The sequence below is a fragment of the Cynocephalus volans genome, chromosome 13, assembly GCF_027409185.1.
Source record: "Cynocephalus volans isolate mCynVol1 chromosome 13, mCynVol1.pri, whole genome shotgun sequence".
Taxonomy (NCBI): domain Eukaryota; kingdom Metazoa; phylum Chordata; class Mammalia; order Dermoptera; family Cynocephalidae; genus Cynocephalus; species Cynocephalus volans.
Window position 1 is genome coordinate 109,007,170 of NC_084472.1, and position 243,793 is coordinate 109,250,962.

Sequence of the window (243,793 nt, forward strand, 5' to 3'; positions counted from 1 at the left end):
TGGTGACAAGTTAATAAGCCAGAAACCTTAGTATGTACGTTAAACAGATGACCCAGACTCCTTGTGCAGGGAGGTAACCTCCACAGCCAAAAAAGAAAAGGGCAAGCCAAAAACAGCCCAGCAAGGTGTGGGGGAAGGGAGCCAAGAAGGTGGGAAACTGGTTATTTCTGTTGTCAAAATGGCCCCAGCAATAAATCACCATTAATAATACTGCCATCTATCAAAGAGGAGCTCCGGCTGCCAAGGCCTTTGAAGTGGCAGCAGCTATAATTTCCCACCTGTAAAAGGTACTGTGTGCAGCACCATACTGGCAGCTGACAGGAGCAAGACCGAGGAGTCGGCCTCCCGGGCCCATCCCTGCAGCAGGGGGAACCGTGGACCTCCCGGGTGGCCGCGGCCAGCTCCACTCTGCCTCGGGGCAGAAAGGCAGGGGCCTCCAAGGCCCCAGGAACCGAAGGCAGGGAGCATCCAGCCCCCCAACAAGCTAGCCTCAGCACAAACTCCTGGAACGAAGGCCTGGGGCTGCCTTTGAGGTACCTCAAAGGTGGGCCCTGTCACAGAGTCACCCGGGAACCTCTCCAGGTGCATCCCCAGACACACCACGGAGGAGTCTGCATCTGTATCAGGCTCCCCAAAACATGACGTCATACACACAGAAGTCGGAGAAACACCACGTCTCAGAAGGAAGGCTGAGCAGAGCCTTCCCAGTTGGCCAGGGCTGCCACAGCAAGATGCCACAGGCCGGGGGACTTAAACGACAGGAATTTATCTCCTCACAGTTCTGAGGTTAGAAGTCCAAGGTGTCGGCAGGGTTGGTTTCTTCTGAGGCCTCTCCTTGGCTTGCAAGTGGCCGTCTCCTCCCTGTGCCCACATGGTCTTCACCGTGGGCCTGTCTGTGTCCAAATTTCCCATTTTTGTAAGGACACCAGTCAGATTGGATTAGGGCGCACCCTATTGACCTCATCTTAATTTAATTACCCCTTTAAAGTTTCTATCTCCAAATACAGTCACGTGCTGAGATTTGGGGGGTTAGGGCTCTAGCTTATGGATTGGAGGGGGGACACAATTCAGAGCCTTAAAGCTCAGCCCAGGATGAGCCCGGGCCAGAAGGAACAGAGGCCCTAAAAGCCACCAATCTGCTGGCAACATCTGAAACTCCCATTTCCTGATCCCTGGGATAAATCTTGTTTGAATTCATTGGACTCAGCTCTCTAATCCCCCTGCTTCACCTTGTGGGCAGTTTGTCCCCAGATCTAAAATGGAGCCAGCACGCCCACATTCTATCCGAGAGCGGAGGCCCTCTCGAATGTGACTTAGACCAAGAACCCCAAGGTGTCTCTCAAAGTGAACATTTATTGAGCACATGCTACGGCCAGCACTGCCCTGAGAACTGATACCATCTCATCTGTACAGCTGCCTGTGAGGCAGGTACACAGAAGAAGACTGTTAGGTAATTTCTCAAAGTCAACAGCTAGCGAGGGCTCAAGCCGGCCTGAAACCCAAGTCTTCACGACTCCGAATCCCAGGTCTTCATGCCCTGTACTTTTCTGCCTCCTCTCTGCACTTGTAGATGCTAAACTATCAAAGTTTGGGCTGCCGCTGCTGCCTTTGAGCACCTGCTGGGCTGCCAGAGGTTAAGGACCAGACTTTTATCATTTTATGGGCAATTTAGAGCTGCTTTTATCTGTCGGCATCGTTCCAAAGTCGTGGCCGTACATTTGTGCGCGTTACACAAGCACGTGTGTCGTTTACTGATCACAACGCTCGCGTGCATTTGTTTCGTGGACCAGCTCAGGCTTGAGTTCCTGGGGAGCCCACGCTCTGGTCCAAGGGTCTCTCTGCTGCTAGCTGTCCCCTCCACAATTTGTCCCTTCCCTTCTCTGGGCTTCAGTTTCCTCGTGAGCACATGAAGGGGTGAAGCTGGGTTCTTTCTGCAGCCCCTTCCTTCACTCGCACTTGGACTCTAGGGACGTGCTGGAGAGGAGACAGCACTGCACGCGTTTGCCCAAGTGCTCCCTCCTCCTTCACCCTCTCTTGAGAGCAAAACTTCAGTCCCCAAAGCCTCCCCATGTCCTGAGCAAAGCGGGGAGCTTCAGGCCTGCTACTTACTCGCAGAGTCCTGCTGCCCAGCCACGTCCTCTCCTGCGGGGCCCTGGGAAGCCCCCACCCCAGCGTGGGGAAGCCCGTCCAGGGGGCGCCTCAGCAGCACGCCATCCCCCCGCAGGCCAGCTGCCCTGACACCCTAGGCTTCGTCTCCGCCACCAGCCTTCACTTTTTCATGGGTGTCAGTCACATGGTCCCTGAGGAGTCTGCAAAAACCCAGCAGCACCGGCTCCATCAACGCTAAAGAGTGAGGAAGGGGTTTCTCAGTGTTTCAGTGACGTGTCTGTGCTTTCTGAGGCCCTGATACTATGCTCAGTCTCTTCCATAAAACGAGAGGGTCAGGTCCAAGGCTGGGTCCAAGGTCCTGAGGGCCTCAGGGGGCTTGTGGCTCTGGGTTTCTGTCTCCTCCATCCCGTCATGCACCTACGAAGGCACCCACAAAGCATTCCACACCTGCACAGGGGAAGACACCCCCACACCCAGAGGGGCCACTCTGCACCCCACCTGGCCTCCCTTTCACAGGCTCTGCCTCTCTGCCCAGCACAGACAAGCGTTTCTCAGCCTCCCGAAGCAGCCCCCAGGAACGGCCTGCACCAGCTCCTGAGAGGACAGCTTCTTGGCAGTGCTGGTGGTGGGTGGAGTACAGCAAATTTTTTCCTTTGAGGCCCAAAGGGCTGTCAACCCTCCTCAGCTGCCCTGGGGCCTGACAGCCACAGAGAGAGATTTACGGCCTGGACAGCTTTGATCCTTAGCCTCTGATAAACATCAGGAACAGCTCAACCCTAAGCCCCGGAGGAGAAGGTTTATGGATCGGAATGCAGCCTCCTGGAGAAAAAGCACCCAGGAGGGGGGTGCCAGGGACAGGCTGGGCTCATAAAGTCCTCTCATCAAGCAGAGTCATGCGCTGGGGGAGGGGATGGGGCCTCCGAAACCAGAGGCAACACTGCTCAGAGAGGTGAGACCCTGTCAAAGGTTGAATTTGGGGGAGGGGCGGAGCGGTGGGCCCGGGCCTCTGCATTCCCTGCCTGCTCTTGCACTCATTGTTCCCCGCGTCTCCCTGAACCATAGATTAGGAGCAGACAGACGGACAAGGCCTGAACTGACAGACAAGGCTTCACCCACCGCTGCACCCGCAGCCGCAGCCGTGGGGTTTCTTGCTGTTGATCCTGCTGTTCTTAGGGACCACGCACGGGGTGGCTAATTGCTTGATTGTATCTCATTCCTGCCTCCTCGCAGAACTGACAAAAGGCCAGAGTGTCTCCACAAGGTCCCCAAGCCCTCAAGTCTCTTCCCCTTGTCCCCAGCTCGCCCCCTGGGCATTGCAGGGAATCCACATGCCCTCGGGGAGCATCCCAGTCTCGCTGATTGAAAAGAGATTCCAGAAACGGAGCTTACATCCAAGACAGAGGAGGAGCCAGATAGTCCCATCCGCCACCTTGGCTTACTTAGTTGCCTGAAGTTTAAAGTCTCAGCCACCTCCATGAAACAGTTCCCCTCTGCAGATTGGCCCTGCCATGTGGAGCTGCAGAAGCAAGTCGGACAGGCAGGGTCTCTGTCTCCAGGGTCCACAGGGCAATGCAGACACCAGGAGACACACGCCTGAAGAGACACCCTGATAAATTTGCAGCTATTCATAGTGCCCAACAAAACAGGCTGTGGCCCGTGTGTGCAGGAATAAATACATATTTGCTGAGCACCAAATTGGGTCTAATGACCCTGGCCTGTCCCACAGGGTCATCTTGAGAAATAGCTGATGTCAGATGAGGAGCGTAGCAGCTGCTCTCCATTTGCACTCAACAAGAGAAAGGGCCTTAAATTACAGCGGGAGGGACTGAGGTTAAACATTAAGAACAGCTTCCTGGCTGGGAGGGTTGTGAAACACTGTAATGTGTTACCGAGGGATTGCTGCAGACATTCCTTTTTCAATGAGACTTTAAAGAGGAAGGAGGTTGGTGATCTGCCCAGGAGGTTTTATTAGGAACTTTATTAAGTCATCTGGTCCATCTTCCTGAAGGCAAGGGCTTGGACTAAACCCCCGCCATGCAAGGGCTTTCTGGATGCAAGGAGGACCGCTACGGTGCCTTCCCATCAAAATGCCGAAGAACAGAGGGAAGGGAACCCAGTTGCCTCGGAGAGGCGCCCTTTGGGGCTTGTCTCCAAGCTCTTTCTAGCAGTGGTGACAAGTGACAATAACAGGGGAAATGCGATTCTAAACCCTCTGGAGACCCAGACAGCTCCTTACCTGCCAGCACCAAGACAGGCCTCCCACCTCAGGGACAGGACCCCTCCCTCAAGGTCAGGTCAGCCGCCCCAGGAGGCCAGGCAGCACCTGGATTCCCGGGGCAAACAGGCCACTGATTCTGATGGGTGGGAAAGAAAGAGAAACAAGACTGTAACGCTTCATTGTCAGTGCAACAACCACCCTTTACACACGGGAGACCAGGGCCAGGACAAGGCTGTGCCTTCACACAGTTACTTTGTGTCGAGCTGGGACTGGTCAAGCCTGTGAGGAGCCTGACTTTGTCACTCACAGGCTGTGACCTCAGGCAAGTCATGTAACCACCTCTGGCTCCAGTAGCCTCATCCACAAAATGGAAACATTATAAATACTGCAGCTAATCCCTGGGCACCGTCATCAACTCCAGAGCACTGTAGGTCTAAAGTTACTGCTCCTCTGTCATGACTCTCGGTTTCTAGTCCTTTCCATTAGTCTAGCTGCCTTAAACTAGTCTTCCAACTTAGAAGTGATTCTTCTAAATTCTTAGATTAACCTAAAACCGAAATCTTCAAGACGCAGAACGTGTATCGTGAGTCCCTATCACCAAGTCTGCCCGCTCTGCAGGTGAGGCATGGAGGGTGCCCACGGAGGGTGCCCGCGGGCTCGCAGGGACAGGCAGGCAGGGACACGCTGGGAAGCGGCGCGTGGGGCGGGCTCCGAGGACAGGCTCTACCGACCTTGCACGGCTGTGGGAAACCCGCCTGCCCCGTCCTGGGCGGGATGTTCAATTCGTTAACTAGAAACTCGGGTACACTGGGTCGTTCTTTGGCCTCCAGTTCCTTCACTGCCTCCATTTCCGCAGCCCCCAGTTACCTGGCCGAGGGGTTAACGCTCAGAGTTTCTCGCAAGCCATTCCCGACTAACTCGATGAACCCAATGAGGGGAGTTGCTGACACCATGGCGGCGGAGGGGTCTGTTCAATGGTTGGGCCTTGCCAGCCCTCCCCCAGTAGGCCTCCTGCCTGTGCCTTAGTTTCCCCATCTATAAAATAGAAAGGAGTACCTACCTTGTAGGGTTCTATGGTGTTTAAATGAGTTAATATTTGTACACAATTAGACCAGAGCCTACACATGATTAGTACAAGATACATGTTATTAAACAAAAGTAAAGGCCTACATCCTCAAGTTTTAAACTCACAGACCAGGAACCCAGTCACAGGCTCAGGGAGTCTGAAGGTTGGCAGGAGCCACCTTCCCCCCAGTACAATAGTCCTTACTACCATAGCACCCAAGGGTGAGCCCACAGCCTCTGGAACCCCGTGAGGACACAGAGCTTGCTCCTCATGGGCAGATGGTGTCAGTGGGAAACAAATTTTTTGTTACCCTGAGCAAACAGCAGCCTGCCTGGAGCTCCTGGCCCCTGGCCTGAGAACCGAGCCCCCTGAGAACCAAGCCCTGGAGCCGCTCCCTTCCACGTGACAGCGAGCCCCGCATTCCCCTCCCAGCCCTGCTCTGGGCACCCGCAGCCGGGCACCATGCTTCGCAGGCGGTGTCCCTGCCGGCAGGGAACGAGACCGAGACCCAGCCACGTGCATTCCTCCCTGCTCCACGCCTGTCCTCTCCTGAGCCCCCAGGCCGGCGTCCCGGCACACACCCCACCCGTGCTGGCAGCGCCCAGCCAGCTCTGCCAGGCGGGCATGGTCCAGAGCCAAGGGCCTGGTGCCTGGGGACAAAGTAGAGAGGGTGGGCTCTGAGAAACCCTCCAAGCACAGGTCCAAAGACAGGGAAGGGAGAGACTGTTTCAGAAGCTGCCTCGACACAAGCAGAATAGACTAGTGTGGGGCTCAGGGCAGATCTAAGCAGTGCCAGGATGTCTCCTGCCCTTTCTAAGGTCTTGAGCTTCGGGGTTCAGCATTTCCCTCTTCCTTTACTCAGTGTAAAAATTGATTGGGAAGGATAATTATAAAGCCTGCAAATACTTTGGTGCCAATAAAACTGATGTATTTGGGGGTAAGTGACTGGACAGAGTATCTGGAAAGAGAGAAGATGCTGGTGAGTGAAGGAAAGGGCATCCCAGGTAGAGACCCTTAAATAAACTCCCTCTGCCTCTCAGCTTGCCTGGAAGAACTAAAAGGGGGAGATAAATATTTGTTTTAGGGCCTGCCATGTGCTCAGTACTGCCCTTAACAGTCACTGTATGAAGATATTTAATCATCTTAACAACACTGTGAGATGATAAATACCAAAATCTCCAATTACAGATAAGGAAATCGGTACTCAGAGAAGTGAAGCAGCGTACCTAAAGTCACACGGCTAATAGGTGGCAGGGTCAGATATCAAACTCCAGTGCAGCTGAGAACCAAGTCCTTGCACTGTGTGACTAGGCCACATGCCTCTCAGGTACTACCCAGGGGCTCGGAGCATCAGGCTGGAAAAAGCTTCTCTCTCACACGTCACACATGCACACACACGCATGCACACCCGTGGGCTCAGAGCCTAACCAGGACACAGAGTCCCAGAGCGGGCTGAAGGCAGCAGCCCGAGGCCACGGCTGGGAGCCTGGTTCAAAGCCTCGCTGACCTCTCGCTAGCTTGCTCACATCTCTGAGTGCCAGCTTCCTTGTCTGCAAGTGAGAATAATAGCACCCACCTCCCTGGGTTTGAGTTACATTTGTAATGCACTTAGAGCAGCGAGCAAGCATGTGTCACATACACAGAGAGCAGCAGAGAAAGCCCAAATAGACCTGGAGAGGCCAGGCTGGGGATCACCCATATCTCCAAGTCCCTAGCTCAAAATAGGAGAGCTGTTCCAGATGAAGCCCTCACAGTGTTTCCAAACGAAACATCCTGGAATGGAAATGACCCAGCTGCAGTTTTAAGCGATCCTCTCCTGAGTGGGTGGCAAACACCTAAGGGCTCCCAGAGGCTGACAGCCTGGTCTCCCTGGGGAACACAGTGCTTCTTCCCAGCTGTTTTAGAAAGGTCGAGCTGAATGATCTAAGCTGCTCAGTTTCAGGCCCAGAACAAGGTGGTGTCCAGTAAACCAGCCCTTCAGAGGAGCAGGACCAACCAGCCCACCCACATGTGTCCTGAGGGGCCCTTACAGCAGGAGTGCCCAGCCAGGGGTGAGTGTGAGAACAGGACACCCCAGTAAAAGCAGTAAGGGAACTGTCTGCCCTGCCTCTGTCACCAGTCACCAGGAGGCAAGACTAGGAAGGGCAAAGGGAAAAGGGGGAAATAAGCCAGGTCCTGGGGACAACCCGCCCAAAGGAAATCTCAGGCCAGGGCCCCCTGTGCCCAGGGTCCCCTGAGCCACAGCTTCATCAGACACCACCACTCAGAGTGGGAAACACAACTTTTCGATTGGGTTCTTCTTTCACCAGACTATAAGGCTGTAAAGAGAGAGAGAGAGAGAGAGAGGCAGAGACCCAACCACTACAGAGCAAGTGCTGGCTGTGGAACCCACTGATTTATTAGCAAACATCTGGATGCCTGATTTCCATCCCACCATGGAAAGGGACTGACAACTCATATATTCAGCTCAGTCTAGCTCAGCAAATGTTCACTGGGCACCTGCCGTTGGCCAGGTCCCTGGGGAAATATGAAGATGAATTAGATATAGCCCCGACCCTTCAATAGTTTACTGTCTAGTTGAGAAGACAGAGAGAAAACAGTGACTCTGATGTAAAGGAGATGTGCTCATTGCCAGAAGAAAGATTCAAACAAATGCCAGAGGAGCCCAGGAAAGGAAACTGGGGCAAGAAGGCTAAGAAGTGTGTGTTTGCTTGCTAGAAAGTCATCTGGGAGAGTCATCAAAAGCCTGTAAATGTTTATAACCTTTGACCCAGAAACTCCGCTTCTAAGGATCTGTCTTGAGGACATAATCAGAGGCGTGCATGACGATTTATGTGCAAAGACATATTGATGCTGATGACAATAGAGAAACTGGGGAGCAAAGCACACGTGTAACAAGCACATTACACGTGAGGGGGGAGCCGGGAGGCATTTCAATCAGAAAGAAGAGATTATGCAGAAATGCTGTGGCAAGAGCAGCAGCTTCGAGGACTGAAAGAGGACCCAAGCGGCTGGGCCCACAGCAACAGAGAGAGGTGAGAGGACGGCGGAGAGGAGCGTGGGGAACAAACCACGTGGATCCCACGGGCTGCGGTGAGGGTTGTGTCCCCCCTAAGGGCCGCAGGAAGGAAGCCTCTGCCATATTCTCCGTGCAGGGGCAGCCTGAGCAGCTCTGTGTCTCCAGAAGAGCCCCGGCTGCACCGGGGAGGGCACACGATGCGCCAGGAGCCCATCTAAGTGGATCGCGTGTATTTGTTTATTTAATCCTGCCAACTTGTGAGACAAGGAGGCTGAGACTCGGGAGTGATGTGGCTTCCCTAAGGCTGCACAGCCCGTGAGAGGTGGAGCCAGGCTGCCCACCCCAAAGAACTGGGCAGTGGGGACAGTGTGGACGTAGGCAGACCATCAGGAAGGTGTCGCGTGACTCAGCATAGGGAGGAGTGGACTACGAGGCAATGAGAAAGACAAGGTCAGGAGGACTTGGTGATAGACAGAGGTGACAAGCATGGGGACAGTGAGCAGAGCAGGAGGAAGGGTCAAGAGTCACACCCAGGCCTCTGGCTTGCCCTTCCCTGATTTGGGGGGAACCAGAAGAGAGTTAAGTACATAGACACACAGGCCACACACACGGGACACACACATGCCACATGCGCAGATGAGTCGGAAAGAAAGAACGAAAGAGAGCTGGCGAGCTGGTAACAGTGGCTACCTGTCCTCCGGGAGTGGGCTGGTGGGCTCTTTTCATTCCTCTTTTACAGATGTACATATTTTCTAAATTCTTACAGCAGATATACGTTACTTGCATAATCGGAGTAAAATCGGCTATGCCTCCAAATTATGCATCCGTGTATGTACAGTGTGTCTCCCGGGCCATCCTTGGGAGGGCCACATGCGTGACAGACTATCCATCCTCGTGCAGGCACATTCATCCTGTGACCTGCGTGACCATCAGGATTTCGGTATCTCGTAGGAAGTGACAGTCAACCTCAGCAAGCCTCCCTGGCTCACCCCCAACCCTGCTCTTCAAGGGCTGCAGAAGCCCGAGCCCGGGGGTAGATGTTTGAAATAAAATTCCCCCAGGAAGTCCAGACCGCTCCCAGAGACGCTGGCTTCCTTCACAGGAGCCAGTACCACCAGTCCAGCAGGACCTGGAATCAGCCACACATTGATTGGCTGGATGAGGAATGAATTCCTGTGGCCCCCTAGAGGATGGCAGCAGGGTCTCCACCGGGCCTCTAGGAATCGCCAAACACCTGCTGGTGGGACCCCAGGCCTGACGAGGCCACCCCAGATTAAGATCGCTTCCTCGTAGTCTGGGCAGGGAGAAAGGAAGACACCATGCCTCCAACTCCATCGCTGGGGGACAGGGTTGAGGGTCAGAGCCCAGAGTCCACAGTAGGGACTCCAAAAGGGCAGAGAGCCCTCGCCGCTGCCTGAGCAGTCAGGAGCCTGGGTGGGCTCGTCCCGGAGTGTGAGTAGGAGGGCACGTCAGGTGAGCTTCCCATGGACAGGACAGGTGGAGAGGTGCTAAGGAGACAGAGTTCAGAGTAACCCCACAGGATGTCTGCCTCCTGCAGGGGCTTCTGCAGGACACCAGCACACCTTCGTTCCAATTCAGGCTCTGTTACATGTTGGAAATGGTGATTGTGACAACCCACTGACGGGATTATCAGGAAGTCATGAGGCCCTCATGGGAAGCACTGTGGCTGGCACACGATCCATGCAACAGACGGCTGTCTCTGCGGGCTTGCTGTGGTCATGCCTTCCAGTGGCCTGCACCCAAGACTGAAGGGCACACACACATACCGTGTGCACAGGTGTCAGTGTTCACATTTATAGTTAAAGACATCGACATAGTCATAACCATTTAAATACACATGTAAATGCGCAACCAGTTTACTTGCAAACATCCTTGTAGTCATGCTTAACTGAGGGTCATAACTTAGGACTGTCTGTAACTTCTAAGGAGCTTTTCACCTGAACCTTGTATCGTGCAGTTATCAAAAACTACATCGTCAGGTAGATAAGCTAATTATTACCATCCAGTCCTTACAGGTGATAAAACTCAGCTCAGAGTGTCTGAACCTCCCAAAGACACACAGTTAGTCACCGGCAGGGTTCAACGGAAGTCCGGTTCCAAACCCTCCACGTTTTCACTCTGCCATGCACGCTCCCATTGCATATAAACATTCACATCTCCTAAGCAGCAAATTCAAGTTTCTTAGCTCTCCAAACAAATGGCCGGAATCAACCCACAGAGAAGAAGCTGATAGTCAAACAGAGAAGCACCCCTCCACCATCAGGCAGGCACACACAGCCACTAAATTGGGGACATTCCTTCCACCCAGACTGCCATCCTCAGACTCTCTCCAATCTAACTCAAAGCCCAGCTCAAGTCCCAGTCCTCTTAGGAGCCCCTCCCCTAAACCTGCCTGTCCTTTCTCTGCTGCCTCTGCAATGGCTCTGCCGTCAGCCCGACGTGGGTCGGAGTGCCGTCTCTCCCTCTTCCTAGCTGTGTGGTCCTGGTTAATTTGCTTAACCTGTCTAAGCCTTACTCTCTCTGACTATAAAAGGGAGATAATGATAGTACATACCTAACAGTTACGAGAACTGTATGTAAAAGCCTTCCTGACACAGAGTAAAAGCTCAATAAATATTAACTATGAATACAGTTTTATTTTTCCAGCAAATGGTAACTCATTGAGTATTGAACATATTCTCTTTGGTACCCCCTAAAGGCCCTAGCACAGTGCTGGCCACAACCAACTTATTCTTTGGCTGTGTAAAGTTTATTCATAGGCTCAGTCACAAGCCACCCGTGGGATTTGGGGTGAATTTCGCCTTTCTGGGCCTCTGTTCTCTGTTTTGGTGGAACTGAGTCAGTCTCCGAACCCAAAGTACAGAGTGGATTGATAAACTGCACCCTCAATAGTAGTAGCAAAGGGTAGGGAGCTATTGGGACCTGGCTCCACCTTGAACAGGTCAAATGTCTTCTCAGAGCCTTGGATCCTCATCAACAGAGGGAGTGACGCATGCCTCACCCCACGGTTATATTAGACAGCACAGTGCATGCACAATTCCTGGCATGCGATGAACACACAAGGAAACACCTTGGTGCTGGAGGTTGTTGTTATTTTGATTATTATTATTATTATTGCTATTAATCTCAAGAGTGAAGGAAGAAGATACAGAGAGTTCCAGCCACATCTGCTATGACAGGAATGACCTAGGAGAAGGCACAGGTAGTGAAAATTTGAAAGAGTACATTAAATGAACCCAGGATCTCTCTTCTCTCCAGCACTTAGTGTTGATGGACTGAGCCCCAGATCTATCCCAGATCCATCCCCCAATGTACAGAGAGAAGCTAAACAGCGTGCCCGCTGCTTTTGTTGACTGGAAGACCCACAGTGCTCTCTGGGCTCTAGCCTCGCTGCTCCAGGTGAGGCACCAACCCAGGTCGACAGCCACGAGGCACAGTCCCTGTTGGGGCTGAAATTGGAGCCACCCTGCCCCTGGGGACCTCTCTACCTGCCCACAGCTCATCTCCAAAGACCAGAGCTGCCCGCCACTGCCTGCCGGAGACCAGCACCTCTGGAGTTCCCAGGCTGAAGAAGGCAGCAGAAGCCACCCAAGCTTGTCCACATGCTGTCCCCAGTCAGGAGGCCCAAGTCACTACGTGACACTCCAGGGAGGAGGGGAAAGAGTCTCTCAGGGACCAGGAGAGCGGTCAGGCATTAAACCCTTTTCCCAGCTCTGAGCACTTCCGTAGCCTGCACTGACGTCCCCCCAGCCCCCACGCCCAGGCCACGCAGCCAGCTCCAGCCTGGCTACTCACCAACCCTCAAATGTTGCCTTTAGGTTGGGAGACTCAGCAGCTCCAAGGTGCTGACCTTCCCGCCAGGGCCACAGCAAACACCTGTCACAGGTGTGAGTGCTAATGACAGGCCCAAGTGAGTGGCATTAAGGTTAACACCTGCATTCATCATGTTCCCTGCAAAGGTCAAGGGTGCCTGCACGAGCAGCTGGGGGAGGAGAACTCGCCACCGTTCAGTCTAAGCCGGTGGTTGCGTTACTGTTACTCCTGCGAAGCTCTCCCCAGCCATCCGTGTAACTGAAGTAAGGCAGGCGGAGGATCTTCTCTCCCTGTCTGTGGAGCAAAAGTGGGGAGCGAGGCACTGTGGACTTGCTGCGGGGAAGCTGAGCTCCTGCACTCACGGGAGCGGGGCTGCCTGATGCTCCTGGAAATGTTCTTTTACAGCAACTGTGAAGGAGGCCCCAGATCCCTGCATGAGGTCACATCCTCTACCCTCTGCAGCTCCCAGGACCAGCTCGCTGCTGTGCACTCACTCATGCAGACCTTCTCCTTTGGGCGCTGCCTGCTGTGCCTCCAGCCTCTTCATCCTCACTGTGGTGTCCTCTTTCCACCCTCAGAGACCACCTTTCCCCCTCGTGGACTTTGAGACAGCTCACCACCGGGGACAACAGGAGAGATTTGAATTTGAACTAAAGCCTTCCGCAAAGCAGAAATCATCACCAAAATGCAAGTCTCGGGCTAAATAGAAGGCCGTGCTGGGCAGCAGTTGATGTTTACAAATGCCAGATGCTGCAGAGCTTCTTTAGAAGGAACGAGGCCTGATCATTTTCCTTCTAGTCGTTTAACAGTCAAGAAAAATCCATAAAGAGTCTATTCTGTGCCCGACATTGAGCGAGGGACAGGGAGGCAAAAGATACAGTGCCTCCAAAGGGAACTAAGTCTACGTGGGTGGGTAAGGTGTGCACTTAAGCATCTCTGCTGAAAGGGAACAGCCAGAGGTGCCAAAAGAGAGGTGCAGGTAAAGAGTGTGGGCGCAAAAGGAAGGGAGAGACCGTAACCCCGGGGAAAGGAGGAAGGTTTCTCAGAGGGGGCAGCATTCAAATCTCACAGGGGGCGAAGACTGAGATGGAAGGCAACAGGGACACATCCCCATGGAAGGAGCAGAGAAGGCAGGAACTCTGCAGATGGAAGGTGTGACGGGCTGCTCCTGGTGACAGCATAGCCTGGTTGGCCCTGGCATTGACCTAAAAGTCAGGAGGAATTGGTACAAAGATAGTTGTTCCATTTCAAGAAAATGGAACAGGTGTCCCAGGGAAAAAAAATCCTGACACTGATTTTTTAGGGGTCTGTGCATGTGATACATGGTGGGCGGTGTTATTATCGTAAGGAGATGTCAGGAATAAACCGCAGGCCTCCCCACAGATGCCACGGCCAGATGGGAAGGCTGACAGAATTCCAACCTCATTTGCACCCGTGTCCCAGGATTCTCCCACAACCTGCCTCAGCGGGCCCAGACACCACATGCTTCCATCAGCAAAACAGAGGATGGAAAAACAGTAAGACAGTAACACTCGGAGGTTAAACAGCACCCTTTGTCCCCCACCGGGGCAGTTTTACTATTCATGCCACAGGTCACATTCCGTCTCCTCACAGGCCTCCAACTCACTTCGCAAGTCCATTTCCCAGATGGGGAAAACCCGAGAGGGCAGTAACAGCTCAGCTGAAAGCAGAAATCAGGGCTAGTGATGATGGTAACGGGTAGTATTTTGGGCACCTTCGCTAACCCTCACCTTATTATAATCTCTGTTTTATAAATTTTCAGAGAAAACTCAGAGAGGTTGAGGGAATTGCCCAAAGTCACACAGCCAGTTAAGTGGTGGGGACAACTCTCAAACCAGCCTTTTGTGACCAGTGACACCACAGGTGGTGTTCACCTGCTACACCCAGGCGCAAAGGCTTACAGGCCAGGCTTGGGACAGTAGCTGGGTGGGAGGGAGACTCCCCCAGCGAGGGCTGCAGGCGTGGGTGGACGTCCAATATCCTTCAGAGCTCATCTTCCATCTTGGCAGGAGAGACAAGTCCCCAAGGGCTGGCAGGGAAGGAAGGCCCAGGGCCTAACCCTGTAGTGGTCTGAAGACGGACTCCAAGTGGGGAGGGCAATGGGAGAAGAAGGGAAATCAAAGCAATAAAACGCCCCCTGCCACCTAAAGCAGGTGACCAGGGAGGAAGCGAGGCCGGCAGCCCTGTATCCCTCAGTCCATATTTCATAGGAGAGACGATAATAATTGGACATGTCACTCCCAAAAACCAGAAACTCAAAGCAATTTTAGATGAACTTTCAGAATAGTGAAACAAATGGCCATGCCCGTGTTATATGCCAAATCAATCACACCAGAATGATGGCTGTAGTTCCCAAAAGTACACAGAGAATTGATTTTACTATGACACTCATCGTGATGAACGGGCACACCCTGGACGGGCCCATCTGAAGTGGCTGCTGCTCAACCCGGCCCTCCCAGCCCGATTCCCCGCGGGGCCTCGGCTCTCTCCGGCCTGGCGTGCAAGGTCTGCCTCCTGATGCTGCCGAGGTCCGGCCCTGCCCTGTGGGTCCCGCTTAGGGCGCAGCAGCAGTTTCTAAAGCACTGGGTAGGCCAGGACCAAGCTCCTCCCTGGAACGGAAAAGGGCCTCACCTCTGGCCATGTCTGAAGGAAGAGAGGAAAGAGACACCCCCCCAGCCCCACCCCCCACCCCCGCTTCACATGAATTCATTGAGGCCCAGAGATTTGAAGGAAGGTCGGAGTGACTAAATTGGGTTCTCATCCCAACATGTTCTGCAGCTGAGATCCTTCCCCACATGGGTTGAAATTCATTCATTCATTCATTCATTCATTCAGGATCCAACAAGTATTTGTTGAGCATCTATGAGGGTCCTGCAAAAAGCTCATGGAAAGATGCAAATTATCTTTCAATTCTATTTTGTCACGAAATTTTTGAAGTACCCTCCTATTAGGTGCCAGACACTGGGCTTGGGATACAATAGAGAATAAGACAGAATAAGGCAGACACAGCCTCAGGTCGCACCCATCAAGTACAGAGTAGGGGCAGGCATACAATCACACGAATGAATGAAAAACTGCAAGAGGGGTCTAGTGCACGGAAATCCACTGGATCCAAGGATCAGGCAGAGGACACCTGATGTGTGGAGCAGATCCGTGTGGCAAAAGCTCACTTCAGAGCCAATTCACAACCTGGCAGAACCTCATCAGGTCATGCAGAGGCCGAGCTTGTTTTTGCATCAGAGGCTAAGAAGGCGTTAAGACCTTGTATCCTTACAGGAATATCTGCATTCTACCAACTATAGGTCAGAATTCTATTGCTCACCGTGGAAAGCTGTTGTAAGACTTAGAGAACAAAGAGAAGATAGATGTTCTATAAAATAAGCTATAAAAATCAACTCAAGACAAAATTAAGGAGAGCTTCTGAAAATAAAAATAGATGACATTTCAGAGTTCAAGTCATAAACAAAATCTTTAGGTCTGCGTTACCACACTAGCTGTTCCTTTTTGTCAGGAAGTTCTTTTGTTTGTCTTGTTTTTTGTCTTCTGTTTCCTCAGTGTAACTAGTGAGGTCCCAGTTCTGCCTCTTACTAGCTGTGTGACCTTGGGCAAAAGCCTTGACTCCTTTAAACTTTAATCCTTCCTTCAGCTCAAAAATATTATCATCCTCTGACATACAGAGTTTCCATAAGTGGCATACACACTTGTACCAGACATGGAATGCTTGTCAAATTCAAGTTCTGGGAATTTATGGTCAGATCAACTTCAGAGAACAAATAGCAGGACAGGTCTGCTAGCCCCCAAGACCCCCAAATAGCCCTGCTGGGCTCTGGGACTCTAGCATAGGGGAGAAGACGTACTTTTTAAGCAAAAAACCCTAACAACTTGCCCCATGTTTGCAAAGATAAAGAGCAGTGGGCAGTGATCAGAACCCAGTCATCCCAAAATTTTAAAAGGTCAAAAAGCAAGACTCAGGCAATGACCTCCCAATAAGTTTCTTCTCTCTTAAATCCTCCAAGTTATAGGTAAACATTTAATGAATTACACTAAATTTTTTATTTAACAATTTTTTTAGGAATGGAATTTTTTAGTAATGTTGCTCTCCTGTCTCAAGCAAATTTAAAGGGGGAAAATTAACAGGGACCATAGTAGAATTTAGCAAAATCTAGATAGAAGCTCCTACCAGATGACTTTAGAATAGTAATTTTCAAACTTAAGTAGTAAAGAATGAAAGCACATTTAAAGGGAAAAAAAAAAATCTCACCAACCCCCAGCGGGTTGTCTTAAATTATTTTACACTAAATTTAATACATACAAACACTAATGTAGGCCTAAATCCTTATACTTCTAGCTGTCATGCAAATATAAAATAAAATAAAAACAAATTTACAGAATAAGTACAATTAAAACTACCAAACCAATAATATTCAAGTTAACGACATTAATTGATTATGATGGATAGTGAGTCTCTGCAGAACCTAAGTCTCTGGTGTTGAGCTTATCAACAGAAAGATATCATCATTTTGGCTTTCCCTCATTGTCAGCATGACTCTTTTGACTTTAACATGACAGACCATCATTTAATCCAGACGTCAGCAAACATTTTCTGCAAAAGGCTAGATTGTAAATACTGGAGGCTTTGCAGGCCATACAGTCTCCGGCACAAACGACCCAAGTCTGTTGTTGTCACATGAAATCAGCCGTAGACGATACGTAAGTGAACGGGCCTGGCTGTGTTCCAGCAAAACTCTATTCACCGAAGCAGGTGCCAGGCAGATTTGGCCCGAGGGCCATAGTTTGCTGACTCCTGATGTCATCCATCATCTTTACTAAGTCATCATTTAGCCTTTTGCCTTTTAACGATGAATTTCACTTTTAAGCATTGATTTATTATTTTTATGGACAAGTCAATTCAATCATTCACTCCAAAATTCAACCTTGGAAAATAAATTAACAAAATTTGTCTTGCTTATTTACTACTCAGTCACTGCTGAGGAACTGGTGCGACTTGACATAAGGAAAGACGGGATCCGGGCCATGCACCCACTGGAGGTGGGAGTGCGCGCCTGTGGCTTCCGTGTGCGCAGGGCCCGGGGCCACGTGGCGGTTCGCTTCCTCTGTGTCTGTTCTCTATTTGAACTAACTATTGGACAGCAAATAGTGACTTCTTCTACCCTCGTTGGACTTGAATACGTTATTGACGATGGTCAGCCTCTGCTATTTTCTCTTTATTCTGCCACTCATGCGTTCAAACCAAGAAACAATTACCGAGCACTTCTAACGTGTCAGGCGCTGTTCTGGGCATTTGAGATCTTAATTGAAAAAAAACAGACAACGAGCCCCGCTGTCACAGATCTTATACTTAGATTTGGAGGGTGAGAGGTGAAGACAGACGATAAAAACATAAATAGCATATTAATACATAATTTGTGTTATTTTAGTGAAATCATGTGACGGTCTTCATTAAACAATGTAAGAAACCAACACCTTCATCTCAGAAAATGATCTTCCACTGTGAAATATCATTCCCGAGAGAAGCGCTGTGTTTTCACCCGCACCGGAACCCGTCGTGGCTCGTTCTGTCCTGCCTGTGGCGCGGGCCAACCCAGCAGAGCCCGGCCTGGTCACCAACACACCGGAACCCGTCGTGGCACAAGGGGAGGGCTCGTTCTGTCCTGCCTGTGACACGGGCCAACCCAGCAGAGCCCGGCCTGGTCACCAACACACCGGAACCCGTCGTGGCACAAGGGGAGGGCTCGTTCTGTCCTGCCTGTGACGCGGGCCAACCCAGCAGAGCCCGGCCTGGTCACCAACACACCGGAACCCGTCGTGGCACAAGGGGAGGGCTCGTTCTGTCCTGCCTGTGACACGGGCCAACCCAGCAGAGCCCGGCCTGGTCACCAACACACCGGAACCCGTCGTGGCACAAGGGGAGGGCTCGTTCTGTCCTGCCTGTGACGCGGGCCAACCCAGCAGAGCCCGGCCTGGTCACCAACACACCGGAACCCGTCGTGGCACAAGGGGAGGGCTCGTTCTGTCCTGCCTGTGACACGGGCCAACCCAGCAGAGCCCGGCCTGGTCACCAACACACCGGAACCCCCGCCGCGGCCTCAGCACGGGTGACCAGAACATGCTGGCGTTGCGACTGAGGTCATCTCCTCTCTTCACAGCCCTTCGCGGGCTGGACTTGGGGGTCTTGTTCAGGTCCTGAGTCGCGATGTCCCCCTCCATAAAGCTGGAATGGCAGGAATGCCTTTCCTGTCTTCCTCAGAGAATTCCTGAGAGAACCAAAGAAGGTAAATTAGGAGTTTGACAATTCACCTGCTGAGAACTGGTTCGGCCCCCACGGAAACTGGGCCCAGCCAGGGGATTCGTGCTGATACGCAACACAGCCCCGGGCCCCTCCAAACCACGGGCCCTGGTCCTTTGCCCCGGGTTCACCTCTAGTCTGCCCTGCATACAGGCAGGAGCTCGTGAACGCAGCGCGGCCACACTGTCATCCTTGTTATGATCACCATTACGATGACATGCGAGAAGAACCGCTAAGGACCAAATGTCTGGGATGCTCCCCTCGTCGAATCCTCTCTACAACGGAGAGACCCTTATGTCCACTGACATTCATCTTAACTTCACGAACAGAAGTAGTCACCAAGCCTGAAGGTCTTTTTCTTTTATTTTTTCTGGCAAAATCTCTCACCCCTTATAGATGGGTCGTATCTATTACTTCTACTATCTTTCGTTTTAATCATTTTCAAAAAAACTACTCCGCACCCCTTACTTCTATTGCCTTTTTCTCAGGGCTGTAGGGAAGAGAGGGCCACACAGAGCCCCACGGCCTGCAGGCCTCGCTCCCCCAGGGCTGTGCAGCTGAGCGCGGACCGTGTTCACGTCGTGCAGCATGAACAGGCGGGAGGGCTTCCTTCCTAAGAGCTCCCAGGCCTTGCTCTGCACACACACACACACACACACACACACACACACGCTCATCCATTCAGTGGCACATGCTCAGCCCCTGCTGTGTGACAGCCCCGGCCGCGGCCCATCGCCCTGCCCAGCCCTGGCATGGACCAGGAAGGCGGCTGAACTTCCACGCGGGGAAATCACTCTACCGCACACACACTCCCCACACGACGTGTACACTTCCCTTCCCCTCTCTGTTTACCTCTCTCTCCAACTGTCTCTGATCACAGACCAGTTATTCTCCATCAAGGGCTGTGCATCACGGCTCAGAGGCGCCTGGAGCAATCGCCTGAGGTTCACAGAGCCTAACAATAATGTGTTTCCCAAAGGAATAAAGCATCATCCTGCACCCTCCCCACCCCCAGCCACCGGGCCACCCCTCTCCCAGGAGGCAAGCACAAGCCAGGCTGCCCCAAGAAAACAGCTCCCCTAAGATGACAACGTATTCCATTTGCCATCTGATTCTTTTCTTTAATATGTGTGTTGTGTGCTTTTCCCATTGTCAAAAGAGCACAAGCCTTTCATTTGGCCTTTTATTTGTCTTGCTGCCAGTACCGTGAAAATGCATTGGCTTTTCAGTTACTGATTACACATCATCACATACCCAATTTATAACACCCTGCCCCAAAGAGCAGATGTAATAAAGCACGGGCCAGGAGTAGCAACCTTGTGAAGCGGAGCCGCCGACTCAAAGGCCTTTGCGTGTGTGCAGGAAAGGGACCAGCACCAGCACGGGCCTGGGAACTTGGATTTTGCAAACGGTGGCAGGTGTTCTGGACATGACTCTAGTTAGTGGGTGGGACAGAGGGCGGAAAAAGGGGGAGATCCAGTTTCTGGGCCCCAGGACCTCTGACCTGCAGCCACGGTGCCCTGCAGGGAAGGACAATGGCTGCCTTTGCACTCAGCCTTTCAAGAAGCTCCACACTCACCCGATCCCACCCAGACAGACCCAGGACCGGCCTTCTGGAGCTCAGGAATCCTTGGCAGGGAACTCAAGCCACCTCTTTAAGGGGCTCGAGGTTCTACACAGTTGATGCAAGACGTTTCCTGGGACTAGGGTCACCCAATGGCCACCTTCTATGACGACTTCCCCTGAGTCCTTCTCAGAGTCCCCCAGACTGCAGAAAGGACCTACCCCAAAGACTCCAGTAAATATTTCCTTGGTTCTGTGACCATATGAAACAAAATGATATAGATTTTCTCTAATTTTACTCTTTGTAAAGACAATTAACGAAATGTAGGACTCTGTTTAATTTGTTTACATGCCTGAGGTAAATCAGAAAGTCTTTTGTCAAAGGAAGACTCACTTTGGGCTCAACCAGTGTGGTTCTTCCTCCCAGGGCGAAGGGGCCTCACAGTTCCCCCAGGGGCCTCCTCTCTTCCCCCAGCAGGTTCCCTTCCCTGACATTCAGCAGGGTGTGGAATCCTGTCCTCCTCTGGCCCAGACTGGTCTGACTGAGGCAGTTCACCCCAAAAGTCCAGCTCCCTACCTGTGAACTGGGGACAAGTCTTCCTGGAGACCAGGCCAGAGGAGACCACTGCAAACACCCGCAGCCCTGCAAATGCTCGAGTCTCGAGTGCTTCTTCCTCAGTTCCTCCAGAGCCCCCCCCCCTCTCTCTCTCGATGTCTTCCCTCCTCTTTCCATTTCTCAAGATACCAGGGAAGTCTCCACGCTCACCTCCTCTCACCCAGGCTGCCTCCACTCAGGCAGGTGCCTCCAGTCCTCACGCTCTGCAGCACTCTCCCAGATACTCGCACATACACAGCCCTCACATTCATGCATGCACGCACGTGCACACTCACACACACGTGCACACGCATGCACACCCATGCACACACGAGCACGAACAGAGGGAGCCCTATTCCCTGTCTTCCGTCCACACTGATCTCAGAATTTGAACTCTCTACGGCACCCTCCACCTTGTCATTGTTGTCTAATAGTTTCATATGTGACAACCACATATATCTCCCCTAACCCTGCCCCTAAACTCCATGAGGGCAAGCCAAATCTTACACTTCCTCCTCTCTTCACTCCAGAGCCCTTAGCAAAGGACAAGACTTAATGCAAGGGTTCAGTACAATTTTAGATTCACTGAGCTGAGAGAGACCTTGGAGATCACCACGTCCCCGATTGCCCCACTGCAAGCTAGATGCATTGATTGATTGATTGGCTGATGGCATTGATAGATGGCCTGGTTGATTGGCAGAGTTGGAATATCAGTCCGTGGGACTCTGGAGATCATGCTGTGGTTGCTACCCTGTACTTGGCATTTTGGTGAAGTACCGGGACCCAGGGACCTGCCACTGGACCCCCCATTCTGGCTCCCACCCAGGGGAGATCTCTGGGAGTCATAGCAGTGAGAACTCTGCCCTGGCCTCAGACCAACCTGGGGTCCAAGCCTGGCTCTGCCCCTTAGTCACTCTGTGACTACTGGCAAGTTGCTCTAGGCCTCAGTTCCTCACTGTAAAGTGGGGATATTAATAGGGTCTGCTCATTGAGTTGCTGTGGACATTAAAAGACATAATTCAGAAGACCATTTGGCACAGGGCCTGGCACATGGTGAAGACTCAACACCTGATAGTTACCATCAGAGTCACAAAACACAAAGGAGGCAGCTTGGAGCCCTGGGCCTGCCATCAGTTGCCTGAGAATGTCACTCACCTCTAAGCTGGCTTCTCTGTTTTCTTTGGGGCTAGTTCGTTTTCTTATCGGCAAAATGAAGATCATAAAACCTACTTCACGGGGCTGTTGTGAAGCTCAAATAAAATCTTAGCCGTGCAGCACCTGCACCTCCCACCCGCATGCAGAGAGCAGCCCCCTCTCTGAGGTCTCAAAGCATGCTTATGGTTTGTGGCTGCTCAGCCCTCCCCCACTTTGTAGCCCAGATCCCAGCTCAGCTTTGAAATGGCAGAGCCGGATTCTCATGCTGTTTCTCAGCTCGGAAGAAGGGAGCCATTATCATCCTCACATGTCCTAAGAAAGGTCAGAGGGGCTGTGCCGGGGACATGCGAGGACAGCCACTGGGTGGACTGACCAGGGAAGGCTGGTCTATAACCCCTGGATTGCAAATGGCTCAAATGCCCTCATCCTTAGAGGGCAGGGGTTTGGGATTAAGAACCAGGGATGAATATTTTAGGGAAACTGGATCAGACTCACATTACACTTTGAGAATCTTAGCAAACAGCTGATTGATTTGTATTTTTATTTTAAATCTTTTTCTGATTGTAAATGTAACTGTAGAAAACACAAAAAGGCAAATACATGGAACAAAAAACTTATATATGAACCGTTAACAGTTTTGCATATTTCTTTCTATGATTTTTTTCTAGGGATATTTTAACAGAGTTGAGATTCCTGTATAAAAAATTTTACATCTGTTTTCCAATTATTGTTATGTATTATTATACAATTAATTTCCCACATCATTAAAAATCTCTTTAATGGCATCATCTTTAATGACTCCATAAATATTCCTCCGTTTGGAGACCACTGGTTTACTCAACCATTCTCCTACCCTTGGCCATTTAGCATATAACCAATTTTTAACCCCCAAAACCTGTGGCGCACCATGCAGTACAGTTTGGAAATCACTGGTCTAGATCGGAGACGCCTGATCCTCGCCAACGCCCGGCCTCACCACAGGGCCGTGATGTAATCACAGGTGAACGTCAGAAAGCGGCCTCCCCCGGGCCCCTTTGCTAACACGTCCAGAATCAACATTCTAACGGCTGAAGATCAGCCTTGTTTCTCTCACAGACATTGTTCTAGTCGATAAGATAAACGACCTAAATGGTAGGGGAATCCATTTTTACTAGAACTCTATAAAGTTTATTGAGTGAAATATAACCCATAAATATTTTCTTTTCTTTCTTTCTCACCTTTGGTCTGGACCATCTTAGTCTAGACCCTTTTGATGTCAAGGATCAGAAACTCACTCAAACCAGCCCCAGTAAAAGATAAGGTTATTGCAAGGAAGTGCAGAGGACTCAAGGGACACCAGAAAACACTGAATCGGGCCTCAAGAAGGGCAGAAACCAGGAATTTGCCCGCTCGCTCTCTCACTCACACACGGTTCCTCTGCTTTCTCTGGGTTCTCGCTGCCCTGCTCCCTCGCCTGACTGGCTTCTCTGAGTCTCAGTCCCTCATACATTCAGCAAGCACACAGTCCCCAAATGCAACCCCTTACCCCGACTTCCCATGGCCTTTCAGCACAAGCGCCCAACAGCAGCCGACCACTTCCTTCTGTTCCCTGGCTTATATTCCCCAGACGGGGAGTCTTATTGGCTTAGGTGAACATTCTGTTCCCATCCATACAAGCCTTGGATTGTTCCTGGCCAGCCCACAGGCGGGCCACTCCGGGCTCCCATGTCAACACCTGGTCTGATCGGTTGTGACAGGGGAGGCAGGGTCACACGGGCCCCGCTCACTCAGCAAGACTGTGGGAGAACAGAAGCTTCCCTGGAAAGGAAGTTTTTGTCAAGCAGGAGCCCCTGTGTCTAATTCCTAAACCAAGAGCTATAAATGATGTTGCTGAGTCAGAGATTTTATTCCAGAAGGGTTCTAGAAACACAGTATTCAGGAATGTGCCACTAAAGCTATGTCTTCCCCATAATCAGGAGGACAAACAACCTTGTTCCTGAAAATCACAGCCGTTTACCCCTTATCAAGCCCCCAGTTCTAGTCAGGAGCTGTAAGCTGCCCACAGGCTCTTCAAATCGGCCAGGATCCAGCCACCTGCAAGCCCAGGGAAGCTCCAGCAGCACCTTGGGGTTGGAGTGAAGGTGTCCAGCAGGCAGGTTGTGACCATGAGGCTTCCCCAGGTCATAGCAGCTGTCTGGTCTGCAGGAAGCAGTGGGCGTACCTGCAAGCCGCTGGGCCTCACACCCCAAATGCAGATTTCATAAGCAGAACACAAAAAAAGGCATTAGCTGTTGGGGAAAGTACTGATACGTGAAACTACACTAAAATGAGAAACTTCTGTTCATAATAATACACCACCGAGATATTGAAAAGGCAAGCTGCAAAGTAGGAAGATACATGCAATACAAGTAAATCTATCCAACAGTATGCTGTAATTAAAACTTAGTTATAACTTTTACAAATAATTTAAAAAGAAGAAAGATACAGGGCTGGCTGATTGGCTCACTTGATTGGAGAGCATGGTGTTAAAACACCAAGGTCAAGGGTACAGATCCCCACACCCACCAGCTGCCAAAAAAAAGAAAAAAATGCAATAGAAAAATAACCAAAAGGCTTGAACAACCACTTCATGGAAGAGAATATCTTAGTTGCTTGTAAGTGTGTAAAAATGTGCCTAACCCAAGTAGCCACTGGGGAAATGCAAATGGAAAAACAAAATAAGAACCACTCTCCCTCACCAGAATGGAAAGATAAAGAGACTGCCAATATCAACTACCGGGAACAACGGAGAATAACAAAACATGTTGCTGGGTGCACGTGCACACCGATGACACCCATTTTGCAAACGTATTTGGTAATATCTATGAAAGCTGAACCATTTACGTACGAGTGGTCTTCAAAAAGTTCATGAAAAGATTTGTATTAACTTCTATTTCTGCTTTTCTACAAACTTTCTGAAGTACCCTCGTACTAGAGGCCTCAGCAATTCCATTCTTAGGTATATGCCAAACAAAACTGCATGCAATATAATGTCATGCGGGGCCACCAAAGACTGAGGACAGCCCAACTCAGCAGTAAAATGCATGCACGGAGTATACTCACCCCACGCAGTAGTGCGCGTCTATGCTTGCACAGCAATGAGAAGAAATAAATGAACTGCTGCGACGTGCTGCAACGTGGATCAGTCTCACAAGCAAGACAAGCCAGACACAAATAAGTACATGCTGTATGATTTCATCTACATGAAGTTCAAAAACAGGCAAAACTAATCTATGGTGTTAGAACGTAAGATGTGTTCATTTGGGGAGGAGGAGGCAGAGAGAGGGCGGAGAGGGACTCTGGGTTCTGGTTACGGTATCTTTCCTGGTCTGGGTGGTGGCACATGAGTGTGTTCACTTTGTGATGGTTTGTCAAGTGTACGTTTATGATTTGGGCAGTTTTCTGCATGTATATTACACATCCATCTTTAAATGCTCATGTTTTGCAAAGGTAATTACTATATACCGTGTGATACATATAACTATCCCCAAACATTAGTATATTCCATGAACATGTATAACTCCTGTGGACCCAAGAGGCTATGTGACTACCCCAAAGTCACGCAGGTAGTTAGGGAGTAGTGGGCTGAGTCTCGACCCGGGTTTTAAGACACTGGAGACCAGCACTCTTTCTACTATACTCTGTGGCTTCCATTTGTGTATCAAAGCCTCAGCATAATCACCATTCCTGGCAAGACTAATGAAACATGCCTCCAACTCATAGAAAAAAAGAAGAAAAATTGATATTCAAGACATTTTTTTGAGCCATGAATTAACCTTGATGTAACGGCAGCTCTCTAGTGGGCATTAGCCAAACTCAACACTCAGTCCTTCTGCCTTGTGTGTGGAAGTCATTCCTGCAGTGACACCTCATCATGAAGACCCCAAACCAGGGTCCCCCCCCCCCAGCCTTCCCAGACAGTGGCTGTGACGCTGCGCTCACGTCTGATGACACAGCCTTGCCGATGGAGCTGCATTGCTCTTCCCAGGCCCACTGTTGCTTTACGAATCTATTTAGTTCAACCTAACAAAAATAAAGAAAAATTGTAAAGTTGTACTAAGTTAAGGGGACACAGAATCATCCCATCGGATTGCACTTGGACTATATGCACCTCTTGAGACTGTGGGTATCTCATGACAGGGAAGAGAGATTGGTCCTAGGAAGAGTCTAACATCCCAGAACTTTAAACTTGAAAGGGACTTTCAAGCTGAACTTCTAAAAGCAGAGACCAGTAAAGACAACACTTGGAAGGCATTTTGCAGGTCCCAAAGTCATTCACATTTCTCAATTGACCTTGCAGGCAATCATTTCAGGTAAGATAGTATTGTTATCCCCCTAAAGGCAAGGAAACGAAAACTCAGGAAATTTGCAGACTCCCCTACATGGTGGCCTCCTATTATGGGTCCCGGGTCGCTTGTGTCCAAATGCCAGGCTCTTCTCGCCATACCAGCCGTAGACCACACCCCGTTGTAAGGGGACCCCTGAAACTTGTTATCACTATTTCTCATTAAGCTCTGGAGTCAGGGACAAATAGGGTTTCAAGAATCCCAACGAGAGGATGTGTTAGCGCTAGCATCTGGCTGGCTCCATGCCGAATGTCTGCGGATGATGGCGGAGATGCCTGCGGGTCCCTAACACACTGCGTTTATGAGGAGGGCCGTCCTCAGCCAGCCCCTAAGTCTGTGAGGTTGAGCCACATAGGAGGGCTCGTCCACTCTGGCTGCGACCCAGGTCTGCCTTAAGACAAAGCTACGAAGTTAACGGAGAGCAAGTGGAATCTGTGTAAACGCTGCAACCTAGAGCCCTTTGCTATTTCTCTCCGTAGGTGCTAATGTTGCCATCTTAGTGCCAGTCTCTGCAGTTAACGGGGCACCCACCTGCACCCCTGAGCTGACTCCTGGAAGCGCGTCCTGGAGCAGGGCCCTGAGCCACATGACGAATGGCCGCCCACTTCTCCCTCAGAGCACCTCACAGCCCCACGACATGCTTCCCAGGGAGGAGCCCACTGGTAAGAGCCTCAGGTGAGGGTCCACAGTTCCTGAGCCACAGGCTAGAAGATCCTCTGCCCAGGTCTCTCCAGCAGAGGAGGTGGAACACCTGGAGCGCGTCCTCCCGGGCAGGTGCCTGCTGTGGGGCGCGGGGGCCTGTGCAGAGTTTAGAATATGTTGCATGGGGAGCAATTTAAAAACCAATTACTTTTCAATATTGAGCAGTCTGGCTCATAGTCTAGCCCCAAACACCGAGGGTGAAGGAGACTTTCTGTCTGCACAAATGAGGAAAGAGAACTCAGAAGAAACTTCTCTCTCGTGTCAGAAAGCTAGCTGCCAGAAAGAACTTCCCGTTTCCAGAACTGCCTTTCTCTGCACACATGTCCTGACTGCCCCATATCAAACTGTTTTCACTGAGCAAACTGGAAACAAGTGATGGTTAAGTCCGGCTGCTGCTACGTGGCCACCGCTGCTTTACAAAGTGCACCCACAGAGCCACCTTGGTGGGCACGGCCACAGCGGGAGACAGTTGCGGTCCAGGAGCCAAACCCCAGCTAGCCGCTCATTGCCTTTTCCCCCACCAATTTCCTCAAATTCTGCTGATTGCACCCCAGAGGCCCCAGTGCTTCCTGAACGTAGCATGAGTCCACCCAGCAGCCCCGGGCATGCCACAGGCTTGGCAGAAGGGCCCGTGGGTCTGCTCTCACAGCCACGAGGACCCGGCCAGGCTGGTTTTTGGAGGAGCCAACCCACAGGGCTTGGGTTCCAATTCTTCAAAAGCCTTTCCCTGTAGCAACGTGACTGTGGGCTGGAGATTCCCCTGCCTGCTGCCGCCTCTGCAATCAAAAGGAAAGAATATATCTGGGCCTGGAAAAGTGATTGCTGTGGGCTAGAGCCCAGCACAGAATGGCAGACACCAGACATCTGTCAAGAGCAAACATTGACGTTTATTGACTGTTGCAGACAGAAGCTGTATCAGGAGACGGGGTTACTGAAGATCAGCCTGAAAGGCAGACCCAGAAATACCACATTACCTTTGCAGAACACTCTTCAAACCCTCATCCCTGTGCAAGAAGGTTGGCCTGCACAGCACAGTCATGCCAGCCACAACACGATCACATCAGCCAGGAGAGAAATATGAGCCATAAGCAAGGAAGGGCCCGTGGGTCCAGCAGTTCTCAACCGGGGAAGTAACACCCCCTCGAGGGGCATTTGGAAATTCAGGGAGTGGGGTTTGTGTTGGCATAGTACCCGGGAGAGGCCACTGGCCTTTAGAGGGCAGGAGCCAGGGGTGCGAGCTTCACAGAGAGTAAGTAGAAGAGTGTACCAGAGACTGGGGAGACAGAAGGACGGGTGGACTGAAGAGGTTGGCCAACGGGTACAAAGTTACAATTAGAGAGAAGGACTAAGTGCCGGTGTTCTGTTCTGCAGCAGGTGGCTGTGGTTAACCGTAGGTATTGCATACCACAAAACAGCCGGAAGAGATGCTTTTGAATGTTCTTACAACAAAGAAATGATAAATACACGAGGTGGTGGACATGCCAACTACCCTGATGTGATCATTACACAAAATATACTTACCAAAATGTCAAATTGTACGCCATCGATTGTACAACGATACTTCAAGAAGTTCACAGAAAAATGGGATTAAAAGATAACATGAATCCACGGACTTTTTGAAGATCCCTCATATATTTACAATGTGTCAATTAAAAAAGAAAACAATCAAGCTTTAAAACCCAGATCTATTTTTTTACCCATGAGATCTTAGACCAATCAGCTGACTTCTTTTCGCAGTTGGAAATGTTAATAATAACAATAAATCCTTCACAGGGCGATTAGGATGAGGATTAACTGAAAGCAGCAAGTGAAAGCCATTAGACTGTTGTGACGAGCGGCACAAATATATTCATCACATGTCGTATGTAGAGCCCCTAAAACAGGAGCCTCACCCCCATAAGTTTGTGTTTTCTCCTCCAGCTAGGATGACATCGCTTCCTCTGTGATTACAGGTGATCAATACAATAACATGAGAAAGATGTTCAACCTTTCTAATAATAAAAGGTGTGTATTAAAATATCAAGGGACCATTTCTCACATGACGTTGGCAAAGATTCAAAAGGCAGGTACCAAGAGGGAAACAGACTTCTTTAATATACACTGTGAGCGGGAATATTAATTGATACAATATTTTTAGAAGACAATATGGCAAGACATACCGGAAAGTATATTTATATGCCTACGTGTGTGTGTGTGTATGTATGTATGTATGTATGTATGTATGTATGTATGTATGTATAAAGGAAATAATTAGTGCTTACCAAAAAAAAAAACATACAAAAATGTGTTTACTGCAGCATTCTTTACAATGGTTAAAAATTGGAAATAGTCTAAATGTTATTTAATTGAGGACTGGGTAAATAAATAACATCACATCCACACAGTGAAGTACATGCCTCATTACAAAACTTAAAATAGAGCTATACATAGTCTCATGGAAAGATGTCTGAATTAAATGGTTGAGTGGTACACAGCAGACTACTGAGCAGTACTATGGTACGATCCCATCGTTGAAAAAAAATATTTTGTACATTGAAAAATTTGAAAAAATAGACACCAGACTCAAACGTCAGTGGTTACCTCTAGGGAAGAGACTAGAGGTTGGGGAGAGAAAAGATTTTCAATTGACATTTAGAGGTACATTCTAGTTGAATGCCAAATTCAGCTGAAGAGGAGGCTAAAGCCTACACAGAATTTTACATAAAATCTTTATTATTACAATTTGATATTAAAACTACAGTGAAATTTGAAGGGCTGACATAGGATGCAGAAACAGTGTTTCTGGACTGTCAGCTTAAAAGGCTATTCCAGGCCCCTACTGCCCATGTGAGCGACAGTCACTTCCAGCCAAGGAAGGTAAAGACCCAGACAGTTTGGGGAAGACTCATTTTTCTCCAATAATGTCTTTTTCCTTCATTTTTATATTCTCTTTTATGTCTGAATCAAAGATCATTTATCTGAGATGTTGTATGTGATTTGGGAATGGTTTCCTATTTTTGAAAATTTAAGGTGGCAGAGTTGACATTCTGTCTTTTATTCATCCTAACAAGATGTGACAGATTCTCAGATTAGACTTTTTCTTGAAAGATTCCTGGCCTAAAGAGAATTAAATATTGAAAAATTAAAAACAGTTCTGAAAGGCTGTTATGAATGTCATGAATGTTATTACAACAAATAATTCTATAAAAATGAGATTTAATGACGTAATCTGATCTTCTTTTTATCTTATTTTTTAGGTTTTTATAATATTTTTGGTTCCCAAACAGGTTATAAGGATATAATGTTTTCTGTGAAACTGACTAGCTAACCTGCTCTCCTACCACTCATATTAAGTGTCAACTACGTCTCCGTGCCTTGGGTTGAATGTCCCCCCAAAACTTAATTCCCACTGCAACTGTTGAGTGTGAGAAGTCATTTTATGGTAATTGAAAAGTGGGGCCTTGAAGAGGTGATTAAAGTGTAGGACTGTGCTGTAGTGAACGGTGGTCGGGGCGTGGGTCTGAGGGCTTTAAAAGAAGAGCCCGTGAGAGGTTAGTCCCTCCCTGCTCGACCATTTTTGCAATGTGATAGTCTGCCGTCACTGTCGCCACCACCAGAGATCCCACCAGTTGTGTTCCCTGGACTTTGGGCTTCCCAGCCTCTGAAACTGTAAGCAATAAATTTCATTTTCTTTATAAATTGCTAAGTATTTTGTTACAAGCAACAGAAACGGACTAATACACTCTATTTAGCCACTTGAAAGGTCATAATTTTTGTTCATAAAATTAACTTTCACACTCATAGTTATCACAGCATTTCAGTCTTGCAGGAATAAATGTACATTTCAGCTTCAACTGATGGAATTGCAAAACGTAAAACACAAAGGAGACTCCCATTCTAAGTTGCACGTAGAGGCATGCCTCGATTTCAAAGCCAATGTTTAGCTATTAATAAATCTGAGGGCCATGTTTTGTTCATATCACTGTGCTGTTGTCATGGTTAGATTCCACACAATCACACGATCGTTGATCACTCTCAAGTTCAGGGACAACAGAAACGACGCTGACGTCGATATCAAACATCCAACCCTCGCCAGGCCAAACCCAGAGCTGAAGCGGAGCAGCAGATCTGGGCTAAATACCAAGGCCGAGGTCGGCCTTTGGTGCATCTCTGACTGATCTCCATTCTCTGGTTTTTTTGTAAGTGTGTATTTCTTTTATGATTTTAAGCAGATATTTATATTAAAATCATACACGCCAAAAGCTAGTACCCCACCCATGAAAAAAAAAAAGTATGGTAGAAACATTGGATTGGATTGGACCTCTGAGTAGTGGCGGTTGTTTGGTTATTATCTGAGTGTGGGTCATACCTTCTTAGAACCTGCAGGCCCCAAAGAGATCCCCACGACCCTCTGGGCCTCCCACTCAGAAGTCTGTTATGGAGTCGGCTGCTCCCCACAGGTCTACCCTCACTCCAAACCATGCTTCCACGTGCTGCCAAAGGCAGCAGCCTCCAACGCAGAGCTGACGACATCAGCCCCTGGGCAAAACTTCCCATGACTCTTTCACCTGCAGGGTAAAGACAAACTCCTCGGGATAACATTTAACACTTCCCAAAATATGGCTCCACCCAAGCCTTTCAGTCTCATCTCAGGACACTCCTCCCTTGCAAATCATGCTCCTGGCGTCCTGGCCTCTGCCCATCCTGCCCCCTTCACCTGAGGCGCTCTTCCTGGTGAACTTGTACGTGTCCTTCAAGACCCAGCATCAGCGTCACCCCCTCGGGGAGGTCAGATCGTCTTCTACCATGCCACAGGAGAATCCATCTGTCCTTGCTGTCAGGATAGACAGAGTAGCCCGCCTTAATGATCTGCACATTCCTGAAAATAGGGACCACATTGCTGTCATCTTTAATCCCCAGCCCCCTGCACGGTTTGAGCAAATACCTCCTTACAGCAAATAGAAGGATCTCAGCCAATGTTGAAAGAGGGAATGAATGGGTACATATAATTAGTCCCAAATGTTTGTGTGAATTTTTTACCTGCCTTGATATTAATGGAGACTGAGGGCCACTGTGGGGTCCCCGGAGGGGCAGGGCTCCCTGTAGTCCCCCTTGACGTATGGATCCTCCCGGTTAACTTCATCCAGGTTCTGAGGGACAGTGTGTTTGGAAGAGGGGGAAGTTCATGCTGCCAGAAAAAAATCTGAAAGCCACCATGTCAGACCAAGAGGCCTCCTTATGGGGAACAGACCCAGTTTCATAAGGCCACCCATAAAGTGAGAACATCCCTGAACTAAAAAGTGTCAGCTTGAGAACGGAACTAGAGCTTCCTCAGAAACCAGCTGTGTGTCCCTGGGCAAGCTTGTGCCTTGGTCTCCCCAGCCGTAAAGCAAGGCTACCAATGCCTGCCCTCGGTGTGGGGCTATGTGGGGTGGCTGGGGTGCAGTTGAGGTATGACAGATACAAAGTTTGTAAAGTGCACTAATGTTAAATTCACAGAGCAATGGTTTTTACTTATATATCCCCTGTGTCACCTCCACCCAAATCAGGATGCTGATTTCCATTCCCAGCACCCTGCAGGACTCCCCCAAGCCCTTCCCACTTACCCTCCCCCACCAGCACCCCATGCTAAGCACTCTCCCAGCTTCTTTCCCTATAGATCTGTTTGGCCCATCTTTAGATTTCACATGTGTTGAATCCTAGAGTGTGTATTCTTTTGTGCCTGGCTGCTTTCATTTAACATAATATTTGTAGTTTCATCCATGCTACTGGGTGTTTTATTTAGTTGTTAAAACAGCCAAATAAAATATCAGAGAGGGAAATAACGCAGAAAGCATAAAGTACAAAAACATGCAAGATGCAGCATTGTCAGCTGAGTCTCCGGCGTCTGCAGACTGCAGACTCCTTGAGAGTAAGAGCTATGCCTTATCCGGTTTTGTGTTCCCATCCCTTAAGATTATGCCGAGCTCACAATAGGGGCTCAACAAATGTTGGTTCAACAGAAAATGATCATTGCATAGACCATCTGGCCTTTTCCACCCGCCTTATTTGTTTTAGCCACAGCCTAACTGGCTTCCTCTACCTCCCCAACACAAGCCTGCCCTGCTGAACTCTGTCCTCTGTCTGTCCTCTCCAGGCTTTACCCACATGGTCTATCCCTGTTTTCGGCTCAGTTGCTTCCTTCTCCAGACACTGGAATGACTCACCGTGTGCAGAGAAGGGAGCTGGGAATGAGTCGGGCTGAACAGCTCAGAGGCCTAGACAGAAAACCGTCAGGAGAGGATCCCGGCCAGGAAAAAAGCTGGAAGCCACTCCGGGGCTCAGACAGGACACAGAGTCATCTCCAGCAGGGCCCCTGGCCTGGGCTGCAGACCCCAAAGTTCATTGGTCTCAGTCAGGCCCGTGACCTTCCCTCCACGACGTGCACCACAGCCGAGTTTACAGCTCGCCCCAGCTGTCGGGGCACACTGTCACTCCAGCTGTTACTGAGCAATGGATTCCTGTTGCCAAGATATGGATTTGGTTTTAATAACAGTTAGTGCAAACACTGTAAATTTACTGCTGCGAGAGAGAGTTTTTGAAAACGTCCACTCTGGCTATAATTTTTCAGCTGTGCCAGCTGTTCATGCTCAGCCCATACCTGACATGGTGCTTTGAAATAGCAATCACTGTATTTATAAGAAGGCAAGGACTCATAAATATGTCACAAGTGGAATATACAACGCCATATTTCACCATTTTCTATTTTAAAATTGTGAGTTATGGCTGCAGAAATGCACGCCCATTAAAGGTGATATGATGTATTTTCTGCCCTGTTCAGGAGTCCATCCATCATCGAGACAATAAAGAAAACCGCACTTACTTTTTTCCTGTCGACTGTAATTTATGATCCCCAAAAAGCTGTAACCTTTTGGCAGGCTTTGCAGAAACCACTGCACTGTTAGCAACTAAATAACCTTTTATAAGGTTTTAAATGTGTTGCTACAGTCTCAATGCACTTGCTGTATTGATCCAGAAAATCTTGGGGGGGAAAAAAAGGTAGGGGGAGGAATGGAAGAAGATGATCTATAACAAGATCGATAACAGCATATAGATTGTTGAAAGATGCTTCTAATGATTTCTGCCAGCATCCTCTCTCAGCACGCCACGCCCTCTCTCTTAGGCGCAGGTCTTGGCTGGAAATTGATCGGCCTTGCTTTCCAGCTGCCTCCCTTTCTCCCTCCCTCCGGTCGAGCAGCCAGATGGGGGGAGAAGCAGAACGTATCGGCCACCACCGGCTATTCGCAGAGAAGCTCTGAGAATCACAGGGCTGGAGGGACCTTCAAGTCTATCTACAAATGAAGATACTGCGGCCCAGCAAGCGGTTGTGACCTGCTCGAGTCTGAACGGCAATTTAGGAGCAGAGCCCAGACCCAGATGCCTGGTTGTCAGTACCTCCCTTTTTCCACCTCTACCACCCACTTCTCACGTCTGTCCCTGGAGAAAAAGAGTGTGGATGGAGCAGGTGAATGCATTTCTGATGAGTTTTGTAGGCCCAGGAAATCTGCCTGGCAGCGAGGTGTGCGGGAAAGATACCGAGCTTGGGAATCAGATAGAAGCAGGCTGCATCCTGACCCTCTTCTCACCCCCGTGGGTGGGTAACGAGACTCCCTGGGTCTCCGCTCCTCAGAATCTGCCCTTGTGAGGTGACGGAGACTAGATCCAGTGGCTGTGAGACACCGAGATCAAAGCCCGGCACATGTAGCTGGTGAGCAGGAAGCACAGCTGGCTGCCCTCACGCTCCATCCAGCCTCCTCCTGCGCCCAGCACCTTCTGGGTTCTCCTTCTGCCCCCTTTGCCTGCGTTACCCTCCAGGACAATGGCCTTGGAAACCTTCAGGAAAGAGCCAGCTGTGGAAGAAAGTGGGATGATCTTTCCAACCACAAAATCTTTGGTGAGATGAAAGCAGCTGGGGCGAACGTGACCTCTTCCTCCCTTTAAGCATAAGCTGAGCCAGGATCCCAGAGCACAGAGACCAGCCTGGGCAGTTCCCTTCAGAGGTGCCCACGGGAGGCCATGCGTAACGGAGCTTTTAACACTACGTTCTCAGTAGTGATGATTCACAGGAAAAAAACTTCTGGCAAAGCAACCAGATTGTGGCCCAGTGGGAGTGTCTCAGCATGCCCACGGTCACAGACTTCCCTATAGGACAGCACTGCCGTTCCCCAAATCAGGGCTTTTAGGGAGTTCACACACTACAACCTGCAGGGTGAGTCTGGCCACACCTGTTTTTGTAAATCATGTTTCATTCGAATACAACCACATTCATCTGATCGTGTATTGTCTATGGCTGCTTTCAAGCTACAACAGCAGAGCTAAATAATTCCACAGAGAATATAAGTCACGCCAAGCCTGGAACATATACTAACCTGTTGTTTCTGAAAAAAGTTGCCATTCCAAAAAAAATACCCCTGTTCCAGACTCTATCCAGCAATGCCACATGACAGCGGGGGCTCCTCAGTAGGACGCAGTCAATGACCAGTATGTGTACGGCCACTCCGTGTTCACCAAGTGCCTTTGCGGACATGACCTTGAGTAAACCCCGCAATCCTGTGAGAGGGAGGTTCTTATTTTCCTATTTTACAGAAGAATATGCCGAGACCCAGAGAAGCAAAATCATCTGCCCAAGCTCACACACAGAGAGTCAGAGGCAGAGCTGGAGGGCAGCCCAGGCGAGGTGATCCAAGAGCTCACACTTCCCATGACTCCACCCTGAAACTGGGAAACCCCATGCCCCTCCGGCACTACCCTTACCAGCTGGTGACCTTGGGAAGGTCGCTTAGCCTCTCTGGACCATAATGTCCTCAAATCCAAATTAAGGGGTCACTAACTGGGGAACCAGTAAACCACTCATTAGAAACAAGCTAAGGGGCTCTCTCAAGCAAAACCCACAACACAAGTCCCCATGAAACATTTCCTGGAGCAGAAACCATGTCTGCCTGGCCCAGTCTGGCACCTGTTCCACCCATGTGCAAGCCTGGGGGTGGGAAGGAAGGGGTGAGGAGGAGCCCACCATGGGGACTGGCCCTTCTAAAGCCTGCGAGTACCCCTGGACCCAACAAGCCATGTCGGAGCACGGAGCCATCATTAACAGCAGGCGCAACAGGCTGCTGAGCACACAGCAGACACCTCCTGGCTCCCTGGTCACATGGCCTCCAGAGAGAGAGCAGTCTGCAAGGCCAGAAAAGATCCCACTGCCACCTTAGAGCTGGGCTGCCCCCACAGTCGTGGGGAAGGTGGGACGGGGGCAGGTAAAAGCAGCATAAGAGTCGTCACCACTTTGGCACGTGGCCCACCATCTCTCTGCATCGAGTCTCTCTCTTTCCTGTGCTCTCCTGGAGCACCCCCCAAATCATTATTAACATTATAAATAAGATCAAAAGGCAAGATATTAAGTGTAAAATATGCAAAGCTCCTCCCAGAACTCTCCAGGCAGTTCATAAACGTGATGGCTTCGTTTTGCTACTGGTCTAGGCAGCTGATGCAGCATCTCCAGCTCATGCGCTCACTGGGGCTGCTAACGACACGGGAGCTTCTCCCTGCCTGTGGGGGACCAGAAAGCAGGAGTCCAGGTCCCCATGGTGTCCCTGCAGCCACCCACACCGGGCCTGGGAATTCCCAAAAGGTAACTCCTGCACTGTCCCCACATGCTCCCTCTCCAGCCAGCTCTGAGTCCCCACCAGGACCCAAGGGTGGCCCCTCCCTCTCAGCTGGAGAAAAGTGTTTCCAAATGGAGATGGGATGGGGGCTATCTAGGGTTGGTTTTAGGGCGACGAAGGGGATTCCGGCTCTCAGAAGCCCTGGTCCTCAAAACCCAAGCTGAGTAAAAACAACCCAAATGTCTATCAACAGACAAACGGGTGGACAAATTGTGTCAGCCACACAATGGAGTGTCATTGAGCATAAAAAGAATAAAGCACCTGCACCTGCTACAATAGGGATAAGCCTGAAAACATTGCACTACGTGAAGGAAGCCAGGACGATTCCATCTCTATCCAGAACAGAACATCCAGAGGTTTTCAAGATGGCGGTGGCTGCAGCAGCTGGCGCGGAGTAGCTGAGGTGGAAAAGGCGGCCACTGGGCCTCAGGCAGCCGGGAAACTTGTGGACCTTCCTCTTGCCATCTCTTAAGGGAGGACCGCTGCTGCTGGCCGGTCGTGGGGGCGGACTGCCACTTTGCCCCCAGCAGGAGAGGCTGCCTCATTTACAGGCAACAGCTTTGAAGTGTGGAGCAGGAAAAGAACTGTTTCTTAGCTGCAAAAGCGAGTCTCAAAACAGGGAACACAGCGCCAGGGCTGCTGTGGATGCAGACAGGATCCCGGAGGCCAGGGCCACGCTGAAGGCGACCAGCTGCCCTATTCAGGATTCGAGGTTTCAGGCCGGCATTAAAGAAGATTCCTGGAGCGCCAGAGCCACGCCGCGACTGAACAGCCCGAGGCAGCAGCGGCCGAGAACGGGAAGGCGACAAACCAGAGGCAGAGAGTGAGCGCCCAACCTGGCACAACACTGTGAGTGACCCCTGGCCCAGTTCTGTTCGGGGGGATTACGCCCACCCGGCTCCCGCCTGCATCACCAGGCCACTCACCGCCCCGGGGCTGCCTCCATTTTCCCAGGTGCTGGCAGCTCCACCCGGCTCGGCCGTCACTGAGCCTTCCCACTTGCTTGGCCCAGCGCGGGGCTTTCCGGAGCCTGCGGGCTGGCCTCGCCTCCCACTCCCTCCGCGGTTCTCTGGTGGGGCTTCTGGTGTGGGGCGTCCCCGGCCAGTGTCGGGAGGGCAAGGAAGTACGGGCGGGCCGACTGTCACTCCACCACACCCTGGACTCCGGCCCCTGGTAAACTTCCTGTTACTGGGAAGCAGATACCATCTCTGCGGCCACCAGTTCAGAAAAAAGCCTAACCAATTTCTGGTTGGGAATAGTGTGGTAGGAGAGTTCCCAGGTCTGCTTGAACCTGCCGGAGAGCAGGCTGCAGTTGGGCGCGAGATTCGGTCTATGCCGGGGGGATACAAAGGTGAACAAGTCCCAAGAAAGATCTACACAGTGCTACAAAGGCACCCAGAGAGACCGGTCATCTGTGCCTAGCAGAAACCTGGTAGACTTCCTGGGCGAGGTGGTGCCGAGCAGGGTCTTGAAGGCCCAGCTCATAGATGAGGGTTGCAGAAGACACACCCCAGCCCAGCACAGTGCACACAGAGTGGGGAGACGTGCGGCCAGGGAGGCGGAGACTCGACAGAAACCACACACCCTCTGGGGTCGCCACTGCACGATCCAACAGCCTGGGCCAGAGCACATGGAACAGGGAGAAATCCTGCACAGGAAGTGAAAGCTCAACAGAGATCACACACCCTGTGGTACGTGATCCACCAGCCCAGCAGAGTCCAAGCTGACCAGAAAGGTGGCTTCCCGGAGAAGCCCAAGACCCGAGGCAACCACACACACAAGGCACTAGAGGCCAACTGAGCAGTCACGGAGGGAGCCATACGAAATTGGCAACCACAGCAACATCCTAGTTAGTCATTAGTCTCAAACCGGTGGACTGTGAAACCCCCTGCCACAATGAATAAACACCAAAAAAAAGATACCAGAAATACAAAAAATCAAGAAAGTACACCACCAAGAGTTAATAAATCTCAAACTCTAGATCATATAGAACAAGAAGGCCTTGAAATGACTGACAAGGAATTTCGAGTGATAATTCTAAGGAAACTGAATGGGATACAAGAAAACTCAGCTAGACATCATGATGAAATGAGGAAAAGTATACAGGATCTGAAAGAGGAAATGTACAAGGAAATCAATGTCCTGAAAAAAAATGTAGCAGAACTTGCTGAACTGAAGAAGTTATTCAGCGAAATAAAAAACACAACGGAGAGTTTAACCAGCAGGCTTGTCAAAGTTGAAGAGAGAACCTCTGAACTTGAAGATGGGCTGTTTGAAATAGCACAAGCAGACAAAAAGAAAGAAAAAAGAATCAAAGACATTGAAGAAAATCTGAGAGAGATATCAGACAACCTTAAGCGCTCAAATATCCGAGTCATGGGTATTCCCGAAGGGGAGGAAAATGGAGATTCCATTGAAAACATATTCAACAAAATAGTGGCAGAAAACTTCCCAGGTATAGGAAAAATCACAGATCTTCAGATCCAGGAAGCTCAACGATCTCCAAAAGTATTCAACCCAAAAAGGCCTTCTCCAAGACATGTCATAGTCAAATTGGCAAAACTCAGAGACAAAGAGAGAATCTTAAAAGCTGCAAGAGAGAAGCGTCAAATCACCTATAAGGGAGCCCCAATCAGGCTAACATCAGACTTTTCATCACAAACCCTAAAAGCTAGAAAGGAATGGGATGATATTTTCAAAATACTAAAACACAAAGATTGCCAGCCAAGAATACTCTACCCTGCAAGGCTATCCTTCCGAAATGAGGGGCAAATAGTATATTTCTCAGACAAACAAAAACTGCGGGAGTTCACTACCACACGACCACCCTTACAAGAAATCCTCAAGGGAGTACTGGGTTTGGTTCCTGAAAAATAACTACCACTGCCATAAAAACCCAAGAAAAATCTAAACCCGCTAGTATAATAAAAATGGCATTCATGAAGAGAAAACAAGCTAACAAAAACACTATCTACAACCTAAGGAACCAACAAACAAAGAAACCAAACAGTAAATCAGAAAGCAAGGAACAAAAGACACCTAAGACAACCAAACAACCAATAAAATGCTAGGAATAAATCAACACCTTTCAATAACAACTCTTAAAGGCTTAAATTCCCCAATTAAAAGACACAGACTGGCTGACTGGATCAAAAAGCAGGACCCAACTATATGCTGCCTACAAGAGACCCACCTCACCCATAAAGATTCACACAGACTAAGAGTGAAAGGATGGAAAAAGATTTACCATGCAAACAGAAAAGAAAAACGAGCTGGAGTAGCTATTCTTATATCTGACAAAATAGACTTTAAACTAAAAACCATAAAAAGAGACAATGAGGGACACTACTTAATGATAAAAGGACTGATCCATCAAGAAGACATAACAATCATAAATATGTACGCACCCAATGTTGGAGCAGCCAGATTTATAAAGCAAACTCTATTAGACCTAAAGAAGGAAATAGACACTAAGACCATAATAGCAGGGGACCTGAACACCCCACTGTCAATATTAGACAGATCATCTAGGCAAAGAATCAGTAGAGAAACACAAGATCTAAACAAGACTCTAGACCAATTGGAATTGGCAGATATCTACAGAACATTTCACCCAACAACCTCAGAATATTCATTCTTCTCATCAGCACATGGATCATTCTCCAGGATAGATCACATATTACGTCACAAATCAAGTCTCAATAAATTCAAAAAAATTGGAATTATCCCATGTATCTTCTCAGACCACAATGGATTAAAACTAGAAATTAATAACAAACAAAACTCTGGAAACTATACAAACACATGGAAATTAAACAGCATTCTACTTAATGACATATGGGTCCAAGAAGAAATCAAGCAGGAAATCAAAAAATTTATTGAAACTAATGAAAACAATGATACATCATACCAAAACCTGTGGGATACTGCAAAAGCAGTATTGAGGGGGAAATTTATTGCATTAAACGCTCACTTCAGAAGAATGGAAAGATGGCAAGTGAACAACCTAACACTTCACCTTAAAGAACTAGAAAAACAAGAACAATCCAAACCTAAAGTTAGCAGACGGAAAGAAATCATTAAGATCAGAGCAGAACTGAATGAAATTGAAAACCAAAAAACAATTCAAAAGATCAACGAATCAAAAAGTTGGTTTTTTGAAAAGATAAACAAAATTGACAAACCATTAGCATGGCTAACAAAAAAAAGAAGAGAGAAGACTCAAATAACAAAAATTAGAAATGAAAAAGGCGATATTACAACTGATTCATCTGAAATACAAGGAATCATTCGAGACTACTATAAACAACTATATGCCAACAAATTTCAAAATCTGGAGGAAATGGATAAATTTCTGGACACACACAAGCTCCCAAAACTGAACCGTGAAGACGTAGAAAATTTGAACAGACCAATAACAATAAAGGAGATTGAAGCTGTTATCAGAAGGCTCCCAACAAAGAAAAGCCCAGGACCAGATGGATTCACAGCAGAATTTTACCAAACATTCAAACAGGAATTGACACCGATTCTTTACAAACTATTCCAAAAGATCGAAACGGACGCAAATCTCCCAAACTCATTCTATGAAGCAAACATCATCCTGATACCAAAACCAGGTAAAGATATAACCAAAAAAGAAAACCACAGGCCGATATCCTTGATGAATATAGATGCAAAAATCCTCACTAAAATACTAGCAAACAGAATACAGCAACACATACGTAAACTTATTCATCACGATCAAGTGGGATTCATCCCAGGGATGCAAGGTTGGTTCAACATACGCAAATCAATAAATGTGATACACCATATTAATAAACTCAAACACAAGGACCATATGATCATCTCTATAGATGCCGAAAAAGTATTTGATAAAGTTCAGCACTCATTCATGACAAAGACCCTCTATAAGTTAGGTATAGAGGGAAAGTATCTCAACATAATTAAAGCCATATATGATAAACCCACTGCCAATATCATCCTGAATGGGGAAAAGCTGAAAGCTTTTCCTTTAAGAACAGGAACTAGACAAGGATGCCCCCTCTCACCACTCCTATTCAACATAGTGTTGGAAGTACTAGCCAGAGCAATCAGAGAAGAGAAGGAAATAAAGGGCATCCAGATTGGAAAAGAGGAAGTCAAACTGTCCCTGTTTGCAGATGACATGATCCTATATATCGAACAGCCTAAAACGTCTACAAAAAAACTCCTGGAATTGATAAATGATTTCAGCACAGTAGCAGGATACAAAATCAACACACAAAAATCAGTAGCATTTCTTTTCTCCAATAGTGAACATGCAGAATGAGAAATCAAGAAAGCCTGCCCATTTACAATAGCCACCAAAAAAATAAAATACTTAGGAATTGAGTTAACCAAGGAGGTGAAAAATCTCTATAATGAGAACTACAAACCACTGCTGAGAGAAATTAGAGAGGATACAAGAAGATGGAAAGATATCCCATGCTCTTGGATTGGAAGAATCAACATAGTGAAAATGTCCATACTACCCAAAGTGATATACAAATTCAATGCAATCCCCATCAAAATTCCAAAGACATTTTTCTCAGAAATGGAAAAAACTATCCAGACATTTATATGGAACAATAAAAGACCAAACATAGCCAAAGCAATGCTGAGCAAAAAAAATAAAGCTGGAGGCATAACACTACGTGACTTTAAGCTATACTACAAAGCTATAATAACCAAAACAGTATGGTACTGGCATTAAAACAGACACACTGACCAATGGAATAGAATAGAGAATCCAGAAATCAACCCACACACTTCCTGCCATCTGATCTTTGACAAAAGCACCAAGCCTATTCACTGGGGAAGGGACTGCCTCTTCAGCAAATGGTGCTGGGATAACTGGATATCCATATGCAGGAGAATGAAACTAGATCCATACCTCTCACCGTATACTAAAATCAACTCAAAATGGAGTAAGGATTTACATATACACCCTGAAACAATAAAACTTCTTAAAGAAAACATAGGAGAAACACTTCAGGAAATAGGACTGGGCACAGACTTCATGAATACGACCCCTAAAGTGCGGGCAACCAAAGGAAAAATTAAAAAATGGGATTATATCAAACTAAAAAGCTTCTGCACAGCAAAAGAAACAATTAACAGGGTTAAAAGACAACCAACAGAGTGGGAGAAAATATTTGCAAAATATACATCTGACAAAGGATTAATATCCAGAATATATAAGGAACTCAAACAACTTTACAAGAAGAAAACAAGCAACCCAATTAAAAAATGGGCAAAAGAGCTAAGTAGACATTTCTCTAAGGAAGATATACAAATGGCCAACAGACATATGAAAAAATGCTCAACATCACTCAGCCTCCGGGAAATGCAAATCAAAACCACATTGAGATACCATCTAACCCCAGTTAGGATGGCTAAAATCCAAAAGACTCTGAATGATAAATGCTGGCGAGGTTGCGGAGAAAAAGGAACTCTCATACACTGTTGGTGGGACTGCAAAATGGTGCAGCCTCTATGGAAAATGGTATGGAGGTTCCTCAAACAATTGCAAATAGATCTACCATACGACCCAGCCATCCCACTGTTGGGAATATACCCAGAGGAATGGAAATCATCAAGTCGAAGGTATACCTGTTCCCCAATGTTCATCGCAGCACTCTTTACAATAGTCAAGAGTTGGAACCAGCCCAAATGCCCATCATCAGATGAGTGGATACGGAAAATGTGGTACATCTACACAATGGAATACTACTCAGCTATAAAAACGAATGAAATACTGCCATTTGCAACAACATGGATGGACCTCGAGAGAATTATATTAAGTGAAACAAGTCAGGCACAGAAAGAGAAATACCACATGTTCTCGCTTATTGGTGGGAGCTAAAAATTAATATATAAATTCACACACACACACACACACACACACACACACACACACACACACACAAACCGGGGGGGGGGGGGGAGAAGATATAACAACCACAATTATTTGAAGTTGATACAACAAGCAAACAGAAAGGACATTGTTGGGGGGGAGGGGGGGAGGGAGAAGGGAGGGAGGTTTTGGTGATGGGGAGCAATAATCAGCCACAATGTATATCGACAAAATAAAATTTAAAAATAAATAAATAAATAAAACAAACAGGCAATAAACAAGTATTAGCAAAAAAAAAAAAAAAAAAAAAAAGAACATCCACAGAGATGGGAAGTAGGCTCGAGCCTGCCAGGGCTGGGAGGTGGCAGCGGGGGAGGAACCGCTCAGTGTCCCCAGGGTGGCACTTTGGGGGGATGGAGACGTTCAGAGCTCGACCGAAGCGGTGGCTGCAGGCACTGCGCGGCTCAATGCCGCTGGCTGTCCGCTCTCCAAGGCTTCCTTTTATGTTATGTGGATTTCACCTCAATTTTTTAGAATGGGATGGGTGGGAAACACAGGCTGAGTTAACCCGGCCTCTCCACATCCGTGAGGCTGGGCTCCTCCTGCACGTGAGCTTCCAATTCTCTGATCAGGACACGGGCCGAGCCTGGGCTCTGTGACCCGGCCCGAGTGACAGACGTGACCGGCAGACCTGGGCTTCCCCTTCAACCGTCCGAGCACCCAGGAGAGCTGCCAGCATTTCACCCCAGTTGGGGGGCGTGGGGTAGAGAGTTAGTGCAGCAGGAAGAACAGAGTTTGAAGCCAAAAGAACTTTATTGCCACCCTGGTTCTGCCACGGTCTAGCTGTGAGGTCTTGAAAAAGCCCTTGAAATTTCTAGATCGTCAACTTCCTCACTTGTAAAATACAGACAGGAACATCAGCCTTCCCTTCTTCGTGGATTTGGTTTAGGCAACAAATGAGATGCTTTGTATATGTCACTGGTAACTCTTTAAAAACCAGTGCATTGATCAGCAAGCGTTTATTAGGGAACGACCGAATTCCTGGCATGTGCTAAGCAATGTTCGGGAAGCAGGGGATTGGCAGCGCAGCAGGGCAAATAGAGAGTAGGCACAGAGAACCCCTGCCCTCTGTGCAGGAAGGCAAAACTAGCACAAAGGAAACCACCAGAAGGCAGAGGACTGTCACCCATCATCAGTCCTGGTGCCCTCTGCGTGCACCAAGAGCCCACGGGAGGTCTCACAGCCACGTTCTGCTGCCAGCTCCTGAGCCATCTGGGAGTCGCTGAAAGATTTGTTTTTGAGATGAGAGAGTTCGATTAAAAGTCCTCCAAGACTTTTTCTAGCTCTACAAGTCTGATGATAAGCAAAAGACAAATCAGGAAATATATTTTTAATAAATAAATCAGAAGATGGTTGCTTAATATATGAAGGGAATGAAAAATCAATAGAAAAGAGATGACTACTCCAAAAGAAAAAAAAATAGGTAAAGAACACAGGATTTTGTGCAAAGATTTTCCCACTAATTATGATAAGGAAAAATTGAAACCAGTCTAAACTCAAAGCAATAATAATGGTTTTCATTTTAATAATGGTACAGACATACTGCATAGTCATTGATAGTCGTATTTTTCATAATATTTAATGATAAAGTGTTCATAATAAAAGAGGAAAAAGGAAGAATAAAACTTTCATGATTCCAGTTTTGTTTTTTCTTTTAAAAAAAGTCACAGATAGATGATAAATAGGTAGAAATTAACAAAAGGCTAGACAGGTATACATCAAAGAGTTAACAGTTGTTCTCTCTGAATGTGGGTTAACAATTTAGTTTCTCCTTTATATTTTTATGTTTTTCTGAATTTCTACAATGGACACATTATTTTCTAATTTAGAAAAATATGCATTTAATCTACAAGAGTATTTCAAAAAGATCATAGAAAAATAGAATGAGAAGATAATACAAATCTTTCATTGAACTTTTTAAAGTACCCGGCTTCATTAAAATTTTACTCTAGGACCAAAATTATGAAACTTTCACCAAAATAAATTTTCAAAGGCTATTAAAAACAATCTTTCTTTGGGGGGATTTCTCTATAACAGCAATTGTTGATCGGCCCGGCTGCATCCTCAGCCCAACATACGATTTCCCGAGGACAGGAATCTAGTCACATGTACTCATGGCAGCAAGTGCCATCACAGGCGCTCAGTCAATGTTTGTTGAATGAATGGTAAATAAGGACTGAGAGATGGTTGGTCTGTAAGAAATTGGGCAAGAGGTGACAGAGAGTGAGGTGGGCCTCGAAGGATGGGCAGCAGTGGACATCCATGAATTTGTTCCTCTGTTCAAAGCACCTGCTATGTCTGAGCAGGATTCACTCATCTGACTCTATCTGGGAAGATATTTTCACCTTGAGAAGAGTGGTCCTTAAATCGGAGGTCCCCTAACCATGCTGCCTGAGTCACAATGCCATCACCTCGTGGTGACAAAGGAGTAGAAGGCAGGCCAAGGAGGGGCTTCTTTTCACACTCAGCCCCTGGTTTCTAACGAGACTGCCTTACCTGGTGAGCTGGTGGGACTTCTCCCAGGCAGTGCCCTGGACGTGCGTACAGTCTCCTGGAGGCAGGAAGGGGTTTTTTATCCATGCAGGAAATCTCCCTCAGAGCTGCTGCAGGCTCTGATCTGGACTGCATTATTTGCATACAGGCAAAGGTAGATTAATGTTGTCTTCAAGTTGGGCCTCTCAGCCAGGTAACAGCATGTGGACATGAGCCTGAAAGTCCGATGAGGCTCTGCATTACCCGGTGTGCCCTGAGGGGCTGACGTGTTGACCTCCAACCTTAACCTTCAGGACAGCGGGCTACGATGGGGAACAGAGCTCAGGACTGGCAACCGCCTCCCAGAACAGCCCTGGACAGCGAGGAGATCTTGCTGAGCAGCCGTGATGCTGCCTCATCCTGTCCCCAGGAAACACTCGTCACACCATTACCAATTGCCTGCTGTGCGGCTGACACGGTGATAGGAACTGGGGGCAGCAGGTGACCTCCAAAGGTAGAGCGGACGTGGATCCGGCCCATGAGATCTTCCCAGGACCACTGTCCCCTCCGGCTACCACCCACAGCTCCCCTCCTCTTCACAGCCGAGCTCGTTACACCTGCGCCCTCCCTCCCCACCTCCCAGTCACCCCTCAGGCCACCACAGGCTGCCACTGGCCGCACCGAAGACCCCAGAAATGTCACCGCCAGACCCAGCGATGGGACGCATTCCTCTCGTGGCCTGATCTCCGTCTAATGTGTGATCGTTGATGTGCTTCTAAGGTGCTAACGCCTCGCTCCTTTCTGCATTCTTCCCTCTCTTTCCTTCTGTGCCACGACTCCCCTGTGGTTTTTCACAACCTTCCTGACATGCAATTCCCGAGAGCCCTCGAAGGCCTCCCTGTCTGCTACACTATAGAATCTGAGCTGCTCGGCATAGAAAACCTTTGATGATCCGGCTCCTGGCAGCGTCTCCAGACTCATCTCCGCACACTCGTCCTGCCCTCCTGGGGGCCCACCTGGTAAACGTGGGCTGTTCTCCGCAACCTCCTCAGATGCCACCTCCTTGGTGAGGTTGTCCCTCACCAGCCCCATCCCTGCCTCCTTCAGAGTCAGCCGCCTCCTCTGGGCTGCCTCTGCTCCCCGCTGTCATTTCTGCTGTCACGCCTGTGTCGTGTAGGTGTCTGTCTTACCACCTCGTTCTGAACTTCTTCAGGGAAGAGATTATGTCTTAGTCCTCTCTGTACCTCTAGCTCTATGCACGGTGCTTGGCACTTAATTCAATTCTGAAAAATATTCATTGAACAACCTAAAGCAGCTTTCCGTGTAAGGGGGATGTGGCACACAGAATAATGCCCTTCCCAAGGATGTCGCTAACCTCAGGATCCTGTGCATATGTCATGCGGCATGGCAAGGGGGTTAAAGCTGCAGACGTGAGTAGAGCTGAGGGTCTTGAGATGGGAGAGTGTCTTGGGTCATCCAACCTATCATATGGAGCCCCAGGTGGAGAACTTTCCCCCGCTGTGGTCAGAGAGAGCCTTACCCATGGAAGAAAAATCAAAGAAGTGTGCTGGCTTTGAAGATGGAGGAAGGGGCCACAAGCCAGTGAGTGTGGGCAGCCTGTAGAAGCTGGCAAAGAGAGGAAGCAGGTTCTCTCCCAAAGCCCCCAGAAGGATCACCGCCCTTCAGACACCTCGATCTGAGCCCCGTGACATCCATGTCGGGCTTCTGACCTACAGAACTGCGAGACACATTTGTGTTGTTTTGAGTCACTAAGTCTGTGGTAATTTGTTACAGCAGCAATACAAAAGTTAACACACAAAAAGAGCTCATACAAAAATAGGATTACTCAAAAGAGAAAGTGCCCAGTACCATCGAAGAGGTGCCAATGGGACGCCAGTGGGGCTCGGTGAAGGGAAGGGAGCTTTCAGCTGAGGGATTGGGTTACACTTCCTGAGAAGGACGGCATTGGAGCTGATCTTTGAAGGATTTAGACATTAGACACAAGGAAATGAGGGGTCCGAGGCCGCAGCTGGAGGGAGGACTCAGGAGAAAACTTCAGAGGTTTGGGGAACCGATGGGGAAGCAGGCAGTTTGTCCCCTGTTGGGGGGACAGGAGGTGGGGCCTGGGAGACCAGAGGACGTCTCTTCCTTGGGCCAAGGAGCACCACGTGCCTCAGGAAGGCTGGCCACCCCCACGCGACCCTCGTCCCACAAGCCAGACTCCAGTTTCCTCCCTTATTCAAACAGGCACGAGTTCGCAGAGACCTTCCCTACCCCACACCGCGAGCCCTGTGGGGCTTGGTGTTTACGGCCTGCTGGGTCAGACGACACTTGCCCACGGGAAATAATCAGACACCAAAACAGGACAGCGCAGAGTGAGAGGCAAGTCGAGTGTCGCTGAGTGCCGGTGTCTGCTCCAGGTAGGGGTGCGAGGGGAGGCCGAGGCGGGGAAGACTTCGCTGCTGGTGGTTTTCTTTCGGGGAGAGCTTTACGGAGGGGGTGGGACGTGAGCAGGAGTCTTCGTCAAAGGGAGGAAGGCAGCCGGGAGGGGCACTGTGCGGCCATGGGGGCCACTAGCACCAGAGGCCCCTGCGGGTGGGGGCGGCTTGGTTTCCCCCCAACTGTCCCCCTTTTTGAAAAGGTGGCGGCTGCTGCTCTTTGGGCTTCTCCCGGGAAGGAGTGATGTGGAGTCTCTTGCTAAAAGCCACTTTGAGCTCTTGCTGTTGGCAGTTTCTAGAGGATGGAGAAAACCTGAGATAGGTGGGTATTCACCTCCCTGGTGCCCCGTGGGTGCAATGAGCTGGGGGAGAGCACCCCTCCCACCTGGTCAGCCGCCCTGAGGTCTAATCTCAGTGAAGCGTGCTGCCCTGTCCCAGTGCCGGAAGAGGTGGCCCTCCAGGCTCTGCCTGGTGCTGCAGGAGGGAACAAACCAGAGCACTGCACCAGAGCATGTCAGAGGAGGTTCCTCTGGCCCAGTGTCCCAGCCTACTTAGCAGACAGTACGAAGGAGACTCTGAGGTGCAGAAAAAGGACAGGATTGCCTGGAAGTGCCAGGAAGTGAGCCAGTGAGAGAAGACAGAGTCAAGCGCAGGCCTGCACCGTTTGAGCAGCAGTAGGAATGAGGGGGACTGTGCACAGGACAGAAGGACAAAAGTCACATCAGTCGAGTTAGACCGAAGTGCTCGTAGTTGTTCTTCATTTTTATTTTCGATCTTGATGAAAATTGTGTGTGTGTGTGTGTGTGTGTGTGTGTGTGTGCTTTTTACACTGCCACGGATAAATAGAACCAGGCTTACATTTTACAATTTGCACGGTGATTTCACGTTCATTTGATAGTTGGGGCTTGTGTCCTACTGTTGTAGTTTTTCTTGTGTCCACACTCCTGTGACCCCAGCTCTCGAATGTTAGGTCTGTGCCACACTCACTGTCCCACCACCTCTAGCCCCACCACAGGGCAGCGCATCACAGAGGTTAAGCGTGTGCCATGGCGGTCCCTGTTCATTGCCTCAGGGCAGGCACCATTAAGAACTAGAACCACCTGTGCTCAAGGGCCCCCAGCTAGGGAAGGACAGACCCTCCCGCCTTGGCGCCACTACCATATCCTCTTCCAAAGCTGCGAGAGAAGGTAAAACGGTGAGCTCTAAGAAGTGGCCAGATGACAGGAGACACAAAGAAGGGCTTTTCAAAAGAGGCCTGAGAATGCGGCTGCGGGGGAAGAGAAATGCAGGAGCCCGGGCATAATGTTATGTTTTAAACCACACGCCTTTTACCAGACTGGGTTATTAAATTAATTCAGAACTTATGCTCACACTTAAAACATTTCTGTCATATTTTATGAACATGATGATCTCAGAGTAATTTGCACTGGAAATGTGTCATATTAAATCAGGGGCACTAATAAACTTTATTACTTAACCTCCACACAGATCAGACGTGGCAGATAAAGCATCCTCCTTTTGCACTCGTGTTCACACGTTGAAATGGGCCCTCCCATCGGGAAATGTACGCAAACTTGAGAACTTCCCCGCCCCAGCCACCGCCAACGTGGCCATCCTGCTCTTCCACATGGAAGCTTGACGTGGGAGAGCGAAAGGTCGACCCCAGCAGAGATATTTCTTTGGGATTTTAAAATGCTTTGACTTCCACGGCTTTGTTCCCTTCCATTCACACTGGCAGGGCCTTTTTATGCCGGACTGCGTGGAACTGCTAAGAACTGTTTTACAGGAACCCACATGGCACAAAAAGTGCTGGATGGTGAGTTACGAGGCCTGAGTTCTTCTGGCTCTGCTACCAGCTGGCTCCGTAATCTGAGCACAAATCAGACAGGACAGTGTGATAGAAAAAGCATAGGCATTGGGATTGGAGGTTTATTTCCATTTCACAGAGGTTTTCTGAAAGCCTAACATGATCCAGGCCTTTGGCAAGGCACTAGACACACAAGAATGAATAAGAATTCAATGAGAATCCCAACAGGGTTATTTGGGAAACCAAGTTAAATTATTATAAAGTGTGTATAGATCTGTACCATTCTATAGATTTAAAGTACTTTGTGATTTTTTTTTAAATTTGTATAAAATCTCTTGAGTAGCCAAGAAGATTAAGACTAGTAAGGAGACACTTGGCTCGCCAGACGTTCAGTACGAAGGCCGCATATTCAGAAGCTGAGGTGCTGGAAGCTCATGAGCTTGTACACACGCTTTCAACCAACAGCCTGTGGATGTGGGCGACGCAGTCTACGCTTGCAGCACGTGACTTTCACAGGAGTTCTCACCAACGTGAGCCTAGCCCGACTAGTCAAGGAAACTAGAAGTCTCTCCTCTCAAAATTTTAAACCAAAGAGTTTCTGTATTTAGGAAAATGGGTTCACCAACAGACAGGAACTAGGTAAAGAGTAAAAATAAAGGAATTCGGTGAAAGTCTACCCTTTACACAGGGAAGCACCAGACAGTCGGCCCTTTCCTGCTCTGTCTGCAGAATGCAAGCAGCCAAGTACACCCTCACACAAACCACCAGAATTCCAAAGCAGGAGACTGTATGACCCATCTCTGGCAGAGAACAAAAGACCTCTCCATACTGACACTACAAGGATAAATTTTAAAGGGTCACTGGCAACCTGATCTCCCCCGGTGAAGGCCCTACACACACACAGACAGCCTCCACTTAAGCGTGGACAGAGAGCCCAGGATCATCAGACCCTCAAGGATATCCTCCTTATAGGAGATAGAATCTAAAGAAAACATGAGAAAAAGGATTTGGAAGGAAAATAGACAAGGTTATAATATCCTCAGAGAGATAAGATTTCTCATCCATAAAACAAAAGTAAAGTGCTATTAAAAAGGCCCAAAAAGAAAGAGCTTTTAGTGATTAAAATAACTTTATTCAAAAAGATAAAAATTAAATGTTAAAAAAATCACCCATAAATTAGAACTAAATGGCAATAAAATAGAAACTAGAAGTAGAAAAGATATGAAAATCAGGTGTAAACCCAAAGAACCAAAATCTAAATAATAAGAATTTTGTAAAGGTAGGAGAGAAAAAAAATGTGGGAAGGAAATTATTGATAGAAAAATTAAATAAAATTTCCCAGAATTAAAGGACATGGGAGTACTCCCAGTGACTGGTATAGTGAATGAAAAAAAGACCCACATCAGGAAATATCACTGTGAAATTTCAGAACGTCAAAGATAAAGAGATGATCCCAAAAACTACCATGGGTTGAGGTGGGGGGTGGGGGAGCACATGCACGCAAAGTAATGGGAATCGGAATACGTCAAATTTCTCAGAAGAAAACCTAGGGGTCAGTTGATGGTGGACCAATGTCATAAAAGTTATGAAACAAAAATCAGTTGCATTTCTACATACTAACGCATGAACAGTCTGAAACGGAAATTAAGAAAACAATTCCATCTACAATAGCATCAAAAAGAATAAAATTCTTAGGAATAAACTAGTCAAAGAACTGAAAGACCTGTGCACTGAAAACTACAAAACATTGCTAAAAGAAACTAAAGAACACACAAATGGAAAGACATTCTGTGTTCACGGATTGGAAGACCTAATACTGTTAAGATGTTGATACTACCCAAAGCAATCTACAGATTCAGTGCAATCTGTGTAAAAATCCCAATAAAGTTTTTTGCAAAAATAGAGAAACCCATCCTAAAATTCATATGGAATCTCAAGGGACCCTGTGTAACCAAAACAATCTTGAAAAAGAAAAACAAAATTGTAGGTCTCACACTTCCTGGTTCTAACACATATTATGAAGTTATGGTAATCAAAACAGTATGGTACTGACATGAAGATGGACAATTGATGGAATAGAACAGAGAGCCCAGGAATGAACCCTTGCATATATAAAGTGGTATGGTCAAATGATTTTTGACAAGGTGCCAAGACCATTCAATGAGAAGACCACTCAACAGTCTTTTCAACCAGTACGCTGGGAAAATTGGATGTCCACATGCAAAAGAATGAAGTTCGATTCTTATCTTACACCATATACAAATATTAACTCAAAATGGATCAAAGACCTAAACATAAGAGATAAAACTATAAAACTGTTTAATAAAACATAGGATAAAAGCTTCACGACACTGGATTTGGATAGCAATGATTTCTTGGATATGACACCAAAAGCAAGAAAACAAATAATAAATAAGTTTGACTTCATCAAAATTAAAAACTTCTGTTCAACAAAAGACACTACAAATAGAGTGAAAAGGCAACTTACAGAACAAGAGAAAAATATTTGCAAGTCATATATCTAATAAGAGGTTGATTCCCAGAATATATAAAGAGTTCTTACAACTCAACCACAAAAAAATACTGATTAAAAAATGGGGAAAGGATCTGAAAAAAACATTTCTCCAAAGAAGATTTACAAATAGCCAATAAGTAAATGAAAAGATGATCAACATCATTAATCATTAGGGAAAGGCAAATCAAAACCACCATGAGATACCGCTTCATGCTCATTAGGGTGGCTACTGTCAAAAGCAAAACAAAACTACCTAACAAAATAATAGAAAACGACAAGTGTTGGTGAGAATGTAGAGATATTGGGACCCTTGTGAATTGCTGGTGGGAATGTGAAATGGTGCAGTCACTGTTGGAAAGGATAGTGATTTCTCAAAACATTAAATATAGAATTACCATATGATCCAGCAATTTCACTTCTAGGTATATACCCCAAAAAAGTGAAAGCAGGGACTTGAACAAATATATTTGTACACTCATGTTTATATTAACATTATTCACTATAGCTGAAAGGTAAAGCCACCCAAGTGTTTTTGATGGATGAACAGATAGACAAAGTGTGGCACATCCACACAAGGAATACTAGTTAGCAGTAAAAAAGAGCAGCCTACTGTTACCTGCAACAATAAGGATAAAGCTTGAAAAATTATGCCAAACGAAAGAAGCCAGGCACAAAAGAGTAAATATTCTATGATTCCACTCATATGCTATTTCTAAAGAGGGAAAATTGATAGAGACAGAAAGTGGATCAGGGGTTCCCTGGAACTGGGCAGTGGGAGTGGAGACTGGATGTGAGTCGGCCCCCAGCAGCCTTCTGGGGTGATGGAAACGTTCTAATGTACTGATGGTTGCACAACTGTATAAATTTACTAAAATCATCAAAGTGCACAATTAAATTATGTATGTAAATCATGCATCAATGAAGTTGTTTATTTAAAAAAGCAACTCAAATTGGTTATTTTTTCCAGCATTTATTGTATTACCCAAGAGCTTTGTTCTGAAATTCTGAAAGTAAGCAGGGAGGGGTTGCATGGGTGAGGCAGGCAAAATGAAGAAGATGAAATTGTCCACTATAGGACTTTATGACGTCCACAAGAAAGAACGTCAGGTTCTGGGGGCTGCTCCATCACAATCCAAGAAGACGTGGAGCCAGAGTGAAGCCAGGGTCCCTTTATGGGCAGCAATGCCCTGCCTTGTGCAACTTGCAGGTGCCATTTCTTGGCCTCTCCCTGGTACATCAGGACACTGAGTAGCCCTGGGGAGAAGGAAGGTGTTTCCTCCCACAGTTCCACTGCCAGCTTCCAACATGCAAGAGAAAGGAGGGAAGGAGTCATTACCATAGAGTGGTGAGAAGAAATCAGTATAGCTGAGTGTGTGTGTGTGTGTGTGTGTGTCTCTGTGTGTGTGTGTGTGTGTCTGTGTGTGTGTGTGTCTCTCTGTGTGCATGTGTGTCTCTGTGTGAGTGTGTGTGTGTCTCTGTGTGTGTGTGTGTGTGTGTGTGTGTGTGTGTGCGTGCAGGCAGTTAAGCTCATATACAGACCTATTTGTAAGGGAGGACAGGGGGACACAAAATATCAAATTTCATCACAGTTATATTGCACATTTTTAATTATAGGGAAAAGATAAGAAGGCAATACACTCAAATGCTATTCTTGGTTCATTGTTAACTTTTAAACTAGGAAATGAAAGTTACTTAAAAGGAAAAAAAAACCTTCCCTTGTGACATGGGTTGGCCCACATGCAAATTGGCAGACAACATTTGTACAAGTGAAGAGAAAAGCTTAATTCAAGCTTCTGTATAATAAAATTAATTTCAACATAAACAAGATTTTAAAAGGATAAAATCAATCTAGAATGTTACTTTCAAAATTTACACTGTTATTGGAAGAACTATTAGAAAATGAAGAAACAAATTAAAAGCACTTTCATTGGATTGAAACAAAAACTTTGAGCTTCATCGGTTTGGAAATCAATGTTGTTAACACAGCCAGAGCAGTGTGATGGTGGTTGTCACCGTGGTGTAGTCTGCGAGAAGATGGGGAAGTCTGAGACAGCAGAAGCAACCTTCTCTGTGCAGATGAAAAACCTAAATAACGCAGGTCCTCAAAGTTAATTCTTTGGCGCGTATTTCCAGAGTGGCCAGTTCCATGTCACATTAGGTAAATATTTATGGAATTTCCATTTTCCTCACATGGCTCTACAGAAGAAACAAAGGGTGTGGTGAGTTTGTATGGAAAAAGTTCATTGAAATCAAATGTAGTTTGAAGTCAAATGCCACTTACAGGCTGTCAACCTATGTGTGTACCATTTCTGCAAGTTTATGACATGGAGGATAATTTCTACATCTCAGGATTGTTTTGAGAATTAAATGGTGGAATGTCTAGTATAGTCCTTGCCAGAAAGAGGACACCCAGGAAATAATAGTTCTTTTCCATTCCATTCCATATCTCAACATTGTTCACCACCTTGCCCAAATACACACACGCACATGCACATTTGTGCCCTTCACAAGTCTTACTCTGAGAAGCTTCATTGATATACCCCATGGAAAAATAAAAAGGAACCATTTTCAAGAAGAAAAGGCCCAACTGGGCACAAGAAGACTGTACAGGGCTGTTCTACTCCCACAGAAAAAGAGCTGGTTACTGGAAGCAGCAAAGGGACACCTTATTCCCCTGTCCTCCCTCTGTTCTGGCAGGAATAGGAGTAGAGGATGCCAGAGCACTCAAATCTGGCTAGGAATCTGCTGAGTGAAAGGCAGAGCCTGGTGAACTTTGCTGACTGTAAGGTCAAGGTTGCATACTCAAGCCCCATAAGGAGATGTACCCTGGCAGCAACCTTCCTCTGGCCCCAGCCCAGGCATGAATGTTTCCCATTGGATGAAGGAGCTTTGTCAAGTGTTGGAAGAGTAATGACCAAATTCAATCCGTCGCCATCACCATAAAAATAATTTTCAGAAAACTCAAAATATTGTTCCTATATACAGTGGGGCCAGATGTCCTTTTCAAATACCAATATCCTAGAGGGGCTGCAAAGAAGGATGGCTCTGGAGTTTAGAGGAGATATGCATTACTTAGGCAAAATATTCAGCTGCTATAACAAAAGCTAAAATAAAAATGGCTTGAACATGATAGTTTATTACTCTCTCACATAAGAATCCAGGTGTGAATAATCCAGGGCAGCGGGGCAGCTCCACACCATCAGGAACCCAGGCTCCCTGTGGCATATAGCTCTGACGGCCTGAACGTGTGGCTCCGTTTTGTAATCCAGGACGGCTGCTGTAGCTCCCCGGTACACACACTCCAGCCAGGAGGAAGGGAAGAGCGGAGGCAGGCCCTCCCTGTGTCTACAGGCACTGCTAGGGAGTTGCACACATTACTTGGGCTCACATCCCAAAGACCAGAACCTAGTTATGAGGAAGCAGATACCTAGCTGCAAGGGAAGCTGGGAGAGTGGTCTTTATTTTGGGTGGCTGTGTGCCTAGCACAATTCAGATGGTGTATGGGTTTCCTAGGGCTGCCGTAACAAAGTGCCACAAACTGGGTGGCTTAAAACAGCAGAGGTTTATTCTCTCACAGGTCAAGAAGCCAGAAGTCTGAAATCAAAGCACTGGCAGGGTTGGTTCCTCCCGGAGGCTCTGAGGGAGAAACTGTCCCATGCCTCTCTCCCAGCTTCTGGGGGCTGCTGGCAGTCCTCAGAGCTCCTTGGCTTGTGGCGGCATTGCTCCTGTCTCTGCCTCTGTTGTCATGTGGCTTTAGTGTCTCTGTATCCAAATCTTCTTTTCATTTCTCTTATAAGCACAACAGTCATTGGATTTAGACCCCCGTCCCATCTAGTACAACCTCATCTTAACTTGATTACATCTGCAAAGATCCCATTTCCAAATAAGGTCATAGTCCCAGGTGCCACGAGTGAGTGGTACTTGAACCTATCTTTGGAGGAGACACAGTTCAAGCCGCCAGGAGGGGTTACTGCTAAAGGAAGAGGGGGAGAGTGGATACTGACCGACAAGAGCACCCTCGCCACGGGACACCAGGAAGTCACATCAGACGGCAGCCACCGTGACGCCAGAAGTCACACCCCCGTTCCAGCTGCCTGCACATGAACCTGACCCACACTCCCCCTCCAGCACCCCCCTCACCTTCTAGGCGTGTCGCATGTCTTGTGTCCCCCGGAGTCACCTCTTTGCTCCCGCAGACCCCCAGCTTCTTCCCCTCAACCAAGCCCTGAGGGCTTCAGAGGTCAGCTGCTCCCAAAGGCCTTTCCCTCCGCCCCCGCGCACCGTGGCTGACAGGAACACCGCAGCGGGCAGGGCCACAATATGACTTTTATGGAGCCTAAGCACCCGTCTTCATGGGCCCTTTTTTCTATAAACAAAAAATAATTATTTAAATGTTTATCTTAAGAAGTATATTTTCTGACTGCATTGGTATAAAGATGAATGTATTAACATTACATATAAAAACATTTCTCCAACCTAAAAGATTGTTTTCATCATTTTAAAGAAATGGAAACATTCTTATGGGTCCTTAAATGTCTCCCGGACACTGGGCACCTACCAGCTTAGTGGGTGAGTCGGCTCTGCTGGAGAGGATGCTGAAGGGACAGCAGGAAGAGCAGCGGCCAAATCTGACCGCAGACTTGATCAGAGAGCGGGGCGTGCTGGCCACCCCTCCCCACGCCCAGCCAGCCGTGCATCCTGGACCCGCTCTCGCTGCAACGCAGGAACCTGCAACAAGGCGCCAAGCGGCCCCTGCTAGGGAAGGCGAGGCAGCCTCCTCTCAAAGCTGTGAAATAAACGCCTCTCACCCCTCGTGTTCCTACCATTGCTGTCAAGCACAGCATGACTTGAACAGAGTGGCCGCCCCTACGACACGATGGATACAAAGCTTTCATGAAAGGGCAAGCGAAACCTCCCGGTTTTCAGCATCATGAGCTGTTCAACCCTTCACCACAAGTCTGACTAATCCCAAAGTATGTTTCATCCCAAACTTGTCTTCCTTATATTATAACCAATATAGATTTCAAATCTATTATTTGCTGATGCGTTTAGTTTCAACTCTTAAACTGATTTGTAAGATATGACTACCTCTTCCCTGTTTGTCCAGAACTTTCCAGGTTTTGGCACTTAAAGTCTTGCACCTCAGAAAACCCCTCAGTCCCGGGCAAACAGGACAGTTGGTCAACCTGTAATAATATCTAAGCTTTATCACCCTCGGCTGAAATTTATGCGTTTAGACCAACAAGATAAAAATCACTGAGAAACTTTTTAAAGTAGCAATTGTAGTTCTGGAAAGTTTGAGAAGCGTCCAGTGCTACAGTTCACAGGCACTGAGTGTGGCCAAACCAGCCACCCTGGCTCTCCTGGCAGCTTGAGTGTGGAAAGGAATCGCTTTGAGTCAGCTCCCTCTTTTCTGGGCTCCCTGGAATGGTCCCCTCCATAAATATTTTAGGTGAGTTGCCAAAAGAGAAAAAGATTTGGGCAGTGGTTCGCAAACCACAGTGCACTTAAGAATAACCTGAGGAACTTGTTTAAAATTGCGTGTCTGGGCCCTATCCCCAGAAAGTTCAGCTTGGGAGAGTCTAAGCAGCACTCTTGCTAGCACGTGCCCTGGGGTATCTTGATGCACGTAGCTGGTGGACCACACTTTTCAAAACTCTGTGACTAGGGGGAGAGCTGGGAAAGCTGCCTCCCCTCTCATCATGAGTAAAGGGGGCCGGAGCTTACGACAAAGGAAGAGGTAACTGAGCACGTGATGGCGAGAGACTCACCTAGTGTTAGGACTACTGTTATCTAAAAAGCACTTTCTTGTCACCTTGAGATTGTTCGAACATCTAAAGCAAAGCATGTCTGCTTTAATCAAGGTAAGTATGTTCTACATACACATATGTGCCTTGTGGTATAACCCTGCCTGAAACCAGAAACTGGTAGAGCATAGGCTATCCATAAACAGAAATTAGGATGTCTTTGTTTGTCAGCTCTGGATACAGCTCAAAGGCCATGTGTGAAAGTCCTTTGCCTCTTGGGGTAAAAACCCTAAATTGCATTTTCCTTCAGCATAGAAACCCAGCGGCCCAGGCAGAGGCAAGCAGGGGATTGCCCCATAGACAGACCTCCAGCATCCAAAACATAGCCAGGAAAAACCTCCCACGTACAACATCCCCACGGGGAGGTGCCCTCAGGCCCAAACCACAACATATATGAGGAAGTCCAAAACCAGGGCCCGCAATTCACAAACCCCACATGCTCTCCAACCCTCACCTATACCGTCACCCCCACCTCCAAAAAAGGAAGAAATTGCATCTGCAGAGGTAGAGATAATAGAACAGTCTGAAAGGGACTTTGAAGTCAGTGCAGTTGGAAATAGAAAATCATTTAGCGGTTTTGAATCAAGTCAGGACATACCGAAATGGATGTTTTAGGATAGTTAGAGTGGCAGTGCCAGGCAGAATTAAATGGAGAGGGCTGCAATAGGAGGCAGCAAGACCAGCCAAGGGGCTTCACGCTGCCGACCTGCAGGTAATGGTCTCTCCCTCTTCTGAACTCCCATAAAATTTAACTGACCCATCTTTTATGACCTTCTGACCTCACCACTTTATTCCTTGTTTAATAGTTGCTTTCACTATATAAAGCACATAAAGGAATTTGCTGAACTCAAGGCTCCTTGCAGCAGGGTGTGTGTGTGTTTCTGTGTTCCCCACGGCACCTAACACGATGTGCTGGGCACACGGGAGATGCTTCGTAAATATTTCACGAATACATTAACCAACAAATGAACAGGAGCTATGTAAGAAGCTGATTGATCAGAGCCTTGCTCTGTGGACCTCTCACTTGAACCGGAGCACAAAACTGAGCTGATAGCACATTGTTAGTTCATCTCCCGAGGACCTATGGGCTCCCTAGGCTGGTTCTCTTCTTCTTAGCCTATGTGGACAGCATCTGTCAATGCATTTAAAAGTCAGCTGAAGTCAGTGACAGCTTTAAATCCTGTGGCACTGATGAAAATCTTTGCTATGTACAGATTTCCCTCATGCAGATTGTTGTATAACCTGTCTTCCTCTCCAAACTGATTGCCAGGGTACAGGCGTGTGACTATATGCAATAGTAGAACTTTCCCTAAATCTGACGACCCTACTCCTAATCAGGTAAAACCCTCCCCTTCCCTCTTTGAAGAAAAAGTCCGCCTTGGGAAACAGCAACAGCTTTGTAAGTTGCACAGGGTCACAAACTTGCCACACTGAACAGCAGAATAGCAAAGATTCCAGGACCTGCTGTGGGGCCCACAGCCACACTTATCTCCAAAGCTTCCCTGCATGATGGTGGTGACACGATGATAATGATGATGGCAGTGACACAACGCTGTCTTTCACTGAGCATCTAATATTGCCAGGCATTGTCCTACTCATCTCTAACACAGTTTGAAACATGATCCAGTAAGGAAGATACTACTAGCATGCCCATTTTGCAGATGACAAAATTGAAGAAGAAAGAAGCTAGATAAGTTGCCATCATGGAAATCCAGTAAGAGTCAAAGCTGGGATTCAGGCCCAGGCCAGTCTGAGTGCGGTTTGCGCTCCTTCCCCTTCCCCACACCGCTTTCACCACAGATGCCCGTGCGTGCTCCAGCACGAAAGCCACTTTGAATATCGTCTCAGGAACTTCAGATGGGGAACGTGGGTTTTGGAGCCGGAGTGGTTTCCTAGGAGACTGTAAGTGCACACAGGCACTGTCGTCCTGTGTTTCCACTCCAGTCTTACTCATGGCTTCAAGGGAAAGACCAAATAAATCTGGTCTTATGCTGGCTCCTTCTCACTCTAGAAAGAATGAGCTGATCTAGTCCAGCTCCTGAGTTTTGTGTCCCCACTGCTCAGCCAGCTACACACCCACATGGCCAAAGCAACAGCATATAAATAGCTCTGAAATTTCAATGCACTTGGGGGATACAGAGTAAGGCCATAATAGAAAAACAGTATTCCTAGCACATTTTAGTACTTACACCTATGATATGGTCTTTTGTCAGAATTGTCAAAATACACTATACTGGCTTCCTTTCTAGGCTCAAAGTAACTACAGAATTAATTATTCGAAATGTGTTCAAGAACCTTAAAATGAGAAACTTTTTAAAAGATGACTCTACAATCCACATGACCAGCAACGAGGCAATGGGCGAAATAAAATGGGGTCCATTCACATGGTGGAATATTATAATGCAGTAAAAATAGATGAATCACAGCCACCTACAATGTGGATGAGTTTAGAAAGATAATGTTAGGTGAAAAAGCAAATACCACAATATGTGGTAATTCTAAAATATGTCTGCAAATTCTTTGACACCTCACCCTTCCAAAAGTGGAGACTAATTTCCCTCTTCTTGAATGTGGGCCAGATTTAGTGACTCATTTTGAATGAACATGGCAAAAGTGATAGTATGTGACTTCCAAGACGAAGTCAAAAACAGGTGTCACCACTTCAGCCTTACTCTCTTGTATCATTGGTTCTGGAAGACAGTCACCAGTCACAGGGACATTACATTCCAGCAGCCTGTAGAGAGGCCCATGTGTGTTAGAACCTGACCTTCCTGCCAATATCCAGCAACAACTTGCCAGCCATGTGAGTGAGCAACCTTAGAAAAACATCCTCCAGCCCCAGTCAAGCCTTCGGATGACTGAGGTCCCTACTAACATCTTGACTTCAACCTCACGTAAGATCCCAGGCCAGACCCATATAGCTAAGCCACTTCCAAATTCATGATCCACAAAAAGTTGTGAGATAATAAATATTTATTGTCTGAAGCCACCAAGTGTGGTGATAATTTGATATACAATACAAAACTATACACAATACGGTACCATTTTTTATAACTCTCAAAAGCAGGCAAATTGTTTATACGAACATATACATGAGATAAAACTGTTTTTTAAGTAAGAGAGTATCAAGCAAACCCTTCCACTGATAACAACTGTAACACTTAGATTAAGTACATAAAATAATGTGTAAAAGCACCAGAGAGCAGCTGATTTTGGCAGGACTGGTAGGGTCAAGAGCACATAGAAAAGGGAAGTGAGGTTGGACACGTGTTCAGCTGTGATCCTTCCTTTAAGTCCCTTCCATTTCACTATGTGGAGCAATGCAGGCTGAGGGCAAAGCAGCAGAGAGGCTTGCAGAAATGTCATTAGGCCAGTGAGTCACAGGTTGATGTTCAAGGCTGAACAAAGTGGAAGAGGCCTGGTAAATATTTCAGGATTTTAGTTGAAATCCCAGGATAGCTATGCCCCTAGAGATGAGTTATGCTCTAGAAGTAAGCAGGATTATCCCTACGAGTCTAGGAATAGGGAAATTAAAAATAGAGCAACCCTAACCAAGCTCCTAGGCCTATCCTCAATTGTGTCAGGATGATTTGACACACTCTACTCCCTGCCATAAGAAAACTTAATCTTTGGGGCCAGCCCCATGGCTCACTTGGGAGGGTGCAGCGCTGGTAGCGCTGAGGCTGCGGGTTCAGATACTATATAGGGATGGTCGGTGCGCTCAGTGGCTGAGCGTGGTGTGGACCACACTGTGCCAAGGGTTGTGATCCCCTTACCGGTCAGGAAAAAAAAAGAAAAGAAAAGAAAACTTAATCTTTGAAGAAAGACAACCTCATCCAGAGACTGCCATTTTTCATATATGATGTCTGGATTTCAACTGAAAATCTGTAGGAATGCCAAGAAACAGAATCTAATGAATAACAACCAAGACAAGGAAAAAAATAAAAACAAATAATAGAAAAAACAGTAATGCAGACATTGGAGTTATCAAACAGAGACTTAAAAATAACTATTATTAACATGTTCAAGAAAATAAAGGAAAGGATAGAGAATTCTACCAAAGAAAAGGAGTCTCTTAAAAATGGAAGGAAAAGAAAGTGCATAAGTGATATAAGGACATGGTAAAACATCTAATGTATTTATAGTTGGGTCCCAGATGGAGAGGAGAGAGAGAATGGGATAAAAGCAGTTTTTAAAGAAATACTGGGTGAGAATTTTCCAAAAATGATGAAAGACATTAAGCCACAGAATAAAAAAATTTTACAAACCCCGTGCAAGATAAATACAGAAAAGATCACACCTAGATATATCGCAGAAAAACTGCTGAAAATGAAAAAAAAAATCCTAAAAGCAGCCAGAGGGAAGAAAACAACTTGTTTTCAAAAGAGCAACAACAAAACTGAGAGCTAAACAATAGAAAAAATAAAAGCCAGAAGATAGTTAAAGTGCTAAAAGAGAATAATTGCCAGCTTAAAATTCTATACTCAGTGAAAATGTTCTTTAAAAGTCAAGGCAGAGTGAAGACATTTTCAGGCAAACAAAAACCGAGAGAATTTATTACTAACATATCTGCATTAAAAGAAATACTAGAAAGATTTTTTTTTCAGGCAGATGAAACCACAGTAACGCAAGCAGGAATAAACCGCACCAAAAAGGTAAAATTTATGGGAAACTCTGAATTATTATCTACCACATAAAACTATACTAATATCTTATGGGGTTCAAAATATATAGAACATTAAATATATGTTAACAATAGCACAAAAGCAGAAGGAGGGTAAATGGAGTTAAAGTGTTTTAAGTTTCTTGCATTGTCCGGGTTGTGATGTAAGTACTAATGTAAGAAAGGTTATAATAAAAAAATGGTAGCTGTTGCAATATCTAGGGTAATCATTGCGCTTGCTTTGGCAGCACACAAACTAAAATTGAAATGATACAGAGAGGATTAGCATGTCCCCTGCACAAGAATGACACACAAATTCTGGGGGTAATCACTAAAGGATAATAAAAGAATGTACAAATAGCAAAGTAGTATAGTAGGGAAATTTTTAAATGCCTGATTAATCCAAAGAAGGAGAGAAAACAAAACCACAAAAAACACATGGAACAAATAGAAAGTAAATTGTAAGATGATAGGTTTAAATTGTAATATTAGTAATTACTTTAAATATAAATAGACCAAAGACTCTAATTAAAAGACAAAGGACTGTGAGACTGGATAAAAATAAATAAAAATCCAAGTATATGCTGCTTATAAGCAACACACCTTAAATATAAGAATACAAAGTTCCGATCAAGATGGTGGAATAGACGGTCCCCAGCATCACTCTCTCCCACAAATCAACCAATTTACAACTATAAAAATGTAACATCAGACAAGCTGGGGCCTCTGGAGCTCAGGGGAAGAGGAGGAGAGACCTACGGAGTTCATGAAAGCAGGAGAAGACATGATGGAATAAAGAAAAAACTGCTTGGAGCATTTTGTGCCGTGGCCGCTTTAAGGCTGAAGCTGCTGAGTGCTTGGAGCAGGAGCCAGCAGAAGCCACAGCTGTGCCCGTCAGATGGAGTTACTTGGAGGTGGCAGGGAAGAACAGGGCCTTGGCAGCCCCCAGGACAGCAAGACCACTGATAGGGTTCCTGTGGACCCACGCAGGAGCAAGGAGCCAGAACAGCTGAAAAAGGGGAGTCTTTCAGAGGCCAGAGAGTCATCACAAGGGGCATAGCCCGTCCCATGGGAAGTGTTTGGAGCGTGGGTGGTGGGGGAGACAGGCCCCCCAGGAGAACACTGGGACACAGCAAGGAGAGGCTATCCACCCCCCAATCAGCACAGAACCACTCAGAGAAGACTGGTCAGAATTGCATGGGATACAGTTTGATGAAAAAACTCAGGCCCAGGTCAGAGTTTCTACACAACCCAGGTGCACCCAGTCTCTGGAGAGCCAGTACCTATAAGGTCAACCGTTAAACCCTGAGCTGCACGAAAAGTCTCCCCTAGGGAATCAGCAGCAAAGCAGCAATTTAGCTCAACCACACAGATCAAGTACTGGTTCCCACAGGAAGTTCCCCTTCTTTAGAAGTAAGCAAAGGACAAAAAATTAGCTCTAGCCCAGGTACATGACCAGTGCCTCAGGGCCTGCCAGGGGACATGAGGCATGGAGCCAGGGACAGGACAGCCCGCCCACAGCCAGGCACACTGCCAGCACCAAGGAGCATGCCAAAAACATTGCCTCCATGTGGGTGGCCCACTACAGCCACAATAGCCATGGCTGCTGTGAGAGCAGCCAGACACCACAACCACCACGCAGATGGTCCACCAGCCACTTGAGTGCACTGACACAAGGAGAGTCACCAGCAGAGATAAAGGAAAGAAGAGGACGTCTCTCTCCACAAAGCCCATTCCAGAGTGACAGAAGAAGCATCTGCTCTGTGATCATATTGGGGGACCTGAACACACCTCTCAGCACTGAACAGGTCATCTAGGCAACAAATCGACGGAGTGACCATTACTCTTTCAGAAGGAAAGAAGAAATCCAGGGTTATCAGTGGTGGGAGGGGGAGGGGGAAGGGGATGGGGAGAGACTGGACGAGGGGCATAAAGAATAAGTACGATTTGTAACTATATACATACTAGTAATACTGATTCGATCAACATGTCAATACTGAATCCCAAAAATATGTATAATCAATTATGATTCAATAAAAAATAAAAATAAATAAATAAAAACTAACAAATAAATAAATATAAGAATACACAAAAAAAGTTGTGTGGCAGTTTGAACACATAGCCACAAATTTGGGAGCTCATTAAGAGGTGGGATCTATCTCATAAAGAAGTTGGATCCATCTTCCCTTCCCAAACTGAGCAGGCTTGTGGTTCCTTTAGCCAACAAAGTATGACAGAAGCAGCACAGAAAGGCTATGCAATTTATGCCTTGTTTGGTGAAAAAGTCTCTCTTGGACCTCTGAGCCACTGTGTAAGAAGACTGACCACCCGAGGCTGCTGTGCTGTCAGAAAACCCAAGCTACGTGGAGAGGCCATGCATGGGTACTTCATTAGTCTGTTTTGTGTTGCTATAACAGAATTACCTGAGACTGGGTAATTTATAAGAGAAAGAGGTTTATTTGGCTTACGATTCTGGAACAGCTGCATCTAGCACAGGCCTCAGGCTGCTTCTACTCATGGTGGAAAGTGGCAGGGAGCCAGCAGGTACAAGCAGATCACATGGCGAGAGGAAGCGAGAGAGGGATGGGAGGCGCCAGGGTCTTTTTAAACAACCAGCTCTTGTGGGAACTAATAGAGCTAGAACTCACTCGCTACCCCCCTCCCCCAGGGAGAGCATTCATCCATTCATGAGGGATCCACCCCCATGACTCAATCAGTTTCCAGCACTGCCACATTGGGGATCAAATTTCCACATGAGTTTTGGAGGGGACAACACATCCGAACTCCATCAGTACTCCAGTCAACAGTCCTGGCTGAGCCCAGTCTCAAGTTATCTCAGTCCAGGTACCAGACACCTGAGTGAAGAAGTCTCCAGGTGATCCCAGCCAAGACTTCAGATAATGCAGAACAGAGATAAGGCTTTCCTGCTAAGCTCCGTCTAAATTCCTGGCCCACAAAACCTATATGCATAATAAAATGGTTATTGGCTTATGCCACTAAGTTTTGGGGTGGTTTTTTATACAGCAACACATAAATGGAAAAGGTTGAAACTAAAAGGATGGAAAAAGATACACCAAGCAAACATCAATCAAAAGAAAGCTGATGTAGCTAGACAAGTATCAGACAAGGCAAACTTTAAGGTGAGTAGTTTCACTGAATGCTATTTCCTAATGATAAAGGGTCAATTCAAACCAATTCTAAGCTTTCATACACATAATAACAGAGCATCAAAATATATAAAGCAAAAACTGACAGAACTAAGGGAGAAAAATACAGATCCACAAGTATAGTTGGAGATTTTAACATAAAATTTTAAAGAATTGAAATAATTCAGAGTACATTCCCTGATGATAGTGAAATTGAGAAGTCCAAAATGGAAAGATAGCTAGGAAATCCCTACACGTTTGGAAATGAAGTAATATACTTTTGTAAATAACCCATGGGTCAAAGTAAAAAAATAATAATAATTAAAATATCAAGCTTCTAGTTTGTTTGTTTTTTTTTTTTTTTTTTTTTTTTTTTTGTCGTTTTTTCGTGACCGGCACTCAGCCAGTGAGTGCACCGGTCATTCCTATATAGGATCTGAACCCGCGGCGGGAGCGTCGCCGCGCTCCCAGCGCAGCACTCTACCGAGTGCGCCACGGGCTCAGCCCTCAAGCTTCTAGTTAACAACAAAAAAATACCATCAGTAAAGAGAAAAAGCAAGTCACAGAATGGGAGAAGGTATTTGCCATACATATATATCGAGGTTAGAAAATATTTTGAACTAAATGACAATAAAAATAAGATAATAGAAATTATTAGGTGAAACTGAAACAGGAAATGTATAGCCCACTACACCCACTGAAATGACTGAAAACATTTTTTAACTAACAACACCAAGCATCGGCAAGGATGTGGAGCAACTGGAACTCTCTTACACCACTAGTGGATATGTAAATTGGTTCGTCTGCCTTGGAAACTGTTTGGAAGTACCTGTTATAACATGTACAAACCTGGTGACATAACAATTACACTCCTCTTATGCCCAACAGGAATGAGTACATAGGTGTCCACCAGAAGATGTGGACAGGAAAGTTTATAACAGCTTTATTTACAATAGCCAGAAAATGGATGCAACCCACATGTCCAATAACAGCAGAATGAATGAATAAATTGTATGGTTTATTTATACAATGAAATACCACTCAATCATGAAAAAAAAAATGAACTACTACATATAACAACATATACCAGTATAAATGCATATAGCAACATGGATAGATCTTGCAAAGACAGTGCTGACTGAGAGAATGCAAACACAAAATTACATTCCTAAGAATTCCAAACTAATCTATGGTGACATAAGTCAGAACAGCGGTCACCTTGGGGTGGGGGGAGGGGGTAGAACTGATGGGGAAGGGACATGAGGAAGGCTTCTGGAGTACCAGTAATATTCCATGCCTTAATCCAGGTGTGGTTACATAAGTGTATACTTTGTAAAAATTAATGAAGCTATACACTTAAGATTTGTGCATTTTATTATTATGTATGTTATACTTCAATTTTTGTAAAACCCATGTAAACATAAAATTCCAAATAGTGGTCATGTCTGGAGGAGACACCAGGAGATGGGAGATAAAATTGGAGCACGCAGACGCTTTAAATCGACATACACAACAATGCATACGCTCTTTTGTATGTATCAAATACTACATTAAATGCTAATAAACACATTATTTTAGTAAAAATGAATCACTCAGATATTTACAACCCATGTACTAAACTCAGGAAGAATTTTTTAAAGTAAAATTTATATAAATGACTAATTTAAATACAGGAAGACAATTGCATTAATTTAATAAGTGCCCTCCTAGCATCACGCTGATCCTACCTTCAAGAGACACCCCGGAGGTAGAACAGTAATAGTGACCGGCATTACTGACTATATACTGTCTGTTGGGCACCGTTGTGAATGCCTCACATGCATTTGATGGTCGTACAACCCTGTGAGGGGGGACTGTTTTCACCCCAGTTTACCACATGGGGAAACACACACAGGAAGCTCAAGTGCTTTGCCCGCGGCCTCGCAGCAGGCGGGCAGTGGAGGCCTCGCAGCAGGCGGGCAGTGGAGGCCTCGCAGCAGGCGGGCAGTGGAGCCCGCGTGGCAAGGCTGGATTTGGACGGCGGTCTGGCTTCAGAGCCCAACCACTCTGCCTCTTGTAAGGAGCACACTTCCCGTTTCCAGGAGCTCTCAACCACACCCCAACTTCTGACAAGGCCTGGATAGAGAGTTCTGCCTCACAGAGAGGGGTGTTGTCCTGTGTCCCTAATTACAATGACAATGAATTACGTTGTCGTTACTGCCAATAACAATAAACGTTAAGCCCACACTGTGCTATGTCACAGAGCATATTAAAAAGTTGCTATGATTAAACAGTTAAGTTTCTTAATCCCAGACCTTCGCTAAGAAGTAACCTGGATAAATTATCTTTTCTCTCTGAACTCTCTGCCAGCCTTTCTTTCCTGGCTCTGGCACTTGCCGCTTCATCGGTGTGTTAGATTTATTCACGATCCGTGTCTTATCTCTCCTCTACAATGACGGGATTTGTTTTCAGTTCTTCTTGGCTTCCTTGTGGTGCATGTCACTTAGACATGGAAGGTGCTTAGCAGATACCTGTTTAACGAGTGAGTCCATGGCACACAAAGATGAGGTCTCACGCGCAAGGCCTTTGTCAGAGCTCCCTCATACCCTTCGACCTTGCCCACCACATTCACTGCAGTATCCCCGGGACTTAGAAAAGTGCCTGTAAGTCGTCAGTGCCCCCGAAACAGCAAGCCTGGGCTGAATGAAGGACAGTGACAGTGACAGGCAATCCTGCACGTCGTACCGTGTCTGCACCACTCTTCACCCGTGAACCGCCTCGCCGATGCCCCAGATGGGTCAGCACGTCTATCAGCTCCGGGGAATAAGGAATCTGCTGCTGCGCTGCTGGATCTCGGTGGCAGAGCAGTGTCGTTTCCAGCCGGTGAGGACGGCCAGCTTGAGAGAGAGCCCCTGAGAGGACGCCCGCTGGGCGCCGGTGTCGGTGGTGGCCCAACTGTGGGATTGGCAAGGAGCAGTGCTTACCATGCGTGGGGGACGGGCACGGGACTCTTCAGGAAGTTTCTTTCCTTGTCTAGAGCTCCCTTCCTCGCCTGCCTTGCTCCACCCCTAGAGATGGGGAAGGCACGCGATGGCCCTTTCCACACAGGGACCATCAGGAGGCAGAGCGAGCGACTCCTTGGGGCACCCTTGTAGGGAAAGACTGTTCTTCCCTTCCCTTAAAAAGCAGGCCTTGTTCCTCCAAGAGGAGGCCTGACCTGCCTTCTCGCCCTCTCCCCGCCTTCTCCTCCGGGGCTGTCCCTCCTCAGGCCCAGGCTCTGGGACACCCTGTCGCCTCTTCTCCCCACCCCCACCGTCCCCGCCTGCAGTGGGGAAAGTCAGAAGCTCCTCTCAGGGGCAGAGAGAACCTAGAGCCCACCCGCAGAGCCCAGGAGAAATGCCCTGGAGCCAAGCGTCTCTCGGGGACACGCTGAGCAGAGCGCGACAGGCTGGCGGGGTCTGTGTTCACGCCCGGCTGCAGAAAATCAAGTTGTGGCCACCACGAGCTTTGCTGTGTGTCGCAGGGCATGGCCCAGCAGGACCCTGGGCTGCTCCCTCCTCCCGCCACTGTTCCCTCGGCTAAGTGACACTTGGGGGATGTCACGGATGGGAGGAGAGCTGAGGACGCATCGCCGGCCTCGGTCACTCTGACTCTGAGACTCGAACCTCATGTCTGAGAAGCTGCACGCAGGGACCACCTCGTGTCCTCGGCACCTGTCCAGCGCTGGTTCTCGCCTCGGTCACTTCCATCGCGTCCGTGTCCCCGCTTTCTTCCGTGTCCCTGCTCCAGGTGGCGCAATCCAGTGCAGGATTTGCACCGCCCTGACCCTGAGCCGTCAGGAAGGAACAGCCAGATTAATGGGGTGGGCGGGCTGGGGTAATAATCGTTTGTTTGATGTGACAAGCCTGATAGGCGTTGATTTACTTGCAGACTGATGGGCTTTTAATTGAGCGCCTCTATCCCAGTCACTTCAAAGGCAAGGGACCGACGAGGCCCGTCAGGAGCACGCCCGGCCCTGCGGCACAGGGACATGTGTTCTGTGGCACTCACAGATGGCCTTTCCTCTGCAACCAGGGAAGGCCGCCCTGCTCCTGCCTGGAGGCCCCGTGTCCCCCAGAGGCCGAGTCTGCTCCTGCCCGCCTCGCTGGGCCCGCTCTACCCCAGGCCAGGCCACCTCCACCTCCTTCCTCCCTCTGCTTAAACTCTGCTTTTTGCATCCCTTCCCAGCTCTAGGCCCCTTCCTTCTCTCTCTCAGACAGGCCAGAACAGGTGGGGTGGGCTTGTGATGTCCCTGGACTGCCACCCTTCTGCTCCCAGGTTGCAGGCCCTGCGCCTTCAGACCAGGGCACCCTTGGGAGGCTCCCTCTCCTGCAGGCAACACTGAAGACCTCCGGGCCCAGGCCTGGGACCGAGGCCCAGTGGAATGTCTGACCCATTCTTGTTTGGTCTGGAAGACACTTTGATAGTATAGGTTTTATTCTGTTTGAAATTTTAGAAAATATTCTTTATCAAGGAAGCTTCGTCAGAATGGATTTGCTTTGGTTTAGTTTGTTTTGTTTAGATCCTGATTTATTGCTGCTAAACTTTCCTTATTTGTGGAAAAAGATACAACCAAAGCTGTCATGAAGTGTCAGCTCATTTCCTAGGGTGGGACCTCATCCCCACCCGTGGGACAATCCCTGAATTCTAGAGGAAGTGTGGAGGATACTAACATTTATAAGCACATGTATTTCACAGAGCCTAACTTATAGCTTAGTAGGACCACAGTCCGTCACCCTGGGAGAGGTGACAAGGAGGGACCCTCTAGAGCAGCCCACAAACTTCCTCAATAGGTTGGGGGGGATCAGTGAGACCCCCGCCAGGAGGAGCTTCGTGTTCTGTCTTTAGTGCCCCTTCAATGTCTGTCCGGAACTGTGGGCATGTGCTGTTCCATGTGGTCTCCTTCCCTTGGAGTAACGTGTCCAATCACACACAGCGGAGCCCGGCTACAAAGACAACCATAACTCACACTTGCACACATGACCTCATTTGGAAAGTACTTTCACATATATTATCTTAATTGATCTTCCAACAACTGTGAGAGGTAGGTAAGTGGGATATTCCCATGCCCATGGGGCAGATGATAAAACTGAGACTCAAAGGTTAATGTGCTCCTAAGAGGCAAAATTGGGTCCCAAACTTGGACATTCTGCCTCCAATTCTGCTCCTTGTTCTACCAGCCCTCACTGCATCCCAAAGACAATTGTCCCTTTCCTCTTGAAGCTGCGTTTTCTTACTCTTAACAGGGGGGTTGTTTCTGTTTCCCTTTCTCTTTTTCAGGTCCTCCCCTGACTCCCCACCCTCCTGGCTGAGTGTCCAGGGACAGAGCCTCCCGCCCTAACCTTGAGAGGCCAAACCTCTCCCTTTGCCTCGAAGGTCACTTCCAAACCCCGCCTGGGAGCATGAGGCTCCCTCAGCTCTGCTGCCCCAGCTTCCCCCCACTGTCCAGATCAGAAAGGGCCACAGGTGGAGATTCTCTGCATTGAGAACATGTCCACTGAGCTTGTTCAGGGATTATCATTTGAAGATCCCCACAGACTCTTCCCAGAGCCATGAAAACATGTGTCTTTCCTGACCTGCTGAGGGACTTCTACTACTACAGCCATAGTGCTGAAGCACGAGATATTAATTACCTCTCCCTTTGCTGCCTCTATGCCTTGAATATATTTCCACTGATGCACTTAATACCCTGAGATATTACGACTTGTTTACATGTTGGTCTCCTCACTGGAGAGGCAAGTACATATCTTTGCATATTACATCCCCGGTGCCCATCAGTGAAAGTTTTGCTGAAATGCTTGTTGCTGAAATATTTGTTGAAAGTCAGTATAGTGTAGTGGTGGAGTCAAATAGCCTATGACCTCAATCCCAGCTCCACTACTTGCCAGCTATAGCTTGGCAAGTCATTTAAATGTTCTATGCCTCAGTTTCCTCATCTGTAAAATGAGACCAAAACAGTCCCTACCATATAAAGTTAGTGTGAGGCTTTAATGAGTTAATGACTTATGTCATCTGATCCACAATGCACCATTATTTTATGTCTGACAAAGAAAAAAAAAATGCTGCTAAGTAATCTGTGACACATTGCTTTTTTTTTTTTTCAGTGTCAGACATGTTAAAAATGTGAGAAAAATGCATCTCAAAATTGATTAAATACAACTATGTAAACCCTTAGGACAGCAGCTGACATGTGTGATGCTAGCAAAGCTGCTGTCACTGTGGTGGGATTGCATTCTCATAAGGACCCTATGATGCATGAGTTCAGCCTTATTTGACAGGTGAGGAAACAGAAATACAGAGAGATAAAGTCGCCTGACCCAGTTCACATAGCTCATGAGTTCTCAGCAGGCCCTTAGACCTGCCTTTGAGGTGCAACAATCTGTAGTTACCGTAGGAGCCTGCAGCCTCCCACCAAGCTACCGAGGAGTTAGGAGCTGTATTTTGTTCTCAGCTGCCTTAGCTTTCCTTAATCTACGTTTCCCCTCTGGTATAATTACTGTCCTCTCCCTCCCCCTCCTCTTTGTACTTGGCTTTGATCTTTTCACTTGTCTGTTAATGGCTTCAGGTTTTACTGTTTCTACGTTTTGAATTGTAAGCAACCTCAAATATTATGGAGGTAGGAGGAGTATAAATAAAGGTAACAACTGGCTTTTAAAGATGACATGTAGCAGGAAAGAAGTGAGAAAATATGCCACGATCACACGTGGGGATGTGTAAACTCCACGTGAACACCCGAGGACTTGCCCAGCAAGTACACACAGTGACATCTGCTCTCTGGCTCCCTCTGACCTACTACTGAGAGCCTCTGATAAACGTCCTGATGAAAATGCAGAAAGCCCCACTGGCCCCTCAAGCTGGTGTCTGCCCTACCAGACTCTCTTGCTTCCCATGACCTAGCGAGACCCTACGGATGGGGTGGAGGGGAGTTTTGGAAATGGGTTAGTTAACTCTTCTAGGACCTTCCCTGGCTCTGCTTGGTGCCCTCCAAAAGAAGCATCTACTTGAAAGAGAGTGTTTCTAGATCACTCTTACAATGAGTCCGAGGTAAGAGAGGGAATCCTTTAGCTCCAAATGGAACCAACGTAAAAGGTATATCACTGTCTCTAACATCGGAAAGGGAGTCACCAGAATATACCTTATTTGGAATTTTGGAGCAGTCTTCCCCCAACCCTCGTGGCAGCCCAGGACCCATGGCTATCGCGGGTCACGGGGTGATGCCACTCCTTCATTTCCCTCAAGTGATAAGCTCCATATTCTGCCCTTCTGCTGAGCTTACCAAGCTCACCTCAAGAGATAACACATGAAATATGGCACAGTATTGTACTGAGGTTTTTCCTCCCAAGTAGGGAGGCCATGGGCTGGCTAGAGGGATGTATCTGTGGATTTCCTTGGGTTAGTTAGGATGGAATCAGGGTTAATCAGGGTAGAGGGTGTTTTTCCAAAACTTCTCTTGACTATCCCGTAGGCCCTGAGACCAGCTTGGTAAAGAGCAGAACTGAAAGCTAGGTGAGAAGGGACTCTGAAAGCAACAACTGCATTGAGGAACTTTGCCATGGGACAGAGAGAAAGCATGCCATCCCTCAGGACCCCGGAATAGGGCCTACCGTCCTTCCAGGACTGAATAACACGGACTCTGGGCTCAGATCCATCGGAGAAAGATCTATCAGCAAAGGAGCGAAAGATGAAAATGGTGCTCAGCTCCTGGTTCATGCACATGGAGCTCATCTCTAAGGCTTCCAAGAAAGCAGTCGCACAACAAATCCCTTCCGACGCTGTCTGTACCTGAGACTCCTGTGAGATAATCCTCTTAATGGAATATTTAAGAAATCGGATATAAATCACCAACCTTTTATCTCACCTGCAAATTCACATACCATTGGATGTATTGTGCGTATGTCAATCTACATATAGATGGTTGCAGATGCATTTTTGAGTGGATGTTGCCATGTTTTCAGGCTCAATATTTTTCTCAATACCTAAATCTATTTTTTTCAGGAAATATGGGCACGTCAGAGCCCAGAAAATGGATGTACCTAGAGACATTTTGAAATTAAAACACACACACACCCTCTGAAAACAGTTTTTGTCATTTGCAGCCAATAAAAATGCCTATTGTTATGACGCGCTCATAAATAACTTGATTTTGGCATATGCTTTCATACCAAACAGAAAACGAATAAATTAAATTTGATTTACAACCTTTTTCATTTTTATTAGCACTGCTCTGAAGAGTTTATGTAAGGGACGTGCCAGAGCAGTTATGCCAAATGTTTTAAGGAGCTGCTATTGATATTATATAAATTAAGGTGTTTTAATTTGCATTCTTTAATTAACTAAATACTGGCATAAAAATAAAACACAAGGGCGGCCTTGACTTATTGCCTCTATTAAACTGCTGACATCTCCAAAAGATGCTTTCAGTAACCCCGTTCACGTGGGCTGGGAGGGGGATGTTAACAAGCTCAAAACGTATGTAGCTAAGAAACCACTATCTGCTTTACTTGCACAGTGGTGAGGGAGTGAATTCGGGTCCCAGGTCTGAGCTGCAGGGTCACTGTGTGTGGCAGACTCCTGGGTGCAGGAGCCTGGACACCTACTGCCTTTGCTACCCAGGGCTGAATCCCTGCCAATCGGGAAGAGCCGAGCTGGTTGAATTAGTCAGATAGATCCCATATTGACATGGTCAGACCAGAAACCACGGCGAGGAATAGTCACAGATCCTTCTGGCCCATTCTCTGTATCATACTTGGGCTATTAACCCTCAAAAAAAGAAAAGTTTTCTAAAAAGTTGTGCCAGGAGTACTCCAATTCCTTTCCAAAGCCCATGTTTTGTCACCACCTCCAGAGACTTCTTTATAATTCACCATCACAGTGGAGACAGCAGCTTCTTTCCAGCCTAAGTACAAAACTTCTCTCTTTTCCCCACTTTCCCTCATTTGTCCCCGACTTTTGCTCTCTGTTTCTCCTGTCCTGTAGAGTCAGAATAAACTCTGGTAAGGTCTCGTCTTCTGTAAGTTTCCCTCCAGACTTTTAGGGAAGAGCAGCTGTAAGGAGAAGATTATCGTTTCCAGTTGTTGGCCATAGGAAAGGGATTTCTCGTCCAGCACAGGCTGAGGAAACGGTATTTCTCTTCCCTGGACCCACAGGGTCCTCCATGAGCCTTCTGGATGACAGCCTTTATGGTTCTCTGCCGTCCTAAAGATGCCCGTCTTGCATTTTCTAGACTGGGTAGCACCATGTCGAGAGCAGAGATCCGGGGGCCTAGCAGCTACCCGTGAGGTGACTGGAGCCAGTGGGCAGCAGAGGCGGGGCTGGCAGGCACAGCGCACCTTTCCCCTGGCCCGGCTGCCTTCGCACTTCATGCAGCTTCATTCGTCTCTTCTGACAGCACCCAGTAAGATACAGTTCAAGGGAAACCCACGTCCAGTTGCCCAGGTCTCTCTCTAAGTACAGTGGTCCCCCCTTATCCAGTTTTGCTTTGCCATTTAAGTTGCCCGTGATCAACTGCAGTCCAAAAATATTAAATGGAAAATTACAGAATTATGCTATGTTGACTTTTAAATTGCATGCCACTCTGAGTAGCGTGATGAAATCTTACACTGTTCCACTGTGTCCTGCCCAGGACTTGGCTCGTCACCTCTTTGTCCGGCACACATGTAGTGCATATGGGGTCAGTGCCACCCACGGTTTCAGGCGTCCCCTGGGGGTCTTGGAACACGCCCCTTCAGATAAGGGGGACTACTGTACCATCATTACACAATGTCCCTACCCCAGCTTTCTTCCTGGATGGTTTTCTTTATTCGCTCAAGGAATAAAGCATGAATTCCAACTTTTAATAAGAAAAACACTGTTCTCCTGTGCCAGCATCCTGTCCCCCTTCCCCCTCAAAAAATCGCACTTTCGTGTCGTTTCCCATCTTGCGGCTCCGTCAGTTGTTTTAGAACAACTGTTTTAAAACATGCCTCCTGTCGTAAATAAAATTGTCATCATACGTTTTGGCTGCAGTGGTGGAAAATTCACGCAGCTTAGAGAGGACAGAGACCTGCGAGAGCCTGATCGGGCCTGATGTGGAATAGGAACAAACGAGAAAAAGGACACATTCTGCTCGTGGCTTTTTGGTTCTGATGGTTTGGTTTTCTTGTTTTTTTGTTTGTTTGTTTGTTTGTTTTTAATCATTTGTACATTGGTTTATTTAAGTAAATTAATGAGAAAAACAAAGACAGCCTGGCAGGAAGCAGTTGTGTTGAACTCAGCAACATCAGGCCTTGGGAGATGCAGAAGGGCCACCTCAGGGTACTTGGCGCAAGTTCTTCAACACATGTGGGAGATATACTCAGCAGGAATTTGAATTTTTGTTTGGAATTTTACCTTCAACATTCCAGAGTTTAAATTTATCCTGACTCTACAAGCCCATGGAGACTCTGACCCTCCCAATCCTTCCTCCTAGTGTCATGGGGTCAAGGTCACTAGCAAAGACTGAGCTTTAACTCAGTGGCCCAAGGAGGCCCAAGCCCAGGACTGAAGGTGAGGGGACAAAAGTTGGGCTCAAGTGGTGACTCTTTGCATCGAGAAGCTGCACAAACCAAACACTTAGGAAACAGGATGCTCAGCTCCACTTTTTTTTCTTGGCAAATGGTTGATAAAGCAGAAAACTCATCGTCTCAACCTTTGTTGAGAAATCGTATAAATGTGTTCCTCTGTACCTTTGAATTTTGCAGGCAACCCCTATTCAAAAAATAAATAAAAATAAAAACAAAGACGACTTTCTTGCCTTAGTGAGCACTCTGCTAACAATAATTGTTTATTACACGGTCTGATGCCTTCCCATTCCTCGGTGGAAATTTTTGGTTAGGACTGGAGATGAACCTCTACGGACACTACCAAAATCATTTTATATATTATCTTTGCCCTTTCATGAGCATGAACAAAAAAAGGTCTAGATAATGTACAGTTCTCACTAGGGTTCACATATTGAAAGTTTTGCTACATGGACATAGGTACAGGTCTCTGTCGATATCTTAGATTCTTTTAGCCCAGACTTAATTATTCCTTCTTCTCTTACCAAATGAGGGAGAGGGTGTGAAGGAGAGGAGAGCGTGAGAAACGTGCATGTTTTCTTAAATCCAGAGATGAAAGTGGAATAGCTTCTTATATGAGCCTTCATAGTTCTCCAAATGAATGTGACCAGAAGGTCCCAGAGGTATCTGCCATGTCTTCCTGCCCAAGTCCTCCAGCTGAACTTCTAGCCCACTCCAAGGGCATCCTACCGACTTTCTGAAAAGGGGCTTGTTTTGAAAACATATAGCTTTTGACCCAACAATTCTCCTAGGAATTTACCCTCTAGTTGTGCTAGCACACATGGAGAATGGGTGACATATATAAATATGTACATACACATCATACACATTATACATATACACACACGCACACATTATATATATATATACACACACACAGATACATGTGTATATACACACACACATGCAGTAGGTCCTCCATATCTATGGGTTCTGTATCCCTGGATTCAAACTACTGCAGATCAAAAATATTCAGAAAAAAAATCACAATGTTCTAAAAGATTTGAATTTGTAGCATGCTGAGTACTACACTGAATCTACGTGAATGGAGTGACATAGAGGCATTGTACTAAGTATTATGAGTAATTTAGAAATGATTTAAAGTTCACAGGAGGATGTGCGTAGGTTATAAGCAAATGCTATACCATTCAATATGAGAAACTTGGGCATCCACGGGATCCTGGAACCAATCCTCCATGAATACCGAGGGATGACTATATGTGTGTATATATGGTTATTCACTGCAGAAGCAAAAGATTAGAAACCACCTAAATGTGCATCAGTAGGGGACTGGTTAAATAAACTATGGCACATCCATGCAACAATGCTGTGAAACTGGAAAAAATAAATAAAACACAGAAAGAAGCCCATTATGCAGTATCCAAAATATACTAATTTGGTTTTAAGAAGCAAGTGCAGAGCAGTTTGCTAGTGTGTTACCATCTGTGTATAAAAGCAGGAAAGACATATATGTACTTGCTAATACATAAACAAAACATCTCTGGAAGGATAGACAATAAATTCATAGCATCGGTGCCCTAGGAAGGGACTCTAGGGTCAGAAGGTTTTTCTTACTCTACATTCTCATAGCTTTGGAATTTGGTGTCATGGGAATGTACTTTATCATAGATGAATAAATGTATTTTTTAACAAAATAAAAAGTACTTTTAAATTACTTTTAAAGGAGGCTTATTATGTAACCGCCCCTCCCCCACCCCCTCCAAATGGATCACTCTGGTTTGGGCCATAAGCTTGGTTGGGACCCTGCTCCTCAGGTCTCCTTCTCTGAGAAAAGGCTGGCACTAGGGCCACCAAGATAAACACTTCTTCAAATTTTTCTGACATCTTGGAATTTGGTTTCCTCAAACACAGCTTGTGACAATCAAGCCACACTGCCTGAGCAACTCTCCTCTTTTCTCGAATTGTGATTGTTGAGATGAGTTTGGAGCTGCAGATCCCAGGTAGCTGGGAGGCTGGCCTACAAAGCGGCCTACATTAGACAAGTTTAGAGTCTAAGCCACCAGAAGGGGGAATCACAGAAACATCACCACCTTCACAGCTGAAGCCCACAGGAAGGGTCAAAAGAAGGTGTGATACTGGCCTGTGCAACTGAGATACTCACAGTCCACCACCCGCAAGATCTTCTGGAGAGCCTGGAGTTCCCATGGGTTCCGGAAGGTGGTAGCTCAGCACATGGGGCAGGGTGGTGGGGGATGCAATGCCAGTGGGTGAGCACGATCCCTACATCCCATTTCGGGGTCCTTTCACACTACTCCTGGATTACCCTTATAAGGAAATGAGCGCAGGTGCATGAACACACCTAGAATGGTGTTGGGCATCCAGAAGATTCTCAGTTAGTGTTAATGGAAATCTGAGCTTAACTTGGAGTAAGTGCACTTAAGAACAGGGGCTAACTGAAATATGAGATACTAAGCAGGACTGAAGTTTGGGCCTCCTGACTTTTTTTTTAATCTTTAAAAGAAGTACACAGATGCCCAAAGGAAAGGGCTGCCCTGACTTTCAGGAGTTGCTGGATGTGCATAACAGAGATGCGCAGCTGGGCTCGCCAGCCTGCTCAGGTCTTTACTTGCCACGGGATCACCTTGGCCTGCACCTACCAAGTGGTCAATAAACAGTAACTGAATGTCTTCAGTTTCTCCTGCTGCTTTCTCCCCATTTTAAGCTTCCCTCTCCTTCCACTCTGAGGAGTGGCTCAGGACCCAACTATCTGGACTTGAATCCCAGCTCTACCACTTTCTAGCTGTGTAACTTAGGCAAGTTACTTAGCCTCTCTGGGCCTCCGTGCCTCGCCTATACAATAGGCACAATAACAGTGCCTACCTCCGGTTTGTTGTAAGACAAATGAGTTATTACATTTAAGGTGCTCAGAACAGTGTCTGGCACACAGTAAGTGCTCAGTCAATGTTCTTATGATCCTGGGTGGAACACTGTCTGCTAATCGCAACTGAGGTGTTGGCTGAAAACAAGACTGTGACCTCCCAGCAATATTTGCAACTTAAAAGAGGAATCTCTGAGAAACTTGAAGGCCCAAAGAAACAAGCAGTCAAGGGTGAATGCCGAGGGCTACTAGGGCTGACTGTATCAGGACGGGTCAGGTAAAGGCAGGGGAACTTCAAAAGCACACCTACTGCGTGCCCCTGGCCAGGCTGGCCCTGCCTATCTCCCCAGGGGCTGATAGGAGATAAATGAAACCTGGTCTTCAAAGCAAGCTGCTCAAGGACCAATCAAGCACAGGCTTGAGGAAGATAAGCTTGGTCTACACTTCCTCCCCCCCACATCTCTAAAGGAAATTCTTGAGGGAGGAAAAGGAGTTAATTTCTCCTTTTATCAACGGGAGTCACCTCCCACCCACACAGCCATGGGCAGGCAATGGAGGCCAGAGACCAAGGACCAGGGAGGAAGTTAGGAGCACAGGCCTTGTTCTGGGCCCCACTCTGCCGGCAGTTGGCTGTGTGACTTTAGACTCACCCTTAAGATCTCGGAGTTTCTTCATCTGTCAGCAGGGACAGTAACACCCACCCAGAATAACTCAGAAAATTGATGTGAGATGATGGACACAAAAACGCATTTTGGAAAAGATACTTTAGCATGTTTATACAGTCAACATTTGGAAAAGTGCAATCTCTTGGGGATATGGTGAGATGAGAAATAAATAAATAGATAGCCCTGTGCATGTAAAATTTGTATTCACTCACCAGCGACATTCACTGGGCACTTACTGCACTAAGACTGCAGGGATTCATATGCCAGCCCCGTGTCTCACCAGCTCTGACCTTGGGCAAAGTTTCTTAACCTCTCCGTGCCTCCATGTCCTCCTCTGTGAAATGGGTTAATAATTCAGGTTTCTGTAAGGACCGAACGAGACCGCACATACAAGTGTGCTGAGAACAGGGCTTGGCATTCAGTGTTGGCTACTGTGACAGTGTGAAGCACTCTGCTAAGCAATGAGAATACAAAGGACAAGGAAACACAGAAGCATTCGCAGTCCGGTGGGAGAGCAGACAAGTAACAAACAATGGCAGATGCCATGTGATAAGTGTCACAACAGAACACAGCACCACCGTGAGAACATGGAGGAGGTAGCTCCCTGAGCACTGGTGGAGCCGGCTTCCTGCAAGGCTGGCTGTCCCTGGTCAGCCTGTTTGCTCCCGCTGTTCCTTGGGGCCCCCTCATGCCCCAGGCTGTGTCTGAAGGCCAGGACGCGTGTTGGCGGAAGTGCCTGCGGGTGCCGAGTGCACTGTGCTAAAGCGGGGCTCCCGGCCAAGGCAGCAATTGCCAGCCGCTGAGAGATACTGAGCGCCAGGGAGGAAAACCAAGTTCTCTATGAGGCAGACTTTCAGAGTTCTTACAGCTTGTAAAAAAAAAAAAAAAGTAAATAGTTACCCAGTGAGATATTATTTCACGTTGCTGCCATTAGGGCTTGAGTGTGATGCAGAGGAAGGCAATCATTCAGGCAATTCTGCCTCAGCGAGGGCTGAAACCTACACATGAACCCCGCACAACAAATCTACCACCTCTAGCTCTCCACCTGACTCAGGCATATTTTTCCTAGGTGGCGAATTTTATGTAAATTAAAGAAGTTGGAAAAAAAAACTATAAATATTCACAATTTCCTAAAGGATTTTCTTCATGGCTTCTGAGGGGCAGTTTTAAAAAAAAAGAAGACACATTTGACTGGAGCCTGGAGAAGGGGTTACTCTCATTTCCGTAGAATTCCAGACAGCCTGGGCTCTGCTGGTCTGTTCCCAGCACCGAGATGTTCCAGGTTCAGTTGCTGACATGCCCGCTCCCCAGAGGCGTTGCCCTGCAGACGCACATGACGCAATCAACCGCAGCCATCGTTTACCTGGGACCTTTGTGCTAAGCACTAACCATGTGACGTGCATTGTCTGCTTTTGGTCTCTGGACTCTGAGGTGGCCACTCTTACCTTTCACATGAGGAAACAAGCTCAGGGAGGTTAACGCGTCCAGCAGCATGGTCCAGAGGCCTGGCTCCACACTAGGACGGCTCTGCCTCTCGCTGGTCATGCAACTTTGGGTGACTAACCTCTCCAGGCCTCACTTTCATCAGCCTCAGATGGGAATGATAACAGTTCCTGATGTTTATCAAGTGCCTGCCAAGCAGAAGGGTTACTCTTCACCGCAGTGTCATGCGGGTATTCTCAAGCAGCCCTCGCCCCGTCCTACTCTCAGGGTGGCCGCACGCTCCTGGGCAAGCTGAGCAGAGCCTGGATATTGGAAGGCCCCTTAGCCAAACCTCTGCCACTTTTTTGCAATGGGGGACTCACACCATATGTCCTGTACAGCAACATCTTACCCAGATTTTTCAACCACGCCCCTAGCACAGTGCTCTGCCCACAGCTAGCCCTCAATAAACATGGCCCAAATGAACACTAAGCCATAGTCTCTCCCAGGTGACAAGTCATTCCTCTGAAAACTGCACTTGCTTGCAGGCTACTAGGGCCCCGTTTAGGGCTCTGCATAGGTTAGTGTTTCAGCTAAGTGAATGTCACATTCTTATTGTAATAATCATCGAGTGGTGTTTTAATTAGCTCTCTGGCCCATTAGCTCTCTGGTTGTCCATTTTCTCTCCTAAAGATGGATCCAGTCAAAGAGACCTCGTTGCCTTCACCAGCACCCCAGAGTGTGCCCCTACCCCCTTGTGGACTCCCCACCTGTGTCCTACTCACTTTCCAGAAGGGGGTAAACAGGCCCGGCCTCTCCCTTGGTGCTGTCTGGTACCACTGTTCCCATCAATGATTATTACGCAGGCGAATTCCCCAGCCCTCTCCTGTCTTCTCTCCCTCCACTTCATCCACTCACTACCTCTCCGCTCTCTTCCTCTCCAAGCTGAGAGTACACACTCTACTGTTCTCCTTCCTTCTGCCCTCTCTCCCTTCTTCTGCCTCCTGCCCCCTCTTTTCCTTCCAAATTCCTAAATGCCTTTTCTCTCTCTCCCTCTCCTTTCCCTCCCAGCTTATTCCCCATTAATCATGTCTAGCACACATCTGCTTGGGCCTGAGAAGGATTTCTTGGCTCACTCTCACAGCTGAGCTGGTTGCAACATTAAGGAGTCTTTCATCTTTTACTGTGTCCTAGGTCTCTCCTCTCCCCAGCTCTTCCTCCTCCAAGGTGCCCACCAAGGCCAGCCCTCTTATAGCCTGGCTTTCTTCTGCTGTTCTCTCTGCACAGCAGTCCCCAAAGGCCAAATGGCCCTGTAAGTTGAAGAAGCCTTGCAGGGGACTTTTAAAGGTGGTGTTGGCAGTAACAGTAATGTCAGAACGCACAAAGGCTGGCATGAGGGGGGCAGAGCACACCACAATAAAATGAATGGGATCCACCCTCTTCCCTTCCATTCCTGTTACCCTCTTGCTGCACTGTGGGAGACCCCACCCACTCGGGGCATTCCTTGCCTTCGTTTTAACCTGATTAAAATTGGGGGAGGGAAAGCCTGTGTAATTTCTAAGAGGTCTATACAAAAAGTCCATGGAACGATTCAGATTACCTTTTAACTCTATTTTTCCACGAACTTTTTGAAGTACCCTCGTGCATACTGCCCAGAAAACAGTATGGACCGAGGGAATACAATTAGTGTCGTGTATGATTGATGTGGCCTGGTAGTGGCGCCTGCTGTGTTCTCCACTGAGCATGACAAAGGTTCACGGTTGTCATGTTTGTGATAGTTATTTCTCTCTGTTTGGAGAACCTCTTTGAGGTCACCTGTCCCCATCTTGGGTTCTCATGTTGTCTCAAGGCGTCAGTCCAAGCAGCAGAGCCAGGAACTGGTAGTCCTGCAGCAACACGCCCCGCGTGACAGGCCTGACAACCGGGTGATGGATCGTGACCAGGAAAGCGGTGCTCCAAGGGAGGCACCGACGCCGGCGCCTCCACGGGCCGCCGAGAGCACGAAGACGTGGTGTCCCTGGAGTCCGGTGCAGGAGGACCAGCTCCATCCGCCCCCTGATGAACGGTGGCCGGGAACTTCAACGCCAGGACTATGACCGTGTAAAACCCCGGCCAGGCGCGAAGCTGGCGACGCACGCTTTATCCAAGAGGCGCGAGGAGCCGGGCAGGGTGTCGTTACGGTTAATAAAAAGTTCTCCTCCCGGAATTTCCCCGGAACAGCAAGTGCCTTTTCCCCGCGCGAGGAGGACGATGCGGCGCGGCCCAGCTCTGCAGTCGGGGCCGACGCGCGCGCCTGGACAGGTCCCCCCCTTCTGGGACACCGGCCTTCCCAGGGATCCCGGGTTCCCCCAAAACAGCCGCTGGGCGCGGAACGGTGAGGGAACTGCACGGCCGTAAACAGGACACGTTAAGGAACCTGAGACACCCGAACACCGGAGCTCCAGGTCAGGGCGCGGGCACCGCTCACCGAGCGCGTCCGGGTCTTCGTCGCCACCGCGTCACCCAGACGGGGGTCCTCCCGCTTGCAGGCTTCGGACAGGACGGGCTCGGGGAGCTGGAGTTGCTCACGCCGCGTCCCGATTACTGTGGATGCCTCCAAGGCTCGGAAGCTGCCCAGAGAACGAGCAGGGCAGAGGCCGCTTAAAAAGGGGGAGCGGGGCCGGAGCCGCGCTGGGGAGGGGCCCGGGCTGCAGACGCGGCCCGAGCAGGCGGCGTCCTCAGCACCGCAGCCGCCGCCGAGCGCGCCCGCCCCCGGGGTAGGAGGGCAGGGCGGAGAGAGCGCGTCACGGAAGCCGGCGGACGGCGGGGCGCGGAACCCGGGGCCCCGGAGAAGTCCCATCCCTCGTGGGACCCAGAGTCGCGGCCGGCTCGGGGCAAGGGCGGGGGCGCCGGGGTACGGACAGCGGTCAAGGCCGAGCCGGTGGCGGAGCGCGGGCGAGGCCCCTTTAAGACGCCCCCCCGCCGCGGCCCCGCCCCGCCCGCCGCTGTCCCCGCCCCGGAGTCCCTCCGAGGGCTGTGATTGGGCAGGCGCGGCGATCCCTTTGAAGTGTGGCTGCCGGGCGGCTATTTGACGTGCGGCTCGCGGAAGGCGGAGGTTTTTGTGTGGCTCGGCGGAGCTAGCGGCAGCGGCGGCGGCGGCGGCCGAGGTGGAGGAGGGGAGCGGCAGGCGGCGCGGCGACCGCGGCCCCGCGCCCGACGCTGCGGAGCGAGCCCACCCGCCCCGGAGCTCGGCCCCCGGAGCTCCCGCTCCCTCCCCGCCCCCCCAGTGGCGCTGCCTCCTCCAAATGAGCGATTCGCCCGCCGGATCTAACCCAAGGACACCCGAAAGCAGCGGCAGCGGCAGCGGCGGCGGCGGGAAGAGGCCGGTGGCGCCGGCAGCGGTGTCCCTCCTGCCCCCGGCGGACCCCCTGCGCCAGGCGAGCCGGCTCCCCATCAGGGTCCTGAAGATGCTGAGCGCGCACACCGGCCACCTCTTGCACCCGGAGTACCTGCAGCCGCTGTCCTCCACGCCCGTCAGCCCCATCGAGGTCAGTGTCCCGGCCCCACTCCACCCCCGCCAGGCCCCCGGCCCTGCTCCCTCGCCCCGGCCCCCTGTGCGACGCCCCAGTCTGGCCGCTGGGGCGGACTGAGAAGGGACGGGGAGCGGGTCAGAGCCCGCCAGGGTCTCCCCGGGAAGGCTCCCCTGCAGCTCGCCCTTCGGAGCTGCGTGTTTTCTCTGGGGTTGGGTACTTGACTTTTCCTCTGGCACCCGGTTTCCAGGCCAAAGGGGTCCTCCTGGGCCTTCCCCGTCCCCTACCCCGGCTGGCTCGTTTTGGAGCCCCGAGCGCCGGGGCCCACTCCGCCCCTGTCCCGCCCGGGCAGGGCGCACGACGCGCAGGCCGTCCCGATCCCGGGCCTGTCTTCCCCCCGCTCCCCGGGCGCGCTCCCCGGGGGCCCCTAGGAGAGCGCCCGCTGCAGCCCGTCCTGTGGAACCCGCTTCCCCTCGCTTCTGCCCGCGGCGCCCACGCCGGAAACCCGTCCCAAGCGAAGTTCCCCCAAACTGAAGGCATGAGTTTCGCCTTCCCGGCTCCAGACGAGTCCCCTTCCCCGCGGTGGCCCTGGGCGAGCCCCTCGCACTGCCGGCTTCCCAGGGCCTGTGGCGCACGCACTCCGGCCCCGACCCAGGGTGGGCGCAGTTGCCCCGCTGCCCGCCCGGCGCCCGCGGTGGTCCGTAGACTCACGCCCTGTCCCTCCCCTTGCCGCCGTCTCCCACAGCTGGACGCCAAGAAGAGTCCCCTGGCGCTGCTGGCCCAGACCTGCTCGCAGATCGGCAAGCCGGACCCGCCGCCCTCCTCCAAGCTCAATTCGGTAGCGGCGGCGGCCAACGGGCTGGGAGCCGAGAAGGACCCGGGCCGCTCCGCCCCTGGCGCCGCCTCGGCGTCCGCGGCGCTCAAGCAGCTGGGGGACTCCCCGGCCGAGGACAAGTCCAGCTTCAAGCCCTACTCCAAGGGCTCCGGTGGCGGCGACCCCCGGAAGGACAGCGGCTCCTCGTCCGTGTCTTCCACCTCCTCGTCCTCCTCGTCCCCGGGAGACAAGGCGGGCTTCAGGGTCCCCAGCGCCGCCTGCCCGCCCTTCCCCCCTCATGGAGCTCCGGTGTCCACGTCCTCGTCCTCGTCCTCGCCCGGCGGCTCCCCGCCCCACACTGACTGCAGGAGCGGCGGCGGCGGCGGCGGGGAGCTAGACAAGAAGGACCCGGAGCCCAAGCCCAGCCCCGAGCCCGCGCCCGGGAGCCGCGGCGGCGCGGGGGAGCCCGGCGCACACGGCGGCGCCGAGGCTGGGGCCTCCGGGCGCAAGTCGGAGCCGCCCTCGGCGCTGGTGGGGGCCGGCCACGTGGCGCCGGTGTCGCCCTACAAACCTGGCCACTCGGTGTTCCCGCTGCCGCCCTCCAGCATCGGCTACCACGGCTCCATCGTGGGCGCCTACGCCGGCTACCCGTCGCAGTTCGTGCCCGGCCTGGATCCGGGCAAGTCGGGCCTCGTGGGAGGCCAGCTGTCGGGGGGGCTGGGCCTGCCGCAGGGCAAGGCCCCCAGCTCCAGCCCGCTCACCGGGGCCTCGCCGCCCTCCTTCCTGCAGGGATTGTGCCGCGACCCCTACTGCCTGGGAGGCTACCACGGCGCCTCGCACCTCGGAGGCTCCAGCTGCTCCACCTGCAGCGCTCACGACCCGGCGGGGCCCGGCCTCAAGGCGGGGGGCTACCCGCTGGTGTACCCCGGCCACCCTCTGCAGCCCGCCGCGCTCTCGTCCAGCGCCGCCCAGGCCGCGCTCCCGGGCCACCCGCTCTACACCTACGGCTTCATGCTGCAGAACGAACCGCTGCCGCACAGCTGCAACTGGGTGGCGGCCAGCGGGCCTTGCGACAAGCGCTTCGCCACCTCGGAGGAGCTGCTCAGCCACCTACGGACTCACACGGCCCTGCCGGGAGCCGAGAAACTTCTGGCCGCCTACCCGGGGGCCTCGGGCCTGGGCAGCGCCGCCGCGGCTGCAGCGGCCGCCGCCTCCTGCCACCTGCACCTGCCCCCGCCCGCCGCCCCCGGCAGCCCCGGGTCGCTGTCACTGCGGAGTCCACACACTTTGGGGCTAAGCCGGTACCACCCCTACGGCAAGAGCCACTTGTCCACAGCAGGGGGCCTGGCCGTGCCGTCCCTGCCCGCAGCCGGACCCTACTACTCGCCTTACGCGCTGTACGGACAGAGACTAGCCTCGGCCTCCGCGCTCGGGTACCAGTGACCACAGCCCGGCCCGCTCCGCGCTGCCCGCCCGCCTGCCCGCGTCGCCGCCGCCGCCGCGTCCCCCGCCGGACTGTGTATTTATTTACTATAACGTTCGCTTACGAGCTGGGAATATAAGTGCATTAACGGCCCACGTGACTCGGTGGTATGCAAAAGTCTGTGTCCCCAAAGTAATCATGTTAATCACACAAGTAACTTCGCCTCCCCGCCCCGCTTCCTTTACGTTTTTCTTTTCTTAGGTATGAGTTTTACATTTTTATGCCTTCTCCTTGTTTGTGGTTGGTTTGGTTTTAGGGAGAGGACGGAGGGTTGGGTCCCGGGGCTCTTCGTGTTTTGTTTTCCCTTCCTGGGGCTTCGTGCATGAGTCGTAACCGTCCAGCCCCTTCCTGCCCTCTTGTCTCCCTCCATTCGAGGTTCTGTTTCTCCCTCTGTACATTTGGGGGTGGCGGGGGCGAGCTCGGTGGCGGGAGGTCTTGAGCTCTGTTCGCCGGGACCTGTGCCCGGTGACCCCTCCCCAGCAACCGTCTCCTCCTAGGGTCCTGCTCTGGGCCCCGGCCTTGCTCCCCTACCTGGCTCTGAGCACGGAGAGCCCTGACCCCTAGAGAGGCGCAAACGGCCTCCACGAAGCCTGGCCGCCCACCGCACCCTCCAGACTTGCTCGGGCCCCTCAGGCCAGCAGGCTGCCCGCCGGGGGACCTGCAGGGCTCCTTTACTCCATTAAAAGTCCTGCAAGGCCCCGCTGGCGTGACACTTTGCTCTTTATAATTTGCGAAATGCTTTATAGTCATTGTTTCTCTCTCCCGCATTGGGCAGTGACCCCTCGCACTGGCACTGCGGGGTCACTGATTCTCGCTAGGTCCCTCCAAAGCAGGCCAGTCGCAGTGTCGGCGGGGACACAACCTTGTCACGGCCCGGTGGGGGAGGGGCGGGGAGCCAGGGAGCGCGAGGACCGCGGCAGCCCCGGCCCCTGTCCCAGGCGCGACCCGGCAGCGTCCCAGCGCTGGCCGTGGCTCCCGCGGGCCCGGGGTCTGCTCCCCACCCTTCCCGGGGGTCTAGTGCGGCAGAGCGGGGACTGCGGGGCTCGCGTGGGATGCACAGAGCTCCCCCTGGGTGAGACTTATTTTGTTAATAAATGGAATACTTGGCTATATCCGCACCGTGCTGTTTCTTGCCTGGCCCAGCGTCTCGCTTCCAGACCCCGGAGCAGACGCCCTTCTTCTCTTTTCTCCAACAGCCGTGGCTTCCCTCAGATTCCCGCTCAGGGACGAGTTCAGCGCCTTTCCTCAAGGAAGGAGGGAGGGAAGACACTTCAGCCCGCGCATTACAAATACAAACCATCTTTATTGGTTATTTAGCTCCCATCCTCACCCCAAAGGCCTTGACGTTTCTTGGGGCCAGGGCGGAGGGCGTGTGTCACAATGGATCTCCCCGGGGGCCTAGATCCGAGGTGCAGGGGACCGACGAGGCGGCAGCCAGGACCCAGGGCTCCAGCAGAGACTCGCCCAGCACCGTCCCGGAGCCCGGCGGGTGGGCGGGCGGGCGGGCGGGCGCCGACGACGTGCCTCCGGCGCCACCTGGTGGCAGCCAGACGAGCAACAGGCAGAGACAAGCCGCGGCGACAAGACCGGCCCCGACGGCAGCTTCCGCGCTTCCCACGCCCTGAACGCGGAGGATTCTACCTGCCGTTTGCCGGGCAGGGGGACTCGTCTTTCCCGTCTAGAGGGTAAACGCACCTGCTGGGTTGCTTCGCAAGCTTGGAGCCCCGGCCAGCGCCGGCTTGTCGCCCTGGGTCATCTGCACCCCGGGACGTCTCGGGACGGGGTTCGGGTTCTGCCGAGAAGGTGCGGCGACGACTGCAGCCCCTGCAGCCCCTCGGGGTCCGGAGGAGCAGGGCGCCCCTGCCTGGCTCGTGCGTCGTCTTGAGCTCGCACGACCGACGCTGCTTCTGCATCCGCGGGCAGGCGAGGCTGGGGCGCTCTCTCCGGGGGTGTCGGCCGGGGCCTCTGCCCACCGTGCGGGACAGCGGCCCCCGGCCAGTGTCCGGCGTCCGAGGAGGGGCCGAGCCACGTGCGGTCCCCTGCTGCTGTTGCTTTTTCTGGGAGCCGTGCGACTTCCTAGGTGGTTGGGGCTCCTCACACCGCGTGCTCCCCAGGGGGCTGCAGTCCCGGTGTCACGAGCTCCACGCGGAACCGCGGGGCGGGTCTCGGCTGCAGCGGCACGTGCGGGGGCCGCTGGGTCCCCTGGGGCTGGACAGGACCTCAGCAGAGAGAGACAGAGTGTGTGTGACTTTGCCCACATCTCTGTATCTGGGCAAAACTCTATCATTAGTCCAGAGAACGTGAGGATTCTTTTGCAGTGTCAGTGCTGGCCACGGTGTGTGACCGTGGGTGTGTCCCAAGCAAAGGAGCTCGGTTTAGGGAGAGGCTGAAGGGGCTTGGAAAGGTCTCTGAGACCTGCTCAGGGTCCTCCTGGGGAATCAACATTATCCGACTTCTCAGGGTTCAACTCGGCCGGAATCTTTAAAGGACCCGAAATGTAGAGGCTTGTTGCATTATTTTTTTCCTTTTTCTCTGTTGTTTTGTTTGCTGTTTATTATAATTTTTTCCCATCTTCCTTTCCTCTCAAGTCTCCCTTTCCTTCAGAAACTCTTCTTTTTTTTTTTTTTTTTTTTTTTAATGCCTGCTAAAATCGATGGAAATTGCTCCCTCTGCAGAGGGACTTAAACTTTTCTTTTTCTTACACTTTATGGGTCGTCAGACCTCCCGAAGGACCGAAGGGAGGGAAGGGGGAAAGAGTCACCATCTCCCACAACTAGCAAATTTTTCATGTGCCCATTTACCAGAGGAGACTCCTGGCAGCTGCTTGCCTCGCACCAACCCCTTAGACTGTGGAGCTTCCCCTATAAGATGGATCTGCGGCCTTCGGAGACTGCAAAGGGCCTGTTGGGCCTGGCTGGACTAAGATGTCCCCCACCACCATCGTGACAACAGAGGGCAGTCTGGAGTGTCCTAGTTCTTATCATTAAACATGGTTTTCCCCATAGTAAATTGTTGACATTCCTAAGGAAGGTGGCTGTTTTAATTAGCTGGTGGGGAGTCTGTTACTTTTAATAGCTTAATTCCCATTAAACAAAGTTGCCATTTTAATAGCAAGGGTACTCCCCACCAACTGCTTATTTGCATAATTAATTCCTCCAGCAGCTCTTTCTTTGAGAATCACCTCCACTTTCTATTTCTCCACCTTCTTCTCTCCCTAGCCCTCCTGCCCCTCTTTCTCCAGATCTCTCCCAGGCTCCAGAAATGGGGCCTGTGTTCCCGAGGCACCGGGAAGGGTGGAAGCCTCACAGCTGAACTTGAGACACTGGACATTCCTGGCTCCAGGTTATATCTTCACACCTCTTGCCTGGTTATTTTTGTGGCCTTGTGGGCAGTAGTGAGAGGAACGGAGGAGGAAGAGGGGGGGAAAAGACTCACCCTCAGACACAGGTTTGACTCAAACAGAATCGTGTGGTGGTTTTTAACTTCCCAACTATCCACCCACAAACCATCTCCTAAGAAATTCACAGCCCAAGCGGGAGGCAGGGGCTCCACGCCGTCCCCACGCAGACGTAATGGCCTTGCCTACCCAGCGTGCTGTGATGGTGCCTCCCGGTAGATGAACTAACTCCCTCCTGATGTATGTCTGGGTTCCGGTGGAATTCATCTTACAGTAATCCTGTGGCTCTGCACTTTATTAATCATTCTGTAAGGGAAGCTGCACTCCAGTTTTCTGTTTGATTTGATTTCATTCATCCTGTCTTTTTGCAAAATAGATGGTTGAGTGCATCCGATAATGTATGGTTTAATTTGGAGCACTATGGGTTTGAATTACCATTTTCATAATGTGCTGTGCATTAATGTGTTACATCATTTATAAAGAGGAATGTGCTGGGTTTCAAACTTTCTCCTGAAAGCCAAAGTCACCTAAAGGAAACAAAGCCAAGTCCCATCAACCCATCTTCTTACCTCCCTGCCAGAGAAATTCCTGCCTCCCCACTCGGGTTAAATCTGCCAAAGCTCATAAAACCCCACATGAGGCTTTTGTATTCACATAAAGCAGGTGGGTGTCGAGGTTTGGGGGGAACTTGCACATGGCTGCCTGGGAGCCGTCAATGGCAGCACAAAGCTCCCCCTCATTATTGCATAACAACAGCTCTGCAGCCAACCCCCGTTTGCGGAGACCTCCAGTGGATGGCTCTCCTTCGACCCTAATCCCAGCGCTCCCTCCCCAATGGCTGTAATAACACCAGCTGTCTGTTACTCAAACTCTGACTGAGGAGGAAAAAGCACTGATTATCCAAATACAGTCATTAAAGGGGAAATGTGTTTTTAGGACTGTCAGAGTGATTAATGAGGGCTAGCCGTCTTTGCAAATGCACTTGTTTAGTCTAACTGGCAGCTTCTATTTTCCTATTGATTTATTGCAGCCGTTGCCGGGCCTTGGTGTGTGCGAAGTCAGGGCACTCCACAACTGCGCCCTGTTTAAACAGGAAAAGCATGCACCGTTTTGTCCACCAGGGAGGGAGCAGCCTAAAGTCTTTCCCTTTAGTTCAGTCTCCAGGGGCACAGATCAACAAAGAAGACATTAAAAACCTGCAGCCCGGAGAGGGAAGGAAACTGCCTCCCCTTGGTTGTCCCCAGCCACTCAGTTCCAAGGTCAGTGGAGACACACCAGGATGCCCAGACAAAGCCTGCCCTATTGTAGCACTCAGCATGCCCACATTTTCCCCTACTGTCCCCCCAAACCAGCTGTCAGCCACCGGGTCCAAGTACAGGCAAGGCCCCCAGCAGAGTGAGGCAGGGAAGAAACTCTTGAGGCAAGGCCAAAAAGCAAGGCAAAGAAAGCCCTGTAGTCCAAGGGTGGAGGCAAGGTCAGGGCTTATGGTCAATTGACAGAGACCAGCAGTTGGTTTCAACTTGCAAAAAGAGCTGGGCGGCCACAAAAGTGATGTCTACTTGTTCCCACTGACACATGTCATGTTTTGACAAATGATGTATCTAATGACCCAAATAGAGAAATGGCAGCTTGAAAATAGAGTCCCAAGTATTCGGGGATTATACTTCCAGGTGGTCAATCGTCAAAGCAAACAGAATTTACAGAATTCCTGTTACGTGCCCAGCACAGTGCTAAATGCCATGAGACACAGAGGAAAACGTGGACAAACTTCCTGCCCAATTTAGTTGGGAGAGACAAGTCATGCCCCGGGGACAGGGAGCATTATACATAACTGTATTTACGCTGATCTGCTAAAGTGCTAAATTGTGCTGTGCAGACAGTGGAGACTCGGACAGGATATATAATAAGGTGCTAATTGTGCAGATCAGATGATCAGGCTGCAGGAGCTGGAGCGGGGAGCGCTCGCTGGAGTCCCAAGGCTCCCCAATTCCTCCCGGGCCTGTCCTCTTTTGAAGCTCAAAAGACAGATGAGGACTTCATTCTATAGGGTTGAGAGAGCTGGAACTTGAGCCCCTGAGCCAGTAATTTCCATTTCTAGAGGAGATCAAGGAACAGGCTTAACTAACGCTGTTTAATAACTTACAACTAATGTATCTCAATTTTCCACTACTCGCTCTCCCCTAATCAGCTCGCACCTTCTGCACAGAGTTCCAGGCGTGGAAATGGTTTGTGCTTCTTCCTAAATAAAGTGTCTTTCCAAGTTCTCCCCGGCTGGTGGCATATCACCAGCATTATTAACACCTCCTAAAACGGGGAAAACTGCTGGTGGATTTGGATCACACATCAACTAGGAATAGGAGAAAAGAAATCAAACCTGCTGGTTGGGAGAAAAGAAAGTGACCATATTTTACAAACTGCAAAATGGAAACAAAGAATCTAAGTGTAGCTTGGTGAATTTTAGGACTATCATGGAAAGTCCAGAATGTCTAGTCATTATACATATAGTAGAAAGGGCATTGAAATGGGAGTCGGAGAACCTAGATTTTGTTCATTAGGCTTTAGAACCTAATTGCTGTGTGACCTTGAGCAAGTCACTTAGTCTCTCTGAGCTTATTTTCCCATTTCTGAAATGAAGTCGTTGGGCACTATAATTTTTAGTTTTTTCAAGCTGGAATATTCTATGAGTTTATAAAATGTTTAAAGAGGGAAGCATTATGATGATCAGAGGTGCTTAGAATGCTCTGTCACTGGCCCTAGTCAAGTGCGGTTCTAAAGTTCCTATTAGAACAGCAAATGTGGACGATCCAAAAACTAAGCATCATGACTTCACCTCAATGGCAGGGGGTGGGTAGGGGATGCACAAGAAGAATACTGTATTGTGGAATTTTTTGCCCTGAGAACTGACTCCAACAAAATGAATCATAGAAATGTATTTTAATTTCATGAAATATTGACTGACTGGAAGGTAATGCAGGTGACACACAGACTGCATGGGGTGCTTACGTGGGTTAGAAAATATTTTTAAATAATTCTGAGAATTCTGTGAGGTTCAACCAAGTTCCACAAAAAGAATTAAATTTGTCATAGCCTACAGCCAGTTGCATTTGGAAAATGGGCAAGAGAAGAAATGAAAAGCAGATAAAAACGAAACCACAGTGGGGGCTGTGCCCTGGGGCGGCAGTGGGCACCTCCACTGCTCTTTGGGATATGAAATAAAATGGTCCTTCTTGATCATTTAAGTCCCAGCCAGATTTTAGATGGAAACAGCAAATTGGAAAATGGCATTGCACGTCCCCCCATATCCTGTTTGCTCTCCTGGATGTGTGCACATGTGAGTGTGCACGTGTGGATGTGTGTACATGTGAATGCGTGCATGTACATGTGTGCGTGTGATTGTGCGTGCGTGTGCATGCACATGTGAGTGTGCACGAGTGGGTGCGCATGTGGATATGTATGCATGTGAGGGCACGTGTGTGTGCACATGTGAGTGTGTGCACATGTGAGTGTAAGTGTGAGGTGCATGTATGTGCATGTGAATGTGTGTGTGTGCATGGTATGAGTTACATTTGGGCTGTAGTCAGTCCGTAAAGGAAATAGTGTGACTGTGCCTTCCTTCTTAAACTTTTGACAACTTCAAACACGGGTACCTCCAAACGTACAGAAGTGATAGCTCAGGCACACCACAGAGCATCTCAAGAAGCATCACTTTGTGTGTGCCGTGGCACCTTTAAATATAATAATGTATGCTGGACATTTAATTCTTAAAATAAACCTTCAGTTCCCTTTAATGAGAAAACTGAAATTTGGAGAGATAAAGTAAATTGCCTAAGATCTCACAGTTAAAGAGTGGTGGAGCCAGGATTGTAATGTGGTTCTGACTATAAAACTCTGTGCACTTAGCCTAGTAGCTTCAGACTTTGAATCTTCATGGGTCTGTGTGCCACAGATAGAATAAGGGAACCTGTTCAGCAAAAGCTTTGGCTGTGCCTGCGTGTGTCAGGACCATGCTAGACTACATACAATTCAAATGATATCCATCCTGCCCCTCCCTTGCAAGGGCTGAGACGCTGGTCAGCACAGCGGGTTTGACTCCTTCAGTAAACACCTACAGAGAGCCCGCTACACACTCGGTATTGTGGCCTGCCCTGGGAATTCAAAAGATGAGGGAGATACTGGCTTTGCCTCAAGGAGCTTACAGTTGAGTAGAAGATAGATGTGTAAACTAATTAAGATGTAATGTACTATGGGGCTCTCTGAATGCTGTTACAGTAGTCAGTATAGATTAGAGTATGCTGTGGTAACAAATTAACCCCAAATCTCAGTGGCTTAACACAACAAATTTCCCTTTATTAAAAATATATATATATACACTTTGTATCCATTGAGCATTGACAGGGACCTCTATCAGTCAGGCTTCCACCAGAGAAGCAGAATCCGTAATAAAGTAAGGCATTTACTGCAAGGGATTGACTTCCATAATTGTGGTGGCTAGCTAAGCAAGTGGGAAGTTTGCAGGGCTGGCAGGCAGAACAGAAAGGTCACAAGCAGGCTCAAACCCCCCTGGCATGAGCCCTTTGGAGTCTTGGAGCTCAAGGAAGGCCTAAGCCCTCCTATAAAGAGACTGCCTGATTAGTCCAGGCCCACCCCAGATCATCTCCCTTTTAATCAACTTAAAGTCAACTAATTCGGCACTTCAGTCACATCTGCAAAATTCCTTCACAGAAGCACATAGATTAGTGATTGATTAAATAACTGAGGACTATAGTCAGTCTAATCAGGTGAAATCAGAAAGCATCGCACTGTGCCACATAATCAGTCTGGTCCCCTGACTGGCAGAAGAATGACGGCAGAGGAAGAGCTGGAGGGTCTTGCACAGTCACATGTTTCAAGCCCACCATGACATATGTCGCTGCTGCTCATACTCCTGCGGCCAGCACTGGTCTCAGGGCCCCTCCTAACTGCAAGGGTGAGACGTTGACCCTCAGGAGTCCACCCCAGCTGTTGTCCGGGCAGCTTTCATCCTGCCTCCCCAGGCTCATTTTACCCAGGGGGAAACTGAGTTTGTGGTGAGACATCGGCCCATAGTGAGTGCTGAGGGCCACAGCATGAGTAAGGGAGAAGCCAGGACAGGAACTCACCTCCTCCCTGACCCCAGCTCACCTCCAATCTGCTTCTGCAGCCCAGCCAAACAGAAGCTCCTTCCAAACCTAGAGCCCTGTTTACCTGCAGAGTTTACGTTCCAAATCATCAGAAACGCAGGTACCTCCAGGGATGGAATGCTCTAGCAATGAGTCTAGAAAGGCAAGGCTGGCTTCACTGAGGTTTGTACAGAAGGCTCAGGGGCGTGAGGCCTTGAAGCTCACAGAGATTTGTGATCTTCTGCATACTTCATCTTACTGAGACCTCCACCTGGTGTCCTGCAAAGAACCACCTTTTTGAGCTCCAAGACAACATTACTGACAGGCCCTCCTAACAAGAAGGAGGGACCTTTGATGTATTGGACTCTAATAATGCTGCATCTGTGAAACTTACAAAAAGCTAAGGATTCGTACAAAGTGATAATGTTATCAGTGTTCACTGACACACAGGAACCATCAATAGAATGTGCTCTAACTTCAAATGAAAAAGTCCGGGCAACAGGGACCAGGCATGAGCCTTTTTCCTTCTCTAATATTTATTGAGTGCTTGCTGTATGCCAGGCACTGGGCTACGCACTTTGCATACAAGCTTTTATCTAATCCCGGCAGCAATTCTCTGTGGCAAGTGTTATTGGATACGTTTTGTCTAAGGTCACAAAGCCAGTAAGCAGTAGAGGCAAGATGCCTACCAAGTCCATGTGATTACAAAAGCCTATCTACCACCAGGGCTACCACGTGCCCTGTGCAGGTGCTGCCCCACCTGAGGGCACCCAGCCAAGGAAGCAAGGGGGCTCCACAGCTAAGGATTCATACGAGCGACCTGGGCTAGGGCTGCACCGGCCTGGAAGAGGCCTTTTTCTAACTCTCTCAAAGGCTCCACATGAGAGGGGGCAGGATTAGGGAGGGCCTCGCTAAGCTCTGGCCCTCTCTTCTAAAGACCACGGGTCAGAAAGGAGTCGTACACAGAAAGAAATACCATATGTCCTCACTCTGAAGTGGGAGCTAAAAAAAGTTAAATAAAGAAAGAAAGATATAACAATCACAATAAGTCATTGAACTTCCAAAAGGAAAGAATAGAACTGAGGCCACCAGAGGCGGGAAGGAGGAGAGGAGAGGTTCGTGAGAGATCGGTAAAGGGCAACAAAAAGTGATTACAAGTGTAATGCTGAATATACTAATTATCCTGATTTGAACATCACATATTGCACGCAGGTATTGATATTCAATACTGTGCCCCCCAGATATGTACAATCAATTATGTTTCAATCGTTAAAATAAATAAATCAAGGAGCCGTAAATCCCGACAGCAGGCTCACCTCCTGATAGTCACGACTGAGCCTTGCAGTGAGTACATCCTTGTGGAACGCTAATCATCCAGCGGAAAATATTTCTGGAGAACCTACTGTGTGCGCTGCATGCTACTAGAGGGCAGAGGACGCACATGACACAACCCCTCACATCAACCCTTCAGTCTAGCAGGAGAAACAGGGCAAGCACATACTGACCACGGAGGAAGGCTGGTAATGACAAATGAAGGGACCCACAAGAGGAGCGAGGATTCGTTCATCCTCTCGGCCCCACGAGGAGTTAGGGGCGGTCTTCCAGGCCGGGCCGTGCGCAGCCTGGGGGTGCCCTCCCAGCTCCCACAGCTGGGTCTGCGGGGGCACCTGAAAGCGGCGAGCAGCCCGGCCGGGGGGAGCAGAGCAGACTGGGGCTCAGCAGGGGGAGGCAGCTCTTATGGACGTGAGACTGCAGCACGTCACACCAGTGGCCACCTCCCCTGGTCTCAGCCACCCGCCTGGGTTCTCCTGCTCCACGGCCCACCCTCCTGGCTGTGTGACAGCTGCAGGGCCCAGAGTACAGTGAGGAGTCTCAGGAGCCTCTTGATGGTCACGCCGACAGGCGGGGCCTTTGTTCCCATGCCTTTCTCAGTACTCACCTGTCTCCTGTGTCCCCCCTACCTTCTTTGGGAGCTTAGAGAAGAAAATGTTCTCAGAGAGCATCCTTCTCTGCACCCATTGCTCCTACTCATAACCCTTCCCCTCCTGTCCCTCCCCCAGCACACACACACACACACGCGCGCGCACACACACACGCACACGCACGCGCGCACACGCGCACATGCACGCGCGCACACACACACACTCTCTCTCCTCTCACCCTCACCTCCCTTCCCTCCCCCACCCTTCCCCTCCATTTGTTTCAATGAACAGCCCCTTTTATCTATTCTGTAGGTACAAATGAAGCTGTCAAATTTGATCAGGCGCTTGATATGACAGGCTGTGGGAGTCAGGACCCCTTGAACAGAGTGGGCCTTGTCTGTCACAGCCTGCCTGACACTTCCCATAATGCCCAGACTGATGAGATTCTGAGTAGGGCCCAGCACATTCTCAACTCTATTTTGGGTGAAAACCCTTCTTGAAAGATCTTGAAAGGAGCTGGCAGTTCTGCCGCCCGGATGATTAATGAGGGTTGGCTCTGCTGGATGGATTTCTCCTGGTGCCAACAGCCGTCCTCCCAACAGGCTAGAACGTGGTGCCGCTGGCTTCCCCCGGCACTCCCCCTCACAGCGACACCCCCCGACAAACCGTCCCTACCCACCGTCAGACATTCCCCCAGGCTGCCCTCTCCTCCACAGCCACCTCTGCCACACATCTGTCCGGTCCCGCTTGCTTTCTGATGCAGAGTGGCCCGAGCATAGGGACGAAGTTCTGTCCCACAGCTGAGTGAGGCTTGACCTGTGGGGCAGGGCCACAGGTAGCTTCTGCAGAGCTGAGGGGCACGGAGGGACAGCGGAGGGAGGACTGCAGGGAACAGTGACCCAAGCCCTCCTTGACGATGTCACACCCTTTTTCTCCATGGACTCAGGAGCTCTGGGGACAGAAACCATGAGGGGTCTAAATCCCCAAAGAGATAAAGCAAATCACTTTTCTCATAGTGTTTTCAAAAGGGGGCACTATTGACATTGGGGGCAAGACAATTCCTTATTGGACAGGACCCTCCTGTGCAAGGTAGAAAGTTTGGCGTCCTCAGTCTCAAGATGCAAGTTGCTTGTAACACCCCCAGCCACAGAGACAATCAAGAACATGCCCTACAATTCCAGATGCCCTGCGGGTGGCACCAGCCTTCTCTGAGAACCACTCCGAAGGTAAAGAGCTTCCTTCCCCCACGAGCCTGGAGAGCTGTGCCCACCCCTCTGCCTCCTTCAGCCCTCGCAGAGCCTCGAGCCCACTCAGCAGGGAGAGCACCGTGAGAGAGGGAGGTCAGCACATGCACCTCTCTGTCCCCAAAGCTAAACTTTCCCCTTTGCTGGTGCCCCAGACCAGCCCTGTCCTAAACTCTGTACTGTCCCCTCTCTCCTCCGAGTCCCTGTTTCCCCAGAAGGTCGCAGCTCATCACTGCTTAGGGAAAACAATGGGGCCCACAACCTCTTGGGGTTTCCACACTCAGAATCCTTCAGGAACCGGCAGGTGGAGGACAGTTGGGGTCAGGAATTTCTTTTTGCTATTTCTTTTTGAAACATCCATAGATTTCATTTTCAAGCCAGAGGCTGGGTCCCTGTAACCAGGGCTGTCACCCCTGGCTTCTTGCAGAGCTGGCTGATCACATGCCATGGAGCCAGGCCACGAGAGAGGGTCCCAGATCCTACTCTTCTCACCCCCCATTTTCCTCTTTTCCTTTCCTTCTGAAAAAGGGGGGATGGGGGAAGCCATCGAGGACCCACCCCTAGGCCACTGGGTAAGTGCCCAACCAGCTCTGAGGTCATCCAGCCCACAGATGGACCGTGACCATCAGTTTGTTCATTCAGCACCATTCAGTGAGCATCTACTGCATGCCAGGCACTGGGCTAGACTCCAGGGATGCAAAAGCAAACAGAGACATGCAGACCTGCAAGGAGACAAAAACTAAACAAATCAATAGATAACTATAAACGGCGGTAGCGGCGATGAAGGAAAGGACAGCGTGCTGTACAGTGCACACAGACAGCGGGGAACCAGGACGCTTCGTTTAGAACGAAGGCCAGAGCTGAGGCCCGACAGATGCGGAGGTCAGTGCGGTGCAGAGGGAAGGAAGCACCCAGCATCCGCCACGCTGTCCTCTCGTGCACGTGCTTTTTAGCTGTGCCCTCAGGGAAGGGCAGGAACTCAGCCCCTCAGCCCAGCCCTGGAAGAAGCAGAAGAGGGAAGACGGGGAGGAGAAATGGGAGCAGAGGGGCGCGGAGCCAGGGCACTGACCGCCTGTCACACCAGCTCCAGGCAGGGCTTGTGCAGAAGGGACCTCTCCGGGAAGTCGCAGGGAGGCCCCGGGCACAGCTTTGAGGTTTCCTAGCTCCTGGAGCTGTGGCACAGACAGCTGCTGATGGAGACAAAATCACACAAGTCAGTATACAATTACAAGGTTCTTGCTGGGGCTGTGAAGCTTGAGGGAAACTCAGCCTCTTTTGCAGAAAGATAATTTTTTAATGAAATATGGGCTACTGTGTTTCTCACTTTGGAAAACTCACAGCCCTCCGCGGGCTCTCCGTTGTCTAACAAGGCCCGATCTCCAATCTGGCCTTCAAGTTCCCCCCAAATGTCCCCAACAAACTTTTTCAGTGCCACTCCCAGACCCTTTGCAAGAGCCAAACCTAACAGCCCACCGCGTCCCAGACATAAGCTCCTGCCGCGAGTGTTCCTTCCACGCCCTGACCCACCTCCCACATCCACTGCTCTCACCGTTACCCACGCTGCTCTGAACACCCTCACCTGCTCGTTTCTGGCTCGTCCACGGCCCTCCTCCAGGCCAGCCTCCTCCCATGCTGGGCCGTGTGTCCTCGCAGGCACGACGGGGGTTTTACTCGTCTTCACGTCTCCTGGGCCAGGACGGCGCCAGGCACAGGTGGACCATCGATGGATGTGCGCCATATTCCACTAACTGAAACTGCTGAAGGCTGACACACTTGTCAGTGGGCGAGGGAAGAGACCTGCGGGTGAACCTCAGGAGAGTGACAAAAGAAAGAGAGATCAGGAAAGAGGAAGAACGCCCACCTGCCCATGACCCAGCGACCGGTTGTTCCAGAAGGCTCTCTTTCTCTAGCCAGTCTCACGTCCAGAACAGCAAAGATGGTCATGAGGGAACAGGTGGTCACTCTGCAGACTCTGACTATAGCAGCAAACCCTGGAGGTGGGCAGAGAAGACCCACTGGGAACACGTCAGTCGGTGACCTCCTTCCTCTGCCAAGTTGCCATGGTGAGTAAAATGCTCCCCTCAAGTCCTTTCTTGGAGTTAAGGAATGAAGTCCTGACAAAACACCATAAAAATGTGCCCAGGAAAGGGCTGGAGGGAGAAGACAGCCTGTTAATACACCAGTGCTCACCCAAGGTGTTTGGAAGTCACTAGCATCTGGGTAAACAGAGGCAGGGTCCGAAGCAAATGGGACATAAGACCATTGCGGGGTGAGAAGGAGCCAGATCAGGAAGCTCTGAAACACCAAGATTTCCCCAGGGAAGGCAGCTCCAGGGCTAGTGCCCTGGGAGGACCTGGCAGCCGGGCAACACACACACCCAGCATCCGGGGCAAGAATACTACCTGCCACAACACAGGCACCTCCAGTGCATACTTATCTCCCCCACTAAATGCAACCAACACCAGGGCAGGGACCTTGACCGTGTGTTCATTGCTGCATCTACAGTGTCCAGTCCACCTGGCATGTGACAAGCACTCAGTAGATATTTCTTGTATGAATGAATGATGGGCTGTGGAAACAGGCCGAGAACAGAGCCCAAAGAGAAACGAGTCCTTCCTCTCAGTTCTGCAAGGAGACCCAGAAGACCTGCCAACAGTGATGCTCGAGTTGCTGGAAGCAATACCTGCAGTGGGTCAAGCCCCCCAACAGCCGCAGGTCCGAACCGGAGCGGCTTGGGAAGGGCTGCGCTCTAAACACTCACCCCAGCAACTTCTGGAACAGAGCCGAGCTCCCTGCTGCCGCCCAGGATGTCTTCAGGGAGAAAAAGAATTTTCCTGGCCATTGGGCCAGAATATAAAAACAAGGCATATAAAACAGGCCTAAGAGGGAAAGAGTAGGCCAAAAACAATAGATTCCTCTCTCTGCTGTTTGCTCGGGACCTCGACTTCTTTTCCCAGTAAGGAGGAGGAGGAGGAGGGGTAAAGCCTGGTGACCCGCTGCCCCTTGCCAGGACAGAGGCCCTCGCAGGCAGGGAGTCAAAGAAAACTTTTCCGAGACTGATTACCAAGAGGGTAACTAGGTACACAGAGCACATGTGAACAGGCTCCTGGTTTCCAATTCAGGACTGTCAGATGGTGATTAATGACTAACAGCCACAGAGCAGCCTTGATTGCCAAGTGCCTTATTGTTAATCCTGACATTTAATGAGGCCGGACACAACTCCAGCACAATTCCACACCATCATCTGCAAATAGCACTCGACGGACTTAATTGGTTAAGTATTTGTGTGTGTGTGTTTGTGTGTGTGTGTGTGACAGAGAGAGAGAAAGGGGAGAAAAAAGGGGCGAGATGTCTGTGTGAATTTGCCCTAGGCAGACATCTATATTGTAAAACGCATAACTGTGTTGTCACATGAGTCTGTCGGTGTGAGAGTCCACATGACTGGTATCTGTTGACCTGCAGTAAAACTTCTGTCCCCAACAGAAACATCTCTGATATGGTGAGGCCTCCCCTCCCCACCCACCGGGGCCCTGCTGGTGTCTCCACCCCAGCGTCACCACCACTGTCTTTGAGGGGCAGCTGGGAACTGGCATGTTTGTGAAGTTAAAACACATGAGAGAAAGTTGAAAGAAGTCATCCAGAAGTGGGCTGGGATCCAGGACTCCTGAGAAGCCACTTCTTCTCTGGACTCACATCAGTGGTGCCTTGGCGCACCCAACTGGGTGGTTCCTCCTTTGCCAAGAGAGAACTGTGTTACCCCCGTTCCTGAACTCAATGCTCTCTTAGGAGATGAACAGAATCCATTTTATTGTTTTAGAAAAAGAGTGCCAGGCAATAGGGACACAGAGACTGGCCAGCAAGGATTCTCTGGGCCAACTAAGCAAAGTGACAAAGGGCCTGGGGGAGGAGAGGCTGGCTCCAAAAGGGCAGATCAATTCAAGGAGTCGGGACTCATGGGACACCACTAAGGGTGGTGGCTGACCTTGCAAGGACAGAGGGAAGTCAGAGGGAAGTGGAACACAGGTGGCTGGCCCTCTAGCTGGGGAAATGACAGATGACAGTGACAGCTAAGGGCCAAACAGGCACACAGAAGGTGAGCGCCATGGCTCTCAGAGGAGGGGTTGGCAGGGGCTGAAGTGCCCAGCAGGGGCAGGGCATGTGTGCGGTGGTCTGAAAGACGGAGGTGCTCGGTGGAAGGCTCTGGGAAGGGCTTTAGCCAGGTGAGGGTTTTCGAAAAACTAACTCTCACTAATTACCCCTTGAGAGGCTTGTTCCTCAAAAGCATAACCCTAAAACCAGCAGTATGGACATCGCCTGGAGCCTGTTAGAAATGCAGACTCTCAGGCCCCACCCCAGGCCCTTGACTCTAAATCCGCATTTTAACAAGATCTCCTAAGTAGTTTTATGCATGTTAAAGTTTGAGAAGCTGCTCTAAATCCCCTGGCCAAGAAGCCGTGCACATCAGCAAGCCTGACCCAGGGACCCGATGCCTGGCCATGCCCTGACATTTGCCCACTGTGCTGCCACTTAGAGACACGGTGCTGGATTGTGGCACCCTGCAGGAGACCAGGGCACCCTGTCTTCCTTGCCTTCCCTGTCTCAGTGCCCGTACCCTGTGAACCACGGCTGGAACACCTCTGAGATGGGCACGGCCAGACGGCCTCAGTCCTAGGCCTGGCTACAGCCAACGGCCCTGGGTGGCTTCGTGAGGCTCAGCCACCCTGTGCACTAAAGGCCCGGGTCACAGGCAGGGCAGGCGACTTTGTCCTGTGGGTGTCCCGGGCTTGGGCCTTTGTTCCCGTCCAGTGGTTGGAACCTAAGTGCCTCGTGCTGAGGAATTCAGTCCATTTCTGAGGCCTCGTGTAATTAGCGCCCGCCGGCGGCCCCGTCCCGTCAGGCATTCCCAAGCACCCTGGTGACCCTGCTCCGGGCACTCGCACTGTGGGAGGGTCGGCCTCAGAAAATCATAGTGAAAAGCCAATGTTTCCTCTTGCGGCTGGCCCACACTCCCAAACCCTCTGCCTGAACCGTCATGTCTCCCCCGCCTAGGCCTCTCTGAAACGCGCAGCCGCGAGGGCCCTCCCCGCCGCCTGCCTGTCCTTCCCTCCCTGCCACACCCAGCTTTCTCCCAGCTTCACTAAATGCCCCTGGGACCTCAGTCCTTGACGCTTCCCCATTCTGACAGTGTAGGAGAGAATGCGGACGGGAACCAAGAGTCCTGGGCTTCTGCTTCCTGGGTGATCGAGGCAAAGCCCTTCGCGTGCCTGTGCCTCAGTTTCCTCCTTGTAGAATGAGGGGATGGCATGACCTCTGAGGTCTTTTTCAGCTGTGACACTGATTTTATTTCAGAGAACTATCGCGAGGACCAAGTGAAACGAGATCATGGGTGCTGCAACACACTGAGGAGTTTTAGAAGGTACACAAACACAAGGCAGGGTAGTGTGGAACCTCTGCTCCTGAGCGCGTGTCTCTGTGGCCCGCCAGATTGGGAGCGACGTGAGTGCCAAGAGGGAGGTTTCCATTCCTTTTCTATCCTCTCGCAGTGACTGATGCCCACAGAAGCTACTAAATAGCGTTGCTTAATGGGCGACAGACTGATCACTCTCCTGGCTGTGCCATCGTTTAAATGGACTTGAAAGAAGCTTAACAGAAAAATGGTCACCTTTGCTTCCTAGGGGGGAGGTAAAGAACCTCTTTCAAATACATGCATGTCTCACTTCTCTTGAGGAAAAAAAATAGTTTGCCCCTTCAAAATTAGTCAGGTTTGGAAATTCAAATGGAATTTTTAATACTGCCTTGTAAATTAGCACAGACCGACACGCCCAAGGCTTAATTCCATTCCACAGTTCTTACGGAGGGTTCTGCGTGCTGAATGCCAAGCCGCTGCTCAGCAGGAGGGGATACAGAAGAAACACTATGTAGTAACAACATTGTTTTAAACAAACATAGCAGGACTTAGATATCAAAATAAATATTGTCCCACTCAAAATGGTCACTTTGGGAGGATGTACACTTACTCTAACATGTTGCCTTGTTCAAAACTCTTTGGAACTTTTGGAAAACCATCTTCAAAGCCAGTCACACTCACTACTGACAATGACAGACTTTTATGTGCTGATGAGAGGGAATGTATAACCAAGCTTATTCAAGTCAAAAACCTAAATAATGTGTGTCTTGTAATGAAGCTCTTCCTGAGCATCGAAGAATGACCTGCAGCCTCCCCGGTGCATACTTGGAAGCTCTACTGTCACTGGGCTGCAGAAGCTCAGTTGTGTCTGTAACCATCGGTCTGATGACAGCTCTCCTGGCTTCTCCCCTGGTCCCACTCCCCAGTTCCCAACCCCCGTCATCCATTCTCAGCACAGCTGCCCAAGAGATCCTTTAGAAACATGTCAGATCACGTCACTCATTGGTTTGAAGCCTGCAAGGGCTCCCGTCTCACTCAGACTAAAGGCCGAAGTCCACAGGTGGCTTCTGAGACCAACGTGACCCTGCTCCCCGACCCTGTCTTCTCTCCTCTCCCGCCACTGCCTCCTTGCGTCACACGGCTCCAGCACACGGCCTCCTCGCCATCCCTCATACACGCCAGCCTGCTCCATTTAGGGCCTTTGCCCCAGCCACCTCCGTCTGGGAAACTTCGCTTCCACAAATCCTGTGGCCAGCTCCCTCATTTCCTTAAGTCTGAGGTCAATGCTCACCTCAGTGAGACCTAGCTGACCTGCTATGTATACCTCTATTAATAATACCTTCCGTGTAAGAATGTCTTCTCCTTAATTCCTCCTATAATCACTGTACACACAGACACATGTGCACACGCTCGCCTACGTACGCTCACTCCTCATCAGCAGTTTTCTCTTTCTTTTGTCTGTGGTTCTCATCACCTTCCACCATACTGTAGAATTTATTTATATATTATTTATAGTGCTTATTGTTGTCTTTATGCCGCTGTGAGATCTGAGCTCAAAAGGGCCCATATCTTTGTCTGTTTAGTCGAATCCCAATAGCCTAGAACTGGTACGTAGCTGGCACTCAGTAAATATATGTTGAATTGGATTGGATTGGATTGGATTAAATTGAACTGAATTGACTTGAACTGCGTGGCTTATGCAGAGCATAGTCCCTGTCTTCCAGTTGCTCAGATCTGATTGAGAGGCCTAGAGGTACACGCATGAGAGTGACAGACAGTACCCAACACTACGTGACTCTGTGGACTCACAGCAACGCTGTAGGAAGTGGGGAGGAAGTACAGGCTGAAGGAAGAGAAAAGGTCTGGGCTGAGCCTCCTTCCTTGTCAAGCAAATCTTCTCCTTGTCCCCAGAACATGCCCTTGTCATTCAGCCTCTACCGGCTTGCTCTTGCCGTCCCTCTGCCAGGAGTCTTTGACCCTTCCTGCCCCCATCAGTGCTCAGCCCAGCCCCATCGTCCATACAACTTTCCTTGGTTACTCTGGCCCTCCTTGACATCTCTCTCCTCTGAGCTCCTATAGCCCCTATATTTTGAACCAGACCACCTAGCCTTTAAATAGAATTAGTGTGTGTGTGTGTGTGTGTGTGTGTGTGTGTGTGTGTGTGTGTGTGTGTGTGTGTGTGTGTGTGTGTGCATCATCTGCCCAGCAAAGATCCACATCTTTTGCCTCTTCTCTCTTTTGGAAGGTGCCAAGCACTGTGCAGTAGTGACATTTGATACAAGTGACACCAATTGATTGGTTAATAAGCAGAGAGAAAAGAGGAGGGAATTCTGGGCAAAGTAAACCTTAAGAACAAAGACACCATGGTACCTTTTTTTTTTCTTTTTTCCTTTTCTTAAAGACCTTATTTTTTTTAGAAAAATTTTAGGCCCACAAAAATATTGAGAGGAAGGGAGAGGTTTCCCATATACCCACTGCCATACCACATGCATGTCCCCCTTCCCACTACCAACATCCCCCACCACAGTAGTCCGTTTTACAACTGATGATCCTACATTGACACATCATAATTACCCAAGGTCCATGGTTTGCATCTTGGTTCAGTCTTGGTGGTGCACATTCTCTGGGTTTGGACAAATGTATAGTGACAGGTATCCAATATTATAGTATCATACAGAGTATTTCATTTATTGACATGATGTGTTAAAAAATATTATATCAGTTGTTCTCAGCCTGAGCTGAGGTTTGTATCACCTGAAGAGCTTTTAAAAATATCTCCACGTGGGGGCCTCACCCCAGACCAGGTTTTCCATAATGTCAGGGAATGTGGCCCAGGGATCACTATGTTTTAAAAGCTCCCCAAGTGATCACAGTGTATAGCTGGAGTTAAGAACAATCATAATATTAGAGAAAACAAGGGGTAAAGGGAAAAGGGCTATACAGGAAACTGGGAAACATGTCTGAGATGCTGTACCTATGCCTGTCTTTCTTTTCCATTTTGTTCTTATTAGTTCGTCATGGGAATTTGTCTTTGTCAGAGCTGCCTGGATGGATCAACTGTGAACAGATGCTTCTGTCCCTTGACTAATGCTGTGGTGAGTAACATGAGGTCAGAGGCCACGGAGAGAGCAGACAGCACCAACAAATGTGGCCAAGGCCGGGGTCAGTCTGTACCTGTGGGACGCAGAAAAGTTCAGCGAGCCTAGAGAGCTACTTTAGGCCACTTGGAAATCTGTTGCAATCTCCTCCTTTCCCTGGTTGTGAGCATTCAGTTTTCTCTTTCGCGCTTGCCCATCAGAAGAGCCCAGAAGTATGTAAATTATGCGGAGCCTACTGCTTCAGAAATTCCCGGCTAATTCTTCTCCCCCTCCCCCCTCCACATCCTGTGAAACTGAGGAGAAGTTGAGTCTCCTCTCTCTAAAGCATAACCTGGCTCAAGTGCATTGAAGAGGCTGCAGGAAACTGGAGGAGCTGCGTGTGTCCTCATCCTGGTCTGGCCTGCAGATGTTCGCCAGCCCATCGTCTAGCTCAGCTCCCTCCTTCTTCCACGTACAAAACTCAGAGAGACAGACCCAGCCACGCTACACTTGCTGCAAGCTGACTTCAGGGGCACCTGTGCAGACCAGGCCTCTCTTGTCACCCCACCACCGACTGCAGCTCTCCTGTCACCAAATATCCTTATTCACCAAATGCCACAGCAAGGCCCAGGCTGAAAGCACAAGTACCTCTGGGAAAGGAAACAGAGCACGAATTCTGAGTGAGATGTGAAGGACTGAGAGGAACGCTTCCTGAGAGCAAGATCTGCTTATTTGGGAATGGCGGGGGGGGAGGACAGGAAAGGAACAGAAAGGGAGTGTGCTGGCATTCAGCGGCTGAAGGAGGGAGAGATGCTGTGCCAGGGAACCAGGGGCGGGGGGTGGAAAGACGGGGCCGGAGCGCTGACAACAACAAACTTCCCCAACCCCCAAGCCCGCCAAGACCCAGTCCTGGACCCCAGAGGGGTCACAGCCAAGATCCCCCCAGAGGCAGCCTTCCATCACTTGCTTGCTGCCTAATCTCTGTGCGCGGAATCACCAGGCTGTGGCCAACCTGTGGCCTCTCCGTGCTGAAAACAACCCCTTGACAAGCCAAGGGAGAAGAAACCAGCACACAGCAGCGAACCCCACGTAGACCCAGAGGTAACTCTAAACTCCAGCGCTGGGCCAGGGAGATGGGGAGGGTAGAGGGGTGAGGTTTTTCCACTTCCATTTGCAACTGTCAGGCGGGTGATTAATGACCAACAGGTTTGGAATCGCCTTTATTGCCAGATCGGTATTGTTGCCCGTGACAGCTAATGAGGTTGGACAGGCTTCTCCACACTGAGCTTTATGGGGCCCGCTCCCTCCCCTGCAGAGCTCAGAGCCCTGCCAGCTTTTGTGCACAGGAACGTTCAAGCCCCACCCCCTTCATTCCTCCAACGCCACCTCCCCCAAACTCCCTGAACACCATCTCAGCCCAGAACCTTGCCCATCCACAAAGGAAGCTGGGTAACTGTCCCTCCGTACACCCGCACCCCCAAATGCCCTTCCCGCCCCCGCTGGAGCTTGAGCAGTGGGACTGGAAGTGGGGAAGGAAAGAAAGCAAACTGTGCAGCCCTTGGGCTTAAGACCAGGGAAGAAGCTTCTGAATGCTTGCTCTGGACAGTCTGGCCAGCGACCTTAACAAGCCAGTCCACAGTCCACTGTAAACTTCAAGATTTTACACACTCACCACTTCAGTCCAGCAAATGTGCTACAGCATGAGGATGGAGAAGGGAGGGGACAGAAAGGAAGTTTAATAACAATTAATAACGAGTTTCAGCCAACCACCTTAAGCCTAGATACATAAAGCCAGGTTTCGGTGCACAACTCAACCTGGCCGTAGGTCTGATGGTGAGAGGCTGGCTTTGCTTCCTGCTCTCTTACGAGTAACATGTGCCCTTGTGCTAGTTCACATCTTGATACGGTTAAGTGCGTGCTTGCCTGTGGTTCAATATTTGAAGGAGTTGGAGCAATGTAATAAGCAAACATCTTAAAAGGCCCAGAAAGACCCCCTCAGCTTAAAAATCTATTACTTTTCAGTGTGATATAAATGTATTTTGCTTCTGCTCAAAGCAATTTCCTAGTTTACTCTTATTAAACCAGGAGACAGCTTAGCAGAGTTCTTGATTTATGAAACACATAGTAGATTCATTAAAACCTTAAAAGATTTAATACATTTTATCAGGACATTAAATCTGTGCAGGCTTTTTAAATCAAATACCTGCCATATTTCATCCCCCACGCCCTGCACACTTACTTAAGAACACCAAAGTGTGGACTGACAAACATTATGGGTGTTTCGGGCCTGATTTCTAAGTGGCACTAAAGTCCTCCTCTCTAGGATTTACAGCCCGGTCTCTCCGCAAGTCTGATCTTCTGAAGAGCAAGTGATTCCAGTAGGATGAACTGAGATCTATATTTCAAACATACACACAAATGTTTCCACCTCTCTCGTGGGTTTTCTAGGACCCCACCCAGCAACACCCCCCACCCCCAATCTTCCACCTCCCTCCAGATCTCCTCCTGGGCTCTGCTTCCATGCATCCACGCTCAGAACATCTCCCTCCATCCTCTACTAACCTGATGCTCTCAGCCCACGCAGAACTGCATCAATACAACATCTGTCATACTTTAGGAAGCCTGAAAAAGCTTGCCCTCTTTCTAAGGCTATCTACACAACAGTGGTTCAGCTGGGGGAAATCTTGTCTCTCACACACACACATACACACACGCACACACACACACACACGGGACATTGGGCAATGTCTGGATACATATTTCATCGTCACAACTCGGGGGGATGGGGAACCGGGTTGCTGTTGGCTTCTAGGTATAAAAGCCAGAGATGCTACTAAACATCCTACAATGCTCAGGACAGTCCCCCACTCCACTCCCCCACAACCACAAGAAAAAAAAAAGTTATCTAGCCTGAAATGTCGACAGAGCGGAGGCTGAGAAATCCTGCTGTATAATCTCGATGGGCATAAGTGGTCTCTTCCACTCTTCCTAATATGCTTTCATCACTTAGGGTTGTGGCTTATGGCTAGTAGCTGTTTCAATAAATGTTTATTGAACTGAATCAAATTTCTGTCCTTACACATTGACATTTTCCAAGTACACAAATGTAGGGGGAAAAATATTGGATTTGCATTCAGATGATCTGCCCGTGACCTTGAGGAAGTGACATAAACCTCTGACCTATGTGTCCTCATCTGAAAAGTGGGGTTATAGTGATTCTATCCTAATGGATTATTGTGATGATCAAATGAGCTGATGTAACTGAAAGCACTTTTTATATTCTAAAAGGTTGTGTGGTGTGTACTATTTTAATCAACAAGCATTTTTGAGTGCCTATTATATTCAAGGAATTATATTAGGACTTTAGGGGATGGGATGGATACAAATATGAATAAGATAAAACCTCTGCCCTCAAGCAGCTCACAGTCTTGTGAGAAGTACTGATATAGAATCGGAATATTTTAGTATATTTTAATGAATGCTATATAAGCATGCACAGGATGCTATGGAAACACTGAAGAAGCATTTGGAAGGGTCTTGAAAGATGAGTGAGAGTTGGTCTAGCAAAAGACAAAAAACAGAAGACTATCGTAAAAGCTGGAGGTTTAGGTAGGAGACCACATCATTAATTATCTTATATGACAAGCTACGATATTTGAACTTTTTTCTGTAAGGAACCTATTATTGCATTTTTAAGCAGAAAAGGTATACAATCAAAGATCACATGGGGTACAGTGTGGGCAGTGCACTGATTTAACGGTGAGGGACCAGGTGGAGGTAAGGAGATTGCTAACACCAGATTATTACAATAACCCAAGGGAGAAGTGATAAAGCCCTGAACTGTATAGAGAGGAAGGTACAGTGTCATGGAACACTTAGAACGTCATGACTCAGTAGACAGGGCAGGTTAAGATAGAGACTGGTGTCTAACTTGGATGGTTGAGTAAATGGTGATGCCTTTAAAGGGAGGAGTACATTTGAGGGGAACCATGAGTTCAGTTTTAAAAATGACTCATCTGTCGCCATCCAACATCCAAAAAAATGATATTTTAGTCTGTAGCTCTTGATTATTGATATGCATTTAGGAGAGTCACCAGCAACCATGTAATCAGAATATTGAGCACACAGGTGACCTTCTAGAAGGAGAAAGTAGACAAAGAAGAACAGTACATCAAGGATAGAGTTCCAAGCAATGGCTGAGGATGAGCTCATGACAGATTAAAAAAGAAACATTTGGACAAACAGGAGGGAAGCCAGGAGGGACAGCGTCATTCACAGAGAGCAAAGGAGGGAGATTTTAAGCATTAGGGGGTTAATCAACAGTACCAAATGCATCAGAGACCAGCACTGATGGGTAAAGACGGGAGAATGGAAAGTAATGACAGCAACTGTAGGCTAGTTTCTCAAGAAACTTCGCTCAAATCAGGTGAGAACTAGAGACTAACACAGGATCGATGGACAGACTCGAGAGAGAGACTTGCACAAGGTTGTAGGCTGAGGCCGAAGAACTGGTGGAAAGAGGAGATCATTGAAGGTTCTATGCCTCTGAGGAGCAAAGAAGGTAAGATTAAGAATCCAAGGGGGAAAAGACTGGCCTAGAATGGACACGGGCCACCTTATCCTCTGAGATTCACATACCAAATATATAAGGCATCTCTTGGCCTATGGCAAAAAAAAGGTCTGTCACTGATACAGAGAGACGTATATATAAATATATGTACATAAAATCCCTACAATCTTTTTTTTAATTCCTAATGTTATGATAGATATTCAGAGTTAGAGGGTTAGAGATGTCAAAGGAAAGGTCATCCAAGGCAAAATAGGCCAAGTCAAACTGCAAACTTCCAGGTCTCCTAGCACAGAATCCCAGAGTAACAGGCCACTCTTTCTCGTCACCCCCCCAAGTGCCCTATGAACCCAAATGCGCTATAAGCCAACTCCCCTTTCTGGAGACTTGCTCTCTGTGGCCCTTTGCTCCTCCCTGAGTAAAATAAACAGGTTGGATTAAAATGATCGGCAACAACCTATATGTCCATCGGTAGATGAATGGACAAATTGTCATGTAGCTGTAGGAGGGGATCCTACACAGCAATAAAAAGGAATGAACTATTGATATACTCAACAATATGCATGAATCTCAAAATGATTATTCTGGGTTTAAAAAAAAGCCAGACCCCCCCCCACCCAAATAAGTATGTACTGTATGATTCCATTTATATACAATTCTGCAAAATGCGAACTAATCTAGCATGACAAAAGCAGAGCGGTGGTTTTGGGAATGCGGGAGGGGCATCCCTGGGAGGGGCGGGAGGGAGAAATAACGAAGAGGTGTGAGGATACTTGGGGGCGTGATGCATGTGTTCATTATCTTGATTGCAGTGATGGTTTCACAGGTGTATACATGTCAAATTTAAATTGTACACTTTATGTGCAGTTTATTATATGTCAATTATACCTCAATAAAGCTGTGTTTTTGCAGCTTATATGTTTTTATATAATCACAAAATGACATTTTGGTGACTTCCAACTGACTTCCAACAAAATTTTTTTCTTGATGACTCTTTGGTCCCTTTACCCATCTGCCTTAAAGAAACATCACTAGCCCCAAGCAAATATATATATATTTTTTGGAAGGCACCAATCCTGGTTTTTCCAACTGAAAGGGAAAAAAAAGAGAGAGAAACAGAGACAGAGAGAGAGAGAAGAAAGTTCTAAGTAAGCCAGTTAATAATTAAGAACATAGTTCACTCCTCTTCGCCAAGCTCACCAAAATCTTACTGGGATCAAACATCCTGAAAGATGACCTCTATTCTCTGTTTTAGAGCCTAAAGTAAAACAGAAAAATCTAAATCAAACCAAAACTTTTTCCAGCAACTTCCAATCTTGTGATGTAAAAGAACTGAAGCCAAAGATTTTAAGAGTTGCCTGGTTTCTTTGGGGTTGACCTAGTTATTATTAAAAAGGGGCTCTAATTGGGAAAGAAGGGTCTCTTCTCTCTTTGGAGTGGCACTCTCACTAACAATTAGCTTGATAAGAGGACCAAGCAAAGAGCAATCTAGAGATAGGTAGATGTGGGTTGCTGGGTGAGAGTATTCTTCATCCCGCATCAACCTACAACTGCAAATGAATGGGCCCGATTTAAGGTTTCGCAATTTCTGACCACCAGTCTACATTCCTGAGAGGTTACATGTGAGAAAAATGTGGGGTGTGTTTGTGTTTTAAGTAGAATCATATTCCAGTTCCTTTACTATAAAAAAGAAACAGACTTGGGATCATTTGAATTCTGCCTTTGTAATTACCAGCTTTGTGATCTTACACAATCCCTTAACTTCTCTAAACTTCAACTTCCTCCTCTAAAATGGAATTGAACTCAAAGGACTGACCTAGAGATTACAGTAGAAAGTGTAAGGCATTGTGCCTGATACATGACAGCACTCAATAATGGTTTATAAAGTCTGTATAGGAAATATCTCTTCTTTGGATAAGCCTACATTTGGTTATTACTAAACAACACATAACTTAAGTTTATCCTCTTCTCACGCTCTGTCACATTAATAATCTGAACCCACAAACATGCAAGAACACACTAAGGTTTCAATAAAAAATAAATAATATAATATAATATAATATAATATAAATCTTAACATAGACTTTTCAAATGTAAAAAAAAAGAACACACTAAGGAAATTTTGTTAAAAACAGCAAGAGCTATTCATTCAGTGAACCAAGTGTGCCAAACATTGTGTATGCTTTTCTTGATTTGTTATTTAATCCTCGCAACAGTCCTATCCCCTTTATATTATTATTACCCCCATTTTACAGATGACGAAAGTGAGGCACAGGTAAAGTCATTTTCCCAGCTAGTAAGAGGGCCAAGATTTAAACAAAGTCAGTCTGGCTGTGGAGTATCTGAGGCTTAACCACTACTCCAAGTAGTACTCCAAACCACTACTGCAAGTTTTTAAAAAATGGATTTTTAAACACTTTTGTTAAACAAATCATCACAGACATCTGCTTGGTAACTCTGGATGCTGAGTCATAAAAATCAAAGGTCTTTTAAGAATAAGACTTTCAGAACTGTTAAGATCATCATCTGCTGAAGTCCACCCCCTGCCTCGAGGCACGGCCACAACTAAATAACTCGGGCCTCCTGAGAACAAAATCTCATTACTTCTGCTCACAGTTCATTCCAAATTTTAAAAGGATATTCTTAAATTTCCTATTTAAAAACTTTATGCTGCAGGCTAAGCCCCATTCCTTGGGTTGATAAAGCCCAATCTTTGCATTTTTATTACTCAACTATTAAATAAACGTTTATTGAACATGCCCTGCTGAGTTACATCACCCAACATGGGGAGAAACACCTCTCAAGTTCTGATGGATCAATCAGGAGACTGGCCAGCTGTGCCTATGTGCGTGCTGGTGGCAGGGGGGTGCAGTGACTAAAGGGTAGATGAGAGGCCCTGGTTTACGGGGGTGGGCACAGAGCTTCCAGACAGCACCATGGAGCCCACTTAAGGGTTTAACCACATAGTGCTGAACTATCCCGACACAAACCACCCGGAGCAAGCCCCGGAGAGAGAGAGGGCCAGTCCCAAACAGCCATTTCCTTTTCCTGACTCCTCAATCTAACCACCAGCTTGCCAACTTCCCTGGGTGGAAGTTTTTCATTTGCTGAAAGCTATAATTAAGTGTGCTCTAGACCGTCTCTCCTGCAACTCGAGTGACTGAATTAGAAATGCCCCAGTGTGACGGTTGGGGACAGTGTGGAGCCCTGGGCCTGGGAGACACGGGGTCTGGGTGCTGGGCCTGGTCCCACGATGCCTTCAGTCTGCTGCACCTGCGCCCGGGGCCGCTGACGGAGGGACACAGAGACACACACAGTCGCTGCCCGGGGAACGTGTCTACCCAGGAACGCGCTGGGGCAGGTGTGACAGGGGCAGGACGCTCCGGACACGAAGGAAACGCAGAGGAGCTTCCACTAACTGGTCGTCCTCGTCCATTAAACCTGGAATAATAATACTTTCTTCATCTACTTGATGGTGCTGTGGGGACCTCAAGGCCAAACTTTCCAGAAAAGTCTCAAGAACAGTTCAAAGTGGGATTGTTGATAAGCGACTTCATGATGCAACGCGCACGTGTAAAAGACGTTTCGATGCGCTGCGCTCCAGGGAAGCGGCGAGCAAAGCGCTAGGACGGCGGCGACCCGCCGGTACCTTCTCAGGGAAGACACAAAACAAAACAGGTCCAGGAGAAAGTGGGGGGACCCGGAGCCACCTCTAAAGTGCCAGCCTCGGCCCGGGCACCTCGCGCCGGGCGGCTCCATCTTCGGGGGCCCCGCAGCGCCCCGCCCGCGTCGCCACCCCCGGAGCCCAGCGGCGGGTCCTCAGCCGCCCGGGCCGAGTCGCGGTGCCCCCTGGCGGCCCCGAAGACACGGCCCTCCGGCAGCGCGAGGGGCGGGGCGAGAGAGGGAGCGAGGCGAGGGGTGTGGTCCTCTCGCGTGAACTGTGGCGTCATCGGCGCGACGGCCCCGGAAGGAAGTCGCGTGCTGAGGGGTGTGTCGGTTTCTGCGGTTGCACGGGGTTCGGACGGGTACGGAGCGCCTGGAGGGACAGCCCGGTACGCGGCCCCCGCCCCTCGGTGCGCGCACGGGGCCCGCTGGCTGCCCCCGCCGCCGTCGGCCCGCGGTCCTCCCGAGACCCCGCCCCGGCACCTCTCCCCGGCCCGCCCACTCCCGGAGCGAGAAACCTCCTTCGGTCCCGTCCCCTTCCCGCGAGCCCCCAGGCGGGACCGAGCGGAGGACCCTGTCTCGGAGGAGGGCGGGGAAGGGGCGCGAGGTGGGGCGGGACGGGCGTCTGCAGAAGGGACGCAACTGCACATCGGTGGCTGGACGCTGCCGCGGTAAAATAAGCGCCTCGCAGGGACGTGCGCCCAGTTACCTTAGACCCGGGAGGCCGAACCCACGCCCTGCGAGGACGCGCCCGGGCACGCCCGGCTGAACTGTGCTCTCGGTCACCGTAGTTCTTCCAGATCCTTCCGTGCTCAGGAAATGAGTCTCTAGATCTGAACGCAGTTGGACCCAGATGTCCCGGAGTCGCCCCGCCTGGGGCACTCCCTTTCTTCCCCAGCCACGGACCTGGGGGCCTGTCAGGTGCAGAGTGCCCGAGTACGTGGGAGGCAGTGTGGCTCCAGTCTTGTTCAGAGCCTTCTCCCATTTAGGGCCAAAGGAGTAACAGGGGAGGTGGACGAAAGGCCAGAGACTCATGCGTTGGAACTCTGCTGGCAGCTGTCTCTGCCACTCCAGCCTCTGAAAGGAGTAAATAATGGTTTCCTTTGAGATGGCAGGCAATTAGGACTGGAAGGCTCTGACCAGAATTACATAGCCACAACTGCCTGTCATTTGACTTCCTGTGTAATTTGGGCCACTGTACTGCAGCTGCCTCTCTTCCCTTTTACTATATGAGAGGCTCCAGTGACAGCACATTGGTGTTCACAGGAAGAGAAAGCTGTATTCTAAAGCCTGCCCAGTTGGCATTGGTTCTCCCTTGGGCAAGGGCTGCATCTGGAGCCGCTGCCTCTTCAGTGCGGTGGGGAATATAATTCCAAAGTTAAGGAATGGGAATGTTGACCGAGAACAAGGACGAAATGAGTTATCGATCTAGCCTCCTGTTCATACTGCAACAGGCTGGGTATGAGTCACTTCCAGGGAGTTCAGCTTGGTAAGGTACTCTCACCGTCATAGCTTTTGTCCTGCATGTCGGACCACACATATTTTCCCATATCTTTTCCCTAGGATAAAGGTTCACTGATGGCTCAGTTGGGAGCAGTTGTGGCTGTGGCTTCCAGTTTCTTTTGTGCATCTCTCTTCTCAGCTGTGCACAAGATAGAAGAGGGACATATTGGGGTATATTACAGGTAAGGCAGAGACAGGTAGAAGCTTACAACTTACTGTTAAATGGCTCTCTTTCCTAGTCACTGTCTAGCAGATTCTACTGAATGTCTTTCTTTATACTTTATTGAATAGAGAAGCCTTTTTAGATTGAGCTTTTATGTCAGTGACCATGGGATGCCGTGGATGGTGATTGATAAATGTGTACACAGATTTAGAAACAAAACCTGAAGGAAACCAGTGCTCCTCGCAGATAGACCCTGAAATATTCTCCTTTATCCCTCTGGGAATCTTGGCTCCACAGTACTAGGTTACTCTGCAGAAGCCAGCTGAGTCCCAGTTCTTGATGGCAACTTGAGAAGATAATCCCTGCTAATTTGGGATACTCTCTTAAAATTAACATTGCAGGAAAATGAGCCTGTGGGTTGATTTATCTCAAGGCAAGCCTTGGGTTTGTAGTGTAACAATAAAGGAGCCCATTATGTCACTGTTTCTTTATTTGCTTGTTCTGTTTGTTTGTTTGTTTGTTTGTTTTAATTATATTTGACTTCATAATATAAAGCAAAGTAACACTTGTAAATGTTGGGTCACTTTCCGTTTAGTAACCTTCATGACAACATATTTTGCTTTAAGTCTTTATGAACTCCTTCTTATATGCGCCCTGTGATGCTTATTTCGGGATTGCCAATAGCAGTGTCTAAAATTCTGATTGAGTTCCTTCTCTCTCCTTTAATTATTTCTCCCCACTGTCTGCTTACATGTTCTCCAAAAAGGCTTTTAATTTTATTATTTACATACAACTTGATTATAAAGATAACTATATTGCCAAATTATAAAGTGTACTTAAAATTATTCTTTTAGTTAGTCATGTCACTGGACTCCAACATTAGTGCAGTTAGTTAATAACTATATTACTGGATTTAACTGCCTTAATGGATTGCCACAAACTCAACAGATATGACAAAGTAAACCAGACTTCCTCTCAAGTATAGCCAGAGATTCTGCTGTCTATTGCACTTAGCCTGCATGCCTGTTTTTCTCCTTGCAAGAGCTTCCTTTTATCAGGCTTCCTAGAATATTAGGGCCAAGTGAGAGGAAGAAAGGGATCTGTGGACATGGCTCTGGCACATGTCACCGAAGAGAAAGTTGGCCCACATGGTATTTTTCACTAGAGGTATCTACTAAAAACCCCCTTACTAACTGAACCTGCTTCTCTTTCCCTCCTCTGCAGAGGTGGTGCCCTGCTGACTTCCACCAGCGGCCCTGGTTTCCATCTCATGCTCCCTTTCATCACATCGTTTAAATCTGTGCAGGTATACTTGGCTTACGTGGTACAGTCAGATGACCACAAATTTGGGCTGTTGACTAGTACATGACTTGAAATTATTTAGCCATTAGATGAATAAAATGCTTTTTTAGAGACTGACACATATATATATATGTGTGTGTATGTAGTATATCTGTACGTGTATGTATAAAGAATGAGGATCCATGGGCCATTTACTTTAGAGCTTTACTTGACTGTTGAAATAGCTGAATGGGGTCACTGACTTGGCCCATCAGCTCCAGCTAGGAATTATTTCTTCACTTCAAGACAAAGCCAGAGAAGAATCTGTTCTAAATATATAGAAAGAAAAGTCAGATGCATGTGTGTCTGTGTGTTTTAAATTGCAGTCTACCATAAAAGATCGAAACAAAACATGGTATTTTTTTTTTAAACATGGCTCTTATTTGAACTTGAGAAATGTGAACATAATTGGGGACGGGGTTTTTGAACTGTACGAATGGAAATGACATCTAAAATAGGAGTAAGATTAGTTGTGACATCTATAGCTTGGCTAAGTTAGACTAGCCGTCTTTGAAATATGCCCAGCTAAGAAAATTAAGATTTCAAGAAGGACTTTTAAGCTGACCCAGGAAAAACATCCTGGGATACCTCATAGGCATTTTCTCCATAAGTTTCTTCTGCCATTTACCATGCTTTATGACTTTCAAAGTCATTCAGTACCTTATCTCATTTGAGTCTCACAGTAATCCTGAGAATGGGCCAAGCAGCTCTTACAGTCTGAGACAGGTTAAATAAGGAATCTGCTGTTTCAAAACTAGTAAATGGAAGAGGTAGAAGTAAACACAAGTTCTAAGACTCCTAATACAGTGTATTTCTCACTAAACCATTATTACTCTTCCTGTTCACTTACAGTGAAGCTGGAATAGGCACCTTTGCTTGGTTTAGAATCATACCCTGTAAGGAAGGAGGGTCAGGTGGGGTATTCATGTTTAATAAGGCAAAGCTCGACCCAAACAATTATTCAAAGACAAGGACATTTGGGATTCAGAAAAGTACGTTACTTTGTTCGTTACTGCCCATCTTATAGCATTTAATGTTTCTTCTATTTCCAGACCACACTCCAGACAGATGAGGTGAAGAATGTACCTTGTGGAACCAGGTAAGGTACCCAGAATAGAGCTGTTAAGCCCAAATAAGTAAGAGACAGGACTATCTGGCTATCTGCAATAAGAGACGGTAAAAAGGAAGGCACCCGTTCTTGGTGATTTTACCAAATTTCCTGCCCCCTAGCTAGCTCCCTATATTCTGATTTGACCAGGTGGTGGAGTGAATAGAGAAAATCATAGAAGATTTGGTAGGGGCTGGAATGCCATAAAGAGAAGTTGTCACTTACTGTTTTAGAAATGAGGATCCACTGAAGGTTTTTAGCAGATTAATGACATGATACAGGAAGACAACTTTAGCATAACTAATGGAGAATGTCTTAAAGGTAGAGAGATACCTTCAGGGCGGGAGATCCAAAGAGAACACTATTGTAGTGGTCCAGTTGAGAAGCCGAGAGGATATAAACTGGGATAGAGTAACAAAGTAAAGAATAACACAAAGAAACACTGCAAATCCAGAACTGGAGCATCCCATAAGATAACCAGCCTGATCTCTTCACAAAGTCGCTGTATTTGGAGGGGTGTTGCATTGAAAAAGAGACTTACAAGAGGCATAAACAAATGCAGTGGTGAACCTTGATTAGAACCTAGTTTGAAAATAACAGCTGTAAAAGACATGATGGGAACTGTATTAGTCTGCTCAGGCTGCCATAACAGAATACCACAGACTGAATGGCTTAAACAGCAGAAGTTTGTTTTCTCACAGTTCTGGAGGCTCAAGGTCCAAGATCAGGGTGCCGGCAGGGGTAGTTTCTTTTTAGACTGCCCTTCCTGGCTTGCGGATGACCGCCTTCTTGCTCTGTCTTCACATGGTCTCTCCTGTGCGTGTAGGAGGAGAGAGAAAGAGATCTCTGGTGTCTGCTCCTCTTCATATGTCCTGTTGGATGAGGGCCCCACCCATATGACCCTTTTAACCTTTTCTTTTTTTTATTTTTTGGCAGCTGACCTGTACAGGGATTGTAATCCATGGCCTTGATGTTGTAAGGCTGTACTCTAACCAACTGAGCTAACTGGCCGGCCTCTTCTTTACCTCCTTAACGGCCTTTCTTCCAGATGCAGTCACACTGGGGGTTAGGCCTTCAAAATTGGAATGGGAGTGGGGGAGGTGTGCTCATACATCAGTCCATAACAGGAACTGTTGGGGAAATTTGAATAAGGACTGGGTATTAGATGATGTGAAGGAATTATTGCTAATTCTGTTAGGCTTGGTAATGATATGGTTATTCCTGGGCAATGCTTGCTGAAGTGTTAGGGAATAAAGTATCATAATTGCAACTTACTTTGAAATGTTCAGCAAAAAAAGAAAATAAATAAGGTAAAATGTTAATGTTGAATCTAAATTCAACATTCTTGGTGTATGGGTGTTGTACTATTCTGCATTTTTGAAATATTTTTATAATGAACATTTGAAGGGAAAGGGAATGCTGAATTTAAATGAAGTGAAAACAGAGTGACCTTGTAAGTTCTGAAAACTTTTGACCTTCCTTAGTCTTTTTCCTGCAATAGATTGCTTTAATCAAAAGGCACTGCTGACTCAAAAGGTATGAACTACTCTTTTCTTACTGGTACCCCATAAGTCTCACTTGTTTCTTCATAGAGATATTTTTAGGAGGTATGATTTCTCAGGAAATTGTGTTGTTGCTATGGGCTCTGACGATCTCGCATTTGGAGACCCAAGATGCCTTGTCGCCTCCTGTGAACTCTTCTGCACCTCTTCTACCAAGTCACACATCTTATGCCATCACTTTAGGAGACTGCACCATATTCCAGAGCTTGCTAATGACTTCTTTGTCCATTCTCCCTCTAATAGTGGTGGTGTGATGATCTACTTTGACAGAATTGAAGTGGTGAATTTCCTGGTTCCAAATGCAGGTATGTCCTCCAGTTTACCCTCACGACCATTTTTCTTTCCCCAGCATGCCACCCCTTTGTCTGTCACAGCACCTCAGGAAGGAAGGACTGCTGTGTCTGAGAAAGGTTTGAGTCTTGCATTTTCTTATTCTGAACCCTCTCCTTCCCTCCCAGTGTATGACATAGTGAAAAACTATACTGCCGACTATGACAAGGCCCTCATCTTCAACAAGATCCACCACGAGCTGAACCAGTTCTGCAGTGTACATACACTTCAAGAGGTCTACATCGAGCTATTTGGTAAGCAAGTCTCCTGATGCTTTAGCAGCCCTACTTCTCGCCGCTGCCTAATTCTGAGCTGCCCACATGGAGGTCAGGAAGTAGTAAAGAATCCAGTGCTCAGGCCTGCTCACAAAGGGAGTTCCTAGAAAATGTTGATGACACTGGAAGAAGGTCCTTATGGTGGTCAAGCTTTGGCCACAGGAAAAATACTGGAATAAAAAGTATTCACTTCTGGCTGAATTAGAGGACTAGAATGAATATGTGTTTCCACTGTCCCTAGAACATCATTCTATAATGAAGACAAGGTCAGTTCTAGAAGAACCCTAGAGATTATCCAGCCTGACATTCTCCTTTTAAAATAAGAGTATTGAGGCCCAAAGCGAGAAAGCCACAGAGACAGTTGCTAGTTGGTAGCAGAGCTGAAGCTAGAGCCTCCCTCCCCTGGCTGTCACTTAAGTACTCTTTCCATCGTGCCACACTGAATGAAGGGCACCCAGAAATGGGTGATGAGAATGGTATGGTTCACAGCTCATTCTGGAAGTGAGACAAGAACCACAGTTCCTTACAGTTCCTAGAAACTTTGTGATTTTTTTTTTAACCTTGTACCTGTAGAGATGAATAGGAAAACACTTTAAACAAAAAAAATCCACTTACGGATCTATCTAAGTAGATACCTTTTGTCCTTTTTACTTGGTCAAGAAGCCTGACTTCAGCAGCAAAGGAAGGGAAAATTTTAGTAACTGTTATAGCTCTTTTGTAGCATTCCGTTTAAACTTGCTGCTAGAAATTTTCTAGTAGCCAATATTAAATGAATTTTTCAACCAATAGTACAACTTTTCTTGATACTAGGACTGGACAGTGATTTTTCCAAGGAATTCTTATAAAAAGGACCCTAAGTGAGACCATTTTTTATACTGTAGTCGATAGAAGGAATCACTGACATTTCCAGTGATCATAATTAAGCAAACAGCCTTTCGCACTGGTTAAGATTTGGAGAATTATTAGAATCACTTTTAACTTTTCTGCAGCAGAAAACAAATCTAAAGTCATTTTATCAGGTTTGTATTCTTTTGGTTTTGGATTTGGTGTGCTTCTAAGAAAAAATTGGTAAATTTGCCATTGATTTTTTTCTTACGTCAAACTAATAGAATTTTATACAATATTAATTTTCTCTCTAGCCATTGTTTTAGGATTTGTGCCATTAAATGAACATTTCAATGCATTTAGAACAACAAAAGACAAAGGATCTCTAACGTCTCTAAAGAGAAAATTAAAATACTAATTTTTTTTTGCGTTAGAAAACTTCTTCTTACAGATAAACTTTGTAGCTTAGTGAAGTATAGTTTCTTCTGCAGAAGAGCTGGGAAAATGTATTAGCTTTGAAGCTTTTTTCCTTTTAAATCATGGTCTTGCTGTCAAGCTCTATCTTACCCAGAATCTATTTGCATCCATAAAGGAGAAACTCATGTCTCTAATCATGTTCCTTGAACTCAGAAAGTTCTTCTGTAGTTTCTTCCTCCCAGGATCTCACAGCCCTGACTTTAAACATAATTGTCATCACCTCTTACTCTACTATATCCTCTTTGCCCATTTTCTAAAAACATTATCTAATACTTGTTCAGAAGTTTACCTGAAGAATTTCTTTGTGTTTACTTAGTAATATAACTTAATTGTCATTTATCAGCATTACCGTAACATACAAACAAAACATCTCACAAAATACTTCTTCCAGGTTTTCCCAGGAAGTTACTAGTGCAGGGCCACAGGTTTCTACCTCGACTCAGATATAATTTAGTCTGATAAATGGCTATGTTATTAACTTATGGAGGGTACAGGCCATCTTACTTAAGGTTTGGTTGGTATTCTATTTAAAATACAAAATATGAAATGTAATATTATTTCTGGTTGGCAGATGGTTAGACCCGTAGCAGGTGGGGGGCGCTAACTTTATGGGATTTCCTCCTCAGTGCTAAGATGCTGCAAGAGCATATCTGGTATGTAGAAATATAACAATCCCTTCCTTACTGATAGGACAGTTGAAGAAAGTACTGTTTTAAAATTCCGACAGTCAAAGCTCAGTCATCAAAAGGTTCATTATTTTGGCAACTAGCTAACTTCCATGCCCTCAGCTTTGACATCTATAAAAGGAAGGAGACTCACTATTTCTCAGAGGCTCTTGTTTGGGCACAGGTGACCAAGAAATGGCCACTTAAAGCAGATGGCAGCTGACAATACAGGAGGTGATTCAATTTAGAAGTCCCAGGCTGGTTTCATTGAATCTTTTTCTCTGACCTCTTCCAGAATCTTATTGAGGATCTCATGGACAAAAGGCAGGGAAGAGGGCTATAAAACTCTGCAAAGGCCCAGGCCAGAGAAGGCAGCTTGGGGGCTGCTGTTCTGAGATCACAGCTGGAAAGGGGAGTCAGTTGTAGCTCTTCTTGCACTTGTCTGTAAAGAAACTCACATGTGAATTCCAGACAAAGGAATCAGGACCAAAGCAAACAGCACATCAAAAGACTTGGGCTCATTTCCAGAACTATAAATGTTAATTTTCCCCTTGTGTTGTCTGATGGAGTTCTTAACAGAAACAAGTCTTCTTTGGGTCTCTCCTTGACATCAGAGTCTGTTTTTCTTTTAGAAACTTCTAAAATTACTAGATTTAATATACTCAGCTCTTTTCAAAAGACCTATCATAGCCCTTCTACCATCCTTCATGAAAACTGTGAGCTTCCCTTCTCTTTTGCTGCTATTATCTAGGGAAAGACTGCTGCCTGACTTTCAAGAAATGTGTTAGAATTGTTTTTGTTGTTTTGGTTTTTTTTTTTAAGCTCATTTCCCCTATAGGTCATGGTTGATATTTTCAATAACAAAAGTGATTTTATCTTGAGAAAAAGGAAGCTCTCACATTTAGCTTATGTAGAGGGCTGCTTAAGCATGCTGCTCCAAAAGGCTTGCAGAGGATCTTTAGATTCCTGGACTTTGACAAGTACACTACTTTGGGAAGACCTTTTGCCTGTAAGGTGCATCCTTGAGCTAGTGTTTTAGCTTGTATTCTACCCGTATACTGTCCTACCTTCTGTCTAGAAAGTATAACAATTCCTTTTTCTGTGTCTCTCTTGATTCCAGATCAGATTGATGAGAATCTCAAACTGGCTTTGCAACAGGACCTGACCACCATGGCTCCTGGGCTTGTCATCCAAGTAAGCATCGTCACAGTAGGCAAGTCCCCCTCTGATATTGCATCCCCTCTTCCAAGATCAGGGACCAGTGGGAGGTGGGAGCTGCTTGTGTCCCTCACCACCCTCACTTTCCCGTCAGTTGCTATTTTTATCCTTCTCCAGGCTGTGCGGGTGACAAAGCCCAATATACCTGAGGCGATCCGCAGAAACTACGAGCTGATGTGAGTATACTCTGTGCCTAAGCTGTGACCACCACTCTCCCTCCGCCCACCGCATCCCATCTCAGAGCTAACTGAAGCTGTGCACAGCTTTTCGGTTATTCCCTTTCTTCTTTGTTACAGCCTATTGCACTGTAAGATCAGGCAGGCACAAAAGGGCTCCTGAACTGTGATTGAGAACCACAGGAGAAACCTTTAAGAGCAGTGATGCTTTTAAAAGGGCCAGGGGGCCTTGTTTACGTTCAATGGCTCATGCCAAAGGTAGAGGAGGGAAGGAGGAGTAAGTGGATAGACAGGTTTTACTAATGTAAGTTATGTTTTCTTTCCCACAAATGAGTTTTTTGGAGGAGAAGGGGAGCCATGATGTTTTCTGCAACAGATCAGCTTTTACCTGGGCCATTGAACAGCGGAAGAGATTGACTCTCAGGGGACAGTGAAGCTCCTCAGAAGCTCCTCTGTAGGGGCCTCACCACTGCATACTTTTTCCCCTTCAGGGAAAGCGAGAAGACAAAGCTCCTTATTGCAGCCCAGAAACAGAAGGTGGTGGAGAAGGAGGCCGAGACAGAGCGGAAGAAGGCCCTCATTGGTCTGCATGTGGTTCTGAGATCCCCTTTCAGGGCAGAAGGGCTGGGGGTGGTGGGGAGACGCAAGGAAGACTCAGAAGCAAGGTCGAAATTGTCAGGTCATGGCTGGCAGTAATGAGTTTTGAGTTTCCACATATCTCTTAAATGAAAGGAGCCCTTCCTGTTGATACGTAATTCATAATTACTGAGCACTGACTGGGAGCCATGTACCTTTCTAAGCACTCACTATGTGAATCGGCTCAACCCTTAAACCACCATGTGAGGCAGGTACTATCATTAATCTCATTTTATTGACCTGAAGCCCAGAGAGGTTCAGTGGAATACCCAAGGTCATGTGGAAAGTAGTGATGGAACTGGGGTTCGAATCCAGGACTCTGGCTCCAGAACCTGTGTTCCTAATCACTATACTATCTGACCAACCACCAACCTGACTGCTTCGCATGGTGAAATGCCAGGGAGGAATGTGTTAGTTCCTTACTCCTTAAAATATTCCTTTGGGAGAAGTACGCTGTGGCATAGGAGAGAACTTAAGGCTTGTTCCTCGCCTCTCTTGGGCCTAGGTCTCCTCAGGTACTGTTGTGAGCTGGTGGTTTGGTCCTGGGCTCACTGCTGCGTTCCATTTCTGCCCACGTGTGCCTGTCACGGCTGCCCTCTGGGGCAGGGGCTCTCCATCTGAGCTCACCCAGTCTTGTGCGTCAGGGCACTCAGACCAGGTAAAAGGTGAGATGAGTCAGACTTTTGAAATATTTAAGTCCTTTTCCAACTTCATTTCTTCAGAGGCAGAAAAAGTAGCTCAGGTTGCAGAAATCACCTATGGGCAGAAAGTGATGGAGAAGGAGACTGAGAAGAAGATATCGGAAATTGAAGGTGAGCATAAGTGATGTCAATGTCTGAGTTTCCTCAGACCCCACTTTGTGGCAAGTGGGTGGGAGGGTCGTTTCCTTTGCTCTTCAGTCTCTGTTCTAGGATGTCATGCTTTCTCTGAAACTTCAGCTTTTCTCTGTGCCTAGACTTGAGTTTTGAGGCTAGCACCAGTTTTCTACTTCAGAGAGCAGTCATTCATTCATTCAGCAAGTGTTGGCTGAGTGCCATCATGTGCTAAGCATTTTGTTAGACATCAAGAAAGGAGAATCACATAGTCCCTGCTGTCTTGGAGTTCACAGTTGAGAGGGGCCTTGGAGCATTGGGAGTAAACCAGGAAGCGAGGCAAAAAGACCAGTGCTCTCCCTCGTGTCTTTGCTATGTCCTCCTCAAAAGTCAGCACCGTTTTTTTGGTCTTGAAGGCTCTCAAAGTGCATTTAGATATAAAGTTGGGTTTGAAATAAACACTTTTTTAGCACCAATGACACTGGAGCTTGAGAGAAATGTTTTCTTTGCTGGCTTTTCTGAACATCATTCACCTTCAGTTCCTCCTCCTAAGCCCTCACCTCCTTCCCACCACCCACCTTTCACTTCATGTGGTGCCTTATGTCAAGCAAATTCCAGGACCAAAATGGGACCTCAAGGTCCAGCTTCAGTCTACAGTGTTATGTCCAATTATACTCATTATGAGGCCTGTCAGGCTTTGCAGGGTCCCATTGAGGAGCCAGTTAGGACTTCACAGATCAGCAGCTCCTCATTAGGGAGCTCTTAGCAAAACAACACACTTTTATTTCTTATAAATACATGTCATCAGGTGCTAAGGTCTGTTGAGTTAGCCACATGGCAGCCAGAACCCAGCCAGGCTGCAGGCTCTTTCCACCCAGGGTCACTCCGAGGGCATGCGGTAAGAATGCCCTCACCACCCACAGACTGACCTTTCTCCCCAGGCATCTTGCTACAAATATTATTCACATGAGGCTGTCCTCATTTCCAAGGCAAGGGAGTAAATATCAAAAATTTTACATCAGCTTGACAGAAAGCTGGTCTCAGTTGATTAGGGAAGTATATTGTTTTCATAATGGAATTAAATAGTTCTTAATCCAAACAAGTGTTGGTCTGGACCATGGCTGTAATTCTGTCTTAGGACTGTGCCAGCTTAATCACTGTTAATTAGGACCTTTTTGAAATGATTGATGAAAATAAAAGGGAAACGAAGATGGAGAGGGACTGATTTATATTATGTTTATGGCATGCAGTTTTAGTTATGGTATTATGTTTTAGTTTTTGGATCCATCTCTGGCCATATTCAGAGTCTCCTTTGGGCTTCTCTTGCTTTTGTTGCATAGCACAAGAAGCATGAGGTGGAGAGCTCTGGAACTGGAGCTTGAGGCAGGTCCCACTGCTTGCTTCACTTTTGTGGAGCTCCAAAAGGAATAAGCGTGTAGAATAGGCAGTGTCTCTCAGTAACAGTGCTTGCTTTCGATAATGCTGTCCAAATGTATGTTTTGGGGCACAGCAATAGACTTGCTCATAACTCATCCCCATCATTGGGAGATGGTTTCAAAGCATTTTTTCATCTTGGTTGATCCTTACAACAACTTATACAATAGGATAAAATGCCTTTCTCCTAGGAAACCAAAGCACAGAGGAAAAAAAGCAGTCTCCCCAAGGTCACAGAGACAACTGGGGGAAGAGTTACAGGGACCAGCCTATAGCCTTGTCTAGCCTCTGACTTCCTGCAGAACACGTGGGTTTTGCAGCTCGTCCAGCTCACTGCTCTCTTCCCTGCTCAGATGCCGCGTTTCTGGCCCGTGAGAAGGCAAAGGCTGATGCCGAGTGCTACACTGCTATGAAGGTAGCCGAAGCCAACAAGGTAAGGCCAGCACAGCCTGACGACAGGGGTCTTTGGGTTTGGTTTTATATTGCTTGAGAGTTCCCAGTGTTGAATGGCCACTCCCATCCAAAGCCCCTCGTGGCTAGAACTGAGGATTCCCTTCTCCTCAGCAGTGCCTTTATAGAAGTATAGTTTCTCTGTTAACCAGGGAAACTTCTAAAACTCTTGTAACTCTGTCTTGAAGGTCTGAGATTACTTTCTCTTAGAGAAATGCTTACCCTGTTACTAAGGAAACAGTGAGACTGTGAATAGTAGAGGGGCCATATTTCTTGAACAGAGGCCTTCTCTATATGGAAATTGAAGGGGTACCACCCAAGATTTTCTCTAATATGGTTCCACCTAAGTCTTCTTTACTTTTTTTACACAGCTGAAGCTGACCCCTGAATATCTGCAGCTGATGAAGTACAAGGCCATTGCTTCCAACAGCAAGATTTACTTTGGCAAAGACATCCCTAACATGTTCATGGACTCTGCGGGCAGTCTGGGCAAGCAGTTTGAGGGGCTAGTTGACAAGCTAAGCTTTGGCTTAGAAGATGAGCCCTTGGAGGTGGCCACTAAGGAGAATTGAAAAACAAATGTATACAACCTCAGATGACACTTAAAGAGATCTTTATTTTTTAAGGTGAACCAGAATGCTCCTCTCTCCCACACTACCTTCTCTGACTCTCTTTGAGTTACTGTGGTGAAAAAGAAGAAATGGACTTAAATCTACTCCCCTTCGTGGGAGGGCAGGGCAGGGATTGATGATTTGGGGTTTTATTCAGGTAAGTAGATTGCTTGTGATAAGATTTGTAAACCATGGATTTGACCTTTGACCTCCAGACACTGATTTTGTCCCTTTAAAGCTGGCTTAATTAGAGATGCTATCATTAAGGAGTGGGAGCAGTGCAGGGTGTTGCCTCCAGATGGTTTGACTTCCCTTATTTGAGAAAATGCAGTCCACTGTTCTCATCCCTGCCTCCAAGGTGGGAGATGCCCGTGGGAGAGGCCAGCAGCTGAGCAAATACTTGCTTGAAGTTTGCAGCAGAGCCATGGAGAAACAGCTGCAGAGAATGTTGGACTTCCCTGGTGGTTTTGTCAGTGCATGTGCGAGTTATTTCGGAGGCCTACTCTTTTGAGCCCTCATAAAGAAGAACTGGTGCTAGGTTTTACAAGATTTTCTATATACCGTGTTCCTTGCCCTAGGGCTCAAAGAGTGGTGGTTTCTGACTCTCTTTCCACAGTCAGAGCTTGGTCATCACCACACAATTCTTTTTGAAACTTTTCACCTTTTCTGTGATTTGGTTTTTTCTTCCCAAATAATCTGTTCATTGGTTCCACTCAGCACCAAGAAGACAGGAACAGACAACTGAAGTGTCTTAATAGCTGCTGAAGTGGGATCATTATATCTATTAGCTACTGCAGTACCTGCTTAGCAGATAATGTATGTACCTTGAGATCAAGTGTCTTTTTATTGTTGTGGAGATTCTACATTGAAAAGCTCTTATATGGTGTATGGAGGGGGAGGAAGAGTCAGCCAAGAGATTTCTTGGTCTTAATGCCTATGGCTTGTGCTGGGAGCTTGTCTGACATAGTGATAAAAGCGAGCCTATTCTCTAAATAGCATGTGTTTTTAAATCCGGGGCTCCAGGTGGCTACACAGGGGTCAGACTGAATGCTAACTCTCCAGAGACAGCTGTGTGGATGCAAGTCAGAGTTCATGCCAAGTCCCTGGATTGGACTGGCTGTGTCAAAATCTGTCCAGAATGTTTTCTTTTTCATAAATAGTTAGGAAAGTTTAGAGTCACCCTGGGAAATTTGGGATGGGGAGAGACAACAAAACAGAGGGTTTTTTTATAGCCTAAAATTGGGGGTGAGGGTGGGGGATATAATCTATACAGCCCATGCATTGTGCACAGATTTGTTATGTGGAGGGCAACTATCTAGGGTTCACTCGCAAGCTCACTGGTACCCTCCATGACCAGCTCTAGGTTAGGAGTCAGCCATATTATTAGCTGCCACCCCCAAAACTCCTACTGTACCTCTCTTCCCTAGGTGAATGCTGTGAATGATACTTGCTGGTACCAAGCCTCACCTCACTTTTGGTCCCATGCCCAGACTTCTAGTTTACTGAATGGTCCCAGAACTCGGGCCAACTTGCTCCTCAGTAACATCAGGCTTGTCAGGAGTTTGGGGAGCATTCAGCCTGCCTGGGAAGATAGAAAGTGTTAACTCCCCTTCAAATGTTGCCCTTCTCTGTTCTAACTCCTGGGATTTAGAATTCTCAAACATCTGGTCCTGGTCACACTTCGTGCAGGTAGCAAAATGTTCCTGGGAGTGACAGATTTTAATGTGCTCAAGAGTCTTTGCAGAAGATCTCCTAAGACCTGCACAGGATAAATATTAAAATACATTCATCTTCCTCCCATTTCAATGCTAATAATCACTTGTTAGGGACAACATGACACACCCAGCATCCCCTGTTCACATATATGTCTGCTCCTTTTACTCTGAGCTCTTGCTGCCTGGGCCTCAGAAAACAACACTTCACTGTAATGGATTCAGGAGCAGGGATATCTCAGCCTCTCTAAATAGCATGCTTTGCTCAGGATCTTAACTTGAAAGCCTCTCTGGTACTGACACCCTGTGAGAGCCTCAATAGAGTAAAGTCCTGATGCAACTGCCCGTCCCCATGTTAATGTCACTCTGTCTTTAAACAAAAAATATATTGTCATACCCATTAGCATAAATCCTATGGTTGTCTGTACCCATCTGAACAGTAAAATCATGGAAGTCAGCTGTTTCCTTAGCATGGGACAACTAACCCATCTGTCTGTGTGACTTTTTTTAACACTTACTAGAAAATCTGATCTTAAAACATTTGAATTCTAAACATGTAAAATGTGAGAGCCTGCAATTTTGTAGGCAGTGGAGTGATGGCTGCTATTTATAAATGGAACTTCTATCAAAATAGGTAACTGTTTATAAAATTCAGTTTTTGTAGGATTTTCCAAGGAAAAGTCACCTTGGTTGAATGTTTCTTATTCATTAAACTTTGTAGAAGCGATTCATACTCAGTACTATTTTAATCACTTTTTTAATATAGGGACAGAATGTCTGCAAGGAAACCAAAGTTTGTTAATAATTTTTATATAACTAAAAAAAAAAAATAGATTCAGAAGGATCTGTGATCATATTAAGTTGGGACGGGAGTTGGGGTAAATCACTGAGAGAATCTTAGCAATGTAGTGATCCAAAAAAAGGAGATGTTTTATAAATGACCTGTAGCAGTTTCTGTGGGTCTGTGTATCTTTCAACACTGATAATTTTACCATTCAAAAAGTGAATAGTGCAAGTAAGGTGGTCATATTTATTGCCTTAATTGTTTATTTAAGTTTGATTGAAGATAAACTGTATCTTGGCTAGTGGCTACTCTATGAACTTAACCACTACTTCTTTAGTCCTAAGGGTTCTAGCCACTGTTTTTGTTGTTTCCCATAAAAGAGGTAACAGCCAGTCATATTGTTTGTATTTCCATTCCTTTTTATTTCTGCTTTTGTGTAGCCTGGTGATTGAATAATCCAACTAATTCTACTTTGAAAGAGCCCTGAGGGCTTAATGACCCCCTTTGTAAGTGAGAAGTCATTCTTGTTATTTCAATCATTCGATAAATGATACTGCTGGATTAACTGCCTTGGGTTGACAGCTGGAGGAGTTGTTTTGGACAACACTAAAAGTCTCCTTGAATTTATGTCTTAGTTTTATTTTCAGTTCCGCTAAATAAAATGAGTCTGCATTTACTTTTTTATTAAAGTGAAATTTAGCAGTAGCTAATATTAGGATAGGTGAAATAAAGAAATTAAAAAATCCCTGACTAGTGAGTTAAGTAGATTTCCCTCAAAATATATTCAGAAGAAAATCTGTCCCCATTATCAACATAGAAACAATAAACTAATTTGTGAGCATGGCATAATTCTTGGTAGGTTCTCTAGAGATTTATCATATTAAAGAATTCATACGTCACTGCATTTCTGCTCTAAAGGGCAGAGATATTTTCAATTGACCCAAAATTCATTTTGATGCCAATTCAGTGGGAAAGACCCAGTCTCTGCTCTGGTAAGTTTCCCAATCTATCATTGCCAGATAAAATACAGGGTACTCAGTTAAATGTGAATTTCAGATAAACAATGCATAATTTTTAGTACAAATATGTTCCAGGTATTCCACGAGACCTACCTGTATTAAAAAAGGTATTTGTTATTTATCTGAAATTCACATTTAGCTGGGTATTGTGTATTTTTTCCCAACTCTGACAATCCTACCTAGTCCAGGCTTTCGCAGGTTTTTTAATGGTGCTCCCAGTCTTTCTCTGTTGGTCTGGGAGAGCCTGCCACACACATAATATGAACTTAAAATTGAATAGGTAGTTACTAGAGTTAGACTGCCAAGGTTCAAATCCCTGCTCTACCACTTCCTGGGTGTGTGGTCTTGAATAAGTTTTTTTAACCTCTCTAAGCCTCAGTTTCTTCATCTATAAAATTAGTTGAGTGGAGTATATGAAATAAGGGTTGTAGCAGTGTGGTTAGCATGTGTAAGCATTCAAAAATAACTTACTTTCAATCATTTGGAAAAACAGGCTAGAAAGCATACAACTATTAAGTGGGTACCACTTAAGTCAAACAAAGGGGAAGAAATAGAATAAGATTACAAAGAGGCCAGCACGGAGAAGGCGAAGGGAGCAGCACCACAACGCATACAAGACGATACTGAAATGCACACCTCTACAGAGACGCAGCGTGTAGAAAATAAGCTGGTTTGGCCCGTTGAGAGGAATTTTCCAGTTCTGGGATCCAATTAAAAAAAAAAAAAAAAATCTTAAAGAGGCTAGAAAAACAACAACAAAAAAAAGTAGTTAAAAAATAAAGCTCATGGGTTGACTCCAGAAAAGGCAGAAGGGATTTTTAACAACTTCACATTTATAAGATTTGTGTAATGGTCAGCTAGTTCCTCAGGGACCAAAGAAGAGGAAATTAGCTTGAAGAATGGAGGATTTTAAAAGAATTCACTTAAGGCTGGCTAAAGTTTGAAATGGGGAGAAGTAATCTGCAAACAGAAAATAAATAAATCCCCATGAATTAGCATGGGTAACATTTCCTTCTCTCATGGTCTTCAGAAATTGGGAAGATCCAGGGCCGGCCCGTGGCTCACTCGGGAGAGTGCGCTGCTGATAACACCAAGGCCATGGGTTCGGATCCTATATAAGGATGGCCGGTTAGCTCACTGGCTGAGTGTGGTGCTGACCACACCCACCAAGCCAAGGGTTAAGATCCCCTTACCGGTCAGCCTTTTAAAAAGAAAAAGAAATTGGAAAGATTCTGTGCTATTTGGGATGGTTTAAGTGTCATTCTTTCTCTTCAAAAGATCAAATGATCTCTAAAGGTCCTCTGCAGGTCTAGGGTTCTAGAATCTATATTGCTATTTTAATCTATATTGCAAGTGCGGCAGCATGTTTGCAGAGGGATTGCTGTGATGGGCTATTATACACGAATTCACTTAAACTGGTTCATGGGCATTATTTCTGTTTCTCTTCAGACCCAAGTAACCAGGCAACAGTAACTTTCTATTATTTTATCTTTTCTTTATCCCCCCAAAAGAATCAGTGTAAGCTCAGAAGGAAATAATTTTAAAATCCATACATGTTCTTCTCATAATTCAGGGCCTTAGACTACAGAGGTGAATGTTTCAAAAGCTTGATGGCATGTATGGTGAGTTGGTAGACTAGGTTTTAGATTGTTTATCAGATCTGTTCCTCTGGGTATTTGGCTTTTTAATCTTAACCTTTCCCCTTTGTCCTTGCAATTACTGGAGCAATTTAAAGACAATTATTGGTGATGCAGTGATTCTGGACTTGCATTTTTCGAGGATTAGGTAGTAGGGGAAGATGAAAGGTTAAATTTGATGGTTGATGTTCTAGGAAGAGGAAGTGAAGAAACTAAAGAAAATGAGACAAATAAGTGGAATAAAAATAATTTAAAAGCAGAATTAAGTAGTAAAGAAATTAGTATATGAAATGTTAGTGGACTGGGGTCACCATGATCTTTTTGTCTCTACCCCATTTTCATAAGATCATAGAATGTTAGAGATGAAAATCTTAGAAGTAAAACCACAACAAAACCTTTCTTACTCATCCCGGTCTCCCCCAAGTTTCCTTTACGGGAGTAATGCCTCAATAAATGTTTACTGAATGGATAAAGGCATAGGGGGATGACCTTGCTGTTCTAAGAGAGACCTGATCTATTAAATGGAGATACAGCTACTTGTCATAGTGACCTGGATTACTATCCCCTGGGTTATACATTCCCTAGCTGTATGAGGTATTTATGGTTTTTAAAATGTTTTCCAAATAGCATGTCACTTGAAGTGTTTCATGCTCCCCCAATCCTTCCTCTACACATCCCTTCACCTTGATCCCCTTTGTTCCTACCACCACTTACTGCTGGCTAGGCTCCTTCCAGCTGCGCACCTCTACAGCAAACATCTATTATGCTCATACCATGAAGGGCTGTTGTTCAGGTCATTTTAAAATTTTTATCACTTTGGTTGTTGTAGTAGAAATGTATCAAGTCCAGAGACTTTTTTTTAACACAATTTCTCCTAATGTCTTTGGAATCGTAGTTTACAGATAACCCAGTTATGTGAACCATGGTAAATGACCAGAGACTCCCCAAAATGAAGTCCCTTATTGCCAGGACCCGAGGTTCTGCTCAAAGTGATATTCCCAGAGCAGAAAATGTGAAAGTCCATGTCTATTCCTGGAATCTGGGAAAAGGAATGAGGAGCTATTGCCTCTTTCCAGAAGACACTAAACCCAGCCACCTCCAGACAAATCAACCTGGAGAACAAACTCTATCCTTTTCTCCAATATAAAGGCATCCCGCTTCATTAATTTGAATTAACCTTTGAGAATCAACAGTAATTGCAGCCAAAAGTGCTTTCCTTAACAAAATAGGTCTCTTTCAGCTCGCCCATAGCAGCTCCTGCTGTCATGGGCCGCATGACGACGTCTCAGTCAGTGGGAGGCCGTGTGAGATTCTAACGGCCTCACCACAGAGCCTAGGTGTGTGGCAGGCTATGCCGTCCAGGCCCGTGTAACGCGCTGCTCCACGGCTACAACACGGCCTTCCTCGGAAGGACGCTCGTCGCTGGAGGACGCCTGGCTGCCTTTCCCGTCTGCTGTTAAACGGCGACCTCTGTTCGTCCGCGCGTGTCTGGCTCCGCACCACGTTTTTGACCACACTGCCCGCAGGGCTGGACAGAAAGACTCAGGAAGTGGACTGACCGTGCGCTGAGCTCAGGCCAGACTGCAGGCGCGCGCTGTCTCTCATCTGAGGGGCCTGACAGACCGAAGGGCGGGCGGCACGGCCTGCGCGCCCCGACTCCGAGCTACGCCGGCCTTCAGAAACCGAGAGCCAAGGAAACGTCCCCCGTAGTTTTTCCACTGCTCGCGTGTTGAAATCGTACTTTGAATATATTGGGCTAAATAAAATATTAGGGTTTTTTTACTTTTTAAATGCCTATGAGAAATTTTTTAATTACGAATGTGTGGGTCGCGATATATTTCCATTGGACGGTACTTGTCTAAAGGAGCCGTACATGCGAACCACGCCATGTCTTCAGCGAGCGTTTTCTCCCACACCTCCTAACGGTGCCTCACAACCACCATCTGACGCGGTAAAAGCCACGCCTCCGTCCCAGCAACTTCTAAGCCAGATCCCTGCGCCCACGAATTTGAGTTCACAGCTCTGAGAGCCGGCGACGGGCCAGTCTCGCCAGGCGTTTTAAGAGAGAACAGGACCGCGACGACAGGCCGCACTGTGCGCCACAGATAAGCCCCCCGGGCCGACACCGCGCACGGTCCCGCTGCCCGCCCGCTTCCGCCGTTCCGAGGGCGACCTCCCCAAGATGGCCGGCGCCGAGGGATGGCACCGCCCCGCGCTGCCGGGTGTCGATTGGGTGCGACGGTTCGGCGGTGAGCGGTGATTGGGCCTCACGGCGTGAGTGGGCGGGACCGGAAGGTGGTCTCCGCTCCGGGCGCCGGGGCTCTAGTGCTCCGCGGCGGTCCCCGGGGGATGTGGAGAGCTGGCGGCATGTCGGCGGAGCTGGGAATCGGCCTCGCATTGCGGGCAGTGAACGAGCGCGTGCAGCAGGCGGTGGCGCGGCGGCCGCAGGTGAGGGTGGGGACCGCGTGAGGACGGCGGGCGGCCACTTTGAGGAGGGGGACACCTGCATGGGAATGGGTCGTCACGGTGACGGAGCGGGGTCTCCCGGAGCGGCGGGATCCGTCTCCGCGCGGGCGTCCGCGGGGGTTGCCGAGCCCGCGAAGGGCTTGCGAAGGATTTCCTCGGCGATCTCCCCAGGGCGTCGGGTTTGCTGGGGTGGGCGCAGTCGGAGCAGGAAGCGCCCCGGCGCTTCGTGTAGGGTCGACAGCCCTGGCGGACGCGAAAGAACCGGGCCTGTGCCCCAGGCTGCGCGGGAAGGCGTCTGATCCGAGAGCGCCCGAAGGAGGCCCTGTCGGCCCGCGCCCGCGCGCCGCCGTGTCTGACAGCTCCGAGGCGCTCAGTCAACGTCGCTTCCGTCCCGGGCCAAGGCGAGGACGTTTGGGGCAGGTGGCAGCTGCCTGACACCCAGTCCCAAGCAGTTTAAGGGGAGATTTTTTTTTTCTTTTCCTCATTCATTAGACCAAGAGTCAACATCTCGTGCCCACCTCGGTGCAAGAGTAAGCTGAGAGGTGTGGAGTGAGACAGACCTGAACAGAGAGGTCGGAGGTTTCCCTGATCAAGCGTTTGTGCTATGAAAACTCAGAGTGCTGGCCTGGAGACAGAATACTTGTATCACAGTCTTTCCTTGACTACTAATTAGATGTTTCCTTGAACAAGTCACTTCACTACTCTGGCCCTCGGTTTCTTCATCTCTACAGGCAATGGGATGAGCTCTGAAAGCTCTAAGCACCCTTGTGGCATTAATGTTCTGTGATTCCCATTGATTCTCCAAGAAAAATCTAGGGATTCCCCTAACTTTGGAAGGTTTCCCCGAAGGAACTGTCAGGCAGATGGGCTGCCTGCTCCGCTTTTCTCTCTGGAAGCCATCAATTCATCAACATAATCCTAGGAGTTATGGCATGGTCTCGTAAAAGAGGATGGTAAGGCATCCCCTCAAAAGGAAGGAAAAGGAGACTTTTTACTAATTGACCTGACTCCTTCAGGTCCTTGAGATTACTGTGATTCTGTGAAAATCCCAGGGGGTGATGGGGTACCTGAAAACTGAACTATATAAGAATAAATGCATCTCTTCTCTTATTGCTTCTGTGTGGATCTGGTTGCAGCAGAATGCATGGAAACCCTGCTCTTTATATAGTGGTTGTGGGAGGAAGTCAGGTTGGTCTAATCCTGAATCCAGAATTTTTCTGTGTCCTGGTCTCTATTCTGCCACTGGTTCTTGATTCATAGGTAGAGCAATAAAGTACATAATAGTTACTCTAAGCAGGCCACTTATAGAGTGAATGGCGGCAATATTAATTACTACACCAGGACCAGAATGAGTTTCCAAAACTGTTAACTTTGGTGTTTCAGAAACCAGAAGGGGCCTCCCTTCTGTTCAGAGAGTGCTGCCTTCTCTTAATGAAGTGATTCTTAAACCTCCAATGTTGGTATGCATGAGGATCATCTGGAGAGCTTGTGAGAGAGGAGATTCTCAGACCCCAACCCCAGAGATTCAGATTCAGTAGGTCTCCAGTGGATCCCAGGTGATGCTGATGCAGTTGGTCAAAGACCATACTTTAAGGAAATACTTTAACTTGCCTGGCTGTCCCGAGACATAAATGTCTTCTGCTAGATTTTAAGGTAGCTAACATATTCAATTGAGATGCCATGCATATAATAGACATTTGATCACCATTATTTGATATTGACCTCCCTGCAGCATTGGAAAAATAGATCTTACCAAATATCAGGCTAAGGTCTATGCCAATCTGTTCTGCAAGATTTATTCTACACAATTTATTTGGATAATATTCCCAAATGTTCACTCATGTGGCTCTTTCCTCTTGACAGGATCTCCCCGCCATCCAGCCCCGGCTAGTAGCAGTCAGCAAAACCAAACCTGCAGACATGGTGATTGAGGCCTACAGTCATGGCCAGCGCACTTTTGGAGAAAACTACGTAAGAGAACTTTTCCAAAGTGCCTTTGGAAGAGTTGTGATTGTCAGGCTTCTGACTTATTCTGTTTTACCCTTCAGGTTCAGGAACTGCTAGAAAAAGCATCAAATCCTAAAGTAAGTGGCTATGTGAACTCTTTAGTTTGTATCTAAATTTGGCTCTCTTTAGTTGAAAATTAGACCCATACTGGTAGTTGAGTTTTGGAAAAGTAGGTTGGGGTGGAGGTGGAAATGTCTACTTTTATCTTGAGCCCCAGTAATTCTCAGCTAGAGTCTATTCACACTATAGTTTTCTCTTTTGTGGCTGTTTGGAAGTGGTGATTTTAGGAGCTTGCTGTAATCATGGAACATGTTGAGATTTGAAAGCTTAAATCAGTTCATCCTTAAGGGTGATATCTGAAAGATAGAGGAAGTTGATGGGAGCAAGAAAGGGAAACAGAACAGAAGCCTTAGATTTTTTTCTAAGTATCCTTTTACATCATCAGGAGGCTGGCTGAAGATGGTAATAGAGTTTATTACATTTAAGGAACAGAGCATAGACGGGAAAGGTCACACGGTATGTGCAAGGTATTTGAGCTGGCAAGGCCTTTAAAATATGAGTCAAATATGGTTACCTTTTTCTCTTCAGATTCTGTCTTCATGTCCTGAGATCAAATGGCACTTCATTGGTCACCTACAGAAACAAAATGTCAACAAATTGATGGGTAAGATAAAACTCTAAATGCAAAGACAAAATTGCTCCATCGTTGTGTTGCTTATACTGTACTACCTTCTGTGGAAGAGAAAGCAGCTTTTAGAATATTCCTAATTCACCATTTGTCTTTTGGAATTTCTTTTAGGAAAGTCTTAGTTCTTAATATTAGGAGAAAACATCATGCCAAGAACAGAATAAAGTCACAGTTGGCTAACCTACTCTACTTCATGTTTATTATTATTTAGTTGTCTTTCAGATAAATTATAAAGAACTATAGCCCATAAATGTTTTTAACTAGCAAAGGAGACATTTTTGTTCTTTTTCCTTTAAATTAAAGGCTATAATAAATAAAACACAATAATATGCAATAAAATACAGTAAAGTAAAATTAAGAATTAACTACAGAAAAACTTAACCATGACAGTGACATGTGGAGATCTTGAGTAAATGAACTTGTTTCTCCCAAAGTGTCAAAATTTAAATAACCTGTATTTTTTAACAGCCTTATTAAAGTATAATTGACTTACAGTAAATTGCACATATTTAAAGTATAGGGCTGGTTGGTTGGCTCAGTTGGTTAGTGCACAGCCTTGTAACACCAAAGTCAAGGGTTTGGATCCCCATACCGGCCAGCCACCAAAAAAAAAAAAAAAAAGAAAGTATACAATTTGATAAGTTTTGACATGCATTTGCACCTGTGAAACCATCACAACAATCTTAAGAGTTTTATCTAGATGGGGACATAAAGTATGTATTCTCTTTTCATCTGACTTCTTTCACTCAACGTAATTATTTCAAGATTCATCATACTTATGCATGTATCAATGGTTCATTACTTTTTGTTGTTCAGTAGTATTCTGTTGCATAAGTATATCACAATTTGTCTATTCACCTGCTGATGCACATTTGGGTTCCTTTTAATTTTCTGCTATTACGCATAAGTTGTCATGAACATTTGTGTACAAGTCTCTGTGTGGACATATATTTCCTTTTCTCTTGGAACAAATACCTAGGAGTTTAATGGCTGAATCACATGATAAGTGTATGTTTAACCTTTTTTTTTTTTTTTTAAAGATGACGAGTAAGGGGATCTTAACCCTTGAGTTGGTGTTGTCAGCACCACACTCTCCCGAGTGAGCCACGGGCCGGGCCCTTTACTTACTTTTTAATTGTGGTGGATAGAATACACATAAAGTTTACCATCTTAACCATTTTTAAGTGTACAGTTCAGTGGTATTAAGTATATTCACATTATTGTGCAACCATCACCACCGTCCATCGACAGAACTCTTTTCATCTTGCAAAACCAAAACTCTGTACCAATATGTATGTTTAACTTGTTAAGAAACTGCCAAACTGCTTTCCAAATTGGTTGTGCCATTTTGCACTCCGACCAGCAATGTTCAAATTCCTCCACATTCTTGCCAATACTTGGGTCAGTCTTTTCTAATTTTAGCCATTCCAATAGGTGTGTGGTGGTATCCCTTGCATTTCCCTAATAGGCAGTGTTTGCCATCTGTATATTTTCTTTGGTGAAGTGACTAATAATATTAAAGTCTTTTGCCCATTTTCTTTTTCTTTTTTTTTTTTTTTTTTTGCGACAGGTAATGGGATCGCAACCCTTGGCTTGGTGTTGTCAGCACCACGCTCTCCCATGTGAGCTAATCAGTCATCCCTATATAGGGTTCCGAACCCGTGGCCTTGGTGTTATCAGCACCACACTCTCCCAAGTGAGCCATGGGCCAGCCCCCTATGGCTTGTCTTTTTATTCTCTTAACAGTGTCTTTTGGCTGGTTGGGTAGCTGAGTTGGTTAGAGCGTGGCCTTTTAACACCAAGATCAAGGGTTTAGTTCCGCATAACAGCAAGTGCCAAAAAAAATTTAAAAACAGCCTCTTTTGAAAAGCAGAAGTTTTTAATTTGATGAAGTCCAAATTTTTTTTTCTTTAATGTGCTTTTGGTATCATGTCTAAGAAATCTTTCCCCATCTTAAAGTCACAAAGATTTTCTCCTGTGTTTTGTCCTAGCAATTTTATAGTTTTAGGTCTAACATTAGTCTTCATGATCTATTTCAAGATAATTTTTGTATATGGTGCAAGGTATGGATCCAAGTTCATTCTTTTCCATATGAATATCCAATTGTTTCAGCACTATGTTGAAAGGCTATCTTTTTCCACAGCATTGCTTTTGCACCTTTGTCAAAAATTGATGGTATCCATGGGTTTATTTCTGAACTGTCTATTCTGTTCCATTCATTCATTTGTCTACCTTTCCACCAGTAGCATGCTACTTTGATTTACTAGAGCTTTATAACAATTCTTAAAATCAGGTACTGTTAGCCTACATTGTTCTTTTTCAAATTTATTTTGGCTATTTTGGGTCCTCTGCTTTCCATATAAACCAGCTTGTCAATTTCTCACCTCCCCCCTCCTCCACAAAAAAACCCTGATGGATTGTATTAAATCTGTAGATCAATTTGGGGAACATTTTGACATACTGAAATTATTGAATCTCCCTTGTTAATCAAGGTATAGCTCAATATTTATTTACATTTTTAATTTCTCTCAGTAGTATTTTATAGTTTTTATTGTACAGTTTTTCCACATCTTTTGTCTGTTTTTCATATTTTTGATGCTATCATAAATGATATTTTTCTACTTCAATTTCTGATTGTTGCTAGTATATAGAAATACACATGATTTTTGTAATATTGATCTTTTATCCTGCAACCTTATAAAATTACTTATTCTAGTAGCTTTTTTATAGATTCCATTAAATTTTCCACATAATTATGTTATCTGTGAATAAAGACAGTTTACTTTTCCCTTTCCAATCTGAATACCTTTTATATCCTTTTCTTACTTATTACACTAGCTAGAACCTCCAGTACAATAGAATAGAAGTGCTGAGAGTGGGCACATAGGTTTTTCATAGATGCTTTTAATGAGAAGGAAGAATTTCCCTTCTAATCCTTATTTGCTGAGAGACTTTCATTAGGAGTATATATTGAATTTTATGAAATGCTTTTACTGTATCAAAATAATCATATAGTTTTTTAGTTTAACATTGAATCACATTTATTGATTTTCAGATGTTAAACCAACCATGCATTCCTGGAATAAACCCTATTTAAATATTGCATTTGATTTTTTAAATTTTGCTTAGAATTTTTCTATCTATATTGACAAGGGACATGGATCTGTAGTTTTCTCGTAATATCTTTATCTGGGTTTGATGTAAGGTTAATGCTGGCGTCACAGAATAAGTTGGGAAATATTCTGTCCTCTTCAATCTTTTGAAAGAGTATGGAATTGGTATCTTCTCCTTAACTGATGGAAATCATCAGCGAAGTGGAGTTTTCTTTGTGGGAAGGTTCTTAACTATACTTTAAATTTCATAAATAGACATAGGATTGTTCATATAATCTGTCTCTTCTTGGGCGGGCTTTGGTACTCTTTGTCGTTCAAGGAGTTTTCTCCATTTTATCTAAGTTGATGAATTTATGGGCATAAGGCTATTTCCAATATCTCTTTATTATCTTTTTATATCTGTAGAATCTATAGTGATGTCAACTCTCTCACTCATTCCTGATATTGGTAATTTCTATCTTCTCTCTTTTTTCCTAATCAATCTAGCTATCTCATTTTTCTCTACTGTTTTATTATAATATGTTGTCATATTCTATAAAGAAAAATAATATGTATTGTGGGGTTTGTAACATGTAAACACAAAATGCATGACAACAATAACGGAAAGAACAAAAGTGGAGAAACAGAAGTACACTATTGTAAAGTTCTTAAACTACATGTGGAGTGGTATAACTTGAAGGTGGACTGTGATAAGTTAAACCCAAAAGCAACCAATAAAATAACAAAATAAAGGGTTGTAGCTAGTAAGTCAACAAAGGAAATAAAATGTAAGCTAGTAAGTCAACAAAGTCATAAAAAATATGTGAAATGGTATCTGTTTGTGGTTTTGACTTGCATTTCAATCCTAATGACTTGCAGGGAATGGGAGAAGAGATTTGCAAATCACATACCTTTTAAGGGATTGTTACCCAGAATACATAATGAACTTTTACATCTCAATAATGAAAAGACTAAGAACTCAATTAAAAAATGTGCAAAGGATTTGAATAGACATTTTCCAAAGAAGATATACAAATGGCCAGTAGCAGCACAAGAAAAGATGCTCAGCATCATTAGTCATTATTAGTCATTATCACTTTCTTGTTGATGGTATCAATTGTGGCACAAAAGTTTTTCATTCTGCTGTGCTCCAATTTATCTTTTTTCTTTTGTGGCTTATGCTTTTGGTGTCATATCTAAAAAGCCATTACTTAATCCACTGTATTAAAGATTTACTCCTGTGTTTTCTTCTAAGAGTTTTATAGTTTTAGTTCTCATTTTTAGGTCTATTTGAGTTAATTTTTGTGTATAGTGTAGGGAAAGTGTCCAACTTCATTCTTTCCCATGTAGATTTCCCATTGAATTTTCTTGCACCTTCACCTTTGTTTTTGAAAGATATTTTTGCTATGGAATTCTAGGTTGACAAATTTTTTCTTTCAGGATTTTAAAGACGTTGCTTCACTATCTTATCACTTGCTTTGTTTTCAGTGAGAAATCTAATGTCACACTTGTCTTTGTTCCTCTACATGTATATGCTTTTAACCCTCTGGCTATTTTTAAGATTTTCTCATTGTCACAGATTTTGAGCAATTTGATGATGATATGCCTTGGTATAATTTTCTTCACATTTCTTATGCTTGGGGTTCTTTGAACTTTTTGAATAGTGGGTTTATAGTTTTCATCAGATTTAAAAATTTTTTGGACCACTGTTTCTTCATGTGTATTTTCTGCCTTCCCTTTCTCTTCTCCTCAGGGGTCTCCAGTTACCTGTTATGCTGCCTGACACAGTCCTACACTGATGCTCTTTTCATTTTTATATCTTTTATTCCCCTCTGCATTTCATTTTGAATAATTTTTTCAAGGTACCTAATCTTTTCTTTGGCTGGATTTAATTTGCCATTAATCTCATCAGTGCATTTTTCATTTCATACATTTGCAGTTTTCATGCTAGAAGTTTAATTTGGGTCTTTTTTTTTTATATCTTCCATGTCTATATTTCTTGGGTATGTGGAACACAGTTATAACTGTTTTAATGTCCTTATTTACTTATTCCATTATTTTTGTCAGTTCTGGATCAGTTTCAATTGATTGGTTTAACTCTTCATTTTGCATCATATTTTCCTGCTTCTTTGCATGTCTGGTGATTTTCGTTTGGAGGCCAGACATTGTGAATTTTATCTTGTCAACTGCTAGCTATTTTTGTATTTCTATAAATATTCTTGAGCTTTGTTCTGGAATACAATTAAGTTACTTGGGAATAGATTGATCCTTTTAGGTCTTGCTTTTAAGATAAGTTGGTGTGACCAGAGCGGAGCTAAGTATAGAGTTAATTTTTTTTTTTTTTTTTTTTTTTTAAAGATGACCAGTAAGGAGATCTTAACCCTTGAGTTGGTGTTGTCAGCACCACGCTCACCCAGTGAGCTAACCGGCCATCCCTATATGGGATCCGATCCCGCAGCCTTGGTGTTATCAGCACCACACTCTCCCGAATGAGCCACGGGCCAGCCCATAGGGTTAATTATTTTAATTATTCCACACTACTGAGGCAAGACCCTTCTGTGTACTCTGTTAGTGCCCCTTAAGTCTTGAGTTTTCCAGCCTGACTGGTGGGCACAGGCACTATCCCAAGCACTACGTGAACCTCAGGCACTGTTTCTTATAATCCTTTCAAGTAATTCTTTCCATGGCCTTAAAAGTAATTTCCTCACATAAATGCACTGATCAGCACAGCTGAATACTCAAAGGAAGCCCTTTACAGACCACTGGTGTTCTCTGTGTGCATTTCTCTCCTCTCCCACATTCTGTCCTATGCACTGTAGCTGCCTTAGTCTTTTCGGAATCTCAGCTCGATCTTCTCAACTCAGATTCTACCACATTCTGCCTGTGTTCCCCCTCCCTGCACCATATTCTAGAAACTTTCCAGGCAGTAAGCTGGGACAGTTGTAGCGCACACCTCATTAGTTTCCTGTCTCTCCAAGATCAATGTCTCTCATTATATGATATCCAGTTCTTGTAAACCAGTGTTTCATATATGTTTTATATATTTTGTCTATTTGGTTGTTTCAGGTGGGAGGGTGAATCTGGTTCCTGTACTCCATCTTGTCTGAGAGCAGAAGTTTAGTATATTGTTTCTCTGTTTTGTTTTGTTTTTAAGCCAAAGTACATTGTTTTTATTTATTTATTTATTTTAAGTCTAATTATTTATGAATATTATTTATTTACATTCTAACATGTTGCGGAGCAGTTGCGGGGGGAAGGGGAGAGGAGAATGGGGAAGGAAATAGGGTGGGAGAAGGAAGAAAGAGAGGGGGCATGGTTGAGACCCATGGGACCTCCCTCATTCCTGCAAAGGAGACAAGGGGGCTTCCAGTGGTGACTCGGTTGTTGCTGGGCTAGATGCGGATGTCAGGCAGATGTGGCTGAGGCCCTGGCTCCCCCACCGCCCCAGCTTGGGAGCCTGGGTCGCTTCCTGCAGCAGCTCAGTGGTCATCCTGGGCTGGTTGCAGGTATCGGGGGGGTGTGGCCAAGGCCCCCCACCACCCTGGCTCAGGGAGCTAAGGCTCCCAGCCCTCCCTGCTCCCTGGCTTGGGAAGCTCGGGGGGCTTATGGTCCTTGGTTTTATAAGTGTTCTTTGGTGATGTGAGACCTTTACTAGTTAATATCAAACTTTATCTTTGACCTGTGGGTATTTTGTTTTTTCTTTCAGTTCTGCGTTGGATTATTTTCTGTTCCCACCACATAAACTGCACTGGAACAAATTTGTTGTCCTTTGCTTACTTCTAAAATGGAGGAACTTCCTGTGGGGACCAGCACTTGAGCCCTGTAGTTGAGCTAAATTGCTGCTTTGCTGCTGAATCCCTGGGGAAGGCCTTTTGTGCAGCTCAGGTTTTAATGGTTGACTTCCAGGTCTTATGAGGTCCAGTACACCTGCATTGTGTGGAAACTGGTGTGGGCCTGAGACTTTTCAGCAACTGCACCCCCTGCAGTTCTATATTCCTGACCAGTCTCCACTGAGTGGTCCTATGCTGATTGGGGGACAGATCAGCTGTCCTTGCTATGCCCCAGTGTTCCTCTGGTGGGCCCATCTCCCCTACCGCTGGTACTCCAAACACTTCCCAGGAGACTGGCCATGCGCCGGTCCCTTGCGATGACTCACCAGCCTCTGAGTGGCTCCTTTTCTCAGTTTTTGTGGCTCCTTGCTCCTATGTGGGTCCACAGGAACGCTGTTAGTGGTCTTGTTGGCCTGGGGGCCACCAAGGCCCTCTTTTCCCCTCCTGCCTCCAAGCAGCTCCATACAAAGGGCACAGCTGCGGCTTTTGCCTGTTCTTGCTCCATGTGCTCAGCAGCTCCAGCCTTGAAGTGGCCAGGACTCAAAATTGGGGGAGTGGTCCTTTCTTTCTGTCATCGTAGCTTCTCCTGCCTTCATGCACTCCGTAGTTCTCTCCTTCTCTTCCCCTGAGCTCTAACGGCCCCAGCTTGGCTGTTGTTGCTTTTTTAATAGCTGTAAATTGGTTGATTTGTGGGAGAGAGTGACTCTGGAGACCGTCTATTCCGCCATCTTTACTGGAAGTCCCAAAGTACGTTGCTTTTAAAAGATATTTTGTATTGGGTGTGAGGTAAATAAGGAGCCTACTTATATTTTATAAATGGCAGTAGGACTATCAGCTGTTTATTTGAAAAAATAATTTAGATTTCCTTCCTCACAGTGTAAATTCCACCTAGATTAAAGAATCTTAACTTGAAAATCAAAACCATTAAAGTATTAGAGTAAAATATAAGAAAATATTTTTATTTTTGTAGGCTTAGGGAAAGGCCTTTCTAAGCAAGACATAAAATCTGGAAACCATAAAAGAAACAACTAGCAGGTCTAATTACAAAAAAATTTAAGCTTTCTGTATGTCAAAGCAAAAGGAAAGCACAGAGTGGGAGGAAAATAGTATTTTTAAAGGGGGAAAGAGGTTAATGTCCAGAATACGTAAAGATCTACAAATCTTTTTTTAAATCTATGAGAAAAAAGTACACAAAAACTAAGAACAGGCAATTTACAAGGGGGAAAAAAAGACAAAAGGTCAGTAATCAAATGAAAAATGTTGAATTTCAATCAGGGAAATACAAAATAATAAATTCTGCTTTTTACCAATCATCATAAAAAATGCAGAAGACTTCTAATATCCAGTGTTTTGAGGGGATGAGTGTAAATGAGCACTCCCACATCTTGCCAGGAAGATTTTTAAATGGCAGGGGCTTTTGGATAACAAATTGGTAATATCCAACACAATTTAAATTGTACTTCCTCCTTTGCTAGTAATTTTAATTCAAGAGACATATATCCTATGGAAATACCTGTACATATGCACAACATTCTATATACAAGTTTGGTTTTTGTAGTAAAAAATATGAAACAATCTAATGTCCATTAACAAGAAGAATAGTTAAGTAAACTGTGATCACGTGTGGAATACTGCAGTTCTTTAGAAATACCAGTGGATCTAGTATGGATGTGAAAAAATCTTCAATATGTAATGCTAACTGGAGGTAGCAACCCATAGAACATTTCGTACAATCCAATTTGTGTTATTAAAAAAACAAGAAATACAGTCATCCCTCAGTATCCATGGGGGATTTGTACCAGGACACCCCCCACCTCACCCCCAATGGATACTGAAATCTGAGCATGCTCAAGTCCCATATAGAAAGTGGCATAGTATTTGCATATAACCTACACACATCCTCCCATATACTTTAAACCATGTCTCGATTACTTACAATACCTAATTTAATGTACCCATAAATACTATGTGAATAGTTGTTATACTGTATTTTTTAATTTGTATTATTTTTTATTGTATTGTTGTTGTTTTCCAAATACTTTTGATCCACATTTGGTTGAATCTACAGGTGTGGAACCTGCAGACACAGACTGACTGTATACATTTGTGAGTGTGTGTGTGTGTGTTGATTATTTGGTTGGATGAAGATACACTGAAAGATCTGAAAGAATTCTCATCCCAAAGATAATAGTGGTATCCTCTACAGTGAAGGGCTTTGACTTTTTACTGCCTATGCTTCTGCGTTGCTTTTTTTTAATTATTTTACAACAAGCATCTATTCTTTTTGTCTTTTTTTAAAATTTATGTTTATCCAAGCAAAGTAGCCTGAGCTCAAATTCAGTATTAAGAATAAGTCAGTTTGCCTTAGTTCAAATCACAGCTCGAATATTTATTAATTTTGTAAACTTGAATAAACTTTTACTTTTTGGTGCCTCAATATCCCCTTCTGTAAAATGGAGGTAATAATAGTCCTTCATGAACTGTGGTGAAGATTAAAAAGAAATTATGCATATAAAGTGATTAGCATCGTGCGTTGAAGATTTCCACGTTCAATAAAAGTAAGATGCTGGTGTTGCTTCCATTGTTGTTGTTGCTGTTATTTATGAGACAAGGCAGATACATTGTTTCACATGCATCTCTGAAAACCAAGCTGGCTTCGATGACTTCAGTGTCTCACTGAGCTTTCAGTGTATGGGTCATTCTGATGTCATTGTTGACTAAGAACACTACATCCCAGAAAGCTTGAGAACATGGTGATACCATGCCAGGGAACCGTTTTGGTTGCCACTGGTGTCCTTTCCTCATTGCCATCTTGACCTGTTTCTCTCAGTTTGAACTGAGACTTATGGCATCAAGCCTGCTATTAGAAATCTCTCCATTGCCAGCTTCTTGAAGCATATGGGTACTTATGCTGCCTGGTTGTGGTATGTCGGGGTTTCCCTTTCCTTATTCCTCTTTGCTGATTAGCCAGGGATGGTCTGACATTTGAACTCATATCTAGTAAAACTGTCACTTTTGTCTTGGCAGAACTGAGATTTAACTGTCTTTTTTCTTTTCCTGGGATATTTATCATTCTCTCAAGTCAAAGACTTGTTACATGTTACTTGCTGCAACAGAGTGAATGAAGAATACTACCTTGCCTCTTTCTCATTACAGCTGTCCCCAATCTCTTCATGCTGGAAACTGTGGATTCTGTGAAGCTAGCAGACAAAGTGAACAGTTCCTGGCAGAAAAGAGGTTCTCCTGAAAGGTTAAAGGTTATGGTCCAGATTAACACAAGTGGAGAGCAAAGTAAGTGGCCAGACCCAAATTGTAGATTTTTCTTCCCTTAGGATGGTTGAAGCTCAGAGAGAATGGCAGGCCTAAGTATCTGGTGGATAAGGTTATGGAATGAAATCACAGGCCTTTAAGTAAGCTGTTTTATATGTAATCTAGATAGCATAATGACATGCAAGCCAGTCCACATATAATTCTTTAGTACATCTTGGTTTGTTATATCTTCATGTTTCAGGGGAGGAGGAGGGACTTCAAGAAGGGGATTGTGACTTAGAGCTTCTAAAAATCCCCAGAGGTCACCATCATTTTTGAACAAGATCACAGTTACATGTATAATACTTCTTAGTTCTTAAAAAATTACTTAGTGTTACATTGAGAGAGACTAGAAAAAAAAGTCACTGTGAGCACAAGTCAATGAATATCTTTTCAGGGCTTGGGTTAACAGTATAACATAGTGAATAGGAGCCTGGGTTTTGACATCAGACAGACCTTGGGTTTGAGCTCCACCACCCTCCAGCTCTATAAACTTGGGGAGGTTACCTAACCTCTCTACCTCAGTTTCCTTGTCTGGCAGTGACATCATAATAGAACCTACTTTGGTGGGTGTAATGAAGATTAACTGTGGTAATGCACGAAAAGCTGTTAGCACAGAACCCTGTACATCTTACTTTGTTAGCGGTTTGTTGAGAATGAATGTTTAAAGATCGGGCATTTGCTTATAACCCTCAAAGCACCACTATTCCCCAAATCTCGGCATGAAAGGGCACAGAATAGGCATCTGATTTTCAGGTAGCCTTAGGAGTCAGGCCACCTGGGTTCAAATCCCAGTCCAGTAGTTCCTAGTTGTGTGACCTTGGAAGAGGTACTTAGCCTCCCTATACTTCAGTTTTCTTATCTTTAGAAGGGAGCTGGTAAAAGTACTTACTTCACAGAGTTATTGCATTAAATGAAATGCTTTTAGGACTTGGCATATGTGCCTGGCACATAAGAGTTCAGTAGACTTTAACAATTATTGTATATACATGCACCCAGATTATAGCTATATTACATTATCAATATAGGTAAATCTGAAATTGACTCCAGATCACATTTTATTATATCATTTCTTGATAATTACCTATAGTTTGCAATAATTAGAGATTGAAGTGAATGTTCCTACCATCTCCATTTGATAAATGGGGGCAAGACAATATCAATAACCCTTATAACTGCATTAGCAATAATCATTTGTTGCAAATTCCTTCTCTAGTTGTTAATTAGCAAGTTCAGTTAAACGTTGCAAATATGTAATCAAAACAATTTAATGTATACTTTAATTTTTTTGTAATTCGATTAATAATAAAACTACAAAAATACTGGGTTTAGAAAAATAATTCTCACATTCATCTGGCATACTGGCAATGTGAATCTTCCAGTTGTCCCAAGAAAAGCAAGGTTTTTTCTTTTCCCTTTCCCCTAGCTGTTCTCAGCTAAGATCTTGAGATGAAGTGAAGAGAATCCAATTTATAGGTCTTTCCCTGAGAAATTCAGAACCTGACAATAAGGGGAGTAAAATCTAAGAAGACTCCAAATATAAAGTTGCTTTTCAGGACTTGAGGATAGGTTATTTCAAGAGGTTGAATTAACTTGTCTTGTCTGGGCATCCCCTCCTCTCTTGTAGGAAAGGATGAAAACAGAGCTTAACCCCTGGCTGTTTAAGACATCAAATTATAGGTGTCTTCTGTTTCTTTTTGTGAAGGTAAATATGGCCTTCCACCTTCAGAGACGGTAGCTGTGGTGGAACACATAAATGCCAAGTGCCCCAGCCTGGAATTTGTGGGGCTGATGACCATAGGAAGCTTTGGGTATGATCTTAGTCAAGGACCAAATCCAGACTTCCAGGTACTGGGGGCCGGGAGTGAGGGTTGAGGGGAGAGGGGTTGCCCATGTGCACAGTGAAATGCTATTGTAGGGCTGGCTGTTGCAGTAAACTGTAAAGACATCCCAGACGTTGCCTGTCAGCTGTTATAACCCTCTTCTTATAGGAAAAGGGAAGAACAGACTCCCAAAACCCCACAGACCTTTCTCAGCTCTATTTGTACTTGGCTAAAACAGGGTTTTGAGAGAAAATTAGCTCTTTCTTCCTCCCCAGTGACTGAGCGTTTTCTTGAAAGTGGGAGAGTTTGCTGTATACCCTTTCAGTAACTTCTGTCAATTTTGGCGGGCCTTGAAATCATGAGGAATAAATAACATCTGTCAGAGAGTTTCAAATTCAGCCACTTTGAGGAATTTTAGGCATCATTAGAGAAGGTAGGGATACAATAGGTGTCACATTTGCCTTTCTATCAGGTGTTATTGTCTGTCCGGGAGGAGCTGTGTAAAAAGCTGAACGTGCCTGCTGACCAGGTGGAGCTGAGCATGGGCATGTCCGGGGACTTCCAGCATGCAGTAAGTGTCTTTCCGGTGCCCTTGTCTGCCTCAAGGGTACGGTCCAAAAGCCTTAAGCAAGAATTATTTGCTGGAGAAACCTCTGAAATGCCTCATTGTAGCAATAGGGAACTCAGTCTCAGTGGTTCTCAACTATTCTAACATTTCCCTACTCTCCACACCCCATCTTTTTTGAAATGAAATTTGTAGAAATTATATAGCTGGACACCTAATTTTTTAAAACTCAATATAATTCCCTAAGTGTAATTTAAAGGAAAATAAGAAATTAAACTTATAATTTTTAAAAGCATTTTATTATGCTTGGGCATAGATATATTATAGTAAACCATAATCAAGTGGTCCAATGCTTGATCTTACATGCAGGTCACCATGAATGCAACAAGTGTAAATGTGAACTGACACAGGTATGCTGTATTAACAACTCAAATATGTGATTTTCTGGAACCATAAATAACTTGATAATGTTCCAAAAATCAAAGTATAAACTTGCATTCCTGGAAAATTGTATATATTAAAACAGAGCAAAAATACTTTGTGTTCATAAGTAAAAAGGAATTTGATTTTGTGCTTAGACAATTATAAGGAGGTTTTCTCATCTCCTGACCATGGAACATTGGAAAGGTGTGTGGGCTCTTAGACAGCTAACTGTTTGCTGTGTCCCACACGCTGCAAGTATCTGACATCCCTGTCCCCCCCAACTGAATGCCAGTCATACTCTCCAATCCCCATGAAAACCAAAGAAATCCTTATTTCCTAAACACCCCTGAAAGGTTGCATTGCCCGAGAGAACCACTGCCCAGTCATCATCTTCAGCTCCATAGCCGTCAGTCTTCATGGAAACCTCTCGAGCCAGAACGGGAGGCACAGCTTCAGCATTTGCTACGTTTCATTGTTTTAAACTTGTTCCTTGATACTTTCTCATCTTTCCCATAGATTGAAGTAGGATCTACAAATGTCCGAGTAGGAAGCACCATTTTTGGAGAGCGGGATTACTCAAAGAAACCTGCCCCAGACAAGTCCGCAGCAGACCTGAAGGCCCCAGTGGAGGTGGCACAGGAACACTGAGCTGAGGAGCAACCAAGAAGACTAACTGTGCACTAACCTAGATTTCCATTTTTATATTCCCTGTGTTACAGCAGTCATGCTCTGACATAGGAAGCTCGCTTCAAACAGTGGTTTTGGACTGAATTTTAGAAATCCAGACATTGCTGCAGAACAGTTTTGAAATCAATAGCAAGGAATTGAGTTTAATATTGAATTCTGCCTGGGAGTACCAACAAACCAATCCGTGAATGCCTTTTCCGGGTTAAAATTTGGTCACTGATGTCAGAGAAATTGCCATTTTCATCCCACTGTAATAGGAAACTCCCTATGGTTACTGGCATCCTACAGACTCCTACTAAATCATCAGTCACCTTTCCTGCTCTGGAACAAGGTAATTTCTGCCCCCAGCTTCTACCCTTGCCAGTGGATATGTGAAGATATTCTCTACTCTGGAATGGCCATAAGGTAACTTCAAGAAATGGCTCAATTCTTCAAACACAAATTGTTGCTAATTAGAGTTTGTGTCAGTGGCCACCCCGTCGTATTGACACTGAAATTATAGGAGTAACAAATAGGACTTGGGCCTTTCTGACATCCTCCCGAAGAGACAGCTTTTTCCTCTGGGACCTACAGTGATGAGAATTTAATGACATGATTTCTCTTCCACCATGATCCTCTTTATGGTGTTTTTTTTTTTATCAAAGTCCAGTGAATCTCATTACTCCTCAGAAACAGAAGATTCCCTCAAAGCCATGCTCAGGCACATGTTTTCAGCAAGTCCTGGCTTTGACATTCCTTTTCCTGAGGAGCACTTTGCAGGCTCATTTATAGCCTCCCACTATATTTATAAGCCAGAATTTTGCAGCTCTCCTTGGTGGTTAATAAAGTAGCAAGATCTTCAAAAGCCAGGAAGCACAATTCTCCAATAGTCATGACTGATGGCTTCGGTGTGGGTGATTGTGTATTTTCTAAATGACTTTTTATCTCATTTATTCAAGCCCCAGTCTTTAATTTTATGTAATAACTTTCAGAACATGATGCTGCTGCTGAATGTAATTTTGTAAAACTTAAGCCATTATGATTCCTGTACTGTTTCAATCAAAGCTATAGTGTGATTTCGGAGTCTATTAAATAAAAATGTGCATTTGAATTATACCATCTGTGCCAATTACAAAACAATTAAAATATTTATTTTTTGTGACCTGGTGTAGTGAATGAGTAGGAGGGGCATTGGAACCAACAGGAAGCAGCTGTGCCCGTTACTTGGCACCATGCCAGCCTGGCTCTGGAGCAGGGCTTGCCTTGGGTCACAGATGCAGCCAAAGCCACATCATGGATGAGAGAGGGATTTACAGCTTCTAAGGGCAAGAAAATGAAATGTTCTTGCTGAAAGAAACTCTTGAATTGCCTCTAGATGGCGACATTGGCTAGCCTGAGGGGCAAGCATTGGGGATCTGTCAGCAATTTATCCTGCAGGGGACTCCTGGTTATTTAGTCTCACTCCGTCTTTACAGGCAGAAATGAAGGCCAGAGAGGACAGGATTTTCCAAAGTGATACAGCTGATTCTTGCAGGGCCAGTAGGTGCTTTCAGCTACCTTATTTCTTTGCTAACTTTCAGGTGACTGTGGAACCCTTAGGGAGAGGTGAGATGGTCTGAGTAATAAAGATCTCTGGCTTATGCCTGGAGACTAAGAACAAGGAAGAGGGAGGCAGTCCATGGAGGCCAAATCAGTGCAGATAAGGGACGGAAACCAAAGTACGTCTGTCCGCTGTATCCACAGCAGGACAGGACTTTTGCAGAGAGAAAATTGAGTCAGGCTGCGATTTTGTTTTTTGTTCTACGAGATGGGCAGCAGGTTGGGTTTCTCCCAGATTTTCATCAACGCGGTGACAGCTGCACAGCAAACTTCCTGAGTTACATCAGCACACTCTCCTGGACCAGACCCACCTGTGCTGCCCAGCAGCTGTCAGTGGCCTGGGGCCTTGTCTGCCTGCCCTGAAGCCAGCCTCAGAAAGTTGGAGACGCTCAAAGGCCTCCCAATAATCCATCAAGGCTTTGATCTCCTGGGAAGTTCCTCATAGAGTCTATCACATTTCTTAAAGCAATCTCTTAATACTCAAACTGTAGTCCCCCTTTATTTTTAACATCTGTGGCATATAAAGCAGTATTCTCTATATTCTCTCATTGTACTCACAACAGCTAGTAGGGCATTTTAGGCTATTTGGCGGTATCTCTTTGCAGACAAAGGCACTGAGGCCCAGAGAATGTTCAGTGCTCTCCTTGTCAGGTCAGAGTGCACTGGTGGCAGGGCAAGGAATAAACTCAGCACTCTTGACTTCTGGTCCAGAGTTTGGCCACTATACCATACTGCTATCTTCCGTCTCTGGCTTTAATCATTTATAAGTGGCATATTCTTAGATTTGCAGCTTTAATTTAAGAGAAGCTTATTACCATAAAAGAAATGTATGTTTTTAGTCTGTTGTAACAGTTGAGAATTATGCATCAATGCAGAACAAACTTTGAAACCACAAGCAGTGGGGGTGAGAAGGAAGGAGAGAATTAAATCCAGCCGTGAGTGGGATTAGCCTCCCCTTCCGTCACCCCATTTCCCTAACACACACATTCCTTCTCCAGATTCAAATTGTCCCACAAGCTGCAAGGCCCAGAGTGTGCAAATGGTGCCCTTTTCTCCCTGGAGTTGGACTGGCAGTGAATTCTGTTCCCCAGGGCTAGACACAGAAAGAATGAGGTCAAATGGGACATTCTCAAAATCCAAGACATCTTTGTCCGTCAGAAAAGAAGTGGCCCTGTGCTTTCCACCAAAGCTTTGCGGGAAAAAGGACTCACACACACCCCTCCCCCCTAGTTCCTGAAGGGCTATGCAAGAGGACTGGGATGTCGTCAGTGGTGCAATTGGAAATAATTTACTCTGGGAACTGTAACCGTCTTTACCATGAAATCAGTTGAATGCTCTTACATCAGCCTCATGACTAATGGCAAAAGAATCTAAATCATCCACCAAAATGTTTGACTGATCTGCCCTCCCCTCAAGAAGCACATAGGTAAAGAAAAGGGCTTTCTTTTCCACCCAGTTTGCCTCAACGTGTATATACCACGGCTTCGTGTGGTTGAGTTGCTGTTTACAAGGTGGAGGGTCCTTAAACTTAAGTTCCTCTCCTATAATCACTTCGAGGTCCCAAGGGGCCTCAGAGCTAACACTTTTTCTCCTATAAAGTCCAGCAGAGATCAGCTGAAATGGCATGTGGTGAGGACAGAGGGAGGGACTTTGGGCACCTTTCTTGTATTTAAGATAAATACAGGCTCAAGCTCCTGAGCGTTGAGGTCCCATGGGAGCACAAGCCACCTTTCGAGTACCCGCATGCCTTCTCGAATGGTCCCATTACCGCTAGCTAGCTGGAGGCACTCCATGCTGGCATCTACCCCACCCGCCCTCCCGAGGAGCAGTGCTGCCTGCAGCCTCAGAGCTAAGCCTGACCCAGCTGCCAATCTCCAAAATAAAATCAATGTGTGACCTTATTCTCCAGATGTACCAAAGAAACAAGCACAAACTCAGTCCAACTTTGAAGCCAAAAAGGGAAGATGAGAAGTGGGAGAGAGGGAGAGAGAGGGGGAAAAAAAAACTTGGCTGGACATGAAAGGTGTCTTGTCTGTCTGTTCCCCATTAGGCGCAATTCTCTTGCAATCTGCAGCCTCAACATAATTCTCCTGACCAGAAACTCTCCTGAGAGATAGTGTCAGAAGGAAAAACAAACAGAATAGCATCTCTGACAGCAAAGTCACTTAAAAACCTATTTGGTGGGGGAAGAGGAGGGATGTCAGCACATCAGGGGAGGGCACTCCTTCACAGCAGGCCACATGTGGACATACATTTTCCCTGGGATTGCACAAGGACAGGAGGGGGCCCAGGACAGGGCTGACGTGCGGGGGCAGGGCAGTCCCAGGAAGCAACATCCCCGGCCCTTCCGCCCAACCAGCCCCTCTGATGCCTCAAGATCTGCCTTGTCTGGCTTTCTCAACTGTAGACTCAACAATAAAACTCATGGCGCTGGGCTTTTGACAGCCCCGGGGTACGCTGAGGAATTCGGAAGGATTGCCTTAGAAAAAAGGGGTCCTGATTGTCAAAAACTCTATCTGACTGCCCCCAGCAGCCAGGGTCTGAGAGCGCGGCCATCCCTGTACGTGGGCAGCCAGCTCTCCAGGGCTCCTCTCCCCCCAGCCCCTTTGACCTGCCTTTGAGCTAAGCAGTCTGGTGCTCACTCGGGAAGCAGGCCCCGTCCCCCCACCCCCGCAGGAGCCCAGGGGAAGGTTCTGGAGGAGTGGGGATGCAGGGCAGGAGAGGGCGGCAGTTCTGTGCTCAAGTTTCTGGGGCAGGCATCCTGTTATTGGAGAGAACATTTTTTTAAGGAAGAAAAACTAATCAGCAGAAAGAAGCAAGAGATTTTCCCTGCCTTTCGGACTTGTTTATTACCAGGATATCTGATTTCAGCAAAGGAAGCCGGCACTGAAGCAAGGCTTTTATTGGCCGTGAGCGAGAGGAATTCAGGGTTTGCCTTTGATTTGGCTTCCCCAGAACATGAGGCACAGAAGGCTGCTTGCTGCTTTGATGGGGCAGCTCGTTACTTGGGGCCTCCCAAATTCCCTGTTTCTGCCGCACTGACAAATTCCCTTTGGAGGATGGGGGTGGAGCAACGGGCCCAGCGTGGATGGTAACCTCGTACACTTCTCAGAGAGGAGATCAAAATAGAGGACAATAGTCTAAAAGTTCTGAGACTGAGCGTGAGCGAGGGCCCTGCCTCCTGCTCTCTGCCCCCGTGCGTGGGGACCTGGAGGAGGGCAGGTCTGGTTGGATGGCAGCGCAGTGTTCCAGACTTGTCTCTGACTGACAGGGCTAGGTGGGCTGCAGACGAAGGCCCTGATGGTTTCAATGTGTGGGAAGATGGAGCCAGAGACTTGCAGAAGCAGCTTCCGCCAGCTGCTCTCCTCAGCTGGGAGGGCCAGGGCTCTGGGGAGGGGGTACCAGCTGGGCCACACAGCACTGCCACTGACCCTCCAGGGCGCCCACGGACACCGTCATGCAGAGAGCACTGGTCTTCTGGGGTCTGGAACCCCAGCCGCCTGATCTCACCCTAGGCTGGCATAGCCTTCCTGCCTCCTGCTGGTGGTTGTTTCCAAAGGAGGGCATCTTCCACACTGCAGAAGAAAGGGAAGGTGTCCCCTGATTTTGGAGGCTTTGGATGAGCCCAACAATCTCTTTTTTCCTCTGTATCCTCTATCTGCCTTCCCCTCTGATCCCCGTCATAACCCCTCTACCACAAACCATGGTGACAGGAAGACCCCCAACGCTGAGATCACTAAGTGGCCGTAGTTTGCTGCTACTTTGACTGGCCCCATAGGATGAGGCAAGAACCTGCCACCCCCCAACGCTGCTGCCAAGGTGCTGGGACTTTGGAACCAGTGCTAATCGTGGAGGGCTGCCCTTTGGCAGGACCCTCTGGCAGGGAGATGGCTCTACCTGAATATGGCTGTCTCCCTGTTCCAGGTTTGTGCCTCGAGACTGAGCGAACCTTCTTCGTCTCTCGGGGTGTAGATCTCCACAGGCGTCTTTGTGTGTACCTCCTTGTGGCCAGTCACGGCCTGTCTCCGAAACTTGAGTGTGTGCCCGGCAGTGGTGTCTGCTGTCCCTGGCATGGCTCCGCTTGGCTGGGAGGCTCAGGCCCACTATGGCAGCCAGGGTGCCATTCGACCTCTGAGCTGAGGCCCAGAGCTGGGGCCAGGGGAAGGGAATGGGGGAACAGGGCTCCCACTGTGTCCACTCAAGGAACCCAGTCATCAAAAGGACTTTATGCAGTAAGTCTGAGAACATGCTTGCAGAGAGAAGAGCTGCAGGAGTAAGAGGAGATGGCCCGTGAGGGGTGTGGAACTGCTACACACATGCATGTGCACACACATACATGTGTATACACATACACACACTCACGAGGGTACTTCAAAAAGTTCATGGAAATATTTGTATCATCTTTTATTTCTATTTTTCCATGAACTTTTTGAAGTACCCTCGTACTTATACAACCATACACACACATACACATACATACACGATACATACACATGTACACACATACACACATGTACACACATGTATGTATATACACATACACAAACCTACGTACACATATATACACGATACATATACACGTACACACATACACACATGTACACACATACACACGCAGAGCCACAGTGGTTGCTCCAAGACTCTGACACCAGTCTGTCTGGGTTTGAATCTCAAATCTGTTCCTTACCAGCCAAATTACCTTGGCCAAACCCTTAACCCCCTTGGTGCCTCAGTTTCCTCATCTGTAATAGGGGGTGACGTTAAGAGTAACTGCCTCCTGGCATTGCTGTGGGGATTGAATGTGATCGAACTTGGACAGTGACGTACACAGAACCTGGCGTGCTGGGTCGGGCTCTGCAGCCATTTGAGTCTCCATGGAGGGAGGAATGGGTTGAGGAGGAAGAGGGATCCTCCAAGAGGCGACTAAAACTCCAAGTCCCCAAGACAAGTGCCCCTCATGGGTCTCTCACTGGTGACAGCTGACATAACCCAACTGGACACGGGGAGTGGGAAGGCCCTGCTTCCCCTTAGCGTGCTGCCCAACCTGGACATCAGCCCTCCCTTTGATTCCCCCAGCTTCAAACTAAGACCTAACTAAAGACTGGCACGTGAAAACAGCAAAATCAGCCCAGAGTGAAACCAAAACTAAACGCTCTGGCTCCAGCAACACACCCCAACTCCCTCGAGCGCAGTGCCCCGGGACAGGCCACCGGAGCCGCCGGCAGCTCTCCTGCACCTCCAGCCTCACCACAGCCCTGCGGGGCCCGGGGCCACTGACAGGTCAGAAGGGCCGCAGCCTCCTGCACAGAAGTCTGACCCTTTCCTTCCAGAGCAAGGACCCCAGGGCTCTGAGGCCAGAGAGAGAGGGAGAGAGAGACAGAGGGAGGGAGAGAGAGAGAGAGAGAGAGAGAGGGAAAGAGGGGGAGAGAGAGAGAGAGAGGGAGAGAGAGCAGGAGGAGGCCAGGAGAGGGAAGGGAGAGAAAAGCGCAGACAGAGGCGAGGGGAAGGGACAGCACATGCGAAGGGCCAGCAAGGCGGCAGGGACCCAGCTGTGCCACAGCTGCCTGCAGCGCTGAGGGGCTCCCACACCTCCGGGCTGGGGCAGCGGCCGTGAGAAGGGGCCATGGGGTTGCGGGAGGACAATGGTGACCTGTCCCCGCTCTGAAGGCGCTGGGCCTGGCGGGGAGCCAGGAGGCAGCCCCTGGAGGCCGGGTTGAGACCCGCCCCAGGCTTGAGGCCCAGCGTGGCCTCTTCACAGGCAGCAGCGAGGACCTAAGAGCAGGGCTAGGTAAAAGCCACCGCCTGGGGATGACAGCAGGTCGTCATAAGCGCTTCCAGGCTGTTCCATTGTTAACCACGTGCGTGTGCTACTTTTGATGAAGAGGATTATTTAAACCAGCGGCGAGAGCTGGGAGCAGGCTTCGCGCTAGACAAGGCTTCGAGGTCGCCTCCACCCGGGCCCGGCCACAGGCCTCGAGGGTGGCCCAGTCCTCGCCCCCAGCCCCTCGCCCCCGGGCCATGCCTGTCCCTCCTCCGGCCTGGCCTCGAGTAGCACCTGTGACTCTCTGGCTCTCCTGTCTCTTCAGTGCTGAGTCGGCCCCGGCATGGGGCGAGGGGTGCGGATGCCTGAGCCTCAGCCCTGGGCCGGGGACACCATGGTTCACACGTGCCACACTCGCCCCGAGCGACCTCGGCACAGCACAGCAGGGAGCAAGGCCAAATGAGCCCGCCCCGACCAGCCCACGTGTCACTTGCCCTCCGAGCGCCAGCATCCTCATCCATGAGCGAGAACAGCGGCCACACAGGCCTGGTGGCAAGGGCGCGTGACGGCCACACCTGAGCTCCGTGCCTTGGTGCCCGTCCACGTCTTCTCTCCTGCTCCTCCTCTGTGTCATCCTTGCTGCAGTCTCGAAGCTACACGTCCACATGCCTGCGTAACAACGTGGGCCTGTGCCACCCTCTCCCTCCACCGCCACCTGTCCCCACCTCCGTCCCGCCACACACACTCTTCTTTCGGCCAGAGCTGCTTCTCCTCCTCCCGAGGCTGGACCAGTCCCTTCCCGATGGGGCTCAGGCAGAGGGTGGCGGCCTGCGGCCCGGCCTCTGCTCCTCCGCTGGCCCCGGGAAGCACGGATGGAGCCGCCCCACCTGTGAACAGGTCACAGACGCCACGGAGCCCCCAGCCCAGATGGGAAGCGGGCCCCGGACGGGCACGGCCCCGGAGCCCCCAGAACAGGCCCTCGGTCCTGAGTCGTGACCCATCCGTAAGGCCCCGGGCAAGGCACAGCCTCGCTCCCCGGAGCTCCGAGGAGCCGAGGAGCAGACGCACCTGGGGCTGGCCAGGGAGAGGACGGAGGGGACAGGCCAGGCCCCAGCCCTCGCCCCACGCCCGCGCCGTCCCCTCCACTGCTCCACGACGCGGGCTCTCCCGGGTCTGAGGCCCCCAGCTGTTTCCTGCCCGGGGTCTGGGGAAGCTCCGGCCACCTCTTCACCTGGCCAGCACCTGTGCCCCCTCCAGGGCAGCGCAGCTCACCTGCCTCAGACAGGCCTCTCCTCGTCCTCGTGGCCACCGCGCCCCGCCGGCCTCGTCCCCCATGGCCCCTTCCCCTCACAGCACTGGCCGCAACTTCTAGTTGTAGTCGTGAACTGCTCCTCACGTTGCACTGTCAGTTCCCAGATCTCATCCTTCCTGAGTCTTCTCCAGCTTCGTGCACGGCAGTCCACTCTGCTCACAGCTGAAGCCACACACCCGGGCTCACGCCTGACACGTGTCTCACACCGTCTTCCTGTGTGCGGGAAGATCCTGTCTGACTCCACTTTCAGGCTACACCCAGGACCCAGCCTCTCTTCACCTCCTCCCCACCTCCTGTGCCCAAGATGTCATGGTTTCTCCACTGGGCTGTGGCTCGGGCTCCCCACATGTCTCGCTTCAGCTGACTCTCCACAGAGGAGGCAGAGAGATGATTTCAGTCTAATTCAGAGCAGATTATTCCTCTTCCCACACCCTCTAGCTTCTCTTCTCACGCAGAGTAAAATTCAAAGTCCTTTCCGTGGGCCTCAATGCCCTGCGAAAACTGGACCTGTGGTCAAAGAGCATTGTCCCTTGTCCTCCCCTCAACCCAGCCACGCTGGCCCCTCACCTCTTCCATGAACACACCAGGTGATTCCCACCTTACTGCCAGGCGCTGTTCCCTCTGCATGGAATGCTCTGTCCCCCAAGATCCATGTGGCCTGCTCCCTCATTCCATCAGAACTCTGCCCAAAGAGCACCTTGTCGGAGAGGTCTTCCCTGTCGCTCCTCATCCCCTAACCCTACCCTGCTTACGCACCGCACTAGAATATGCATATTGATTTGTTTATTTGCATATCGTCTGTCTCTCTCTGCTATAGTTTTAGCAGACTTTCTTTTGGTTCATAGCTATATCCTCAGTGCCTGAAACAGCATCTGACATATAGTCGATGCTCGATAAATATTATTTAAATAAATGACTAAGACCTCAGTAACTCTTTGTTGAACGAGTTAAATAAATATCTCTATTTGTTGGGCACTAAAACAGATTGGGAGTCACAGAAATAAAACAATTCCCTCTTCTAGAACCTTTCATCCTAGGGGAAGAGCCAACTATGTCAACCGTGAACTTAATGTGAGTAAGACAATATTAAGTGGTGCCACTGAGAAGAGCAGCAGCAAGCCCAGGGGAGCAGGTCAGCTGACACCACTGAGTTGCTCGTCTGTGCCAGACAGGGGAGTTTTCTCACGCCAGTCCTCAAATATTCTGACACCAGCTGGGTGTCCGACAACTCAATTCAATTCTGACCCTACTTGGAGTTAGTACAGACTGCACAAGTTAAGGGGCTCAGTTCCTCGTGACTGTCCCCACTTCAGAGGCCAGTCACAAGTCCCAGGACACCTGTACTTCTGGCTATGCATCAAGGGTTTCAACGACCCCCTCCTCAGGTTAGATGATTTGCTAGAATAGCTCCCAGAACTCAGGAAAACACTTTCCTTATGTCTCCTGGTTTATTATAAAGAACACAACCCAGGAATAGCTAAATGCACAAGACGCATAGAGCAAGGCACTGGGGACGGTTAGGGTGCGGAGTTCCTGCGCTCCCTCTGGACGCGCTCCTGGTTGGGGTGTTCGGAGAGCTCGACCACCAGCCTCACCTGTCTTCTCTCCAGAGGTTGGTGGGTGGGGTTGAAAGTTCAACCCTCTAATTACTTGGTCTTTCGGGGACCAGCCCCATTCTGAGGCTGACCCTAAGTCACCTCATTAGCATAAACTCAGGTGTGCTCCGATCTCTCAGGAAATTCCAAGAGTTTTAGGATCTCTGTGTTAGGAACCAGGGACTAAGACCAATATACGTTTGTATTATAACCACACAGACATATAACTCCCATCATCACCACAATCCCCTGAAGTAGATACTCTATTTTATTCCCCATTTCACAGATGAGAAAACTGAGATCTAGGTAAATTAAATGACTTTCCCAAAGTTACATGATCAGTAAAGCAAAGAGCCAGGCCTTGAATCAAGCTTCAGAGTCCATGCTCTTAGCCACCGTGCTCGTAACGCAAAAATTATCTTTGTCTGGGAGAGTACGAGTAGATTTCACTTAAAGGGGAGCTGGATTTTAGCAGAGACGGAGATTCTGGCCCTTTCCTGTGGGAATGTCTAAATTACACACAGGGACCCTGTGTGTGGCAGAATCCGATCACCAAAGAGAAGCCGTCGCAGGCCCAAATACTGATCTGGGCAGCTTCCCACGGTCCTGATTCATTCCTTTTGGTTGTGGCAGGGTCTTTGCTCTGTCGTGAACACTCTGTGTGAATGTCCCAACAGGACAGGCAGCTCAGCGCAGTCCCCGTGGGGAGATATGGAACAGGGAGAAGAGCTCGGGGACCGCCCAGTGGAGCCGTCCTGGGAGGGGAATGGGGAAGGGGGTCGCAGGCACTGGGCCTCCCCTCGTCACTCTGAGCTAATGGAACCCTGGAGACATGCCACGTTTGCACTATCGATCCAATTATGGGCCGTTATCCACAGTTGACCTGGGTCTGTGTTGTCAGGATTCTGCCTCTGAAAGGCAACGAGGCACAGAAGGGAGACAGAAAATGTAAAAATCAAAAGGTGGCCAGCCTGGGTGGGGCCCTCAGACAGGCCTGAGAAGAGAACAGGGCCTGGTGCTGGGAAAATGGTAGCCTCTGCAGCCGCAGGTGCCTACACGTGTTTATAGTCTCCGTGCAGTCTCCGTTCACCCCGCACTTTCTCCTCGCTTGGTCGTGAAGCTCCTGCCTTCCCCACTCTGCGAGGGAAATAAGCAAAGAGACTCCTGGCCCCACCACCTGTGCTTTGGGAGCACACATCCTTAAAGGTGGGCTCGGAGAGGGCCCGGGAATCAGAGTAAGAAAACCTCCAGGGGAAGTGATACTCCTGGCGGAATTGCTGAGGGCTCTTTCCTCCCCAGAAATGACAGAGGATGGCACTGGGAATACCTGGTCCCAGTCTCAGTTCTATTCCTTCCTAGCCGTGTGCCCTTGGGCAAGTTACCGTTCAGGGTCCCTGCCTGTTCAAACAAGTGTCCTCACCCTGTGTGAAGACTCAATGAGCTAACTCTTGTGAATGTACTCTACCGGGTGCCCAGCACACAATAAGCACTCGGTAGGTGTCAGCTCTCCCGTGTCCCTCCGGGGTAGCTCTGGTGCACTCCGGCTTTGGAAAGGTCAGCTAGCAGCTAGCCCCTGGCAAAGACAAACTCCTTTTGAGAGGAAGAAAGTACACAGGCACCACCAGACCCTTAAGGGAACAAGGTCTAGTACAGGCACGTAGATTACACTTCTGCCCTAGACTGCAGAAACACTTTTGATAAGTCCCCTCCCTAGCTCTTGTCAGAGTTCAGCCCTGTCTCCTTCATCATGGTACCTTGACCTGACCTCTGTGGAAGAGCTTGTCACCTATCAAGGTGCATTTAACTGGTCAGGTTCCCTAGCCAGACTTTCTGAGGGAACTAAATTTGAGTCATCGTTTTAGCTCAAACAAACCTCAGAACAAAGAGTCCGATGTGAGCACCTCGTTCACTCCTCCCTGCATCTCCGTGGACAGATGGGCAGGAAGCTTCCTGCGGGAAAGGCTTTGAGTGGCTCAGAGAAGAGGGCACTTGAGAAGGAACCAGAAGGCACATTCGCACCCGAATTCCAGACTCTTCCCCTCTCAGTGACTCGATTTCCTCGTCTGTGCTTGCAAAACTAGGAAAGTAACCCCCGCCCCGTTTACCTCCTTGGGTGGGTATAGAAGCCAAATATGGCGACCTTCAGGACAGGAGTGTTTGGTAAACGTCTTCACCAGGCACCGCATTCCCACTGTAGGTAAGCCGAGCCAAGCCGAGCCTCATCAAGTGTCATTTGGCCTCTATCCAGCCTCAGAGAGGGTGTTACAGTGGAAATCCTTTCCAGACTTTGCGTGTCTTCATTTAGCAAAAGGAAATCCTAGAAAAGCTGCGTGACCCAGGCCAGAGGCCTCATCTCCTCCTCTGAAGAGTGTTCCCCACCTGTGAACAGGAGGGCTGGGTGGGCAGGCCTGCCCGTGGGCGGTGGCTCCACTCTTGACCCTTTCCTGAGGAAGGCAGCCTCAGCCAGGGCTCCTGCTGGGGGAGTCCATTCCCTGGCTCCCTTCTTCCATTTGCAATCACTATTTATTTATCTTTGGAAGTTCAAGGAAACAGAGCCTGCAAGTGGGAGAGACTTGTGGAGCCAGGGAGGGGAAATGAAGAGGCCACAGTCTGGGCGAGGGAGAGAAGCCACGTCCCTGCAAAGGGGGGGATGGGAGACTTGGCTGACAGGCCACAGAGGCTCTAGAAAGGTGCCCCACACGCTGGCAGAGCCAAGCTCAGGAAAGAAGGTGGTGGTCACCTTAGGGCCTTTGGTGGTTCAGTGGAGAATGGGAAACAGAAGTCCTGCCCTAACCCTGGCAGCTCCCCACTTAGCAGCAAAGGCTCTATTCAGTGGCAGAAAGGTCAGCCTTTGTGGGGAAACCGAGGCGGCAGACACCCTGGGCCGCAGTCTCCTCTGCCTGTCTCCAGCCGCGTGTCCAGCTTGCAGCCCATGAACACCCATGGGCAGTTTTCACGTCCTCCTCAGTGGTCAAGGTCAGAGCCTGCCCGAAGCCTTCGCAGATGGCAGCGCCCCTCCCCCTCTTGCCCTCACTTGTTCTCGTGCAACAATTGACATCTATAAACTAGGAGCAGGCAGGGCCCCATTATGACCCCAGAAATTAAGTTCCCCAGGATCTCAGGAGCTGGGTCCAAAACCAGGCACTGCTGAGAGGCAGAGCTGAGTCTAGAACGGGGGTCCCTGACTCACGGTGCAATGCGCTTTCCATACGCTGCCACGGACCCTTGCTCCCCTCTTCTCATTTTCCGTTGTTCCCACTCAAGGTCCCCAAAGACACACGCACACAGGGATGTTGAAGACGTAGCAGGCAGGTCTAGCCGCGTCTGCGTTGGCCTTTGACCTCTCTTTGGCCGAATGACATGCACCCCCCGCTGGACGAGGTCGCCGGCCTCGGAGGAGGGTCTGTTGCCTCCTTAGCCTTTCCCTGGCTTGTGTCCTCCTGCGGTGGCCTCAGTCAGAGCTCGAGGGCAGGCGCAGGGCTCTGAGAATGAGCGAGTCCCAGACTGGCCCATCGTGTCAGGCCCAGCAGAAACGTCGGAGCGCTGAGCCAAGGTCACCCACAACCTGGCGCACCAGACACCTCCAGCCACGCTCCCGGGTCAGGGACGCCCCGGAGCTCAGGGCTGCAGGCGGCGTGGGCGTGGGCGTAGGTGAGGGCGGGTGTCGTGGACTGTGACGGTGGACGGTGCAGAGGCCTGAGGTCGGGGGTGGACCGCGGGGGTCCTGGCGGGGGGGGGTGCGGGGGTGGAGAGCGGGGGTCCTGGCCTGGGGGGGGTGCGGGGGTCCTGGCCTGGGGGTGCGGGGGTCCTGGCGGGGGGTGGGGGCGGAGAGCGGGGGTCCTGGCCTGGGGACGGCGGCGGGGGCCGAAGGAGTCTCGGGTCGAGGCCGGGCCGGGCCGCGTGTCGGGAGGCGCTAGGGCCTCGCGGACGGGCCGGGCGGGCGGGGGCCGGCGGTGGGAGCTGCGCGGCGGGAGCTGCCTCCATCCATGGCACGGGCGGCGGCGGCGGCAGGAGCCGGGCGCGATCCGCTAGGTCCCAGCCCCGCGCCGAGCCCCGGGCCGCGCCGCCGGGGGCCGCCCGCGCTGCGCTGACAGCAGCGCCCGCGTCCTCGGCGCCCGGGCGCTCGCCCGACATGCCCCCGGGGCGCGGCGGCGGGGACCCCGGGGCTCGCCTCCGCCCAGGGCCCCCCGCCCCGCCCTCGGGCGCCCCGGGCCCCCGCTGAGCACGCCTCGTACGGCCGCGTCCCTCCGCCGGCCCCAGCGCTGTGGGTCCCCGCGGGGCGATGGGGTGATGGGCGCCGGGGGACGCAGGATGCGGGCGGCGCCCGCGCGCCTGCTGCTGCCGCTGCTGCCATGGCTGCTGCTCCTGGCGCCCGAGGCTCGGGGCGCGCCCGGCTGCCCGGTCCCCATCCGCGGCTGCAAGTGCTCCGGGGAGCGGCCCAAGGGACCGAGCGGCGGCGTCTCCAGCCCCGCGCGCAGGAGGGTGGTGTGCGGAGGCGGGGACCTCCCGGAGCCTCCCGAGCCCGGCCTGCTGCCCAACGGCACCGTCACCCTGTGAGTACCCCGGCCCGGACGCGTGGACGAACGGGGGTGCGGGGGGCGATCCCGCCACTTCGGGGCAGGCCCGAGTCCGGGCGCCGGGGAGGGAGAGGCGGGGACTGCGGGGGCTCCGGGGCGCCGGGGTAGGTGCCCGGGCAGAGGCCCGCGGGCCCCGCTCACCTGCACAGGTGAAGCGCGCCGGCCGGACGCCCACACCCCGCAAGTGTCCGGCCTGGGCAAGTGCCGCGGGCTTCGGGGACCTGAGCTGGGCAGGAGCGGGGGAGGCCCGGGAAAGACCGACGCCCGCGGTCCCGGAGGTGGCTGCGGACCTTGGCGCCGCGGACGCGTCCCGGGCCAGACTCGGGGGTCGCCTGGGTTTACCCCGCGGGTTGGCTCGTCCAGGTGGGGGCGCCATCCGCACCCCGGAGCGTCCAGCCCCGCTTCCAGCCCGTGTCCACGGGGCCGGCGGGAGGGTGGACTCGCGGGAGCCTGTGTCGGGAATGCGGGACACCCCGGTGCCCTCCTGCCCCTCGGGCCCCTGTCCCGCCGCGGGCTCTGGCGTGGGGGCTCCTGCGTCCCTGCAGCCTCCTTCCCTCCCCTGGAATAACTCGAGCTGTGGCTGTTCCTCGGTCGACTAAGCGCAAAGACTGCGAGGAAAGACACGCAGTGATGGGGGGCGACTGTGCTCCCCGGCCTCCTCCTCGTGCTCCCCGGACTCCTCCCGTGCTCCCCGGACTCCTCTCGTGCTCCCCGGACTCCTCTCGTACTCCCCAGCCTCCTCCCCTGACTCCCCGGCCTCCTCCCCTGACTCCCCAGCCTCCTCCCCTGACTCCCCAGCCTCCTCCCCTGACTCCCCGGCCTCCTCCCCTGACTCCCCAGCCTCCTCCCCTGACTCCCCAGCCTCCTCCCCTGACTCCCCGGATTCCTCCCCTGACTCCCCGGATTCCTCCCCTGACTCCCCGGCCTCCTCCCCTGACTCTCCGGCCTCCTCTCGTGCTCCCCGGCCTCCTCCCCGTGCTCCCCGGACTCCTCCCGTGCTCCCCGGCCTCCTCCCCTGACTCCCCGGACTCCTCTCCGTGCTCCCCGGACTCCTCCCGTGCTCCCCAGCCTCCTCCCCTGACTCCCCGGACTCCTCTCCGTGCTCCCCGGACTCCTCCCGTGCTCCCCGGCCTCCTCCCCTGACTCCCCGGACTCCTCTCCGTGCTCCCCGGACTCCTCCCGTGCTCCCCAGCCTCCTCCCCTGACTCCCCGGACTCCTCCCCGTGCTCCCCGGACTCCTCCCGTGGCTCCTCGGCCTCCTCCCCTGACTCCCCGGCCTCCTCCCCTGACTCCCCGGACTCCTCTCCGTGCTCCCCGGACTCCTCCCGTGCTCCCCAGCCTCCTCCCCTGACTCCCCGGACTCCTCCTCGTGCTCCCCGGACTCCTCTCGTGCTCCCCGGCCTCCTCCCGTGATCCCACGTCTCCTGGGGCCTTATCAACCCGACCCCAGGCCTCTTTAACCGGGGGTTCCAGTGCCGGCACCCGCGGGAGCTTTAGCGACCCGGCCACGTGCTCGCAGCTCCACGCACGCGGCGGGTAAGGGTCAGGCCCTGGGGCGGCCCTTCCTTTCCTGGCCTGGGTCTCGCCTCAAAGCCGCTTCCCCTTCCCTGTCCTCCTGACCCCGGTGACAACGGCTTCTCCGTCGCCCCGTGCCCAGAGCTGGGGTGGCCCAGGCTGCTCGATTGTGTCCAGAACAATAGTCGCGCCTCTGGTCGGGTGAGCTCAGAGCTGCCCCTTCCTGACAGGACGCGACGGGGCAGCCCTGCCGTGGCGGCGCGGTGCGTGCGCTGTCCCCTCTCCGTGCAGCTCAGCTGTGGGCACCTGTGGCCGCTCAGGACAGTCTGTCTGAGTGTCCACTGGCGTTTAAGGGTCCAGGCAGGCCTGGGCATTCCCCAGCCCACTCAGCGCTGGAGGAGAGAGATGCTTGCTGTGTGGAGTCGTGGAGCCAGTGTCCTCGGGAGTCCCAGCTGCACTGTGACAATTCAGCTCTGAGAGCGGGGGGGGGGGGGGGATGCACGCACACTCTGGTGGCCGCATATGTAGACGGATATGTGGGACGCTGTCTGTGTCTGTGTGGCAGGATTAGGGAATCCTAACATACCAAAGGCAGAAGAAAGTGGGGGAAAGAAAGGTGATTTTGCAGTACGTCTTAGAGGGATCTGGCGCCCCATGCTTTCCAGCCATGGCTGATTCCCATCAACCCCAGTCCAAGGAGAGCGTGGGGCCAACTCTTGGTGAGAATATATCGTGACGGGTGGCAGCAAACGGGACTCCTAGCCCAACTTCCCATCCCAAACCCTCCCCAGAGAAAGGGCCCCCTTTTCGTCCGAGGCCACTGACCCAGCTGGCTTATCCCTTCCACAGGAACAGCGCCCCCGCCCCGCAACCTGGCCAGATATGCCCACAGGGACAAGGGACGGGGCAGGCCAGGGAAGCCCTTGAGAGCCTGCTGGCCCGTCCGCCTGGAGTGTGACTGAGTCCCCAGCCGCGGACGTATTTTTTAGCGCCCCCCACCCCCAGCCTCCACATCATCCCCGATCCTGAGGGCGCCCCCTAGCTGGCTTCTGAAGGGAAAGGAACCCGGGCTGCCCTGCAGCGCTGAGTGCGGCTCAGTCCGTCCAGCGCACCCGCCCCGGCACTGGAGGAAGAAGGAAGAGAGGGCTGGAAAGGCCGCAAAGCAAAGAAAGGCCGAGCACGAAAAGCTCTCCACGTGCACGTGCACGGCCGGCTCGGCCTCCCGCCCTCCTGCACGCTCTGCCCATCTTTTCATCCACACAGATTTGCCCTTTCACCTCGTAGCTTGTCACCTGGTACAGACAGCAGGACGTCAGCCAATCGTTTTTGCATTGTGGTTCTATCCTCCCTCTCCCTGGTCCCCTACACTCCCACTGAGAGCCCCGTTTTTCTCCAGAATGTGCCCCCAGTTCCCAGGATTCCACTTGCGAAAGCTCGGCAGACGCTGAGTGCTGGGGACTGTTCGGGCAAAGAAAGTGCTAGGTCAGGGCCTGTCTGCAAGGAACCTCCCTTCTGGACCCAGGGAAAGCCTTCCAGCAGTTCAAAAGCAATTCGGTTTACCTCATTGGAAAACCCTTCCCCCAGCCCACTGCTATCTCCACTTTGCCTTCTGTTTCTGTGCACTCCGTGCCCTCCCCTCCACCCTTTGCTGTTTTCTCTCCGGTGGATTTTCATTCGAAGTTATCCAGGAAAGCAGAGCTCTTGGCTTCCTTCCTGATCCCTCTGTCCTACCCCACGCCCCAGTCTCATGGCTGGTCTGCAGACAGCTGTGGCCATGCATGCTCCTCCTGTCCAGAGCAGGAGCCTTTATGGGCCTCCCCAAGGGGCAAGGTTTTCTTGTGGGTGGCTTGTTGCAGGAGGAAGCTGGGTGGGAGGAGCTGCAGACCACCGTAACCCCCCCAAGCACACTCCTGGGCAGCCCCTGCTGGCCTGCCCTGTGGGGAGCCTGAGAATAAGGAATTCCACGAAAGGACTGATAATAGATAAAGATAACTCCAGAAGGAAATCTCCTATGAAGACCTCCCAGGACATCTGAGCAGTCTGTCAGAGGATACCAGCCAGTGTCATAAATTCCTAGAACGCCTGCGCTGACCAGGGTCTTAGAGATAAGCCAGTGCAGCCCCAACATCTCACGGCTGAGCAAACTGAGGCCTGGAGAGGGATGTGGCCTTGCGGGGCCAGTGGCAGAACTAGCTGGTTGGGGTCTCTTAGCATTCCTGTCAGGTGAGGGCCTTGCTGTTCACCTGGCTGGCCCTGGGACACATTGGACACAAAATCTGCTTTTAAAAACCCGGTTCCTTCCCAGCAGGACCCAGGCCCTTCTGACGTGGGAACATTCCAGGCTGGGTGAGGAGGGGGCAGGCATGAGACAGGTCACTCGGTATTCTCCCAGAACAGGCAAACCCGCCACCACGTAGGCTGCCCACCTAGGGGAGAAGGGGCTGTTTGCCGCAGAGGTGCCCAGCACTGTCTGGGTCTTTTGCTGGGAGTGTGGTGTTCTTGGTGGGGGCAGTTGGGGCAGCTGGGTAGGGAGGCCCCTTCGTGGCCCCTGTGCTCAGATCTCCCTCGGGACCTCCAGCTCGGGACTGGGGCTCCCTTCGTGGCCCTCACCGCAGCCACCAGGATCCAGTTAGGGAAGTGTGGGGCAGAGAGAACCAACCTCCATGCACACAGCCTGAGGGCAGTGGAAAGACGCTGGTGCGGGGCAGGCCCAGCCGGCTTCACCCGCCCCTTCCCTGCCACGCTCTCTCCCCCATATGGTTCTCATAAGGTCTGGGCTCAGAGACAGCAGCCAGAGGAAGTGGCTGTGTACAGAGAGCTTTTGTGAGAGAGAGCAGGGGGAGGGGAAGGAGCCAAGAGAAGGAAGGGACGAAAAGAGGGAAGAGGCCGAGACGCAGCCCGGAGACCCCAGCTCACTCCCTGAGCCTCCCTGTGGTGCAGGGTCCCAGCCGCAGCACCACGTGGGCTTCGGGACCCCCACCTGCCTGAAGCGAGGCACCCAGAGGAAACCCGAGTCCCTTCCTGACTCTGCCGCCCTACCTGCCAGAGAGGCCGGAGGGAGCCAGCTCAGGTCCCAGGGACCCCTGCAGTCCCCTCTCTGGGGCTCTTAGGGCTCCATCCTCTTGTGCAGGATGTCAAGGCCAACGGTTCTGTCTCAGGAGTGCCCTGGGCAGTGTCCTTGGGAGCCCTCTGGGCTTCACTGGTGGAGTCCTTATCGTGCCATTGTCCTCAGCCCCAAAGATGGCACAGAGCACAGATAATTCAACCCCCAATGGATCCAGGACCCGGAATGGGCCCTTTGGCCTGAATTACTCAGCACGGGTGCGTGAGTCCAGCCACTCCTGAACCCCCACCCCAAGGACGTCCCTTCCTGCTGCTACTGTGGGTTGGGGAGGGGCTGTGGCAACCCCTTGTCCTGGGGCTGAGACTGAAAATTTTCCCCAAGGGCACAGGCAAACCAGTGTAATTTGAATCTAACCAGAAATTGAACCTTAAATTTGGGGTCGTGTTTTTAAAGAGAGAGAGCGTTTCTAAGTTTATCTCCATGGGACTCCTTGGATAAGAACCCTTTCCTGAGAGAGAAGGTTCCAGCCACCTCTGAGTTGATCTCTGTCCTTCCACCCAGTGCGGGACTGGCTGCTGTCCTCACCCAAGCCCTCACCGAGAGGGGAGGCAAGTTCCCGAGCGCCACGCAGCCGGGACCAGGCCCGCTGGCTCGCCTGTCACCCCCAGCCTCCCTGGGAGCAGACAGAGAGCAGGGAAGGGAGAGGAAGGAAGTGGCCCTGGGCCGAGGAGCCAGAAGGAAAGTCCAGTGGCCACTAGGAAGGGCTGCTCCGAGGGGCTGTTTATTTTCATTCCCCCAGCCCAGCCGCTCTGTTCTGTTTAGAGCTCAGACACCGACAGGACGAAGCTGCCTCCTCCACTTCCTCCCTGCTCTGGGGGGCCCCATCCCTCCCAAGCTCCAGAACATTCCTTTGCTTTTAGGAATGGGCTATTGGGGGGGCCAGGGGGGAAGCAGAGAAACTGTGGAGTGTAGCTACCAGCAGCCTCCCAGGACCCGACTCTTGCCTCGATTTTCCCCTGGGAGCCAGGGCTGTGCAAGATGGATGGTGCCAGGTGAGGGGCGGGGGACCAATCTGTCACAGAGGGAAGGTCTTGCGGGCAGGAGAGTGCGGCCCGAGCCAGGGGCCAGACATCTCCCAGCTGGGACGGGAAGAAAGGTCCGAGGGCCCCCTCCTCCGCCCCCTCCGTCGTCCCCTCCCAGGGCTCCCTGCGTTGCTGAGACTTGTGAGGTGCGGCAGAAACATCATGACTCCAGGTTTCAGGAGACTCAGTATCCAGGACAGGAGCGGCCATCAAAGATAAGGTGTGGGGGTCTCCAGTCTAGACCGTTGTCTCGCTGAGAAGGAAGCCCCCAGAGAGGGACTGGCCAGCCCACGGACGCATGGCCCCTACTCACAGTGTCACAGCTAGGCTCCAGGGCTCCAACTCCCAGTCGTCTCCACCACCTGTGTTTGCAGGTGGGAACCCAGAAGCAAGGCCAGCGAAGGAAGGGGAGGGATGGGAGGCAGGACAGAGAGATCTGGACACTGTGAAGCTTTCAGGCCTCTTGGAGGCTTTACCATGGTGGGTCCCAAACGGTGACACTGCCCCAGGCAGCATAAGTCCAAGAGTGTCCTCTGTCCGCTATGCTGACCAGAACAGTGTTTTTTGATTAAAACGCAGGCACTCTCTCTGTCCTAGAAGTTTGAAAGGCCTCAAAAATAACACTGCCTTCTGTCACTTGAGTTGGGTCGCTGAGATGTGGAAAAAGTTAGCAGACAGAAGGAGATCAAAATGCAGTTTATTACCGATAAAAGCTAGATTGGAAGAACTGGCTTAGAGGTTCAGCAACAATGGGTTTAGTCAGACATGCCCACCCGGTGGGCATCCTCGGCCCACTGCCACCCTGGAAGGGACAGAGTCCTCAAGCCACACAGCTCTGCAGGCAGGCAGATCCAGTGTCTCTTCCCACACTGACCAAGCAGAGAAGGCATCCCTGGGGACAGGGCAAGGGTAATCCACTAATCCATTTTCCTCCACGTGGATACATGAGCTGAGGAAAGGGGGTCCCCCCCAATCATGGCCTAACAAGTACAAGTGTACTTATGGGGACCACTGTACAAAATCACTGCACAGACTATTTGAAATCAGACTGACCCAGGAAGTCAGAAACCTGTGGTCTCTGAAGTGTTCTTCCAAGTTCTTCCAGGTGTTTTCCCTCGATCTCCTGCACTACCTGGGACAACCTCGGGTGATGTGACCCCATGGGGGCAGTGTCCCAGAAGGGCTGTTCTGTGGAGCCAGGTCAGCTCAGGGAGGGATGGATGCTCTCTTTGGTGTTGGGGATGAAGGTGTGGCACAGAGAGGGGAGCTGGAGGCAGAAGGAAACTGCCCCTGACTTGGGAGGACCCGGGCTTAGCAGTGAACCTCACATCCACTGAGCACCCCCTTCCCTGGAGCTCTGCCCTTCCATTTACTCACCTGGCACCCACGGTGCTTTCTGGCCCCTGCCAGGAGGTGAGGATCCCGGTCCCTGCTCATATTGACCTTATGTCCCATGATGGAGACTGAGATACAGGCTCACAAAGCTGGACAGGATCAGAGCTCTAAATAAAACTTCTAGGGGGGAAGATCAAGGACTAATTTATACTTAGGCACAAAAACCTGATAGTAGATTGATCCTTTCGGGTCTATTTATATTTAAAAAGAGGCCTGCTTTCTCCAAAAAAGTTTGGCTCCCCAGTGAAGGGATTTGAGGCTATGTGTGGAGGAACTGTTTAAGGTGGATTGGGGGTAACTTCCGAGCTTGCGTAAATCAGGTGGACACGCACACACACACTCTCACACTCACACACAAGCGCTCCGCTGTGTCAGACACTCCTCCTCCTTGTGTGAATGGACGTTTGTTGAGACTAGCATGTTACACAGGGCTGAGCACACAAAAGTGTTTGGAATGAACAAACGAATGAATGAATGAATGAATGAAAAAATATCCAGTTGTGATGGTTACAGTGAACTCCATGCCTTGTACTTAAGCTAGGGTGCTGGGGCCCCCAAAATCCTCAGCAGGGCACACCGATCATCCAGCACCAACACCTGCAGCACTTTTCGCAGGCTCTGCCTCCAGATTTGGTCCCAAAGCCATGGACTCCCTCGAGGTCAGTCCTTCCCATTCCAGCCCCCATTTCTTGGTTCTGCCTGCTCACCGCCCAGATGGGGAGCCCTTGTAGAGAGGGTCGGTTAGAGAAAAGGAGACGAGACCTACCAGAGAAGGCAGGTCAGAGCAGGAGTCACTGCAAGACTCTCCCTAACCCTAACTCTCTCTTGAGGACTGTTTCCTCCAGCCCTGCCTGCATGGCCCAGCTTCTAGGCCGAGTTCAGGGGCAATCTCAGGCCATGCTCGTATGAAGCCTGGGGAAGGAAGTCCCTACCTGGGTCTCCTTCTGTTACCAGGAGGTGTTCAGGGCTGATCGGACAGGCTTCTAGCCAAAAGGAAGGGACAGACAGAGTATAGGAGTGGGCAAAGCACGGTGCATGTCCTCTCCAGCACTTACGTTCTCTGCAGTCAAACTGAACAGACGGACGTAAAAGGCAGCCTGGGAAGGAAGGGAGCCCCAGAAGGGCAGCCTTCAGCCTGAGGGCATGTGCTGGAGCGGGCCGTGCACAGCCCAGATGGCGTTCTCGCTTTCGGGGTCCTGCTCTCATACCGACCATACTAAAATGTACCCACATTCTTCTTTAAATATAGTAATTATTGCTAACTGACATAGTATAGCGTTTGGAAGCTATGTAACAGAGCATTTATTAATTTCCAGCATTTATATTTTAGAGGCAACGATTAACTCAGGTTTCAGATGTCTTTGTGGGCACTGTGCCTGCAGGACAGGCTGGGAGCCCTAGCTTCACCTGGCTGGTTCAGGGTGGGTTATGGGCTTCAGCAAGCAGGACGCTCTCTCACCCTCACTGACTGTCTCCCTAAGACACTGCCAAGCTGCAGCAGCAGGTGATGGAGACAGGGCCTTCCCAGACTCTAGGCACATGGGGATGGCCTGAATCCACTGAGGCCCCAGGATCAGACTCCCTGGAGACCATAGATGCTCAGTGGCTCAGTGTCCAGAGATGTGGTCATTGCCTCTGTGTGGTTTGGGGGAGGGTGACCTGTATGACTCTTTCTGCACATGTGAGAACCATTTAGTTCAGGCATGTACTGGCTCCACGCCCCACAGAGCAGTGCCCATGTGACCCCTGCAGGGTCATCTTTGATGTCTGGGTGGTATCTAGTGAGTTCCTGTGGCTGCCCAGAGGCCACAGGGCCTCTCTGTAGACGCCAGCCACTGGCTCCCTTGGCTTCCAACCTCATTAGTGGTAACTCTGCTTGCCTCTCTTACCCAAAATAGGACCCCAGCCTGGAGAGAGTTCTGGAATGGACTTGGTATGCTCCCCCTCTTTGGTCAGCTCTCAAACTCTAGCATAGAGAATGAAGGACTCCAGGGGCTGGCTGTCCTTCCCGTGAAAACTTGATATTGGGGTAGGAGGAGGCCAGCCAGGGCTCTGTGGACCAGAGTCGGTGTGGTTAGGAAGGAAGCCCACCTGGCTGGCGAGGTATTTCTCTGGGAGGGTGACAGGGGCCAAGGCTGCACTGAATCTGCAACAGCTGGGTGGAAATGTGGGGCCCAACTGTGTGGCCGCCCTGCCTGCTCCGCTCCCATGAGACAGGCTGAAGTGGTGGGAACGTTTTTCTTCCCATTGGATGAAGCTCTGTGTGTGTGTGTGTGTGTGTGTGTGTGTGTGTGTGTGTGTTTTCATCCACCCCATTAGCAGCCCCATAACTGCCAGCTTCCTGTCTGCCCCTAAAAAACACCAGACCCATGCACTTTCTGTCCCAAATCTAGCCTGCCTTCCCCTCCCCAAGTAGACCTACAAGGGGGCCCGGGGAAAATCGAATCAACACGTGTAATTGAGGCCACTCTGTGGATAACCAGGTCTAAAGTAAATTTCCTCAGACCTCTCCAGGTTGTTAAGGCCAAAAGATCCAATTCTGGGTATCTGGGGACTTGAATCATACAGCGATCTGCCTCAAGTCCGCTCAAGAGCTAGAAAAGCATTGAGAAGGGGCCCCCTTGCAGGAGAAGCATGAAAAGCCATTTGCCCTGTGCCTGCATTGGGGTGTGGGACAGAGAGTGGGGGGTCCAGGCCATGTTCTCTGCAGCAAGAAAAGATCTGATCTCAAGACTCTAGGGGCTGGAGTCATGCCGGGCAAGCTAGGCCGGAAGCGTGGGCTGTGGCTGACCCCCACCCGGCTCGGCCCTGTCCTCCCAGCACACACAGGCTGCCTCAGAGGCAGGAGAGAGGGGCCTGCAGGAGGTCTGGGCTCGGGGCGGAGCGGGCTGGGACGTGGCTGGGAGCTCCCACCGCGCAGACACGAGTGCACGGCCTTGTGGCTGGCCTGGACTGAGACGTGCCGGAACAGTAGACACATGCCACATGCCAAAGACTTGTATGAAAAAGAAAATCTCTCATTAATAATTTTGCATATCCATTACGTATTGAAATGATAATATTTTGGGTACATTGGGTTAAATAGAATATATTATTAAAATTAGTTTTAAACTTTTTTAATGTGGCTACTAGAAAAATTTTAATTACGTACGTGGCCTGCATTGTATTTCTGTTGGCCAACCTGAGTTAAAGAATTGGTACGTGAAAGGGGTAAAAGGGTAAAGGTGAAGAATCTGGAGAACGTGGGAGCCCAGCCCGCACCGCCCCGGGACCCTTCTGGGCAGGGCTCTCCAGCGGGGGTCTCAGGTTTTAATCTTGGGGGTTTGGGAGTTGGGAATTTTTTTAATATTCTGTTTTCAATGCAATGATCTTTTTTTAAAAAAACCTTCTTACATAAAAACATCTTTCGTAGATAATTTTGAGGTAATATTTTTCTGAGGAGGCATTTTCCTAGTGAAAGATTTTTAAAGTCAGCGTTTCTCAAACCAGAATCCTCGGACATAACCCCGGGAAAGAGCTTTTCCCGCCTCCCTGTAACAGGCCCATACGCTGCTCAAGCCTGAGACAGTGTTCCCGGGCTTGCGCCTGGATGGGCTGTGGTCATCTGCGAGCCTGTGCCTCCGTCCCTTCACACCCATCCTGTCGCTCTCCCTCTCCCGGCGGGCGGCGGCAGGCCGGTCCTTTCCCCTCCCCCGCCCAGCGGCAGGACAGTCCCTGGGAGAGCCCTGAGAGCCGGGCGGGGACTGGAATGGGTGTCTTTCCCCACCTGGCAGCTCAGGACGCCTCCCCGACATTCCCCAGGAGACCGAGGGGTCCTCTGGCCTGCCTTGACCTGTAATGCCAGCTCCGGGGCGCACGAAGGGAGTGAACTGGGGGTGGGTGAGGCGGGCTTTGATTTAAAAGTCAGGTCGTTCACAACATTAAGAGCCTCAGATCCCCACCGAGTAAAGTGTAAAGTGAAATAAAATTGTCTTAATCCACAAAATGAGAATGAAGTTCACACAAGCTCTATAATTTTTTACACAATGACTCCTGTGATGTACTTTTTGGAATATCAGGATAATGTGTGTGTGTGTGCGTGTGTGCGTGCGTGTGTGCGTGAGCGTGTGCGTGTGTGCGAGTGCATGTGTGTGCGAGTGCATGTGTACGAGTGCGCGTGCGTGTGTGCGAGTGCATGTGTGTGCGAGTGCGCGCGCGTGTGTGCGAGTACGCGTGCGTGTGTGTGTGCGAGTGCGTGTGCGTGTGTGTGCGAGTGCGTGTGCGCGTGTGTGCGACTGCGCGTGCGTGCGTGTGTGCGCGTGTGCGAGTGCGCGTGCGTGTGTGTGCGCGTGCGTGTGTGCGCGTGTGCGAGTGCGCGTGCGTGTGTGTGTGCGAGTGCGTGTGTGCGCGTGTGCGTGCGTGCGCGTGTGTGCGACTGCGCGTGCGTGCGTGTGTGTGCGAGTGCGTGTGCGCGTGTGTGCGCGTGTGCGTGTGTGCGAGTGCGCGCGTGTGCGTGCGTGCGTGTGTGTGCGTGTGTGCGACTGCGCGTGTGTGCGACTGCGCGTGCGTGCGTGTGTGCGCGTGTGCGAGTGCGCGTGCGTGTGTGTGTGCGAGTGCGTGTGTGCGCGTGTGCGTGCGTGCGTGTGCGTGTGTGCGACTGCGCGTGCGTGCGCCTGCGCGTGTGTGTGCGAGTGCGTGTGCGTGCGTGCGTGTGCGTGCGTGTGTGCGACTGCGCGTGCGTGCGCGTGTGCGTGTGTGCGCGTGTGTGCGAGTGCGTGCGTGCGTGTGTGCGCGCGTGCGTGTGTGCGCGTGTGCGTGCGTGCGTGTGTGTGCGTGTGTGCGAGTGCGCGTGCGTGTGTGCGAGTACGCGTGCGTGCGTGTGTGTGCGAGTGCGTGTGCGCGTGTGCGTGTGTGTGCGAGTGCGAGTGCGCGTGTGTGCGCGTGTGCGTGTGTGTGCGTGTGTGCGAGTGCGCGTGTGTGCGCGTGTGCGCGCGCGCGTGCGTGTGCGTGCGTGTGTGCGACTGCGCGTGCGTGCGTGTGCGTGTGTGTGCGCGAGCATGTTAGAAACCCCGCTCCCCCCCCAGCCACCCTTCACGCCCTCTGGGAAACGTCCCGTTGGAGGGACGTCAGGCAGGAACGGGAAGGGTAGGAGCGGCCTGCGTGGAGGGCGAGAAGGGAGGAAGGAGATGAAGTCACAAAGCCCCTTGCACTCGCTCCCGCCTCCAGCCTGGCCGCCGTCTGTTCTCCAGGAGCTTCTGGAACGTCAGACGTCTGGGTCCCGTCCCCGCCCGGCTTGGTCTGTGCCCCCAGCACTTCCGGGAGTCCCGGGCAGACCCGGCCACTCCTCCTGTGCCCCGTCCCTGCCCGCGGCCCTGTCCCTGCTGCACCTCCGGCCCCCAGGCCAGCTCCCCAGCAGCATGAGGCGGGCAGCAGAGCTTGCGCTGAGAGGCTCGTTAAAGCTCTCGAAGAAGCAATGAACCGGGGCCTGGCGAGGAAGGCCGAGTGGGTGGGCGGAGGTGAGAGCGGGGACAGGCGCGGTGGGCGTGGGGCCCCTTCCTCCTGTCCTGAACACAAGCGACTAAACGAGCAGAACTGTGAGGGGGCAGGGCAGAGGCTGAGGCCCGGGCTTCCCCCAGGCCAGGGCTCCATCAGCCTAAAAGGCCAAGGCTGTGGACAGGCGTGGGGAGACGAGGGGACAGCTACAAACAGCCCCGGGCTCTCAAGCCCTCCAAGTGGGGCCTTCGAGGGCCAGGAGTGGTCACATTCTGGTGAGGTCCTCAGTTCACCGGCCCCGCGGAAGGGCAGCTTCTCCCACCTGCCGCCAGGCCTGCTGGGCTTCCTGCTCTACCTGGAGCTGGATCCCTGAGCCTGTTCAGGCCATTCTCCCACCACCATCCTCAGAGCAAGGACAGGGCTGTGCAGGGCACGGTGGGGTCGGTCCCGGGTTCCAGAGCAGACACGTGGCATCACAGCTTCACATCGGCTCAGCCCACCTGTTCGTGGAGCCCCAGATCCGATCCAGTGTGTGGGGAGGCCCAGGGCAGGTGAACGGTCTGCCCGGACCGTTCGCCGGCTGCTCCCTGCATCTCCTGCAGTGCAGGGGGCTGCGGTCTCCCACAGCTCCAGGGGGCACCATTTACATGGAGAGCAACAGAGCTCGAGGGGCGGGGCTGGATCCCCAGTCCACGGTACTTTCCAGTGTGACAGCACCTTCTCCTGCCTGTGTTCTCCCTGTCCCCTCAGGCTCTTGAGCAACAACAAGATCACCGGGCTCCGCAACGGATCCTTCTTGGGACTGTCCCTGCTGGAGAAGTTGTAAGTGCCGGGCAAAGTGGGAAGGAGGTGGGGCTGGGGACGCTGAGGGACACTGAGAAGCACTGAGGACTCGGTGACCCCAGAACCTGCTGGCTGAGCAGGGCCCAGAACCAGAACCACTGGGACCATGCCCAGGGCCTGACCCCCAGGTGCAGGACAGACAGGGGCAGGCCTGGGAGAGACGCAGGGAAACCTCGCGGGTCTGGGCAGGGAGGGGGCGCAGGGAAGCTCATTAACGCTCTTTAATGAGCAATTAGCTGGGAGGGCCGAGCCCTTTCTCTGGCCTCCTCCGCCCAGCTGGGAGCCCAGCATGAAAGGGCTGAGGGAGGCTTAATGTGATTGTGGCCTCTTTCCTCCTTCCCTAAAAACAAATCAACAAACGAAGCCCCGAGGGGCAGAGTTCTGAGCTGGAGGGGGAGGCGTTGACCATTTTCAAGCCTCCCCCTGAGTCCCCCCCTCGTCAGAGCCACATTCGCAGGAGCGTCCTTCAGGCTGCCCCACAGCCCAGGGCGGCAGGCCTTGGACTCTGGAATGCAGGGCCCTGCTAGCCCACAAGAGTCTGACCCAGAGCTGGAGACCCCGGAGGTCTGGTTGGGCCAGCCTGTGGAGGAGGGTTAGTGAGGAGGAGCCAGCGGCGCGGAAGTTTAGGGGAACGGAGAGAACGCAGCAGCCCTGGCCTCTCCGCGGCCTCACCTGGGTTGGAGACCTGACTCAGCCGCTCGAGCACCTGCCATGCAAGGGGACTGAATCAACCCCTCTCAAAATTCCCTCTTCCAGTGTCATGCTCCAGGGCAAACCACAGCTTTAGGTCCTTGTCACCTCCGCAGATAAGACCTGGGCCTCCCGTCTCTCCTGGAGACTGCTTCTTGCTTTCTCTCCCACCCCCAGTCCCCTCTCCTATCCCTGTTCCCATCCTCCCAGGCGTTCCCAATTCTACCGACAGGGCCCTGGGCCTCCATTTGGCCATTGTGCCCAAAAGCTTTGGATCAGTGCAATGGGAGATGCAAGAGTAAGGTGTGAAGTCTGCTCTCAGCAAGCCAAGAGATTGCAGTCTAGCGGAGACCACACACAGCACCATATATATTAGAATTAAGTAGGGTGGGGTTTCCGTCAAGTTCAAAGGACGGATCAGCAGAGGCCAGAGTGTTGGAGGGTAACAGAGATGCCGCATGCACATGACGTGGTGCTCAGCTCTTTAACCACGACAGCAGCCGCGAGGGAGCCTCTACTGTGCCCGTTTCACAGGGGAAGGGAAAGCCTCTCGCCCCAACCCTTGGGCTCTGATGCTCTGGTGGGGAGTGGGGGTGGAAAGGGGCCACGCCCGTGTTTGGGGCAGAAGGGCAGAGCAGCCTGTCCACTGATCCAGGGCGTGCTGGGGGTCGGGGGTGTCTCAGGGTGTTGACGGTGGCGCATGCACCCTGTGACCAGGTCCCTCTGACCATCTTCTCTGCAGCTCACAGACTGGTCCTGACCTGGAGAAAGGGCTGCCACCAAGGTGCTGGTCTCCTTGGGTGCCAACAAATAGGGAATGTTTTTATCCTCCCACCAGAGTTAAGCATTCTGGAGCTCTGAGTCCTCTGCTCAGCCCAGGCTGGGTTGCAGGAAGCCGGTGCTGCTTCCAGGGGTCTTCTGGAGGAAGGCAAACAGCAGCTGCCTCTCCAGCCCTTCGCCCTGCCCCGCCAGGGCCAGTCCCTGCCTGTGCTGCTCGCCCTTCTCAGCACCAGTGGCCCGCTGACATCTCCCATCTTCAGTCTCTTGCTGCAGCGTCATGAGGGCCCATATCCTGCTGAAGGTGAAAAGATGGGCTTTTCCTTTCCACCTGCACAAGCGCATTGGGTCGGGCTCCTCGCCCCAGCATGGGAAGCTGCACCCGGGTACATGCAAAGCATGGGAAGCAATCAGAAAAATGGGAGCATAACCTGAGCCTAAGGCGAGCTGGGGATCTGGGACTCGGCGCTGAGCCGTGGGATCTGGGAGGGGCACTGGGCATGAGAAAGCACCGCAGTGAGATTCTGCCTCCTGCGTCTGAGCACCTGCTCCTTCAGGAGCCCCTCGTTCCTGTTCCTTCCTGTGACAGGTGTGTGCTGAGTCCGTCTAGGAGCAGGCTCTGTTCTGGCACTGGGAGAGAGTACAATAGACAGGGGGCTGCCCTCGGGACACTCAGCCTGCCCTGCTGGGGCCCAGAAAATAGCAAACATTGTAGACACAAGAGTGCTGCAAAGAAAAACAAGGCAGAGTGAGGGGGACAGAAAGCAATGGGGCAGGGGTCCTATTGTACGTAGCTAGGACGAGGAAGGCCTTGCCAATAAGGCGGCTGAGCCTGAGACCTGAGGGACAGAGGGCAGCCATGGCAAATGCCCAGGGTCCAGAGAATGTCTGGTGAGTCGTAGAAACAGAAAAAGGGCAGTGTGACTGGGCAGAGTGAGTCGGGGACAGGGGAGTCTGTTGTCCCCTAGGACTTTGGTCACATGGTGCAGGGGAGGGTGTCCGAGGTGGGGCCTTAGTTTCCTGATTTATAAGGTGCATTACAGATTTAAAATTCTATGATCCTTGGATGGGTGTGTGATACCCACAGTGCTGACAGGGCCCCTTTCCTGAGGTGGGGCCCTCTGGGCAGAGGGGTGTGCTGGACACAGCAGGACAGGGATGGTGCCTGAGTAGGGGCTGGAGAGCTCCGGGTCTCTAACCTGGCTGATCACCACTGTATTCAAAGAGAAATTCATTTTGAGGAAGTGACTCATATGATTTTAAGGACTGGCAGATCCAAAATCCCAGGGCAGCCAGCAGCTGGAAACTCAGGCAGGAGCTGATGCTGCAGTCTTGAGATAGAATTTCTTATTCTCCGGGAAACTCGTTTTTTGCTCTTAAAGCCTTGAACTGATTGGACGAGGCCCACCCGTATTATCAAGGGTAATCTCCTTTACTTAAGGTCAGCTGACTGTAGATGTTAACCACATCTACAAAAATCTTCACAGCAACATCTAGATGAGTGTTTGACTAAGTCACTGGGTACTGCAGCCTGGCCAAGTGGACACATGAAACTAACCATCACAAGCACTATCCCCTGGTGGCGGAGGGCCCACAGGTAGCACAGATCCTGGGCCCCACTCCCAGAGACCCTAATTTATCAGGCGGGTGGGGCCTGGGGATTTTTTACATGGTGGGTAGGCAGGCAGGTGAGCCTTGGGCTCGTCTGGGGTTGGAAGTCAGTGGACAAGATGACCCTAGGCTGTGGGCCTTTCATCACAGAGATGCCATGGCCAGGCATGTAGACGGTGCTCAGGAAACACTGATCTCTCTGTCCTGTCAGGCTCAGATGTCTGGGCTTGGGCAACCGAGGTCAGGGCAACCTAACATCTCACAGCCCCATGGAGGGGCGGGACCTAGCCCGGTCACTGAAATGGTAGTTCCAGGCCCCTCAGAACATGCCCACCGGTCCTCCTTGTGCTGACAGCCCCTCAGGCCTTTGAGAATGAGTTGTGTGTAAATGTGGGGGGAGCCCTTGCTGGCTGAGAGTGGGGAGTAAGATGGCGTGATGCCTGTTTGCAGTGGAGGGCTGAGGCTCCAGAGAGGCTGGGGTGGGGGTGGAGATGGGGGCTCACTGTCCTCTCTACCAGTTGGGCAGGATGGACAAGAAAACGTGAAACAGGGCCCAACAGCGGCCATTCACGGCCAGCCCCGTGAGTGTACGGAAGCACCCAAAGCCCTCCTCTCTGTATCCCACCACCCCACAGCATGGCCAAGCCTGCTTGTTGCCCGGAGCAAAGACTTCTGGAGCGGGGTACGGCGGGAGGAGCTGATGAGAGCACGGACTTCACTCTGGTGTAAAAGGAGGCCTGGGATAGAGCCCTGCTTGGTCATTTACCTTCTGGGTGCCTCCCCAAGCCTCAGTTGCTCACCTGGAAAACGGGGCAATGACAAGTTGTCATGGGGGTGGCTGGGCTTGTGACCCAGAGTGCCCAGACAGCACGGGCCTTCAGGAAATGGTAGTTCCCTTCCCCTCCGAAGAGTTCCAGTGGCCCTGGGCGGGCAGTTATGTAGTTGAAATGTGACTTCTCAAAGTTGGCTGATGGCTCCTTCCTCTGGTCCCTGCTCCTCTGTCCAGATTCCCCCCACCCCCGCCCCTGGCCACAAGCACATGCAGCAGGGAGCAGGCCCCCAGAAGATGTTGGGGCTACCCCTAGACCCGGGAGCAAGGCTGTGTGCATGGAGAGTGTGCATCTCTGCAGACGCAGGCCCCCAGAGGCTGGAGCATGGCTGGAGGGAAGGGCCTGGGGAGGGGAGCCTGGTCAGCCCCAGGATGATTTGTCGTTGCCTAATGAGATTAATGAGCCCCGGGGGCTGGTATGCAGCGGGGCGCTGAGGCACTCATTAGAAGCAGATGCTCATGGGAACGACAGCAAGTGGGGGCCGCGGCTGGGGGCTCCCTCATGTGCCAGGTGGTTTCCATTCATCTGTGGGCAGGGCCGCGGGGGCCTGTGTTCTGTGCCTCCCCCTGCCATCCCCACCAGCTCTGGGGAGGAAGGCCGGTAGGCTCCAGGACAGCCCTCTTGTTTGCTGTGGTAGCTCCGATGCCCGACAGTGTGTGCGCTCAGTACCTGTCGGATAGTGTCAGGATAACAGGGGCCCCGGGGGATGGGAGGCCGGGACCACAGTGGGTTTCCTCAAGCCACCAGAACCTCTCCCACTCCTCCCCCAAGACAAACTATCCCTGGGGGGTGCTGGCCCACTTCTTAGCCAGCCCCTCTTCCTAATGAACCGTGGAAGCCTTGCAGGGCCCAGGGAAAGCTGCTCTGCGGCCTCCGAGCCTGTAATTTGGTTTTCAAACCCACAAGCAGGGAGGTCTGTGGGGGCCGGAGGGAGCCAACTTCGGGCCGCCCCACCCTGCCTGAATGTGGCACACACACATGTTGTCACACGAACTCACTCTTAACAGCTCTAGCGAGATATAATTTACATACCATAAAGTTCACCCGTTTGAAGCGTGCAATCCAAGGCTACTTCGTATATTTACAGAATTGTATGATCATCACCACAATCTAACTTTAGAACATTTTCATCAACCGCTAAAGAAACCTTGAATCATTAGCAGCCACTCGCATTCCTCCACCCCGTGTGCCCCAACCACTAATCTGCTTTCTGCCTATAGATTTGCCCCTTCCAGACATTTCATATAAATGGGATCATTCAATATGTAATCTTTTATAGCTGGATTCTTTCACTCAACATAATGCTTTCAAGACATTATAAATTTAAAAACATCCATGTTTTAGCAGGTATCAGCACATTATTCCTTTTTATGGCCGAATAATATTCCACTATATGAATATAACACAGTGCTTATCCATTCCATGGCTGGCGGACACGTGGGTAGTTTCTCCTTTCTGGCTATTACGAGTGATGCGCTATGAACATCCACCTGCCAGTTCTGCGCGGCTGTACGTTCATTTCTCTCGCACACATGCCTAGCATGAAATTGCTGGGTCGCATAGTAACTCTGTCAAACTGTTTTCCAAAGTGGCTGCTCCATTTTACATTTCCACCAATAATGCGTAAAGGTCCCAACTCTGCACATCCTCGCCAGCACCTGCTGCTGTCAGCCACCCGAGTAGGGATGAAGTCGCATCTCAGGGTGGGTTTGATTTGCATTCCCCTCACAGCTGACGGTGCTGAACACCCTCGCATGTCCTCAGTGGCCATTTGTATGTCTTCTTTGAAGAACTGTCTATTTGAATCCTTTGCCCATTTTTTTTTCAGCTGGGTTATTTCTCTTTTTATCATTGAGTTGTAAGAGTTTTTATTTCGTCTGGATAGAAGTCCCTTATCGGATATCTGATTTGCAAATATTTTCCCTCGTTCTGTGGTTGTCTTTCACTTTCTTGATGGTGTCCTTTAAAGCATAAAAGTTTTAAATTTTTAGTAAGTCCAATTTATCACACACTTGTGCTCACAAACATGCTCTTACACACTTAGCTTCCTTAGCTTTCCTAAGCTTTTCTCAAGAAGGGCATAGGGCATGATTTGCTCCTAGAAGTCCTCCCTGCACTTCTGCTTTAGGGGGTCCTGCTCTTCCACATTGACATACATATGGGGAGAGGATGTGCTGGAGTCAAGGGAGCCTGGTCTGGGTTGGGTGGTGGGTAGTGGGGAGGGGGCAGTTCCATCAATACATTGCGTCTCTCCCAGCTTCCAAGAAAAAGGCCCTGTGGAAGCAGACAGGGAGCAGGAGATTCTTTCCACGTGATAGAAACATCTGCGCGGCCTGGACAAGCTACTTTAGCCTCATGACTTCTCCTAAGAAATGAAGGGATCAGATTAGACGATCCAGAGCAGAGGTTCTTAAGCTGGGTTCTGCAGCCCCCTGAAATCATATGCAGTGTCTGGTGTAGAGCATTTTTCTGGGGCAGGGGTCTATCGCCTTCATCAGTTTCTCAAAAGGATGTGCTAAACAGGAAATGTTTGGAACAACCAATCTGTAGAACAGTTGCAGGTCCAAAAAATATCCTGGTTCTGTGGCAGCCTTCCTCCTGCCCCTAGGGAGGGTACAGCCCAGAGCTGCTTCCCTTCCCAAGAGGCACCAGGAGATTTCACCTGCAGCTGGCCTGTGCCCCTCAGGAAAGGACCCAGGACTGGCCGACTCCCGAGGGCACTCGGAGGGGCTGCCTCCAGGCAGGCACGAGGCAAGGGGGGAAGAATGCGCGCACTTGGTGGAAGCTCCCCTCTCAGAGAGGCCCCGGCCTGGCTGGGCTGCAGGAAATCGAGGGCAGGAAGGGGCTGGGGGCTGAGTGTGCCTTGCTCCCATCTGCAGAGCATCAGTGGGGCAGGCGGTGGGGGCTCTCGAGGGGGGCCAAGAGGAAATGAGAATAAACACAAGTGAGCAGAGCGGGAAGGGGTGGGGGGCTTTGGCCTCAGCCCCTTGGCAGCCCATGAAGGGAAGTGACACAATGAGGAATGTGTTTCCCTCTGCCCGTCCCCCACATGGGGGTGGGAGGCAGAGCCCTGAGAATGGCCAGACCCCAACAGGGGCCAAGGGGCACATGCTGGAACAACACCAGAGGGGCGGGCTGTGAGGACGGGGGTCTGGGCAGCAAAAGCGGGGGCAGGAAGGGCAACCCTGGGCAGGCGGTGCTCGTCCTGAGTTGTCACCACTGTTTGTGCTGCCAGGGTCCTGGGGTCTGTGTGACTGCGTGCTCCCCAGCACTCCCCAGTATGAAAGCCTTCCCTCCTCTAGGGAGCTGGCCCCTGCTGGTGGCTTTCCCTCCTCTCTCAAGGGGACACAGGATTATGGAGACCTCCAAGTCCTCTGAGTCCCTTGCATGAGTGGGAGCTGAGGGGTGAGGACCCCTGGCCGTGGGAAGGGCTGAGCAGGGCGTTTCATCTCTCTCTCTGGGTGTTTCTGTCCCCAGCTGGGACTGTGCACAAACAGGTCCCCTGGAGGGAGGGCATCTCCCTGTTCTGGACACCCATTTCCTCTCTCCCCAGCAGGGAGCCAGCTGAGTTAACCCCCTCCTGCCCATAATCCAGAGAGGTCCCTGAGGCTTTGGCAGGCAGAGCCAAGAGCCCCCCGCCTCAGTCTAGGCTGCAGGGTGGCCAGGCCTCAGAAAGCAGGTCAACCCCAGATCTCTCTGTTAATTTCCTGTCTTCCTGCCATAGGCCCTTTTGACATTTTGGTTATTCCAGAAATCACCCACCCACTCGCTCGTAGTCTCCTGGGCACTGGGGTGGGGCAGAGAGGTGTTGGAACACATGGAGCGAGCAGGGGGCTGCAGCCTCCATCCCAGGGTTCCCAGAGAGGGAGGTCGCCTGAGCAGTCAGCCCCCTGGGAAGTGAGCCCCCTGTAGGCACAAACCTGTTCTGGTTTGGCTCAGGAAAGAGCCAGGTGGCCCTCAAGTAGGTGGACAAGTGGCCCTGGCCTTCTAGGCACCTCTCTCCCTGGCTGTGCCCAGCATGGAGGACAGGAGTGACAAAGGTGGCCAGTGGGCCAGGAAACCCCTTGGTCCTCAGTGGCCCTTGCCCCACAAGCCCAGAGGCCTGCCTGTCAGATGTTGGGCTGTGGCCAGCTAGGTAGCCCACAGGTCCCCGAGTGGGCGGGAACTGCCCCTTCAGCCTGCCCCTGCGGCCCTGGGGGGCAGGAGTGAGGAAGCATGCGGGAGCTGCACGCTGGCCCAAGCTCAGTTGAGCCACCACTAAGGGCCGAAGCTACGGCGAGGACACCTACAGCCCGCTCCTCCAGGCAGGGTGCAGCTTGGAGCCACATCCTGTCCCATCGTGACCTGTGGAGCCCGGCCTGGACCTGGGCTCCTGGGAGACCCATGGAGGTGGGCTGAGGACCCACCTTGCCCCTTCGGACTTCCCCACCTGAAGAACGGGAGCTGGATGTGCCCTGGCGTCCACTTGGTCATCGGTCAGCTGCCCAGCCCGTCAGATGGGGAGACGTGCGGGATACAAGAGCTACAGGACACCTCCGACGGCCAGCTTCAAGAGGATTTTCCTCCGGGTGGCGATTTACAGAAGACCACAACACCTGTTCTTAGTGCTGTCCAGAGCAGCCCCTTGAGATCCCCGGGCAGCTCAGAGGTGGCACGACGTGGAGGCGACCTCCCAGTTCCCAGTGCAGCGCCGCTCTGCTCCCGGCTCCCCTCGGCCGTCCCATTGCTTCTCAGGGGCTGAGACCTGAGAGCGTGTGTTGGGGAGGGGGTGTCCTTAATCCAACCCGCAGAGATTTAGAACGAACCCAAGTCCCAAAGAAACTCAACCCTTGTGGTGACAGAGAGGATACCCTGCCCCGGGCAGCAGGAGGCCCAGGGGGACAGGCGTGAGGACCTCTGCTTGCCTCCTGCAGGGACCTGAGGAGCAACGTGATCAGCACGGTGCAGCCTGGTGCCTTCCTGGGCCTGGGGGAGCTGAAGCGCTTGTGAGTGGCATGTCCTGCCCCAAACCTCCCAAGCCCTCCCTTGCCCCTGGAGAAAGTCCCATGGGTCTCCTGAGCAGCCTCTACTCAGCCCCACTGTCCCTTCTTCTCCCCACCCACAGCTGCCCCTCCCCGCGCAGCATATGGGCTGGGGTCCAGTGAGTGGGCTTTCAAGCCCACCTGTGGCTCTGGCCCCAACCCCTTGTCCTTTTTGGTCCTACGCCCCACACCGGCCCCAGCCACACACGTGTGCCCCTCATATGCGGATCTGCGTGCTGCCATGTAGCCGCCTTGCTGAGGCTGTGTGTGTCTCTCTAGAGATCTCTCCAACAACCGGATTGGCTGTCTCACCTCTGAGACCTTCCGAGGCCTCCCCAGGCTTCTCCGACTGTGAGTGAGGGGCAGCAAGGGGGGAGGAGGGGCTGGGGGAAGCCCACCCACCCCCCAGGAGGGCTGGGGAGGAAGCAGGCAGCACCAAACCTTTACAGGTCCCCACATTCTCTTCCGCCACCGCCTGCCTCCTCTGGCCCAGGGAGACCCTGAGACCCCATCTCACTGTTCCCTGCCTCTGCAGAAACATATCTGGAAACATCTTCTCCAGTCTGCAACCTGGAGTCTTTGATGAGCTGCCGGCACTTAAGGTTGTGTGAGTATCTCTTCCTAGCCCAAGGCCCCAGACCCCTGCTCCCTGCCTCTGCCCAAGAGGGAGACACATGGGCACCATGACCACAGCCTTATAGCAGTCAGAACAGAAATGCCTGGAACCCCACCGTGTTCACCTGCTGTGATTGGCGGAGACAGGGGCAGGTGCACACATACCCAAGTTTGTCCTCCCCAGCCCTTCCAGCCTCCTCCCTTCCCAGGGCCCCATCCCCACTCCATGAGCCCACCTCCCTCTGCTCTACTCCATGACCCCTCTACCCACACTGCAGGGACTTTGGCACCGAGTTCCTGACCTGCGACTGCCACCTGCGCTGGCTGCTGCCCTGGGCCCGGAATCACTCCCTGCAGCTGTCAGAGCACACCCTCTGTGCCTACCCCGGTGCCCTCCATGCCCAGGCCCTGGGTGGCCTCCAGGAGGCCCAGCTGCGCTGCGGTGAGCACATCCTCACCCTGCACACTTGCCAGGGACCCTGCCTCGGGCCGCGACCCCAGGCCCCGGGCCTGGCCAGGCTGAATCGAGGCTCTCTGGGCCCTGCATCATTGGGTGATGGGCATGTCTTCCAGGACACCCTCTGTCCCTCATTCACCCTGGGGTCAGTCCTCCGTCAGCTTTTGTAAACTTCCTCCAGGCCGCTTGTTTATGTTTTCACCTGGTTCCACCTCTTGGGGTAACACATGTGCTGAGAAAGGAGCATTTTCTTTGTCCAAAAACCACCTTCTCCTCTCCTTTGCTCCTAGCCCTGGGGACTTTCTCCAGCCCAGCTTCCTTCTCAGCTGGAGCAGGCTGCAGACAGAGGGCCTGGCCCCGCGCTGCTGGGTTCCCAGTCCAGGGCAGGCCCTCACGTGCTGTCTCCTTCCACAGAGGGGGCCCTGGAGCTGCACACACATCACCTCATCCCATCCCTACGCCAAGTAGTGTTCCAGGGTGACCGGCTGCCCTTCCAGTGCTCCGCCAGCTACCTGGGTGATGACACCCACATCCACTGGTACCACAACCGGGCCCCCGTGGAGGGCGATGAGCAGGCGGGCATCCTCCTGGCCAAGAGCCTCATCCACGACTGCAGCTTCATCACCAGGTGTGGGCCCTGCCACCCCCTGCAGCCCACGGCCCGGGATGGGGGTGGTCACGGTACCCATCACCCCCCAAAAAAAGAGCTATGCCCACACCTGCTCTTGGGAGGGTGCGTGTGTGTGTGTGGAGATCTAGGACTAAGTCATAAACGGTCTGAACAGAGGTTAGAAATTAAACACCTGATAGAGAAAAACGGTGAAGCGATGATGTCTAACATCCCTTTGGTGCTTTCACAATGGGTATAGTGGCTCTCGTCTGTACCATAAGGTTCATCTCTAGCACAGACCTGCAAAAGAGGTCTTTTCCTCTCCACGATAAAGATGGGGAGGCTGAAGCTCAGGACAATACCGTGAGGCGGTCGGAATAAAAGGAGCGAGTGCTCGTAGGCCCCACTCGGCTAAGGAAGAGACACGCCGAAGCCAGTGCCCGGGGTGGGTGCCGTGGGAGGGCAGCAGGCTGGGTCCCAGAGTGGCTCACCCAGCAGCGCCCTGCCCGCCCCCCACCCACAGCGAGCTGACCCTGTCTCACATCGGCGTGTGGGCCTCGGGCGAGTGGGAGTGCTCTGTGTCCACGGTCCAGGGCAATGCCAGCAAGAAGGTGGAGATCGTGGTGCTGGAGACCTCTGCCTCCTACTGCCCCGCAGAGCGTGTTGCCAACAACCGCGGGGACTTCAGGTTTGGGCCTGCTCTGCTCTGCAGAGGGCTGCCCCCACCCCACCCCTGCTTGTGCATCTGAGGGCACAGGTGACCAGGGTCTCCCCATGCACCCTCTTAGTTGAGGCCCACAGATGGAGCAAACGCTTCCTTTTGTCACTCAGCCCAAAGTCCTGCTGTCGCATTTACAGAGACCCTATGGGGCTGGCCGGTTAGCTCTGTTGGTTAGATCATGGTGTTATAACCCCAAGGCCAAGAGTTCAGATCCCTGTACCAGCCAGCTGCCAAAAAGAAAAGAGGGGCCCTGTCTTTACGTGTAAAATCGCCATTTGAGATGGGCTGCACGGCACAAAACATCTTTCATTTGCTTTCTTATATTAACAGTTTCAAAAAACTCACCCACATAGAATATCACAGTTTAATATTCCAGTGACCCTCTCTGTGAGGTAGGGCAGGTATTATTCTGCCCCTGTACAGCTGAGAACACTGAGGCCCAGAAAGGATAAATAACTTGCCTAAGACTGTAGCTAAGAAGCAGCAGAACTTGGACTTAAATTCAGAACTCTGAGTCGTGCCCCATGTCCCCTGTGACAGCACTGTCAGAACAAACACAGAGTTAGAAAGTAGAGCTTGGGAACCTCCTGAAGGCTGGTCTGAACCCCCTCTCCTAGATCCTTCCCCAAGGCCCCAGGAATGGCATCGCGGTTCTAAGGGCACGGGAAGGGCCCTAGCCCTAAGGAACCAGCATCCTCCACACCTCCCGCCTCTGCCCTCAGGTGGCCTCGAACTCTGGCTGGCATCACAGCCTACCAGTCCTGCCTACAGTATCCCTTCACCTCTGTGCCCCTGAGCGGGGGTGCCCCAGGCACCCGAGCCTCCCGCCGGTGTGACCGAGCTGGACGCTGGGAGCCAGGGGACTATTCCCACTGTCTGTACACCAACGACATCACCCGGGTGCTGTACACCTTCGTGCTGGTGAGACTAGGACAGGAGAGGGTCAGGGGCACCCCACCAGCACCGGGTCCGGGGGATGGGGAAGGGAGGAAGCCTGCCCACCCCGCGAGGGTGGGGACCTCAGCCTCCAGGCTGTGTGCTGCGCCCCGAGCTCCCTGGGTGTGCTCAGCCAGGGGGGATGGGGCAGGCCCCTGGCCCCTGGGTGCTTTCCTCTAGCTTCCTTCTTCCAGGGGATTCAGATCCCCCACGGCCACACTGGGGAAGGGGAGCGGGCCTCCATCCCGTTCCTTGGCCACCCCACACCTCTTCATTCACCCCCACATCAAAGGCACAGTCCCACTGTGCTTAGGCTGGTGGTGCTGGAAGGGGCGGCCTTTGTTGCACTGGTCACAGCCTCTCAGGTACCTCCTGTCTTCATTAGACCCCACAGGGGACCCAGACCCCTCTCCCAGGCACTGTCGCCCGGAGCATCAGCACAGAGGACTGGGGCCCCCTAGGGGTGGTTCTGGGGCAGAAGCAACAAGACCGACGATCCTCTTTCTTCCCCAAACACCCGCAGATGCCCATCAACGCCTCCAACGCACTGACCCTGGCCCATCAGCTGCGAGTGTACACGGCCGAGGCTGCCAGCTTTTCAGACATGATGGACGTAGTCTATGTGGCTCAGATGATCCAGAAGTTTTTGGGTTATGTCGACCAGATCAAAGAGGTGAGATTCTACTGGACGTCTGGGTCCCCTGGAAACCGTCCCCCTCATTTGCTCAAGCCTCTCTCACGCCCCAGCCCAGGGTCCCAAACCCCACTCCTGCCCTTCGTGACCCCCCTGCCCCTCCAGCTGGTGGAGGTGATGGTGGACATGGCCAGCAACCTGATGCTGGTGGACGAGCACCTGCTGTGGCTGGCCCAGCGTGAGGACAAGGCCTGCAGCGGCATCGTGGGCGCCCTGGAGCGCATCGGGGGCGCCGCTCTCAGCCCCCATGCCCAGCACATCTCTGTGGTAATGTGGGCCCATGTGGGAGGAGCCCCCTGGAGGCCTGGCCTTGGGGGGAGCTTGGAGTGGACGGGCCCACCTCCCTGTCAGGTGTGCACCTGCCGTGCCCCAGCTGGCAGCAACAGTGAGCGTGACTCAGCCCCAGTTCTGAGTGGTCAGGGACACTGAGGGGAGGGGGCCAGTGACACTGGAGCAGTTATGCAAGACTTCGTGATGGGGGACTGAGCTGCAGGGCTGGCCCAGTGGAAAGAAATAGGGGGAGAGTGAAAGGAGCAGAAGGGACAGGAGGCAGGCTCGGCGGCGGGGCAGACAGCAATTGCCACGCAGTGAAGGGCAGCGGAGCTCTCTGAGGGAGGGCGAGGTGCCCAGTTCACGGCCACGGCAGAGCATCTTCTCCATGCCAGGCCTTGCGCCAGGCACTTGTGGAGATGTGAGGTGGGTGAGACACAAAGCCTGCCCTACAGCTGGGCTGGGGCAACCGGACCAGCACACCTTAGAGGTGAGCACGACGGAAGTCGACGTGTGAGTGGGACAGTCTGTGCCTCGGGGGGAGGAGGTCATGGCCAGGGGTGGCTGGCAGACTCCGTGGCAAACGGAAGAGTGGCCAAGCCTTGAAAAGACAGTGTGGAATAAAGGGGGGGTGCAGCCTGAGCACACCTGGACAGAGGGAATGCACAGTCCCAGGCAGGCCACCAGACCTCAGACGGTGGGGTGACAAGTTCCCTGTCCCTAGAACTCGAGGAACGTGGCGTTGGAAGCCTACCTCATCAAGCCCCACAGCTACGTGGGCCTGACCTGCACAGCCTTCCAGAGGAGGGAGGTGGGGGCACCAGGCACACGGCCAGGCAGCCCCGGCCACAGCCCCCCGGCCGAGCCCGAGCCCGAGCCCGAGCCCCTGGCCGACCAGCAGCTCCGCTTCCGCTGCACCACCGGGAGGCCCAATGTGTCTCTGTCGTCCTTCCACATCAAGGTGGGTGGAGGGCGGGTGGGCCGGGAGGTTGCTCATAGGCGCAGGTGCCTGCGGGGATGGGGACCGGCAGAGCCCCGGGTGTCTCTGAGGAGCGCCTCTGTCCCCCCAGAACAGCGTGGCCCTGGCCTCCATCCAGCTGCCCCCCAGCCTGTTCTCATCCCCTCCGGCTGCCCTGGCTGCCCCGGTCCCCCCAGACTGCACCCTGCAGCTGCTCGTCTTCCGGAACGGCCGCCTGTTCCGCAGCCACGGCAACACCTCCCGCCCTGGAGCTGCTGGGCCCGGCAAGAGGCGCGGCGTGGCCAGCCCTGTCATCTTCGCGGGAACCAGTAAGGGCCTGCACCCTGCGCCACCCCGGGCCGCCTCCTGCATGTCTGCCCCGGGCGGCTCCTCCTGCCCCGCCCTCACCCTCAGCCACCCTCATACCCTAGCGGAGCTGGCAGGAGGGTGGCAGGTCCCTCACCGTTTCCCAGGGAGGGTGGGCGACAGAGATGTGAACGGAGGAATTGGTGGAGAAAAGACTCCAGAGACATTGGATTTCATATCCCAGATTTGTCAGATTTCAAGAGGGCTGTACCCACAACCCTCAGCCCGCTCCCTCCAACACTCCAGCACACACAGTCCTCGCAGTGCCACGCAGAGCCCAAGGCAGGCAAGCACACTGACACCAACTGTGGTGGCATCGGCTGCGGTCCCTGCCCCCACAGAGGCTACCATCTCATAAGCAGTAAAATGGATAAATGACATCCCAGGGAAACCTTAGAGAGAGGTTCCAAGAGGCTTTCAGGACATTTTTCATGGGCAGCCCAGGTGAGAAGTGTTCTAAAACGGCAAGATGGCTCTGACCATTGTGGCCTCAGGTGGGACCATCAGGGATGGGCCTTGAGGGACGATCAGGATTTCCAGACACTAGGGAGGGTGGGACCGGGGTGGGAGGAATAATGCGAGCAGAGGTAGTGGGTGGGATACAGAGCGTTGGACTCACCACCTAGCTGGGGGCCTGGCACCCAGACACTAGGTGGATGCGCCTGCAGCCCCCCTCAGCTATGTGGTCTCGTGACTCCACCACGTGCAGCATCTTTCCCCGACGCCAGCTCCCCACACATCCCTTTTTCCTACCAGGGAGTCCCTGTTGCTCTCGCCATCCAAGCTGAAATCAGCCCCCCTGGGGACCCCCGTCCCTGGCCTGCGCAGCCCTCCCCCTGGACTTCTCTTTGCCAGGCTCTCTCCACGTTCAGTCCGTCCCCACACCCTGGCAGCACACACGCCTTCTGAAAACATCACTGTGCACATCGGAGAGCCCCTTCGAAGCCTTCGGTGGTTTCCCATCCTCAGAATCTTCCTCCCCGTGCCACCTTGGGTCCTGTGGGATGTGACTCCATCCCCTCCTCCTGGCCAGAACCCTGGGCTCCCTTCCTGTTCCTAGAATAGACTTCCCCGTAGGTCACTCACTTTGACCCAGAACATTCACTGAGCACCTGGCATGTGCCAGACTCCGTGCTGGGGCTGAGACACGCCTGTGTACAGACGCCTGTGACCTTGTCCTTGAGGACGGCTTCAGCACAGACGACAGGCATCGAACCAGGGCCACCCCGCGAGCTGTTCTGGAGCATGCAGTAGAGGCACAGCTCACCTGGGGAGGGCCACGGACACCTTTCCTGGAAACCAAGGCTTCCGCCAGGGCCGGAAGGACACGTGGAGCCAGCCCAGGACGGGCAGGGCCGGCGGGTGTGGGCGGCGGGCGGCCGTGCCCGCTCAGGGCCCCTCTTCCTGCTGCGCCCACTGCCGCCCTCCCGACGTGGCGCCGGCTCTCCCCCAGTTAGACTGAGGCGTACACGGCATCTGGCGACATCCCCCAAGCCCAGCACGGCGCCTGCCCACAGGGTTGAGCCGGCCTCCTGACACCTGTGCACACCGTGTGGCCTTCCCTCTCCCCCGTAGGTGGCTGTGGTGTGGGAAACCTGACAGAGCCGGTGGCTGTCTCGCTGCGGCACTGGGCTGAGGGGGCCGAGCCTGTGGCAGCTTGGTGGAGCCAGGAGGGGTCTGGGGGCTGGAGCTCCGAGGGCTGCCAGCTCCGCTCCAGCCAGCCCAACGTCAGCTCCCTGCACTGCCAACACTTGGGCAATGTGGCCGTCCTCATGGTGGGTGTACTGGGGGCAGAGAGATGGGCGGCAAGGGAATGAGGCACGTGTGGAAGGTGGGCTGGGGTTCTCTGAGCACAGGGGGCCTCAGGGAAATACAGGGGACAGCCTTATTGGGCCCCATGACTGTCCGGCAGGACTCAGGGGAAAGGCCCTCTGTCTCTCCCACGCCTCTCCACCCTTCGGGAGACAGAGAGGCCCTGCCTCCACTCCCACAGTGAGCAACACGGGTCTGGAACTACCCAGCCTGGCCTGCACGTCCTGTGCTTTCTGAGACTCAGATTCTTAAAGTGGAAAAAAATCTGGGAGCATTTTTCCTGTCTCTAGTCATCCTCCTCACCCACCGCCCAGTCCCCCCCATCACATTCCATATCCTTCTTTCCCAGATACTGAACAGCTGTACCAGAACCTTCTCCCTTTCCTCATTCTGATTTTCCAGGCTGGGGAATCTGGAAAGTCCCCAGACAGGCAGGACAGCAGGAAGGGACGAGGCAGGCAGTAGACAGAGGCCACTGCCTGGTGCCTGCCTGGGTGGCCTAAGCACCAGTGCTCGGACCAAGGTGGGCGGGGCTTGGGCAGAGACTGGCAAGGTCTCCCCTTACTCACGTCCTCTTTCCCACCCCTTCCCAGGAGCTGAGTGCCTTCCCCAGGGAGGTGGGGGGCGCAGGGGCGGGGCTGCACCCTGTCGTGTACCCCTGCACAGCGCTGCTCCTGCTCTGCCTCTTCACCACCATCATCACTTACATCCTCAACCACAGGTGGGAGCTCCTGCGGGAAGGGGGGCACGGTGGGAAGGCTATGGGTCTTACTAGGGACTGCGAGTGTTTCTGTCTCAGGTGGGTCCACGTGACTCTCAGGCTCTGGCCCATTTGAAGGTTCTGGGGTTGGAAAACACATTCTGGGAGATAAGGACTTCCTCCTTGTGGCCTCTGTCATAGTCACACACAGAGATAACTTCCTTCCCCCCCTCTGACTCCCCCAGTGGCCTCGAGAGCCCATGGGCCCAACCTTGGGCCGGGCAAGCCATTAATCAAAGTCTGTTTCTGGGGCAGCTCCATCCACGTGTCCCGGAAGGGCTGGCACATGCTGCTGAACCTATGCTTCCACATGGCCATGACCTCCGCCGTCTTTGCAGGGGGCATCACGCTCACCAACTATCAGATGGTCTGCCAGGCGGTAAGCGGGGAAAGGAGCTGGGGGGCAAGAGGACCTCAAGATTAGTGATGGTAGCCCAGGCACAGAGTAGGGAGACACACGGGAAAAAAGAGAGGCTCATGCTAACAGGCCCTGGCTCCATTCTCTCTGTGGCAGCCGTGGAGGGCGCGGGGCTTGGGGAGTGAGAGTAAGGGGTGGTGAGAACCAAGTCAGAGAGAATTGGAGATGGGCTTCACCGTGGGGATGGGGGACTTGCAGTGGAGGGGAGATCAAGGACCAGCCAGATGGCGGTGACAGGGTTCTGGAGAATCCCTGTAGTGGGAGAGAACCCTGGGGTGGAAGTGGAGAGGGTAGCAGCAGGGACGGAGGCTTGGCGAACACTGGGGAGTGGGCTGGGCAGAGTGGAAGAGCTGTGGGCCGGGGGCTGGAAGCATGGGAGGGGTGGGAGGACACCGGCAGGGTGGGGGCTCTGGGACACCTCAGTAGTGGCGGCCCAGCCTCGGTGCTTTGACCCGCAGGTGGGCATCACCCTGCACTACTCTTCACTGTCCACACTGCTCTGGATGGGTGTGAAGGCCCGAGTCCTCCACAAGGAGCTCACCTGGAAGGCGCCCCCTCCACAAGAAGGGGACCCTGTCCCACCTGCCCCCCGTCCCATGCTCCGGTACACACTTGCAAATCTCGGCTCTGCGATGGGGGAGGGACTCAGAGGAGATGGTAGGACACCTCCCAGAGTGGACGCAGGGTGGGTCCAGGTCCCTGGGAAATCACTTTGCAAAGACAGAAGAGGCCAGGCCCTGAGTGCAACCAGGTTACACAGGGCCATGGGGTGGGCGCATCCTGCAGGCTTTGAGGGCATGATAGGGCTAGGGGAGGCGCTGACTCCAAAGGCATCGGGTAGGGATCCCAGGGACCCGAGTGATGCCCCGAGTTCTACACTTTCAGGTGAGAGAGAGCAATTCTGGCCTGTCCCCACATCTCTTAGAACAGCCTTGGCGAATTCCCCAAGGGACCTACCAGGCCTGCCCTGTAGGGACTCTGTACCTCTGGCAAAAAATTCTGACAGAATTTGAAGGGGAAAGAGAATGGGACCGAGATGCCTGCTCAAGGGTTCTGAGTACCTCACTTTTCCCTTCCCCTTCCCCATCTCTCACCCCCCAAACCCCCATTCTGCTCCAGATTCTATCTGATCTCTGGAGGGATCCCACTCATTATCTGTGGCATCACGGCTGCCGTCAACATCCACAACTACCAGGACCACAGCCCCTAGTGAGCACCGCTCCCTCCTGCTGCCCCCAAACCTGCCCACCTGCACCAGATGCCTCCATTCCACTGGCAGTGGTACCTCCCAGGGTCCATCCAGCCGGTGACCCAACCCAGCCCATGCATGTAGATTAAGCCCGTCTCTGCCTCTCTACCTGCTGTATCTTATTTCCTCCACCAGCCTGGCCTGCGGGCCCCCCTCCGACCTGCCCCCGCTCCTCATCCCCTGCCTTGTGTCTCTCCCCAGCTGCTGGCTGGTGTGGCGTCCAAGCCTAGGAGCCTTCTACATCCCAGTGGCTTTGATTCTGCTGATCACCTGGATCTATTTCCTGTGTGCAGGGCTGCACTTACGCGGCCCTCTGGCACGGAGCTCCAAAGCGGGCATCAGCAGGGTCTCCCTGGAGCCAGGGGAGGAGCCGAGGGGTTCCTCCAGGCTCAGGAGCGGCGGCCCCCTCCTGAGTGACTCAGGTTCCCTTCTGGCTACAGGGAGCTCAGGTGCGGTGCCGCCCGGGCCCCCGGAGGACGGTGACAGTCTCTATTCTCCGGGAGTCCAGCTGGGGGCGCTGGTGACCACGCATTTCCTGTACCTGGCCGTGTGGGCCTGCGGGGCTCTGGCCGTGTCCCAGCGCTGGCTGCCCCGGGTGGTGTGCAGCTGCCTGTACGGGGTGGCGGCCTCGGCCCTGGGCCTGTTCGTCTTCACCCACCACTGTGCCCGGCGCAGGGACGTTCGGGCCGCCTGGCGCGCCTGCTGCCCCCCGGCCTCGGCCCCCCACGCCGCAGCCCGGGCCCTGCCCGCCGCCCCGGAGGACGGCTCCACAGAGTTGGCGGACGGGTCCCCCTCCCTCAAGTCGTCCCCTGGCGGCGGCGGCGGCGGCCACGCGCTGCCCCCGGGCCCCTGCAAGCTCACCAACCTGCAGCTGGCGCAGAGTCAGGCGTGCGAGGCGGCGGCGGCGGCCCGCGGGGAAGGGGAGCCCGAGGCCTCGGGCTCCCGGGGCAGCCTCGCCCCGCGCCACCCCAACAACGTGCACCACGGGCGCCGGGCGCACAAGAGCCGGGCCAAGGCGCACCGCGCGGGGGACGCCGGCGGCAAGAGCCGGCTCCGGGCCCTGCGCGGGGGCGCGGCGGCGGCCGGGGCGCCCGAGCCGGGCTCCAGCGAGAGCGGCAGCCTGCGCAACAGCCCGTCCGACAGCCACCCGGGCAGCAGCCGCGACAGCCCGGGCGCCGGCCCGCAGCCGGAGGGCGCGCCCGTGCCCACGCCGTCCGAGGGCAGCGACACCAGCGCGGCGCCGCTCCCCGAGGCGGGGCGGCCGGGCCAGCGCCGCGGCGCGCTGGACAAGGACAGCAAGCGCCGCTCGTACCCGCTGCACAGCGCCAGCCTCAACGGCGGCCCCAAGGGCGGCAGGTGCGACGACGCCAGCGCCGAAGCGGCCGGGGGCGGCTGCATGAGGACCGGCCTCTGGAAGAGCGAGACCACCGTCTAGGGCGGGGGCGGGCGACGCTTCAGGACCCGCAGGCCACTCTCCGGGGCCCTCCACGACGTCTGTGGGTGCGTCACCAGGCTGCAGGGCAGGGGCACCTGGCCTCGGCAGCGTCAGTCCCGGCGGCTGGGGAAAGGGAGGAAGGCAAAGGTGTGCCACTTGCCCAGGGGGCCGTCCCTCTGGGGTAGCGACAGGCAATCCCAGGAACAGGGAACACACCCCTCTGTCCACCCAGGCCAGACTGACAGCCAAGTGGTCGGTGCCCTCCCGGGTCGGGGGAGAGCCCCGTCGGTCCGTGGAAGCGCACAGCACAGCCCGGGTGGGCTCTGCCCCAAGCCCTCCCCACATGCCATCCACACGCCTCACTGGTGGCCACCAACCCCACCAGGAAAACGGGCGAGGGGAGCCTGGAGCTGTGATCCCACGGCCGTGGGCTGACGTCAGCCCAGTCCCGGCCTAGAGCCCAGGGCCTCCGTCCTCCCCAGGCTCTGGTTAGGAGCCAGCCGAGCAGATGAGCCAGGAGACCAGGACCAGTGGGAGGTGACAAGGTGCTGCTTTTCAGATTAACTATGCAATAGCGGAAGATGGGCCAGTGTGAAAGGCAGCTCTGGAAACCAACGAGTCCTGTGGGAGGGGGCAGGTGAGAAGGGTGCACAATTAGGGACAAGGATGCCACTCCCACAGGAGTGGTCCTCAGAGGTGGCATCAAGCCTAGGTCCTACACCTAAGAAGCTGACTCTGCCCAGCGCCTGAGCATGATTTGAGGGAAATAGAGCTGGTACTTGGATCTGGAGCAGACAGGAGTCATGCCCTAAACCTAATCCTGTAAACAATGCCGCTCCACCATGAGGCCGGAGCACTTATCCAATTACAAGCCCCACGGCCCCAGTCTCGGCTTTCCAACAGGAAAGGACCGAGGGAGAACACTTCCTTGCCTCCATGAGGCCATATGGGAGAACCAGCCCAATAATGTGGGCTCCAGCTCAGCAGCAGGGAGAGACCTCCAAAATGTCAAACCAGCTTCCTGACTCACAAAAGCCTAAGCCAAGCTCTGAGGCAGTGGCTTGGATCCCTGCAGCTCATCAGGGGCCTGTGCCTTCTCTACTTTCAAACACCAGCACCCATATTTTCCCAACCTAAAAGCAAACCAGCCTTTTACTACAGGACCAAATGGAACCTTGAGCCTTGTGAAGGGTAACAGGAAATCTAGGCCTGGTCTATGTCCCCTCCCAGTCTGCATGTCACCCTGGCCTGATCACCAAGGTGGACATAGGAGAGGGGAGAAAACCCACATTCCTTGGGGTCGGTCCTGTTATTTATGCTTTCTGCACAGACAATATTAGAAGAAAAAAAAAAAAAGCTTTGTATTATTCTTCCACATATGCTGGCTGCTGTTTACATACCCTGCCAATGCCTTAGCACTGGAGAGCTTTTTGCAATACGCTGGGAAAAGGGGAGGGAGGGAATGAAAAGTGCCAAAGAAAACATGTTTTTAAAAGCTCAAGTTTTATACAATAGAATGTTTTCTAGCAGATGCCTCTTGTTTTAATATATTAAAAATTTGCAAACCCCTTTGGGCTTTAGCCTTAGTCCACCCACGGTCTTTTTGTTGCTATGATAGAGGATTTCATGACACCATGCACACAAATCTACCGCCTGTAAATGGACACAGGGCCAAGAATTCCCCAGTTCCTGCTCCTCTGAGGGTTGACTGGGAAGCCAACTGCTCCACAAGCAGCAGGGAAGCCCCGTCAGACCTAAAGAAGCATCAGCAGCAGTGTGTCCCATTCAAACTAGGAGCAAGGGGGGAGCCTGATATTTTCCCAACAGTCTAAGAGGAGAGCTACCCGAAAGAACATGAATACATGCAACTTGCTCTCTGGCACCAAGGGATGGGACCCTCTCCTACCCACAGTGATCCCTGCACTCCTGACATCCACCCCAGGACCTAGGGTCCAGCTAAGACAGAGCTCCCCTTGGTTCCTTCAAACAAGATAACACATAAGGACTCGTCCACACTTACTTCCTAGCTGCTGTCCAAATAAGGTTATGTGCCCCCAATGGATGTCCATCAAGGAGGGTTAGGGACACTTGTGGCAGCCTGTCTAGCAGCTTGGGCTCTCTGAAAATCCCTAATTTCCTGAGGAGTGCGCAAATACTGCTCTATTTCACTATCAGAAATGTCCTCGTCTCCGGTGACCAAGGAGACAGGAGGTGTGGGATGGATCCGCTTTGGGGGCTTCAACATGCAGGGTGGGAGGAGAAGGGCAGGACTGGCTGGTCGCTTTTTCTCGGGCAAATCTAAGGAACAATTCCCTGCCTCCTCTTCTCCCTGTCCTTGCCCCTGCCCCTCCTTCCCTTGGGTCTCCATTTCTACTTTTCCGTCCCGAAAGGCCTTGCGGACCAGCATGTGGCGGTGCTGAAGAAGGTCACCAATGTGCTTCACCACAGACCGTTTGTCAAGTTTCAGAACCTGCAACCAAGCCAGCTGCTCAGCCATCCGCAGCAGCACAGCCAGCAGCTCCTGCAGGCGGGAGGCAGCGGGGCAGGGCAGGTCCACGTTTGCCAATTTACAAAATCGGGCAAGGGAACATGTCAGCCGATCTGAAGGCTGCAGTGACTGCCAAGCCAGGAAAGCAGCAGCAGTGATGACAGGCAAGGGATGCCGCCCCGTCACCAGCCACGTCTCATTTGCCAGCTCCACCAACTGCAATGTTCGTGACAGCATCTTCTCTTTGTCTTCCACGTATTTGGCCAGCACAGAGGGGGAAGCCTGGAACAGTTTGAAGCTGAAACAACCAAAATGAGGGTCAGGTTTCAACGACTATGGTCCCCCCTCTTCCAGAGTGAAGGGCGGTCCACTAAAGATGGGGAAGCTATTCTGTCCTCTTGGGAACACTCGAGCTCACTGGGCAGCAAGTTTACAGAGAAACAGGGTGAGTCTTCTGCTTGTTAGATGAAGGGCAGAAAAATGCAGACGGTGCTAACAGGTGTTGAACACCCCCTGCCAGCCATTATTCTGAGTGCTTTACAATGTTCTCATTCAGTCTATACGAATGTGCACCCTGTTATGTGCATGTAAAGTTGAAAATTTGCCCACAGTCACCCAGCAAGGAAGTAACCAAGCTTCAAATCCAAGACTAACTGACCCCAATAGCTTTTGTTTTCTTCTATATTTCTCAGAAAAAAGAAATAGACATAGCTGTTAAAAAGAAAAAAATCCACCTGCAGATGATCCTGCCCAGGCAGGGTTGCTGCACACAGCCACACAGACCACACCCTGCACAGCTCCAGGGGCTGCCATTCACAAAGCCTGTAACATGAGAAGTGTGCAACTCGGCAGCCCTGCACCAAGGTTAATGCCCACCTTCCCTACATCATTAGGTTGTTGTGAGGGCAAAGGGATTTGAAAATTTTAGCATTTTAGAAATGTAAAACAGTGTTAACCCTATTAGCATTACGCATGGGATAGGGAGAATAGATTCTTCTCCTACATCCTTTCAGATGGGCTTTGGTCAAAGAGAGACAGCCAAAGATAAAAGGCCTCAGATCCAAGGAACCATCCCATCCCAGTGTTACTCACTAGGTAGGTACCTGCTACAATAGGTCTTCACCAGTTCTGCCAAGCAGAGAGATGGCACATCCAGCCCCAGGAGCTTCACTATCTGCATGTAGGTGCCAGAAAACACATCCAAATCTGCATACAACAGGGTGCAGATGGTTCCCATGGTTAGGGGCCAGTTATGCTGCCGGCAGGTGATTAAAACACAGCACCCAACCAACACCTCCTTTTTTTGCAGCCGGGCAGCTCGGATGCCAGAGTGCTGGTATGCCTGTTGGTAGTAGGCAACTGCTGTGTCCTCAAATGTTGGTGGCAACTGCAGAACTCGACAAAGGTCTCTCACTCGGCGGAGACCTGGGAAAACCCACAGGAAGAGTTAGCGGGGTCAAAGGAGCTATCATGCAGCTCGTAGCAAGTTCTGCTAGGATTTAGTTTAGTTCCGCTTGCCTCAGATACCAGATGCACAAATAATGTACCTTTTTGTACTGACAGGAGTGACACTTGGTGTAATCATTCCAAAGGCACAAAAACATTTGTGGAAAGAAGTCATATTTCAGCCCACCATTTTGGGGAGGCTGTTTTGATTCAAGACCAAGCCAAAGTTTTACCCAGGCTCCTTGAAGCTACCTCAAACATACCCCTGAGCAAACCCAAACCCTATACTGAACTGCTGCCTCTCTCAGAACCATCCCCATCCTTTACTTCTAATTCCACTCTTGGCTACTCTACCTTATACCTGTAATGCTGAAATCAAGAAAAGCAAGAAGATGGGCTGGGACACCAGGATAATTTTCTTTAAAGCTACTGTGTCATAAAAGGTTGATTCTCACTCACCTCGTTGCTTGCTGCGACTAACTTGTTCATTTTCCCCTGTGCTTTGGGAATATGTTACTGCTGTAAAATAATGAACAACAAATAGCATGCTTAGCCTTTATTCATCAGACCCCAATGCCCTCCCACCACACAAGGCCAGGAAGCAGAATTCAAATCACTGAGCATCTGTTCCCTGTCTCACAGAAGGTGCCCGTCTATGAGTAGTTAATAGGCCCCTCTGGTTTTCTATGTGCACAAGGAGTATCAAATACACAGTGCTTGAGAAAGGTTAGGACTGCACTAAAGCAGCTCCAAGTATTCCTAATCTTCAGTCATCCCTCCTGTACGTTTTCCCGGCTGCAGATTTTGAGGGCCGCACTTGTCAGAGACTGGGAAGGCAAAGAAAAAAGATGTTTTTGCCAATTAGGGCTAAAAATCCACTTATGTGCTATCCACGACCCTTCCACCGTGACCAGACCAGGCAGATCGAGCGGAACATTGTTTCTCTCTGTCTCATTTATTCAACATTTACTATATCCATTACATCTGCCTCATTAGGTGCTGGGAACACAGATGACCGGCACTGCCTGACCTCCTCCAACACACTCGTTCAGTTTAGTCCGTTTGTTCCCGTATTTAATTGAGGGTGCGCATGACAGGGAGGAGGAGGGAGCTGAGAAGAGGACGGGAAGGCTGCGCGCAGGTACCTCGGAGGTTGCCCTCGTCGCTGAAGGTGGTGGTCAGGACCCCCTCGCTGACCACGCAGCCGCACTCGGAGCACACCAGCTGGCTCTGCGCATAGTGCGAGTCTTCCACGAGCTCGGTGGAGCCGCAGTCGGGGCAGCGGCCTCCGCCCGGCATCTCCCCGCGCGCCCGAGCACCGCGACCGCCTCCGGACACCGCCCCCGCGTACGCGACGGCAACCGCCCGGCAGCAGGAACTGCGGAGGACGCTTCTAAGAGTCGCACTTCTCTCTTCCGGCCTACGCGACGGCGAGATAGGCGGTTCGCCCGCCCTCGGCCGCGCGCCACTTCCGGTCTGTTCCTCTGGAGGCCCGGGGGGAAACGTGAGCTGCGGGAAGAGGTTCCTGGTCTGAGCTCTGTCTCCGGCTTCTCTGCTGTGACTAGTTGGAGGTGGTCCGGACCGGGGGTTGGATTTGGGTGAACTTTCTACTTACAGACAAGAAGGTGTTGCTATGCCTGACCAAGCCTTTTTATAGAGAGCGAGGGGAATCGCAGATTCTCCATGTCTCTTTGGTAAGGAACGTTGATTTGGGTTATGGTAGAAAGTATGTGTCTTACATAGGACAGTAGTGTAATGAGAGCAGGACCAAGAGCTGCTTCCCCGGGCACGCTGCATCCTCTCCCTGCAGTTTGTTCTTCTCAACTGTAAAATGAGGAACTTGAATAAAATCTGGCGTGGCAAACTTTTGAAGGCCAGGCAAGGAACGTCTAACGGAGTTTGGAGTGAAAGAATATGGAATGGTGAGGCTTTGTGCAACCTGGAGGGTGCAAACATATTCTGATGTTTTTAAAAACTTGAGCTTTGAGATGTTCCGAGATTCTGGCTCCAAAGTTCCTAGCTTGGTATAGCACAGATCAAAGAATCTTGAGTAAAATTTTGCCTCTAGTGGTGCTAATACAGAAGCCCAGTCTTACAAATTGGAAATGTGCTATGGCCTGAATGTATCTTCCAAAATTCATGTGTTGTCAACTTATTCCCCAGTGCAAGTGTTGGAAGGTAGAACCTTTGGAGAGGTGTTTAGGTCATGAGGGCTCTGCCCTCTTGAACGATTAATGCTGTTATAAAAGGTCTGGGCAGAAGGAATTTGATCCCTTTTGCCCTTCCACCTTCTGCTGTGTGAGGACCTTGCATTCCTCCCGGAAAGACACAGCCTTCAAGGCTCCATTTTGAAAGCAGAGAGCAGCCCTCACCAGACACCAAACCTGCCGGTGCAGGTTTGATCTTGAATTTCCCAGCCTCCAGAACTGTGAGAAAATAAATTTGTTTTCTTTCTTTTTTTTTTTTTTTTTTTTTTTTTTGGCGACTGGTGGGTATGGAGATCCAGACCCATGACCTTGGTGTTATAACCAGCTGAGCTAATTAGCCAGGCCTAGAGAAAATAAGTTTATTTTTTTTTGATAAATTACCCAGTCTTGGGTATTCTGTTAGAGCAGCACAAACAGACTAGTACGTGTTGTATGTCATGTTTGACTATAAATTAAAAGTCAACAAAAAGAAAGTATTTTCTTGTAAGTAAATGCTATTTGCAGTCATTAAGAATAAAGATTTTAGTGCTTGAAAGTTTTAGAATCCGTTGTGTTTGATAAGTAAGAAAGTTGAGTTGAGTGACAAGAACAACCAGAGGCCTGTCCCTTCGGAGTCCAAGAAAGAAAGGGCGTCGTCATAGCAAGTGCTGAAGGAATTTATCAGACAGGCCCCTGGCATTTGTAGAGTTTAGAAGCTGTTATGGGTACAGTTTCAGCCTTGCACTGGGGGTTAGGGGAAGAGAGTAAGACCAGCACTTCCCAATGAGAACAGAAAATGATTGAACAACTTTTGCCCATCATGAATTGAGAGAAAGTTCAGGTCTTGTCAGCCTCTTAACAAATAGAGATACTCTCTTGAGTAATAGGACATAAGTTATAGCTGCCTCCTTTAGATGATCAATAAATTATTATGCACCTTAGAGCTCGAAAAAACTCAAAAGAAAAATGGTGCTTATTAGTCAGAAGAGACAAGGCAACACAATGATCCAGTGAGTCCTCAAACAGAGGAGTTGAGCCTCAAAAAGAAAGGTATTTGGTTGAGCAGGGCTATATGCTCTTTTGAAAGAGTTCTCAGGAGTCAGGCACAGAGGGTTTTCTCTGACAAGAAGATTGCATTTTGTCTGTAATCCAAGCATCAGCCTTCTGTGCTTCAAGTGACACTTGCCTCTAGTATACCTTTGGAAAGAGGCGCTGCGCCTTACAGGAACTGTCGTTCAGCAGAAGCCCCTCTGGCGCACAGGTCCCTCCTCTCTATGCACAGCTACTCCATACACCTTCCCCGCTTCCTGCTGGACAACAGAAATTCCTGCACCTCAGACGTCAGTACTCTGGCAGGATGCTGCTCTGCCACCAGGTGTCAGCTGACCCATGAACACAAAGCAGCCAAACTTCCATTTTTTAATTTTGCACATGAGGATCACTTGAAACTGTTAACAGACTTTACTGAAGGGTTGAGGAACTTAAGGTGATAATAATATAGATGAAAACATATATGTTAAACAGAAACGTTCATAAGAGTGTCTTCACAGTTCAAGAGGACAGCATTAAACAAAAATACCTTTGTGAAGTGTCAGTCCCTTATTTTCCACACCCAGTTTCTATACTTGATATCTGACCTAAGAGCACCACCCCCTCCCTAAGGGACTGCTTTCTCAGAGTGCAAGAAATCGCATCTGTCACCACAGAGTTTGATCACACTGGAGAATCCTCCCCTCTCCCCAGCCAAGGGACACAATAATTCCCAACAGTCCTTTCCCTTAAACTTGAATTACTCCCTCCATCCCTGACCAGAAGGGGGCTTCAGCACAATAGTCGTAGGTGGGCTTTGGCATTTTAAGTCCCCTCCCCTCTAGTCTTCCCCACTAGTGTGAGGTGTGGGGTGAGGATTCATTTCTGGTTGTCTGGTAGGTAAATGTTAAGACACACTTGCAAGCACACATGTACACACGCACCTCTCAGAGACATGCACTGGTTTTAGTCGGCACAGTCAGCATTCTTACTGGGAAGGAGAAACATGTCCCTAAAAGCAACAGAATCAGCACTGGGAGTCGTTCTTTACATTATTATGCAGAACAGCATCAGACTCCTGTCATCCCCAATTTTGTCTGCACCTATCTTGAATGTAACTGCATTTTAAAAAAAGAAAAAAGTGGGATCTACTGGGCCATCTCCCCATGACAGAAGCCTTGAATTCCCACTTTCCCCCACATACTCATTGTAAAGTGGCAAAGCGGTTTCGTGATCCTCCAAGCAGCAACTGGGAGGGGTCGGGTAACTCCTTTCCAGTCCCAAGTAGGCGTTGTGGCCATGAGACCCCCTTGCCCTCACAGGCCCGCCGGGAGGAGGGCAGGGTCCAGGCCAGGAGGCGGCGCACTCTGCTGCGATGTGGGAATCGGGGGCTCTCCAGTTTCTCAGGAAGAAACCTGTCTATTGGAGAAATGCGTTTGCCTTGCTGCAGGGAATGGGAACGGACTCACCAGTCTCAGCGCCCTCTCCCCTGCTACAGGCTCATCGCAGCTATTGTCACCCACCACGGCGATGATGTGTAACAGATGTTCCTCATGCTGAGTGCCCAGAATGGGCTGGGTTCCTGCGGACAGGTTCGGGGGGCAGGGGGGCTTGGAAAAGCAGCCCCAGCTGTGGCCCAGATGTGTAATGCTGACGCGGAGGCCAGCGTTCTTCCTAGAGGGGAGACCGAGGCGGAGGGCACCCGAAGGCAGGCCTCTGCCTGTCCTTCCTCGGTTAAATGTGTCTATTCTTGTCTGACTCTCCGTGCAATGGCACGTCCCTGTGGGAAGGACCTGGCGCTCAGTAAAGAGCTCTTCACCTCCTGTGTGGACTGAATTCCTCACAGGCAGGATCATTCTCATCGAGTGAGAGCTGGGCTGCTCTCAAGGTCTTTAATCCGGCCTCAACCCTGGGCTCCTTCTCGGCTCAGGTGACTGAAACTGTGACACTGGCCAGCTCCACTCTGAGCCCTGAGCACACACTCTTGTTGCAGTGGTTTAGCAGTCCATGTGCAAGGATGGAAGCAGCTTTTCCTCAGCTCTGCAAGAGCCACATCAGGGTCACCAAGGTGACTCTTTCCAGGCCACAGGACACTGGTTTCTGTGTAAAATAACCAAAAGTCAAAAGGCTACATAAGGACATTCTCCCTCAGGAGAGTTTTTGGCTCTGGGATATGCTGGCCCCACAGGGCTCAAGTAAGCCAGATTTGAGTTGGAAGTGATATTAGTGACTTCCCGGGAGAGGAGACTGCAGGGCCGAAGAGATGATGCCTGAAGAGGAGCCAGGGAACAGGGTCCATTGCAGAGACTGGGTTCAAGAGCTCAGGGAGGCTGTGCTGCTGACTCTTGCCCTGGTTAAAGAATTGTGACGACACCCTGTAAGTGACCATTTTTCATGGGTGGGTGTAGTGGATTGAATTATGTCCCCCCAGAACTCACTGGAGTTTGATTTGTGTCCCCCAAGTTTCATGTATTAGAAACTTAGCCCCCACTGTGACTGTTAAGAGGGTGGAAAATCCTATTATGGTAATTGAAAGGTGGGGCCTTGAAGAGGTGATTGGATTGGAGGACGATGCACTAGTGAATGGATTAAAAATGGTGGTCCGCTGAGCTGCTGCAGAAAGCACCCCAGGCTCTCCGGAGCAGGGTGGTGGGGGGCCTCAGGCCTCGGCCACGCCCCCCAACACATGCAACCAGCCCAGCAATGACCACCAAGCCACAGCGAGAAGGTCCCTGGGTTCCTGAGCTGGGGGGCAGGGGTTGAGGGCTTTTACCACACCCCCCTGACATCTGCACCCAGCCCAGCAATGACCAAGCCACCACTGGAAGCCACCCCCCGTCTCCTCTGTGGGAATGAGGGGGGTGCCACAGGCCTCAATCCTGCCCTTCCTCCTTCCTCTTTCTTCCATTTCCTTCCCCTCTCCCCTTTCCCCTCCCTCCCAACTGCTCTGCAACAGCACCCTAGAATGTAAAAAAAATAATAAAATAAAAAAGCAATTGGGGAAAAAACTCAATAACTAATAATAAAAGAGAACAATCGTAACAATATACTGTAATAAAAGTTATGTGAATGTGGGAAAAAATAAAGGGTAAAAATAAAAATGGTGGTCAGGGGTGTGGTTCTGAGGGCTTTAAAAGGAGAGGAGAGTCTGTCTTTCTCTCTCTCTCCTCTCTCTGCTTCCACCATCTTGCAATGTGAGACCCCTGGGTCACTGTCACCACCAGATGGACTTTGGACTTCCCAGCCTCAGAAACTGTAAGCAATAAATTTCACTTTCTTCATAAATTACCCAGTTCCAAGTATTTTGTTATAAGCAGCAGAATGGACTAATACAGTGCGGAAGGGCAGGGTGCTTCCCCCAGCAAGTCCTCACTCTGGTCCAGAGGTGGCTGTGATTTTAACATGAGCAGGAAGGGACCTAGATCAGTCTCTGCAGGCACCAGAGCTCTTTCGTGGTAGGGGGTTTGTCAGTTCCTATCTGTCCTGGCTGCAGAGTGGACTATGGATAGGCGCGTGCTATCTACAGGCACGGAGACGTGTCCAAAACCGTACGTCCTGTGTGATCCTAGCCTCCCTTTAAAGTGCCTCTATTTGGTCAGAGCGCAGCCTTGCAACACCGAGGTAAGGGTTCAGTTCCCAGTACCGGCCAGCTGCCAAAAAGGAAAAAAAGTGTTATCTATTTATGAGGGGAAAAATCCTGAGGCAACAAGTCAAAATAACAGTGGTTACCTCTTGGTAGTGGGGAAATGATGATTTTTCTTTTTCTTTTCCAAGAACATACACGTTACCTAGAAAAATCTACAGAACAAGTGAGTGCACAGGGTATGGGGGTGGGGGGACAGTGTCACTGCTGCTCCAGAATGGAACACAAGGGGCCTTTCAATCTGCTAAGAACCCAAGGTCTCCTGGCCAAGATGCACCTTTGAGGCTTGACTTCCTTTGGCAGAATACTGGATTTAGGAAAATTCATTTTTTATGTTCATATATTCTATAATCATCTCCCTTATTTTCTCAGTATGTTTTTAAAACTTTCCATTATTTGCAGCTGGGCTAAAAGGAAAAAGAGGGTTGTGTCTTTCCTTGGGGTGGAGTTTGAAAAATACAATAGCTATCCCCTAAGGGCTGGGTTTGGTGGCAGTAGCAGGAACCAAGTTGTGAGAACTCCAAAACCAAGAGAAACGCATCTCAGAAAAGTCGGGGTCATTATGTAATTAACTTTACTCCCTTGGAGACCCTCCTTTTAAAGAGTTTTGTTTTTTTTTTAAAGCAAACCTGCACGGTGTTCAGGTCCTCTTTCCAGCCAGCCACCAAATAACAAAACAGATCAACAGAGCAGACCTGGGCGGCTGTTTCATTAGAGCTCTGTCCATATCGCCTCACACGGTGGTCCCACCATCCGTCATTCAGTTGGGGTGACCAGGCCCCTCCACCAGATCCAGGGAGGCCTTCAGGGAACTCCCCCAGCCCCCACCCAGGAGCTTCACCGGCACCGCCTGCCTCTTTCTACAGTGTGACTTTCATCTCTAAGAGACAAAAAGCATCTCCTCCATGCCAAAAGGTCTGCAGCGCCTGGAGCAAGGACGGTGCTTGAGAGGAAGGCAAACCTCTCACCTCATCAGGAAGGCTTGGAATTTGGGAGGGATGAGCTCAAGAGGAGTAAGACCCTCTTCAGAAACGGATCCACTAAGTGGACTGAACCAGGGACCTGGTTCCCAGATGGGGGCAGTTGTGAATCCGGTCTGAATTCAACTCATGCCCCCAAGAAGAAGACTTTACTCTGGGAAATCTGTGTGTTGGGGGCAGGAGGAGGGGGGGAATCAAGGAAATGATCCTTGCCCATGTGCTCAACCAAAGGCCCGTGCTGCAAAAGGGAAAAAGGTGGCAGCTTTGGGGCTGGCTGGTTAGCACACTCGGTAGAGCGTGATGCTGGCAACGCCAAGATCAGGGGTTTGGAGCCCTGTACTGGCCAGCAACCAAAAAAATTTAAAAAGAGGTGGCAGCTTTTAGCACTGGTGGCCAAACATTCGAATGATGTTTACCTGGTAAATGCCACGGTCCCTCATGTTAAGATGAGGGGTGCTTCACAGGCAAGGGATCAGCAATGTTCCACCCTCCACGGGAGAAAGGGCCTTGAGACCCCTGGGCACCAGGCAAGGTGGCAGCAGCAGGAATCCAAGTGAGAGACCCTCATGGGATGAAAAATACTGTCACCCTCCCACACCCCCCAAGAGAAGTTTTCCAGGAAGACAGAAAAAAATTTTTATTGCACCCATATTAAACTACAGACACAAATTTTTGAAAGGTAGTACCATTTTATTTAGTGTTATAGGAAATTTCAGGTTACTTCTCACAAACAAAACCAAAGAAATTCAAAATTCCCAAAGTAACAAAAGCAGGAAATCATAATTCTATAATCCAAAAGCACTGAGCAACCCTCCAACTGGAGAGAGGAGGAAGTCACCTTAGTAGCTCACGTAGTAGATACGGAGAAACCAGAGTTGAGGTTGGTGTGGACACTAGGGGGTTAAGTTCTCCATCAACCGCCTCCGGCCCTCGACACCACAGGTGGCCAGTGTCGCGCCCTTTCTCCCTCTCTGCCCCGTTAGCTCCCCCTGGCAGCGGCGCGAGGCACACACACCCCTCCACTCCGGGCCACAGCTGTGCAGCACAGCAAAGAGCAGGCCTGCCTTCTCCTGCATTCTGCTGCCTTGATGAGGTCAACACACCGGAATAAAAGGAGAGGCAGGGCGTCTGCCCAAGTCCGAGGAATGGGAGGAATGGGACGGCGGAAACAGGCACGCAAAGGATGGACACTCTGCAGGAAGCTGACTCCAGCTGACGTTCATCATTGGTATTTATTTAATCCGATGTTCCCCTCAAGTACCTATGGCTCTTTCTGGAGGCAGCCAGGCAAGGCTAAGAGAAGAGTGACTCCTGCTTCCGCAGAGCACAGGCCCTCCCGGTCTGTCCCTTAGGTTAACACTTGCAGCAGCCAGAGGCAAGTCCCAGCTCCTGTGCAGATGCATGAACGCCCTTCCGCATGCTCCAATTAGAGGAGCTCATGATCCGATGCACCACCCTCCGCTAGTGGCTCAGAGCAGACTGAGGCTTCTCCTAGACAATGCCCCCCCGCCCCAGGAGAGTCTTCAAGGACAGTTATGACCTGAATGACCTCCAGGTTATCTTCTTTGTGACACGCAGGAACGCTATGAACTGAGTGTTTTCCAGCAGTAGCAGAAGCCAGACACCCTTGAAGTAAATTGTCCTTCATTCTCCCAAGTTCCCAAGTGGCATTTCAGAGCATAGGAATTCACTCCTTCACCCAGAGGTCCCTCTCAAACACTGACCGAGTTACACACCTGAGGTCCTAGCAGCAGACGTCTCCAAACCAGCCACCCCACGTGAACAATGCGGGTCTCCATTACCAGCTCCTCCAAGGAAGAGAAACCATTCAGGGCACACCTGTCCCCCAGCCCACTTGGGTTATCACAGTAAAAATACATTGATATCAAGTAAAAAACATGATGCAGAACAAATATATACATGGACATTTTCAGAGTTCAAGTGAATATAGTTATCTTTATAGGTATGTAAATAAATTTCATAGCACTACGAAAATACAAGTCATCTGAGAAGTCTACAGTGGTCCCCAGTACTGTAGGAGAGAATTAAATAAAATAAAATAGCTGTAGATAATTAAACGCTAATTAGATAAATCAAGTTACATATCATCTCAGATTAAAGTGCTCCAATATAATCAATGCTGCAGCAAACATAATCCTGAAAAGGGATTCTGCTGCCAATAATCTGGCTTCTTAACCACATTGTAACAAGAACATACAGACAAGAGATTCCCGATTTAATAACTGCTATCGTCTCAAGCCCTGCCCACACCAGTGGCCTGTGCCGTTCTTCCCCTACGAGAGATGTCAAGATTTGATGAGATTCTATCACAACCAGGAGAAAAAATGAGCAACGCAAAAACATTCTAATTCCAGGATCAGGTGACCAACAATAAAATTACCTGAAGAATCTGAACTGTTGCTATTAATTAAGAAGGGGGCAAGTGCCCTAGTTTTTAAAAATGTGTATTAATCTGGTTTTTAAAATATAGCAATCCAAAAGTAAGTATCATCTTGTGATACTTTTCACAATTTTCTAACAAGGAGGTAAAATGCCTGAGAGTCTATTCATGAAGGAAAGTGAAAAAAAGCAACAGTTTAAAGGCTGAGGCATTTCTGTTTTCTACTGGCTTTTAAATTTTATTAGCTATATAAAGCCCCTCACTACGACCTCTCCAGTACCCAGAAGTGATGGGTTTTCTTCCAGGCAGACACAGGAAGAATTCAAGGACAGTCACATGCAGCTCAAGCCCTTCAGGGTCCAAGTTTATGGTTCCCCATGACCTGCACAGTTAAGGGGCTCCTTCACCTCGAGGAGCTGGACCCTGGCCCCCTCCAGGAAGTGCTGCCGAGGACACCAGGGAGCCAAGCAAAGGCACAGGGGGAAATGGCCAAAGGAATCCATACCTGACAGATCGGTCTTAGCAAGTGCTCGATCACCCAATCCCTTAAGGCACTGAATAGGCCAGTCCAGCCAGCGGGAACTCTCCTGTTGCAAGACGAGGGACGTTCCCCCTAACTGAGTAAAAAGCGATTCTCTTAATCCTTATATTCTATCTTTCATATCAGCAGGAGAAGGGCTTTAGGGATCTAAACAGAGCACATTTTAAGGCTACAGAGAAATGGAAGCTGATGTTCCGAAAAGGCAACTTGTTCAGAATCTAGAAGGTACACTCAGAGGCATCCCCTAAACTCCTCTGCTCCCATCAAGAAACAAGGCCCAAGTAGCCCAGCAGTTTACATGATATCAAAATTTAGCCAAAAGGCCACACCTGAGCTACTCAAAAGCCAAGAAAGTGTGTGTGACACAGCACCAGCCGCACGGTTCTTTCTCCATGTCACCCTGTGCTTTAATAACTGGAGGACACGTGTTTGAAAAAATCTCATGTCAAAGGAAAGAAAACCCCAGTGTTAAACTGCATTAACACCTCCTGTGCCACCTGTACTTCTGGCTCAGGATCAGATCTTACGACCGTGTTTCTGGTGGAATAAAGTATTTACACCCTAGTTAAAGGCACAGTGGTATTTAAAAATAAAACCCTGGGAATGTACAGTAAAAGACTCATTGTAATAATTAACCTGACTTCAATTGGTAGAACTGAATTGCCAGATATCAGGTAAGAGAGGTGTCACTTGGAGCCTGTTGGCTGGTTATCCTCAGGCATACGCAGTCCCTGACCTCAAGGGCAGGTGGAAAAAAACTCACACAAACGTCCCAGTGTTTTCTTCAGGTGACTCACACCTTTCCTGCTTTTTTGCCAGCCTGAGCCGGAATGCGGAGGATGTTGGGGGTTTCCTCCATGACTCTGACCAGCAGGTTGTCGATATAGTCCTCCAGCTCCCGGACCTGAAACTCCTTCCTGCTTATCGTCTCCTTCTGCCTGAGAACCAGCTGGATCAGCTCATCACGGGTCAGCTGCGCATAGGCAAAGGCCGGGTCCGAGGGGCTGTATTTCGTTGGAGACTACAGAGAGGGAGGGAAAGTTATTAAATCAGCACAGAAATCAAATATCTAAAAGAAATAGAAAAGAGGAAAATGTTATTAGTGATCTGGGCCTCTTGGGAACCTGTTTTCTTCAATTTAGGGTAAAAACAGGTTATTGATATAAGTTTCTGTAAAGGGCCAGATAAATATTTTAGACTTTGTGGGCCACATATAGCCTTTGTTCCATGTTCTTTTCTCATTTTTTGTTTGTTTGTTTGTCTTATGACTCTTCAAAAATGTAAAAAACACACTTGGCTCACAAGCCACAGACCTCTCGATTTGACTCTGGGTTCGGAGTTTTAAGAAATATAATTATCAGAGGACTCAGTCCTCCAAAGAAGTGTTCCAGCTGCTGTGAACACTAGATCTCGCACAAGCAAATACCCACGCAGAGCTGGTGAGGAGCCCCAAGCCAAGGGGCCGTGAAGGAACACTAGTGAGGACAGGTGCAGGACAGCGCCCGCCTTCCATGGCTGTCTGGTGGTCAGGTCAATGCAGCGGCCACTCAGCGAGCCCACTAAAGGCCTTTCATACTCATAAAGTATGCAGAACCAAAGCCAAGTGCCACCCAGCCAGTCATCACCCTCAGAGATGCAGGCAGGGCACACCCTCTGGGTACGCAATGGCCTGTACCAGAGCTGAATGTTCCCCCTCCCCTGGGAGCAGGTGCCCTGAAGAGTTCCTTTACTCTGTCAGCATTTATAACCTGGGACGACTGGAGTCCAGCTGCAAGCCCAAGAGGTCTGAACCATGAGGAAACACAAAATAAAGATTAAATAAGAATTAACATGTTGTACCAAGTCTTCAGTAAGGGGGAAAAAAGTGACTTTTCCTGAAATCTGTGGCTCTGGAGATTTACAAGTTTAAAGAAACAAGATCCTGGAGCAACTTTGAGACCATTTTGCCTGCAGAACTGTGAGCCAATGACAATTTTATTGTCCTGAGTGGCTAACAGTTTCACTGTCTACCAGGAAGGCTCAGAGACTACCTTCTCCAAAAAGAAGCTAAGCCAAGAGCAGAATCAACACCGGCTCTTCAACGACACAATGAAGCCCCAGTTCAGTCCAGTGAAGCAAACTGCCTGCACACAAGCCAGGATTCAGAGGAGGAACTCCAGCCCTCTCGACCTGGCCAGGAACGAAAGCTCAAAGGCTTAGAAACACACATTGATATTCATATACAGAGCAGGTTTCAACCCAGCACAGGCTACACAAAAATAGGTGAGATGCTGGACTACTTTCCAAAAATTGCTTCTGCCTTATTCCCCCCCACCCACCCCCCAACATGTGGAAGGCCTGAATTCACAGGGTACCTCCTCTGGACCTCAATCACTCTATGTGTGACTTCCAAAACGACATTCAACCAAAAAGTTGCATGTCCAAAAAAGAGTTCTGGAAATTGGTTGCATAGCAATGTGAATGTACTTAATACTACTGAACTGCACATTAAAAAGAGTTAAAATAGCAATTTTTTTTTTTTTTTTAAAGATGACCTGTAAGGGGATCTTAACCCTTGACTTGGTGTTGTCAGCACCACGCTCTCCCAAGTGAGCCACCAGCCATCACTACATAGGGATCCGAGTCCGTGGCCTTGTTGTTATCAGCACCGCACTCTCCCAAGTGAGACAAAGGCCAGCCCTAAAATAGTAAATTTTTATGTGCATTTTGCCACAATTTTTTTCAAAAAGTTGCATGCCTATTTACATTTCATATCGAGAAAAAGTTGTCTTTGTAAATAATGCCCAAGAATATGTCCTCTTATATTACACCTCTGTCACAGAAGGATTTCATTTATTCAAAAATGTTTATTACATAAAATACTCTGCAAGGGAGTTTGGGAGATAGAAAGACGAAGAAGCTGGCACCTGGAGGGCAGGGCCAGGGTTTATCGCTTGGCAACACCAGGTCTGCACAGAGTCTGACATGCACAGGGGCTCAGTGACCCACCATAACAAGAGGCTGGGGTGAACGGGACAAGCTTCAGAGACGAAGCTGCATGTGAACTAAAATTCATTTTCTCCAAAAATAACCAAAAAAATTTTATTTTAATTATAAAATTTCAGATACAGAAGGGAGAAAAATCATTACCTACAATTCTAACACATAACATTTGAGTCTCTTTCTTATTTTTCCTGGGGTTTTTTATGGTATGTTTTACAATGTTAGCATGATACAGAACATGGTTTTATAATTTTTTATGATTTTTATTTTGTCAGCATTTTCCCATCATTAAATTTTTAGTCAAAAATTGCTTTTTAATAGATGTTTAAAATTCCATTATATTTTAACTATCCTGTTATTGCTGTATATTTAGATTGTTTTCATTTTTCATAATTATAACATTTTTATTAAAATGCATGACCATAAATCTTTAGGCACCTCTCTAAATATTTCCTTAAAGTGAATAGCTAGAATTGAAAGGCATAAACACTTAAGGTACTTCATATAAACTGTCAACCCGCTATTCAATGTGGATTCTGTAATTCAAAGGGGAAAGAAGATATGTAGGACTTTGGAATCATCAGAAGATCCTAGTTATGTGATGATTAAAACATTGAAAAACAATCCAGCATTACAGAAAATGAGCAACAGTCATGGAAATGAAGAGGCGCAGAGAAAATCTCCACCGAGGCAAGAATGAACAGGGCCCACCGTCATGTATTTCCTACACTGGGTTTTTCCTTTTACAAAGTTGTAATAATAATGAGGAACATTTAAATGTGTGTCCAACTTTTTCCATATAATGTAACAAACGATTTTTGGATCTAGTTGTCTTTGCTGTTTTCAAATGGAAGTGTTAAAGCCACCTGGGTAAATAATACACTCCTAGTTATAAATCATCTATAAAGAAGGGAGGCCCTAAAACAATAAACAAGGGGGAAAAAAAATCATTGTTCCAGCTAGCTTTTCACAGCTTTAGCTAGGAAATTTCCTTCTCTAACCTCTCTCTCATTTCGCAACATTCCAAAGAGCTGTTATTTTTATAAATATTGTTTTATGCCTTAGCACAAAGCATCTGTTATACAGCAGGGCAACAGGACTGTCCCCAGGAAACTTTCCACACTTACTTAGAGTATTTACTAGGTACGGTCCAGGACCAGGAGCTCTGTTGCAGGAGGCAGTGGTGCAGCGGCAGGCCTTACAAATCGTGAGCAAAGCAAGCAGCAGCTGCCTTTGTTTTGTATTCTCTTAATCAGGGCCAGGAGATAAGCCCCTGATTAAATGAGCCTTGAAGTGTAAATAACATGGGAGCCAAGGGTCTTGCTAACTTCCTGAAAAGGAGGCGATTGTTTCTCTTTGGAGACACGTTGCATTCCACAGTAAAAGAGTAGATGGGAGGCTGCTAAATTACTGATTTTTATTACTGTCCCCTTTATGCTGTTCCTTTGCCCAATTTCCTGGTAAATGTCATCAGCTCCAGAAAGACAAGTGCTGCCTCTCTTACCTGCAACAACCACAGAGAAGCCAGCCAAGCTGAGTGGGTCGACTTACAGCACATTTTTAGGCTAGGGCTAAAAAGCAGCTATGTACACAGTTCTGGCTATGGCTGGTAGCTCTGAGAACAGTGCTTCCCACCTGTCCTGTCAGCACCTTCCACATGGGAAGAGCAGGCAAGAAAGCTGGAGGAGGCCACCTTGTCTTCAGCAACGATTAGTTGCGACACCTCATCATTACCCTCCAGCTTCCAGTAAACCTGCATCCCAGCTCATGGTGGCAGAGGCACTTTGAAAAATGCTTCCACAAGTGAAGGATGCACAAGCCAACATGTTTATTTTAAAAAAACCAAAAATTACATGATGTCCTGGAGTCCACGGGATTGTAAAATCTATGACTAGATGAAACTTTCAGCTGTCCTTAACTAAAATAAAAATAAAGTTTATTTCTACAGACTGCAGCTCCCAGTGGTCTCAAAGTTCCTCTCCACACATATGAAATACAACACATCCTTGCCCACTGTAGGTCACCAATACCTCAGTCAGTCCGTCATTCCCTTCCAGTCCATGTGGTAAAGAGTCGAAGACCAAGGGCGTGCGACAAGGCAGCATTCTAAATCCTTCTGAGTTTAGAACCAGAAAGGGCAGGATGAAGACACTCCAGAGCAGAGATCATGGGAGAGGCTGGTTTTGTACTTGTGGGGAGGAGCTGTTTTTTTAATGTTAGCCCCCACTTTTTAAAGAGAAGAGACTCTCTAATCCAGCAATATTCTTCCTGGAAATTTAGCTTAAGGAAATAATCTAAAAGAAGATAAAAAGTTCTATGCAGGAAATTGCTGCCTACAGTGTTAATTCATATTGAAAAACAGAAAACAAACTAAATATCCAATAATAGGGGAGTGTTAAGTAAATACTGGCATAACCATTTCAAAGAATTAAGTAGAACTAAGAATTAAGTAGGATTAAGTAACATGCAAAAATGTTTATGATATACTGTTGAGTGCAAAAGAGAATGTAAGAGTGTTTCTGTGCATGTGATGAAGTTGGGAAATCACCATTTTGCAACCACCGTATTCACCAATGGATATTAAGGCCTGAGAGTAAAAGTTTGATGAAGAACAGAATATTTACATAGTCTGAAATTAATTCCCTGCATATTTTGTATTAATTATGAAGGGAAAAATAGTAGCTTTGTTCCAGTGGAGAACTTGGCAGACCCCTCAATAAGTCATCAGGGTTAACACTCCCACTAGTGGGAAAAACTGATATCATGAACCTCATTATGCAAAATACTGAGGATGACACATTATTTGTGTAGCTAATTCCTGCCAAGAATGCATCACCTCCACCAAGTCATGAGAAAACATCGCACAAACCCAAATTGAGGAAAATTCTACAGAACTCATCTAAGATATTTTAAAATGTCTTTGTTGTAAAAGAGAAAAAAAAGGGGGGGAGGAGGGGCAAAGAACTATTCCAGAATAAAGAAGACTACAGAGACAAGACAAATAAACACAGTGAGTGATCCTGAACTGGGAAAACAAAGACCAGAAAAACTAAACAGGACACTGTCGGGACAACGGGTAAAATTAGAACATGGAGTACAGATGAGAAAACAGTTGTTCAGAACATCCATGTTAAATTTCCCGGTTTTGATGAACATCTTTATTCTTAGAATTACACACTTAAGTGTTTAGGTGTAAAAGGGGCACAACATATATAACTTGCTTTCAAATCGTTCAGAAAAAAGTGTCTGCACCTGCACGTGTGTGTGCACAGACAGAAGGCGGAGGAGGATCCTGCGAGAATATGCTAAAGCAGACCTGGCCCGACGCTAACAACGGGGGAAACAGGAATGAACGTTTACAGGAGCTCTTTGTACTACGCTTGCAACTTTTTTAATGTTCGAAACTATTTCAAAAAACGTTTCAAAAAAGTACATCTATGCAACAATTACAGCTACAAGAATTTTACATTCCTGCCAAAAGATAAGAAAGGAAACAGGGGAAAAAGAAAACATCTGACTGGAATGGGCCAGACTGTGGGTGACACTTTCTTCTAGTTAAAAAGAAGTGTAGGTCCAGGGTTTGATCCCTGTATCAGTCAGCCACCAAAAAAATAAATAAATAAAAGAAGTACTGGTGTCAATCATGTTGCTTGAGAAATAAAAAATATTTAACAATAGCAAAGTAACTATAAGGAAAAAAGCTAATTATCCAACGGAAAGTCTGGGGGCTCCCAAAGCTCACCCAAGACACCGGACTCGTGATTAACTCCTGGCTCTGCTGCTGCCCAAGGAGGTATATACAATGGTGACTCCAGTGACAGGTGCTCTGTAGGTCCCTAACTAACGTGCCTGCTTCTTACAAGACATACCTTCGTCATGGCTTCATTGATCAAGTTCTCACTGACGATGGGGGCAGTTCCCAAGCTGGAGTTTGCAATCTTGGTAGCTGTTGTGCTCATTGGTTTCACAGGATGAAGTCTAAAAGAGAAGGAAAAAAGGATCCTTAGACCTTTCCGTAACTTGAAAACCAAGAAACTGCCCATCTCAAAGAAGGCAGCCAGCAAAGCAGACCAGGGGGACAGTGACACACTCTGCTCTCTACTCTGTCCGACACACTCCAGCGTCTCAGCCCCTGTGGAAATGAAGCAGTCAGGACTCGGCAGCCACATGCAAGCCAGCAAAGCGCACCCTTGGCCCAGCGTATCCACAAGACCCTTAGTCTTGTGATGAGCAACAGGGGAATATTAAAGGCAGTCTCTTATTTTTTGGAGGTAGCTACAGCCTAGGACTCCTCTGTGGAGCTCCCTGCAGAGCCTTCTGTACCTCCACTGTAAAGAGTCTAGAACAAGCATGCCAGCTGCACATCAGGCCGTGCTTAAAAGAGGTTTTCAACACCACTAGATTCTACTGCTCCATCTCAGTTGGTTTCTGAGACTGTTAAGATGCTGGTCACAGCGGCTGGCCGGTTACCTCAGTTGGTTAGAGCACAGGTCAAGGGTTTGGATCCCCATAATGACCAGCTGCCAGAAAAAAAAAATATATATATATCAGCCACACCACATTTCTGCAATTTGAGAGCTCCAAATCTGACAGTGCAGAACAATTCCTAAGCCACCTTTGACGACTACTACTGTGTTCCTCTTCCAAATGCAGCAGCATCTTGAGGTATTCCCACCACAAGGGACGGCCCTCCTAAAATAGGCCACATCGGCCAAACAGGCGGGGTGTGACACTGGAACATCTGAGTGGTCGGAAAGCCACGACCTCTGCAGGAGAAAGCAATGGCAGGGCCCCTGTCACCCTCACAAAGCCAAGCCTCCTAGTGTCTCACCTGTGCGCGGCCGACCCCATTCCAGCGCCCGGCTGAGCGGAGCCTGTGCGCGTCTCGGAGGGGGACACCCAGGCCTGAAGAAGCGGCTTCCTCTTGCCAAAACTGTCAACTTTACCGGCGCAGCCCTCTGCTGTTGCTTTTTTTGGAGATTCTGCTGTACTGGTGTGGTGAGTGTCAGAATGTGGAGAGCTGGGGAAAGAGTGTGTGGCAGGAAAGGTCTCAGAAAGGGGGGGACTGGCCACGGCAGAGTTCAGGGACAGGCCAGCAGGCTGACCCGGCCTCCCGCTTCCCTTCGGTTTTTCTTCCTCGCCACCGCCAGGGCCTGGCAGCTGTTTATCCAAGCTTGAGCTCTCGCCATGCTGTGGCATGTGACCTCCTGGAGCTGTGGCCTGCGCCAAAGGGGCGTCAATGGCCGCTGTGGGTGCTTCAGTCCCGAAGTCACGCAGGTCCTCGGCAGGCGCTGGCCCTCTTCCCTCCTCAGGACAGGGAGGTGACGTGCTCAAGGAAGAAGCTCCTACTTGCGCAGGTGCCAACTCTGCTGTCTTTCTGCCATCTTCAGCCTGATCTCCTCTTTCATCATCCGATGCGACTTCAGGAATGGAAGGAAGGGTTAGGTTCAGCTCAGCCATGGCTGGAGATTTAACATCCGAGGCAGACTGGAGGTCGCTCAGGGGGTCAGACAATAAACCTTCATGGTCACTGGCTTTGCTCTGATACTGAGCCCCAGGGGTAATGTCTCCCTCAGCCCTGAAGAACAGCCTGTCTTCTGCCGAGCTTGCTGCACTTGAGGGGCCTTCTGAGAAACTCTCAAGAGAGGAGACAAGGCGACCCGCCACGGAAGCTGGGGTGCCACCAGCCAGCAGCCCGGGTGCCGTCTCCAGCCCCCTCTCCAAGCCTTCTGCGTGTGCAGACCCAGGAGGCTCTCCAGCAGCCACGTCTCCAGCGGCGGCCACGTCTCCAGCGGCAGCCCCCGCACACGCCAGCTCCCGGGGGTGACGCCTGTCCTCTTCCACCTCCTCTTCCGTGAAGAGCTGCTCAGAAAACGACACACGCTTCCTGGTTTTCTTCTGGCCCTCGGTGACATGCAGGCTCAGCTCTCCATGCTTCCGCACCATGGAGTCAAATGGAGGGGCTGGCTCTCCCGCTTGAAGAGGGGGCGCCGCTTCCCTATCCGCGGAAGTCACTCCTTCATCCCTAACTTTGTGCTCCACACAAGATCTGGAGTGACTCTCAAAGTCCGTGTGTCCCCCTGTCGGGGGCTCCCCAGCTGGGCTTGCGATGCTGCCGCTGTTGAGAGAAAGGGCACACGTCACTCCCCGGGCTGCCTCGGAGGAAGGGATGTCGTCCCTTCTTGGGGCGGAAAACCTCAGGAGTTCTTCTTGCTGGCCCGTTTCAGGCTGCTCCAGGTGAGATCTTCCTGACTCCTTCCTGCTGGGACTCTCCTCCGTGCCCGTCCCACTGATGGCCCCCACTGGAGAACCTTCCATCCCTTCACACACTGGAAAGGACGGCCGTTCGAAAAGTGAGCCCGACGCAGAAGAAACAGCATTTGGAACTGGTGTTATTAAACTCTCCTTTGAAAACTGTGCTTTAAGGAGAAAAGATGGCTCTTCAGAACTGGCCTGGCCCTTGTCCATGGAAGGCCAGTTCTCAATCGGAGTGGATGTAGAAATGGGGGCTACCACGGGAGACAAGAAAGAGTAGAAGGCAGAAGGACTTTCAGAGGACTGTGTCTCGGAACCATGCCCCCGCTCAGAAGGGACAGGTGCCTGAGCAGAACTGGAAGGGAGAGAGGAAAAAGGGGGAAGTGAGTCGGGGGGAGAAGGGAGGCTGGCTTTGGGTTGAGCCTCTGGAGACACTGCCAGTCTGCAAAAAGGACAAAATAAAATCTGCAGGTCAGTTGCAGATGCATCGTGACAGACAAAAAAAAACATACATAAAGTTGTTCAAAAGGGGAGAACTTTTTACATTTGGGACAATATCCTAAGAAATTAAAGAAGGAACACCGATACTTCGCATACAAAAGGGACACTTTTACCAACAAGGGTATCTGCCACACGGAGGTCTGCTACAATAGCGATGAAAAGATACAGGTAAAGCAACAGCCTACAGTTTCTTTTGGTGATGAACACAAAGCCCTAGCAATTGATTATTACAGGGCAAAAAGCATCTAAAAAGGTCAAAGTAATGAAAGATGTAACACAAAGCAACAGGCACAGATTTAAAAGGAACAGTCTATGTGTGTGTTTCTGTGTGTGTCTGTGTGTGTGTGTGTGTCTGTGTGTGTGTCAGATCAAAGTAAGCAGGATCTCCAAAAAAAGTCTCTCACACCCCAGACCACAGAAATATTTTGTTGGTATGAGTGAGAGTCATGGAAAAGCAGAAGCCCCCCAAGCCTCACACAGGCTCCTACAGTCAGGGGCACAGTAAACACGCAGAGAACGGCACACTCAGGAGTGGACCGGGGGTCTCTCATGCCAGCAAACCAGTGCCAAAGTGCAAGGTGGAAAGATAACACTGGCCTCAAGGGAAACGTGCGATAAGAACTTAGTAAGTACAGGTTCTGCACACACTTCAACCCAAACCTGCTATTTCCAACTTGCATCACTCAGAATCTGCTACAAACCACTGCATTCCGCTGGGACCTGATTATCATATTGAGACAGACAGACCATGCCTGCTGGGCAGTGACCCCGGGCTAGGAAACATCACTGCAGTTTGTGCAGGCCAGGCCAGGCCAGGCGGCTAGTAGAAACTGGTTGAAAAACCACTCTGGCTAGTAAGCCTTCGGCCTATGCAGGCGCCATCCTGGAACAAGCAAGCTCTGCTCTTCCAGCAGGCCTCACTGACCACCAGCAGCACGTGGAAAGGCCCTGCGTGGGAAGAGCCAAGACTCACCGAGGTTTGACAGCCTTGGTCTGAGGAGCCCTCGCAGAGGGAACAGGTGGCTTCGGCACGGACTTGGACTCGGAGTCAGCTGTTGGTTCTGTGACCTGCGTATCTTCCTCAAAGGGGTTCAGGGAGTTACCCCGTCCGGAGACAACAGATGCAGTACCTTTCTCGGATCTTCTCACGAGGCCTTCGACAGGCCCTGGCTCGTCCTCCCTGGGCTTGACTTGGGCGTGCGAGACGGCAGGAGGGCTTTCGCTCTCACCGCCCTGAGCCACGTCCTTAGCCACGTCCTTCCTTCCCGTCACCAGCGCAAGCAGAGAGGCCTTCTTGTTCTCCTGCCTCCTACTCTCCTTGGTTTCTCTCGCGGCCTCCAAGTTCGCAGGAGCTGTGTTTCCCCTAATGTCCCCACTGACCTGAGGTTGGTAGGACGGCAGAGACATGGACTTCAGAGAGTCCTTGGTGGAAGACTCTGAGATCCAGCTGTCGGAGGACGTCCCACCTTCTTCCCCGGGCTCCTTCCAGGACCCTGCGGCCAGGTTGTCGGTGGATGAAAACAAACGCTTCTTCCTTAAGCCCTGGGGGGACGGGGAGCAGGAAGGGCTGCTGTCCTTGCTTTCACTCTTGGCTTCAGGCTGCTCCAAATACACGTGGTTCCCATTGATACAGACATTGGAGCGGGAGAGGAAGTCATTCTTAGACCGAAGGCCGCCAAGAAAGGAGAGCCCTTCTTTCTTGGGAAGGGTGAAGTTGACCTGGGTCAGTGGCTTAGGATCCATACCTGCTGTCCTCTTGTGTGACATGACTGTGGGAAGAACAACAGAGAACAGAGAGGGGATAAGAAGTTAAACAAGGGGGTTGCCATGGGGGTAGGGGGCACGAGTCAAGGTCTGGATACATTTTTAGTTATCGTGCTACTGGCATCTAGCAGGTGGAGGCCAGGGATGCTGCTAAATACCCTAAAATGCACAGGACAGCCCCCCACAACACAGAATTACCTGGCCCAAACTGTCAGCAGTGCTGAGATTGAAAAATCCCACGTTAAACAAGTGGAAAGGGCAGCACTCTTGGTAGAGCAGGAGAATCTGGCCAGTGTGGGGATAATTTAGTCATCGAAAGTGTGGTTGAAAATACACAATTAATTCTCAGTTTAAGGAACTGGATTCCTTGGCTTCCATTAGGGACAAATGTATCCCATGGGGGTGAAGCACATAACAGGAGTTCAATAAGGACCTGATGAATAAATGAAATGAGATTTACTGTAAGTTTCCATGGTTTTATCCTTAAAACAACCACCACAAAAAACCTGGATGCGCTCATTCTGTTATCTCCAAAAGCTTATACTAATGGACACAGGTTGCAGTGCCAGACCTTCTGGAAAAGGAATTTATGCATTCCTCGAGGAACCAGAGGGCTCGGAAAGAGAGAAGACTACCACCATCATCACCAGCACCATCATGTTAGTAACTGAGGAGCGGAGTTAAAATCCTTCTCTTGGGGCCGGCCCGTGGCTCACTCGGGAGAGCGTGGGGCTGACAACACCAAGTCAAGGGTTAAGATCCCCTGACCGGGCATCTTCTTTTAAAAAAAAAAGAAAAATCCTCCTCTTAAGATGTGTCTGTTTCTTCTCTCTCAAAGCAACACAGGCCGAGTAGAGGACGGGAGGCCCAGCGAGGAGGAGGCAGAAACTCACCGTCCGAGGCAGAGGAGGACTCATCCCCATCGCCGTCACCCTCCCGCGGGGACTGAAAGTCTCCAGGACGAAGCAGCACTCTGTCGGGCTTGGAAGTAGGCAGGACAGACATGGACTGAGAAAGCGGCGTCTTCTGCAGGTTAGACTTGGAAAACAAGGTCTTGATCCTTGACTTCTTTTTCTTGTCTTTTGAAGACTCGTCATCGCTGTCCACTGTGGGGGTCGTGCTGGGGACGATGGCTGAAGCAGTGTCTGAGGCACTGTCCTTCCGCCTCCCCCTGACCTTGTCCTTCAGCTTTCCAAGCGGGTTCCGGGACTTGCCCTTCACGGAAAGGTCAAACATGCTGGCCGTCATGTTGTTTCTCATGAACTGGACGTCAACCTCGATCTCCCCTCGCTCTTTGTCCTTCTTTCCCGGTTTGGATTTCAGGGTATACCACCTGAAAGGAGAAAGCCGGAGGTTACCTGTGAATGGAAGCGCCTAGACCCTTCCCTTAGTCCCCAGTAGCTGGCCTCTGCTCTCGGCAGCCCACCTGCTCCGCGAACGCGCTGCCACACTTTCCCTCCGGGGCGTGCTGGGGGTGGGGGAGGTCAGGACTTGTACTTTTATTTTTGGGACGACCACTGTGAGGCAAAGACAGGATCTGATGCGGGACTTAGTGTATAATCACCTAAAATCCTGATTCAGTAAAGAGCTCTTTCTAAAAATAAAGAAAAATAACATATATGTTTCATCGAATCACTTCTGACGACTGGTATTTTCCTTCAATAGGGTAAAAATGCAAAGATCGTGCACAAAGAGCTAAGAAGGTAGTGATTTACATGAACATCTCAGAGGAAAACAAGAGTTTGTGGTAAGGAACAGTCCCTGCCAAAGAGAAACAGAACGTTCAAGATAGGGTTTAAAAAAAAAGAGTGAAACGCATGAGTCACAAAATGACAAACATTGTATGATTTCACTTATGTGAGGTACCCGGGTAGTCACGCTCATGAGGACAAAAAGCAGAATGGTGGCTGCCAGGGTTGGAGCTGGGGAAGTAAAGAGTCCTGGAGGGGGACGGCGCTGATGGCCACACCGCAGTGTGAACGTGCTTAATGCCACAGAACTGTACACTTAAAAATGGTTAAAATGGTACATTTTTGTTATATATATTTACCACAATAACAAAAAAGATAGAGAAACTGGAAAGGAGGCATTCTTCCCTAGCCTAATGGTGGAAAAAGGAACATTTCAAACATTATTCAAGTATTCCACTTGGTCATTTGTAAGCTACCTCAAGATACGGCAAATGACATCATACCAGTCCCGCTCCACTGACAGACAAACTTCAGAAAAAGGGAATCTCCCCCTGGCATTCATTTTCCACCTGGGAACCCAGTATCTTTGGTGAACTGTGAGAACGTGAGACCAATTAGTAGCAGGATCATCACGTAACAAAGAGGCTCCAAATGCCTGGTCTACTGAGAGCCGGCCACAGCGCCTCCCTCGCAAACTGAGAACCCACACTCTCATGTTCTTTTCAGTGACCTATTTAAGAGCTGAGGGCCGTGGACTTTAAGGAAATGATGGTTTTGCCCAAATGAGTACAACTTCCTCTTTCACCTTCAGCCATGGCTTGATCACAGGGCAGATCACCGTCCCCACTATCTTGGCCTGTTCTACACTTAAGGAAAGAGGCAGAGAAAAGTAGAAACCTCACACTTAAATAGCACCTACAGCATACCTGGCATTGCATACACTTAGAAACATCGCATTTAAGTCTCACAAGAATGACATAAAGCAGATATTATACCCATTTTACAGATAAAGAAACTGAAGCTCAGAAATTAGGTAATTAGCACAAGATTTCGCAACTGCTATGGGGTTCAGCTAGGGTTCTGAATCAGCTGTGCATTTCCCCAAACCCCCTGTTCTTTCTCCTACACCAAGATTCCTGCTCTGAACTCTCCTCTTCTAATTTAGCTCTGATGGGCCATCTTTTGTAACGCAGAGGAGGGCTCAAACTAAATTCTTTTTTCTTTTAAGGAAAGTTTAAGCTTCTAGTTTAAATGTCCAAAGATAAAAAGAGAAAGGGGGGAAACCACCATAGTTTGCCATCAATCATAAGCCATAAGATTACCTAAAGTCCAGAATAAAAAGTCATCAAGAAAAACTTACAAAATATAGCCAAGATCTGATAAGACGATGTAAGCTATAATTTTTTAAACCTTTAGGAGAAATCCTTTTTGGTTTTTAAAACAACAGTCCACAGGTGGGGAGGGGAGAACGTCAGGTGCTGGAAGATGCCAGGATTTTATAGACAACTTCACCCCTGAAATCCTAGTGTCTTTCCAATACATTTTCCTGGACCTGGCCTGGGATAGTTCGCATATTTGTCATTAGATGTTGAGAGAATTATTTTTTTCCTCTTCTGACAGTCAGGTGGTAAATGGTAGCCTTGGTGATGAAGCGTGTTTGGCTTTTGTGATTACCAATTGTAGGCACCTGAAATGGAGAAGTTGCTGAAAGCTGAATGCAGAGGCCCAGATGACCACAGCAGCCGCAGGCGCCCAGGGAAGGGGCCGGGCAGGGGCCTCTCCACCAGCTCTTCCACACAGCCTCGCCTGTTAGCCCTCCCGGGGATGCAAAAACCTCACAGATCTTCAAAGAAGGCCACTTGACAGTTCCTGGGACCCGGCCTGCCTTTCCAAAAGTATCACTGCCACAGTGTTTATTTTGAGCACCACAACCAACTCCAGAATCCTCCTGAGGGCTGATTATTACCTGTTGTTCAAGTCCAAACCCCCAGGCACTAAAGTCAGATTTGTTTTGGAAACTTCCAACACCACTAAGAGGTGCGAACAGAAATTTCACCAACTGTTCTTGCCGCTTATTTTCACAAGCAAACCTAAAACCAAACACCAAGTAGCCAAGAACAGCCACCGGGCTATTTAAGGACGTGAAAAGCAGACTGGAATCACAGCAGGTAAGCATCCCATGCAAATGTTCAGAATTCTTAAAAATCCGTGCTGGATTTATTAAAGCTAGAAATGAAGACAGAAATTGTTTCTTCTACTACCAATATTATCCTGAAATTCAAAAACAGTTTAAGGGATATCTGACACGACCACCATGTGAGAGCTGTGATTGAACCTCTCGCCCTAAGAAATCCCAAACCAGAACAAATTTGTGGGATCTAACATTTAAGATCAATTCTGTTTTCAAGTGTTTCCTTCCCTGTGCCCACTTAACTCCTGCACCTCACAGATGTAGTTCATAAGTAATAAAGCCCAGGACGGCCATGCAGCGTGTAGTGCACAGCACTACCTTTCACGCAGGCCCAACAATTGAATTGATAATTCAATTTCTTGAATTATCTCAGAAATCAGGGCTGGGTCTATTTTCCTAGCCCAGAGGGCAGAGTACAGAAAGAAAGGCATAATCCCAATGTAGCAAGTTTATTTTTAAGCCCACATTCTGAAAAAAATCCTGCAACCTATCAAAAAAATTTTTAAATAATTCCTTCTATAAGCAAATAATTATTTGTACTTAAAACTAAAACTCAGTCCTTCAAAAATTAAAAAGACCTCAGGGCCAGCCTGTGTCACTTGGGAGAGTGGTGTTGACAACACCAAGTCAAGGGTTAAGATCCTCTTACTGGTCATCTTTAAAAATAAAATTAAAAAGATCTCTGAGAATGTAGAAAACGGTTGGAAACTTATTTTAAGTAATAAATAACAGGATAAGGTAAAAATTCAAATCCCATGAAATGGTATAAAATGAAAAGTTCAGTCTTCCTGCCCCTCCCAATCCCATGCCCCTCAGTCCTCCCAGAGATAACCACAACTACCAGTTTTATACACCCTCCCAAGTGATGGTCCAGGCATACACAAGACAAAATGCATATTATCTAAACAGACCACCGTACTGTTTTTTGTTATTTTGAATTTTCTTTTTCTTTTTTCGGTCAAACACAAGATAAGGCAACAGCTAAATATATAGAAAAAGTCACTTAAATCTACAGTTTCAAAAAGATGTCTTATGAATAAGGGCATGTAGAAAAAGGATGAACTGGGTGCAGGTGACAGCAGGATCTGGAGCGAATACCTGGATCCGCACTGTGAAATCCCCTGGACTGTTAACACTCATTCTGTGAACAGCTAAAACTGTCCAACCATGGCCAATTCTCAGGGACAGTTTGCCTCAGAAGGCATGCTCGGTTTCTCAAACACACAGGCAGCTGATCCCAGGGGCCTCCGTAAGAAGGTGGCAGGGCTGGGAGCATGGCTCGGGCTCACACGGTCTCCCACTGCACCCCTGCAGACATTCAGGATGACTCTGCTACACGACGAACTGGAATGTCTCAAAAATAATCTTTCTGCAGCTGATGAAGCAAACATGTTTTTCCCTTAAAACATTCCAGCGCGTGGACAAGTACAGAGACATGATGGCTTCAGAGATTCAGTTCAAACCTTTTTACATGCCAGGCACTGGAACCACAGAGATGAAGAGGCCCTAGAAAGCTTACCTTCCAGCGGGACAGAGAGCAGGCTCACCAAACATCACGAAGGGTTTGCTACACTGGGATAACTGCTGCCTTTTCTTTCCAGCTTTGAAGCACCAAGAAAATAATTACACATGAAAAGAAACTCCTGCTAAAGTACAGATTTCATCACAAATAAGGACTCACGCAAATAGCGTTCTCAGCTGATTTAAGCCCCGATGGACTGTAAGAGCCATCTACCCAGGGACTGTTGAGCAAAATGAATGACTAGTCCACCCCCACATTAAACACGGGAGTCTCCAGGAAAGGCAAGGCGAAGGAGGCCCACAGCCACCTGGACGTGCTACTTCCACATCTGGGGTGTGTCTATGTCATTCCGAGGGAGCGCTCTCTCTGCATCCAGTCTGGACTCCAGGGTCAGCAGGGACAGCCTACTTCCCTTCCTGTGCAAAATCTCAACCCCCACCTGCAGTGTGAGTCATCCCCACAGTAACTAAGCCCAGGGACCGGGGATTACAGCCTCAGGTGAGGAAAGAAGCGGGAAGAACAGAGCTGCACCTGACCTGGTGCTGGGGCTGCGGGACACAGTGTTTCTTAGGTGAAGACACTGTAAAAGCAGTTGATGAACTGTCTTCCCCAGGGAATAAAAATAAGGCTGAAAACCATGTGGTTAGCTATTGAGAACATCAAAGGAGGTTCTGAAAAGGAGTGACTCCATTTGGGTAAAAAGTCAGGTCTCTGCTCTTGTTAGCCTAGAAGCACTGCATAGCAAACAGGGACAGAAACACGTATGACCTACAAAACAGCTGTGGTGTGTACCCTACAGCAGTATGCAGTCTAACAAGTTCTGTTATTGAACAAGGTAGCTGGGCATAAACACCTAACTCAGCAGCCAGCCTCACCTCCCTACAGCTTTCCCTCTGCCATTGCCAACCACTTGCAAGAACCCCCGGCAAATCATGAGAGCAGCAAACCATTCAAGGCTTGTGTTTAACTCGAATCCCTAAAACGGCCGTTCTCGCAGCACTAAAACTCAATCCTAAGAACTGGAAAACGACATGGTAGAGGAGAGAGTACAGAAAAAAGAGCAGGTTAAAAAATGCTTTGGGCCCTCTCTATATTATAATTTGCGCTACAGAAATTCTCTTAGAAAGTAATCAAAACACGTTACAGAAAAGTTTCTGAAATATTTTTTTAAAAGTGTCTCACTCCCATGCTACTCTGTTACCTTTTTATCAATTTTCTTGAAGTCTTTTTCCTGTACATTTTAACAATTAGTAGCTGAGAGACCTTAGGCAAGATGGCTCAGGCTCCTGCTCTGAAACAGGGTTTACAGCACCTGCCTCATGAGGATGTTGTGAAGATTAAATGGCTTAATATAACTAAGTGCTTGGAACTGGCTGTACGTCTTAGTCGTAATTACTAACTTAGTTGTAAGCAGAGTGCACGTGCAACTTTATTTGTGGTACATTATAAATTATTGCCTTACAGTCTTCATACCCATCACTTCAGCGGTTACGTGATATTCTGTGCAGTGTGTATACACCATAGTTGACCCACTCAGATGGTTCTCAAAAGGGAATTTAAGTAGCAACAGTTCTGATTGACTACATTACTAAGTATCCACACTTATCCATGAAATAGAAATAACAATGACTTGCATTTGAATGGAATAGAAAAAGGCTCACTTACAAAATTGGTTTGTATTACACAATTTCCAAAATTAAAAAACATACAAGAATTTTTAAAATACGATGATCAGTGTCTATTTTTTGTAACTTATTGAGAGATGTAATGATCCTCATAGAACACATCAAGGGTTTTACATGGGTAGGAGAGACAAGGTGCAGAGGACTCCCAAACTCTCCAAGATACGCCAAGACAGCATAATTTACTTAAATATACAAATCAAGACACATTTTCTAAATGGAAAGCAATACTGAATTTCTTGTAGGTGAATATGAAAGAAAATACCAAGCAACAGTACCTAGGATTCTCTAAGCATTAGAAAATTTAACATATTTTTAAACATTTTTAAACTCCCACACTCATCCACTTACCAATTCTATCAATTCTTTACAAAGCTTGATCATATCTCAAAAAGCCACTAATGTTAATATTCTATCATCAGATCAACCATCTCGCCTCTTGCCCAAATGTAAATGCCACTGAGGTGTTATATTTGCTCTGCCAAAGATCCGAGTCTCATGGCAGCCAGGGGGAACTCACACAAAGAGACTGTAAGGATGGGACATGAAAGCACAGTGGTCTGGCTCCCCACCCCTCAAACAGGACAACAGAAAACAAACAAGCCTCTGCACAATCAGTGACACCAACATTCACTCCCCTCCTCACCCAAAAACAGGCTCACACCCTCCTTGCTAGGACAGCTCCTGGCAAGGGGCAGGGTGTCTGTGATGCGTGTTGTAACCAAGGTAAGTCCGAGAAGGAAAACACGCGCATGCCCAAAGCGTTCTTAAACCCTGTTTTAATAACAAATGATTAGTACAGATGAATAGTTCCATTTCAGTGAACGGGAAGGGAAACCCCCCCCGCAGCCGACGCCCCTGCAGCAACACCCCGGGACCCAGCCTGCCCGAGGCCCTTTGCACAGGACACCTGTTCGTTATGATAACAAGAGGCCTTTTAGACCAGGTTTTCTAGAAGCCTTGTTTGTTCTACCTAGAGGTTAGCCACCTCCTCTTTAATAAAAGAATATCTAAAAAGGGAAGTGTGTGGCAGTCACACCTCTAGAAATATTTTCTTGGGGTTTCTTATAAACGCTTTCCCTCTACTCCACTCAAAGGCCAGCATTCAGGAAAAGACACTTAATTACCCGTAGCCTTTTTCTCTCTACAGGCACGTTCCTAAATGTGTCCCCTGGGGACACCCTGGAGACTAAAGCCCTTGACTTTTTTCTCTAGCAGATTATCAACAGACTTCTCCCTGCAGGAGAGGAATTTCTTGTCTCATTAGTGGCTAAAACCGGCTCCTTTGCCAAAGGCATCGTTACCCACCAGGCTGCAGAAGGTTACTGCTTCTTTAGTGTTAAGAAAACCACATCACAAACTGGGAAATGGAAGAAAGCAGAGCTTTGACCTCATCTTTCCGACATCACCAGTCTTTAACCCACTGGGCTAAATGTAAGATTAAACTGTTCTCCGTGTGCATCCAGGCAAGCTACCGTCCTGCCCTGTGCCTACAGGAATCACAGCCAATCGCTCACTCGTGTACTGAGCCTCTGTGCTGGGTCACACAGCAAACAAGACAGACGTGGTCCCTGCCCCAGCAAGTCAGTCTTGGTCTCTTCCTGAGCCACCTAGAACCTGAGATCTGTCCCAGGACACCTTAAAGGGGTTAGAACCCACTTTGCCAATACAAGGGTCTCACTGTAAATTGTGCTGGAATTCAAAGACGCTGAGGTTTAGAGACCTGCACAGGTTTAGAGACCTTTCCCAGAACCAAAGGCCATCTGGGAATCGCTCTGAGATGAACATAAGGCCTAAATGACCTTCTTACTCCTTCCGGAGCTAAGCCAGAGCTAGCTGTCCCTCCAATAGCAGAGGGTGAGAAGCACGATTTTCCAGGATGAATGGCAATTGAAACTACAGTATTTTAATGGAGATCCACGATGGCTGTTAAGAAGAAGGAAGAGTGACATCAGCAAACACAAGGGCACTGCGAAAAGTCCACGGGAAGATTTGTACTACATTTCAATTCGATTTTTCCATGAACTCTTTGAAATAGCCTTGTATATGCTGGAGTTGATGGCATTTTAACAGGCACCTGCATTGCTTGTAATGTAATTATAACATTTTTCAGTTAATGACTGCAACTAAAATGACACGGATACTATTTATAAAAACCGCCCCTGATGGTAGTTATGGAAATACAACAGAAGTCTTCGTAACCAAAAGGCAGTTGAAGCAAGCCTTGTACATTTCTCAAGGTGCAAGAGTCTTTTCTACACTCACCTTCCCTAATGTGACAAACATTTAAATGGTTCACTTGCCGGCCTCCAGACTTTTCTTTTTCCTTTACGAGTTTACCTTTCCTAATGTTATATAGCATTTTTTCCCTTTTCTTAGTCCTGTATGCCTTGAAGCAGTGACGTCATCAGCTGTTAGAGCACGCCAATGAATTACATCTGCCACTGTCACAGAACAAAGACTCGGTCTGTAATAAAACAGTAAATACTTGAAGACACTTATATACACACCCTGGTTTCGGTGGCATTTCCTAGTAATTCACTCCAACAGAGGAGGTGTCACTGCCCAAAGCTGTCTTTGTAATGGTGACCTCACCGCAGTATCACAGTGACTGTTGGGGAAAGAGAGCGGCTGCCACTTCTGGTTCACTTTCAACACCAAGCTCTCCTCATTTTATTTGTTCATTCTTATCACTCCCTCTTCTCCCCATACCACTTCCATCACGTCAGGTCAAATGAATCTTCAAGACATTTCTGAAATTCACCGACCTCTGTCCATCTCCACAGCCACCATTCTAGCCCAAGCCACCACCGCCCATCGCCTTGATTGCTACAACAGCCTCCCATTTTTTTCTGCCTGATTCCAGGCGAGGCCAGCTTCAGATTCATTCTCCACCCAACAGCCACAGTGACCTCTGACAAACACTTTGGATCACACCACCCCTGTTTTTAACACTCAGTGACTTCCCATTGCTGTTAAAAATAAAGCCCTGTCTTCCTCTTCAGCCTCATCTTACACAACCCTCCAGCGTCCCAGCTGTTCCTGCCACAGGGCCTTTGCACAGGCTGCTCCACCTCCATCAGGCCCCCTTCCTCCACACTTCTCTAGAGAAATTCCTCTTATTCTGTAGTCTCTGCTGCAATCTCCATCTTTAAGTCATGTCCTCCCTGCTCTTTTTTTTATGATACGCTGTCCTCTTCCTCCACAGTACTTATCGCAACACATGATTATTTATTAATGTGTTTATTTCTTTAATGTCTGCTCCCCCACAGGGCTCTGAGCTCCCTGAAAGCAGAGATCATGTCTGTTTTGTTCACCACTGCTTACACTGTATAGCCAGCTCTAGGCACATACTAGATATTTTAAAAGGTTTATTGAAAGCATAGATGACAGTAAGAAATAAAAGCAGTTAGAACTTTCTCCATGCTAACTGGATGTCTTACAAATGAAATAATAAATAACACCATGAAAAAGACATGAGGGAACCTCTTTCACATCACCTGAACAATGAGCTTGAAATACTTTCCTCCTCCTCCATCATTTCACTCCATTGCCACAGGCAGGTTAGGGCTGTTTATCTCAGAACCTACAGAGCACTCAGTCTTGAGCACTAAGCTGTCAGTTTCCTATGCTGGGTGGGAGGGGACTATGGCTGCCGGAGAGGTGGGAGGGTTTCCAGTAAGGCCCGACATTATCTTTAAGGGAAATTCCAGGAAAGAAAAATTAACCAATAGCAACACTGCTCTAATTTTCCATTACAAAAAACCTAAATGTGCTTAAGAAACCTAAAGGTATAAGCATAAACCCAATTGCTTATAATTTGTGAATTATAGGTCTCTATGGTCAACTAAGTCATATTTCTGCATCCAACTCTCCCAGAAAAAAACAACTGTCTAGTCTTCATTTCTTTTTAATAATCCAAATTTCAAAATACCTAATACAAGTAATTTTTTCATATGCAATCAAATTCCCTCTTGACTCTTCAATAGATATAAGAAAATGACCCTCCACCACTTACCCCCTCTCTTCCTATCTGGGAAACTATTACAATATTAAGTTTCATGATATTTAGGTACACAATGGCCTTCCAGTCACCAGGATGAATAAATACTTATTTTAGTCTGTCCTTAAGAGATTATTTCCCCAAATTTTGTTGCTTTTAGTATCCTAAAAAGGTTTTTTTTAATCAACCTAAGATCCCAAACTATATGAGACCAGAGAGCTGAGCAGAGAATCCTACATCTTGGTCACCTAATCCTACCTCTCAGATTCATGTCTGTTTTGTGATCACAGTACTTAACGGATTCCCATTTAACCAAGACCCACTGAGACCCCAGGTCTTTAACAGATACGTAAGTGCAAAGTCAATTCATTTCAATTTTCCCTAACTAAAGGACCACACATTCTTCCCTACTGAATGCAGCTTATCTATATATGTCAGCTTCTATTTGGTGTTTTAAAGGTGTGTGTCATCACACTAAATGAGGTCAGCAAATTCTGAGTCATGATAAAAACCACATTCTCTTCACTCCAAATAAATACAGAGGGGGACTTATCAAGAAAGCAAACAGAAGTATTAGCACAGTTAGGTCTTTAAGGCCTTGAGTTTCAGTTTCTGGACCCATGACTAGCGTCATACACTGTTGCAGCTCTTCCTTGCTCCAGAGACAGACAGACACGCACACACACTCTCTCTCTCTAAGACCAAGATTTTAGCTTTTGTTTTGTTTCTGGTTTTTTATGTCTACAGTGGAGTCAAACCATTAATAATTAGTCCCAATGACTTTTGTAGCCCAACCAGTTTCTTTCTGTTAAACTTCCGCCTCTCGGTGCATATCTTATTCTCCAAATCTCAGTTATCTGGGGCACTCAGGTGATACCCAGGGGCATCACATAGGGTTAGTTTAACTGGTTCCCCCAGCACCTTGGAAAGTCCCAGGAAGTGGTAGATGGAAAGCTTGAAATTTCACCTACGGGCAGAGAAGCAAAAAAGCCTCCCTCTGCATTTAAAAAAATCATCAACTAAGCAACCATTTTCCTGCAAGTCGACCCTGTGACTAAGTGACAATCAGCTCATATAACAGAGACAGGAGTAATCATCTAGATTTAGGATCACGTTGGAGAAGATGAGAAAAAAGATGCAGAGACTGAATCCTTCCTGAAAAAGCTTAAGGAGGTTTTCATCTCTCACAGAGCAGTTACAGAACCTTTTCAATCTATACACTGGCCCCATTAATCCAGGAAACCAGAAACATCTTACAAACATCAATTAAGTCTGGCAACATGCTCCACTTATAAATAGGGAAACTCGGGTGTTTAGAGACAGAGCACCTGGACAGTGAGAGAGGACCACAGCAGGCACCAGACCCAGGACTCTGAAATCCTCATCTCTGGCAGGGAGATGCGATCTTTCAAGGGGATAAAATATTCACACAAGAAACAGATGGCAGAGACAGAAGTGAATATCCACACATGTTGAGATGGGGCAAGACAAAGGACAGCCACAGCGCCCACTTGAAGCTGTTAAAGTAAGCCAACCAAGGCCCCAGGTGTCATTTAATCAGATGGAAAATTAGCATTACTGTGGCCTCTCAGCTTCTCCTTGGCAAAGACGCTGCTCACCTGTAGCTTGTAAATTGATGCTATGAGACACTCCATCCATCCTCACATCAAGGCTATTTTTATCTGATTGAGTTAAGAAATGCCTATTTATCTTTGGCCAGATAAGCAAATTATTCATTTTCAAGCATGCATGCTGAAACTGAACCCACCCTATAGTAAAGGAAGCCTAGTAACTACAAACTCTGACTTTTCCTGTCTCTCACACAAGGGAAAGTTAAAATACTGCGTATATCTAAAACACAAAGTTGGGCTAGCCGGTTGGCTCAGTTGGTTAGAGCCGTGGGGTTATATAACCAAGGCCAAGGGTTGGATCCCCATACCAGCCAGCCACCAAATAAAAAATAAAACACACGAAGTGAATCAGTGTGCTTCATAAACGAGGGTTGAAATAGTAATGTAACTGGCCTGCATATTTAAGGTCCAGCAAAGTAACCCATTAAACTTTGGTATACTAGATAGCATTGGGTTAAGCACTGCCCTTTCCAAACACCTATGAAAGAGAACAAATCAATCAGTAATACCTTGGAGTATTATTTTTAATAATAATTATTTATAATAAAAATATTTATACCTTGGAGTATATTATTTTTTGCCCAGCTTTCCCAGAGGAAATGAGATACCCTGACACAGAACCCTCAACTGGGAAGCTACAGGTAAGAAGCCATCCACCAGGATCCTGGCCAGAGAGAAGAGCTTGACAAAGTCCAAAGAGAAACAAGCCCACTTTTGCTCTGCACAGGGCAGACCCTGGCTCAATCTATCACTGGAAAATCCTTACCAAACTGTTCCAGCAGTTCTGGAAGGGCCAATTCTCTCCACCAACCCTGGGCAGGTATGAGGTGGGGGTTGGGGTTAGCAATCACTGGGCAGCCGGCATGTCCCTCCCCACCCCGCCCCGTATTGGCCCTGCTTTGTCCCTGGGTTTGCCTCTAGGGTCAGTGGGTTTCATTCCTCCGGTTAACTTTCCCAGCGCCCTGACCCGGTCACTCTCAGCTCAGTGAGATGCCCAGGAGTCCTTCCACGTAAGTTAATGCGTGTCACCAGACACTCACACTAAGCCATCTTAATCAAGGGACTCGCTAGCCCACATACAGTTTCAATTCATCAAAAGCCCACTCAGAGCTCACTGTAACGGGAGCTGAGAGGCGGGCTGCAAATTCAAAGACGCCCCAGCTGCCACCCCTGCTTTTGAGGAGCCCCAATACTGGGAGAGCCGGGGCGGGGCGGCCGGGTGAGAGGTCGCAGCGGGCTGAGAGTACGGTTGCTAGTGGGGGCGGGCCTCCCTCTGGAAAGGCGCCCCCAGCCGCGCACCGCCGGAGGGCCCCGCGCCGCTGCCCGGCCCGCACTCACTGCGTCCTCCTGCGGCCCTGGTCCCGGTGCAGCTCCCGCAGGTCCACCTCGGCGCGGCCCAGGAACTTGTCGAGGCCGAGCAGCGCGCGGTGCAGCACGGTGAGCTGCAGGGTGGCGGCGGCCGCGGGCACGGCCCCGGGCGACAGCAGCGGCGGCAGCTCGAAGGTGGCCTCCTCCCGCCACACGGGCGCGCCCAGGCTGCGCTCCGACACCGACGTGGCGTACTTCTCCTTGCCCACCTGGATCACCGCGTACGCGTCGCTCGTGCCCCCGGGGCCCTTGGCCCGCAGGCCCCGCGCCTGCAGCACCGTCACCTGCACGTGTGTGGGGGACCACACGGCCCCCAGGCCCCGGCCCGCGGAGGCCGCTAGGGACATGGTGACGACGCGGCCGAGTCCGACACGAACAGACGTTGGCTGCAGCCCTCAGCCGCCCGCGGCCTCTACGGCCCGCCCCGTCGCCCCGGCCCCTTTAAGGCTTCCGGCCCCGCCCCCGCCAGGCCCCGCCTCTGGCCCCGCCCCTGCCCGCGCCGCGCAGCGCAGGGGAGTTCCGGGCGCCGAGGGCGGGACTGGCGTGGCCGCAGCAGGGCGGGCGGTCACGTGGGCGGGGGCGGGGGCTTCGAGAATTCCGACCTGGGACGTGGTGGGTGAGGCGGGTGTTCCCAGCTGCTGAAGGTCGCACGGCCGGCCTGGCACCGCCCGGGAGTCACACCTGGTTGGCAGTCCCGATGGCCCAGTAGGCGGTGTTTGACCTTGTGCAGGTGACCTGACGTCTTTAAGTCTCAGTTTCCTCATCTGTCAAGTGAGATGACAGTGGCCCGTCACTGGACTACTGTAGCAAAAATAATGCATGAACGTTCTTCGCACGGTGCCTGGCACGTGGCGAGTTCTCGGTAAACGTAACTACGGGAATGGTAACGGGGAGGACCCCAGGTCAGGGCTCTGTCCACACCGGCCGCTGGGAGCCTTGCTCTGCAGGAAGGGGGTGCAGGGCAGGGGGAAGGAACGTGGGCTGGGCGGCCTGAGGGCGGTGTGGGACTGTCCTGTTCTGCCCTTCCCTGGCCAAATAAGGCGCGGCCGAGGTGGGGAAAGGAAAGAAAGAGGAACTGGAAAGGGGATTGCCAAACCCAGCGTAGTAGGGACCGCGGTGAGCCCGCCCCACGGCTGCCCATTTCTCCCTGGCCTGGCCTTCCTCAGTCTCTCCACGCTTTGTCTTTGGGCTCCCACCCAGGCACGTCCTTGTTCCCAGTGTCTGTGACATTGGCGGCCTCTCTTCATTTCTCGACGGCTCAACTGTCGGTCATCAGACTG

General features: G+C 49.5%; 6 protein-coding genes and 1 non-coding gene across 17 annotated transcripts; 5 read left to right on the forward strand and 2 right to left on the reverse strand.

The window, feature by feature from the left end:
- Positions 1-63,501: 63,501 nt before the first annotated feature.
- LOC134362249 (U6 spliceosomal RNA) lies at positions 63,502-63,609 on the forward strand. The gene has a single exon (XR_010021530.1). It is a non-coding gene; the product is annotated as a U6 spliceosomal RNA (small nuclear RNA).
- A 20,249-nt stretch (positions 63,610-83,858) lies between these two features.
- ZNF703 (zinc finger protein 703) lies at positions 83,859-88,854 on the forward strand. Its single transcript, XM_063077338.1, has 2 exons — positions 83,859-85,463; positions 86,191-88,854. Exons 1-2 carry the CDS (start codon positions 85,221-85,223, stop codon positions 87,700-87,702), a joined length of 1,755 nt encoding a protein of 584 aa, XP_062933408.1. The 5' UTR covers positions 83,859-85,220; the 3' UTR covers positions 87,703-88,854.
- A 23,371-nt stretch (positions 88,855-112,225) lies between these two features.
- ERLIN2 (ER lipid raft associated 2) lies at positions 112,226-132,862 on the forward strand. 6 transcript variants are annotated; one of them, XM_063076882.1, is made up of 12 exons: positions 112,226-112,488; positions 117,721-117,842; positions 119,048-119,129; positions 120,217-120,263; positions 122,078-122,139; positions 122,293-122,418; positions 125,527-125,600; positions 125,742-125,800; positions 126,292-126,383; positions 127,159-127,248; positions 129,036-129,115; positions 129,504-132,862. In XM_063076882.1, exons 2-12 carry the CDS (start codon positions 117,736-117,738, stop codon positions 129,702-129,704), a joined length of 1,020 nt encoding a protein of 339 aa, XP_062932952.1. In that variant the 5' UTR covers positions 112,226-112,488; positions 117,721-117,735; the 3' UTR covers positions 129,705-132,862. The 6 variants fall into 6 exon arrangements, with proteins under 6 accessions (XP_062932952.1, XP_062932951.1, XP_062932956.1 ...); XM_063076881.1 differs by lacking the exon at positions 112,226-112,488 and adding an exon at positions 116,403-116,546; XM_063076886.1 differs by lacking the exon at positions 112,226-112,488 and adding an exon at positions 116,568-116,828.
- Positions 132,863-137,195: 4,333 nt separating this feature from the next.
- Positions 137,196-154,926, forward strand: PLPBP (pyridoxal phosphate binding protein). Its single transcript, XM_063077120.1, has 8 exons — positions 137,196-137,343; positions 139,225-139,332; positions 139,410-139,445; positions 139,957-140,032; positions 150,135-150,269; positions 151,993-152,135; positions 152,583-152,681; positions 153,615-154,926. The coding sequence occupies exons 1-8, from the start codon at positions 137,245-137,247 to the stop codon at positions 153,744-153,746; spliced, it is 828 nt and encodes a 275-aa protein (XP_062933190.1). The 5' UTR covers positions 137,196-137,244; the 3' UTR covers positions 153,747-154,926.
- A 13,395-nt stretch (positions 154,927-168,321) lies between these two features.
- ADGRA2 (adhesion G protein-coupled receptor A2) lies at positions 168,322-202,209 on the forward strand. Its single transcript, XM_063077312.1, has 19 exons — positions 168,322-168,584; positions 181,887-181,958; positions 190,801-190,872; positions 191,188-191,259; positions 191,444-191,515; positions 191,802-191,965; positions 192,395-192,608; positions 193,114-193,278; positions 194,034-194,232; positions 194,771-194,920; positions 195,047-195,208; positions 195,936-196,172; positions 196,282-196,498; positions 198,111-198,310; positions 198,941-199,068; positions 199,363-199,486; positions 199,984-200,129; positions 200,645-200,734; positions 200,976-202,209. Exons 1-19 carry the CDS (start codon positions 168,322-168,324, stop codon positions 202,207-202,209), a joined length of 3,981 nt encoding a protein of 1,326 aa, XP_062933382.1.
- A 1,484-nt stretch (positions 202,210-203,693) lies between these two features.
- Positions 203,694-211,116, reverse strand: BRF2 (BRF2 RNA polymerase III transcription initiation factor subunit). Of its 4 annotated transcripts, none has more exons than XM_063077334.1 (5): positions 210,882-211,116; positions 210,563-210,773; positions 206,603-206,662; positions 205,801-206,122; positions 203,694-204,995 (listed from the first exon to the last, which is right to left on the reverse strand). In XM_063077334.1, exons 2-5 carry the CDS (start codon positions 210,657-210,659, stop codon positions 204,278-204,280), a joined length of 1,197 nt encoding a protein of 398 aa, XP_062933404.1. In that variant the 5' UTR covers positions 210,660-210,773; positions 210,882-211,116; the 3' UTR covers positions 203,694-204,277. The 4 variants fall into 4 exon arrangements, with proteins under 4 accessions (XP_062933404.1, XP_062933402.1, XP_062933403.1 ...); XM_063077332.1 differs by having other exon boundaries at positions 210,563-210,777; XM_063077333.1 differs by having other exon boundaries at positions 210,563-211,116.
- A 3,553-nt stretch (positions 211,117-214,669) lies between these two features.
- On the reverse strand, positions 214,670-242,912 carry RAB11FIP1 (RAB11 family interacting protein 1). Of its 3 annotated transcripts, none has more exons than XM_063077251.1 (6): positions 242,484-242,912; positions 229,319-229,758; positions 227,635-228,430; positions 224,737-226,515; positions 223,775-223,883; positions 214,670-217,944 (listed from the first exon to the last, which is right to left on the reverse strand). In XM_063077251.1, the coding sequence occupies exons 1-6, from the start codon at positions 242,858-242,860 to the stop codon at positions 217,717-217,719; spliced, it is 3,729 nt and encodes a 1,242-aa protein (XP_062933321.1). In that variant the 5' UTR covers positions 242,861-242,912; the 3' UTR covers positions 214,670-217,716. The 3 variants fall into 3 exon arrangements, with proteins under 3 accessions (XP_062933321.1, XP_062933320.1, XP_062933322.1); XM_063077250.1 differs by having other exon boundaries at positions 224,737-226,602; XM_063077252.1 differs by lacking the exon at positions 224,737-226,515.
- Positions 242,913-243,793: the final 881 nt, after the last annotated feature.

Bases quoted from the DNA above. Each gene is read 5' to 3' on its own strand.
- ZNF703 (XM_063077338.1), top strand. From the start codon at position 85,221: ATGAGCGATTCGCCCGCCGGATCTAACCCAAGGACACCCGAAAGCAGC. The intron at 85,464-86,190 runs GTCAGTGTCCCG...CGTCTCCCACAG, and splicing joins CGCCCGTCAGCCCCATCGAG to CTGGACGCCAAGAAGAGTCC.
- ERLIN2 (XM_063076882.1), top strand. From the start codon at position 117,736: ATGGCTCAGTTGGGAGCAGTTGTGGCTGTGGCTTCCAGTTTCTTTTGT. The intron at 122,419-125,526 runs GTAAGCAAGTCT...TCTTGATTCCAG, and splicing joins GGTCTACATCGAGCTATTTG to ATCAGATTGATGAGAATCTC. The intron at 125,601-125,741 runs GTAAGCATCGTC...ATCCTTCTCCAG, and splicing joins CTCCTGGGCTTGTCATCCAA to GCTGTGCGGGTGACAAAGCC.
- PLPBP (XM_063077120.1), top strand. From the start codon at position 137,245: ATGTGGAGAGCTGGCGGCATGTCGGCGGAGCTGGGAATCGGCCTCGCA. The intron at 137,344-139,224 runs GTGAGGGTGGGG...TCCTCTTGACAG, and splicing joins CGGTGGCGCGGCGGCCGCAG to GATCTCCCCGCCATCCAGCC. The intron at 139,446-139,956 runs GTAAGTGGCTAT...TTTTCTCTTCAG, and splicing joins AAAAAGCATCAAATCCTAAA to ATTCTGTCTTCATGTCCTGA.
- ADGRA2 (XM_063077312.1), top strand. From the start codon at position 168,322: ATGGGCGCCGGGGGACGCAGGATGCGGGCGGCGCCCGCGCGCCTGCTG. The intron at 191,966-192,394 runs GTGAGCACATCC...CTCCTTCCACAG, and splicing joins GGAGGCCCAGCTGCGCTGCG to AGGGGGCCCTGGAGCTGCAC. The intron at 192,609-193,113 runs GTGTGGGCCCTG...CCCCACCCACAG, and splicing joins GACTGCAGCTTCATCACCAG to CGAGCTGACCCTGTCTCACA.
- BRF2 (XM_063077331.1), bottom strand. From the start codon at position 207,442: ATGCCGGGCGGAGGCCGCTGCCCCGACTGCGGCTCCACCGAGCTCGTG. The intron at 206,123-206,602 runs GTGAGTGAGAAT...GGGTTTTCCCAG, and splicing joins TAGTCGCAGCAAGCAACGAG to GTCTCCGCCGAGTGAGAGAC. The intron at 204,996-205,800 runs GTACCTACCTAG...TGGTTGTTTCAG, and splicing joins GTGAAGACCTATTGTAGCAG to CTTCAAACTGTTCCAGGCTT.
- RAB11FIP1 (XM_063077250.1), bottom strand. From the start codon at position 242,860: ATGTCCCTAGCGGCCTCCGCGGGCCGGGGCCTGGGGGCCGTGTGGTCC. The intron at 223,884-224,736 runs GTGAGACACTAG...CTTCTCTTTTAG, and splicing joins ATGGGGTCGGCCGCGCACAG to ACTTCATCCTGTGAAACCAA. The intron at 217,945-223,774 runs GTATGTCTTGTA...CCCTCTCTGTAG, and splicing joins TCAATGAAGCCATGACGAAG to TCTCCAACGAAATACAGCCC.